Below are 288358 nucleotides of genomic sequence, written 5' to 3' on the forward strand. Positions count from 1 at the left end.
AGAGATAGAGATAGGCCATAAAGATCAAAGAAATTGTCAGGTAGTTTAATTCTGCAGCATGAACCAGCATGTGCTACTTTATAAAAAACTATTACCCCCTAGTGTAGATTACATTATATCAAGGACTCCTTGACATTTATTAATTTTATCTTTGTGTACATATGTTTTCCAAATAATTTCTTTATGTTTTAAGTAGCAAGAAATAGTGCTGTTTTTGTAATTATTTCTTAGTAAACTTTAAACTAGTGAATTCATTTGGACAAAGTACCACTAAACCCATCAGGGTACAGACTGAGAGACCATTTCCTAATTCACATATTGTAGGCACACACAGGTTGCACATGCTTTTGAAAACACACTATTAAAGAAAAAAACTTTCCAGGCAGAAATATGGAAGCGGCTACTGCTAATGTGTAAATGTATAAATTAGCATTTAGGGCTCCTTCATACATAACAGGTGCATTGATCTCAATCGAAGTATACAGCTCAATGCAAGGACACTGAGAAAACACTTGGAACACACTCATTAGTGTTCCAAGTTCTTCGGTGTTAAGTTGCATAAAATGCAAGTTTGGATTTTTATGCAACCCAACGCACAACAAGGCATTACAGTGCTTGGCAGCGCATTACAAAGTACTGTTAAACGTAGAGTTAAATAAGGTGTTTTTAAGTTAACTTGAAATAATAAACATTTTAAACCATCAACGCTGTGATATGTTGTAACAACACCATAATGTGTGTTCTCTGGTGTAAATAGGCCCACCATAGGTATGGCCAGCAATATACACTGCTCAAAAAAATTAAAGGAACACTTTTTAATCAGAGTATAGCACCAAGTCCTTTAAACTCCTGGGATATTGATCTGGTCAGTTAAGTAGCAGAGGCGGCTGTTAATCAATTTCAGCTGCTTTGGTGTTAATTCAATCAACAACAGGTACACTAGAAGGGCAACAATGATATGACCCCCAAAACAGGAATGGTTTTACAGGTGGAGGCCACTGACATTTTTTTCCCTACTCATCTTTTCTGAGTGTTTTTTTTACTAGTTTTGGTTAGGGTCAGTGTCACTACTGGTAGCATTAGGCAATACCTGGATCCTACAGAGGTTGCACAGGCAATCCAACTCCTCCAGGATGGCACATCAATACGTGCTATTGCCAGAAGGTTTGCTGTGTATCCCAGCACAATCTCAAGAGAACGAGGAGACAGGCAGTTACTCTAAGAGAGCTGGACAGGGACGTAGAAGGTCCTTAACCCATCAGCAGGACCAGTATCTGCTCCTTTGTGCAAGGAGGATGTAAGGGAATTCCCGTGAGATGGCTGGTGAATAGACGTGTGCATGCATACAGAAATGCGCAATCACGCACGCACACACGCATGGTGAAGATTAGCGCCAGATGGACTATTTAAAAGGTGCCTCTGCCTGTGCTGAGTGCTGACTGGTCTTCAGCTGTTCCCCGTTTCCTGCTCGTTCCTGTGTGATTTCCTTGTTGCTGACCCGGCTTGTTCCTGACCTGACTCTGATTACTCTCCTGCTTGATACTTGTTCCTGACTTCGGCTCTGCTCCTGACTTTGGCTTGCTTATGATTTGGTACCTCGCTGTCCATCCGTTGATGACCCCGGCTCTTTCTATGACATTGCTCCAGTCTCCCATCCCAGCTTCCTGCCTTGCTCTGGTGCACACCTGGCAACCTACCATACCAGCTCTGCATATCACTACTGATCCTGAATCGGAGGTTCATCAGTCTTCCAAAGTCTCCAACTGCAAGAGCTGCAAACAACATCTGCTGGCGCTCTTGTCCCCCTGCTCTCTAGACACCCTCTGTTCCACTTTCAGTGGGGTCAGGGCTAGTGACACAAGTGAGGCTGACCTCGTCATTTCAGCTTCCAATCAGGTACGTGACAAAGGAACAGGATGAGCACTGCCAAAGCCCTACAAAATGACCTCCAGCAGGCCACTGGTGTGAATGTCTCTGACCAAACAATCAGAAACAGACTTCATGAGGGTGGCCTGAAGGCTCGACATCCTTTAGTGGTCCCTGTGCTCACTGCCCAGCACCGTAGAGCTCGATTGGCATTTGCCATTGAACACCAGAATTGGCAGGATCACCACTGGCGCCCTGTGCTTTTCACAGATGAGAGCAGATTCACCTTGAGCACATGTGATAGATGTGAAAAGGTCTGGAGAATCCGTGGAGAACATTATGCTGCCTGTAATATCGTTCAGCATGACTGTTTTGGTGGTGGGTCATGGTGGTCTGGGGAGGCATATCTATGAAGGGACGCACAGACCTCTACAGGCTAGATAATGGCACCCTGACTGCCATTAGGTATCGGGATGAAATCCTTGGACCCATTGTCAGACCCTACAATGGTGCAGTGGGTCCGGAGTTCCTCCTGGTGCATGACAATGCCCGACCTCATGTGACAAGAGTATACAGGCAGTTCCTGGAGGATGAGGGAATTGATACCATTGAATGGCCCCCACGCTCGCCTAACCGAAATCCAATAGAACACCTCTGGGATATCATGTTTCGGTCCATCAGACGACACCAGGTTGCACCTAAGACTGTCCAGGAGCTCAGAGATGCCCCAGTCCAGATCTGGAAGGAAATACCCCAGGACACCATTCGTTGTCTCATTAGGAGCATGTCCTGATGTTGTCAGGCATGCATACAAGCACGTGAGGGCCATACAAAATACTGAGTACCATTTTGAGTTGCTGCAATGCAATTTCAGCAAAATGGACTAGCCTGCTGAATAATTTTTTCACTTTGATGGAAATGAAAATTATCAACCTACAGCGGATTGAATTCAAAAACACCCCAAAAATCAAACGATGGGGCATCCTTACTTTCCTAAAACATTACCCAGTCCATATCAGTATAGATAGCCAGCATGGTATTTTTCCCCATTCTGCAAATTGACAAAGAGGTAGGGAAGATTGGGGATATTTTCTCATCTGGCAATGTGCTTTAAAACCAGCATATCCGTTATAAGGTTAGGTTCACATCTAGCCATTTACTGCATGCTGTGTTTGCGTGGACACAGCAGCTCTGTCATCTAAATGGGCTGTTGTACCTTCAGGAAACACAGGAAAAATGTCCCTGTTCCTTTACAAAGTTGTAGCCACACTCTGAAATTAGTGGCACCCTCACGTGTCTGCTAAAGAGTAGCACATTTAGCCTGCAGGTGCAGAAACGTGCGCTTTACACATATTCCCGCACCTTCATAAATGTGAACCTGGCCTAAATATACCTCTTAGTATTTCCTATAATCACTCATTTCATGCAACACAGTGACATGCCACCATGTGCTGACTTTAATGGGAAAACAGCTAAACACAAACCTTAAAGGATAGGTTCACCTTTGGGAACATGTAACATGTTCCCATTGCCGCAGCCCCCCCCTCTCCCTGACAGATAATACGAGGAGAAGTCTCCCCGTACTATCTGTCAAATTTGAAAATAGCCTGGCCTTAGTGGCTATCAGCTTGTAGTTTTCAATGAACTACCACAGCACTGTGGAGAGCCGTGGTAGTTCATTGAAGCTTCCTGTCAGTATATCTGCTTGCTTGTACATCCCGTATGGCAAGCAGATATTCTGACAGGTCTGCAGGAGACCTGCATGGCATCAGCAATCTACTGATCACTGGTGCAATGCTTTCCAGGCTCCTGTAGACAAAAATAATAAATACACATTTTTTTACCTGTAAAAAAATGTGTATTTATTATTTTTGTCTAAAAGGTGAACTTATCCTTTAAAGCTGACCTCCAGGGAAGACAACAAATTCCCTTGTAGTGGGGCTAGCCCTGCACTGCAAGGGTTAAATGCTCATTTATTCCAAGAATAACAGCAGTAGGGACTTTTACTTACCTAACCCGTTTATAAGATGGCCTGCTGCATTATGTTTTCGAAGATGTTCCAACATGATGATGTAATTGATGATGTCATCAATTACAATGCAGGAACAATAGCCCTGCATTGTATGTGAGGGTGCTGAGATACTGCCTATAAGCCAGAACATCAGAGATTAGAGTTGAATGCCAGCTGTTGGAAAAGTATTTAACCTGGTACCCTGGGCATAAATGAGCGCAGAGGGAGCATACTGTGGGTCCACACACCTAGAACCAAATTGTTAACAGAATAGGGTAACCGTTTTTCACTTTTCATTCAGTTGTTAGTTCTATGTGTACTGATATAGCCTAGACAAATGACCTCGTTCAGCATTTTTGTCCCAAGCTTCTACATACTTCGTGTGGCTATAACATTTGACCAATCAGTAACGTGTGGGGGGGGGGGGGGGGGGCGGGAGTACAAAAATGTTGGCCTCAAGGGTGAAAGTATAAAGTCAGCACTGGTCAACAGTAGACTTCATAATCTCAGGTTGCGTGCTATTTTTTTGAGCTACACAGGGGCGGACTGACAACTCATGGGGCCCCCGGGCACTAGAGGATCATGGGGCCCCTGAGTCCTTGCCCAAATGCAAAAAAGCCTATGAAAAAGGTGCCAGGGGCATTTCATGGGGCCCCCTACTGACCCTGGGCCCTCGGGCAGTGCCCGAGTTTCCAAATGGTCAGTCCGCCCTTGGAGCTACAGTAATATCTCCCATAAATGTTGAAAATGTTAGGTCAAAGAAAGTAGATGGGAGAAGACTAACTACTGAATGGATAAAAATGTTTAATGGGAGCTATGTTGTCTAGAACCAACAGACACAAAACGTTGTCTTTAGACAAGCTTTCATTTGATAGTAAAAGCCAGAGATACAACATAAATTTTAACTACAAAAAATCTATCCAAATGCAAGTCAGTCAGTGAAACATTTCCATACGGCCATGACATTTTCTTCCTTTCATGCTGAAGGCCAGAATAAAAAAAGCAAGCATTTCCCATACTGTATGTCCATCAAAGTAATGTACTCTACAGTGTGATAGCAATTACCAGGGAAGTTACTGCTAGAAGGAAAGACATTTTATGGTTTTGCTCTACAAACAGGTCATGATATAGGCTTTTGTCCAAGAGTAGAGAACACATTGTAGCCAGATAATCTAAAGCTTTCACAGCAGAATGTAATGCCAGCTGCAAAATGTGCTTTGATAACAGTTTGAATTCACTTTTATTCTGTTGAAACCTTTTTCATGGCATGGCCCTATTATTCTACAGAAAGGCTTAAAGTAAAACTTTAGTCAGAAAATTACATCCTGCTAGTTCACGTCATGCTGGCCCCTTCTGCAGGTATAGCTATAGAAAACATTAAAAATAAGTACCTATACTTTTTAAAATCTAGTAATACACTGTCTCACCCTGTTCAGCACATGCTCAGTTATGTTATATTATTTGGCACTGTGCTGAAAGGGTAGAGGCCTTTCTGCTGATATCCTAAAGATTTACTGCTGCTCAGGGGCTCTGAGCTTTAACATAATGGCAGCCTCCGGTAAGAAGAAACAGGAACAATGCTGTAGGAAATTTACCGCACATTTGCTATGGGTATGAGTAAAGTTCTGCTTTAAAAAAAGGAGTTATTTATATCAATAAATTATATCAAAGGATATAAAGTCCACTTTGAGTGCTCTAAATGCATTAGCAAACACAGACATTACCATAATAAAGTAACAGTGACATCATGGATATGTTGTACATACCCTAAGCAGAGCTGTGGGTGGAACCTAGGATGTCCTTCCACTACAGGCTACCCAAAGAAATCTACAGGGGATGGACACAAAACCATTCACCCTGAGCCAAGGGAGGGAGCAGCAGTGATTACTTTTATTTATACAGGAAACTGTTGTATAGAGGTAAAGTGTAGGAGCTGTTTTACAAAAGATTATTGCACAGATCTGGAAGAAATACGCCTAGAGTAAAGTGCGAATATACAGGCTGCTTGCATTCAAGCAGTATTTGTTTAGCCCCCATTGCAGCTTTAGACTTGCTAATTTTAGAGCTGTGAGAAAAATGTAAAGGCTCTTAGGAATTTCCTGGATTTCATGAGTACAGGTTTTATTTTTTGCTTCAGGGTATCCCTCACAATCATACATGCATTAAGGAGTCCATTTATCAAAAGTAGCAGTCAGTTGGTACTGCAGCCATAATGCAGGACACCAATTTATACTAGATGTTGGCCAGGTTAGAGTTTGTACCCCCTCTTGTTGTAACATAGACCTAGATGCTGCTCATTCCTAAGGAATTTAAGAAGTGGGAGGCATTGTTCAAGATGCCTCAAAATTGCTCATGGTTTTGGTTATTTGTCTATATTTATATAGAAAATAAGCGTATGTGCTTGGGCAGCAATTAAATTGAAGGCCCAAAAATTATTCTTGCACAGAAGCCCATTTTTGTTTATGTCTTGCGCTGGTCCTAGGAAACCTCATTTGAGTGGGACCATAGTGCAGGCAAACACCAAAACACAAATGAAATGCCAACCTCCTTGCAATGATTGGGCAAACTGACAGAATCTCCTGTATACTGGAGCAGCGAGTATAGAACTGAAGCTATATACACTCACCGACCATTTTATTAGGTACACCTGTTCAATTGCTCGATAACACAAATTGCTAATCAGCTATTCACATGGCAGCAACTCAATGCATTTAGGCATCTAGATGTGGCGAAGAAAACTCGCTGAAGTTCAAACCGAGCATCAGAATGGGGATGAAAGGAGATTTAAGTGACTTTGAACATGGCATGGTTGTTGGTGCCAAATGGGTTGGTCTGAATATTTCAAAAACTGCTGATCTACTGGGATTTTCATGCACAACCATCTCTAGGGTTTACAGAGAATGGTCCGAAAAAGAAACAAATATCCAGTAAGTGGCAGTTGGGCGGACAAAAAGGCTTTGTTGATGTCAGAGGAGAACAGACAGATTGGTTTGAGATGATAGAAAGGCAACAGTAATTCATGTCAATATGGACCAAAATCTCTGAAGAATGTTTACAACACTTTATTGAATCCATACCATGGAGAATTAAGGCAGTTCTGAAGGCAAAAGTGGGTCCAACCTAGTACTAGCAAGGTGTACCCAATAAAGTGGCTGGTGAGTGTATAAAGCCAAATCTTGGAGAAGTAAAAGCAAATCTCTCCAAGTTGAGCCAAAGCTACTCTTAAAAAGTTCACACAACAATAGACATTTTCATAGAAAGATTTCCCCTTCATTCCTGTTTAGATCGCAATTCAACATTTAACAGTTCCCCTACGTTTGGTCCTAGAAACAGTAGTTCCCAGAACAAATAGGGAATGCATTTCCCTAAAATGAACACGGACAAAAATAAAACAGTAACGGGTTCATATCCTTCCACACTATTCAAAACTAACAAAGAGGTTGAGTAGAGGTTCATGATCTGTGGCTGTCAAAGTCCCAGGGCCAATGTCACTTGGTAAACCCAGCGGCATGATACCAATGATCTTTTTAACTGTCTGTAATGTTGGCATTCTCCCTACTGACCACCAATTAAGGGGCATTTCTCCTTTTGACTCAGATGAATTGGCTTTGGTAAGGGTTTCACCAGACTTGAAAATTATTTTAGGGGTTCCTCTGGGGAAAAAATGGCTAAGAAAGCCTGCTTTAAATTAACAGCATATTTCCATTGTTTTAGAAACTCAAAAGAGAGCCATTGTAGTTATATCCATTTTTTCAGGTCTTCAGTTGCCAAGAACATAATTGGTTATTTTACCTAAGTATGTCTCAACTAATTTGAGCCATTTCATTATTTCCTTTCCTTGATTTACTGTTTTTTAAAGTGGTAGTAAACTTAAAAAAAAATTCTCCCTTCAAGATAAAGGCATAATGTGCTAGAATGCATCTTCACCTAGTTTTCCTTCTGGGTTCGTGGGCTGGGGCCGTTTAAATGGCCAAGCCGCGATGACGTCACTCATGATGCGTGCAGGCATCACAGCCAGAGCACAGAGCTCTGAAGGAACAGCGTGAGTATGCGGTGTCACCGATTGCCAACCAAGTAAATATCTCCTAACCAGTGCACCTGTAGATAAAAATAAAAATCGGGAGTTTACTACCACTTGAATGTTATACAAAAAAAGTACCCCCAAAACAAACAGTAATGTCTGTTATTTGGGCATTTTTGATTCTCAGGGACCAGAAAATCAACCAATAAAGTTTTATTTTGGTTTCTTACAGCTTTCGTTGTTCTGTCCTTTGTGCTGTGCTGGCTTCCTTTCCACGTTGGTCGTCTCTTGTTTGCCTGGACTGGAATTGGAGAGTTCATGTTATATCATCTTACACAGTACTTTAACCTCATATCTATGATTCTCTTCTACCTTAGTGCCTCCATCAATCCAATGTTGTACAACATTATGTCACAGAAATACAGGGCAGCCATGAGCAAGATCTTGAAACCAAGTAAACATTCACAGCATAGGAACAGCACCAGGAGTGAGCAGGCATCTCTGGAAGGAACAGAGATCACTTCTTTCAAGTAATTTCCAAGAGATTAAAAAAAAAAAAAAAAAAAAAAAAATATATATATATATTTATACACACATATACATATATATACACACACACTATATTGCCAAAAGTATTAGGATGCCTGCCTTTGCACACACATGAACTTCAATTACATCCCAGTCTTAGTCCGTAGGGTTCAATACTGAGTTGGCTCACCCTTTGTAGCTATAACAGCTTCAACTCTGGTTTAGGAGTGTGTCTATGGGAATGTTTGCCCATTCTTCCAGAAGCACAGTTGTGAGGTCAGGCACAGATGTCAGATGAAGACTTCCCTTCATTTTACCTAAGGGGCCAAGCCCAACCCCTGAAAAACAACCCACACCATAATCCCCCCTCCATCAAACTTTACACTTGGCACAATGCAGTCAGGCAAGTACCGTTCTCCTGGCAACTGCCAAACCCAGACATGTCCATCAGATTGACAAACAGAGAAGCGTGATTCCTCACTCCAGAGAACACGTCTCCACTGCTCTAGAGTCCAGTGGCAGTGTGCTTTACACCAGTGCATCCAACGCTTTGCATTGCACTTGGTGATGTAAGGCTTGGATGCAGCTGTTCAGCCATGGAAACCTATACAATGAAGCTCTCTATGCACTGTAGTTGTGCTAATCTGAAGGTCACATGAAGTTTGAAGGTTGTTAGCTATTGACTCTGCAGACAGTTGGTGACTTCTGTGCACTGTGTGCTTCAGCATGCACTGACCCCGCTCTGTCATTTTACGTGACCTACCACTTTGTTGCCATGTTGCTGTTGTTCCCAGTTGCTTCCACTTTGTTACAATACCACTAACAGTATATATATATATATATATATATATTACTGCTTGCCATGACAATCTCAAACTGTAATGAGAGTTGTTTTCAAACTTTTTAAAGCTGCTGCTTCATTAAAATAATACCTGGTGATCCTACCACAAAAATTAATTTTCAGGCACATCCAGTTATATGGCGACAACTGTATCCAAATTGTCCCTCCCGGGTCAAGATTATAAGCAGCCGTGCTGACATACATTGTGTATACTTAGTCCACAGATGATGGAAGCTGGTCTAGTGCAATGATGTAGTGCCCTAAAGCAGCTAATTATCAGCAGCACTGATATGGAAAAAAAACCCCATTTGCTTCAAGTTTCTAAAATTTGCTTAAAACTATAGTATTTTTAACTAAATGTATAACTTTAAAGTCCATTTTATCTGCTTTATTTATGGCAGAAATGTAAAACCTATCTTCCTAAAGTGGAATTTAAATTAAAATGTATTTTGAATTTTTGGAGGGTGTGAACAAAGGATACAATTCTGTTTACTTGCTGTATCCACTTTGGGGAGATTTTCTCTACCTTCCTGTCCCAGGGAAAGTGGAAGTGAAGAATAATATCACAGACTTGTGAGGGTGAAAATAATCCAGAGCTTACTAGTGACCATTTCCAGGAGTATTCCAGGACAACACATGAGAGATATGCACCTCCTTCAACAGGATAAGAAAATGCAATCAACAAAAAAAACTTTAAAAGGACGTCCCTCTGGTGAACTAGTCAATAGTAAATGAGAACTGAAGGACGTAATCTGAAGCAAAAAATATACAACAGTAAAGAACTCAACACAAGGTGGATTCCAGCTGTCCTGTAAGACTGGAAATTGAGTTACCAGTAAGTATAACTCTGGATTTCCAAAATCATCTTCTAGGACAGCACATGAGAGTATAAGTGACAAAGATTATTATGATACGCACAAATGCTTGGAGAGTTCTCCCTGCACAGGACTTGACACGAGTAGCAAAGTATGGGGGAATCAGGTAAAGTGAACTTCTCAACACAGATATAAATCATAGGGAGGAGGCCTAAACTGTAGAGGAAAGTTTATGCCATATCAGAAAAAAACAGAGTACACAGCTAAAATGCGCTGTCAATATACTTCATACAGTATATTATCAGATAGAAAAGAAGGGTCACAAACACAGCGACTACACACAAGCCACATGGCTGTAGATTAATGTCACATTAGCTTTGTACCACATAAAAATAATGTAAGAACCTTTGCCTCCCTCACACTATGCAGGAATAGCAGCCTACATACTCCAAATTTGTGTCATGGTGGTGCAGCTCTTAACAAAGCTACTGTATACCTACAGTAACTGAAAGGACTAGGCAGTAGGACACTGGTCATATTGCGAACATAAATACAGTACTTAAAGCATGACTAGACTCTCTCAACTCAACTCTCTAGCCTTGGTCAAAATACATACCAGAAGTTTTAAAATTTTTATTTTTTCATCTGGAGGAAGGGAGGAGGGTTTTTTTCAGCTAAGCCTGCATGCCTAAGCTAAGGGCAGATGGACTGCAGGAATTAATGATACATGAGTCATCAGCCCTTACACAAAATGGCCACGGCTAAAATGCTAAGGGTCTGTTATTCAAAGTGATTTCTCAACAAAACAAAGCATAGAGACAAGGATGGATGGGTGAGTTTGCTTTGAATTAAAAAAAAAGTGGTTTCAGTTTGCGGTGCTTCAATACAGTACCACCCTGATGGTTTGGGACAGAATGAATGGGACCGGGTTGTATGCTCCTGAGACTTCCCCATTGGACCCATTGGGGGGCTACCCATGGTTTTCCCCAGCGGAGGATATTAGATTTTTCCAGTCATGGGGTGCTGATGGGGATTTTTCCTGTGCTAAGTTTGCTCCTGAGGGCGTCCTTTTATCCCTTCCTCTGTTGCTCTCTAAATATGGAACCTTTCCCTTTGATACATGGCGACACTGCCAACTGAATGACTTTTTTTTATGTCTTTACTCCCTAAACAGACCCTTACAGCGTATGAACGTATGTGTACCGCACTTCCTGATTCTAGACATTTATTATCCCAAATGTATAAATTGGTGTTGAAAGAGTATTCCATATCAGCTCCATATTTTTTTTGAGGGAATGGGAGAAAGAACTGGGCCTTAATTTTTTTTTCCCTCAGCAGATACATAGGATTCTTAAAATTACACATTCCTCCTCTATCAGCTCCCGTGTTCAGGAATCCTCTTATAAAATTTCTTACTCGATGGTATCGCACCCCGTCCAGTTTAGCTCAGATTTTTCCTACTGCTAACTCCCTCTGTTGGAGAGGCTGTGGTCATCAAGGTACCTTTCTCCATATCTGGTGGACCTGCCCTAAAATTGCGCCCTTTTGGACTGCAATTTTCCCATGGATACAGAAATTGACATTGAGCCCTCTAGAGCAATCTCCCTTCTGTTTACTTTTTCATATGACTTCAACCTCTATTAAGGCCTACAGGCGTAGTGTTACACCCCATCTTCTGAATGCGGCCAGATCTTTGGTTCCTAGGTTCTGGAAACAGTCTGAATGCCGTACGCTATCGAAATAGAAACGGGAAGTGAATAAAATAATGGATGCCGAGCACTGGTTCCACCTGGTTAGGAGTCAGGGGGAGAAATTTAAAGACATTTGGCAAGGATGGATGTTTTACTCCTGAAATGCCAGCTGCAAGAGTCTTTTCGGGTAGCTTGGGTTTTTCCTAATGCTATTTGGCCCATACTGCTTCTGCGGACTGATTTTTTTTTTCTTCTCTTTTTCTTCATTTGTTTGAATTACTGGAAATTCTTTCTTTGTATGTATTACTTCTTTGTAAGATTGAAGTATATCTGCTGAGTTACTGTTTATTTTATGTCATCGGAAAATGTTAATAAAGATTGATTATAAAAAAAAAAATCTAACCTAGTGCATCCCCCAGCAAGGATGTTCTCATACTACTGCTGCCAGAAGGGAATCACACCAGCTCAGGGCAACCCACCAAGGGGGTAAGCCACCTTCCAGTACTATCCTTCCACAGGTACTGAAAAGAAATAGGGGTCACACCTTTTCCAGCCAAGAAAGGACAAAAACCCCACACCATCAAGTAGGGTGAGACAAAGAGGGTTGAGTCTAGAACTGCAGGCAAGAATCCTGGGCTAAGCCTCCCTTTACCAGGTTCCAAGTGAGGTGTCTCCTCTGGAAGGAGTAAACACAACTTGCAAGTTCAGCAGGACTTTCTTTTAAAGTGTATCTGGCATGTATTTCTTATTCCTGTCTGAGGAGGTGCCATCTGATGCGATACCCTAGAAAACCGACAATCTGGGAAAACTTGTGATGAGTGAAAAAACCCTACGCAATAATAAAACATCATAAGGCAATTGTCAATTGAGCTTTTGAGAATTATACATTTTTTTTTTATATTTGCATTTATTTATACATTTTTTAGTACAAAAGCAGTTGAAAAGAATGGGAAGTACAATGGAAGGTGGTGGGGATAGGTACATCAGGGAAAGCAAAACACTCTGTAAAGAACAGGGTGTGTCTCACATTGTACCATCTACAAAAAAGGCTAGAAGATTTCACATAATGATAAAGTCCAGTGTGGAAATTGGTGGGAGACCTGAAATACATCTGGCTTGAAATCAAGTATTTTCAGAACATAAAATCTGGGCGTTAGGGCATCCAGAAGCTCATTTCAAAGGAAAGTGAGTCCAAGCACTTATTGCGAGCCTCTTCATAAGTTTTCTAGTAGGCACCACGACACCCTTATAGCCTTCTAATCTCAGGGGAGTAAAAAATGCTGAGATTATTTAGGTCCCTTGCACATGGGTGTCATAATTTACTGATGTTTACGCAGGAACTTGTGTGTGCAAGGGGCCACAATACTGGCAATGAAGAAGCATTTTACTGGTCTATATTCACCTATACGCTTACACATCTTTACTCACCTATTCTCAACATTACTCAGGTCTTTACACACTGTTTTTGGCCCCTTGCACACAGGCATCACATGTACCTAAGTAGCCATCTGTAAATTACAATGCCCGTGTGCAAAGGACTGCATAGACGGTTAAAGTCACCCATACAGGAGAACTTTATCTAATAGAACCATGTATTTAAACATTTTTCATATTAATCCTTTATTGTGCTTGTCAGACGTTCCTTCACTTTAATATTCTCTACCCTCCTAATCTATTATTGTATTATTGGAGGGTTGGGGGACTTCCACAATACCGGAATACATGACCGTGCTGCATTCACCAGGTGGTGCAATATCGATTTTTTTTTTTTCAATAGAATTTGGGTGGAATTGAGTAGAGGTGTAGGAGAGAAGAAAATGGGCATTTTAAGAATTACACAGGCTAACTCTAGGTTTCAAGTAGAACTATAGGCAAAAAATTTTTTTTCCATTTTGGATAGATCAAGGGAGAATTATACCCAGTCAATTTTTTCTTTTTTTTTGCAATCTGTGTCCCATCGTAGAGATTTCACTTCCTATCCATAGCCAAACAAGAAGCAGGAGGAAATCCCTGCAAATTAAGGGAATTCTTTGGGGCCCCCTAGGTCATCAGAACTAGTGTCTCCCCACTGGAAGATATCCCCTCTTATACCTTTCTTGGGACAACCCAAAATTTGGGATTTGTTTTTTTTCTTACTTGCACTTTCAATGATGATGGTAAACAGGACACATGGAGAGGGCGAATCTCCTTAATGGAGGCACAGATAGCAATAAAACAGAGGTTCTAATCCATCTCTACTCTATGCACGTGTTTTAGCTGACCACAACACACTTAAAAGCACCATTGCGTGTTTGGAGGACATTAAAAAAAAACAAAACCCTGCAGGCACATTTTTCATCTGCTCTGTTAAATTGGCAGCCTATTTAAATGAATGGCCTGCCTAATCCAATACCCCAGAGTGAAAAGGTGTGAAGCCACCCTAATGCAGCCACCATTTTTTTTTTCTTGGGTTTAGATATGCTTGATGTTTTTTTTTTTTGCTAAAAAAATACAATTCTTGTATTTACGGTTAAGAAAAAAATGAAAAAAAAAAAAACAAAAACCTGATATAATTACAAAATTCAAATAGGCAAACATTTTGTAGAACGGTTTTTATACTTTTTATTAGACATTAAATATATTATCTATTTTATAGTAACAATTTAGTAATACATATGCAAGGTATCTTTATATTGTAGAAGATACCCAATATTACAATGAAAAATACAAAGCAACATATATCTAAACAAGAACACCACTAAAAGTACATAAAACTGGAATGTATAATAACCGGTAAATGAAAAAACTAAACCATATTCATTAAGATCAAAATGGGACTAATGTTTCTCTATTTACTTTACTATTTTTTTTTTTTTTACAGAATTATCTTTGTAAAATACAGAAACTATCAATCCCAGCTCATCACTTAATAAAATGTGGCCACTGATATCCAGTATAAATGAATGGCAGTGTACTAATGTAATCAGTAACTTTAACAGCTTTTTTTAAATTTAATATTGATTTGTTTAAAAATGCATACTAAAAACTGAAATGTTATTTATGAACATATATATATATATATTTATAAAAAAACCAAAACTAATGTGTCTGGTGGGTGGTCATAAGGTGGGTTTCTGAAGAGAAAAAAAAAAAGCCTTTGGCAATGGAAATATAGCAAATTTAAATATAAAATGAGTAAATGTAAAAACAAAAATGGAATAATTGTAAACATGCCTGTAGACTAAAAGATTGATGTGTGTACAAAACTTATGCATAGACTGACATACACACACACACACACATATATACACACACACACACACACACACACACACACAAAATGAATTGAACCCGTTCCTTACAAGATGGAACATCACAGTAGAGTTAGTAAATGATTATAAAGGATTGAAAATGATTTTCACTTAGAGACCGTATTTTTTTTATGCTACAGGTGACAGTACATTCAAACTTTACACTTTTTATGATGTTGAAAATCAAAAATAAATAAAATACCATACAAAGAGTATATTTGTGGAGAAAGTTTTCTTTTTTTTTTTTAGATTGCACCATACATCTACTGAAAAGAAAGTGGCAATACACGTCTCTATAAAATTTTCATACATGAAATGATATGCAGGAATATTCAAAGATGATTGACATGAAACAGAGAAATACATAAACCATGTAATAGGTTTCATCCAATGCACATAAATACAGATTTTTCTTTAGCGTATGTTTTTGCACAACTGCAAATTGTTGATCGTTCAACAAGACTGCCCGAGACAAATATAATTAGCATTCAGTTCTTAGCACTACAATATTTATCTACAAATAATTTCACTGTAGAACTGCAAATTATTTTTTAATATGTTATAAAAGTGAGGCGTCGGACCTCCTAGTTATAATTTCTTGAAACATAATTTTAACATTATGCAAATTATGCTAACACAGTTGTAATCTGTGTTTTAAAACCAATATAAAGTATTCTAAATAAAAAAAAAAAAAAAAAAAAGGTACACTGTGAGAGATTGAAAAAAATCTCAAATATAAAGTGATGGAATGTATATTTATATATATATATATTTATATATTTTCAGCATAATTTCTTACAAAAACATCTTATATGTAAAAATATTTAGGTTAGTAGATAATACATAATATGGGCAACTCTTAAAAAACGTGCGGTTTAATTTTTTTTTTTTTTTTTTTTAGATTACAGACAGTATAAAAACATTTGCTCAGTTTGAGCCAAATAGTGTAACATTTATAATAAATGCACTTTTTTTTCCTCCAAGAAGATACATCTGTGCTTTTTCAGAAAGTGCTGCAATATATTCTTGAGAAGCACAGACATTTTAGACATTTTCTAGCACATGAAATGCAAAGCAGGCCAAAATAATAAAAACAGATACAAAGTCCAGCTATAGAGAAGGATCTTAAGGTCAACTACACTGCAGTGGTACAAGCATTATTCTGTAGGAAGATTACACTCAGCCATGGAAACTGAACAATTAATGCCTAAATGAATAGTACGTAAACTGGCTAGTGGCTGCCAATGCAGTACACAGCCAAGACATTTATGATAATAATGGAGAAAACGTGAAGATCAAAGGATAACTAAATTCAAAAACAAAAACACATTGTGTTGATTTACTATAACAGCAGAGTGCTAAATCTGGTACAGCTGTGCATTGTAGCCAATCAGCTTCTAACTTCAGCTTGGCTGGTTTCTATGCAAGCTGCACCAGATTTTCCACTCAACAATTTTGAGTAAATCTATCCCATTAAATTGCAGCTTACCAGTCCTTAGATGTGGTGACTGCATTCATTTTGAGGCCTGGTTAACATCTGTGCAGTTGTTTCCTGCTGCGGGTCAGCACCTGTTCCCGCAGCCGCTAACACCTGCTCAGAAAAATGCATTGGATCCATGTGGGTGCCATTAACCCTAAAAGCATGCTACATGCACTGGAAATCGCTCCCACACTGGGAACCGCACTGTAATTATGGTTGCCGTACGGGCTGCAATTTCTACAGTGCTGCATGAACCTTTTTTGCTGTCTTTCTGGAAGAGGCACAACGACCATTCAAATGAATGGGCTGCCATGCCTGTGTGAACCTAGCCTTAAGAAAGCTTTTTCAGCAAGTCCAAAAATACCTGTTGATCTTGCCAGAAATGCAGTGTCCTTGCCATTTCCTGCAAGCTGAACTGAAGCATTAAGAAAATGCTATCTCCCTTCAGTAAATTACTAGTCTCCCTATCCCTATGCAGAGATGAACAAAGGCAGACATATTTAAAAGTCCAGGCCAGGAAGTGTTTTATTTGAAAGATTTCCAGGTGAAAATAAAAGGAGAAAAAAGCATGAGTAAAAAAACAGACACCAAATCTAAGGACTGAAATACAGTCAGGTCCATAAATATTGGGACATCGACACAATTCTAACAGTTATGGCTCTATACACCACCACAATGGATTTGAAATGAAACAAGCAAGATGTGCTTTACCTGAAGACTGCCAGCTTTAATTTGAGGGTATTTACATCCAAATCAGGTGAATGGTGTAGGAATTACAACAGTTTGCATATGTGCCTCCCACTTGTTAAGGGACCAAAAGTAATGGGACAATTGGCTTCTCAGCTGTTCCACGGCCAGCTGTGTGTTATTCCCTCATTATCCCAATTACAATGAGCAGATAAAAGGTCCAGAGTTCATTTCAAGTGCGCTATTTGCATTTGGAATCTGTTGCTGTCAACTCTCAAGATGAGATCCAAAGAGCTGTCACTATCAGTGAAGCACGCCATCATTAGGCTGAAAAAAACAAAACAAACCCATCAGAGAGATAGCAAAAACATTAGGCGTGGCCAAAACAACTGTTTGGAACATTCCTAAAAAGAAGGAACGCACCGGTGAGCTCAGCAACACCAAAAGACCCGGAAGACCACGGAAAACAACTGTGGTGGATGACCGAAGAATTCTTTGCCTGGTGAAGAAAACACCCTTCACAACAGTTGGCCAGATCAAGAACACTCTCCAGGAGGTAGGTGTATGTGTGTCAAAGTCAACAATCAAGAGAAGACTTCACTAGAGTGAATACAGAGGGTTCACCACAAGATGTAAACCATTGGTGAGCCTCAAAAACAGGAAGGCCAGATTAGAGTTTGCCAAAAGACTTCTAAAAAAGCTTTCACAGTTCTGGAACAACATCCTATGGACAGATGAGACCAAGATCAACTTGTACCAGAGTGATGGGAAGAGAAGAGTATGGAGAAGGAAAGGAACTGCTCATGATCCGTCGCATACCACCTCATCAGTGAAGCATGGTGGTGGTAGTGTCATGGCGTGGGCATGTATGGCTGCCAATGGAACTGCTTCTCTTGTATTTATTGATGTTACTGCTGACAAAAGCAGCAGGATGAATTCTGAAGTGTTTCGGGCAATATTATCTGCTCATATTCAGCCAAATGCTTCAGAACTCATTGGAAGCCGCTTCACAGTGCAAATGGACAATGACCCAAAGCATACTGCAAAAGCAACCAAAGAGTTTTTTAAGGGAAAGAAGTGGAATGTTATGCAATTGCCAAGGCAATCACCTGACCTGAATCCGATTGAGCATGCATTCCACTTGCTGAAGACAAAACTGATGGGAAAATTCCCCAAGAACAAGCAGGAACTGAAGACAGTTGCAGTAGAAGCCTGCCAGAGCATCACCAGGGATGAAACGCAGCGTCTGGTGATGTCTATGCGTTCCAGACTTCAGGCTGTAATTGACTGCAAAGGATTTGCAACCAAGTAATAAAAAGCGAACGTTTGATTTATGATTATTAATCTGTCCCATTACTTTTGGTCCCTTAACAAGTGGGAGGCACATATGCAAACTGTTGTAATTCCTACACCGTTAACCTGATTTGGATGTAAATACCCTCAAATTAAAGTTGACAGTCTGCAGTTAAAGCACATCTTGTCCGTTTCATTTCAAATCCATTATGGTGGTGTATAGAGCCAAAAATGTTAGAATTGTGTCGATTTCCCAATATTTATGGACCTGACTGTATATTAGTTTTTTGTTTTAGATATGCTTTAGGGAAATTTAAAAAGGCATACTCCCAAACTAGAGCAGCATTGGTCTGTACTAACGTAATGCCAATATTCACTAGGAATTAGCAACATAAAAGTTAGACAAGCCTAGATATTTCTAGGCTCCTGAGGGTACAGGCATCACTGCTGTGGTTTATTTCAGTGGAGGCTGATGCTACTAAAGCACATGGTTAATGTCACTGCTTTCCTTTCATGAAATGACATAAATAAACTGCAGTTTTCACAGGTTACAGAAGACTGCAATGAAACTCTGGACCACAAGGTTAATGCATAGATAACCATTCTTCAGATTAAAGTATGTATAGCCCAAACCTTTTATTTTATTTTTTGATAAAGTAAGGAAAGGTTGCTTTGTGTCCCTTTGGAGAGATTTTCCTTCACTTCTTGTCCCAGATCTGCAAGGTGTGGGGAATTCTCCTCTTAGACAATTGTCACCAGAACAGGTGTCCCCATTGCAAGATCTCTCTTCCATGTCGGATCTGCTAACAGTGATAAATTTTGCATTTCCCATCCCTTTCAATTTCAGAAACAATGGTTCCAGCACAAAAAGGACTCGTTTCCCAAGGGGCGACGGAGAGCAATAAAAAAAACTCTAAGAAGGGTTCCAATTCCTGCATACTTCATCCAAAACATAACCAAAATGTTCTGTGTACATTTATATTGTAAAGCGCTGAGCAAACTGTTGGTGCTATATAAATCCTGCATAATAATAATAATATACCATTCAAGTGAGTACTAAGGCAGGGTTGGACAAATCGAAAACGTTTGGTAGCCAATTCACCTATCAGTAAAGAGGACATATTCCCTAGTTCCTTGCCTGTTGTCCAATCCTGTCCTATGGGAATAGATGAAAAATCAAATAAAGTTAATTAAACTCTAATCATTTTATAAGCTACATTTAGAATGAAATCTCTTAAAAGAACTGCACTTTCACCTTCTCACTCAAATCTTTGGAATAGTTGACTTTTGTTATAGCTCAAAAATATGACAGTGTATGAAAACAAGGAAATTGGCAGTTACTCTTGCAACTGCAGAAAATTTACCCAAATGCATTATATGAGGCTTGATAAGTTATTTGGCCAATGAAAGACATTTGAAATCTGCACATATTTGTCAAAGCCCAAGTTAAAAGTAAAAATCAGCAAAAAGATTGTTGCTTACAATCAATGCAAAGTGTCCCTAGTGCCATAGACTGTGGTTTTAGTTGAGACCCTCTGGGGTTAATATGAGTTAAGGGGCCTGTCACATGCAAGAGTACCAATTGTGCTGCCCTTTTCCCATCCTCCATTCACAGAAGCTGCACAATAGCTCCTGCTAATGAAAACCCATCTATGAATAGAGGAAGACCTTTCATTCATCTGTCTAGCTCAGGGGTGGGCAAATTTTTTGACTTGAGGGCCGCAATGGGTTCATATATTGGACCCGGGGGCCGGACCAAGAGTAGATGAAGCAAGCATAGTAATTAATCCCCCATATAGTAATTCATCCCCCCTATAGTAATTCATCCCCCCTATAGTAATTCATCCCTCATATAGTATTTCATCCCCCATAGTACTATTCCCCCCAAGTAGTAAGCAAAGTCCCCCCTGTGTCAATTTACTTACCTTTGCTCCACGCGTCCTGCGCCGTTCCGGTCTTCAGGGCGGACTGTGAGAGGAGCCTAGCTCCCCTCACGTTCGTCACGCTGCCCCGCCTACACACATCCTGACAGCCAATGTTTGCCTGCCCTGGCTGTTTTTTTTTTGTATCACGCTCCGCGGGCCGGATTACAAGGTCCGCCGGGCCGTAGTTTGCCCATTGCTGGTCTAGCTTCATTGAATGAAAAGCATTTCATAAATGGAGGACATAGTACAGCTTCTATAGCTAGGGGAAGGAAGCAGAAAGGGCAAGTATAGTAGACACTCTTGAAAAGTGCATATGACAGGCCCTTTCATTTGTATTAAAATACTTCAATTAAAATTCCTCTGTCTTCTGGTCACACCTGTACAGTAAAGCCCTATAGGGGCTCTACCTCACAGGTCAAAAGACAGAGCATTTGTTGCATGGGATGTAAACATTTCCCTGAGGCCCCAGCTGTTCAGTGGAGGCAAGTATACATCTCTGGAGGGGGAGGGTGGAATATGTTAATTCAGCTTAAAGGGGCAAACAGAATAAGTGCACTTTGTCTGAAAGTGCACTTGTTCTTTAAACATTTGACAAGAAAATAAGAGTTAGCTATCAACACAAAATATAAGTGTCATCAAGCCATAACAGCCTTATTAAACTGTATACATCGAAGGAAACGCTTGAGCTGCAAGGAGCCTTCCACTGCTAACCTCTCCAATTCTAGTGCTTCCTATCATTTGTAATTACAGTTCTAACTGCCCTGATCAGCCTGATCCAGGTCGGCGATGGCCAAAATTGTCTGCAAAGATCAGCCTTTACTTTTAAAGGTAACAGAGAAAGTAATGATAGAAACTGCTTAGCTTGGGGTTGATTTACTCAGATCTCTAGATTTAGGCCAGTATCAAACCATTCTAAGTATCCAAAGCTCTAGCCAAAAAAATTATTTGAAAAGGGGGCAATCCCCATGTTGAGCTAAAGATTTCTTTTAAAGGCATACACAACTTTGTTAGTAAACCATGTGAAAAATGTTAAATAAAAGGTAGTTGTAGTTTTTGTGGTTAGGGTGAGTATTAAAGTTTTTTTTTTCATGTTATTACTGTCAAATTATCTAAGACAATGTGCCTGTTTCCTTACTGTAAAGCCGAGTCCTGCAGGGATTATAACAGTTGCATTTGCAAAAGTCACAAAAGCAGGCTGATTTAAATTTTAATACATAACATTCTAGAGCACTGAATAGATTACAGAGTATGCCTGCTGCACAGGTTCTTGCAAGTGTGAATGAGCCTTAGAATATTAGCCTATAAAACGGACATTTGATTACAACACAGTTTGGGCTCTTCAATTAACAGTGAAGTATCGACAACAGAAGGTACTAAAAGACTGGATACCTACACAAGCGTACTGAACTAAATCCTTTATAGACACCATGTATGACTACCTACACTTTCAGTTTGTCACATATATAGATTTTCTTCAAGAAGCTCCTTATAAAGCTCCTTATAAAATGTCTGCATTACCCTGCGATCATCTTTATCCATAAGGATGTGAGCAACCATGCTTATTGCTTATGATATCCTACTGGCAAACCCCAGAATGCACCAAAGACTTCTGTCAGACTCTGAAGAGTCACATGCAGGTAAGTGAAACCCTTGTTAACCTGTTAGATAGCTGTTACAGTCAACTAAATCTAGAAGCCAAAATGCATTTTATGATGCTATAGAACACTTGCTTTCACTAATAATAGTAAAAAAAGACTACAAAATTTTAGAAGTGAACAGTAATTTTTTTTCTTTTTTATTAGAAGACTCCTGGGATTTGTCCATCTCTGAAACCATTAGTTGCTCAACCTTGCTTTAGATACTGACAGCAAATGTAATTAAAGTGTATGTAATGACAAAACCTTTTATTTTCGTTTGACTGGTGAAGCAATAGACCTTCTGTCAAGTTTTTATTGCCATCTGTGTCCGCTTTGTTACAACTGTCATCAAGACAAACAGGGAGGGGAAATCCAACATTTTAGAGATGTCATCCCGTGGGGACAGATGTATGGGTGACATCTACAAGGGGAACTTCCCTCAACTTAAGAGGGATTCTCTCATTTCCTGTGGAATTTCTAGCACAAGAAGTGAAGCTAAATCATATTGGCTATTTGCACACAAGAAAGAAAAAAAATGACTATACCATTTAACTAGGACATATTATACCTTTCTTGATACATTACTTGTGGCAGACTACATAAGCTGAATAAAGCCAGCAATCCCAGTACTAAACGCTTGCTTTCACCTGTTCACACTTGTGCGGATCCTGCAGTTCATGCATGCCTCCACAGCACGTAAGCCAGAGGGCACTACAAAAATAAACTGAAGTGAATGGAGGTAGATCACAGCACTGCAACGCTGTCAACTGTATATGCTTTAGTCAGATCATGCTAAGGGGTTGCAATTAAGCCCAGAAAAATGAATGCTTACATACAATGCTTGTATCATGCATCCACAACATGAACATAAAACTTCTCATTTAAGTTAAAGAAAAAAAAGTGTAAAACCTCCTCCAATGCTAATTAAAATAAACATGCTACAATGCATGTACAAAGTCCTGTTAGACCCGCAATGAAACTGCATGCAGCTTACAGTGCAGAAGTGTGAACAAGCCCTACAACTCCACACCTCATTATTCAATAAAAATAATCACAGTGCTTCGTAACAGTCTTCCCGAATGCTCTTCACAACTATAAATTTTACACTGACAACAGCCACAGAAAGACACTAAAGTGGAGGAGGCCAGTTAGCAAGAGGGCTTGGCAACACTGCATTCGCAAGAGAACATCTGTATTTTGTTTTCAAAGTGTAAGTTATCACTCACTTTGCTTCTGAATTAGCGAACACAAAGTAGACTCCTGCGTTACTATACATTTGCAAGAGTTTAAAAACGAAACATAGGTTAAAGGAATTCTTTGAGCAAGAAACAAAAGCATAATTTCCAACTGAGCTTCTACTAAATTCCCTTCAATTTAATACAATAAAATAGATTCACTGACTCCCCAACTTAAATAGATCAGCTTAACAAAAATTGATTTTAAATGCTGATTGCTTAAATGGTGAACTAATTTGCATTATAGGTCACTTTTTTAAAGAGCAATATTGTTAATAGACTCGAACATAAAAAAGAACAAGAAACAAAAAAACCTGAAGTTGTAGTTCTACACACTGGTGACTTTCTATTTGCCATTTCACTGTAAGGTACAGCAAGAAACTTCTGGTGAGCCTTTTTACCCAAAATGGCTGAAAACACAGAACAGGCTGAACACCACAAGCAATGCCAACTGTCTCAAAATACATGCAGCAATGACACCTTTTACATATCGGAGTAGCATGAAAAACTTTTACCTGAATGCAAATTTATGTTAGGTTTACTTGTCCTTTACAAAATTATCAGTAATTTAATTTATTTTCAGAAAGACCATGAAGAAAAGAAGTGGATTAAAAGCTGTGCAATGCAGAATATTTGCCAAGCAAAATTAATTAATGGTATACCATAATGCTCTTCATCCAACACTTTAAATACCTGTAAATGCTACCATGTCTGTTTTATAAAGGTGCAGTTTGATTTAGCGCTTCTCCACTAAGGCCACAGGTCAGCATAAATACAGACATGGACGCTTAAGTAACAAACTTGATCCTTTTTTTTGTAGGCAATGCCATGCAAAGCTGAACATTTGAAAAGGGACATGCTTTTAAAGCAAATGGTCCATTACATAAGCGAGGAGCACCGTCTTGACCTTTGAGTGTGTTTTAAGGCATTTAACACCATGGCTCTAGAACACAGGATTGTACAGTTCCCTCTCTAAGAGTTGCATGATGTTTTATGTTCCACATACAGGAGGATTCTACTAATCCAGCCTCTTAATGAGTGAGCAGCAAGAATGGAAATGCACTTATATATAATACAATCATTTCCATCTATAAATTTAATTAGAATAATTAAACATAAATATTGAAAAAAATCTGTAAGGGTAATCTCTGGAGCACGGCACTTAAAATCTACTTAATTACAAAGTACTGGATGATGATGGCAAAGAGGAATGCAACAAGTGCAAACACGAGGAGAAGCAAAAAGGCAAACTGCTCATCGCTGAGAGGCTTCTTCTTGATTTTCATGGCATCTGACGCAGTGTTAGCACAAGGCAAATCTAGCTCTTGTCTTTGAGATGAAAATGTGGAGTTTGGGCTGTAGGGACCGCACAATTCTTGCAATCCGTGGGTGTCCTGGTACTGCCGTGCAGCACAAACTCGAAAACGGTATTCACAGTTTGTTTGAAAGTTTGTGAAAGAGTACGAGGTGTCTGTTCCTTTGTATACCTGATTAAACAAGAAAGAAATGTCACTAGAAACATTACAAAATAACAACACAAACTATAGTAATTTCATAATCTTTTGAATGGCGTCTTTAAACTGCAACCATGGGCAAAAGCAAAAATGACTTCTAAGATTCAGTCTGCCTTTTGGTTTAGGCTTTTAGTTTGTTACCGATGATACTCTAATTACATGGGGCTTTTCTATATTATTTTGCATGCATTCCTGCAAACAGTCTATAATAATAAGGTCTCTCATTGCACTTGTCTTCAGCAATTAGATAACTTGGTAATTGTCTATGTAATAGGAAATCCTGTGAATTCTATAATTTTTTTAACATATTAAAAAAATATATATATATCAGTTTGACACTAATATTCACACAGTAATTACAGTTATATTATCTGTTAACTACCAGTAGACCCATTAGTTATCCACTTTTTTTTTCCTTTCTCTATAACAGAGTGGAAATACTTTTTGTTCTGCAGTGAAATCACAGGAGTTTTACCACTCTGCAGACAGGGAATTTTAGTAAGACACACAATTTTGAAATACCGCTACAGGGTGGCAGCGGTGCGCAAAATCATGTATATATACATGATTCGCAGTTTTGCGTCTGCCAATCACCAGGCCCCGGCCGGTAATTACTCATTGGTGCCCAGTGATTTCCAAGGATCTCTGATGGTAAGGAGGACTGTTTTGTTTACTAACAGTCCTCCTCCCTGTCAGCTCGGGCACACTGCTGTGGATGGCTGTGCACAGCACAGCCATCCACAGCAGTGTGACAGTGAAAAAAAAAAATAAAAAAAAATCCCAGTATATACACCACCATTTGTAAACATTATAACATTCATGCAAACCAGTTTACACGTATTGGGATTTTTTTTTAGCAAAGACATGTAGCAGAATACATTTTAGCGTACAATTACCAAATTTGATTTTCTAAATTTTTTTACTGGACATATTTAATAAGTCAGAAATATTGTCTCTTTCTCAAAATTATCGGACTTTTTTTTTTTATATCCCAAAAAATAAAAAAACACACAGGCGATCAAATAGCACAGAAAGAAAGCTCAATTTGTGGGGAAAAAAAAGGATGTCAATTTCATTTGGGTGCAGCGTTGCATGACCGCGCAATTGTCAGTTAAAGTAATGCAGTGCCCTAACACAAAAATTTGTCTGGTCATGAAGGGGGGTAAAACCTCAGGAGGGCAAGTGGTTAAAGAACAAATACATGCACGTCAAACCTTGCAATTGCAGGTTTTTTTTATTTTGAGGAAAAATGTTTAAACCACACAAATGTATGGTTATCTTTATAAGCACTTTCTCAGTATAAGTGTTTCCCTCAGATGTCACTTTTACTGGTCAACTTGGCATGCATTCATTATAAAGTTTATGATATACAGTGAAGGAAATAGGTATTCGATCCCCTGCTGATTTTGAATGTTTGCCCACTCACAAAGAAATGATCAGTCTAAAAATCAAATGTTAGGTGTATTGTAACACTGAGAGACAGAATAGCAACAAAAAAATGCAAAAGCAATGCATGTCTAACAAATTATGCACAGATTTGCATGTTCATGAGGGAAATAAGCATTTGAACTCCTTCACAAAACATGACTTAGTACTTGGTGGCAAATCCCTTATTGGCAATTACAGAGGTCAGACGTTTCCTGTAGTTGGCCACCAGGTTTGCACACATCTCAGGAGGGATTTTGGCCCACTCCTCTTGGTAGATCCTCTCCAAGTCATTAAGATTTGGTGGCTGATGTTTGGCAACTCAAACTTTCAGCTCCCTCCACAGATTTTCAATCGGCTAGGCCTGGAGACTGGCTAGGCCACTCCAGGACCTTAATGTGTTTCTTTTTGAGCCATTTCTTTGTTGCCTTGGCCGTGTGTTTTGGGTCATTGTCATTATGCTTTGGAAGTGTTTTTCTGCTAAGGGGACGAGACAACTGCACCGCATCAAAGGGGCGATGGACGGGCAGTGTACCGTCAAATCTTTGGTAAGAACCTTCTTCCCTCAGCCAGGGCAATGGAAATGGGTTGTGGATGGGTGTTCCAGCATGTATCCACCACCATGTTTGACAGTTGGGATGGTATTCTTGGGGTCATAGGCAGCATTCATCCTCCAAACATGGCGAGTGGAGTTGATGCCAAAGAGCTCGATTTTGGTCTCATCTGACCACAACACTTTCCACCAGTCCTCCTCTGCATCATTCAGATGTTCAGTGGCAAACTTCAGATGGGCCTGGACATGTGCTTTCTTGAGCAGAGGGACCTTGCAGGCACTGCAAGATTTCAATCCTTGTCGGCGTAGTTTGCTACTAATTGTTTTCTTGGTGACTGTGGTCCCAGCTGTCTGGAGATCATTGACAAGATCCTCACGTGTAGTTCTGGGATGATTCCTCACTGTTCTCATGATCATTGACACTCCACGAAGTGATATATTGCATGGTGCACCAGACCTAGGGAGACTGAGATTTGTTTTGCATTTCTTCCATTTGCAAATGATTGCACCAACTGTTGTCACCTTCTCCCCAAGCTGCTTGGTGATAGTTTTTTAGCCTAGTCCATCATTTTGTAGGTCTACAATCTTGTCCCTGACATCCTTGGACAGCTCTTTGGTCTTTGCCATGGTGGAGAGTTTGGAATCTGATTGTTTGATTGCTCCTGTGGACAGGTGTCTTTTAAACAGGTAACAAAATGAGATTAGCAGCACTCCCTTTAAGAGACTGCTTCTAATCTCAGCTTGTTACCTGTATGAAAGACACCTGGTAGCCAGAAATCCTGTGAAATAATAGGGGATCAAATACTTATTTCCCTCATGAACATGCAAATCAGTGCAGAATTTGTTAGACATGCATTTTTTTTTAAATTTTTTTGCTATTCTGTCTCTCAGTGTTACAATACACCTACCATTCGATTTTTAGACTGATCATTTCTTTGTGAGTGGGCAAACATTCAAAATCAGCAGGGCATCAAATACTTATTTCCTTCACTGTATGTGTATTAAAGGAACTATCAGACAGGTACCTGATCAACCTCCTTTCCATTGGTGAGCTGAAGGATGTAAACAATTGCATCTCCCCTCATTGGCTGCAAAGGTTCCCAAGATACTTCACAAGAATTGCTGTCAATCTGCTGTATTCTGGGTGCTGTAAAACAAGATTATAAAGCGTTCTCAGAAAAACATTGTGGGTATGCAAAAACAGACCATCATCCATACAAAGCAAGATTTGATATCTGCCTATAAGCATAAGATAATGGTCGCAATCTAATTTAACTTTCTTAACTATGTGGATTTCCTAGGAAATCAAATTCCACTTCTGAATTTTGGTAGTGTTCAGTATTGCTCAGTTAATGCTTTTGGAGTTTGACCAGTCACAGTTTTAATGCCTGTCTTTTGGATAAAATAGGGAGGGGTGTTAAAGCTAAACTTCAGATAAAAGCAATATACCGTATTTTTCGCTCCACAAAACGCACTTTTTTCCCCCCAAAAAAGGGAGGAAAATGTCAGTGCGTCTTATGGAGAGAATGTAAAGCGGCCGGTCCAGTATTTCTGCCGCCACCATGTCAGAATATCGGTGCCGGCCGCTCAGCTGTTCTCTCCTGCGGGACCTTACCTGTTCCTCGCTCCAGCACTGCAGTCTTCCTGCGGTGGCTTCTGTGACAGCCGGGTGCCTACTGCACATGCGTGAGAAGCGCTACGTTTTGTGAATGGTCCGGCGTCTTCTGGGACACGACAGGTCCCAGAAGGCTCCGGGCCATTCACAAAGCGCAGCTCTTCTCGCGCATGCGCAGTAGGCACCCGGCTGTCACAGAAGCCGCCGCGGGAAGAAGGAAGGACAACTCCGCGGAAGTGGGAGCGGGTACCTGTCAAATTCAGGTACCCATTCCCCCTTCCTCCCCAAAGGTCCGCAGTCTCTGGTCATCCCCTGCACTGTGTCCGCAGTCTCTGGTCATCCCCTGCACTGTGTCCGCAGTTTCTGGTCATCCCCTGCACTGTGTCCGCAGTTTCTGGTCATCCCCTGCACCGTGTCCGCATTCTCTGGTCATCCCTTGCACTGTGTCCGCAGTCTCTGGTCATCTCCTGTACTGTGTCCGCAGTCTCTGGTCTTCCCCTGTACTGTGTCCGCAGTCTCTGGTCATCCCCTGTACTGTGTCCGCAGTCTCTGGTCATCTCCTGTACTGTGTCTGCAGTCCATTGGTTCAGAATATTATGTTTCTGGTCTTTCTCCTCTAAAACCTAGGCGCGTCTTATGGAGCGAAAAATACGGTAAATTAATGCAGCTCCGACTATATTAAAACATTTATAAGGAACATACTGATAGAAGGAGAAAGCAGAGTGACAGAAATATGAGCTCATCTTTATGCTACTACTACCTTCACTGTCCAGTCACAGACTAGAGGATGGACAAGACCTGTAAGTGCTACTGAACTGCAACTGAGAAAAAATAATTCTCTAGCCTTGAAGGAAAGTGATATGTGTTGCATGTTTCATAGCATTTGCTCTGCAGGTATATGTAAATGATCCGTCCACGTTTTTGTAAAAAGAAAAATTTCAACTCAGTATCCTCACATTTGTGTAGTAACCATGGCCATTATAGCACCAAAGACAAAAGGTTCACTGCCCCAAACCTGAAGTGTGGAAGATGCCTAGGAAAGATTTGTAGGGATGCTCTGTATACAAACTGCGTACAGAAAAGCCTTTAATATTTTATACAAATAGTGCAATATACATTTTCAGATTACTAGAGGTATGTAAACCCATCCTTGGGAGTTGCACATTAGATAATTAAAAATCATTTCATACTTCAAATACTTTTTACTTGGTAATAACCTTTATAACACTCTACAGCAAATACCTTTTAATGCTGGAGGAAGAGATTTGGTTGTGGCAAAACTGAAAACTTCGGAAAATGGCCCATCTCCAGATTCATTATATGCCTGTATTCTGAAATTATATGTAGTGGATTCATTCAGTCTTTGCACCTTGTATGTATGGCAGGGACCATTGTAGATTGTATAAAACCTGAAAAAAGAACACAATGCATAATACAAAGTAGTTTATTACAGTTCACAACACAAGTATATTTAATATTTAAATCGGTGTGTACAGCAATCCAATAATTTGAAGGGCAGGACTAAGAGCTCCAACAGAATTCCTGCTTTCATTTGCATGCATAAAAATTATGTAAACCAAGTTAATAAAATCCCATTTAAATATTAACATGTTAATGTAAATTCAAAAGTCTCATTTCCAAATCTGCAGCTTTCATTGAATTAATACTGGTCCTACTGTCATTCAGTTATAGTTTATACATCTATACACCTACAGCAACAGCTCTGTTTTTCATAAACCATCCCTTGGAGTACATCCATGGGGATTCTCCATGAGCACGAAGGCCGGCGAAAAACCGGTTTGGGTGAGGCTGGCTCTGAACCTCTGGACAGGCAATTGCCCTTTTTTTAGTTCAATGTCAGCAGCTACACTATTTGTAGCGACTGATTAATTTTTTCAAACAGGGCGAAGAACTGTTTTAACTTAAAGAAAAAGCACCCGTTAGTGAGCCTGTAGCAGGAACTTTCATAAAGGAGACCTCAGGGCCAAAGTCTATAGTGTAATTAAAGGCCACCATATCAGTTGTTCGTGACTTTTTCTCACTCTGTAAATGCTCTATAGAAAAAGTAAACTGCTTATGAACTTGCAAGCTGACCTCTAATTTGAAAAAGAACAAATGAAACATACTGGAAGTAATAAGCAAACATGACTGGACTGTTGCAAGATTAATTAGTTGATTTGTAGTCCATTAGCTGTGGCTATCACTGAAGCCTGGTTATGTGGTTTTCTTAAACAGTAACCATGCAAACATACCCTGCTAATGGCAGACAAATGAGAGGGATGAAGTACACATTAGTCAGCTGCAAAGCTCAGCCATTTGACTCACCTACTGAGTTTGTCTTCCATTTGTAGATTGTACAGTGATGTTTCTGTAGCTAAAGCTTTGCAAGATCCATCCCCCCATTTAAGTTTAAGGCTCTGGTGACTGAAGACCACACATTCCAGGTGAGGAGGGTTTGGAGGTGGAGGTTTTGTTTTGGCTTTAATATAGGAGCTGAAAGGACCAACTCCTAATAAGTTTATGGCCTGGATTCGTATTCTATGGAGGGGAAAAAAAAATGTAATGCAGTTATAGTATAATAAATGACAACCTTATCACACTGTGAAACTGAACAATACTTACAGACATTCCAGTCACCCTCCTCCTCAATCATTCGCTCCCTCACCCACATCTTCAATCTCTCCCTCTCTACTGGCACATTCCCCTCCCCCCTAAAGCACGCACACATCACCCCCATACTCAAAAAACCCTCCCTTGATCCCACTGACCTAAACAACCTTAGACCCATCTCCCTGCTGCCATTCACTTCCAAGCTCCTTGAGCGCTTAGCCTACAACCGCCTAAGCGCCCACCTCACTGACAACAACCTCCTTGACCCACTACAATCTGGCTTCCGTCCCCTACACTCCACCGAAACCGCCCTATTTAAAATCACTAACAACCTGCTAACCGCCAAAGCTAATTGCCACTACTCAGTCCTCCTGCTCCTCGACCTCTCGGCGGCCTTCGACACAGTCGATCACCCCCTCCTCCTTACTAAACTGCACTCCTTTGGCATCAGGGACGCTGCTCTCTCCTGGTTCTCCTCCTACCTATCGCAACGCACCTTCAGCGTCACCTACAACGCTGCCACCACCCCTCTCTGTTGGAGTCCCCCAAGGCTCTGTCCTCGGACCCCTCCTTTTCTCCATCTACACCTCCTCCCTTGGCAAACTGATACACTCCCACGGCTTCAACTATCACCTCTATGCCGACGACACACAAATTTACCTCTCCACCCCTCACCTCACCCCCTCACTCTCCGCCCGCATCGCCCACCTCCTGAATGACATAGACTGGATGTCGCTCCATTTCCTCAAGTTAAACCTATCCAAAACCAAGATCCTAGTTTTCCCCCCCATCCTCTCCATCACGACTAGCAACGCCACCCTCAATCCCACCCCACACGCCAAAGTTCTGGGTGTCACCCTGGACTCATACTTTTCCTTCCAACCTTATGTCCAATCACTATAACAGTCATGCAGGCTCCACTTCCGCAACATCTCCAAGACTCACACGCTCCTCACCCCAGACCCTACTAAACAACTCGTACACTCCCTCATTATCTCACGCCTGGACTACTGCAACTCCCTTCTCACTAGCCTACCCAAACAAATGCTATCCCCACTCCAGTCTATCCTGAACTCAGCGGCTAGATTCATCCACCTCACCAACCGCTCCACATCTGCCACCCCCCTCTGCCAATCTCTTCACTGGCTCCCGATTGCCCAACGCATTAAATTCAATTTACTAACTCTGACATACAAAGCCATTCACAACGCTGCCCCAAACTACCTAACTGACCTGATACCCAAATACTACCCTACCCATGCCCTTCGCTCCTCACAGGACCTCCTACTCTCCAGCTCCCTGGTCTCCTCCTCCCACACCCGACTGCAGGACTTCTCCAGGACTTCCACCATCCTCTGGAACTCCCTACCCCAATCCATCAGACTGTCACCTACCCTCCTCACCTTCACGCGCACCATAAAAACCCATCTCTTCAGGGAAGCCTACTCCACCCTCACCTAACAACCAATCTCCTCCATTCCTCCTACCACTCCATCTCCCACAGCCACTTCCTCCTGTACCACTATCCCCTCCCTCCTAGATTGTAAGCTCGAAAGAGCAGGGCCCTCGAACCCCTGTGTATTGTATTGTACTGTATTGTCTCATGTTCTGTCTCCCTCGCTAATACTGTATAATAATAATAATTACAAAATTTCCTTTGTTGAATTGTTTTTTTAATCTGAACCTGTCTTTTAAAAACTAAAAAATTGTACAGAGTTTTGCAGAATGAAGACAGATAAGAACTCCTGTTACATTTTTTACTAGTGAAGAAGCTTGGAGGACAAAAAGGTCACTCCACTACGTCCACAGAAAAAACTTTGATATGATGGTTCAGGTTTATCAGTCAACCTAGATTTGTAAAAGGCAATAAATACAATACTCAGTGACAAATTGTCTTACAGATTTCTCAGCCCTGTCCAGATCCTAATTCTCTATTTTTCCAGCCCCGTTGAAGGGAGCTCCCATTAGCCCCCAAAATCTCTTGGAACATCTTTTCAAAACACAAATTAAGTTTTCTCTGGACCTTTACTGGGGAGTTGCACTTTTGTCTTCCAAACTCCTTCTATGATTTCACAGGAACTACCTCTAAAGGGTCCCCGAGACTGAAGAGCTGCCTACTATACTCCAAGTGCTTTCAAACGACAACGCATGAAGTAGCCAAGTGCTTCTCGCTTTCCCATTACCCAAGTTTTATTGCTGTCTATGTCCTTACTGGGAGTCATCCCTCTAGTTGTACTGGTGAGCATTGTTACTGAAAAATGTGAGGGAAAATGCTAAATTTTAGAGTTGTCATCAGACCAAGAGGTAAGGGGAAATATTCCAAAGAGGATACGTGTTTCAGAGACAACTGTCTAAAAAGGGAAATCCCCTCCCTTTGGTAGATTTCCTCTCACATTTTCTTGCATGCCTATGACAGGAAGTAAAAAGGTAATTTCCCAATGGTACACAGACAGCAACAAATAACTTGACAAGGGATTCAACCCTTCTTTACACTATTCTAGACTAAAAAAAAGGTTTTGGTTTTAGGTACACTTCAAAGCAAAATGTACTGTGCCTATGTCAGGCAAATTAAAAGGTTTACTTAGTTCCTCCCAGCCCAGCAGTATATACTCACCATTCCTTACTCCTAAGCTGCTCTGTTAAGTCTAAATCAGGGGTCTCCAAACTGCGGCTTGAGAGCCGGATGTGGCCCTTTGCTAGTCTTTATCCAGCCCTTAGGAAACTATTCCTCCAAATGATATGAACCAGTATTCCTCCCAATGACACCAAAGAAGGGGCACTGTTGATAAAACGTATGTTTACCAATACCAATGATGGGGCACTAGTCTTCATCCTACTGACCACCATCCCTGAGGCCATGTTTATTCTCACTGATGCTGGGCTCTAAACATTTTCTACCCCCACTGACCACACTCCGCCCCTCGTAGTCTGAAGGACCATAAACTGGCCCTTTGTTTGAAAAGTTAGGAGACCCCTGGTCTAGAGGATTAAAAATTACAAAAAAGGCCCCACATAAGCACCAAATTGGTGCCATGGTCTCCTCTCTTGGCCACATATGACAATCGCAAAGCATCTAGCATTGACACATGGGAGACAGGGAGTAATTCATGTGCTCATACATACCGAAAGTTTCAGGTATTTATTTCACTTTGCTCCTAGTGGCAGTGCGCGAAAAGAAAAGTACACGGGGAAGACAAGTGAACCTTGGTTGGGCAACAGAAAGTTTGTTGTACTCTAGTGAGTTTATCTGTCTAGTTTATCCACACATCTAAAAGAATGCTCAAAATGACCTCTCTGCAATGAACAGAACCTTAGTGATTGAAAAAAAAAAAAGTTTTTTTTCTGAAATGTATATAATAAATAATTCACTTAGAAAATGCGAAACATATCTATTTGGCAAATCAGAAATGAAAAGTTCTCTTTGTGCATTGTAAAATAAATGACAATTAATGGCATAAAAAGAAAAATCTGTCATTTCCAAGTATTCCATAGGAAATTACCTGTAAGTGCGGTCAGGGATAAGATTAGTGAGGATACAGTTAGTAACATTATCCACTGTGATCTGCTGCTTCTCCCCATACTCTATAGTGTATCCTGTAATATCTGACCCATTGCAGCATGGCTCTGTCCACTGAAGAGCAAGGCACTCTGATGAGGAGGGAAGAGGAGTTTCCAGGAGCTCTTCGTCAACAACCTGCAGGTCAGCCACTGCAGAAGGTATTGATGGTGGTGTAGTAATAACTGCAGTGTCACCAAACAGTCCACTACCTGCTATGTTGCCAGCCTAAAAGAGAAACCATAACAAACCTTCATATTTTGTACTAAAATGTAGTAACCACATATCTAGCAAAAGCAGGTTATTAAACTGGAGCTATGCTGCAAACCTGAACTCGACAGTAATACGTTGTAGCTGCTGAAAGTCCTTTGATTTCATAGCTTGAAGACGAACCAGTATAAAGTACTTGCATACAACCTTCCATGCATCCCCACTCCAGTCGGTATTCAGTTATTTCTGCTCCATTACATCTAGGAACCTGTGTATACAAGGAAAGAATTAGAAATGAAATAAGCTTCACAAATATGTCTAAAAATATAACGTAGGAGTGCTCTCTATACGCAAATATATTTCTCAGTGGACACCATCCCTAAATTACAATATAAGTAAGGAAACCCTCTTCTATCCAGAATGGGCAGAAGTGGGACTTAATATGTTCCACTGAGATATCACACATAGAAGATAAAAGAACACACTTTGATTTTCACAATAGTTAAAATGATATAACTGCTATATAAATCCTGTATAATATCACAAAAACTAAAAAAAAAGGCCATTGATCTTCGGTATATGGTCATTGTGTAGTATTTGGTGTTTAGAATCTATGCATTTTGCAAGGAACTCGCATCCTCAGGATCCGTGCCCATAATCTGTACAATACCTCAATGACTCTCTGTATGCAAATTATGTCTTTCTACTGAAAGATTCTCATATATTCAATAAACAAGACTCACAACTGAGAAAAGCCCTAAAGTTCCTCAGAATACCAACAGATTTTGAAGTTATCTTGCACCCATAATTTAATTGGCCCACATATTAAATGTAGATAGAAATCCCCAAGGTGTATGCAAGCGTACAAATAGGGCCATGTGCCATTTACAAACACGTGTGCATGTCCTCCATTCCCAGTTAAAGAAAAAAAAATGGCTTGGGCACCATTTTTTGAACTGGGATGGAGGATATGCAAATGTGTCACCTGCCCAATGCCATGAGAGGGGGGTTTGTTAACTCTTTGTGATAGTAATAATGTTAAAAAAAAAATTTAAGTAAAAAAATTAAATTACAATAAAACATATTAAAAATAAAACAAAGACATTAAACATAACCCCTGCTGCCCTGCACACAGCTGTAAATGTAAACACACACCCAGGGTGCAACATGTATGTAAACCATGACTGCACCACACATGAGGTATTGCCACTAATGATCGAACGAGAACAAGAATTCTAGCACCAGAGCTCACAGCTGACACTAAAATGATGAGATGTGAAGGTTTATAAATCCTCACTTTTTTGGTACAGTAGTTTTTCACGATATCATGGGTGCATGCAATGTTAAGACTTCACAGGTTTAGTATGTATTTACTTGACAAAACCTCACTGTTTATATATTTATAAAAACTGGGTATAATATTGTGTGTTTGCACTAAAATTCATTATATTTTTATAGTTTTTCCTGAAAATATGTGTTTATTAAAGAGCTGATCAAATACTGTGTGACAAAAATTGCAACAGCTATCTTTTTATTGTACATTTCCTCTGCTTTCAGAAAATAAATGTTCTGGGGGTTTTAAATAGTTTTAGCGCTAAAAATGCAGATTTTTACATGTGTGCAAAAAATGAAAAACATTGCTCTAGAGCCGAAGTGCTTAAAAGACTCTTTAAAGCAAACCTGTGATTTCCCTATGTAGGGTAAAGTAACAGGTTTACTTAACTGTCCCATCCTTAGCTACACAATTACTTTACCTTTGCTCCCCACCCACTATTTTTTCTCTGGCTGCCTGAATAAGAGAATAGTACTTTTTGATATGGGGAGCATGTGACCTAACCCCCTTCCTTTCAGGTAACAACACTGGTACCTAACGACTGGGCAGTCAGACAGCCACTGTCACATGTGGGGAGAGGGTCTTTAGTGCAGCTTCTCCTCTGCAAACTCACCGGCCAAATGAAGTGGTGGGGGAATTAAAATAAGTGCTACAGAGGAGTGAGGCAGTTAGGCAAACCACAGGTTCATTTTTACTACTTAAGCTCCGGAAGATTTTACCCCCTTCATGACCAGGCCATCTTTTGCTATTCAGCACTGTGCAACTTTAATTAGCAATTACGTCATGCAACACTGTACACAAGTACATTTTTTTCACACAAATAGAGCTTTCTTTTGGTGGTAATTAATTGTAAAATGAATTATAAAAAACATACTTAAAAAAATTCCTTTCTAAATTAGGCCAAAATGTATTCTACTACAAGTCTTTGGCATAAAAAAAAAAAAACAAGCAAGTGTATATTAATTGGTTTGTGTGAAAGTTATAGCGACTACAAACTATGGTATTTATATTTGAAAATTTATCAATTCTGATGTACTGACAGCATCTCTTATTTTTTGAGGCCCTTAAAATGCAAGGACAGTACAAATACCCTCAAAATGATCCCTTTATGAAAAAGTCATGTATTTAGTAAGAGGCATGGAGAATTTGATGTTGTAATTTTTTTTTTCACATTTTTTAGAAAATGAAGAAATTTAAGTTTTTCTTCACATATGGTGTGGCGTTGATCAGCAATTCTAACGGGATAGTATGTTAAAAAAAGAAAAAACAACTTTTTTTTTAAACTTGTTTTATTAAATTTTTAAACATTTTCTAAAATGTTTTTTTTTTTGTTTTCAATAACATACTTGTGCCGCAACCTCCTAAGCCCATACAGGCACAATCACGTACAAGTATGTGATTGTGCCTGTAGGTGCCGCACGCCCCCAGTAAATGTATTGTGGCAGTCAGCAGTGGTCACACTAGAAAAAAGCTTATCAAAGGAAACCTAGGTTTAAAAAAAGAAAGTGCAGACTGTCATTGTCTACATCCTTGTGAAAATGAGTTTCTTGGTTGTCAATGACACCCATTTTGGAGTTGCTGACTTAGAAAAAGCATACAGCCAAGAAGTGTGGACATTTATTTTTTTTAATTTTCTCAGGTTAGTATTGAAGCTTCTAGTCAGCATGGCAGCCAGGGAACTAGCATTTTCACAAGAGGTCAACAAAAGCAGTCAGCACAATTCTCTCAATAAGGGGTTTCCATTAAACCTCTTAATATTTGAAAAGGGTGTTTACAGTATAATCTGTTTAGAAGGATACACTGGAAATATCTGTATAGTAAAATATTATATATATTGCTTAAAATAAATCCATGAACAGGATCGATTTAGCAAAACCATATGCGGCTTTCAAGTTCACAATGCAGTAAACCAAGCAAGGAAACAGCCCACAAATTCCTTCAAGGAGCAGATGGGATTTATCCTATTAGCCTGCAGGATCTGCTACTTCAATCTGTGTATGTTTACAGAAACATCTTTCTCTCCAGCCTAATCCCATGAGCAGTTTTATGACTCAAAATATGTCTTTTGCAGGAATGTACTTCCCTAAAATTAGAATACATAGGTGGATTGGATTGTTCCAAGTGCTGGTATTCCTCAAAGCTTTAAACAACAAAGTTACAAGTCATCTGAATATTTTAGCCCAACAGAAGGACAATGTGATGAATTCCAGGTATACATAATTACATTAGTCCAGCTTGGACTAATGTAACTACGCATATACCATACCCGACCAATGCTCCTGTAAGCTGAAAATCACTGAAGCCGACACCACTACTCCAGTGATCTCCACTTGTTTCCAGCTTCTACGGTGGCACTTGATGTAATTTCCCCTCCACCTCATCCAATCAGAATGCTTTGTATTCATTCAGAAAATGCCAAGCATTCTAAGTGGTGCCTGCGCCAAGTGCCTGACCACCTGTGTTCAGAATGCAGCAGGGCAGCCACTTGGCACAGGACTTGGAAGCAAGTGGAGATCACTGTGGTAGCAGATTCTACTTCAGCTTCTAGGGGCACTGGTCAGGTATGGTATATGAATAGTTACTTTGCTCCAAGCTGGACCAAATGTCAATACTTGGAATTCTTCTCTACTGTGGTAATTTAAAATGTGAAGATCATTAGAAATTCCATTTTTATATCATCAATTTGTCTAAAGCTGTAGTCTCTTTTTTTTCTTTCTTTTTTTTATATTTTTTTTACTGTGAGCTGCAATAACTTTGAGATAAATACTGTGAATCCTTTTACAGAATTGGAGAGCCATTCTCACTAATTACAGGAAAAGGTATGGGGGAGGATTAAATATTAAATAAACATTTGGATTTAAGTGTATGTAATGTCAAGCCAAGACGCAGACTCACCTCCCAACTTGCCAACACACAACTTGCACTCTTGCAGATTAATAACGGTACTTTACACCTCTCTGGAGGCCCTGGAGCTGTATTGAAGGCTGTTGCTTCAGAATAGGGCCCATTCTACAAAGAAAAACAACTAATAAATTATCACAGAGATCAAGGTGGTGTACAGTCTTTTTTTTTTTTTTACAAATCTTACCCCAGCTTTATTTGCAGCTTTTACCCAAAAACAATAAGTCTGCCCAGGCAGCAGATTGCTGACTGTGCATTCTAGGTCCGGGCCTTGGTACACAGCACCACGGTCTTCTTGTTCAGACTTTGCCATCTCTATAGTGTAAGAGGTGACTGCTGACCCACCATCCAAACTTGGAGGCTCTATAATAAGATAATTAGAGTTATTTAGCTTAGTTCATCACTTGTCTGTTCACAGTAAGACAGAGTACCATTACATAAAAAGTACAATATTCAGAGACTGGGCATACAACATAATCTGTAAAGGTCCTAGTCAAAAACTGTTAAACCTGAGGTTCTGGGAGTGTCTTCATTTCCTATAGTGAACTTCTAGATAAAGGCTTTATGTAACACAGTGTGTCACAGTTTATGTGCCACAGTTCTGTAATAAGCGCAGAAGGTGTTATCACATTGCAGAAATCCAACTTTCTTCCAGTAAATACGTTTTCTCTGGTTACATTGCCGCCTTGGAGCTACAATTACACTTCAGGCCATAATTTCCTGTTCCTCAATGCTGTATTTTCTTTATCAGATACAGTCACGTATATTTTAAAAGTGTAACAATTTTCTCAGAAAAAAGTCTTTAGCTTTTGTGGATAACCTTAAAATAATCTACTACTATCATGGCTAAAAATGTTTAGCTGCACACCAAACTGTCATCTGTGGTTCAGAATGGGAGTCCAAGACTTGATGCAGGCAGATGAGGACTGTTCCGTTCTCAAAACACTGACTATGTGTGGCTCTAAACGGACAGCTAAACCCTTGTCAGAATCTCCAGCAAACAGAAACCCACTGCTTGTGTTGTCTACCAAAGAATCCAACTTTATTTTATAGGTGAAACTGAAACACAATACAATAACAGCATATCAGTATACATAGAATAACTAGTGTAACATAAATGACAGATGACACAGAAGAAAGGCACTTACAGGTGATGATGTCTCAAGCCCCTTGGGAGAGAAGCAAGCACACTGCATCAACAGTTAATAGAAGTCTAAAATGGCTGACGAGCTTCCTAAACCAAGAGTCATTTCCTGTCTGAGAGCTTACAGATGCAGAGGAGACCTGCCATTCATGTTTGCCACTAGATGGCAGTGGTTCACTACATGTCCCATATAAGTAACTTCAATTCAATTAGCCTGTGAAGGCAACACAAGGACCATGAGGTCCAGCGCTGAAGGGATAATCAAATTTCTCAGATTTACAAAACACCGATCTAGATACAAGCTTTTTCTGCCATCCAAGTCCCTTGCACTTAAAGAGTATCCAGGACTGTTCACCAGTCTGACAGGTTGGCATTTGTCCTAAGAACCCCCCCAGACCAGTAGATGGAAGGATTTTTACCCAACTCCAGTGTTGGACATGAGATCCTCCAAACCAGGGCAAGCCTGGTTTTGTTGATCCAGCATACGCAATGGTCCAGAGACCTCAGCATGTCTCACACTGGCAGTATGTTAAATTGCAAAGGTCTGGAGTGAAATTAGACATAAGGAACTACTTCAAAAGTGGCCACCATTAAGGCCAGAATCCCTCATGTAACTGCAAAGGGAATTGGTTGGGTCCCAGAATGTAGAGTCCAAACAAGGGAACGGAAAGTCTGGAGTTTATCCTGTGGAACAAAAACCTTAGATAGGGCTGTATCCAGGATTATGTCTAGATTCTCCAAGTGATGAGACGGTTGCAGCACAGATTTCCAGAATTTTTGAACCCACCTGAACCTTCGTGAGGGACTTGTTTGCTAATCTGGAGGATGTGGGGGTTCAGGACGTACAGTGGAATAGAGATCCAGGCTTTGCCTAGGCGGACTCGGAGAAACAAAAAGGATCTTTGAGCCTCCGAAGTAGAGGGTTTTTTAGATTGAGGTTTTGATTTTCTTTTGCTGAGGAAAAAAGGGTACACTCCCTCCCCCCAGTAACATCCTTTATAAAGTGGTTTAAGGTATTCACCAAAGAGACTACCAAAAGGCATACATTAGTGGAGTTTCCTGCACGAATGCTCTGAAGACCAACAATTTAGCAAAAGGTTCCTCTGCATGTGTACCGAAAGGAGGCACATTCTGGAGATTTGGCATATATTATCCGCTAGCCCATCAACACAGGATAGTAGGGCCAAAGGCACGAGTTGCAGTTGCTGAAGAACAGAAGGATCAGTTAGGATAGATGCAGGAATCCAAGACACATTACTTGACCTGATGCCGAAGGTCTGGCAGAGGGACATGACAGCAATGGCAGGCTGCAACACAGGACACACGAGTGGGAAAACAAGGCCTTGAAAAAGGCTTGCAGCCCTTCATCCACAGTGTCTTTAAACAATGGGTAGTCCTTTACAGGGATAGAGTCTGGTTAAGGCCAGAAATGGCCATGTCTATTACTGAGATGGCCCTTTTTTTCAAAAGATATTGCTGGGCAATATGTTTTGTATATTCTAGATAAGGTCCCCCACCCAATCTCTATACTAAACATTTATCAGGTGCTGGTATCTTTAAGTATACTAAACCCAAATAATCCCACACTTGCCAAAAATGGTGTAAAAAAATAGAGGTATAACAAATATATGTTCACAAAAACAATAACTAAAAAGCTACACAAAAAATATTGTGTATCTAGTTGCTGCAAGCGCCTACCTGTGTTGCCACATCAAACAGTGTATATAATCATACAAGTGCTGTGCAACTAAAATCTAACTAAATTTATAAAAAAAAAAAGATAGATAGATATATAGATATATATATATATATATATATATATATATCTCCTAACATGCAGTGGACATTAACACCAGTAAAATTATTTTATATAAAACATCAAAAATTACAACCCAATCCAAAATAAGTGTTTAAAGAGTCCTATTATCCTCTCAGTAGGATAAGAAACATAAATTCTAGTATCTAATAAAAAGTGTCAGCTGTGCAATATCCTTGTAAATAAAATGTGAATAGTGCTCCCAATCTCCTTATGCAACACTGCCACTCTGTGCTCAATGCAGCCATTTACTTCCACACAATGAGCCAAAATCTATCAGGTCAAAAAACGCTTTTTTCCATACATATGGGTGTTGACTCCTTTAGATCTTACGATTCCCAGTCAATCCGGTCAGTCATATACACCAGTAGTATTTAAGGGAAAGAACGTAGAAATCTCATAGTGCAAGTAACCCATTAGAATCACATTTATTAAACAGAAGCTAAAATATACTCATAAATATCATGCATTAATCCAGTGCATAAAGAATCTTCACTTCTACAATCATTACCCCCTTAAGGAAAACCTCAAGTTTCCTTATCTGGGGAACATGCCCCATTCAGATAACCTTCACCCTCTTGGTTGCACACTCCCCAAGCAGTCCTTAGGGCCTGTTCCCCCAGACATGAACCACGGCCCTGGACCTGTAAATCGCACTGCAGCTAAATCAAACGTTACACACAGGTGTCCAGGAAAGTGCCTTCAGCAGAGCCCAGAGCAGAACGCATTACTGTCTGGCCCTGCTTCTTTCTCTTGCTATAAAGTAGAGGTTGCTTCTCTCTGAGGACAGAAGGTATCGATTTCCCTGGAACATTGGCAAGAAACTGAAGCTTGGTAGGACTTAAACATTGTTGTGACAAGTCAACTGAGAGAGTTCAGCAGCTGGAAATCAACGTGTTTTCACTCCCTTCAGTGTGATTGTCAGTGTTCACAATGTAGTATAGAGTACAGAACATTTTTGTGCACAGTCATGACTACAGCCGCATATGATTATGTGATACATGCCTACATGTATCAACCAAAAACAACAAGCATAGTTCCAAGTCCTGATCCATTAAAGCCCACTTCACCAGGATAAAAAAAATTAGTGTAAAAAAAGCTAAAAAAAACCAAGAACGAAAAAACTTACCCCATTGTATGTGTAATTCCTTGGGTTTGGCTTTGCTAGCTAACCGAGGTGGTTGACATGGACCTGGTGGGACAATGGCTGTTTGCACTGTTAATGTATCAGAAACCTATAAAGAAATGAACAGACCATAATTGTGTATGGCATACTTTCTCCATACAACCTGTAATTAAAAACTTTCATAACAAAGTCATCACTGCCTGCCATAATATACAGTTAGTAAAGCTTAACTCCAAGTAATCAGCTTTATATATGGTGACTGCTTTACTTGCTAAAGGATTTGCATTTCAGTCCATCCAGTTCTAAAATTAAAAGGCTCTGCCAGACAGCAGAGCCTTATTAGTGACTTGACCTTTTTCTATTGCCCTCTGCCTGTATACCAGCCAGTCTAAAAGTGAAAGAACAGTAGACTGATGAACCCATCTCTCTTCTCCTGTCATCACATGTGATTGCAGCACACCCAAATGGCCCCTAGTGCCACCCCCTAGAGTGTTGTAGTGCAGAGGATAACAAAAGACTGATATCAAGTCAAATTCAGGTACACGAGTTAGCATTTAAAAATACATATTTAAATTCTACCCTTTTACATTAATTGGTGAGGGTTTTTTTTATATCCAGGGGTAACAGTGATCTGGATATTATAGCAGGAAAGGGAGAGTCTAGCATACTTGTTACAGTAAAAGGGGATCATTATACATTGCAGGACTCCATCAAGGAAGGCATAAATTAAACATAAAAAATCTGGCATGTGTCTCTGATACTGCAAGTGATTTAATCTTGTTGTATTTCATCTTTGCAGATTTTTCTGACGAAAGCACAGTATACCTTTCAACCACCTAAAATGATGACCAGATTCTTAAACTGCTCAGCATTCCTTTGTTAATAAGTCTTAAAGAACCGTTTTATTTTTATACACAAGCTCTTTTACTATGTCCAAGGGGATCTTTCCTATAACTTGCCTGCCCTGTACAACATACAGAACAGCATGCCTCAGATTAGGGTAAATTCTAACTGTTTTACAGTCAGAGTTTCTTCTGTTTGAGGGACTCTACTTGTGAGATATCTCTGCTTGGCTTCCAGGGTCTATACACCTGCTACGGCCATTAGAGGGTCCACACTCTTTATAAAATGAAGAATGCAACAGCGTAAAAGCTGAAACATGTAAAGCGTGCACCTTACTGCTAAGGCTGGTTTATAGGTTGTGACAGTTACATTTTTTGCGTAGTTGGCCAGTTTGAATGCAGGGACGCACTGGGTGCCTTTGCTGTCATTTTAGAATAACTGGGCGTAATCTGTGTCCCTGTACATTTAAGGAGGGATGGGCTCCTCCAGGCACAACTACCCTTAACACTGTTATATGTGCTCCTACTATGGAGGCTCTGTAAATTTTAGAGCTAGGTCCACAGTATACAGAGGACCCTTGACGCAGGACTGTGGCTTACACATGTATTTGCAAATGTGTGCAAACAAAACCCTCTGTTTTAAAAGCAAACTGTTAGACAGGGCCAAATTGGTTGTTTTGTAGGCTGGCTGGTAGATGTTGCTGGCAAATCCTGTGTTTGCAAAGAGTAAAATAAGACCCAAAACATGAACATGGTTCTTTACTATGGCTAGGAGATTGGTTGGACTGGTAAAGCCTTATAAGAAGCAATTAGCAGGTTCAGGTCATCATGCTCTCAAAAGTACATAACCAAAACATCACTTTTGGGTGGCCTGGCACTTTAAAGGAAATTTGGGGATGCCACCGATGACCTCCTCCTGAAATTGTACCTTGCTCTCTTGCCAACTCTTTGGTTTCCAACAAGTTTGCATGTCAGCTAAGCAACAGTAAACTCAGAGGCTTCTTACTGAATTCTGGTTCATAAAACTACTAAATCAAGAGTTAAAGCATGACAGCCAGGTAACTAGCATTTGAATAATAAGGAATCAGCAATGGATGTCTCCATATTTATCTCTGCAATGGTTTTCTTTAATTACATTCCAGAGTAACCATTTTTCTGATAAGTTATATGAGCCGACATAGAAGAAAGCCTTTTTAGGACCTGCACAGATCTATAATATGTACACTGCTTAAGAATATTAAAGGAACACTTTGAAACCAAATCCGATTTCAATGGGGGAAAAATTACTGGACTACTCTACTGATATGGACTGGGTAATGTGTCAGGGACGTAAGGATGACCTATCATTTGATGGAAATTAAAATTTGTAACCTACAGAGGCCTAAATTCAAAGACATCCTGAAAATCAAAGTGAAAAAGTGATGCAGCAGGCTAGTCCATTTTGCTGAAATTACAATGCAGCAACTCAAAATGGTACTCAGTAGTTTGTATGGCCCCCACGTGCTTGTATACATGCCTGACAATGTCGGGGCATACTCCTAATGATACAACAGATGTGTTCTAGGGTATTTCCTCCCAGATCTGGACCAGGGCATCACTGAGCTCCTGGACAGGTTTACGTGCAACCTGGCGGCGTCGGATAGACCGAAACATGATATCCCAGAGGTGTTCTATTGGATTTAGGTCAGACGAGCGTGGGGGCCATTCAATGGTATCAATTTCTTCATCCTCCAGGAACTGCCTACATACTCTTGCCACATAAGGCTAGGCATTGTCGTGCACCAGGAGGAACCCAGGACCCACTGCACCAGCGTGGGGTTTGACAATGGTACAAGGAATTCATCCCGATACCTAACGGCAGTCAGGGTGCCATTGTACAGAATGTAGAGATCTGTGCTTCCCTCCACGGATATGCCTCCCCAGACCACCACTGACCCACCATCACACCATCAAAATGTCATGCTGAATAATGTTACAGGCAGCATAACGTTCTCTATGGCTTCTCCAGACCCTTTCACGTCTATCACATGTGCTCAAGGTGAACCTGCTCTCATCTGTGAAAAGCACAGGCCTCAAGGTGAACCTGCCAATTTTGGTTTTCAATGGCAAATGCCAATTGAGATCTATGGTGTTGTGCAGTGAGCACAGGGCCCACTAGAGGACGTAGGGTCCTCAGGCCACCCTCATTAATTCAGTTTCTGATTGTTTGGTCAGTGACATTCACACTAGTGGCCTGCTGGTGGTCATTTTTTAGGGTTCTGGTAGTGCTCATCATGTTCCTCCTTGCACAAAGGAGCAGATACCGGTCCTGCTAAAGAGTTAAGCACCTTCCACGGCCCTATCCAGCTCTCCAAGAGTAACTGCCTGTCTCCTGGAATCTCCTCCATACTTGAGACTGTGCTGGCAGACACATCAAACCTTTTGGAAATGGCACGTATTGATGTACTATCCTGCAGGAGTTGGACTGCCTGCACAACCTCTGCAGGGTCCAGGTATCACCTCATGCTACCAGTAGTGACACTGACTCTAGCCAAATGCAAAACTAGTGAAAAACAGTCATAAAACAAGAGTAGGAGAAAAAAATGTCACTGGCCTGCGCCTGTAAAGCCATTCATGTTTTGGGGGTCATCTCATTGTTGTCCATCTAGTGCACCTGGTGTTAATTTCATTAACACCAGAGCAGCTGAAACTGATTAACAACCCCCTCTGCAACTAAACTGACCAGATCAATATTCCAGGAGTTTAATTGACTTGATGCTATACTGTGATTAAAGTGTTCCTTAAATGTTTTTGAGCAATGCATATGTAACAGTCTCAAAAGGTGCTTTCTGTAACATCTAAATTGATATGGAATATATCTTTGCCCCATCTTGGAATATTTCACATATGGGAAGAAGACTTCCAGCTATTAAAAAACAGACTAGCTGTAAGAATCACAAAGGTCAGTATGACCATAGTTTTTTTAAAATACACAGTAGGCCACGTAAACACTTGCAATATCTCTAATAATATTTTTAAAAAAGGTTCATTTTGTTGGAATACTTTGATCCACTTACTTGACTTGAGCCTACAATGTTGGCACAGGACACTCGGAATCTATAGATAGTACCAGGCTTGAGATGATCGCATATATGTTCTCTATAAGACCCACTGTAAACCAAATCCCATTTGCTACCTGTTAAAGGGAAAAAATAATCCAGTGAACTACTGAATCACTAATACTAAACAATGAATGATCATAATGCCTTTACAGGTGAAACTCGAAAAATTAGAATATCGTGCAAAAGTTCATTTCAGTAATGCAACTTAAAAGGTGAAACTAATATATGAGATAGACTCATTATATGCAAAGCAAGATAATTCAAGCCGTGATTTGTCATAATTGTGATGATTATGGCTTACAGCTCATGAAAACCCCAAATCCAAAATCTCAGAAAATTAGACTATTACATGCAATCAATAAAACAAGGATTGTACATAGAACAATATCGGACCTCTGAAAAGTATAAGCATGCATATGTACTCAGTACTTGGTTTGGGCCCCTTTTGCAGCAATTACTGCCTCAATGCGGCGTGGCATGGAAGCTATCAGCCTGTGGCACTGCTGAGATGTTATGGAAGACCAGGATGCTTCAATAGCGGCCTTCAGCTCTTCTGCATTGTTCGGTCTCATGTCTCATCTTTCTCTTCGCAATGCCCCATAGATTCTCTATGGGGTTCAGGTCAGGCGAGTTTGCTGACCAATCAAGCACAGTAATCCCACAGTCATTAACCAGGTTTTGGTGCTTTTGGCAGTGTGGGCAGGTGCCAAGTCCGCTGGAAAATGAAGTCAGCATCCCCAAAAAGCTCGTCTGCGGAAGGAAGCAAGAAGTGCTCCAAAATCTCCTGGTAGACGGCTGCATTGACCCTGGACTTAATGAAGCACAGTGGACCAACACCAGCAGATGACATGGCTCCCCAAATCACAGACTGTGGAAACTTCACACTGGACTTCAAGCATCTTGCAGTGTGTGCCTCTCCATTCTTCCTCCATACTCTGGGTCCTTCGTTTCCAAATGAGATGCAAAAGTTGCTCTCATCAGAAAAGAGGACTTTGGACCACTTAGAAACAGACCAGGTCTGTTTTTCTTTAGCTCAGGTAAGATGCTTCTGACATTGTTTGTTGTTCAGGAGCAGCTTGACAAGAGGAATACGACACTTGAAGCCCATGTCCAGGATCCGTCTGTGTGTGGTGGCTCTTGATGCACTGACTCCAGCCTCAGTCCACTCCTTGTGACAGTCCCCAACACTTTTGAATGGCCTTTTCCTGACAATCCTCTCCAGGCTGCAGTCATCCCTGCTGCTTGTGCACCTTTTTCTTCCACACTTTTCCCTTCCACAACGTTCTATTAATGTGCTTTGATACAGCACTTTGGGAACATCCAACTTCTTTTGCAATTACCTTTTGAGGATTTCCCTCCTTATGGAGGGTGTCAATGATGGTTTTCTGCACAACTGTCAGGTCAGTCTTTCCCATGATTCTGATTCCTATTGAACCAGACTGAGAGACAATTTAAAGGCTCAGGAACCCTTTGCAGGTGTTATGGCTTAATTAGCTGATCAGAGTGGGACACTTTGAGTCTAGAATATTGCACCTTTTCACAATATTCTAATTTTCTGAGATTGTGGATTTGGGGTTTTCATGAGCTGTAAGCCATAATCATCACAATTATGACAAATCACAGCTTGAACTATCTTGCTTTGCATGTAATGAGTCTATCTCGTATATTAGTTTCACCTTTTAAGTTGCATTACTGAAATAAATGATCTTTTGCATGATATTCTAATTTTTTGAGTTTCACCTGTATGTATAGTAGTTGAGACAGCCATAAATATTTAGAAGATCAGAGACAGAAGATATAGAATTGGAAAAACATTCTTGCTAAAAAGCACCATGTTTTAACGGTGGTTGTAGAGGCTCAAGGTTTTTTACCTTCCCCCCCTACAATTCTTAACTTAGCACCCTCTGATCCAGCGATGTTCACAATAGCCTGGACTGTATGGGGACTCTCCCTTCACATTGGCTGAGACAGCAGCGGGATCAATCACAGCCAGTGAGCCAATGAGGAGAGAGGAGTGGGGGGCAGCTGTGTTTTATGGACACACAGAGCAGAAGCTCGGAAGCAGTGCCCAAAGATCAAGCAGCTTTCTCTGGGGGCACTGCAAGAGGTGGAGGAGCCAGGAACGTGGACTGCGAACCAGAAAAGAAGAGGACCGGGCAGCTGTGTGTCAATCTACTGCACAGAGCATGTAAGTATGACATTGTTTGTTATTTTATTAAAAAAAAAAAAAAAAAAAAAAGCTTTAGTATCACGCAAGTATAAAATTCACAGGCTACTCACCACTTGTACTTTCTGCAAATTCAAGGAAATATTTAACAATTTCTGAACCACCATTATCCTTTGGAGCATCTGAAAGGAAAAAAATTGAAATGGGGGTTGTCAGTTTTCTTCCCAAATTATGAGTTTTTGGTGGATATCCACCCTCTTTCGTAGCCACTTGAGAAAGAAAATGGTCTCCCTGTCACATTATTAATATAGGATAATGACATAACATGTAGAAAGCAAACTTGCTTGCCTTTGCATGGCGTATGGCAGCGTTTCTCAACTAGGGTTCTTCCAGAGGTTGCTATGGGTTCCCTGAGCAATGAGCTCTAATGACACTAATGTATCATGAGTTGTAGATATAGTAACCTTTAGCAGGGGTCCCCTAAGACCAGAAAGTTATTTCAAGGGTTCCTCTATGTTGAAAAGGTTGAGAAAGGCTGGCTTATGGTATGGTGCTGCTTGCATCTTCCACATATAATAGAAGTCACTGGACGAAAATTTTCAAATAATTCTGTACTTGTGCCTTTACAGGGTTCAATTCATAAAAAGTTGTTCTCCTCTTAAAGATCCAAGGTAAAAACTCCTAGCATTTTTCAAATAATTTACAAAAAATGCTACTGAAATAAGGCATGAGGTATTTAATCAAAATGTGCGGTATTTATCTCATGAAACTGTTCAGTATTTTAACTCATGACATGATATCCAGTGGGATGGATACAGTGGAGAAGAATTAGAACACCTGAAAGTTCATATTGCTGTCTGTGCTCCCCCCCCATTAGTGAGATTCATTCTACCGTTTCTGCTTATCACTGAAAGTGAAAGGAAAAGAAATTCCTACATTTTGGGTTGACAATGGGACAAAAAAAAACCCAAAAAACCCTCCATTACTCTATCCAAATTTAAAACAGGTTTTGTATTTAGCCACACTTTAAAGTAATTTTTGCTGTGATATTTGGAAAAGTCATTGCTACAGTTAGGTCCAGGTCCTCTGGGCAGGCGCCATTTTTCTCCCTTAGAGGAGACTCATTGGGAGAACCTGTAGTTTACGCCCCCTGGGAATATAAACCAAGCTAGCCTTATATAAAGAAATGCCTTTTAACCACTTGCACTCCTGAGGATTTACCCCCCTTAATGACCAGGCCTCTTTTTGCTACCCGGCGCTGCACTAATTCAACTGATAATTGCGCGGTCATGCAATGCTGCACCCAAATTAAATTTACGTCCTTTTTTTTCACACAAATAGAGCTTTCTTTCGGTGGTATTTGTTTCACCTGTGCACTTTTTATTTTTCACGCTATAAATAAAAAAAAAACGAAAATTTTGAAGAAAAGCGATTTTTTACTTTCGGCTATAAAAAAATATATAGTTAACTCAAAGTTAGTTATAAATTTAGGCCAAAATGTATTCTGCTGCATGTTTTTGGTAAAAAAAAAAATCCCAATGAGTGTATATTGATTGCTTTGTGTGAAAGTTATAGCGTCTACAAACTATGGTATAGATACTGCAATTTACGCCAGTTTTTGCTATACAGCTCTGCACTAGTTTAGCGGACAATTGCGCGGTCATGCAATACGGTACATAAATGAAATTTATGTCCTTTTTTTCACACAAATAGAGCTTTCTTTTGGTGGTATTTGATCACCTGTGCACTTTTTATTTTTGGCGCTATAAATAAAAAATTTTTTGAAGAAAAAAAATTTTATGCCCAGAATTAGAAGTTTATGCCTCACATCACTCACTCTTCTAACCACCTGAAGACCAAGCCTTTTCTGACACTTTTTGTTCACATAAAAAAAAAAATCTGTATTTTTTGCTAGGAAATTAATTTAAACCCCCAAACATTATATATTTTTTAAAGCAAACACCCTAGTGAATAAAATGGTGGGTACTACAATTTTGTATGGCACATAGTACTCGCGCAGCGATTTTTCAAAAGCAATTAAAAAAAAAAAAAAAAAATACACTTTTTACTTTTAACCGTTTCAATACCGTGCAATTTTACACCTTCCTGCCCAGGCCATTTTTCAGGTTTCAGCGCTCTCACACTTTGAATAACAATTGCGCGGTCATACAACATTGTACCCAAACTAACATTTTATCATTTTCTTCACACAACTAGAGCTTTCTTTTGGTGTTATTTAATCACCGCTGGGGTTTTTATTTTTTGCTAAATTAACAAAAAAAGACCAACAATTTTGAAAAAAAAACAAATTTTTCTTTGTTTCTGTTATAAAAGTTTACAAATAAATAATTGTTCTTCATAAATTTAGGCCGAGATGTATTCTGCTACATGTCTTTGGTGAAAATAACCCAAATTAGGATGTATTGTTTAGTTTGTAGGAAAGTTATAGAGTTCACAAACTATGGTATAGATCTGAATATTGATCAATCCTGAAGTACTGACAGCCAATCTAATATCTTGAGGTCCAACAGAACAGTACAGATATCCCCCAAATGACCCCTTTTTGCAGAGTAGACAGTCCGACGTACTTCATAAGAGGCATGGCGAGTTTTTTGAAGTTGTATTTTTTTGTCATAATTTTTCGGAATATGAAAAAATTAAAAAAATTATTTTCACTATTTTTTTTTTACATACTGTCACCAGTGCAGTACAGCGTCATCATATAACTGGCATGGCGGTGAACAGCGACACTGACTGGTGACAGTATGAAAAAAAAAATTTTTTTTTTAAATTTTTTTTTATTTTTTTTATTATATTTAATTTTTTATTACATTTTTTTTTATTTTTTTTAAGATTTTTTTTTCATATTTTACTATGACCAAAATAGTACAATGTTACCATAGTAACATTGTACTACTTTGGGGAAGTGATCAGTATTTTTTTTTTTTTTTTACACAATTTGCTTATAGCAAAGAATTACTTTGCTATAAGCAAGCATTTACCTGAATGAAATCGATTCATTCAGCTTTTTTTTTTTTTTTTTTTTGTGCTTAGCTGTGATTTGGTCACAGCTAATCACATGACATGTGCATGTGATTAGCTGTGCCCATTCACAGCTAGGCACTAGTATACAATGGATGGCATCATGATTGAAGCCATCCATTGTATACAACTGTCATGTGACCTGCTGTGATTGGTCACAGCAGGTCACATGGTGCCGGCAACGGGAGCCGGTACTCGGATCTGTCATCGGCCGTGTCCGAGGTGCACAGGCGGTGACAGATCGCACTGCTGCGTCGCTCTGCAACCGCGCAAACTGCGCATGTGCGGGAGCATGCCAAATGGCGTGCACCCGGAATACAGGAGCACATTTCAAGCCGCCAAACGGCCATTGGCCGGGCGGCTAATGGTTAATGCACAAAAACACAATATATTGGCCAATTATTTAGTAAGATATAAAAGATAATGGTATGCTGAGTAAATAGATACCAAACATGACATGCTTTAAAACTGTGCATGCCCCGTGCAATGGCGATAAAATGCATACATTTTTAATATCCATAGGCAACGCTTTAAAGGCCTTTAAAAGCTACCATTTTCGATTTACAGAGGAGGTCTAGTGTTAGAATTACTGCCCTTGATCTGACGTTCATGGCGATACCTCACATGTATGGTGCAACCGCTGTTTACATACCGACACAGGGTCAACGCTTGTGCACACAGGTGTGCATGCATGGGAGGGGCAAGTTTTTTGTGTTTTTTTTTTTTTAAGTTATTTTGATTTTTTTTTTTTTTTTTTTTTTTACACTGTACTTTTTTTTTTTTTTTTTAAATCACTTTTAATGCTATCACAGGAAATGCAAATATCCCCTATAACTTCAATGGGCAAGGTCATATATTCTTGTTTGAGAAATCTGGGGTCTATCAGACTCTAGATATCTCCTCTGCCCTTACATTATCTAATCAAACCAAGATCGGTGTGATCAGATGCTTTCCCAATTTACAAATGGCGCTATTTATATCCTGAGAAACTAAAGTGATGAAATGCTTGTAGCTTCCGAATTCTTAGACTATAGAGATGATTGGCACCACTCTGGTCTCCAGCAGCTCTATGGTCAGCTGGCAGAAACACCGGCTGCATTCTCAGGTTCCCCTGATGGCACAGGACTGCCCGAGAAGGGAGTGGAAGGCAGCGGGGGGGGGGTATCATATCCCGCTGCTTCCAAAAGCAATCCTGCAGCTACTTAGCCACTAGGATTGCTTTTACATGAAAGCCGATTGCCGGCTGAAAAAAACGATACCAGGATGATGCCTGAAGCTGTAGGCATCATCCTGGTATAACCATTAAAAGTCCAGTGATGTACCAGTACATCGCTGGTCCTTGTTGGGTGTATATGCTGTGTTCTTTTTTTTTTTTGTATGCAGCCTGTGGACGGAATGAAAAAAAGAGAAGAAATCGCTGCCAGAAAAAGTGTGTGGTACGCCCACCATTAGAATAGAACGCCCTGCATCCACTCACTTCTAATCGTGGGCACACATTAGGTCACACTTTGCCACATGCACCAGTTCCAAGATTGTACAAATGTCTAAATAGTGGCACGCTTGAATAAAAATTGTCCACCGATCGGCGGGTCAGGTAGGGCGCGCGCCCCCTACCTGTTTTGCAAAATGACGTTTTAAAACGTGATTTTGCCCAGCAGTGCCACCTTGTGGCCGTTTTTCCACAGTGGCTGGACAGCAAGCAGTTAAACATTCATTTGCAGTATAAACATCAAAAGTGGAGACAGCTCTTGCGAGCGGATTGGAGATGTTTAGATGCTAACCATGGATGGCTCACTAAATGTAATCATCTTTTGGATTTGCTTTCTATTTTGAATAATATGGAGGGAAAAACTATTCTTGAGGTAATACTGAATATTGAGATATATAGTCCCCTCAATGAAGAGGAATATTATTTATAAATTCTAATATTGATTTATGCCATATATTAATAAATGAGTTCATTACTCAGGAGATATATTATTTATTCTATCTAAAACTTGATGTGTAATATAATTTCCCCTCCTCCTTTTTACAACAGTGGGCATTGAGGTTTCAGAGGTCCTTGTGTATATTCCATTGGGGCACTGGCGGCAATTCTCTATCGGTCCATGGCTGCAGGAGATGGCCTTCTTATCTAACAGAGTTAGGTATATGTAAGAAATTTTCTTATTGGGAAATAGTTCACGATCATTCGTTGTAATATGTTTGTGATAAGAACCTTGTATTGCAGAGTGGTATAATATCCCTGAGGAAGGAGCTATTGAAAAAAAGCTTTGAAACGCGTTGGAGGCTCCGGCCTAATCAACTGTTAAGAGCTAACAAATTGTGTCATTGTGGACATGTTTTGTATATGTATTAGCTGGGGATACCACTTCATAGAATTTGACAATATGAATACATATGTATAGTTCTGGAAACTAACTGTGCTACAGGAAAGATTTTTTGTGAAAAACATGGACATGTAAAGTAATGTATGTGAAAAGCTTTGCTCATAATTTACTGACTTTTTTTGTCCTTGAAGAGGTTGGAATAATGTAATAAAGATGTTTTTATAAAAATATATATAGTTGGTTACATGGTTGCCTTTAAAATCCAAAGGAAAAGGGGTTTTCGTTTATTGGGGTTTAGGAATTACAGCTCTTAAGAGTAGCCACCCCTCCCTTTTTTTCAAGGGACCAAAAGTAATTGGACAATTGAATCAAAAGCTGTTTCATGGCCAAGTGTGGGTTACTCCTTCGTTATTTCTTCATCAATTAAGCAGGTAAAAGGTCTGGAGTTGAATCTGTGTGTGGTATTTGCATTTGGAATCTATTGCTGTGAACCTACATCATGCATTCAAAGGAGCTGTCCATGCAAGTGAATCAGGCCATTGTAAGGCTCCAAAAACGAAACAAATCCATCAGATAGTAGCAACATTAAGAGTGGCCAAATCAACAGCTTGGTACATTCTGAGGAAAGAAGAACGCACTGCTGAGCTCAGCAACATAAAAAGGCATGACATCCACAGAAGGCAACAGTGGTGGATGATCGCAGGATCTTCTCTATGGTAAAAAAGAACACATTCGCAACATCCAGACAAGTGAAGACACTCTCCAGGAGGTGGGCGTATCACTGTCAAAATCTACAATCAAGAGAAGACTTCACGAGAGCAAATACAGAGGGTTCACAACAAAGTGAAAACCATTCATAAGCCTGAAGAATAGAAAAGCCAGATTAGACTTTGTTAAAAAAACATCTAAGAAAGCCAGACCAGTTCTGGAAAACCATTCTTTGGACGGATGAAACCAAGAGTAATCTGTACCAGAATGAAGGGAAGAAAAAAGTGTGGAGAAGGCTTGGAGCAGCTCATGATCCAAACCACACAACATCATCTGTAAAACATGGTGGAGGCAGTTTGATGGCATGGGCATGCTTGGCTTCCAGTGGCACTGGGACAATGGTGTTCACTGATGATTGACAGAAGCAGCCAGATGAATTCTGCAGTGTTTAGAGATATACTGTCAGCCCAGATTCAGCCAAATGCAGCAAAGTTGACTGGACGGCGCTTCACAGTACAGATGGACGAAAACACACTGCAAAAGCAACCCAGGAACTTTTGAAGGAAAAGAAGTGGAATATTCTGCAATGGCCAAGTCAATCACCTGATCTCAACCCAATTAAGCATGCATTTCACTTGCTGAAGGCAAAAATAAAGGCAGAAAGACCCACAAAGAACAATTGAAGACAGCTGCAGTTAGAGCCTGCAAAGCATCAGAAAGGAGGAAGCCCAGTCTTTGGTAATGTCCATGGGTTCCAGACTTCAGGCAGTCATTGCCAGTAAAGGATTTTTATCAAAATATTAAAAATGAAATTTTATGATTATATTCCTTTATCCAATTACATTTGAGTCCCTGAAAATGGAGGGACTGCGTATAAAAATGGTTGCAGTTAATAAAATTTGTACTTGATATTTATGTTCAACCCTTTGAATTAGAGCTGAAAGTCTGCACTTCAAATTTTTTTGGATTGTTTCACTTTAATTTATTCTGGTGGCATACAGAGCCAAAAGTATGAAAATTGTGCCTGTGTCCAAATATATATGGACCTAACTATATCTTTGGACATGTCTGTTTTTTCTTGTTAGAGAATGGCCTTTTGTCATTCTCTGATGTTCTTGAAAGTGTGACTGTGGTATCCATCTGTAAAACCTTCAAACTGAGGACACCCTCTCCTAACAGCTCAAGTTCCACACCTTTGTAAGAATACTTGTCTATTCCTCATCCCATTTTGTCTTGCGAATATTTGAGCCAAAGAGCTCTAAAAATAAAATTTTGAAAAAGTAAAGTATCCCCACTACAAATTACATGTTCTGATGAGGCCATTGTGATATGCATGTACACTGTATCATGTTTGGAGTGTTGAGTTTTTGTTTGCAGCAAATTATATATATGCTTGTATGTACACAAAATTGTCTCTGAAAATCTGGCAAAAATGACAGGAGAAACCTGACATAATTCACTACATGTTATGGGGTTGATTTATAAAAGCCACATAGACTGAGCACTTTGCAGTTGCAAGCAAAAAATTAATTTTTTTTTGTTTTTATTTTCCTTGCATGGGATTGGGTATTCTTTGCAAAGTGAAGTTTTACCTCATTTCATAAGCTCCGCAGCAACTTGCAAAGTGCACAATCTATTTGCTTTTAGTAACTCAACCCCAGTGTTTCTGTGTTCTTCCATATTTAGGTTTTTATGCATTACTGTTGAGCGAACTAATACAAAAAGGTAGAGACTAGTCCAAATTGGCTACTATATTTTAACATTCCTTAAACTATAACTAAAGGCAAAACTTTCTTTTCTTAGTTTTGGACAGAGTGGATTGGGATTAGAACACCTATTTTTTTTAATGTCTGTGCCCCTGTTAAGGAGATCTACCCTCTCCATATGTCCTGTTCACCATATCATTGAAAGTGAAAGAAAATCCAATATTCTGGATAGTCCCCAGAAAAGAAATAGAAAGGAAATCTTCCAACAGGGACTCTAGTTCTGGTGACCTTGGGGTCTCCAAGGAATTACCTTAATTTGCAGGGATTTCCTCTCACTTGTTGTTTGGCTATTGGACAGGAAGTGAAGGAAAATCCCCACAATGGGACACAGATGGTGAAATAAAATCTGACAGGGGTTATAACCCTCCCTTCCTCTATCCAATATTTAAAAAAAAAATTCTCCCTATAGTTCTACTTTAAATACCACATGCCTGGACCACTACTTATCTCATGCATTTATTTGCTTTACTGAATTGACTTTAAACACCATATTATGAGGTATTTACCCAAACGGTTTTTTTTTTGCTTAGTGATAGTGAATTGACATTTTCATCAACTCATGAGATATTTAGGAAGAATGTGTCAGATCTTCTAAATAACTCATGCAATATGCTTTGGTGAATGGATCACACAGAGAAAGGTGACAGGTTCATTTTATTCCCAGTCTGGTTTGCCCAGTGAAGTACACTGTATTTCTGTGTAAACGAGTGTCTGGCTCGTGACTTCCTCTTCCTCCCAAGGGACAGCACTGGTGCTTGAAAGTGGTTGGTTAGGCATCCAGCATTCTCACACAGGGGCAGAGAAAGGGTCCTGGGTAAGTGTCAAATCTCTTCTAGCTCAAATGCTCGCACTGAGTGGAAGAAGTACAAATGAAAGCAAGTATAAGCAGCTGCAGGGGCCATCATTAAATGTGCATGTTGTCTGCCCTACATAGGCAAGCACCAGTTAATTTTAAGTGAGAAAGAGGGAAAAAAAAACCTCCAAAAGTTTGACTTACCCCATATAACTTTGATACTGTGTGCATGGATCTTTCCCTTTGTATTCGGTTTGCATGGAGGACCTGGCTTATCAGGAGATGTTGTATATTCTACTATATCACTAGGACTACTTTTTCCTTCACTGTTTACTGCAAATACCTGCAAGACACAAAGCAATATATATATAGGTGTGTGTGTGTGTTTCAACAGTTCCAGTAAGTGATCGCTGTGGGGGGGGGGGGGGGGGGGTTTGGTGAAGTCTAATCAAATGCTAGGTTGGCCCTTTTTGCAGGTATAGCTATGTAGAACATTAAAACTAAGTGCCTACACTAATTATAATCCACTGTCTCACCCTGTTCTGTACATGCTCAGTTGCTGTCTATTTTTAGGCACTATACCTAAAATCAGAGCCACTAGAGGCAGATCTGCTGACAGCCTAAAGATTTACTGCTGCTCAGGGGCTCTGCACTTCAACAAAATGGCAGCCTCTGGCAAGAAGAGACTGGAACAATGCTGGAGGCAATTTGCAGCACACACTAATTTTGGTAGCATAATTAACGTGAAGTGTATGTTCCTTGCTAAAGAACATGATTTTTTATCAAGTTATGAGTAAAGTTCCACTTTTAAGGATAGGTTCACCTTTGGGAACATGTTGCAGGTTTCACCTATTTTTCTCTATTTTTCTCTCTCCTAACATCTCACATTTCCTTAAGATGCTCTTCTAAGGCCTAGGCACACTGATTTGACTGGAGCTTAAGAACTAAAGGCATACTTTTAGAAAGCTGTACTATTGCTCTATATTGGGACACATTTGGAATTTATTTCATGCAAACTTGTAAAATAACTGTCATTAGAAACAGGTACAGAAGCAAGCTATGCACCCTCGCATGTCAGAATTTAATACATTTTGCCCTAACACAGGGCTTAAAAGGTAGAGGGCTCTACATTTAAACTCCAAGTTGAGGAGAAACAAATAAGAAAGCAACAGAATCCAGTGGCGTGTAAGAATTACATGGAACAAGAATGCATCAAGGTAAAAAAAACTTCTGCCTTTAGAACCACTTTAATATGTTGACAGGTGACCTAACAAAATCCTTCATAGCACACATGAAATAACATAACTGCAGTAAAAAAAAAAAAAAAGGAAAGAAAAAAAAAAAAGTGATCACAGTTTCTATAAAGCCTATATTTTTCAAATATATCAGAAGAACGGTAGTGAATGCTAAGTAAACATGTTAAGGACAATGGAAAACAAGAACTGTTTGGATTGGCAAGGGCATTCAACCAAATAGAACCCCTTCATTTATAAACTGGCAACACAAAAAAGGGAATCAGCCCAACTTCAAGAACAAAACAAAGCTCTGATTTAAAACATAAGAGCCATTAACATGAAGGTAAAAAAACAGACAAATAAAGTTATTCAATCACATCAAAATGAGGTAATGACTTACCCTAAACTTATATGAAGTATTTCTTCTCAGATTTTTTAAAGTGCATATAAGATCTTCACTGTTTTGTCTAGGTTTAAAGCCATAACCCTGAAACAAAGAATATATATACTCTTCTAAATTTCCGCTCTTAGATTTTAGTTTAGAATGATTTCCCAAAAATGATCAACTTAATTATAAATAAATATCCACCACCAGCTGACCAATAACACAACATCAATGGAAAATGGTGGCAGTTCTTTTTTGGTGACAAACTCATTACTGAGAAGCTGTTAAATTGTAAGCTAAAAGAAACAAAGAAACAAAAACGTTTACAACATTACATACCGACCCCTCCTCTTCCATTTCAAGGATATACGTTAGTGTCTCATCTGAGGTCATATCACTGGGTGGACTCCATTCTAAACAAAGCCAAGTGATACCCGCTTGTCTGAGCCTTGGTGGTAGTGGGGCAGGTGGAACACTCCCTGCTGTGTAGTAGACCACCGTTTCACTAAATCCACTGAAAAATAAATGTAATGTAATGATGTAACGTGAGTATGTTTTGTTCAGAGAACTCAAACTAATCACAAAACTGCAGCTGATAGCCTTATTACCAATATCTTTATTCAGATATATGTTAAACGACCGTACATCAGCATTCATTTTTTTGAAAGAGAGAGTGCTCATACGTTTGAGGAAAAAAACAAAAACAAAACATGCGATTGTGTCAGATAATACTGAAGTAACGTCTCCAGGCACGAAAAATTTCCAGGTATGTTGTGCACCATAGTATGTTCGACAGGAGCACTTGCCATAATTTGCAATCATACTTGCACATTATGGAAACATTTCTGGAGTCTCTCCACAGTACCATATTTGCTTCTTCAGTTGCCACAGTCTTCCTTTTCCAATCATGCTGTAGCCAGTAATGATACAACTCTTGCAGTGTGTAGTGGGGATTTGAATTATCCTGCATTAGGTTCTACTCTTTTGCATCTTACAGATGCCAAATACATTGCACGGTGCATTAGACACAAGAACTGTTGAAATTCTTAATTTACTGGGAGAAAAGGGAATGCATTTATTAACAGACATTTAAAGTCTATTGCCAAAAGAATAATGCAGCCTATAGATCATGTGCTTTTCTTTCCTTCCAGCACGGGTGGAAGGAAAGAAAAATTTGTCCTTTCCCCCCATCAACACAGTCAGCGTTGATGGTGGAATGCCTTCAGTAATGCTATTGTGTTCTGCCATTGAGGAGCCCTCCCATCCAGCAGAACACAATAATTACTGCTAGTGCCTGTAAAAAATTCAACACGCTGGTTGTACCCAAGGCGATCAATCGATTGCTTTGGGCACACCCAGCCTGCCCAAAGATCAATTGAATCTCTGATGGTCCCTGCTGAATCAGCTAAGATTTGATTCATTTATGGTCAGCTTAAGCCTGCTGGCAATATCTTTTGTTCTGCCTTTAGTTCTGATTTAAATTTTGCAAAAAATTGTTTGATACAAAACCACTGAACAACTGAAACCAGTGACCTTTGTCTATTTTAAGTATTTTTTTACAGTTTCAAACAAGAGTTTAAGTTCAAAGTCACAGGTTTCTTCAGACTGATGTTTTATAGTTACATGTAACCACAAACTCTCGTTCTCTTATGTACTTGTACTTAAGTAATGTGTCAAGAGTGCTCATGTATAAAAATATTGCTGTAAATTGTCAAACTCATTAATAAAGCCACCAATCAGAATGAAGCTTACAGATTTTAACTGCTATTTTCCACGGCAGAAGGGAATCTCACTGTTACATTTTGGGCCAATAAAGGAAACAGTAAAATTACTAGAGGTGGATACCGAGTCAAATTCAGGTGTTCATACTATTTACTTGGTAGTCTCAGGCATTGATACTGATCTGGAAAAAGCATGCAGCAAGGGACAGAATACCTAATCAGCATAGTGGCTGTGTCTGTCACTCAGGTCCTATTGAAACTGGAGGATTAGCATGGCAGCCATGCTACTAGCATTTTCAGAAGATCAGCAATGCAGCCTAAATCTTAGTACACATTTCTTTTGATGAGAATACATGTGTACCTTGCCTGTTGGGCGTAGTCATGTGCAGCGAAGTGCACTGCTGTATGAACATTACAAACCCCATAGCCCCTAGTCCATGGGTGTTCAACCTGTGGCCCTCCAGCCGTTGTGGGACTACATGTTCCATGAGGCATTGCAAGGCTGACATTTACAAGAATGACTCCCAAAGGCAAAGGCATGATGGGACTTGTAGTTCCATGACAGCTAGAGGGCCACCGGTTGAACACCCATGCCCTAGTCCATGCTGAAAACACGCAAGATAGCATGCCTACGTTCTGACTCACAATAAGACCATGGAGGGTAATAAGAAAAGAAAAAAGGAATTGCTGAGAGCAATAGAGGGTACTTTATTGAATAATACATATATGCCAGAGCTTAGTGTCACTTTAAGTTCAACAAACAGATACAGTAAGGCTTGTTACAAATTTAGCTTACCTCATTCCAATATCATTTTTGGCAGCTATTCTGAAGGCATATCTTGTAGAAGGCAACAGCTTTGTTAACTTGTATTGTTTAAGGTGACCAAAGTAGCATTCTTTAAATGGCCCTTGTTTACCCTTTAAAGGAGAAAAACATGTCAGTGTATGCAATTACTGAAGCAATGTCACTTACTGTGAAGAATTACAGTTGTGGAAAAGATTCAACAAAAAATGCTGATGAAGTCAAGAGCGAAAACTCCATAAGTTATTTTTCTGGTAATGGGACATCAACTGAAAAGTATATTGGAGTTATGTTGTAATGTCCGGAAAAATGCAACCTGTGCTTCATGCAGGGGTGCTTTATAGATATTAAAAAAAAAATCTTTAAACTACTGTTATAGTCTGCAAAAAAGGGTTATTAGAATCACAGCCTGCCTGTTACAGAACACCATAATTAAACATGAATCAATACCTCATCCCATTCCAAGAGAAAGCCATTTATTTTTGATCCATTGTCATTCGAAGCCTGTAAAACAAAATGTATTTCACATTTTGGTAAATGCTGTATGGTCAAATGTTACAGTGTAATTTTAGACAAAGCAGGGTTTAATCACACAATGGGACTTTACCGCTAACCATGACCCTGGAAGATCTCCCAAACCTACAGTCGAAATGTGATAGCCAAAACTCTGCAGCAAATCTCCTTCTTATACAGAAGCTGAAATCTTGTGTGTCCTCTCTAGTGAGGTATCCAATGAAATGCAGTAAATATGCACTACAGGCAGGACCAGGAAATACCACTCTCAGAAAAATGTTTGCTGTCACAGTAGGAGAACACAGAACCAAAATAGATGTAAAAGGTCTGTCAGGGAGTCAATCCATTTTTTAGCCAAAGCTTGTAAAAAAATAAGGGATTCCACATTAATAACTAAACCTAGAATTGTTAAAGGGGCACAGGATTATTAACAGATGTGTTACCTTCCACTGAGGATATAGAATTTAAAATGATTACATTTAAAAACTTTAACATGGGTAAAAGCTAATATAATCCGGCATCATTATGAGAGCAGGAAACAATTAGCAGAGGTGTATACGTACCTTCCACTGCAGATTTAGGCAATTTCGGGTTCGGGTGATAAGTTTTGGTGGTGCTGGCGAATCTGGCTCACAGCTTTCGGTAGTAAAACTCACTAGCTCAGAAATGGATCCCTCTAAAGGCAGACATGTTGCAGATACTCTAAAGGAAAAAAAAAACATTAATGAAGTAAACCATCATCTCTGAAATAAATAGTGTGTGAAAATATCCATAGATAGGGCTGGTGTTTGCTGTACCGGACATAGTCCTTGTTTGCAGAAAATGGAAAACCTTTATTATTCGAAAATTGCAAACAGGTCACTCAGTCATGGTCTAACTAAGTAGCTGGGCAGCAAGGTGACCAATATGGTTAAAAAAGGGAAATTGTATGTTCTTGTTTGTGCCATCCTCCAGGTGGTCTGGTTCCTCCAACAACTGGAAACACATTGGTAGTTTAATAAACTTCTAACCAAACTGGCTCCAGTGTGAGTGCTTACACAGTTATGGTAAAGATATCACACTGCACAATCCTCTGAGGAAGGAATGATGCACATGTAAAGTGTTGTATAAAATTAAATATAGTCTAAAAAATCTGTTTTTCAATACAAGAGTATTTCAAGCTTTATTTTTAATATAGCACCTGTCAATTTAGCAGGGTGCATACCTGACATGATAGTCTGTTGCTGGTCGAAGGTCAGTCAGTGTACATGTCGAAGTTGCTCCTCTATATAAAAATAAATACATATTTATTGACTAATACAGCAATAATAAATATCCTCCCTGTGCATACAATACATACACTTTCCTTCATTTTACAGGACTAGCAAACAAAAAGTTATTAGAGGATAAGTTAACCTTTCCAAAACAACAATAATAAATGCCATTTTTATGCGGGGGGGGGGGGGGGGGGGGAAATTTGCATTTAATATATTTTGCTTTTATTAGAAGCAAGTAAAACTTTCTATCTGATTATCAGATCGTGGGTGCAATCTCAGGCTCCTGCAGTCTGTCATTGTATCTGTCTGCTCATACCTCGTAGGGGCAGGCAGTTACACAAGGACAGGCAGACTCAATTAACTACTAAGTGTGCTCACTAGTGCCCTGGCAGTTCTTTGAGGACTACAAGCCATCAGCTGCAAAGGCTGTTGGTACTTGCAGTTCATTCATTTACAGATTTCTGTGAAAGAATGACACAGCCGTGTGAGCGAATCCCCAAGCTGCTGCATCCTTTTCAAATTGTGACAGTGGGTGCATGGAGAAGATCCCTGGCCCGCTGCAGGAGTGAGAACATGTTACCTGCTCCACACTAAAAATAGGTGAAACCTGCAACATGTTCCCAAAGGTGAACCTATCCTTAAAAGTGGAACTTTACTCATAACTTGATAAAAAATCATGTTCTTTAGCAAGGAACATACACTTCACGTTAATTATGCTACCAAAATTAGTGTGTGCTGCAAATTGCCTCCAGAATTGTTCCAGTCTCTTCTTGCCAGAGGCTGCCATTTTGCTGAAGTGCAGAGCCCCTGAGCAGCAGTAAATCTTTAGGCTGTCAGCAGATCTGCCTCTAGTGGCTCTGATTTTAGGCATAGTGCCTAAAAATAGACAGCAACTGAGCATGTACAGAACAGGGCGAGACAGTGGATTATAATTAGTGTAGGCACTTAGTTTTAATGTTCTACATAGCTATACCTGCAAAAGGGGCCAACCTAGCAGGACTTAGTTTTACAACTTACAATATGCATGTGAAGCTAGCTATTGACACTGGATGGAATTTGGACCTGCACATAGGAACAGCACATAGATGTCACAAGATACTCCGCTACCACCATAATCTTTATTCAGATTGTCATTGCTGGTTAGGCTTCATCAGAGAGAAACAAATCACAAAAAAATAATACAGTGAAGGAAACTTCCCTAATGGAAAGCAATTGTTGATAATTACAAATGGTAAATGAGGTGGAGCCTAGTGATGTCACTTCCGGTCATGCTCAAACCCTGACGAGGTGAGGAACCATTTTGATTGATGGCTATGATATTACTTTTGATTCATTAACTTTGTGAGTTCATCTTTTTACTTGAATAAAAGTGTTTACATTTTATGGGGTTGCACTATGATCTATTCCTTTTATCTTTGATCATATACACCTTAATCCAACTGGATATCCGAGACTATGTTTCCTTAAAGGGCCAGAACGAATGAAGTAGCTAATAAGGACTGGCAGCGGATAAGCAGAATTAGGTCATACACGCTTAGGGATGATACTGTTAGGTCAGGGAAGAAGGTGAGTGCATGGTGCACCTACCTGGTGATGGGAAACACCACAATGTAGTCGGCACAGTGGAGTAATACATATAATATTAATATTGTAGCATGTTTAATTTTTGGTTATACAAAATGGTGTTGCACTATGGTAATTTTTTATTTTATTTTGCATGGATCTGGAGTTTAAAGAGGCATAATACGTGGAAGGAACGCGTCACGGATCAGAAATTTGGAGACACATTTTCCTTATAAAGCGTTTTTGGCCTATTATAATTTATAGGTCAATGGTCAAGGTAAGCAGGGAGTGGGACCACAATTCAAGCACGGTGTTGATTACTGCTGGATGTTAACACAATATATACTGGATTGGACATTCATTATCACAATTCTGTTACACATTTCTTTGGACTGTCACTTTATGTTCTCAAAATTTATGGTTTTATTTATGAGGAGATTGTGAATTGAAACAAATGTGGTGCACTATCTTCCCCTTTTCTACTTAAAGAAAAAAAACAAAAAAACCCTGCTGGGTCACTTTTGAAAATTACCTCTCACGTCTTGTCTTGGTGACAACATTCTCAAGAATAGGAGGTGAGGAGAAATCTCCCCAAAAAGGAGCAGAAAAAACTTGGAGGTTCTAACCCCTTCTCTTACTCTATCAAAAACTAATACTAGCAATGTAGTTCTTGGAGGTGAAACATTGGGGTGTAGCTTGTTTTTAAACCTCTACAGCTATACTTAAAGCACTAATGGTCGCTGTGTTCATTTACCTGGTTTTATCCACAGCACACTACCACCAGTCTTAAGCCAGCCATAGACAGTTCAAATCTCCCTGATGAACAGGCTGAGATTTGAACCATGTATGGGCAGGCTAAATGTATCCAAGTTGATCAATAATTTGGCTGCAACCAGCCTACCAGATTTTGTATGCGATTATTGGGACAGCTGCTCCCACCAGGAGAACACAACAATGACTCCGTGGGAGGGATTCCCCCTTCAGCACTGTGTGGATGGGGGAATCAAGCTATTTTTTTTCCTGCGACCCTTGGCTGCTGGAAAGGAAATCACTCCATCTATGGCCGGCTTCACACTCTGCTGTCCCTGATTCCAAGAGATATCTGTGACATAAATGCTCAGCTATTTGATGCCGTATAGTCCATGCACAGGTCCAGACCCCAGAACATTGTTGACAGGCAGCTGGGCAATCAAGTGAGCATTATCTTGCGGGATTAAGGGAGTTTAAGATAAAACTGAGGGGCGTTCTATATCAACTCCCTAGTGTTATAAAAACTGATGAAACAAAAGATGAGGGCCAATCGGGCTATGTCTGCTATTACAAATTCCATCTAATATAATAAAGATAATAATAATTGCAGTGGTACATATGAAAAAGTGACCACTACATTCTGTAAACTTAGAATTCTATTTTTATGATACTATTTATACACTAAATCATATTCTTTATAGGAACATTTCTTTTACCAACACTTCGTGGCAGCAAGGGACTGCATGCTTAATGCAGTTTAGACACAGCCACTATTTTACAAGGTAAGAAAAACACAATAAGATAAGTATACCTTTACAAACACAACTAGGATTTCCTTACTCCACTTACTCACTAACTTTTACAATAACTTTTTGATAGCCTTAAAAAAAAAAAAACCCACTATATACATCTGCTTCCTTATTGTTATGCTTTCTTCATTCTTAATGGTTCTGTAGGCATTGCGAAAATTGGAAAAGTCCTCTGTGCATTGAAATCATCACCTCTCTATAACAGTTATGAACAAGCAGCTATAAGATGAAGCATGTACTCACGAGTAGGCAGGCTTGAACTTCCCATTTTTGCCATTGTTGGACACAATCACCTCATACACAAATCTTCTTGGTAAGAGTGTAGTGGGACTTTCTCTGTTTTCTGAAGCAATCTGGACACTCCATGATAATAAAGCAGACCTTGCTTCCAAGCTGGAGACCTAAGAGGTAAAAATAAAAAAACAACCTTTCTGATTTGAATCATTAAAGCGATTCTAAAATTTATTTATTTATTTTTTTTGCAAAATAACAAGCATGTCTATACTTACCTGCTGTTTGCAGTGGTTTTGCACAGAGCAGCCTGGATCCTCCTCTTCTCGGGTCCCCCGCAGGCTCTCCTGGCTCCTCCTGTCTGTCGGGTGCCCCCACAGTAAGCAGCTTGCTATGGGGGCGCCCGCTGATCTGTGTGTCCATTCTCTCACCGCCCCCTCTCTCCTCATTAGCTGACTGGCTGTGATTGACAGCAGTGGGAGCCAATGGCTCCCACTTGCTGTCTCAGCCAATAAGGAGGCAGAGACCCAGGACATGTGAGGCCATCATTCATATCGCTAGATCGCATTGAGGGTCAGGTAAGTATTGAGGGGGTTGGGGGCACTGCTGCACATTATGGCAAACAGACCTGTCAAAGGAAGCCCTCCAGCGCTGCAGTGTCAGCATTCCAGCTGGTCCCAGGTGCTTCCATTTTTGTCCGATCTTCCTTCTGGGTTCAGTCTGTTCAGCTGCTTGATGGCCGGCATCAATGAGGTCGCTCCCTCGCATGAGCACTGGAATCACTTCATCACAGTCAAAGTAGTGTCGTAAATGTAGATTACAGCTGACAGGCAAGGAGGGAGAACCATTTATGACAGAAAAGACCACTGGGGTCTCTTCTATTATAAAAACTGTCAGTTTAAAAAAAGACAAAAAAAAAAAATCAAGTTTAATTCAGCTTTGAAGCATTTGAAAAAGCTATTTTGTTTTTTAAATAACAAAAATTGTATTGCACACAGCAGCTCTGAACCTCCCCTTTCTTGGGTCCCCTGCTGGTGCTCCAGGCTCCTCCTCCTCTTAGTGCACCCTCAAAAGAAGCAGTTTCCCATGGGGTGCACCTATGGGCTCAATCCAGAGTTGGTCTGTCTGCTCACAGGATTTTATTGACAGCAGTAGGAACAAGTGACTCCCACTGCTGCTTCTGTGAGCTGACAAAAAGAGCTAAGCTGCTACAGATGGGCACAGCACTGGATCGAGATAGGACTCGGGTAGGCATAAGGTGTTTGAGGGGGCGATAAAATTAAAATAGAAAAATATATATTTTTTTAACTGAGCCTTTTGAACCACTTTAACATGTTGGAATCTCAAAAGTAATTTTCAATCTTTTTAAATCTGCAACTTCCATTAAAATAATTATCCTGTTCAGGCACTTTGTTACGAGGTGAACAAGCTCTACCCGTTCTCGCAATTGCTCTTCTAAATTGTTGCCCTGTAACATGGTCCACTGGTAAAGATTATAAGAAGCTGTGCCAATGCCTAATGCGCTGGCACATTTCCCTGTTTTCACTATCAGAAAGATTGGCCTGAGCAAGGACATATGGCTGCCACAGGAGCAGCAGCAAGCAGACAAAAGGTGGCTGCAAAGAGGCTGGATAGGATTAGCAGATTTGCAAAGCAAAAAAAAAAAAATGAAAAGAAAAAAAACATTTTCTTAAACAATAATAATCATAATAAAAATAAATAGCAACTGTCTATGATACACTGTGCATTAACAAAGGGTTTCCAGAGAGGGTTTAAAGTGTGTACTTTATTTTCTTTTAAAATGGGCAGCTATATTTTTGTTTCAACTACCATTTACACTTTTAAACATATATTTCAAAGTTTGCAATGAATTTCTAATGGCATCACAGTGAACCAATAACAAGGTGCTGATGGTCATTATAAACTAAAAAAAATATATTTGTTAATGGAAAAAAAAATAATCCAGGGCAGAGGGCTCTTGATAAGAGTGGGAAACCGAAAAGAATTGCCATATTATTAGATTATTCAGGAGGTGCCACTGAAGTATGCATTGTTAATGAGATGAAGTCATGCCACTGGACTGAACTTGTGTCCTTAAATACCCCCATGAAGCACAGAGAAAGAACCAGACCCTTGTAGCAGGCAAATATTTCAAATAATGTCAGGAAAGCTGCAGTTTAAATTATACACTGATTTACCGTGCATAGTACGGTACATTAACACGATATTCTTGTTAATATACTTGAGAGCCTGTGTAAATTTAGTATTGTTGACTATAGATTTCATAAATATCAGCTAAGAAATGGCACTGTAAGGTGCTAGCGCATCCCTACATAGCTTGTCCTAAATTGTGTTCTGTCTGGGACAGGATCCACTGAACCAGGCTACACACAAGGTAGAGATGTCAACTTTACATAATCATTATCGCAAAAAATCCTGTGTACGGACGAACAATAAGTTTAATATATGCTATGAAAATATGTCACGTATAAATTCCCTCTTAATTTCACATGCCTATCTACATAGTTTTCTTCACTTTCACATCCGCACCAAGCAATCCAGCAAAAAGAATAAAGGTGCGTAAAAAGTTGCCGCCACATTTTTATAAATAAGTTTTACTATACAAAAGGTAAATTGATGTAAGCACCGATAGCAGTTATAGCTTGTACAAACTTGGTCCCTTTTCTGCATGGCCAGAATACTGTCATTACATGTGTTAACGTCATATAGTTCTCAAAATACAACATCAATTGTAACTTATTGCCATCCACCGCAAAGCTTTAAACTGGTAGAGGAAATATCAATTTTTTTTCTAAAAAACATAGAAGCCAGGGGTTACCAGTACACAAGATGAATCCATAAAAGGCAGTGTACCCACAGTAAACTACATTTATAACATTTCAGTACTAGAGCATTGTAACCGCAAACAGTTCATCACAGATGCAATGCACAAACCCATATGAAAGCACAGACCTTCCTCTATTGGGCTAGAGGTAGTAAACAGTGAACTACAAGTGCGGTGACATCACCACACTTCTGTGCTTTTGAGATCAAAGAGTCCCTCTACTGCAGTCACAGATGGGACTTTTCCATCTACCTGTGAAGTAGATCTGTGAATTGATGATGTAGCTGTACAAGTGGAGCCATGCACAGCAAGGTCAAGCTGCAAGAAAAAAAAGGAAGGATACAAGTAGAAGAGCCCTGGGATTTAGGTAAGTAAGGTGAGTGACCATGCTTCATTTTACAGCCTTAAAGTGTTACTAAACCCAGGACCCTGCATTCACTATATCTGGTCTCCCACAGTAAACAGAACATGAAAATGCAATTATTTTAGTAAGTATAAACTGCTAAATATCTTTTCTCATCAGCAGTTAGAGCATTTTTGTGATTTCTATCAGTGTTCAGCAGAGTACTGGTTAAAGCTTGCAGGAGTTTTCATTCTCCCCTATGAGGCTGAAGGACCCCTGACCCTCTGTCTGGACAGTGTTGATTGGCCCTGTGCTGATCACATGCACTCTCCAAGAATAAAAACATTTCCAGCAACACACAGCAAACTGAGCATGTGCAGCTTGTCCTGAGGTTCTGTTCTATCAAGAAATGATTTGGGGACTGTGGAAGAAGGTGAGGATTAGAGAACACAGGATCAAACATCCTTTTTTACACAATTCGTAGGATTGAGCCCTTAGGTTCCACAGTAAGTATAACAATCATGCTATACTGCACATACAGATTGCTATTACTGTTGTGGATGTAGTAACACTTTAATAATGGTCAGGTGAATGGATGTCTTTAAGACAGTCAGGGTGCACTCTCGTACACTAGAGTGTACAGAATAAAGAATATCTATGGTCAAAATTTTAAATCATATACTAATTTCCACATTACATTTCAATTTCTAGCCTACTCCTTTTAACCTGAATGATCTTCAAGTGTGTAAACCACACATTGACACTGATATGTCACACATTTCACAGAGCCTGCTTTCTGAACTACAGAGGTGCTGAGAAGAACAGTTCAAAGTCAGTACAGAAATCACTGATTGCAGGCAGCAAGGTACCATGGGACATGCAGTCTTTAGAAATTGAAAGTAAACAGCAGACAAGAAGCTGCAAAGCATCCAAAGAATTTGGAAAGAGATGGCCAGCAGATCGAAAGCATTCACAACATAAAAAGATTTTTCAAGTAAGCTGGTATCGGAATGTCAAAAACAACTACTGTTTGTATTGCTTTTATAGTGATGCTTCTATAACGTGTATGCATATTGTGGTATATGCACACTTAATACCACTATTGAGATGTCATTCTTCACATAATACCAATACATACTGAGGGTTGTAATCACAAGTTGTATTTAGATCCCTTTTTATTATTTTTTATAGGTGCATCTCTCAGCCCTGATAAAGGGATCCTCTGTAACCCCCGAATGCACTGGATTCTAGTTAGCTAATGAAACAATTAATAAAAATGAATACTTATTCTAGTTGGAACTCTAGATTACTCCTTTTACTACACTGAGCCATTATGACAGTCAAGACGCTAATGATCAGGGTTCAATCAAAATCAGATAATGAACCCATATGTGATGGATAAACAATGATCCCAATTGGTTTCTAGGTTAACTTCACTCTACATCAGATATAGTCTAAAGAAAATGGATTAGCAAGGTTTGGAATCCATCTGAAATTCTGGATTAAATAAAAAAGATGAATAAGGTGCTATGTGCCTAGTTTAATGGTACAATAGCTTATCAAGAACATAAGTTCCTTGCCCAAAGTGGCTTTGATTCCACAAAAGGTGACAGGTGTGATTTCTCCTGAATACAAATTAAGAATATATTTACCACAGGCTTGCTCATGCTGGGGTTTAATTCTTGAAGCTTTTTTGGCTCTGCTTCTCCATCTAAGAAAGACAAAACCAAGATCACAAAAATATACTTTAACCACATGCATGCACAATATGCCTTCTGGCACAGATTGTTTTGTGACTTTATTTTGATCTCTGGCTTTTAGGAAACCACCAACTGGTATTGATTTAACAGTCAGTGTACGGGTAATAAGCACAGATGTTACTCTCTAGTCTGCAGGGAATCAGAATTTGCATAATCTTCCAATGTTCAGAGCCATCATCGGTGAACAGGAGAGATGTAACAGTAAGTATTGCTCAACATGAGTAATAACTCATCCTGAAAATCTCATTCCACACTTCCTTATGGGCCTCCACGATGGCTGTGACAATGTCCTGTTCAACATCCTGGATTAGTGTTGCCAAGTGCTGTGCAATCACAGTGAGGTACATAAGAGTTCATTTACCAGAAACAATTGTGTAACGGACACAAACAAAAATAGGTTCATAAGTAGCACGAAGACCAAGTCAGGTGGTTATAAACTAGACTAATGACACACCTCTAGTAAAAATGTTGTAATATTTTATTTTCTGGATAAAGTATGGATACAGTTATAAACCTTGTCGGGTATTTTTCACTGTGTCCCATTGGGGAGATTTCCCTTTACAGAACGTTCAAGTGACAACATTGGCCAGGAAGTTAAAGTGATATTTAAAGGCACTTTAAAAAGACAAACACCAACATGTCATACTTACTTTCTCTGTGGTTTTGCACAGAGGCCACAATCCTCCTCTTCTTGGGTCCCGAGGGTGCTTCTAGCCCCTCCCTCTTGCCGAGTGCCCCCAGAGCAAGCAGCTTGCTGTGTGGGCACAGAAGCAGGCTCAGTCCTGTGCTGCTGCTCTGCATGTCCATTCACACACACGAAGCCAAGCTCGGCCCCGGCCACCCTCTCCCCTCATTATCTCCCACTGCTATCTGAGCCAATGAGGAGGGGGAGTCTCCCGGAGAGCCCCCCGGAGAGCCGAGGCACTCATGCACATCATTGGATTGAAGGCAAAAAAAACAAAAAAAAAAAAAAACCTTGAGCGTTTACAACCACAAACCACACAGACAAAAAAAAAAAATTATAGGAATCGTAACCATTCCCTACTAAGGAACACCTGTTTCTAACCATAACTCAAAATTCACCTTTGATAACTAAGAAACATAAAAAAAATTACTTCTCTGTTCACTGGTAACCATATCTTAGTCTTCATATACTTATTTCTAAAACCCAGAATTTGAGAAATATAATGAAATGAATATTTAAATTCTAATGAGCCTACAAAGTTTAAATCCCTTCCAGGCCAAGAATCTTCAATTTGGTGAAGACTTGCAACCATTTGTTTACATCTACGTTTACAGCTCCACCAATGTTCATTGGTAATTAGGCCAACCTCTCTTGGTGTGATGATGTCCATGGAGGAGAGAGGTGAGAACACTGTTGGTTTTCTGAAGGGGATTGCAAGTAGACACTAGGCTTTTCAACAAATGTTGAAATGTCAACAAAAATAAAATACTGCTTGGGCTGCAAGCCTATCTGCACTGCAGCGCAGATCACAAAAGTCCAAAGTGGAATCTGTAGTAAATTAACTGGCAGAAATGACAGTGACATGGATTGCGAAGGTATTGCCTGTATTTGTAAATCAATGCTGGTGCCTTGCAAGACTTGAATGGGCTACTGAAAGTGTTTCTGGCTTAACAAGACAGTAAAGAAAGAGTTCTTTTGTCATTGTTCTGATTGTTTGCTATTAGTGCTTAACACTTTGAGTGCTAATCTGAATGCACTTTGCGCCTCTTCCACAGGGAGCAGCAATTGTATTACATAACAAAGTATACACACAAAGTAAGTTAGTAGTTCCCGATTTTATGTTTGGCAGAGCTCTAATAGATCACATATGGGCTGTACTATAGAACATACCAGTGCTGTCATTCTCTGCTGGAGGACTGCTCCGTGTTCGTGAAGTTTGCTTCAATTTTATGGGTCCTCCTGTAAGGTGCTGTCCTTTCGAGTATCCATTCTGCATGTGTGAGTTGGCAGCAATGTGTGCTTTGTGCGGAGAGGAAGGTGGACTGTGCAGTTTGCTGTTATTGTGAGAGCTAATCTGTCGCTCTTTTAGCCTTTTAATTTTCATGCTTCTCTCATCCCTTGGAGGAAAATTCATTCTACCGTGGGACCGAGGTTCTGAAAGGAAAAAAAATAAGTTCATATTAATAATTAAATGTAATTGACACTCATGAAACACAACTGCGATTATATTTTAAGAGGTAAATCAATGTAACTTTGGAGCTTGGGGGGATGACTTAAAGAATAAGTTCACCTTTCGTAACATGTTAAATGTTACACCCATATTCAGGGTGTAACATGTTATGGTCCGAACGCCCCCCCCACCCCCCATTGTCCACTGCGACAGCTAGTGGGGGATCTTCTCCCCCATTCACTAGCTGTCAAAATTAAAATAAATTAAAATTAAAAAACATGGCCGTGCAGGGCTTTGCCAGCCAGCGTCATTCATTCACAGCAATCTGTGAATGGGAAAACTACAAATCCCAGCAGCCCTTGCAGTTATCAGCTTGTAGTTTTCAATGAACTACTACAGCGCTCCACAATGCTATGGTAGTTCATTGAGCTTTCCTGTGAGTAATATCTATTTGCTCATACGTGATGTATGATATACTGACAGGTCAGGGGGAATTTGCATGGCACCAGCGATTTTTCACCTGCAAAAAAAGTGCATTTATTATTTTTTGTTAAAAGGTGAACCTATCATGTAAGAAAGCTGAATTGTTGCCAGGCAACAGCAACTTTTCCAGTCTTCATAAATCCATCTAATTCTTCACAAGTGTCCTCTTAAAAAAAAATGCAAGTTAAAAAAATGTTTTTTTGTTTTTTTTAAGATTACTGTACTTTTAAAACAATTTTTAAATTGCTGAAACACAAGAGAACAAATATGTCAGTGGTCTTTATAGAGGAAAATTATGCTTTCTAGAAATGGCTATCTGGAATCACAGGGCATGGATTATACAGGGACTGCCTAATTCAAGCAGTTTGTCATCTGTTTCTCCAGGGGTGAAATGAGTGCAGAACGGAGATTTTTTTTTTTGCATCTCCACTTACAGTGCAAAGGCAAACAGGCTGAATATGAACTTGCATAGCAAAGCCAATTCCACACTAACGTACTAGAGAGCAATCCCACACATCATAGTGAGGGACCAAATGCAATGCACAAGAGGGGCAGGTAAGCCCTCTTCAATACAGGGAACAGTTAACATTTACATATCAGAAATTCCTCATGATCAAAGCTCCCAATAAATTCAGGAAAATATCTGAAGGTATGTGCAGGCACATACATTTAGGTCCACATATATTTGGACACAGGCACAATTTTAGTTTTTTTCAGGTATTTACCAAAACATATTCAAGCTATAGTTATATAATGGATATGGGCTGAAAGTGCACTCTCTCAGGTTTAATTTGAGGGCATGTATATTCAAACTGGAGGAAGGGTTGAGGAATTACAGCTCTTAAGAGCAGCCATCACTTTTTCAAGGGACCAAAAGTAACTGAATATAATCATAAATAAAATGTTAATTTTTTATATTTTGTTGAGAACTTTTTTACTGGCAATGACTGCCTGAAGTCTGGAACCCATGGAAAGTACCAAAGACTGAGTTTCCTCCTTTCTGATGCTTTGCCAGGCTCTAGCTGCAGCTGTCTTCAGTTCTTTGTGGGTCTTTCTGCCTTTAATTTTGCCTTCAGCAAGTAAAATGCATGCTCAATTGGATTGAGATCAGATGATTGACTCGGCCATTGCAGAATATTCCACTTCTTTTCCTTCAAAAGCTCCTGGATTGCTTTTGCAGTGTGTTTTGGATCATTGTCCATGTGTACTGTGAAGCGCCGTCCAATCAACTTTGCTGCATTTTGCTGAATCTGGGCTGACAGTATATCTCTAAACACTGCAGAATTAATTTGGCTGCTTGTCTTCTGTCACATCATCAATAATCACCAATGACACAGTGCCACTAGAAACCATGCATGCCAATGCCATCACACTGCCACCACCATGTTTTACAGATGACGTTGTGTGCTTTGGATCATAAGCTGTTCCAAGCCTTCTCCACAATTTTTCTTCCCGTCTTTCTGGTACATATAACATTTATCCGTCCAAAGAATGGTTTTCCAGAACTGGTCTGGCTTTTTTTGATGTTTTTTGGCAAAGTCTAATCTGGCTTTTCTATTCTTCATGTTTATGAATGGTTTGCACCTTGTGATGAACCCTGTTTTTGCTCTCGTGAAGTCTTCTCTTGATTGAAGACTTTGACAAGGATACACGCACCTCCTGCAGAGTGTCCTTCACTTGTCTAGGTGTTGTGAATGGGTTATCCTTTACCACAGAGAGGATCCTGTGATCATCCACCACTGTTGTCTTCTGTGGACGTCTATGCCTTTTTATGTTGCTGAGCTCACCAGTGCGTTCTTCCCTCAGAATGTACCAAACTGTTGATAAATTTGGCCACTCCTAATGTTGCTGCTAGCTCTCTGATGGATTTGTTTTGTTTTTAAAGTCTTACAATGGCCTGTTTCACTTTCATGGACAGTTCCTTTGAACGTATGATATAGGTTCACAGCAATAGATTCCAAATACCACATTAGAATCAACTCCAGACCTTTTACCTGCTTAATTGATGAAGAAATAATGAATGAGTAACCCACAGCTGGCCATGAAACAGCTTTTGATTCAATTGTCCAATTACTTTTGCTCTAGTGAAAAAGGGGGGATGGCTACTCTTAAGAAGTGTAATTCCTAAACCCTTCCTCCAATTTGGATGCATATACTATCAAATTAAACCTGGGAGTGTGCACTTTCAGCCCATATCCATTATATAACTATAGCTTGAATAGATTTTGGTAAATATCTGAAAAAACTAAAATTGTGCCTGTGTCCAAATATATAAGGACCTAACTGTGTACATTGGGAGCTCCCATCATGAGGGGCCTGTGATATGTAATAAACATTTAACATTCAACGAGGGATTCACATATCGCTACAGATTATCTGTAATGAGCACAGTAGAAGCTCCATGCCAGAGGGGTCATCCATGTATAATAGAAACCTAAGACAGTAGTCCTATAAAAAAGGAGTCCCTGGTTTGATCCATCTTGTGTGTACCAATGCTTTTCCTGAGGCGGATGTGAGTTGAACTGTTTAGTTAGGCTTCAGTGACTTTCGCTGTCAGTGTGTTCTGCACACACATAGAAGCTGTGTTTGTAAGCACAACTCACTGCTGAAGGGGTACTGCTCCTCGAAAAAACATTCTTGAAGCTTGTTGCCTGAAAAGGAGCAAGAGCTTCTTTTTTTTTTTAAGTGACAAACATGTGAAAAACACTATGTCAATGTTGCATAGCAGAAACGCTCTTTTCTGCTAACGTGATAATGTGGACAGGGCCTTATCCACAAGATGTGCTGTATCATTTATTACACAGGTCACCCATAACAAAAACAGGAAACGCAGGTAACTAAATACGACAGACACATTAAAAATAAGATGCAAATGATAAAGGCAGAACATAATAAAAGGTGAGGTTACGCTTCAACAGAAAATGCCCTACCACAAGTCAAAGAAGAAACCCAACAATACGTACCTTGTTCTTGGAAAATGTGCGGTGGGGGTGGGGGGTGCTGGTGTATAAACTGTGGTGGTAGCTCTCCAGTACTTGCCACTGGTGGGAAGACATGATGTGGAGGGTGAGGAAGCAGAGCAGGGTGGTGGTGCATAAAATGTGTCACGTGAGGCGGAGGGGGGTGTAACGACGGGTGGAACTCTGTTGAATGTGGCAAGACCAACACCTTACGCACTCCATTTTCTTCCACAACCTGTAAATTTATAAAAACAAAATGAGGATTTAAAAAAAGGAATATTGTAGTGTACTTACAGCAAGAACATATTTTGAACTGTTATTTCAGTATTTACCCTAACAACATTTTTATGTGACTTTTACATTTACAAACATTTGATCTTCTTTATTTGAATTATTGTAAACACCACGCACAAAAAATATTTTTACATTTTCGTATTTTATAAAGTCAACAAAATTAGGCCAATCTGTATGCCATGTTGAGACATCATTAAAAGGCTATACAATACCCTTAAATTATTATTATTATTATACAGTATTTATAAAGCGCCAATAGTTCGCTCAGCGCTGTACATTACAAAGGGAGACAGAACATGTGACAGAACAATACCAATACAATGCAAAACATGAGGGGATCAAGGGCCCTGCTCTTTCGAGCTTACAATCTAGGAGGGAGGGGGTGGTGGCACAGGAGGAGATAGCTGTGGAGGATGGAGTGGTAGGAAGAGTGGAGGAGGGAGGCAAGTTAGCAGGGGGTGGGGTAGGCTTCCCTGAAGAGATGGGTTTTCAGGGTGCGCCTAAAGGAGAGGAGAGTAGGTGATAATCTGATGGGTTGGGGCAGGGAGTTCCAGAGGATGGGTGACACCCTGGAGAAGTCCTGGAGGCGGGCATGGGAGGAGGAGACCAGGGAACTAGAGAGAAGGAGGTCTTGTGAGGAGCGGAGTGTGCGTGCTGGGCGGTACTTGGATATTAGGTCAGTGATGTAGTTCGGGGCAGTATGGTGGACAGCTTTGTACGTCAGCGTTAGGATTTTGAATTTGATCCGTTGCGCAATCGGAAGCCAGTGGAGGGATTGGCAGAGGGGGGTGGCGGAGACAGAGCGGTTGGAAAGGTGAATGAGTCTGGCAGCCGTGTTCAGGATGGACTGAAGAGGGGATAGCCATCGGCGAGGCAGGCCAGTGAGGAGGGAGTTGCAGTAGTCGAGTCGTGATATGATGAGGGAGTGGATGAGCTGTTTAGTGGTTTCTGGGGTTAGGAACGTGCGGATTTTGGCGATGTTGCGGAGGTGGAGTCTGCACGAGTTTGTTAAAGATTGGACTTGGGGCTGGAAGGATAGGTTGGAGTCCAGAATGACACCCAGTACTCTGGCCTGCAGGGCGGGTTTGATGGTAGCGTTGTTGGATGTGACGGAGAAATCAATGGGGGGTGGTGTCCGGGCTGGGGGGAAGACAAGAAACTCGGTTTTGGAGAGGTTCAATTTAAGGAAGTGGAGCGACATCCAGTCTGATATGTCGCCCAGTAGGTGTGTGATTCGGGCTGAGACCAAGGGGGTGAGGTGGGGGGTTGAGAGATAGATTTGTGTGTCGTCGGCATAGAGGTGGTAGTTGAAGCCGTGAGAGTGTATGAGTTGGCCAAGGGAGGAGGTATAGATGGAGAAGAGAAGGGGCCCGAGGACAGAGCCTTGAGGGACCCCAACAGAGAGGGGGAGTGAGGGGGAGGTGGTAGCATTATAGGTAACGCTGAAAGAGCGTTGTGACAGGTAGGATGAGATCCAGGAGAGAGCAGAATCTCTGAGGCCGAGGGAGTGTAGTTTTTTGAGGAGGAGGGGGTGGTCGACTGTGTCGAAGGCCGCAGAGAGGTCAAGGAGTAGGAGCACTGAATAGTGTCCATTAGCTTTGGCGGTTAGCAGGTCGTTGGAGAGTTTGAGTAAGGCAGTTTCGGTGGAGTGTAGGGGACGGAAGCCGGACTGTAGGGGATCGAGGAGGTTGTTGTCGTTGAGGTGAGAGCATAGGCAGGTGTAGACTAGGCGCTCGAGGAGTTTAGATGTAAATGGGAGCAGGGAGATGGGTCTGAGGTTGTTCGGGTCATTGGGGTCCAGGGAGGGCTTTTTAAGTATGGGGGTGATGTGTGCATGTTTCAGAGGGGAGGGGAAAGTGCCTGAGGAGAGGGAGAGATTGAAGATGTGGGTGAGGGAGCGTAGGATGGAGGAGGAGGAAGGTCGTAGGAGTTGTGAGGGGATAGGGTCGAGGGGGCAGGTGGTGAGGCGGGCATCAGAGAGGGTCTTGGAGACTTCCTCGATGGTAGTAAGGTCAAAGGTGTGGAGTGTTGGGGGAGCTTCAGTATGAGGAATGTAGGGTGGGGTGGAAGAGGAGGTCAGAGCAGTGGTGGGGCCGTGGGAGAGGGGTGATGAGGGGGTAGCTGAGTGAGGGTGAAGGGGGTTGGAGAGAGTTTGAGCAGCGACGAAGTCCCTGCGGGTTATGTCGAGGGGGAGGGGGGATAAGGGGGTAGCTGTGTGAGAGGGGACAGGTTTAGAGGGCGTGTGAGTTGCGGCAATGTTCTTGCGAATTGTGTCAATTTTGTTTTTGAAGTGATTGGCAATCTCAAGGGCAGTGAGTGAGGTGCTGGGTGGAGGTGGGGGTGGAGAGAGTAGAGAGTTGAAGGCAGAGAAGAGTCGGCGAGGATTGGAGGAGAGGGCCTTGATGAGGGTCAAGAAGTAGGCCTGTTTGGCAGCATGGAGGGAGGAGGTGTAGGTGCGGAAGGCAGATTTGTAGCGGGTGAAGGCTTGTTTGGATTTGGTTTTGCGCCATAGTCGCTCCAGGGCACGACTTTGTCGTTTGAGGGTTTTGGTGTGATCAGTCTGCCAGGGCTGGAGCGGTCGGGGTCTGGTGTTGCGTGTGGTTAAAGGCGCTAGTGAGTCAAGGGCTGTTGAGAGCGCATTGTTGTAGGCGGTCAAAGCCAAGTTGGGGCAGGACAGGGGGAGGATGCGGTCGTGGAGTTGATCAGCTGCAGAGTGGAGGGAGGCAGGGTTAAGGTTGCGGAGGTTACGGCTGGTAGTAGTGTGACATTTGGAGGGGTAGGCGTTGGAGGACGAGGAGATAGAGAAGGTGATCAGGTTGTGGTCAGAGAGAGGGAAGGGGGTGTTAGTGAGGTTGTGGGGAGCACATCGGTTGGAGAAGACAAGATCAAGGATATTTCCGTCGGAGTGGGTGCTGGATTGTATGCACTGTGCAAGTGCAAAGGAGGAGGTTAGGTGGAGGAGACGGGCTGTGTCCGGGTTGTCGAGGTTGACAGGGATGTTAAAATCCCCAAGAATTATGGTGGGTAGCTCAGAGGAGAGGAAGAAGGGTAGCCAGGAGGAGAAGTCATCCAGGAAGCGGGGTATGGATCCAGGAGGCCGGTATATCACAGCAATCTTCAGGGGGGTTGGGGAGAATAGTCGGACGCAGTGGGCCTCGAAGGAGGAGAAGGATAGGGAGGGGGGGTTTGGGAGGACTCGGAAGGTGCTCTGCGGTGACAGGAGCAGACCAACCCCACCACCTTTACGACCGTTAGGCCTGGGTGAGTGGGTCCAGGTGAGACCTCCATAGGAGAGTGCAGCAGGGGAGGTAGAGTCAGTGGGCTGGATCCAGGTTTCCGTGATCGCCAGGAGGTTGAGGGAGCGGGAAACAAAGAGGTCGTGGATGGCGGTAAGCTTGTTGCACACCGAACGGGCGTTCAGGAGTGCACATGAAAACGGGGGAGAGATTTTAGGGAGCAGGGAGACAGATACTAAGTTGCGGGGGTTGCAGTAGGACGTGGAAGTGGGAGGGTGTTGAGCGGGTGAGGGAGGTGGAGGGCCAGGATTTGGGGAGATGTCCCCCGCGGCTAGGAGGAGGAGAAGGGTGAGAAAGGTGGCATGGGAGCGGGATGTGCAGGAGCGTGAGAAACTCCTAGTGGAGGTGTTGGGGTCAGTGGGAGAGTGGAGTAATAGGAGGAGGTGGTGGGTGCCATAGAGGGGTGAGGGAAGCAGTGAGGACACGATATACAAATGTTTGGGAGGGGCAGAGGGATATAGTGAATGGAATTTGGGAACGGAGGAGAGGAAAATGAGAAGGAGGAGTGGAAGAGACATTTTGGGGAGGTGAAGAGAGCAGTAGTAGGGAGATGATAGCAGTGAGGGGGAGATGTACAGGTTGTGGGGTGGAGCAGAGGGGTAGAGAAATGAGATTTGGGAACAGAGGGTAGTAATATGATGAGAAGAGGGGCGTATTATATAAAGGCACACAGAGTGGGTCTCAGGCATGTAAGAGGTTTCCCAGGGTGTTTGCTTGCAGTCTTCCAGCATGCAGTAGAGCTTCTAACTGTTGTTGTATCTTCCTGCTGCTTGGGTTCTCCTGCTTTAGTTCAACTGCTGCGTTTAACTGCTTCTTCTATGCACTCGTTCGAAGCCGCACTCAATCTGAAGCATCAGAGACTGTGCCCCCCATCAGAGATCTCCCCCATGAGCTGATCTAAATTTATAGGGAGATGCTCAAATGAGCATTCAACTCCACCCCAATTAGAAGCTGATAAAGATCACATGAGGAGTGGGGGATGATTCTCTCAGGAAACAGACACCGATCGTAAAACGGGTGCAGCTAAAGGTGAGAACTGGTCAACATATACAAAAATATAAATACACCATTTGTTCTGAATATAGCAGGAGTCAATGCGTTTTGGAGTTAAGAGTGGAGGTAGGTGAAAGGAGCATTTACCCAGGAGGAAGGCAGCAGGAGTCAATGCGTTTTGGAGTTAAGAGTGGAGGTAGGTGAAAGGAGCATTTACCCAGGAGGAAGGCAGCAGGAGTCAATGCGTTTTGGAGTTAAGAGTGGAGGTAGGTGAAAGGAGCATTTACCCAGGAGGAAGGCAGCAGGAGTCAATGCGTTTTGGAGTTAAGAGTGGAGGTAGGTGAAAGGAGCATTTACCCAGGAGGAAGGCAGCAGGAGTCAATGCGTTTTGGAGTTAAGAGTGGAGGTAGGTGAAAGGAGCATTTACCCAGGAGGAAGGCAGCAGGAGTCAATGCGTTTTGGAGTAATGGCCCACAATATGTTATACTTCATGATAAAAATAGTTCAAATAGCAGGGTCTTATTACAGAAACTATAGAGGAAAAAGAGACATGGAATCCAGATATCCTGTGAGCCAACTACTATTTCCAAATAAGAAATTTGAAAGTTAAAGTGCTTGCACATTAAAAACATATCTGTGTATGTGTGTGTTTGGATAGATTAGTGTCAAAACCCCTGTCAGGTTTTTTGCTGTATAGCACTTGGGGAATTTTCCTTCACTGACCATCCTAGGGATGCAACAGGAAATTGGAGGAGGAAATCTCTAAAACTAAAAGATTACCCTCCTAGACAGTTGTCCCTGAAACAGGTGTCTCTCTTGGAAGCCTTACCCTCACCTCCTGTCCGGAGGACAACAGTTTTAGATATCTTTTCACTTTGTTTCTTGGTGCAAATAGTCACCAGTACAAATAAAGAGGGGGGGAATCTCCCCAATGAGGATACAGAGAGCAATAAAAACTTGAGTCCATAGGGTATGTCCTCTCTTGTGGCCAAACCTCTTTGATGCCAGATTGTATGGTTTTTTGTAATGTAGCATGCAGTGACGGGTGTAAGAGGTGCACTGTCTTTTCCTTGGGTGACTCATTCCACTTTGATGGGTATTTTAGTGATGGTTTGACTATTGCAAATAACAAAAAACATTAAAACAGCGTCTGCTCAGTGCTTTCTACTGCCTTGTTTTTGTGTTCCTCCGAGTGGGGGGTATGCCCAAAGGCTCTGTTTTGTATTACCTACTTTTCTAAACCTCAATCAAAAGCATTTTCAAGAAAGAAAAAGACAAAAAAAACCCAAAAAACTTGAGTTTAACCCTCCCCCACTCTACGATGGGGAAAAAAAAAGAAAAAAAAAAGTGTTTTGCCTAGAAATACACTTACACATCTGGTCGGTTATAAGTGGTCACGAAGAAATTTTAATTAGAATAGTCCTAAAAAAAACAGCAGCACTATCTCTCTCATATATATAACCCCTCCTAATCATTGGATTCAGGTGTTCTAATAATCACCTCCATGGCCACAAGTGTATAAAATCAAGCACCTAGGCATGCAGACTGCTTCTACAAACATTTGTGAAAGAATGGGTCGCTCTCAGGAGCTCAGTAAATTCAAGTGTGGTACCGTGATAGGTTGCCACCTGTGCAATAAGACCATCATGAAATTTCCTTGTTGCTAGATATTCCACGGTCAACTGCTAGTGGTATTATAACAAAGTGGAAGCAACTGCGAACAACAGCAGCTCAGCCACGAAGTGGTAGTCCACGTAAAATGACAGAGCGGGGCCAGCACACAATGTGCAGAAGTTGCCAACTGTCTGCAGAGTCAATACCTAAAGACCTGCAAACTTCGTGTGGCCTTCAGATTAGCACAACAGTGCATAGAAAGCTTCATGGAATGTGTTTCCATGGCTGAGCAACTGCATCCAAGCCTTACATCACTAAGTTCAATGCAAAGCACCGGATGCAGCGGTGTAAAGTACGCCACCACTTGACTCTGATTATGGTGTGTGGTTGTTTTCTAGGAGTTCAGTTTGGCCTCTTAGTTCCAGTGAAGGGAACTCTTAAGGCGTCAGCATACCAAGACATTTTGGACAATTTCATGTGCCCAACTTTGTAGGAACAGTTTGGGGAGGATCCCTTTTCTGTTCCAACATGACTGCGCACCAGTACAGAAAGCAAAGTCCATAAAGACATGGATGAGAGTGTTTGGGGTGGAGGAACTTGACTGGCCTGCACAGAGTCCTGACCTCAACCCGATACAACACCTTTGGTGAATTATAGTGAAGACTGCAAGCCAGGCCTTCTCATCTGGCATCAGTGCCTGAATTTACAAGCGTGCTTCTGGAAGAATGGTCAACATTCCCATAGACACACTCCTAAACCTTGTAGACAGCCTTCCCAGAGCAGTTAAAGCTGGTATAGCTGCAAAGGGTGGGCCAACTCAATACTGAACCCTACGGACTAAGACTGGGATGCCATTAAAAGTTTATGTGCGTGTAAAGGCAGGTGTCTCAACACTTTTTGGCATTACAGTGTAAGAGCAATCAATTTAAAAAACGACAAACAACACAGCTTTCACCTTGTTTGGATGGGCAGACTAATGAAAGCAGAGTTACTAAATTGCCATGGGCTTTACTATTCTTTGCAGTATTTCCAAAGAAGACTTCTTGCCTTGAATCTTAGCCATTAATCTTAGCCTGCTTGCTTTATATTTTGTTTGGCCTCAAAATTTTATCACAGCAATTCCCTCTCAGCCCAAAACAAGAATAACGGATGTGGTATGGCTATTTATGCCAAATGTTTGCTGAAAATTGTCACTGAGGGACATAACAGCAAATTATTCCATAGCTGACAGTCACATAGTTGTGGGAAACCTTTGACTTATGAAAGCTGATGATATAAATTCATAGCCATTTATTAAAATCCATACCTCTGCACTACATACCAAGGAGACACTATATACTATAGATGCAATGAACACTACCACTTGCCATTTCATACTGGCTTGAAATGGTTAGCGATGTCTACTACTCTGTTAATAATTTTATCCTAATTTATTACTTTCTCTACTTAAATGGGTTCTCCACATTATAACAAATGTGAGTCCCTAGTTTAAGACCACTTTGTTACTATGTGAAGGAGCTCACTATGTCCCCCATGACTCTTTAAGAAAAAAAGCATGATTCATTGTCAGGTAATATCTTGATCTGACAACCTGCTGCCTTTTTATTTGCAGCTACAGAAATGACCGAGACAGCGGTTTTGGATCCCATATCCCAGACTGGACTAATTATGGCGTATCAAGCAAGGGGCCATTATTAGCTTAAGGAAATCCAGGGAAGCATCAGTCATTTTAAATTATGAAATACACGTAACTTTCTGCTGATGAGTTAGCAAAATTAAAGGGAAACTATAACAGTTTTTTAATTAAAGTTTAAAGTATGTAAACAAATGCTGGAATGACAGAGGAGAAAGAATATTCTTAAAATGTATTATATTATAAGACGCCAAAATCTTAATAACATGCACTAATCAGATATATTTATTTATTTTGTCCAAAGGGGCAAGTTTTTTTTCAAGGATTTTTTCTTTGTATAGGACATAAAATGCCCCATCCATAGAGAAATTGTGTACAGAGGTTGGGGGAGCCTGCTTCTCAGATCCCTGAATTTTATCTGAAAGATCAAGATCTCCAGAGCACTTTTTAAGTCAGAAACTTAAAGCAATATACAATAAAAACAAATCATACCTGAGATACATAACCAGGTGGCACAAAGATTGGAGGCATAGAACCATTTGGGGACATCATGGGAACATGTGCTGGACCTATAGAGTTAAGAGAGAATTGCAAAAACAAGGCAAATTTATAAAGTGAGGGCAAAACATTTTAAAATTTACAGGTACTTTTTTTTTTTTAAAGGCAAAGTACACCTTTTGTAACATGTTACACACATATTCAGGGTGTAACATGTAACTATGACCGGCCCCCGCATCCCCCAACTGATGGCTAATGTGGGATCTTCTTCCCCCGCTAGCTGTCACTATTAAACCGAAAAAAAAAAAAAATTGCCAAAACAAGATTTAGGACCTCTGTGCCCAAACCAGCACTGACTGCTTCAACCCCCTCAGAGACTCTATGCAGAAGATTATAATCAGCTCAAAACAACCTCATGCTGCTGTAATCTGTTTATTAAGATGTTATGTGCTTACTGTTAAGTCTCTTTCTCCCATTGTTAATTAGGTAACCAATTGTTTCTGTCCGCTTGCTATTCCTCCTGACATGATTAGTCTTGTGTCAACTTTTCCTTGTTACCGCCATGTTTAATATTTGTTTTTATTGTTCATGTGGGGACTGTCCCTATTTCTGAAGTGTATAAAATCCTGTATTTCTACTTAATAAAGAGTCCCTGTTTGCACCTAAGCTAGTGCTGTATAGCTCCTGAGTGCAAAGCCCAGCTATGATACCTTGCTCCTTTTTTCCAGTGGTGAGGAAGCAGCTCTCTGACGGAGGCACTCAGGCAGGGTGCTAGATGGTCCATCACAGCTACTATCCCTTAAAATGGCTATTCAAACAGCTATCAAAACATTTTATATATATCATTTTCCAAAAGAGTATTAAAACTAACTGGTGGCTGTAGGGCAGTAAAGATGGCAATTACTTAAAGCGGAGATCCACCCAAAAGGGGAGGTTCCACTTTAATGCTTTGTCCCCCGCTCCCCATTAATGATTGGCAGCTTTGGGAAGTGGGTACCCGAATTTGACAGGTACCCGCTCCCATTTCCACTGTGATTGCCCAGGCGGTCAAAAGCGGAAGTTGTCTGTCCTCAAACTCCCCACCCACCCTCCTCAGTCTTTTGGGACATGTGACAGGTCCCAAAAGACTATGGGGCCAGTCACAAAGCACAGTGCTTCTCGCGCATGCGCAGTGGGCACCCAGCTGTGAAGCCGCAAGCTGTCACAGCCAGGTGCCCACACTAAAGATGCCAGCACCAGGGAGAGAAGACACCGCTGGACCAAGGGACAGGTAAGAGGCTGTATTTTAAAAGTCAGCAGCTAGATTTTGTAGCTGCTGACTTAATTTTTTAAGATGGAACTTCGCTTTAACAAAGCAATGCTATGCTAATACTTAAGTATTTTGACTTTTTTTTTTCCAAGTAAAATTATCAATTGACTAGGCTTTACTACCTAGTGAGACCCTGACCTGACTCAAGCAGGAGAGATCCAAACTTTTCCGATGTTAATGGCTGCATATACTGAATGTTTCAGGTCAATGACTAAAGAAGTTTAGCCAAAATTATGACAATGTGGGATCTGGCACTTTTAAAAAGAAATTATCAATGTTTCTGATCTTACAAATTTACTTTAAAGTGGTTCTAAAGGCTCAAAGTTTTTTTTACCTTTGTGCATTCTATGCATGAAGGTATAAAAACACCTGTGTACAGCATCAACCCCAGCCCCCCCTAATACTCACGTAAGACCCCTCTTGACCCAGCGACGTGCACTGGTGTCTCAGATATCCTGGGGCTCCCTCTTCCTATTGGCTAAAACAGAAGTGGGAGCCATTGGGTCCCACTGCTGTCAATCACAGCCAGTGAGCCAATGAGAAGAGAGGGGATGGGCTGCAGTTCCATGTGTGAATGGACACAGAGCAGCAACCACCCCCATAGCAAGTTGCTTGCTGTGGGGTCACCTGACAGGAGAGAGCGGCCAGGAGAGCCTGGGGGGGACCCAAGAAGAGGAGGATCCAGGCTGCTCTGTGCAAAACCACTGCACACAGTAGGTAAGTATAGACATGTTTGTTATTTTTTCTTTAAAAAAATAAAGCTTTAGAATCACTTTAAATAACACTTCAGAAAAGTAATTTTCTGATTTGTTCCTTTGGTTTGATGCACCTCATAGCTCTTTACCCTTATAAGCACAACTGCTTCATTATTTAAAAAAAAAAAGTGTTTAAAATGACAAAGCAGCACATGTGACTTTTTAGGTTTGGGGAATCCCACCCATCTCTTGCCTGGAAGTAACTTATAGAATTATAGTAAATTATAGTAAATATGTTTTGTACAAGCTTGGTTTTACATAGAAAACCATTAGTGGTTAAGTGTCACTAAGATCACATATAGCACGGCACCAAACAGAATATAGCACATTGATAAGCAGCAGCCTCAGAGTTCCAGGAAGCTGTATAACAGGTTTTGTGGCGTGTCTATTTCTCATTTACTTCAGTGAACAGGGAAAACCCCACATCTTCAGGAAGACAATAAAACAATGTTTTCCTTACCTGGGATACACTGAATGTGACCATCTTCTGTGCGTATTGTAAAGGTTTCCCCCGGGTTGACTTGTACCACAATTACCTGCAAACACAAAGGCTGTTTGGAAGAGCCCGTGTTACATCACAAAAAAATCAACTATTTCTGCAGATTTACAGGCATCAGCAGTTAGACCTAGATTTGCAAATGGCTTACAGATACCAGAGAGCTAGTGGCTACCAAGACCTACAGTCCTTTTAAATGCTGACAATAGACTGCCTTGCGTACTTTAACATGTTTTCCTGTAAAAAAATTCATGTTTTCTGACAGGTCTGTAAAGGATAGATATATGGCCTCCTTCTGCAACACTCTACTTTAGGGATGGAAACATAGTCTGGGTAGCTGCATTGGGGCCCTGAAGGTCAAAGGGAGCCCATTCCAGGGGACACAGCAGATGTCATTGAAAGGTAGATGGACAGGAAAAAAGTATTAGCTTAGGCTAAACCTCAAACTAGTGTTGACCACATCAGGGAAAGTAATACCAGTGGTTTTAGAGATGATCGTGAGGATGCAGCTGATAGAGTTGTTATTGGTAAAATGTGCTACGGAGCAGTGGCAAAAGTGGCAACTGCATTCGTAGGTACAACCTGTCGCAGTTTGCCTGTAAATACTTGCAAGATTGCAGAGCTTCTATTAAGCAGAACATATACAATAAGTAGACAGCTTATCATAGTACAGCTTATTCAGTACATAACATTTTGAAAAGCCAGTTTAGTTTATTTTTTTATTACAAATGGAATAGCTAGGACTGTATATGTTAACTAGTTGCCGACCGCAGATAGCCGAATGACGGCTGCACTGCGGCCGGCCAGTTCTGAGTGGACGTCATATGACGTCCTCCCAGAACGCGCTCTCCTGCGCGCTCCAGGGGGCGCGCACCCGGCGATCTCCGTGATCGCTGTGTCCTAAGGACACAGCTGATCACGTGATGTGGTAAAAGGCCAATCACAACGGCCTTTTACCACATGATCAGCGGTGTCCAATGACACGCTGATCACAGGGAAATGCAAGTGCCGGTTCTCGGCTGCACTTTCCTCACGCTGTCAGATCGTGAGGAAAGTACTGCCGAGAACCGGCAGTTGTCAGAGCGGGGATCGGCACCGATCATCAGGGCACTGATGATCAGTGCCCAGCAGTGCCACCTGCAAGTTCCGCCCACCTGTGCCCAGCAGTGCGCCCACTAGCTCCGCCCACCTGTGCCCAGCAGATCACCCACCTGTGCCCAGCAGTGCACCCACCTGTGCCACTCTGCAGTGTCACACACCAGTGCCCAGAAGTGCCACCTACCTGTGCCCAGCAGTGCCACCCACCTGTGCCCACCCACCAGTGCAGCCCAGCAGTGCTGCCAGTCAGTGCCACCAGTCAGTGCCCAGCGGTTGTGCCATTCAGTGCCGCCAGTCAGTGCCCAGCAGTGATGCCAGTCAGTGCCGTCTATCAGTACCCATCATCAGTGTCACCTATCAGTGCCGCATATTAGTGCCGCCTATCCGTGACACCTCATTAGTGCTGTCTATCAGTGCCGCCTATCCGTGCCACCTCATTAGTACTGCCTATCAGTGCTCTTTAGTGCTGCCTATCAGTGCCCATCAGTGCCGCCTATCAGTGCCCATCAGTGCTGCCTCATCAACGCACATCAGTGAAGGAGAAAAATTACCTGTTTGAAAAATTTTATAATAGAAACAAAGAAACTTTTTTTTTTTTTTTCAAATTTTTTGCAATTTTTTTATTTATAGCGCAAAAAGTAAAGTGCCCAGTGGCGATTAAATACCACCAAAAGAAAGCTCTATTTGTGAGAAAAAAATGATCAAAATTTCATATGGGTACAATGTTGCATGACCGCGCAATTGTCAAAGTGCGGCAGCGCTGAAAGCTGAAAATTGGCCTGGTAAATAAGGGGGTATAAGTGCCTGGTGGGCAAGTGGTTAAGAACATTTTTTACCTATACATGAGATCAGGTAATCACCTTACCTCACAATAATTTACAAGCTTCCTGCCAATATACATTTTCAGCTGACAATGCTGATCTTGCAAGAGCTTGATCAATGTTCTGATTTTCAGGTGTCATTTTATCAATAAAAAAAGGTATTGTGTAGCTTTGGGAGGCAGTGGTTTGTAACACATCCTTACTTGAAGATGCTCAAATATATGTCAATATATTTGGGAAGAATATTTTTAAAATAAATTTTTCTTCCACGTGAGTAAGAAACACTTTGTGCTGATCCAGAAGCAGCAGAAAGAGTGTTTCTGGAATGAGAACTATGGAAGGAAAAGCTACTTGCACTTTCATTATGGTCCTCATCATTTCATTCTATAAAGTATTTGTTAATGTCTTTAGGGCACCTCTGGCATGCCAGGATGTGTTTTGCCATCCTTGTAGCATTTGGAAAATATTTTTTTTTCTCACATTTGCAAATAGAAGCTTTGCTCTCAGCAGAAATTGCACTGTGGGAATGTTTCCAAACTCTGGATGTTGGTCTCACCGTTTTACTGAGAGGAGGAAAAGAAACCAATTTACTGACCAGACAATAGATAAACATTATGCTGTGATGGTGAGAACATTAAGGATTATTTAAAGGTCAAAAAAGTAAATTTGTCAGATAAATTTACCCTCTTACCTGTATTAAGGCCTGAGATGTTAGAAACATCTACTGTATCCCAACAATCACCCAACTGTAGAAGGTACAAGATGGATCCCACAAAAAAAAACTAAACTGAAGCTTTTCCCCATGCAGTGCTCCCTAGTGGCAGAGATACACATTTCTCTTGTTTGAGAACTGCATGAGAAGTACAGTGTTACTTGAACTGTATTCCAGGATTTGCTGGTCTTCAGACTTACATAAAATCACAGAAATCTTTCATTAAGGTCTTCATGTTATATAGTTTGAATACCATGTCAGATATATTTACTTATGACTGTAAAAACATATTCCACACTAACTTTTTTCCCCAATTTATCCGGAACAAGACGGCTTTGAAAAAGTAAACATTTTTTCCTCAATTTTTCATTTTTTTTCCAAACCTTCCCAACTCTAGCCCTGATCTATTGAGTCATGGACTCCACTAGACCTCTGAAAGTATGCTGTGATATCTGGCACTAAGCTGCCAGTAGCAGATCGTATAAGTCCTGTAAGTTGCGAGCTGGGGCCTCCATGGATCGGGCTTGTTTTTCCAGCACATCCCACAGATCATCAATGGACAGAGCTGGAGAATTTGGGGGGGGAGGAGTCAACACCTCAAACTAGTTGTGGTGTTCCACGATCCATACTTGCACCATTTTTGCAGCTTGGTTAGGCGCATTATCCTACTGAAAGATGCTAATGCCATCAAGGGGTGTACATGGTCAATATTTAAGTAGATGGTATATTTCATGAATGGCAGGACCCAAGGTTTCCTTGAAGGACATTGCCAAAGCATCAACACTGTCTCCGCAGGCTTGCCTTCTTTCAACAGTGCATCCCAGTGCCATTTCTTCCCCAGTTAAGTGACGCACACGTTCCAGGCCATCCACGTCATATAAAAATATGTGATCAGGTCAGGCCACCTTCTTCCATTAATCCAAGATCCAGTTGTGAAGCTCACATGCCTATGCACTTTTGGCTGTGGACACAGGTCATCATGGGTACCTTGACTGGTTTGTGGCTAGGGTCATCATCAGGAGTTAAAAGGTTACCTTGTCCCATACTGCAAGGAGAGCACTTACCACACTCATGTCAGAATCAGGGACTGGCACTCCAGTCCAACAGCAGATGACTAAAGGCAAATGTTTTTTTTTTTCAGTTTTGGATAGAGTGGAGAGGGATTAGAATGTCTGTCAGATTATATTGTTGTCTGTGCACCCAATAGGGAGATTCACTATTTGTCCTGCTTACCATGATCACGGAAATTTTGGGTTGACACCAGACAGTAAGAGGGAACATTTTCCAATTGGGACATTAGTTCTGGTGACCTTGGTGACACCCCAACATTCCTTCACTTTGGAGGGATTTCCTCTCTTCCTGTTCTTTGGGACAGGAAGTGAAAGAATTATTTTACTCTATCCAAAAGGTAAAAAAAAAAAAAGTTGTTTTACCTATAGTTACACTTTAAAGATCCTCAGCTAGTGAAGGTACATTCCATCCAAAAAACGAATGCGCTCTGAGAGGGGGACTGCCCCCCTGCCAAAACATACTGGCTACCAGTGCTGATCGGGTGCCAGTTGGATGCTGGTTTTCCAGCAAGACCATTCAAAAGAAGCTGATCATGAGACTGGCTTCTGTCAGAGAGAGAGCTGTACACACAGGCCAAACACTGACCAGTTCCTGCTAAACCAACCGTTTGAAGATTTTTTTACCTGTGTGTACCCAACTTAAGGAAGGAAGCAACATTTTACTAAGAGAATAAAAAGTATTAACCAAAGCAAAGGTATGTAACAAAATAGATATCTTGAAATGCAGCAGTAAACCCATGAAGATAAAAATTAATGTAACAAAAAAACCCAAATATCAATAAAAGAAAAAGAGCGCTCCAAACCACTGTACATGTCTAATCAGGGATCAAAGGAAACATTTTGTGGAGGTTATTGCTGTTAAGGCCAATCTTTCACCTGCACAAGATGTATATTGGTCATATGGTATCATGGTGCAATTTTCTGCCTTATACACACAGGAGTGTGATGGTTTTCTGTACTATAGGCTGTGTTAGACGCAACACAGAGAAGATGACAATGTATGCATTGGATGTTGCACGAACCGGAACAGGAAGTGGTCTTGTCTCTTTGGCAAATAGAGACAAGCTAGATGAAAGAATACATGGACACAGGGTTATCAATTATGCAAGACGCCACAAACTGCAGCCACAACATATGAGCCTATCATTACAAGGTAAGGCAAACAGAGAATATAACAAAAAAATGTGACAGTATACAATGCCTTTAGAAGGTTCTGCTAGTAACTAAATAAAAAGGTTCTATTTTTCAGCCCAGACTGTGAATATTTGAGCAAAAAGTGTTCAATAAAAACATAAGAGTACAACAGAATCCAAAGGACTGCACACTATGCACCACTTTATTAATAATCTTCAAACTCCATGAGTGACAGCTGCCACTGAATGTGCTGGGGATCCAGTTGTTTAAAGAGAGGTATCTTTTGTGTTCTCAAAGTCACGAATAAGCGCTAGTAGTGCGAAACGCGCTGACTGTTTTCTTCCTCCCAAATGGTCTACTTCTGCTGTATATGGCTTTTTAAAGATTATTAATCAAGTGGATGCAGTTTTCAAGTGTGCAGCCCACTGGATCCTACTGCATTTGTTCCAAATGGCTGGATGAGCGGTGCATGCACCAGAATACACAGGAGGTGAAAGGGACTGTGTGGCAGACTAACCTGGAGCAGTAGCACACAGATGAAAGAGCACAGTTAGTTTATTATTAGAACACTTGTTTAATAATCTCACATAGTTGAAGACCAGGCCACAATTCATTTGCCATCCATCTAAATAGTTCTAGAATGTTCATAAACCAGTTCAACTGCAGAATTTTCAGGAAAAGGTCAACAGCTGCAGCCTACATATTTCTTACAGTGCAGGTTTCCTTTGATGGGCGAGCCTGATGGGTTATGTTACATGTCAGGTCACTAGATTCTAGAGAAATGACCATCAGTTCACGATATAAAATGGTTTACTCCATTATTTTCCTAATAATGCTAAGACAATGCAGGCTAAAAGCCATACTAGAGGTTTATTGTTAAGGAAATTCAGGGTTTAAGACAGGAACAAATATTTTACATTAAAGAGTTTACATTAAAAGAATTCTGTTCACTGTGTCCCAAACAATGAAAGCTTAACCTATCTGCATTTTATTGTAATGAGCTGCCATCAGTCATTGTTTGGATGACAATTCTCCACCCAGCTTCTTCGATTTTTCAATCAAAGTTTGTTGAACTGGGTGGTAACAACAGTCGTGTATGGCCAGCTTTAACATCTATGGGGTGTGGGGGGGGGGGGGGGATTAAACCAGCGATTAGTTGTTAGAGGCAACCCTATTGAAAGCAAAGAGGCTGCCGACTCCCACAACTAATTGTGGCCATTCGCATATAAATTGCTTATGTAGCAATCACATGCGAGTGATCAGCCTTGGACACAGACTGTCGGTGATTACTTACGCGTGGCCGCAATTAGCTGCAGGAGCCGGCAGCCTCCAAATGCTTTCAATGGGGCTGCCTCCCGCAGCTAATCACCAGGAAGCTGCACTGGGGGTTCTTGCATGTAATTAGTGTTGGGTGCATTTGCAGCTGTGAATGCTCCCTAACAAGGAAATATACTTACCCAATTCTCTGCTCCTTGCAGCTTCTGCACATCCACACTTTAGGGTCCTGACATCATCAGAACCCAAAGCAGGGTTCATGACCCTGCTCTGGAGGTTAGGACAATGAAGGACAGTCCACCATCATATCTTGGGTGAGTGTTATCTGCTGGGGGAGGATCAAGTAAACTGGTTCCCCTCTCCCCTAGACATAATGAGCTATGAACCCCTTCAGTGCAGGCACAGCTAAACTGCAAGGGATTTTTATGTTTCTGCCCAATGTTGAGTTTTAAATACCTTTATTCTTTTAGTAAAATGTTGCTTCCTGCCTTAAGCTGGGTACACACAGGCCGAAAATCATCCGAAACCGGTCGGTTCGGCACGGACTGGCCAACTTATGGCCAGTGTGCCCAGCTCTTTCAGAGACCGGTCATGCTGGTTAACCAGCGTTTGATCAGCAACGGCAGCCAGTGTGTTCTGGGGAAGTGGAGGCGTCCAGTTCCCCTGTCAGAAAACAATAGCTCAGTGGGGGGAATCACCGTACTAACATCGCTTGTGTTAGTACAGCGATCTCTCAGTTTTTTTGTTTTTTTTTCATTCAGACCGCTGGTATGCTGATTTAACTGAGAACCAGCTTCAACCCCAACAAGTGTCATCACAAGGACTTGTGCTCAGTAACACTATATAAGATTTTTTCCCTGGTGACACGGTGGAGCGGATTCATAGGGCTGTGGTGGGGACCTGATAGAAGATCATAACCTGGCGGTGTAAGGATACTATAGAGCTGATGAAAAGAGGGTTTAGGATCCCTAAAAATCCCTAAAGGCTTCTCATTCACCATTATCTGGTGAGTGCAATTGATGTTGGTGTGCACGGGTGAAAGGTGGAAGCTTTTTTTTTTATCTAAAGATTGTTTGGAATCTCCAGTCTTCATCACACACGGCCCTTTGGTGTTTATTATTTTGGTTCTGGAGAAGGATAAATTAATTATTATATGGGATATTCACTAATTTTGAGTGGACATTTATGATTTGTGATTTACTTATGAGCATCATATTTGTGAGCCTTAATATTTGTTTAGAGGTCTATTTTTGCGCTGTTTTATTTACAGTCATGGCCGAAATTGTTGGCACCCTTGATATTTTTCCTGAAAATCAAGTATTTCACACAAAAAAGGTATTGCATTAACACATGTTTTGCTATACACATGTTTATTCCCTTTGTATGTATTGGAACAAATATAAAACAGAGGCAGAAAAGCAAATATGACATAATGTCACACAAAACCCCAAAAATGGGCTGGACAAAAGTATTGGCACCCTTAACTTAATATTTGGTTGCACACCCTTTGGAAAACATAACTGAAATCAGTCGCTTCCTATAACCATCAATAAGCTTCTGACACCTCTCACCCGGAATTTTGGACCACTCTTCCTTTGCAAACAGCTCCAGGTCTCTCTTATTGGAAGGACACCTTTTCCCAACAGCAATTTTAAGATCTCTCCACAGGTGTTCAATGGGATTTAGATCTGGGCTCATTGCTGGCCACTTCAGAACTCTCCAGCGCTTCTTTGCCATCCATTTCTGAGTGCTTTTTGACGTATGTTTGGGGTCATTGTCCTGCTGGAAGACCCAGGATCTTGGACGCAAACCCAGCTTTCTGACACTGGGCCCTACAGTGCGACCCAAAATCCTTTGGTAATCCTCAGATTTCATGATGCCTTGCACACAGTCAAGGCACCCAGTGCCAGAGGCAGCAAAACAACCCCAAAACATCATTGAACCTCCACCATATTTTACCGTAGGTACTGTGTTTTGTTCTTTGTAGGCCTCATTCCGTTTTCGGTAAACAGTAGAATGATGTGCTTTACCGAAAAGCTCTATCTTGGTCTCATCTGTCCACAAGACGTTTTCCCAGAAGGCTTTTGGCTTACTCAAGTACATTTTGGCAAACTGTAGTCTTGCTTTTTTATGTCTCTGTGTCAGCAGTGGGGTCCTCCTGGGTCTCCTGCCATAGCGTTTCATTTCATTTAAATGTCGACGGATAGTTCGCGCTGACACTGATGCTCCCTGAGCCTGCAGGACAGCTTGAATGTCTTTGGAACATGTTTGGGGCTGCTTATCCACCATCCGGACTATTCTGCGTTGCAATCTTTCATCAATTTTCCTCATCCGTCCACGACCAGGGAGATTAGCTACAGTGCCATGGGTTGCAAACTTCTTGATAATGTTGCGCACTGTGGACAAAGGCAAATCTAGTTCTCTGGAGATGGACTTGTAACCTTGAGATTGTTGATATTTTGCCACAATTTTGGTTCTCAGGTCCTCAGACAGTTCTCGTCTCCTCTTTCTGTTGTCCATGCTTAGTGTGGCACAGACAGACACACAATGCAAAGGTTAAGTGAACGTCTCTCCTTTTTATCTGCTTTCAGGTGTGATTTCTATATTGCCCACACCTGTTACTTGCCCCAGGTGAGTTTACAGGAGCATCACATGCTTGTAACATTCTTATTTATCCGCAGTTGTGAAAGGGTGCCAATACTTTTGTCCAGCCCATTTTTGGAGGTTTGTGTGACATTATGTCGAATTTGCTTTCTTTCCTCCCTTTTTTTGTTTTGTCCCAATACACACAAAGGGAATAAACATGTGTATAGCAAAACATGTGTTAATGCAATACGTTTCGTGAGAAATACATGATTTCCTGGAGAAATATCAAGGGTGCCAACAATTTCGGCCATGACTGTATATATATCACTGTTTGCATTTTCACATTGCACAGCAGCAATTTAGATCATTATTAGTTTTGTATTGGCGCAGGAATATTTTCTTTCTTTAGATGCCTCTAAGAGCAGCATCAAGAATGTCCAATGTGCACGACACCTAAATCAGATATGATTTTTTTTTTTTGATGTGCCCAAGGGATCTTGTTCCTTTAAAACAGGAGATAAACAGTACTATTTTGCACAGCTGCTGCTTTCTGAGTGTGGCCATCCTGTCACTGGCGGGTATTTCAGAGAAACGCTCAACAATTAGAAGCTTATTTCAGCTGCAATGTTGCGCAACTGAAGGCTTTCAAAACAAGAAAACATCTGTTTCACAGTTGCAGAGAGGTAATTTGTCCATTCAGACTGCCAGTAGGAAGTTTATTTGCGTGGAAATTCATTTCAGACTTGCTAGTACAATCAGCCATCCCAGTTTTATAAATTGGGATGAGGAAGAATGGAAGAGTCAGAAGAAGAGTTATAAATTCCAGCCATGTTACAGGGAGATTTATGGCATTGTTCCTGGCTGCTGCTACCCACATGTAATTAGCAGGGTGAAGTCATGGAAAATCTAGGGAAAGCCAATACAAGCAGTGTGAAAGTGCTGTTTAGTCTCCAGCTATGGGTGCCATATTACACTTTGTGACTCACCCCATTTAAGTGAAATGCTAACTTTAATTCTAAGGAAAGGTATAGATACTTGCACGTTTATGCACTTCCAAGTAGTTTATGTGCTCAGGATGGATACAGTTATGCTAGTTAAAGGGTTGGGATTGCTAAAATTGAATACAGTGCTGTGAACAGCTGCTGAATTTTGCCCATCCTAAAGTAGACCAGTCACTGAAAGTCAAACCTCACATGAACAGAGAACAGTCTTACCAAGCTACATTAGAAGTTAAGGTGTTTCTTTCTTGCCAGAAACACTGCCCTGGTCCTCAACATATCACTAACAGCCCAAGCACATACGACTTGGTCTCTGCCTGCCAGATGTATTGCTAGTGCTTGCTGATTTCTGAGAATAGATTATTCCCAATAAAACAGACAAGAGTGACACTTAAGCTTGCCATTGATATTTTTTTTTTTCAGCCAGGGGGCTAAAAAAAAAAAAAAAATTGTACAGATTCCTCTATCCACAAAAACAAGGTGGATGGAGTAATCCCCCTCAACAGGACATTGTATTCTGACAGCAGATTCTCCAATCAACAGAAATCCATCTAACAAATGACTTCTGTTGAATCAAGAGGGCCACACACACACAGACAGAAATGGCTTAATTTCATCTGTCTATGGCCAGCTATTGAATACACTTTGTTTGAACAAGAGTGCGAAGAATAAATGGCAAATTTATTCCAGTGAAGTAGAAATATTATAAACAGCTTTTCACAAATTGGTCTATAAAAAATAAATTGACCCTACATGTGACAATTCAACCCTTAGCATAAATCAGTCTTGCTTATTAAGGTGGTAAAAAGAACCATTATGATTGATCAGAAAATGAAGACAGAGGATTTCTGAATCCTATGGGTCACTGCAGACTTATTGTACTGAAACACTTAAGCCCCTTTCACATGGGGGGCGCAATCAAGTCAGCCTTTTAGTTTTTTAGGTGGACCTGATCGTATGGTCCATGTATCCCTATGGACTGGTGGATGTAAAATGCACTTGTGTCCGTTTACACCTGCCTACCTTCAGTCCGCTCCGCTTTCAATTTGGAGGGCAGTCGGGTGTAAACAGACAGCCGGTCTATTTGCACCCTGTCGCTCATAGAGCAGATCGGACTCTGTCCCTGTCCGCTCTGTATAAACTGAGTGGACATGGACCTGTCATCCTAATTCCTTAATTACGCCAAACACCAAATATAATCCCCACACAGAGACATCTCATGCTCCCTCAGATTAATGGAATATACCATTTCAATTGCTTCATATCTACAGTATTCAGTCGTTTGACCAAATGCAGATTCCAGAATGAAATGATCAGATAACCTGAACTCCATAGTCTTCAGAGTTTACAAGACCAAATCCTTAGATTTTACAGACCAGCCATTGTGGAGTCTTCAAAAAAGAAGTTTGTTTTTGTGAATTACGCTGCAGCAGCCATCAGGGTTCACCCGAAAACAAGAAACCTACTCTGATGGATATATTCAATTTACTAGATTTAAAAATGTTGAGTTCTTATAAGCTCCTAAACTATCTCCTATATTGTAAGCTCAAAAGAGCAGGGCCCTCGAACCCCTCATGTATTGTTTTGTTACTGTATTGTATCATGTACTGTCCCCCCACTATAATGTACAGCGCTGAGCAAACCTTTTGGCGCTATATAAATACTCTATAATAATAATAAAATATTCAAACATGAACTTGTAAACACCGCCACTGAAATCCAATTTCTGCAATAACTTTTCTCACCCCACATGCAACTATGGAGCTACATGGTACAGGCCAAGAGTTGCGCTTTTACCTGTTGAGTACTGTCACCATTCACCATGTGTGGCACGAGTGGTACGTCATTCAGTAAAGTTGTGGCTTCCAATGGAGGAGGCTGGTCGGCCATCATGGTTGAAATATTCATTCATTCATCGACAGATGTTTGCATCCACCACCTGCAAACAATAAAATGCTGTGTTTACATTTTTACAGTCAACCATTTCCTACTCCGCTAGAACTCGGTTTACTAGTTTTAACAATTTATATGGAATAGCCGTAAACACAATGCAATAAAAATTATTTTTAAAAACTCCCTTACGTTCCTATGAGTGACAAACATTTTTTCCTTAACTCTGCATACAGTCCTGTAGCTTAGTGTGCAATTTTCTGAACATAACAGTAAGTACAGCCACATGGAAGGATTGACAACCTCTACCTTTATCAATAATATATACGTGTTTATAATAATAAAAAAAATAGACGTGGATATTTCATGATAGAATGATTATTTAAAGCTATACTTCAAAGCAAACAAATACACTGAATACACTGATGAAATACAAATATAATAGCAGTTTTAGTGCCAAAGGATTTGTCTTTCTGTAAATTTAGTTCTGAGGTTTAAACAGCTCTGCCATAATGCACAGTCCTATCTGTCAGCAGAGAGAATCTGATCTTTTCCTTCTGCAGATCTCTATCACTTACAGGCCTCCTCCCTAACCCACCCTGAGACTGGACAGTGAAAGAAGTAGCAGCAGACTGGTGAGATCATCTGTCAGTCACTTTGTTCTTCCCTCCTATCAGGGTGCTCCTTGCACTGTAGCATAACTAACTGGCTCCATCTGCTGCTTTTCCATGTTCCAGTCTGAGCTTTGCTGTACAGGGAAAAGCAAAGATGATTCCAGGTCAAATGAAGGTATTTAAACTTACTGCATTAAAAAAGTGACATATTAAATATACAAACTGCGTTGATTTGGTTATTTTGTACTTGTGTGGAGTTCAGCTTGAAAAGGTACACAAAACATGATCACATTCAAATACAAAATTTTCATTACATATACAAAAGGGATTTGAATGTTCCTAAATCCTCACATCATATAAAGCAGCCATTATTGGATGGATTGTATGACTATACAGACCACTACTGGTAATGACCACCGGTGCTGTGTTGGCAACAAGTCCCTATCTCCCGTGCATCTACAGCTGCTAATGAGGGGCTTACAGAGCAGTGAATGTCAATGGGGAACGCGGAAGAAAAGTGGTTGCCACAGCAATTCGCCGAAGATGAGAAGCACAAAGCAGTATGCAAGGCATGGCATACAGATTTACAATTTAGTGGCAAGACTAGAGTTTAGCTTTAAACCAAGAGTCAATACAAGCCTTATAATTAAAAAGTGAATACTTGTGAGCCACTATGTCTCAGATGTTCAGTATAATATGTGCAATAGGTGGTAGTGAACTACCTGTTGTGTTAGGTGCGCTGGCACTTTCACAAACTCACTTAATTGTGTATATGTAAATTGATTAGACATATTTATAATGCCGCGCTCCTACTATAAATACTTAATAATGTATTTTATATCACTCATAAACATCAATAAACTAAATAAATTAATAATAAATATAATAAAAATCAATAAATTAATTAATGTGATATAGTGAATGAAAAATCAAATCATGAATATGCTAAATTGTGCCATTAGTGCTCAAACAATATTATCAATGCCATATTCCAATTTCATGATTAAATAAAAAGTCTTTTATATCTTTGTGCAAAAGTGCATACAAAAATGAACAGTCTTATATATCTTTGTGCAAAATGTGCAATGTGCAGGTGAACTCCTTAATCCCTCTTTCCAGGTGCCGTGTAGTCTCAATATGCGCTCACCTTAATATTTGCCCAAATAAATTTAGGCAAATAGACTTGTAGTCCTTCTAGGACTGGTGGGATAGTGCTCCTTTATGCAGTATTCCAGATGGATGTGCAGACCTGCTCAGATCCTCCTCCTATAATCTCCTCTTAATTCATCCACGTGGCCACTCATAGATAGATTTTTGAAAGGGGTATCAGTATCTCCTATTTCCACTCCTGGGGACACCTCCTTCTTATATCCACCTTTCCTCAATGTTGAGTATATGGATCAGATGGAGAAAAAAAAGACCATGGTGTCTTATCCTTTTGAATAAGCGTATTTATTGCTACCAGATGCGGTGATACAAGCATATGAGGCACTTATCTTATGCAGATATGCAGAGCTGGTGATTCCCTCTGCCCCTCTGTCTGCCTCTGCCAGAGTCGCCGAGCCTCTCCGATGCAACGTCGTGACGTCACAGCCCCTCCCCTACGCGTTGCGTCACAGGGTCACGTGACTTCATCAGGGGGAATTTCAATCAAATTCCCCCTGATGAAGTCACGTGACCCTGTGACGCAACGCGTAGGGGAGGGGCTCTGACGTCACGACTAGAGATGAGCGAAGAAATGAAAAATTCGATTCGACTGATTCGGCGAATTCGTGGACAATATTCGATTCGAGTCGAATAAATTCGCTGTGAATTTAACTTAAAAAAGGGTGTTTCTAGGCTTCAGAGAGACTTAATATTAGTGCAGAACACTGTACCTTTAATTTAAATGCCCTTGGAGTCTGCTGGGGAAGAGAAATAATACTGTCAGTCAGTATGACATGCAGATGAGTGCCGTCGATCTTAGAATCACCGCACACTTCACTCATTTGGGCAGTCACGGGGCCAAAACCAGAGTGTGGAGCCACAGTGTGGCGGTGGAGGCAGCAGCAATGGGAGGCCATACAGCACCCTATGACAAAAATGGAAACCACCAGCAGTGTGAGGAGACCTGAAAGTGGCACATGGCAGAGTGTGGCGATAGAGACAGCAGCAATGGGAGGCCGTACAGGGACCCATGACACACTCTGGACCTGGCAGCAGCATGAGGAGGCGGTACAGGGGCCCATGACAGATTACGGGCCTGGCAGCAGCATGAGGAGTCGGTACAGGGGCCCATGGCAGATTACGGGCCTGGCAGCAGCAATGGGAGGCCGTACAGGGACCCATGACACACTCTGGACCTGGCAGCAGCATGGGGAGGCGGTACAGGGGCCCATGACAGATTACGGGCCTGGCAGCAGCATGAGGAGTCGGTACGGGGGCCCATGACACACTCTGGACCTGGCAGCAGCATGAGGAGGCGGTACAGGGGCGCATGACAGATTACGAGCCTGGCAGCAGCAACTTGGACAGGAGGACGTTCAGCTTCTGCACCGTCGGGTGCGTGCTCGCAAACTGTTGTCTCTTGGAAACGGATTCCAAGAAAGACTGCTGACGGAATCCGTGAAGAGGAGTAGCAGGAGAAGGAGCATCTGAACGAGCGGAATATGCCAACAAGCGACAACAGTGGCCCATGACAGATTACGGGCCTGGCAGCAGCATGAGGAGTCGGTACGGGGGCCCATGGCAGATTACGGGCCTGGCAGCAGCTATGGGAGGCCCGTAATCTGCCAGCACCCTATGACAAAAAATGGAACCCACCAGCAGTGTGAGGAGACCTGAAAGTGGCACATGGCAGAGTGTGGCGATGGAGACAGCAGCAATGGGAGGCCGTACAGGGACCCATGAGAGACTCTGGACCTGGCAGCAGCATGAGGAGGCGGTATAGGGGCCCATGGCAGATTAGGGGCCTGGCAGCAGCTATGGGAGGCCCGTAATCTGCCAGCACCCTATGACAAAAAATGGAACACACCAGCAGTGTGAGGAGACCTGAAAGTGGCACATGGCAGAGTGTGGCGATGGAGGCAGCAGCAATGGGAGGCCGTACAGGGACCCATGAGAGACTCTGGACTTGGCAGCAGCATGAGGAGGCGGTATAGGGGCCCATGGCAGATTAGGGGCCTGGCAGCAGCTATGGGAGGCCCGTAATCTGCCAGCACCCTATGACAAAAAATGGAACACACCAGCAGTGTGAGGAGACCTGAAAGTGGCACATGTTTGGGGCATGATTCATGGCGGATTTAGTCAGTTGTGTCAGGAACTGGTGGTTTGAAATCCAGACTAATCCACGCCTGATTCATTTTCACAAACGTCAGTCTCTCCACACTTTGGGTGGACAGTCGTGTCCTCCGCGGAGTTGCAATACCTCCTGCCGCACTAAACACGCGCTCCGATGCCACGCTACTGGCCGGGCATGACAGCCTTTCAAGGGCAAATTCAGCTAGTTGGGGCCAAAGGTCAAGTTTCGTTGCCCAGTAGTCAAGGGGATTGTCTACCTCGGTTGGCAGGGTGCTGTCCAAGTAGGCCTAAGCCTGTTGTTTGAGGTCCTGCTCCAGGTCCACCTGATGCTGCTGCTGCTGCTGCGGCTGGTTAGTAGTTTCCTCACTGCGCTGGTGAAGAAAGCTACTCATCATCGACTGCAGACTGAGGCAGCCGCTGCTGGTGGAGCTGCCACTGCTCCTACCACCCCACCCCTCCCCTGCTGCCATGGCAGCGGAACACGAGCGCACAGGGCCCACAGTGTCTGAGGATGGACGTTGGCGCAGACAGGCAGAGACCAGCTGACTACATAGGTGTTTTTTATAGTACGTTATTTTGGCCTCCCTCTCAGCAGGTGTGAAAAAGGCCACCATTTTTGAACGGTAGCGAGGGTCCAACAAGGTGGACAGCCAAAAGTCATCCCTCTGTCTGATGGTTATTATTCGGCTGTCGCTACGCAAGCAACCGAGCATGCTATGGGCCATTTGTGCCAAGGAATGCGAGGGACTCCCTGCCTCCATCTCCACAGCATACTGCCACGGTGCGTCTAGGTCCTCTGTCTCCTCTTCCTCCTCCTCTACCAGATGCTCCTGCTCCTCCACTCCTGTCCGCTGAGTGGAAAAACCACCCATTTCACTCAATAATTCCTGAGCACCAATGTCCTCCTCTACCTCCTCCTCTTCTTCCAGTCCTGCCCCCACAGGGGCCATGTGGCGTTGAGATCTGTGCGCCACGTCTACCGCACCCTGACCAGCCATTGTTAACAGCATTTGTTCCAGGACGTGCAACAGAGGAATGACGTCGTTCATCCCATAGTCCTGCCGACTCACGAATAGCGTGGCCTCCTCAAAGGGCCTGAGCAAGCGCAGGTGTCACGCATGAGCTGCCAATGGCTGACATCTAAGTTACACAGGGAGTACCTTTATCTGCTTTTAACATCAGGAAATCTGTGATGGCCTTTTGCTGTTCGTAAAGGCGGTCTAACATATGTAGGGTTGAATTCCACCTTGTTGCAACGTCACAGCATGAGGAGTCGGTATAGGGGCCCATGGCAGATTAGGGGCCTGGCAGCAGTTATGGGAGGCCCATAATCTGCCAGCACCCTATGACAAAAAATGGAACACACCAGCAGTGTGAGGAGACCTGAAAGTGGCACATGGCAGAGTGTGGCGATGGAGACAGCAGCAATGGGAGGCCGTACAGGGACCCATGAGAGACTCTGGACCTGGCAGCAGCATGAGGAGGCGGTATATAGGGGCCTACGGCAGATTAGGGGCCTGGCAGCAGCTATAGGAGGCCCGTAATCTGCCAGCACCCTATGTCAAAAAATTCAACACACCAGCAGTGTGTGAGGAGACCTGAAAGTGGCACATGGCAGAGTGTGGCGATGGAGACAGCAGCAATGGGAGGCCGTACAGGGACCCATGACAGACTCTGGACTTGGCAGCAGCATGAGGAGGCGGTATATAGGGGCTTATGGCAGATTAGGGGCCTGGCAGCAGCTATAGGAGGCCCGTAATCTGCCAGCACCCTATGTCAAAAAATTCAACACACCAGCAGTGTGAGGAGACCTGAAAGTGGCACATGGCAGAGTGTGGCGATGGAGACAGCAGCAATGGGAGGCCGTACAGGGACCCATGACAGACTCTGAACTTGGCAGCAGCATGAGGAGGCGTTATATAGGGGCCCATGGCAGATTAGGGGCCTGGCAGCAGCTATGTGAGGCCCGTAATCTGCCTGCACCCTATGTCAAAAAATTTAACACACCAGCAGTGTGAAGAGACCTGAAAGTGGCACATGGCAGCAGAGTGTGGCGATGGAGACAGCAGCAATGGGAGGCCGTACAGGGACCATGACAGACTCTGGACTTGGCAGCAGCATGAGGAGGCGGTATATAGGGGCCCATGGCAGATTAGGGGCCTGGCAGCAGCTATGTGAGGCCCGTTATCTTGCAGCACCCTATGTCAAAAAATTTAACACACCAGCAGTGTGAAGAGACCTGAAAGTGGCACATGGCAGCAGAGTGTGGCGATGGAGACAGCAGCAATGGGAGGCCGTACAGGGACCCATGAGAGACTCTGGACCTGGCAGCAGCAGGAGGAGGCGGTATATAGGGGCCCATGGCAGATTAGGGGCCTGGCAGCAGCTATGTGAGGCCCGTAATCTGCCTGCACCCTATGTCAAAAAATTTAACACACCAGCAGTGTGAAGAGACCTGAAAGTGGCACATGGCAGCAGAGTGTGGCGATGGAGACAGCAGCAATGGGAGGCCGTACAGGGACCATGACAGACTCTGGACTTGGCAGCAGCATGAGGAGGCGGTATATAGGGGCCCATGGCAGATTAGGGGCCTGGCAGCAGCTATGTGAGGCCCGTTATCTTGCAGCACCCTATGTCAAAAAATTTAACACACCAGCAGTGTGAAGAGACCTGAAAGTGGCACATGGCAGCAGAGTGTGGCGATGGAGACAGCAGCAATGGGAGGCCGTACAGGGACCCATGAGAGACTCTGGACCTGGCAGCAGCATGAGGAGGCGGTATATTGGGGCCCATGGCAGATTAGGGGCCTGGCAGCAGCTATGTGAGGCCCGTTATCTTGCAGCACCCTATGTCAAAAAATTTTACACACCAGCAGTGTGAAGAGACCTGAAAGTGGCACATGGCAGCAGAGTGTGGCGATGGAGACAGCAGCAATGGGAGGCCGTACAGGGACCCATGAGAGACTCTGGACCTGGCAGCAGCAGGAGGAGGTGGTATATAGGGGCCCATGGCAGATTAGGGGCCTGGCAGCAGCTATGTGAGGCCCGTTATCTTGCAGCACCCTATGTCAAAAAATTTAACACACCAGCAGTGTGAAGAGACCTGAAAGTGGCACATGGCAGCAGAGTGTGGCGATGGAGACAGCAGCAATGGGAGGCCGTACAGGGACCCATGACAGACTCTGAACTTGGCAGCAGCATGAGGAGGCGTTATATAGGGGCCCATGGCAGATTAGGGGCCTGGCAGCAGCTATGTGAGGCCCGTAATCTGCCTGCACCCTATGTCAAAAAATTTAACACACCAGCAGTGTGAAGAGACCTGAAAGTGGCACATGGCAGCAGAGTGTGGCGATGGAGACAGCAGCAATGGGAGGCCGTACAGGGACCATGACAGACTCTGGACTTGGCAGCAGCATGAGGAGGCGGTATATAGGGGCCCATGGCAGATTAGGGGCCTGGCAGCAGCTATGTGAGGCCCGTTATCTTGCAGCACCCTATGTCAAAAAATTTAACACACCAGCAGTGTGAAGAGACCTGAAAGTGGCACATGGCAGCAGAGTGTGGCGATGGAGACAGCAGCAATGGGAGGCCGTACAGGGACCCATGAGAGACTCTGGACCTGGCAGCAGCAGGAGGAGGCGGTATATAGGGGCCCATGGCAGATTAGGGGCCTGGCAGCAGCTATGTGAGGCCCGTAATCTGCCTGCACCCTATGTCAAAAAATTTAACACACCAGCAGTGTGAAGAGACCTGAAAGTGGCACATGGCAGCAGAGTGTGGCGATGGAGACAGCAGCAATGGGAGGCCGTACAGGGACCATGACAGACTCTGGACTTGGCAGCAGCATGAGGAGGCGGTATATAGGGGCCCATGGCAGATTAGGGGCCTGGCAGCAGCTATGTGAGGCCCGTTATCTTGCAGCACCCTATGTCAAAAAATTTAACACACCAGCAGTGTGAAGAGACCTGAAAGTGGCACATGGCAGCAGAGTGTGGCGATGGAGACAGCAGCAATGGGAGGCCGTACAGGGACCCATGAGAGACTCTGGACCTGGCAGCAGCATGAGGAGGCGGTATATTGGGGCCCATGGCAGATTAGGGGCCTGGCAGCAGCTATGTGAGGCCCGTTATCTTGCAGCACCCTATGTCAAAAAATTTTACACACCAGCAGTGTGAAGAGACCTGAAAGTGGCACATGGCAGCAGAGTGTGGCGATGGAGACAGCAGCAATGGGAGGCCGTACAGGGACCCATGAGAGACTCTGGACCTGGCAGCAGCAGGAGGAGGTGGTATATAGGGGCCCATGGCAGATTAGGGGCCTGGCAGCAGCTATGTGAGGCCCGTTATCTTGCAGCACCCTATGTCAAAAAATTTAACACACCAGCAGTGTGAAGAGACCTGAAAGTGGCACATGGCAGCAGAGTGTGGCGATGGAGACAGCAGCAATGGGAGGCCGTACAGGGACCATGACAGACTCTGGACTTGGCAGCAGCATGAGGAGGCGGTATATAGGGGCCCATGGCAGATTAGGGGCCTGGCAGCAGCTATGTGAGGCCCGTTATCTTGCAGCACCCTATGTCAAAAAATTTAACACACCAGCAGTGTGAAGAGACCTGAAAGTGGCACATGGCAGCAGAGTGTGGCGATGGAGACAGCAGCAATGGGAGGCCGTACAGGGACCCATGAGAGACTCTGGACCTGGCAGCAGCAGGAGGAGGCGGTATATAGGGGCCCATGGCAGATTAGGGGCCTGGCAGCAGCTATGTGAGGCCCGTAATCTGCCTGCACCCTATGTCAAAAAATTTAACACACCAGCAGTGTGAAGAGACCTGAAAGTGGCACATGGCAGCAGAGTGTGGCGATGGAGACAGCAGCAATGGGAGGCCGTACAGGGACCATGACAGACTCTGGACTTGGCAGCAGCATGAGGAGGCGGTATATAGGGGCCCATGGCAGATTAGGGGCCTGGCAGCAGCTATGTGAGGCCCGTTATCTTGCAGCACCCTATGTCAAAAAATTTTACACACCAGCAGTGTGAAGAGACCTGAAAGTGGCACATGGCAGCAGAGTGTGGCGATGGAGACAGCAGCAATGGGAGGCCGTACAGGGACCCATGAGAGACTCTGGACCTGGCAGCAGCAGGAGGAGGTGGTATATAGGGGCCCATGGCAGATTAGGGGCCTGGCAGCAGCTATGTGAGGCCCGTAATCTGCCTGCACCCTATGTCAAAAAATTTAACACACCAGCAGTGTGAAGAGACCTGAAAGTGGCACATGGCAGCAGAGTGTGGCGATGGAGACAGCAGCAATGGGAGGCCGTACAGGGACCATGACAGACTCTGGACTTGGCAGCAGCATGAGGAGGCGGTATATAGGGGCCCATGGCAGATTAGGGGCCTGGCAGCAGCTATGTGAGGCCCGTTATCTTGCAGCACCCTATGTCAAAAAATTTAACACACCAGCAGTGTGAAGAGACCTGAAAGTGGCACATGGCAGCAGAGTGTGGCGATGGAGACAGCAGCAATGGGAGGCCGTACAGGGACCATGACAGACTCTGGACTTGGCAGCAGCATGAGGAGGCGGTATATAGGGGCCCATGGCAGATTAGGGGCCTGGCAGCAGCTATGTGAGGCCCGTTATCTTGCAGCACCCTATGTCAAAAAATTTAACACACCAGCAGTGTGAAGAGACCTGAAAGTGGCACATGGCAGCAGAGTGTGGCGATGGAGACAGCAGCAATGGGAGGCCGTACAGGGACCCATGAGAGACTCTGGACCTGGCAGCAGCAGGAGGAGGTGGTATATAGGGGCCCATGGCAGATTAGGGGCCTGGCAGCAGCTATGTGAGGCCCGTAATCTGCCTGCACCCTATGTCAAAAAATTTAACACACCAGCAGTGTGAAGAGACCTGAAAGTGGCACATGGCAGCAGAGTGTGGCGATGGAGACAGCAGCAATGGGAGGCCGTACAGGGACCCATGAGAGACTCTGGACCTGGCAGCAGCAGGAGGAGGTGGTATATAGGGGCCCATGGCAGATTAGGGGCCTGGCAGCAGCTATGTGAGGCCCGTAATCTGCCTGCACCCTATGTCAAAAAATGTAACACACCAGCAGTGTGAAGAGACCTGAAAGTGGCACATGGCAGCAGAGTGTGGCGATGGAGACAGCAGCAATGGGAGGCCGTACAGGGACCCATGAGAGACTCTGGACCTGGCAGCAGCAGGAGGAGGCGGTATATAGGGGCCCATGGCAGATTAGGGGCCTGGCAGCAGCTATGTGAGGCCCGTTATCTTGCAGCACCCTATGTCAAAAAATTTAACACACCAGCAGTGTGAAGAGACCTGAAAGTGGCACATGGCAGCAGAGTGTGGCGATGGAGACAGCAGCAATGGGAGGCCGTACAGGGACCCATGAGAGACTCTGGACCTGGCAGCAGCATGAGGAGGCGGTATATTGGGGACCATGGCAGATTAGGGGCCTGGCAGCAGCTATGTGAGGCCCGTTATCTTGCAGCACCCTATGTCAAAAAATTTTACACACCAGCAGTGTGAAGAGACCTGAAAGTGGCACATGGCAGCAGAGTGTGGCGATGGAGACAGCAGCAATGGGAGGCCGTACAGGGACCCATGAGAGACTCTGGACCTGGCAGCAGCAGGAGGAGGTGGTATATAGGGGCCCATGGCAGATTAGGGGCCTGGCAGCAGCTATGTGAGGCCCGTAATCTGCCTGCACCCTATGTCAAAAAATTTAACACACCAGCAGTGTGAAGAGACCTGAAAGTGGCACATGGCAGCAGAGTGTGGCGATGGAGACAGCAGCAATGGGAGGCCGTACAGGGACCCATGAGAGACTCTGGACCTGGCAGCAGCAGGAGGAGGCGGTATATAGGGGCCTATGGCAGATTAGGGGCCTGGCAGCAGCTATAGGAGGCCCGTAATCTGCCAGCACCCTATGTCAAAAAATTCAACACACCAGCAGTGTGAGGAGACCTGAAAGTGGCACATGTTTGAGGCATGATTCATGGCGGATTTAGTCAGTTGTGTCAGGAACTGGTGGTTTGAAATCCAGACTAATCCACGCCTGATTCATTTTCACAAACGTGAGTCTCTCCACACTTTGGGTGGACAGTCGTGTCCTCCGCGGAGTTACAATACCTCCTGCCGCACTAAACACGCGCTCCGATGCCACGCTACTGGCCGGGCATGACAGCCTTTCAAGGGCAAATTCAGCTAGTTGGGGCCAAAGGTCAAGTTTCGTTGCCCAGTAGTCAAGGGGATTGTCTACCTCGGTTGGCAGGGTGCTGTCCAAGTAGGCCCAAGCCTGTTGTTTGAGCTCCTGCTCCAGGTCCACCTGATGCTGCTGCTGCTGCTGCGGCTGGTTAGTAGTTTCCTCACTGCGCTGGTGAAGAAAGCTACTCATCATCGACTGCAGACTGAGGCAGCCGCTGCTGGTGGAGCTGCCACTGCTCCTACCACCCCACCCCTCCCCTGCTGCCATGCCAGCGGAACGCGAGCGCACAGGGCCCACAGTGTCTGAGGATGGACGTTGGCGCACAAAGGCAGAGACCAACTGACTACATAGGTGGTTTTTATAGTACGTAATTTTGGCCTCCCTCTCAGCAGGTGTGAAAAAGGCCACCATTTTGGACCGGTAGCGAGGGTCCAACAAGGTGGACAGCCAAAAGTCATCCCTCTGTCTGATGGTTATTATTCGGCTGTCGCTACGCAAGCAACCGAGCATGCTATGGGCCATTTGTGCCAAGGAATGCGAGGGACTCCCTGCCTCCATCTCCACAGCATACTGCCACGGTGCGTCTGGGTCCTCTGTCTCCTCCTCCTCCTCCTCTACCAGATGCTCCTGCTCCTCCACTCCTGTCCGCTGAGTGGAAAAACCACCCATTTCACTCAATAATTCCTGAGCACAAATGTCCTCCTCTACCTCCTCCTCTTCTTCCTGTCCTGCCCCCACAGGGGTCATGTGGCGTTGAGATCTGTGCGCCACGTCTACCGCACCCTGACCAGCCATTGTTAACAGCATTTGTTCCAGGACGTGCAACAGAGGAATGACGTCGTTCATCCCATAGTCCTGCCGACTCACGAATAGCGTGGCCTCCTCAAAGGGCCTGAGCAAGCGGCAGGTGTCACGCATGAGCTGCCAATGGCTGACATCTAAGTTACACAGGGGAGTACCTTTATCCGCTTGTAACATCAGGAAATCGGTGATGGCCTTTCGCTGCTCGTAAAGGCGGTCTAACATGTGTAGGGTTGAATTCCACCTTGTTGCAACGTCGCAGATCAGGCGATGCTGTGGAATTCCGTTCTGCCGCTGCAGCTCAATGAGGGTGTTCTTTGCGGTGTAGGAATGGCTGAAATGCATGCACAGTTTACGTGACATTTTAAGGATGTCTTGCAGTGGGATGGTGGATTTTAGGAACCGCTTGACAACCAGATTGAACACGTGAGCCATGCATGGCGCATGGCACAACCTTCCTTGACGCAGAGCAGACACCATGTTCTTTCCGTTGTCAGTCAACATGGTTCCGATTTTTAGTTTGCGCGGAGACAGCCATCTGTCGATTTCTCTGTTCATTACACTCAGCAGTTCCTCCCCTGTGTGACTACGTTCGCCAAGGCATACCAGGTGCAGCACAGCGTGACACCGTTGCGCCCTGCACATGTGATATGCCGGTCGGGTAATGGGACTTGGCACGGGGGTGGCGGCTGAGGACACGGCGGAAAAAGAGGTGGTAGAGGCGGACATGCTTGCTGGACCAAGGACGTGCAAACGTGGAGGCAAAAGCGTCGTGACCTGTCCAAGTTGCTGGTGCGGCTGTGCCGGCACCACGTTCACCCAGTGGGCCGTAAATGACATGTACTGTCCCTGACCGTAGTTACAGCTCCACACGTCGGCGCTGCCGTGCACTTTGGCAGAGACCGACATGCTCAAAGACTGGCCCACCATCTCTTCTACATGTGAATGCAGGGCTGGCACTGCCTTTTGGGCAAAGAAATGACGGCTTGGCACTCTCCACCGCGGCGCGGCACAAGCCATCATTTCTCGGAAAGGTGCTGAGTCCACCAGTTGGAAAGGGAGGGACTGCAGCACCAGCAACTTGGACAGGAGGACGTTCAGCTTTTGCACCGTCGGGTGCGTGCTCGCAAACTGTTGTCTCTTGGATACGGATTCCAAGAAAGACTGTTGACGGAATCCGAGAAGAGGAGTAGCAGGAGAAGGAGCATCTGAACGAGCGGAAGATGCCAATGAGCGACAACTCCCCTCAGCAGAGGTGTTGGAGCCTTGACTGGCTGATAGAGGGCGATTGACGACGTCGGGTGACGGAGCAAGTAACGGAGCGGGTGATGGAGCGGGGGCTGGGGCAGGCAGAACCGCCGTATGTTTATCACGGTTTTCCCAGGCCACCGAATGGTGACGCTGCATATGCTGACGCAACGCTGTAGTCCCAACATGGGCCCCCTGGCCACGCTTGCATTTCTGGCCACATAGTCGACATACGGCTACGTTTACTTCCTCGGGCGGCTTGAGGAAAAATTGCCACACCACCGAGTAGGAAACTTTGCCCCCGCTACTCTTCACTGGCTGACTGCTACTTCCTCCGTGCGCACCGGCACCACTACTGGCCGTGGTGGTAGGCTGCAGTGGAGCTGGTGCTCTACTCCGTGGACGTTTGGCTCCACTGACACTGATGCGACCCTGCTGCTGTCTCCTGGGCAACCCACCGACTGTTTTGCTCGCTGCCAAGCTGCCACCCTCTTCTCCTGATGATGCGGAAGAAATTGCCTGATGACGACGAGGCTGCCAAGTGCGATCAACCTCCTCATCATCAAGTAGGGTCTCCGCCTCACTACTAGCCCCCTCGGCTGCGTCTGGGTCAGGAGACAGACCTGTCTCTAGACCGGCTACCGAGCCACTCTCCTCGCCAGTACTTGTTCGCTTGGCTGCTGAAAAGGCCGATGTCTCCCCCCGTTCCTGACCGCCCTCTGTTAGCTCTTCCTCACTGTACAGTGGGGCTGAGCCCACAGCATGCGATACTTCGCTTGGTGAGGGAACAGCAAAGGACAGGGGCAGGTAGAGGACACGTGATTTCAGTGGGCTTGGTCCCGGGCCATGCCAACTAACGGTTGTGTCTGACGTACCCACCGACCGTTGGCTGTAGGTGTCAGAGGTGACCTGGGAAGAGGAAGACGACCGAGCCAACCAATCAATGACGGCAGGGTTGTCGGTGGAGACACGACCGCTGGATGACACCGGGAGCACTGGCCTCTGGCTGCGAATACTGCTGCCTCGACCCCTTCCTCTGCTGCCACGTCTGCTCGCTCCTAAAACATTGCCTCCTCTGCCACTCCTCTGCATGTTGTCTGACATACTATTTAATTCAACGATTAGGTGTCCCTGAGTAACAATTCTCTGGCACTCAGTAACAATTCTGTCTGTCCCTGAGTATGAATTCTGTGGCCCTGAGTAACAATTGTGTGTCTGTGCAAGTAACAATTCTGTGTCTGTGCAAGTAACAATTTTGTGTCTGTGAGAGTAACAATTCTCTGGCACTCAGTAACAATTCTGTCTGTCCCTGAGTAACAATTCTCTGGCACTCAGTAACAATTCTGTCTGTCCCTGAGTAACAATTCTGTCTGTCCCTGAGTATGAATTCTGTGGCCCTGAGTAAGAATTCTCTGGCACTCAGTAACAATTCTGTCTGTCCCTGAGTATGAATTCTGTGGCCCTGAGTAACAATTGTGTGTCTGTGCAAGTAACAATTCTGTGTCTGTGCAAGTAACAATTTTGTGTCTGTGAGAGTAACAATTCTCTGGCACTCAGTAACAATTCTGTCTGTCCCTGAGTAACAATTCTCTGGCACTCAGTAACAATTCTGTCTGTCCCTGAGTATGAATTCTGTGGCCCTGAGTAACAATTCTGTCTCTGTGCGAGTAACAATTCTGTGTCTGTGCAAGTAACAATTTTGTGTCTGTGAGAGTAACAATTCTCTGGCACTCAGTAACAATTCTGTCTGTCCCTGAGTAACAATTCTCTGGCACTCAGTAACAATTCTGTCTGTCCCTGAGTAACAATTCTCTGGCACTCAGTAACAATTCTGTCTGTCCCTGAGTAACAATTCTCTGGCACTCAGTAACAATTGTGTGTCTGTGCAAGTAACAATTCTGTGTCTGTGCAAGTAACAATTTTGTGTCTGTGAGAGTAACAATTCTCTGGCACTCAGTAACAATTCTGTCTGTCCCTGAGTAACAATTCTCTGGCACTCAGTAACAATTCTGTCTGTCCCTGAGTATGAATTCTGTGGCCCTGAGTAACAATTCTGTCTCTGTGCGAGTAACAATTCTGTGTCTGTGCAAGTAACAATTTTGTGTCTGTGAGAGTAACAATTCTCTGGCACTCAGTAACAATTCTGTCTGTCCCTGAGTAACAATTCTCTGGCACTCAGTAACAATTCTGTCTGTCCCTGAGTAACAATTCTCTGGCACTCAGTAACAATTCTGTCTGTCCCTGAGTAACAATTCTCTGGCACTCAGTAACAATTGTGTGTCTGTGCAAGTAACAATTCTGTGTCTGTGCAAGTAACAATTTTGTGTCTGTGAGAGTAACAATTCTCTGGCACTCAGTAACAATTCTGTCTGTCCCTGAGTAACAATTCTCTGGCACTCAGTAACAATTCTGTCTGTCCCTGAGTATGAATTCTGTGGCCCTGAGTAACAATTCTGTCTCTGTGCGAGTAACAATTCTGTGTCTGTGCAAGTAACAATTTTGTGTCTGTGAGAGTAACAATTCTCTGGCACTCAGTAACAATTCTGTCTGTCCCTGAGTAACAATTCTCTGGCACTCAGTAACAATTCTGTCTGTCCCTGAGTAACAATTCTCTGGCACTCAGTAACAATTCTGTCTGTCCCTGAGTAACAATTCTCTGGCACTCAGTAACAATTGTGTGTCTGTGCAAGTAACAATTCTGTGTCTGTGCAAGTAACAATTTTGTGTCTGTGAGAGTAACAATTCTCTGGCACTCAGTAACAATTCTGTCTGTCCCTGAGTAACAATTCTCTGGCACTCAGTAACAATTCTGTCTGTCCCTGAGTATGAATTCTGTGGCCCTGAGTAACAATTCTGTCTCTGTGCGAGTAACAATTCTGTGTCTGTGCAAGTAACAATTTTGTGTCTGTGAGAGTAACAATTCTCTGGCACTCAGTAACAATTCTGTCTGTCCCTGAGTAACAATTCTATGGCACTCAGTAACAATTCTGTCTTCCCTGAGTAACAATTCTCTGGCACTCAGTAACAATTCTGTCTGTCCCTGAGTATGAATTCTGTGGCCCTGAGTAACAATTCTGTCTCTGTGCGAGTAACAATTCTGTGTCTGTGCAAGTAACAATTTTGTGTCTGTGAGAGTAACAATTCTCTGGCACTCAGTAACAATTCTGTCTGTCCCTGAGTAACAATTCTCTGGCACTCAGTAACAATTCTGTCTGTCCCTGAGTAACAATTCTCTGGCACTCAGTAACAATTGTGTGTCTGTGCAAGTAACAATTCTGTGTCTGTGCAAGTAACAATTTTGTGTCTGTGAGAGTAACAATTCTCTGGCACTCAGTAACAATTCTGTCTGTCCCTGAGTAACAATTCTCTGGCACTCAGTAACAATTCTGTCTGTCCCTGAGTATGAATTCTGTGGCCCTGAGTAACAATTCTGTCTCTGTGCGAGTAACAATTCTGTGTCTGTGCAAGTAACAATTTTGTGTCTGTGAGAGTAACAATTCTCTGGCACTCAGTAACAATTCTGTCTGTCCCTGAGTAACAATTCTCTGGCACTCAGTAACAATTCTGTCTGTCCCTGAGTAACAATTCTCTGGCACTCAGTAACAATTCTGTCTGTCCCTGAGTAACAATTCTCTGGCACTCAGTAACAATTGTGTGTCTGTGCAAGTAACAATTCTGTGTCTGTGCAAGTAACAATTTTGTGTCTGTGAGAGTAACAATTCTCTGGCACTCAGTAACAATTCTGTCTGTCCCTGAGTAACAATTCTCTGGCACTCAGTAACAATTCTGTCTGTCCCTGAGTATGAATTCTGTGGCCCTGAGTAACAATTGTGTGTCTGTGCAAGTAACAATTCTGTGTCTGTGCAAGTAACAATTTTGTGTCTGTGAGAGTAACAATTCTCTGGCACTCAGTAACAATTCTGTCTGTCCCTGAGTAACAATTCTCTGGCACTCAGTAACAATTCTGTCTGTCCCTGAGTAACAATTCTGTCTGTCCCTGAGTATGAATTCTGTGGACCTGAGTAAGAATTCTCTGGCACTCAGTAACAATTCTGTCTGTCCCTGAGTATGAATTCTGTGGCCCTGAGTAACAATTGTGTGTCTGTGCAAGTAACAATTCTGTGTCTGTGCAAGTAACAATTTTGTGTCTGTGAGAGTAACAATTCTCTGGCACTCAGTAACAATTCTGTCTGTCCCTGAGTAACAATTCTCTGGCACTCAGTAACAATTCTGTCTGTCCCTGAGTAACAATTCTCTGGCACTCAGTAACAATTCTGTCTGTCCCTGAGTAACAATTCTGTCTGTCCCTGAGAATGAATTCTGTGGCCCTGAGTAAGAATTCTCTGGCACTCAGTAACAATTCTGTCTGTCCCTGAGTAACAATTCTCTGGCACTCAGTAACAATTCTGTCTGTCCCTGAGTAAAAATTCTGTGGCCCTAATAACGTTTCTGTGGCCCTAAGTAACAATTCTCTGGCACTGAGTAACAATTCTGTCTGTCCCTGAGTATGAATTCTGTGGCCCTAACTAGCGTTTCTTTGTCCCTAAAGAACGATTCTGTGGCCCTCATTAACAAGTCTGTGTCCCTGAGTAATGGTTCTCTGTCCCTAAGTAACTTCTCTCTGTCCCCAAGTATTGTTTCTGTGGCCCTAACTCTGTCCCTGTCCCTAGTACAGAGCGGTCTGCCTCTGTTCAATGACTGCAGGCAAATGAAGATTTCCAAAATGGCCGCTATATATACCTCGACCATTACACAGTGCTGGCTGGCTGGCTGCTGATTGGCTGATGCGATCACATGTCGTTGAGGAATGCATTATGGGGCAGCGCGCCTTGTCTGCGCGCCTTCCCCGACATCCCCGCTCCGTCGCCGCACATGTCAGCCGCCATTTTCGGAAAAATTTCGATTCGCGCGTCCGAATTAGGCTGTTTTTCGGATTCGGCACGAATCGAAATTTTTCCGAAATTCGACTCGAATTCCACTTCGGATACTTCGATTCGCTCATCTCTAGTCACGACGTTGCATGGGAGAGGCTCGGCGACTCTGGCAGAGGCAGACAGAGGGGCAGAGGGAATCACCAGCTCTGCATATCTGCATAAGATAAGTGCCTCATATGCTTGTATCACCGCATCTGGTAGCAATAAATACGCTTATTCAAAAGGATAAGACACCATGGTCTTTTTTTTCTCCATCTGATCTATATACTCAACATTGAGGAAAGGTGGATATAAGAAGGAGGTGTCCCCAGGAGGGGAAATAGGAGATACTGATACCCCTTTCAAAAATCTATCTATGAGTGGCCACGTGGATGAATTAAGAGGAGATTATAGGAGGAGGATCTGAGCAGGTCTGCACATCCATCTGGAATACTGCATAAAGGAGCACTATCCCACCAGTCCTAGAAGGACTACAAGTCTATTTGACTAAATTTATTTGGGCAAATATTAAGGTGAGCGCATATTGAGACTACACGGCACCTGGAAAGAGGGATTAAGGAGTTCACCTGCACATTGCACATTTTGCACAAAGATATAGAAGACTGTTCATTTTTGTATGCACTTTTGCACAAAGATATAAAAGACTTTTTATTTAATCATGAAATTGGAATATGGCATTGATAATATTGTTTGAGCACTAATGGCACAATTTAGCATATTCATGATTTGATTTTTCATTCACTATATCACATTAATTAATTTATTGATTTTTATTATATTTATTATTAATTTATTTAGTTTATTGATGTTTATGAGTGATATAAAATACATTATTAAGTATTTATAGTAGGAGCGCGGCATTATAAATACGTCTAATCAATACAAGCCTTATACTTCATTTTGAGAGAAAAAAACGTAACCCAGATCTCTCAAAGAAAAAAAAAAATCTGATACCAGGATACAGGAAATTTATCATGACATATTATACTTACATGGCATTATTCTACAAAGATAAAACAAAAGAACACTTTGCTGCAGAGCAAGCCTTACTGCAGTCATTTTACAAGTTTACATGCAGTGAACTGATGCAGTAGAAGCCTACACAATACAATGTCTGACTTGAAGATATACGCAAAAGGATGTTGCAATCAGTGATTAAGCCAACAGACATATGACTGAGTTGAGACTGAATTAAAATGTCAACTTCCTGTCCCTTGTATTGCCTGGTACGCTAGATCACACGTGAATTGCATCATACAACCACATCACTTCCTTGACCGAACAGTTTTATATCCACTACTTTGCATACTTAAAAGGGCAGTCATTTTTTTATGCAGCCCATAGATGTGTCATTTTTATTTTTCTTCAACCAGCAGCTTGAAGGGAAAAAAATGACTCGATTCCCTGAGCAAACTGTTGGCGCTATATAAATCCTGTATAATAATAATTCCCCCATCCACACACTCGATGTGGATGGGGGAATCTTCCCTGCTGTACTCTGATGAGGCTTCCTCACCATTAAAACACACTGACCAGTGCTGTCAGCTATAGTCAGCACGACGGATTGAGCAGGGAAAATCCAAAAGGGCAGCTGTACAAAAGTCAATTGGTAGATCGACTTTCATACCACCTCCGTGCCCATACATGGATCGAAATTTGTCTAGTCCATGCTGAACTGACTGAATTTTGACCCATGTACAGACATATATGCTATCAGTACAACAATAAATATCGTAACAGTGGTAGTAGACAGAGTACTGATATTTTCAAAGAACATTCTCTAATAATAATTAGCTAGACACTACTAGCAGACTATCAAAAGAAACTAAAAGTAGAGCTCCACCCAAAAGGGAAAGTTCCGCTTTAAGGCTTCGTCCCCTGCTCCCCATTAAGAATTGGCACCTTTGTGGAGCGGGGGGGTTACTGGAGGGGGTACCGAGAATTGACAGGTACCAGATCCCACTCCCGCTTCAATTACCTAAGAGATCGTAAGTGGAAGTTGTCCAATTCGTCCCCTCCTTGTAGTCTTCTGGAACACGCGACATGTCCCAGAAGACTACAGGACCATTCACAAAGCGCACTGCTATTTGCGCATGCGCAGTGGGCACCTGGATGTGAAGGTGCCAGGGAGATAGGACGGCCAGTTAACCCAGCTGCCGTAAGGACACCACTGGATTGAGGGACAGGTGAGTGTTTGTATTTTAAAAGTCAGCAGCTACAGTTTTTGTAGTTGCTCACATTTATTTTTTTTAAATTGCCTGGAGCTCCACTTTAAGAATCTAGAGCAAATCACATATACAAGATGCCCCTGGGACAACACAACCCTCTTTTATATAAACTGATTATTCTTAAAATATGCTCAACAGGAACCCTTTACACTTGCAACAGCCTATCCAGCACTAGTTGTGGTGGGTCAAGCCCAGGTATATCCAACCAACCTTGTCAAATAGTAAGAAATTTACATTGTGTTTTTTAGTGCTTATAAGTCGCTCTCTCAGCAATAAAGAGTTTGAATAATGCACACACTGTTGTCTAGTCGGGGGGTTACATACTAGCCAGAAATGGGCAATTAACTTTCTTGCAAGGTACAGCAGTCTCAAAACCATTATATAAACCCCAGGTTCATAGAGCTCAACATCCAAGGCTCCCAAAAAGCAAGTCAGTGGGTCTTACAGAACTGTCTGTTGGGCCACCAAGGAGATTGTTTGTAAAACTTCACCCTAATATTTAATCAGAATTTGGCAGTAGCATATTATAAGGATAAAATCTCCCCTATGTACATTTATGGCAATATGGGGAATCCGGTCTACCCCACTGAAATAACGTAATGGGGGTTATATAGACCCTATGAAGGATGAACAATTGAGTGAGTTTGTGAGACACCGAGAGGGAGAAAACAGGTACCGATTATAAGGCTGCATCTCAAGTATCACTTGAAATTTCACTCAAGTCCTGTGCCCAATGTTGTCTACAGTTTAGATTGGTGGGGCCTTGAACCGTGTCCAGAAGAGCAAGATAAATTCGAGTTATCTCCCGTTTAATCGTGGCTAGAGTAACCTCTGACACCAATGGAGAATCAGGTAAAAACCCGATAGGAGGAATTGTTCCTGCAGCGCATGCCTAACCTGGAGATATTGTTTTCCAGGTTTATGTACCAATGTAAAGTCAGACTGTACATCTGAAAAGGATTTCAGGATATTATAACATGAATTATGTTTAATCCTTATGCTGCTAGCATTAGTAAACAGATAGGAAAGAATATATTAACTTGTTTTACACTTTTCTTTTTTTAATTTCTTCAGTTGCTTCCTGGTTTCTAGACCTAGGCAAATTATGTCATACATCCCAAGACTTCAGGGAGGAGGGAGGGGAAGACGGGTTCTCTCAGCTAAGCACACCCTTCTGCCTGCATTTCTGAGCTACGGGCAAAGGGATTCCAGAAAGTTAACGCTACATGAATAATCTGCCCTTACTCAAGATGGCCACAGCCAGAAATGCTAGGGGGTGTTTTTCCCAAAGTGATTTCTCAGTAAGGTAAAGCAAGGAGAAACAGATCGATGGAGAAGTTAGCTTTGAAAGTTAAAAACACATTAAATAGCGTTTTTGGTTTGTGGTGCTCAGATGCAGTGTAGTTCCACTTTAACCAAAAAGAAATTAAAAAAAAAAAAAACCCCGGAGACTTTGAAAATAGAAACCAATTAATTTCAAAGAGAAAAATTATCTTTTGTAGATAATGTAATTAAATTAACTTAACGCTACAGAGATATCATTGGGAAGACTAAAGCTCTCTCCACCAAAGCATGGAGTGCAAAAAGCAGGGTACACACCTTGATTTTGTTTTTGTTCATTCCACCAGCAAAACTCATTTTTTGCTTCCATCGTATTCTGCTACAGGGTATGACTCCCCTACTGTCCCTGCCCCAGGAACCAATACAAATTGGTACTCGCACCTCCCCCCTCCGCCAACACCACCACAACCAATTACAGGCTGACTGGAGGGAGTGAACCAGCAGAGGAGATGTCACTGTTGAAGGCTCCCAGAGATAATAAAAAAATCAAACTGTAATTTTACAGTTTCTACTCATAAATAACATATGTAACACAGACACTTACAAACCCCCGAATATATATAAAAAGCTTGAGCTAGATTATCTACAGTTCAGTATATATCAGGTGTGAGTAGCTACTCCAGTTTATTTCCTTATTTATCCTGTGTTGCCTAGGATATTACTTACAATGCCTTTAAAGTATAAATACCCCTTGAAATTTTTCACATTTTGTCATGTTACACCCAAAAATGTGAATACATTTTATTGGGATTTTATGTGATTGACCATCACAAAGTGGCACATAATTATGAAGTGGAAAGAAAATGGTAAATGGTTTTCAAACATTTTTACAAATAAATATCTGAAAAGTGTGGCGTGCATTTGTATTTAGCCCTCTTTACTCTGATACCCCTAACTAAAATTTATTGGAACCAATTGCCTTCAAAACTCACCTAATTAGTAAACAGAGTCCACTTGTGTGTAATTTAATCTGAGTATAAATACAGCTGTTCTGTGAAGCCCTCAATGGTTTGTTAGAGAACATTAGTGAACAAACAGCATCATGAAGGCCGTATCCCAAACCAGACAGGTCAGGGATAAAATTGTGGAGAAGTTTAAAGCAGGGTTAAGTTATAAAAAAAATATCCCAAGCTTTGAACATCTCACGGAGCACTGTTCAATCCATCATCCAAAAATGGAAAAAGAGTATGGCACAACTACAAACTTACCAAGACATGGCCTTCCACCTAAACTGACAGGCTGGGCAAGGAGAGCACGCCATCCTCACATGAAACATGGTTATGGCAGCATTATGTTGTGGGGATGCTTTTTTTCAGTAGGGACAGATGAGCTGGTCATTTGATGGGAAGATAGATGGAGCCAAATACAGGACAATCTTAGAAGAAATCCTGTTAAGAGTATGCAAAAGAATTGAGACTGGGGCGGAGGTTCACCTGTCAGCAGGACAACGACCCTAAACATACAGCCAGAGGTACAATGGAATGGTTTAGATCAAAGCATATTCATGTGTTAGAATGGCCCAGTCAAAATCCAGACCTAAATCCAATCTGTGGCAAGACTTGAAAATTGCTGTTCACAGAAGCTCTCTATCCAATCTGACAGAGCTTGAGCTATTTTGCAAAGAATGGCCAAAAATGTCACTCTCTAGATGTGCAAAGCTGGCAGAGACTTACTCAAAAAGACTTGCAGCTATAATTGAGGGAAAGGTGGTTCTACAAAGTATTGACTCAGTGGGGCTGAATACAAATGCATGCCACACTTATCTAATATTAATCTGTAAAAAATTTGGAAAACCATTTATCATTTTCCTTCAACTTCATAATTATGTGCCACTTAGTGTTGGTCTATCACATAAAATCACAATAAAATACATTTACATTTCTGGTTGTAAGATGACAAAATGTGGAAAATTTCAAGGGGTATGAATACTTCAACGCACTGTATTACCAGGTTTCTTGGTCTATGTAATTGGTAGCACATAGGTAATTTGCAGTTTGTTATTCCTACAGTTGCCAACTATTTTGAAAATAATATACAGACTGAAATGTTTTTGAGCTAATAATGTGAAAGTAAACTCTCAATGGACACTTGTACCTACAGGTAAGCTTATAACAAAGCTTACCTGTAGGTACAAGAAATAGCTCCTAACTGTACACCAATTAGAAGATATTCAGCGTCCCTGCAGACAATGATGTCACCAATGCATGCGCTCTGAAGGAATGGCCTACTTGTGCCTTTCCTTCAGAGCCCTGTTCCGCAATCGAGACCCCCGCGCATGTCATCGCGACTCAGCAAATAAAGCTGCCAGGGCCCACGAACCCGAAAAGAAGACCAGGTGAAAATGGAAGCCCGTCAGCAGTAACAGCATGCTGCTGATGGGCTTCGGTCTAAGGTGAGTCTTTCATAATGTACTAGTATGCGATGCGAGATTGTAAGCTTGAAAGAGCAGGGCCCTCAATCCCCTCATGTTTTGCATTGTATTGGTATTGTTCTGTCACATGTTCTGTCCCCCTTTGTAATGTACAGCGCTGAGCGAACTATTGGCGCTTTATAAATACTGTATAATAATAATAATAATAATAATGCTATTTCTTTTGGCAGTTTACTACCGCTTTAATAGGGTTAGCAGGTAAAAACCATTACTAATGGCGCCATGCATGCTCATACTACAACACCCAAAACCGTAAAGTGCAGACAAAGCCATCAAGACCCAGGCAACACTTTCCTTGAGACAATGTACTGCAATAATGATCAATAATAGTCTCAAAGTACATCTTAGGAGTATTGACTTTATATTCAATGATCTTCATTAATAAGCACTTTTAAAATAACTGTAAGGCTTTGAACGTGCTGTGCTTAGTTGGTTTCTTCTTTTCAGACGTGCTAAACAAAGCCAGACACAAATCACGGAGGTACTGGGAAAATCCCGTCTTTGTTAACAGAGGAAAAATAGCTCATGTATTCAAATTGTTTAATGTAAAATCACCCTTTGTGAAAAACTAGACTAGTCACAAAGCATCTGCTGTCCCAATACCTACCTCAATGGTTTATATAAACCGAAGTTTCTGTCATGTTACTTTCAGATCAGAAACATCTGGAGGTCTTAGTTTCTGTGCAAGCAACTGTGCTGCTATCACAAACAGAGCTTGAAAGGGGTATTTGACAGGGTTTTCTAATCCAAATGAAAAGCGTGCCCCTGCTTCTGACAACCTTGTCAAAAAAAATAAAGGGGTCCCCCTGCTTGAAGCACACTCTGATTGTAAGCAACAAGAGGACCATTGTCTCACTACGAATATTTTATTGGAAAACTAAGTGCACACATAAGGTCTCATGTACATATGAACTCCCCCAGACGTTTAGCTCTATTATCAGAAAAACGTTAAACGCAGCAAAAACGTAAATGCAGTACCACGTTTACCACTTAGATATTTATTCATTTAAATGGCCAGTGTATTTTCCAATGACATGAATAAACACCCAAACGATAAAAGCGGCTAGCATATAAACACATTTAAATGTGTTTTTGCCACATTGAGAGTTTTTTGGCCAAAACATTCCTCTCCTGAACGCAATTCTTCTGCGGAGAGGATTGTGTAACTCTGCTGCTCCTACACTCTGGTAAAAGCTTATGTGTACATGGACATATAGGCTTTTATTGAGCCGAGTTCATGGGGTTTAGCCAAAAAAACGCCAAAAGCTCCTAAACTCATATTTAGGAGCAGCAGAGTACATAAGGCCTAAAATTCACTCTGAGATTAGATTTCAACTCATCATATAGTTTCCAGTGACTCCTACATGTAGGCAGGTAACTGAAGGCATCAGCACATATTGTCGTGTACTCTGAAGGGTGTCCAAAAACCCAGGAAGTTCAAATATCTATATTAAGAATTCATCATTTAAAGGAAACCTGTGATATTAGGAATATGGAAGCTGCCATTGCAAGTTCTCACAGTGTGCATTAGAAACTGCAGCAACTCAGATAAAGCTTGCCTTGAAGCCTGGCTCGAAGACGTCCATCATTATTCAACACTTTCTTCCTAAGCCTTATGCCCGGTACGCATAATGAGAAAACCAGACAAAAAAAAAATCAGAGCAATCGCCTGATAGTCTATTAGTACACAGCTTTCAAAATCAATCATGACAGTTCATGCATAAGATAACAGACCAAATGATTTTTATGTTATTAGTACAGTATTTGTGCAAAAAAAAAAAAAAAAAAAAAAAAAGAATTGAGTGACCAAGACTACGCATGATCAGAAACAAAATAATACATTACAATACATTATATCACGTCTGAAGTTGAATTCTGTCTTACGAGAATTTTCGTAACTTTAGTAACCTATTTGTTTTCAATACGAGAGTAGCATCCAAAAAACACAAACAAAAAGAAAATAACAAAAAAAAAAAAAAATAGACAATCATACATCCGATATTCTCATTGTATGTACTAGGCATTACTGTCTCTGATCAGTCACCTCCATCAACATTCAATTTATTTCAGTTCTTTCAAGCATGGAGGTTCAGCATTACGTGTGTGTTACCTAGGGTGGTCTCCTCCAGAATACCATCTAGCCATCAAGACATTTTGATATTTGCATAACTTCCAAGAGCCAGCTCACTCTAGGGACTAAGGGATCAGTAGAAGTACTATAGCAGGGTGCTGTGATGTTTTTAGAAGCTATGTAGAGCATTCTGTGAACCCCTCCCACCAGCCACGATCTGCCAGCACTGTATAGAGAAGCACACACTGGGTCTAAAATAAGGCATGTAATGAAAACAAAGGTTTTATTTAAAAATGCCAAAGAGCTGGGAACAATACTAAGTGTTAAAAGTTACCACAGGCAGAGAGTATAAGAAGTTATCTTACAAGATTTCTAGCAGGGGCAATGGGTATTTTTTTTACTTATCAAAAAAATAAATAAAGTAACAAAAACGCTTTTAGTGCCATATTTAACAGACCAAAAAAAGGAGCATATAAGAGGAGTTCACTGTTAGGATTTAAATACATGTTAAGAAATAGAGGCTGATATTGTTCTGTAAATGCTAGCTGCCTGTATGTGGACTCGAAAGCTTCTGAGATACTGACCTTGGAGAAGCATGCAGATTGAGAGGTCAGAGAAAAATCAGTGACTCAGATACCAAAGCCTAGAGATTAATAGAACAGCAATGCAAGTAGAAGTTTTAAGGCTTCATTCATACCGGTGCAAAGTGTAACGGCAGGAAACGCCTGATTCCTGCTGCGGCTCTGGGCCGCTAGGTGTGGCCAATAGCCCCATTCACAATGACAGGCCACCAATGGTCACATGTACTGTATTTGCAGCCGTCTGCATAGCCAGTGATTCCCTGTGATCGCTGGCTGTGCAGACGGCTGCGAAATGTTTGGGCCACCAGTGCCCTGTCATAGTGAACGGGGCTATTGGCCACCCCTAGCGGCTCAGAGCCACAGCAGGAATCCATAGATTCCTGTTAGAATTCGCACCAGCCTAAGTTGCCAGTGTGAATGTAGCCTTAAAACAAGCATTCAGTGAAGGCAGCCTACATATTTTTTTTTTTATGTAAAAATTTCCATTTAATGTCAACATTGATTTGATGGACCTGACAGCCATCAACAGTTCAAAGGACCTCTGCTTGGTGAACATAGGGCTTTCTTCATAACAACGTGCAAGTCAATGCAGGACAACAAATTGGCACAAAATACAAATGAGAATGGTTTCCGTTTTTTTGTTTTTTTTTGTGCAGATGACAGATTAACTCTAAACACGGTGCAGTCTTTGTGCTTGAATCTGACCGATTGACAAACGTTTCACAAAAGTTCTAAATAGAGTCTTTGTGAGTTACTCTGCAGTGGAATTTGCTCAAAGATGAAATCTCTCATATTTTCTTACACTTGTTTACTGGCACACTGTCAATCCCTAAAAAGCATATTCATTGATTGCACAATGCTTGGCAAAACCAGAGACCAATTAAATGTGACTGAATAATTAACCTTTCTCACCAATTAAATCCTAAAAAAAATAGTCCATTTAATATTCAACTATTAATTTGTAAGTGTGTGTGGGGGTATTTTGTTTTAGGTGTAAACTATTGCTGCAGAAGTTCAAATGTTTACAACACAAACTTGCCCAAAAAAAGATTAAAACAAAGTAAAAAATGTTGCAAAAACAAAAAATAAACTAAAAGAAAAAAAGCAAACAGTTATTCAGCATTGCATTTTGCAAGTGTTAGCTCACAAATAGGGTTCTCTGAATCCTCTTCTATTGAATTGTATGGTAGCTGTACTGTCTTTGTTTTGTAACATGCCGCACAAACTGTTGGTTCTATATCACTATGTGTAATACCTGTCAATAATATTCCCAACACGTGTGTATATTTATATTTTACACATACACACAGGTCAAAATATTTAGCCATTTCCTTCAAATGGACATACCCATACATCCTTGGGTTATAGTGGTTTACCAGGACCATGGCTGCAGCCATGACCCCTTTTTTTTTTCAGCTGGGAATGCTGAAGTAAAAGCAATCCGAGCAGCTAAATAGCCGCTGGATTGCTTTTACGTGCGATGGAAGGGGGTCTCCTCCTTCCCGCCTAGGGAGCCCAGGACTAAAGCAGGAACTTCCATCGGCTTACCATGGAGATGACTGAGAACCGAAACGTCCCCAATGAACTCTATCGTCTATGAAACCAGAAGCAAAGAGTATTTTGTCACTTCGGTGTGATCAGATGCCTTTAAAGGAAAGGGATGAACAGCATGTGATGGCATTGGCAGTGAAAGGTACTGTTTTACTCAGACATCTGGGGTCTATTAGACCCCAGATGTCTGAGTAAACAGTACCTTTCACTGCCAATGCCATCACATGCTGTTCATCCCTTGTACATATGTAAACGGTGTTCGCACCACACGTGAGATATTGCCATGAACATTATAGTGAGAGCTATAAATTCTAGCACCAGACCTCTTGTGTAACTCTAAACTTTTAAGTCATCACCTACAAAAGGTTAAATAGTTGTTTGTCACCATTCCAGGAGCATGCGCAATTTTAAAGCATGACATGTTAGGTATCTATTTATTCGGCATAACATCTTTCATACTTTACCAAACAACTCGGTGTTGGATTGATGTTAAGCGTATTAAAATTCATCAGTGTATTTGAAAAAAATAAATAAATAAAAAAAAGAATCTTAGTAAAACACTAAAGTCACTGTTTAAAATAAATGTCTTTATATGACCATATATATACCAAACTCGCAGGTTTTGTGTGGGTTAGCCGCACTTTCCCATAAACGTCTATGATGTTCCATGGCTTTGGTGGGGTTTCAGAAGGCACACCAAAGATGCAGCATGAAGGTGTTTTGGTGCACTTTCTGAAACTGCATCAAACCACAGGACCTCATGCCCTTAAGTCTCCTTGTGCAGCCCTAACTTTATATAAAACAAGATTAAACCAGAATTAAGTTATAGAAAATGTCTTTTGTAAAAATATCAGGGGTTGCCAGTTAGCAAAAGGCTTTTTCTCAAAATTGTACTTGGGACTTTTTCTCATTATCCAAATAGAAAACTTCCCCTAGCATTATTTTTAATAAGCTTATTTACATGTAAAATGGGGTCCAACCATCAAATTTCAGGTCTCCCTGAGATTAAAATATGTTTTCAGAGCAGATATTTTTGTTTTGGATGGACACCAGTCTGGTTGAATCAGTTTATTTCACATAAATATGGTTTCAAAAAACATCCTCTACCAGAATCCCAAATATTTCTTCCTTCTTAACTTTTTATAATAAAGTAATTAGATAATTAATGGATTCACTAGCAGGGTCACTGTGGTATGTTGGAGAAAAATAAGGGTCAGATACATTTTTCATTCAATGGACACACATTCAGGACTTATAGGAAATTATTGGACACCGACGCATAAAGCACTGCATAATAATGCACATGTACAGTGCCTTGAAAAATTATTCATACCCCTTGAAATCTTCCCACATTTTGCCATGTTACAACCAAAAACGTAAATGTATTTTATTGGGAATTTATGTGATGGACCAAGACAAAGTGGCACATAATTGCGAAGTGGAAGGAAAATGATAAATGGTTTTCAACATTTTTTACAAACATCTGAATAGTGTGGCATGCATTTGTATTCAGCCCCCGAGTCAATACTTTGTAGAACCACTTTTTGCTGCAATTACAGCTGCAAGTCTTTTTGGGGATGTCTCTAGCGATTTGCACATCTAGAGAGTAAAATGTTTGCCCATTCTTCTTTGCAAAATAGCTCAAGCTCTATCTGATTGGGTGGAGAGCATCTGCACAGCACTTTCCAAGTCTTGCCACAGATTCTCAATTGGATTTCGGTCTGGACTTTGACTTGGCCATTCTAACACATAAATGTGCTTTGATCTAAACCATTCCATTGTAGCTCTGGCTGTATGTTTAGGGTCGTTGTTCTGCTGGAAGGTGAACCTCCACCCCAGTCTTAAGTCTTTTGCAGGCTCTAACATATTTTCTTCTAGGATCGCTGTGTATTTGACTCCATCCATCTTCCCATCAACTCTGACCAGCTTCTCTGCCCCTGCTGAAGAAAAGCATCCCTGCAACATGATACTGCCACCACGTTTCATGGTGGGGATGGTGTGTTCACGGTGATGTGCAGGCTTCACAGAACAGCTGTATTTAGAACGAGATTAAATTACACGCATGTGGACTCTATTTACTAATTAGGTGACTTCTGAAATTGGTTTTTAGTTAGGGGTATCAGAGTGAAGGGGGCTGAATACAAATGCACGCCAAATTTTTAAAACAATTTATCATTTTCCTTCCACTTCACAATTATTTGCCACTTTTTGTTGGTCTATAAAACAAAATCCCAATAAAATACATTTATGTTTTTGATTGTAACATGGCAAAATGTGGAAAATTTCAAGGGGTATGAATACTTTTTCAAGGCACTGTATACATGTGAATTGTCCTTAATAGCCAGATCTTGCTCAGGGTTTCGAAAATTATCAATAAGTTTCAAACTGCTTCCATTCACCCAAATAAAATAACTTATTTTGGGTGGACTTACACTGAATACACTCACTGTATAGCATTCTGGTAGATACCCCAAAATCAGTAGTTTTCCCAGAGAATGGCAGTTTGACATGTAAGCTGCCAACATACGAAAAACAGTCATTAATGACTCAATCTGCCTTTAATTCATCATCACAATTCATTGGTGGGGATTTGGCCATTCAGATTTACCCAAACCACTCAAATCCGTTTGTTTGAGGACATCTGTGCAACTGGCCAATCATTCCCTTTTTTCAATGTACTACATAGACAGTTTTGGCTCTTTTTCAGGGTAATACAGCATGTTATGCACTCAGGATTGTTTCTTCTAAGCAAACAACAAAGGGACAATTTCAAACTGCAATTGTATTTTTAAACTTCACACACTGTACCTTTAAACGCCTCCCGCCCGCTATATAGTACAAGACGGTTCTCTTGTTCTGGGAGGATGTCATATGACATCCTCCCATTCTAACCGCGCATGCTCGGCTCTGGGTGCACGCAGCGCGGCAATTGGCGGTGGCTGTGTCCCTCGGATACAGCGGATTACCAATCAACAGAAAGAGCCGAAGATGTTGGCTCGGTCATGTGATCAGCTGTTTCCATTCACAGCTGATCACATGTAAACAGGGAAATGACGGTTATCGGCACTTCTCTCCTCATAAGCTGTCACGCTGACAGCTCGTGAGGAGAGGAGAGCCAGTAATCGTCATTCCTCGGAGGGGACATCAGTGTGCCCTGATGATCTGTGTAGCCCCAACAGTGCCACCTGTCAGTGCCGATCAGTGCCACATTTCAGTGCCTACCAGCGCACATCAATGCCACATATCAGTGCCCATCTGAGCTGCCTTTCAGTGTCACCCAGTGCCGCCTATCAGTGCCAGTCAGTGCCGCCTATCAGTGCCAGTCAGTGCCGCCTATCAGTGCCATATGAGTGCTGCCTTTCAGTGCCCATCAGTGTCACCTATCAGTGCCTCCTCATCAGTTCCCATCAGTGCCACCTATCAATGTCCATCAGTGCAGCCTATCAGTGCCCATTACTACAGCCTTATTAGCGCACATCAGTGAAGGAGAAAAATCACTTATTTACAAAATTTTATAACAAAAACTAAGAAAAAACTTTTTTTTTTTTTTCAAAATGTTCAGTGGTTTTTGGTTTAAGAAAAAATAAAAATCCCCAAAGGTGAATAAATACCACCAAAATAAAGCTCTGTCACAAAAAAATTATAACATTTTCATATGGGTACAGTGTTGCATGACCATGCAATTGTCATTCAAAATGTGACAGTGCTGAAAGCTGGAAATTGGCCTGGGCTGGAAGGGGGTATAAGTGCCCTGTAGGCTAGTGGTTAAACGGCATTAATTATGCAACAGAAAAAGCAAGCATCATCAGCACTCTCACAGTTCACTGAGAACTACAAGACTTCTGCCGTGGTGGAAGACATGACTTGTAATTCATTCACAGAACTCTGTGGAACACCACACAGTTGCTCTTTTTAAACTGTGACAGTGGGTTCAGGAAGAGGATCCCAGCCCGCTGTCACAATGAGGGATCAGGGGTTATGGGGCTGCTGTTTTAGTAACAAGTAATACCCTGAATACGGATGTAACACATTACAAAAGGTGAATTGATTATACAAATATAGGTAACTAAAGGCTGGGTTGACTTGTGAGAAGCAAAGTGTCACTCCAGCAGTGGTAATAGAGATGTTCCTCTATCATGTGGTATATTTCCAGTAGTGTCGTCTCAAGTCTGGGAAGAACTAAATGGAAAAATTGCATCAAAAAGGAAAACATATGTCAAGCATGGAAAAACTGCAAAATAAATTATCACCGATTGAAAATTCATAGTCCGGACGGAAAACTGTTCTGTACCAAGCTGTGCAAGGTCTAATATCGTAATCAGATTTTATTTTCCTCCAGCACAGCATTTAGCTGGCTAAAGCTGATGTAATAGCTATCTTTTCAGGATGGATCAGTTGAAGACTGTGCATAAAGAAACAATCACTTGCTAATAAGCACACTGTGATCTAGGAGAGGAGAGCTCAAACAGGTTGGGTGACCATTCTATTCTCCCCACTCCTGCCAAATAACCCCTTTTGTCTATCAGCATCTTTGGGCATATATCAAGAAATCAGTTCAATTAACCGGTTACTTGAATTTTGGTTGAACTATTACAGAGTCAACACCAGTCTCTTAAAGCTGAAGTTTTATGTGCTTTTATTGCTTGTATTTTGCCTTTCCTGGTTCCTCTTGCTTCCTTTCATTAACATTCCAAAGAATTTTTTAAATAGAACCCTCTAGTTTTCATTACTTATTCTGACAAAGGCGGACCATGCTAGACATCCAGCCTGGGTGGGTACTGTGACTCCTTCCATCGATGCTGTAGATCAGTGGTTCTCAACCTTCCTAATGCCGTGACCCCTTAATACAGTTCCTCATGTTGTGGTGACCCCCAACCATAAAATTATTTACCCAGTAATTATAATTCATGAAGTGTCGTTTTACCTCCAATACTGCTTTCTACACAGTAGCTGTTCTTTACACATTGGAAATATGTGCTGTCCGATGGTCTTAGGCGACCCCTGTGAAAGGGTCGTTCGACCCCCAAAGGGGTCGTGACCCACAGGTTGAGAACCACTGCTGTAGATAATGGAGCATAGCTGGGCAAGGGAAAGAAGTGTATTTCACAGGATTTGTGAAAATAAAAGGAAAAAAAATGAAGAAAACCAATATTCTCATCTCATCCAAAAGGACTGGTAAACTGAATATAGACTACATTTTTGTTTTTGGGTTTAGATACACTTAAAATCTATCTTCAAATCATGAAAAGCTCTGTGTGCAAACTATGAAATAATAGTTGATATAAGAGTGCCATATTATGTGTCTAACCTTACAACCTTAGCTCTTACCTAAAAGCTGAACCTCAGTATTAGCAAATAATGTCTAAACACCAGAGACCTTGAATCTTGGTGTTCTTTGTGTATTTCTCCCAGATTTGTGCAGTAATCCAGTGTGAAACTCTACCTCTGTGCAGGAGCTTCCTGTAATAAAGACCAGACACTGCTGCTCTCTCCTTGTGCAGGGTGACTGGTTTTGTCTACGCCCCTCTACCATGGGTTTTTTGATGGCAGTCTAGTGGGTGGGTGGGGCGATGTCCATATAAACTTCCACTTTACTGAAGGTGAAACAGCATCCACTTACACATCAGATAAGGAACATTCAGCCTGGTAGAAGAGCATCACACAGCTCATAAAATGGAGTGTGTGCTGGTCGTGTCTGCTTACGTGTTGCCTGCTCCTCTGCTCCAGTTAAGCGTCTCTGCTCCTGCCTGCCTGTCATCCTCTGGTCCCAACTGTTTACATACCATCGGGTAAGTATATGGTTCCTGGTTCTCTTCCCTTCACCCCACCACTGTTACTGTGACATTTCATGAGCTGGTGTAATGCTCCACTACCAGGGTGGATATTTCTTATCTGACATGAAAGTGAATGCTGTTTTATCTTGAATAACATAGAATTTTATACTGACATTGCTCTGCTGCTGTGTCTTTCCTGCTCTGAGGCTGACTTCCCAAGATGGCTGTGCAGATGCTGCATTCTAAGTGCGGTTAATCCCAGTTTCAAGCACCACCACCACTTTTCTCCATGTGTTCTCATCTCTGAGATGAGACCTCTCTTACTCTTGAACTATTCATGGTTCATTTCCAGTACACTGGTTTCCGGATCTCTCGCTATACTTTATCAGTACAAAGGCTATCACTACGGTTTGCTTTTTTCTTTTATAATTTGTAATGTGCAGAGCCCATTGGGGTCCTTACGACAGCTTTGCTCTCTGCACAGGCTATGTACAGCACAGTCATAAAATCACCACTACATCTAAAAGGTAATATATGGGTTTCCAAACTCATTTGATGCACACAAAGTGGAATTATACCATCTCTGGCTATTAAGGAATATTTTTAAATGAAAGTTTTTGTGCCTGGAATTCAACTTGAGATATTGTACTCATGTCTATAAATTATATGGACAAACATATTGCACATATTGTCTGAGGTTAGGCATCTCCAAGTGTCATTCTTGAAATATATGAGAGCTGTAGGCTTGAGGAAACCGAATACCCTATAAATACCAAGATTAGTCAGCACAACACTGGGATATACACACAAAGTGTCCTTAACAGGAAGACAATACTGTTCCTCTTTTAGTGGGGGTTGGGCAGCCCACCCATGTACACACAAACTCATACAGGAAATCCTAAAGTACTATCTAAGGTCAAGAATTCACCAAATCCCTACTGAAATAGAATACTTATCACAATGAATACTACTGACCCTTGAAATTCAAGTCAATAAACATCTTGAATTTCAGAAAAATATTTCCTAGGAGGACAAACAAATTAGCACAAGCCACATACAATAAATGTACTAGCTATGCTGCATTCATTTGTATAAGACAATTAAGGAGGGGGAGGGATTGCTTTAATTAAAAAGAATCCTTCATGGTGTTTTGAAAGGAAACCTGCAATAAACAAAATGCGCATTTCCCTTATTCCCACCTTCCATACATTCCAAAACATTTTGTTTTTTGGGTGTCAGAAAAACAAACTGCTATAGAAAAGCATGGGGAGAAAACACAGCAAACAGGCGTGGTATTCTAATTACACCTTACATGCCTTTTTTCCAAAAGGGAAAACGGGTGACGACAGTAAACAGGATAAAAGTCTCAAACTGTAAAGTATACAGTGCAAGGCTCTGTCTGAGGAGCAGCTACTGAAATATCAAACGTGAAATATGGATTCTCTCTCCTGTCAGCCAGAACATGCAGTCACTGTATAAGAGGTACTGATGAAAACCACACGGCCTACATTCTGCCCCTGTCCAAACAAATCTGCTAACAATGTCATTATACCTCCCCACCACCACATTTAGTCTAGACGAAGGAAATGCACTCCATTTAGAAAGGAAAAAAATCAACTGAGTAGGTGTCAGGATCCTAGATGTGTCCTCATCATTCAAAGACAGAAAAAGACAGTGAAAATATGAAGGCTGCCATTACTGTCTGCTTCTGAAAAATGCTAGTTGCCTGGTTGTCTCCTACAGCAGATTTATTAGCCCTGGCGGAGTTCTCCCCTGCTGGACACCCTGTCCACTCATCTCCATTACAATACAGGCTGTTTTGTAGTCCAAGTTACTTGAGAATGTTGCATTTTTGCAGTAACAGCGATGTCAGCTCACTACGGGAAGTTAAAGTACAAGTTCACCTTTTGTAACATATAATACCCATGTTCATGTTACAAATGCACCGGCACCCTGCATCCCCCAATCCCCCCCAAGCGGATCCACCTGCTCAGCAAGGGATCTGTCTTCTGATCCCTGCTGAGCAGCAGGATGACAGGTCCATGTCTGCTCTGCACAAACAAAGAGGACACGAACACAGCCCCTGGTTTCTATGGGGCAGTCAGATGTAAATGGACTGCCATCCGATCTGCTAGTTGGATGGGGTACAGATCCCCCCATCCATCTCTTTTTAGGCGATGTTAACGTGTCACTTTAATAGCATTCTGGATATATAGTAGGAACAAAAAGAATTTTACTTTTTACAGATAAAACAGGGTGAAATATGCTTATTTGGTAAAGATATGCAAAGTGTTTTTTTTTTTATTTTGCTCAAACACTTTGAATGGTGCACTCACAATGGGCCAGGTTGAACTGAACCACACCAGAATTCAATGGTCTCCTCTTCCCCACTGGTTTGCACTCACAATGGGCAAACTTCCATCATCAATTCTGACAACCAGATCACATCAATCCCTGCTTTTGTGCCCAGTTATCTGAGGAGATTTCTGTGCTCAGGCATGGTTTGCACTGACTATTAAATAAATTGTAACAGAGCACAGGTGAATTGCGCTCAGGGCCATGTCTTCCAAGTGGTTCAGGACATGATACGCTTAACGAACTTCAGACAGTTCAAAACACACACTACAGAAAACAAGACCAAGAAGGTGAACTGTGAAAGTGAAAATAAACTAAAAGTTCAATGAACACTTTACACCCTCAACATCACCTCACCAACAACTGTTGTATGGCTGTCATGGTTTCAGCTAACATACAGCATCATACAGATCCCCTTTTTCAATTGGGTTGCCTTGACAAAATGACTATAAATTGCCCCAAAAATGTTTACAAGACAGCAGGTGGATGAAGCCTACCTTTTAGTTACACAAAGCCATATGTTTTCATTGTGCACCATTACCACCTTCTAGCCGGAGACCTCCTAACAACCAATGACATCATCGGTTCATAAGGAGGAAGTTGAGCTCCTGCACAGTATCTTTGTTTGCACCTCCTTCTGCCCCCTCAGTTAGCACTGGGGTCATATTAGCTGAGTATATCTGTCTTTTAACACCCAACTGCCTCTGACCCGATCCACCTACACTGATCCTCTTCCATTTGTTTTTAATGGACCGATAGGAGGTAGGCGGGTGTACACAGACACAAGTAAAACAGAATATTTATAATATATACAAGGGGCGCTCAAGTCAAACAGGGACTTTAAATTTTACAGGTAAAAAAAAAAGGACTGCCAGAGTAGCGGTACTACATGCAGTAGTAAGAGGCAAGAGTGTCATATTACTGATAGGTGGTGCACATGCTGTGGGCCAGTCAGAGACAGTTAATCAAGATGGCAGATAGTGATAGTGCATGCACGGAACAGCGTGTGGTGATGATGTTTCTTGTGAACGAAGGCGTAAAACCCACGGATATCAACAGAAGACTTCAAGCACAGTATGGTGATGAGATGCTCAGCCGCAGTAAGACATTTGAATGGTGAAAACGTTTCAAAGATGGCCAATGTTCATCAGTGTCAATAGCGATCCGGGCCATGGTGGTTCCCAGCTCACAGCAGTCATTCCTGTGAATATTTAGTGTGTGGAACAGGTACCTGATCCTGGATAATCGATACATAAATGGTCGTGAAATTGCACAAGAAACAAATCTTTCTGTGGGAACAGTGAACACAATCATGACGAAGTGAAGCAGGCTGTCCTAGAATAATTCAGGCAAATCTTTCTATACCAAAGCTTTCCAGGCATTAAAAACTGGGATAAGTGCATAAATGTAGCAGGGGAGCAAGTAAAAAAATAAATGCAGTTTCCACTCCCTGATATTTGTTCTTTTATCATATAAACTCCTGGTTTGACTTGAACGCCCCTCGTACTTTGAAATAAAAAGCAAAGGAAAGTTTTAGTCCGGTGTTAAAATGCAGTGAAGTGTAGCAATCAAGGCATGTCCAATATATTGGGGAAGGTAGCTTGACAGGATATTTTTCCCTAGTCATCTTCTAGGACAGCTCACTTGAGAGATAGGGCTCCTCCCAGGAAACACCCGCTCCACCTTTTTTTTTTCCCTTTATAGGCGTCCTCTCTCCCATTGGCCCCCAGTTTTAGTGTTTCCTCCGGCCAGGAAGGAGCTACGCCCATTTTTTATTTTTAGTCTGGGCTCTCTGGCGGAGTACAGAGGGTCCCTGGCTGAGGTCCCCCCGTCCTCCTTTCTCCAAGCAAGGCAGGGGCCTTGTGGGGGGACGACCTTTCAGCCAGTTTCATCCTTGAGTGCCCTTTGTAGGGTGGGGGCGTCGGACCCCGGATGGTCCCAGTGGGGCTCTCCAGGGGGGTAGAGCCCGCTCCGCCGACCGAGGCATTGGTGTCTTTCCCTGCGGGGGTTTTCAGGTAAGTCTTACCTGCTCCTGGATCCTGGCAGCATGGCCAGGAGGCGCGGCTGCGGTAGGTCTGGACGCTGCGATCGCGTCACTTCCGGGCGCCGGGTGACGTCACTTCCGGCGCAGGAGCATGGAACGGCCGCCGCCATATTGGAAATGGGCGGCGGACCGCGAAAGGAACCCGTGCCACGGCCGCTTCTCCACCGGCGGCCGTGAGAGGGAGGTCGGCGAGTGGGGATCGCAGGGGGGGGGGGGGCGGAGCCCTCCAGCCCTGAAAAACCGCCACACCGAGGCGGAGTCTGCGGCAGCATAGAGGCAGATCTGTCAGGACCGGGGGAGGCCTGCGGTAAGGTAAGGGCCTTTGTTTGGCCACTCTTCTTTATTTTTCCCCCCTCCCTCCCCCCCCCCGGGATAATGGGGTACCCCCACGCACACACAGCCCCCCTCTCCCCCCCAGGCCCACGGCTGGAGCTTGTGAGCAGAAAAAGAAGTGTGCCACTTGTAGGAAGAAACTGGCGAGCTCCTGGAGGAAGCAGCTCTGCCAGGGGTGTATAGACAAGCTCATCAAGAAGGAGTCTGGATCTCTTTTTAAAGACTTCCTACAGAATATGACGCAAGAGATGTCCAAGACATTTCAAAGCTTCAGGGAACAGAAACCGGGGCCGGCCCAGGATGAGCCCCAACCGGGCACTTCAGGCAGCACCCAAGGGGGGAAAAAGAGGAAGCTGGACAAGGTAGCGACTGTAAGGGACTGGGAAGAGGCCGAACAGTCGGACACCTCAGATTCGGAGGAGGACAAGATTGAGGCTCAGGGCCCAAAGGCAGACAGGTTCCTTTTTCAGGTGGAAGACACGGAGAACCTGTTAAAGGTGATCTACGAGACCCTGGATCTGGAGGAGGAACAGCAGGACCTCTCTCTCCACGACCAACTGTACGCAGGGCTACAGGCAAAAAGCAGCCGTACATTCCCAGTGCACCCTGCCCTATGGTCCACGATCAGGAGAGAATGGGAAGAGCCGGAGAAGAAGGCTTTCCTTCCCAAGAACCTCAAGAGACGTTTCCCCTTTAAGGAGGAAGATGCCTCGGTTTGGGAGACTTGCCCGAAGCCAGACGCCCCTCTCGAGGATCTCGAAGGAAACGGACCTGTCCTTTGAAGACGGTGGGTCCCTGAAGGACCCGATGGATCGGAAAGCGGATGCGTTCCTGAAGAGAGCATGGGAAGCGTCCGCAGTGAATTTCAAACCTGCAGTGGCGACGACCTGCGTGTCCAGAACCCTGGATGTGTGGTTGGGGCAGCTCCGTTCGCATCTGGAACAAGGCACCCCGGGGGAAGAGATTCTGAAATCGCTGCCGGTGCTGGAGAAAGCGGTAGCCTTCATCGCGGACGCATCAGCAGAGACCATCAGACTCTCTGCTAGATCTACAGCGCTCATAAACACGGCGAGGAGGGCTATCTGGCTGAAATCTTGGCAGGGGGACCTGGCCTCCAAGTCTAAACTCTGCGGCCTGCCGTTTGAAGGAAAACTCCTTTTTGGGCCGGAGCTGAATTCAGTCCTGGAAAGGTCGGCCGACAGGAAAAAGAGCTTCCCGGTCCCCAGCAGGCAAGTTGGACGGAAGGGGTTTCGCCCATCCAGGCGATACACATCGAGGGAAGCTAGGTTCCAAACCCAGCGCCCAGGCTGGGGCGCGAGAAGAGGCAGGAACGAGCCGAGAGGCAGGGGAGGGTTCCTCTTCAACCCAAGCCAGAATAGACCCAAAACCCAGCCGAAGTGACTGGAGAGGCCAGGTGGGAGCGAGGCTGGGGCGCTTCCACGCACAATGGCTAAGGATAACCCAGAACACCTACATTCTGGAGGCCATCCACAAGGGGTACAGAATAGAGTTCACAAGGGCCCCCCCTCAGAGATTCTTTGCAACACCCCTGCCAAAGGACAGGGCCATGGCAGATGCATTGGTGGACCTCCTACAGAGTATGCTCAGTCAGAACGTAATCTGCCAGTTAAGAGAAGAGGAAAGGGGAAGTGGATTCTTCTCCCATTTCTTTCTAAGGAAAAAGCCGTCAGGTACTTACAGGATGATTTTGAATCTGCGAAAGGTGAACGAGTTTGTGAGGCCCAGCAAGTTCCGTATGGAATCCATACACACGGTGAAGGAACTCCTATCACCTGGGGTGTTTATGGCCTCGATAGATCTGCAAGACGCATACCTGCATGTCCCGATAAGGGAAGAATCCAGGAGATTCCTGAGGTTTGCGCTGGAAGGCGAAAAGGGTCCTGTGCTATTTCAGTTCAACACACTCCCCTTCAGCCTGTCGTCGGCCCCGAGGATATTTACCAAGATCCTAGCGGAGCCTTTAAGAGTCTTGAGACTGGAAGGGATAAACATCATCCCCTATTTGGACGACCTGCTTTTATTTGCGGACACAGAAGGAGGCCTGAGATCCCACATCGAACGTACGATATCTTTTCTGGAAAGTTTGGGGTGGCTTATCAACAAAGAGAAGTCACAGCTAACCCCCTCCAGGAGGATTACGTACTTGGGGTACGTCCTGGACTCCGCACATGCCCGCTCGTACCTGACATCAGAAAAAGCCCTCAACCTGCGGCAGGACACAAGGGCCCTCCGGAGGATGTCGACCTGCACGGTCAGGACCGCGATGAGGATAATCGGGAGGATGACAGCGGCAATACCAGGGGTGCAATGGGCGCAACTTCACTCCAGGGTTCTGCAAAATCACACCCTTTCCCACTGGGACGGCAGCCGAGCGGGTCTGAGTTCCAGGATCCGCATCACGCACGAAGTGAGGGAATCGCTAAGGTGGTGGGGAAGCGTCCTCACCTTGGAACAAGGAAGAAGTTGGAGGCTGGCCAGCCCAGTGAGGATCACCACGGATGCAAGCATGACTGGTTGGGGCGCCCATATGGAAGACGGCCTGGCCCAGGGCACGTGGGGTGCAGTAGACTCCAGCAAGTCGTCAAATTACAGGGAGCTGTTGGCAGTTTTCAAGGCACTTACGACCTTTCAGGAAAAGATAAGGGGGAGAGGTGTCCAGATTCTCTCCGACAATACCACAGCAGTGGCATATTTGAACAGGCAGGGAGGCACAAGGTCCCCAAGGCTGATGGAGTTGGCCGGATCCCTCCTGAGCTGGGTGGAGGAAAACCTAGAGTTCATCACGGCAGTACATCTGAAAGGGGACCTGAACCAGTTGGCGGATCAGCTGAGCCGAAGAGAGGCCATCCAGACAGAATGGTGCCTCAGCCAGTCAGCGTTCGATCAGATATGCGCCAGGTGGGGCTCCCCCTCTATGGATCTCTTTGCCAACAGCCAGAACACAAAGCGGGAGAGGTACTTCTGCCTGCAGAAGGACCCCAAAAGCGCGGGGATAGATGCGCTAGCCCAGCAGTGGGAAGGAGACCTCCTTTATGCCTTCCCTCCATTCAGACTACTGCCGAAGGTGGTACAGAAGATCCAGTTGTCTCAAGCCAAAGTTATTCTGATCGCGCCATTCTGGCCCAAGAGATCTTGGTTCTCCCGGTTGAAGGAGCTAAGTTTAGCAGACCCATGGATGATACCACCCACACGCGATTTACTCACCCAAGGGAGAGTGTTGCATCCTCATCCAGAAAGGCTGTCCTTAGCGGCGTGGCTTCTGAGCGGGACAGGCTAGCAGAAAAGGGGCTGTCGGCAAGAGTGGTCGCCACCCTCTTGGATGGCAGGAAGAGGTCGACGAATGCCTTGTACGACAAGGTCTGGAAGAAGTTTTCCGCCTGGAAGGTCAGAAACGAGGCACCGGGCGCCCCCATTTTGCATACAGTTCTTGAATTCCTTCAAGCCGGGGCGGATAAGAATCTGGCCACCAGAACCCTCAAAGTACAGGTAGCGGCTCTGTCGAACTTTCTGGAGCTGAGGTTGGCGGCAGTCCCATTAGTAATCAGATTCCTGAAGGCTATCTCCAGGCGCCGTGCCCCGTCCATGCCAAAATACCCCACATGGGACCTGGGCACAGTCCTGAAGAGCTTTCAGCAAGGGCCTTTCTAACCGCTGGATGAGTGTTCGCTCAGATCTTTGACTCTTAAAACCATCCTCCTCACAGCACTAGTTTCTGCCCGCAGAGTCAGCGAGTTGCATGCCCTTTCAGTGATTGAGCCATACTGCACCATCTTATTGGATAGAATCATCCTCCGCACGGACGTGGCCTTTCTACCTAAGGTCGCGTCACACTTCCATAGATCTCAGGAAATAGTAATACCTTCCCTGGAGGCCGATCCGGGCAGCACGGAGGACTATAGCAGGTTAGACGTTAGAAGATGTTTGATTACATACATCGAACGCACAAAGACATGGAGACACTCGTCCCGGCTTTTCGTCCTATTCCAGGGGCCAAGGAAGGGGGACGGTGCCTCCAAGGGCACCATCGCCAGATGGATCAGGGAGGCAGTTTCGGAAGGTTACAAGACGGCAGGCCTGTCACCACCGCCCGGCCTAAAAGCCCACTCCACGAGGGCCACCGCGGCCTCCTGGGCGAAAAAAGGGGGGGCCTCCCCCGGACAGATCTGCAGAGCCGCAACGTGGTCCAGTTTCGCCACCTTTACTAAGCATTACAGGCTGGACCTGATCAGCAGCAAGGACCAGGCATTTGGCAGGAAGGTCCTACAAGCAAGGTGCCCGCCCTAATGTACGTATTTCTATTCTACTCCTCTCAAGAGAGCTGTCCTAGAAGATGACTAGGGAAAACGCAGTTATTTACCTGTTAACTGTATTTCCAGGAATCTTCTAGGACAGCGTAACTCCCCCCCGATTACTGTATGATCACACAATTATGTGCAGGTATGTTGCGAACCTCTGAGGGGATATCTTTATTACCGGTTTTCGTCTGTTTTCTCCTAGGCCTTCGGTCATATTCTTATACTGGGGGCCAATGGGAGAGAGGACGCCTATAAAGGGAAAAAAAAAGGTGGAGCGTGTGTTTCCTGGGAGGAGCCCTATCTCTCAAGTGAGCTGTCCTAGAAGATTTCTGGAAATACAGTTAACAGGTAAATAACTGCGTTTTCTCCTTTTTGTAAAACACATGACACTCGATAGGCGACGATGAAATAGCAGCATTTGACCTCTATTATTACACAATATTTGACCACAAAAAAAAAACAAAAAAACACACCATTCCTTTCACGTGTTTTCCGATTGCTCATTTCTCGCCAGGACCCAAATTGAGTCATGGACGTGTTTGTGATAGGTCACTGACTGTTGAAGCCTAGTTTGTCCAAGCCTAGAATCAATGGCGATGGTGATACAGTACACTTTCCTTTTAAATCGTATACTGCAACAATCTGAGAAGTGGCCATTAAACAACGCAGTTAACATTTTTCAAATGTTTTCCCACCCAAAACATTTGAAATATATTTTAAAAATATTGTTGACAGCATAGGCATGTATTGGTGGCCGAAGCATGTGTGCCAAGGAAGTGAAAATAACAGACAAGGTTGTGATAGGATGTGAAGAGCCCCCAGCATTAGTTGAAAACATGTCCCAGCTTAAAGGGATTGTAAAAGATGTCTTTTTGTTTGTTTTTTTAATTAACAAACATGCTATACTTAAGCTGGCCATATACGGGTCTAATTCCGAAAGGATTTTCTTTCAAACATCTTTTCTAAGAATCTTCGTTCGCATTTCACACCATTAGGGGGTCACAGAAACGGACGATTTTCGTGTGACCATCGAATGTGAATGATCACGCATGTTGGAAATGTTTTTAAAAACTAACAAATTTCGAATCAGTGATGGGAGAAATGTGTGGGAAATATAAACGAAAAAGAAATTAGCATAAACTGTGACTTGGAAAGAAAAGAAAATTCTTTTCTGTAGCAAGATGAGGAGAAATTGAAGGCTTGGTTGGTTGAATTTCGAATCAATGGTGGCACCATTGGGTACAAAATGTACAAAATTTCCAAAAGAAAATTTGTTTGGAATTCGACACATATATGGCCTTCATTACTTGCCCAGATCCCCCTCTCCCTGAGTGCCCCAATGGTGCTCCTGGCTCCTCCACCCACCAAATGCCCTTTATAGCAAGCAGCTTGACATGGAGGCACTCAAGCAAGCTTGCTCCTGAGCCAGCTCTGTGTGTCCATAAGACCCACAGAGTATGACCCGCCCCCGCTCCCTCCTTATTTGCTGTGATTGACTGCAGCGGAAGCCAATGTGTCTGAGCCAATGAGGAGGGATCTCCTGCTCTTGTGCACATTGCTGGAACAAGATCAGGCTCAGGTAAGTATGAGTGTTGGTTCACTCTAATGCGGTGCGGAATTTGCACGTTTCTGTGCGATTCCCACACTGCATCAAAATCACACCGTTTATGCAAACCTCTGCAGGTGTGTGTGTTAACACCCTGAAATCGGTTTGCAAAACATGGTGCGACTTGCAGAATTGGATCTCAATGATGTAAACACCCATGTGATTCGATTCTGGTGCAGACAAAAAAGGGTCCTGCACAATTTTGGTGAGAATGTGGTGCGATTTTAGCCATACAGAATGGGAGAGCTCGTACTGAAGGTTTTCTACCTCAGTGCAGAAAATGCCTTAAGATAAAAAAAAAAAAAAAAACCTTCATGCCTTAGAACCACACAAAAATGGTGAAGAGTGTCTACAACACATCATTTTTCTTATTGTGTGTGGCTTTGCTGGCATTGGCAATAGTTATTTTCTTGGGTCTTAGTACAGAAACATTTTTCCTATTTGGGTCCCCGGATTAAGGAGTTTAAGAACCCCTGATCTAGACTATAAAAGATTTAATGAAGACTAATCAGATACAAGGTGGGTCATAGTTCAGCCTAAAAGTCCAAAAGGGAAATCTCTGCAGCTGTCATACATGTGTATTTGGTCAGTCATTCATTGGAAGATCCAACACCACATATGACAAAAGGTTTTACTTACTTACCTATGCATCACACAAATTGGAAACTCTGACAGCAAGCAAAATGATGTGCCACCGTGACAATATTTATACTCCAAAGCACACATCTCCCACTAAGGTAAAACATCAAGCAGCCATTAAAATCCAACAACATGCTTTGCATATGACTGAGCATCCATTAGCAGTTATGGAGGTCTGTCTGGGTGAGCAAAAAAACAACTTGCACCAATTCTGCACAACTCTGACTGACAATAAAAGCAAAGAGCATCATGTCTATGCTCAATTCTTAACCTATTACTGAATCAAAATAAAGCCACTAAAACATCGACAGAAAAACCACTCCTGCTGAAAGATATGCATACTTTAGTCCAGAGCTATGAAGAGTCTGCAACATTTAGGTTGCACTCACTGAAGTGTAAGCAGACCTATGGACATCCAAAGAACTAGATGGGAGTATCTTCAATATACTTTTGGGTAGCAATTCAAGTTCTTATCAATTACAGATACTGACAGATGACATTAATATTAAAGACCTACAGTGGGTATGGGATGCAACCTAAAAGATCCCCAATAGATTTACTGGGCAAGGTGGTGTTTTTTATGCCCTCAATACAGTCTCAAAGAAATGAAGATTTGGTTACTATTAACTCCGAATTAAAGGAAGTCTGAGGAACAAAAAGAGGGAAAACTTGCATTAAATACAGAAATCCATGACAATAGTAAACAATTAGGGATCTGCATAACCATATCAGTCTCTGCTGCAAGGTTATGTGCTGAAAGTGAAACATGCTACCTGGATGAGAGGGACCAGTGAGCAAAGGGATGGTCTCAGCACTGTGATTTTACTCCCTCATTCTCTAATAACAGACAAAGGGCAGGGAGGTGACCAAGATGTACTGCTTAACAGCAGTTGAGAAAAATCAGGTCATGGATCTCCCTATGCTGTCTGACCAGGCTGTGATAATCTGACATGATAAATATGTATTTCACCCAGGGGCGGACTGACCATTTGGAAACTCGGGCACTGCCCGGGGGCCCCATGAGATGCCCCTGGTACCTTTTTCATAGGCCTTTTTGAGTTTGGGCAAGGACACAGGTGGCCCATGATCCCCTATTTCCCGGGGGCCCCATGAGTTGTCAGTACGCCCCTGATTTCATCTGTGTATAGACATTACAGTAGACCTCTATGACATACACCTTCAGACCTGTTAAACTAGGATTAAAATCAACTTTGTTCTTTAACTGTCATTTCCAGAAAACACCTAGTGATAGACAGCCAGTGAATTTATCCTGCTACTAATACTGCCATTAGGATTAAAGCCAAACTCCAGGCACAAGAAAAAAAAAAGCACAACTGCAGTGGGGTGGAGTCCTACAGACTAAGTAAGGGAGGGTTATAACTCGTCGTCAGTTTTTTGGGGGTTTTTTGCCACCTGTGTCCCAATGCCAAAACAGGAAGTGAGAAAATCTCTGCAAATTAAGGGAATTCCTTGGGGACCCCAGGTCACCAGAACTAGTGTCCCCATAGGAAGAGTTATCCACTTACTTTTCCAGGGACAACCCAATATTTGGGGTTTCTTTTACTTTCAATGATAATGGCAAACAGGACAAATAGGCTGAATCTCTCTAACTGAGGCACAGACAATAAAAAAAAAACCCCTAATAGGTGTTCTAATCCATTTCCACTCTGTCCAAAACATGTGCAATGCAGGTTTTTTTTCTCCATCCTAAAGATGGGCTTTGAATCAAAAAGTTCACTTCATTTACTTTAAAGGCTAAATTAACTTTCAGTTCAAATCTATTAAATATATTCCAAGAGAATTAGAGAAAAAAAAAGCGTTTAAAGATTTTGACCTTTTTTTTTTAGGAAACAACCACACCTTGAGCAAAAAAGTCTGCCCCCTGCCAGCATGCTGCAAAGATGCAAAGAAGGACCCTTGCTCTTTTTATGGAAGCAGTGGGTTCTCCGACACAACCCTAATAAATCAAAACTAGATATCTTCATTCAGCAGGGAGAACAAGCTGTGCTACATGAACTGTTTATAGGTGGGGCTCAGCAGGTCAGGTGGAGAGATCACTACTTTCATACAGGGCCTTCTTTTCAGCATGCTGACAGGGAACAAGCTTTCTACATAGACTGTTGAGGCTTTTAAATTAAAAACAAACTGTAAGAATTTGTCAACCTTTAGTGCTGATGCACCAGGAATGTATTCAGCCGACTTAAAATAAAAATTCAACTGGGCCTTTAAGAGTTTAAAAAAAACCTGCTGCACCCAGAGTCTTGCATTTCCATATCCTTTGCTGCCTTCAAAAGAAGATCTGCAGACAAGTCCAATTCAGTCGGAATTTTGGTTACCTGCAAACCAGCTGTTCTCAAGCTGCAAGTGTTGCAATTTATGTGTACACATTCAAATATACTTGTGTATACATGCATATGCATCTCATTTACTGCGCTCAAACATAAATAATTCCTTTTTTTTTATGACTCTGAATGCATTGCTGCAACACAGATCTATGCAGCTGTATGCATTGTCCAATAGACAATAAAGCTGTAAAAAAGGTTGTGCTACAGTTACAAACATGGCCTTTTTGCCTTGTGTTTGTGTGCAAAAGACCTTACAGGAGGCCCAGGTTCCCATTATCAAATGGCTCTTTCCATATATAAGAGAAAAGCAGTTATTTGGCCACCAAGTTCTGGTATTCAAAAGGTACACTTAGAAATGAGATTATTGTACCAAATAGGAATTCTCAATATGATGTTGATCTCCCACAGTGTGCATTTCATACACGTGTTGGGCAGGAATACCACCATCTTGTTCAAGAATTTGTATTCTGCAACTTCCATCTCCAGCTGCAATTTGCATGAATAATACGGTCGACTGTTCCTCCACTCCCCTGAAGTTGACGCTGGGAGCCGATCATGTGACCAGACCAGAGCACCCAGTGAATAGACAAATATTATTTATTACAGGTACTTATATAGCGCCATCAGTTTACACAGCGTTTTACATATATATTGTACATTCACATCAGTCCCTAACCCTCAAGGGGTGTACAACCTAAGATCTCTAACTGCATATTCCCTCTACAGGGTAGTTAGAAGAGGGCTTGAAGGGGGGGAGCAGGAATAGCCTGGACTTTAACTTCAAGAGGATGGCTGGGCTTTGTTGTGAACAAGTCTTTCATTGAAAACAGATTCCTTTCTATCAGAGGCTGTGTAAGTTTTTTAGAAAGTCCCCGGGTGTCACAAGCATTAATTTATTATGTAACACAGACTAAGTTTCAGCTTCTTCTGAAATGATTTCACAACTGTCAAACGATAACAAAACTGCCCTTGCATAAGTGTGACTGAGGCCAACAATTTGCTTTCTCTTCCTTGGAAAACAGAATGTTACAAATCTTTCACCCTAACACTTGAAGAGATGTGAGTATGGAAAAGAAGTGGGGTGCCTCTGGGCTTATGTCATATGGAGCTGCAAAGAGCAATGACTAGGAAAAGCTGAACTTCAAGTAAACTGCTAAATACATACATGAAGCACATATGAGAGCTGCTTCACCATCCCAAAGATGTTGTATTGCTGTACATTCAGTCCTAAAATGTATACAGCCAGAGAGGGGACCTAATCTTTCTCTAATAAAAGTGGCTATAAAGGCTCAAGGTTGTTTTACCTTGCATTAAATGCATGAAGGTAAAAACCTTCTGTGTGCAACAGCCCCAATACATTCCTGAGCCCCATCTCGATCCAGCGATGTGCACGAGAGCCTCGACTGTCCCGGGACTCTCCCTCCTCATTGGCAGCAGAAAGCAGCAAGTGAGCCAATGGGGAGAGAATGGGGGCTGGGCATAGTGAATGGACACAGAGCAATGGATTTGGAGCAAGCCTAAATAGGTGCCCCCAAAGCAAGCTGCTTGCTCTGGGGGTGTTTGGCAGGAGCATCGGCGGCGGACCCGAGAAGAGGAAGATCAAGGATGTTCTGTGTAAATCCACTGCACAGAGCAGCTAAGCATGACATATTTGTTATTTTAAAAAAATGCCTTTGCAATCACTAAGTTCCACTTTTACTTACAGGTCTCCTCTTCCACCCCACCTTGTGAATACCAAGTCAAATTAAGGTACTTGTACTGCTTGTATTTAAAAATGCACAATGAGGTCTCATTTATACGGGTATACTGATCCATACAACTATGCTAAGGGCTGTCTTCACTTGTGCAGGATGCACAGGTGTTCCATGCAGCCAGATGAAAATGAATGACAGATGGCTGGCTACACAGATCTCCAAGCACAACCCAGAGTGTTCATTCATGGGGTCATTCCTTCCAAGTCCACATCACTGCATGCATGATGTAGACACCTCCAGCACCTGGGTCCTCTCTCAAAGGCTCCAGAGGTAGAACTCGTCAGGGAGGTGAGGGGGACCAATGCCCAAAAGATAGCAAGAAAAAATATCTAGTCTGCAGTGCAGGAAATTAGCTTGGCTCAGAGGAAACAGACTTTCATCCATTACATCCATGGCCATGGACACAAAGTGTGGCACAGTCCCACCCCTTACTCCCTCCTAACTGGCTATGATTGACAGCAGTGGGAGCCAATGAGGACAAAGAGACCCAAAAGGGACTTGGATAAATATTAGGGAGGGCTGCGGGGGGTGTGCACACAGAAGGTTTTTTATTTGTCAAACATAGAATGCATGAAAGTAAAAAGCCTTTAGAAGCAATGTAAAAAGATGTTTGCAACCAAAACTGAAGAGTAAGGTAATGGATGCACAGTGCAGTATTTACATTTCCTTTTTGCCTGGCAGTAAGTGACTCACAGCAACAAAACAGGTTTCAGTTTGCTGCGCTTAGATCACTGATCACAAGAAAATGGGAATAGGAACTATGAGTATTGCAATTTTTCTTATCATCTACACTACAATGTCCTTCAATAGACCAAAGCTGACCACATGTTGTCCATTCCCTGTGCAATTACAGCTAAATTGCAGGGAAATGTAAAACTACCCATACAGTGGGACTGTGCAATTCTTAGTGGAGTAAGCACTATTCAGCAACGAAGCATGTGTCCAATGTACTCTTCAATATCAGACAGAAATGTCTATTGCAGACTGCAGCCTCTTGCCATTCATACTGTAACATAGCTCCCAAATAAATATTGCCTCAGCATATAATATTTCCTACAAGAAGCTGGTGTAGGAGTGTGATATTGTTCTCAATCCTAAAGGTTGTTAGATTGCAATGAGCCTCTGATGCATGGAGCTGTGAATCTACAGCCTGCAAAAAGACTTAACTAGGAGTTGGATGTTGTCAGATTACGACCAGCATCCTAAGTCCTCATGCACACTGGAAATTCTTTACAGTTGCAGTTTTGGGCTTTTGACGTTTTTTCTACAGCCAGTTAACTCCCCAGCATGTTATCCTATGTGTCCATGCACACAGACTGTTTTTGGCAGGGGCGTTTTTTGGCTGGAAAAAAACCCCAGAAGTAGTGGGTTTCTAGAGGAGTTTATTATTATTATTATTATACAGGAGTTATATAGTGCCAACAGTTTGCGCAGCGCTTTACAAAATGAAGGTAGACATTACAGTTACAATACAATTTGGTACAAGAGGAAACAGAGGGCCCTACTCGCAATCCAGGAATAGCTTTTTAGCTGTAAAAATGCTCTAACGCGACGCAATGCAGGAAACCAGTGGTTTTGGACTTTTTTTGACCCACCACCCTGCCCCCTCCCAAAAAAAAGGGTAAAAAAACCCTCTAGAAAATGTGAAAAAATGCTAATACAAAAACGCTTAAAAACTCACGTTTTTAACGTGACTTTACAAATCTAACACTACCAGCGTTATTAAAATGTCCAGTGTGCATGGAGCCTAAGACTTTAAGAAAAAAAAACAGTAGCTTGCTGAACCCTAGTTTGGCCTTGTATGTATAGGGCCTGCAGGCTGAGTCTACCAGCTTCATTAGGACACGTTTCAATATGCACTTTATTATACAGGATTTATATAGCGCCAACAGTTTGTTCAGCGCTTTACAATATAACGGGAGACAATACAGCAACAATACAAGAGGGTTAGGAGGGCCCTGCTCCTTGGAGCTTACAATCTAAGAGGGAGGGGCTAGTGGTACAAAGGTAGTAACTGTGGGGGATGGACTGGTAGGTCTTCATTTTAATGATGACTAAGCTATGATAAGCACTGCTTAATTGGCCTAGGCACAAAAAAAAAAAAAAAACTAATCTGTCTGCTGTGGCCAGCTTTTCTGAATGAAGAGAGAAGGCAATCTTCAGTGTAAAAGGTTAGCTAAAAGTTGAAAATGCAGTCTAGTTTTAGTGACTTATAATCCACAAAAATCTGGATGAAAGCCAAAAGTGAAAGTGATCAATACACAGGAAACCACAAAATTAGCCAAGGATCTGGAAAGAGTTATACAAACATTAAAAGCTAGAAAGGAGGCACAAAGCAATGACATGGTAAAACCAGCCAGCGCTTGTCCAAATTTACAACAAAGAATTAACAAAGAACACTGGGGTACAATAGCTCCAGGACCTCGTTTCCGGACCTGTGTTTGCAGAGAAAAAAGCAAAGGTCGCTGTGACCCTTTTAGCAGGCTCTTGTGCCTGGGAATCCACAAGGACTGTTTGTTTTGATGCTGATGTGAACCCTGACAGAATGCAAACGCTTTGTTACAAAGTAAACATTTGGGCAACATGTTCCATGGAACGATTTGCTCGCTGGAGGATGAGGGTTCACAGCATGCAGATTTGCTCGCTGGAATATGAGGGTTCACAGCATCCAAAGTTACACAATCGGCCAGAACACAGACTATAGTAAATGGACTCCCAAGTGGAACTGGCTGCATTGTATAAATCTGTACCACAGGAGTATCCTTAGGGTTCTGACCTATTTAAAGGGAAAACAACATTTTCAGGCAGCAGATTTTTAAGTATTTTTATATAAACCATATTTATTTATATACTTGACCCATGTTTTTATTCCTAGATTACAAAAGACAAATGTAATAATTCTGGTAACAAATATATTCTCTCACCATCACTCCTCCTCCCTGGCTAAAACTGCAGACACACAGGGGGTCCTTTGCATTTAATCTCCTAGATTGTAAACTCCAAGGAGCAGGGCCCTCCTAACCCTCTTGTATTGAACTGTATTGTTACTGTATTGTCTCCTGTTCTATTGTAAAGCGCTGAGCAAATTGTTGGCGCTATATAAATCCTGTATAATAATAATTAGTTACAAAAAGGTACTATAAGTTTGCCTAGAAAAAGGTCACTTTGCAGAGGGCATTTTACAGGCAGTAAGGAGGCATTCTCACCTCCTCCTACCTGTTTTAACCCCTAAAAGCCCACAACACTGTGCTGCCTCCATTTGCATTGCATGCAGGTGCAGCACAACCCCATTCACTTTTCTTTACACAAGCACGTGTACATCACTGCCTTTGCAGCCTAAGGTGGAGTGGTAAAAACATAGCTTAACAGCCTGGTTTTACTTCGCCCTATCCAAAAAGGCAACCGTGTTCTAAGGCTACTAATGTGGAAGAAGTGTACGGGGCAAGAAACAGTATGTGGATTCCTTTAAGTACCTGGGTTTCTGCAGTAATTTGCCTTCAAATGGCATCAGATCCTCATCTAAGACTAGACAATGTGCTTAAAGTGATTATAAATGCCCTTTAAAAAAAAAAAAAAGTTACAATAAAGATGTTATACTTACCTGCTCTGTGCACCTCCTCTTCTGGGGCCCCTGCTGGTGGTTTCCCCTCCGCCTCTCCTGCATCTGTCCAAAGGCAAGCATCTTGGACGCACACCAGGTATTTCCCCCCCACCCCACACAAAATGAGGAGGGGGGGGGGGGGGAGGCCTTAAAAGGGAACTTCTTCTTTTGGGTGAAGCTCTACTTTAAGATGACGATCTAAGGTATTACCCTAACATGCATACACAGACATACTACGGTCAGTTTACCTAAACACATCTTTAGTACATATGAGGTGTCTTGTGACCAAGGGATCTCTACCAAAACTCCTAAACACAGAGATTACAAAGTCAAATATTGGTGTCGCGCCTCTCTAAGGTTTTTCTCCAAAACGCAGAGCACATTTTGGGAAGTCCCGCTGCAAGACACTGACAACTTCAACAGCCTTGTTGGAAGCTGCAGATCACCTTATGTGCATACATCTTTGATGTTTTTAAAAGATAAGAAGCTTGCTGGTCATCTGTGCCAATAACTAAATAAAATGTAAGCTTTTTCAGGGACTAAGCTTTTTAAAAGTGCTTACTAGTGCATCCATAGCAAATATCTGTGACTGATTAAGGGTTGCATCCTTTTCTCCAAAAGAAAGCAACAGTCTCTTCACCACACATGTACAACATTTGTACACCAAACAAGTCAATGAAAGATCAGACAGGGACTTATATTGCCAGATTTAATGAAAAACTAGCAGATGTCTCGCCAGTGTTTTATTCTCTGTATGAATTGTTCTATGGATATCTGATTATCAAAAGAATAGAATGAATCTTCAACACTGACAGAAGCATAAACCATGTAATTATGACACTTTTTAGATAGAGAAGTTAATCAAATTCTTAAAACAATCTTTTTCATAAGGGTCAGTTAGCCGTTAGTGTTTCCTAAACTCTTCTATGATACCACAGGTACATGCTCATTATCTTGAAGAGTTATGGGGCTGACAACACAAGATAAGATAAACATACATTGACTTTTGTGCAGCATAGAACTGATAGTAACCTCAAACAGCTAAATGACAGTTTAGCTTGTAATGAACCCATAACCGACTAGAGATGCAACAATCATAGGCCAATCTAGATAAAATATACTCTATAATAAGGTTTTGAGGCATTTGATGCTAGCAGTCTGTACTCCAAAGTTGGACAGGAACATGAGCTTCAACACTGGCCCTCAACCCTTGTTCCAATCCACATTTTGAGTCTGCTTAACATAAAGCTGGCCATACACTGAAATTTGTCTGAATACGCAGGGACCATCTGTGGCTATCCCTGCTCAACAGAAGGCGGTGGCTTGATAGTCACCTTGTTTGTGTGGCTGGAGGAATGTGTTAGTTTGAGGGTTTTTTCTGATTTAAAAAAAAAAAATGGCCATTATAAAAACCATGAAGACATTTGAGAGATGCAATTCTTTAGATTATTTTCATGGCCCCGACTCCTACTGTCCCTACTAAAACTAAAATAAGTATCACCAAGCCATTTCCCATCCTGAGCTTTCTCCCTTTCTTTAAGTGAAGCTACACTTTGCTAATTTAAGGCTGACAACCTTCCCTCCCCATATGTGACAATTGGCCTCTGAGGCCCAAGCACCAGGTAAAGGGAGGAAAGAAAGAAGATCAGGTGCAATCTCATAACTAACAGTACCAGGTTTTTCTAGAGGTTGTGAAGGACAAAGAGAACAGTGAGCATAGGGACAAAGTACCTGGGAGTGAAGGGATAGATATAGATATATATCTATATCTATCTATCAGCTTCCTTTTATGCACTATAATGCCGATGTCTTCCACCCTTTATTAGTGGTTTTAATTAGTCCAATGACTAAAAAAAAAAAACTAAAAAGTTTAAATATTTCATATGTATACTTTGTCCATTAGAGCCAGTGACATTCTTTTCACATTTGACAGACCAGCCTTACCAGCTTTGTTAAAAATAACCTATTGGCAGAGCTCAACAATCTCCAGTGATACAAAACCATATTTTCACAGTTTTCTATCAAAGTTTCAAGTAGAGAGAGATCTTGAAGTCACGTAAGCTCTTTTGTAAAAAAAAAAAAACCCTATAAATGGGCTGAGACTTTCATGTCATAAGGTTATTACACAAAAACTTTTAAAATAGACTCCAAAATTATAAACATTTCCCTTTAATCTATATATTAAAATAACATATAGCCCTCATTTATGGACTTCCTTGCTCATAAGATATGACAAAGGAAGGCAGGAAACAATTCTGTCTGACGATCTCAGAAAACCAGGAGGGAAGTGAGGAATCGACCAGATGTAAATCCAGCTCTTGGCTATCTGGAACTTTATTACTGATAATTTATGCCATTTTAACATTCCACATCTGCAACTCAAGAATGGAAATTTAAGACAATTTCAGTGTGCAGGCTGGGTGGTTCATGAAACTGGACGGTTTTTCCGAAGACTCTGCAGTTTAAGATTGTTTACTGATAAATAATCAAGTGACCAGTGTACACTGGGTGACCTTTGCATTGTATAGTCTGGAAAAGACCATCCCACAGGCAAAATCAGAGATGTGATGACTCAGTGAGAGAGCGGAAATCAAAAGGCTATGATGTACAAAAAACAGAGAAGGAAAAGGGGGAATTGGCATGTTTCCGAAGATGAAGCAGAACACTCAAAATATAATTTTCCAAAGTTTTCGATGCCGGCTCTAGTTGTACCAGTACAAGATTGATGATGCAGACACAATGTGCAATTCTAACAAACCCACAATAATAAAAAGGGTTTTTTTGTCCTCTTTCAAACTATATTAACACATTCTCTGCCAAAAGGAGGAAAAGAATGACTTTAAAAAGTCTTTCCTACTAAAAGAAACAGGAAATCACACCCTTTGAAACAGTTTACCATATCAATAGAGGAAACAGTATTTGGGGCCAACCCTGTTAAGGTGGCTTTGCACACTTTTTAATTAAAGTAGAACTAGAGAAAACTTTTTTCATTTTTGATAGAGTAAAGGAGGATTATAATTAGTGGTGCACCGAAATGAAAATTTTGGTGCCGAAATCAAAAATTCAAAATGCCCTTAGCCGAAACATGCATTTTTTAAAAATGCACCTTTATCTGTTTTTTGTTTTTTTTCCCCCATTTTGGCCGATGCCCAAAAGGGGTGTTTTCGGCTGAAACGTTTCGGCCACTGAAATTTCGACGCATCCCTAATTATAAGCCCTGTCAGATTTTTTATTCACCATCTGTGTCCCATTGCAGAGATTTGCCTTTACTTTCTGTCCCACAGCCAAACAGGAAGTGAGCAGAAATACCTGCACATTAACCACTTGCCCTCCAGAGGATTCATCCCCCTTCCTGACCAGGCCATTTTTTGTGTTGCGGTGCTGCGTTACTTTAACTGACAATTGCGCAGTCATGCAACGCTGCACCCAAATGAAATTACATCCTTTCTTTCCCCACAAATAAGTTTTCTTTTGGTGGTATTTGATCGTCTGTGCGTTTATTTTAAAAAAAAAACCCCGACAAGTTTGAGGGAAAAAAGCAGTATTTATGGCTTTTTCTTATTAAACATGTCCAGTTAAAAAAAAAAATCTAATTTCGTCATAAATTTAGGCCAAAATGTATTCTGCTACATGTCTTTGCTAAAAAAAATCCCAATATGTGTAAAATTAATTGGTTTACATGAAAGTAGCGTTTACAAATGTCGGTATATATATACTGGGCTTTTTTTTTCTACTAGTAATGGCGGCGATCAGCGACTTATAGCGGGACTGCAGTGGGCATTCTGACACTGGGGGGAACGGACATCCCCAGTGACACCAATACAATGATCAGTGCTAATAAAAAGCACTGCCACTGTACTAATAACAGTGGGAAGGAAAGGGCTAACATGTGGGGCGTTCAAAGGGTTAACTGTGTGCTGTTTTACATCATGTTCTGCTTGTGCTTCACTATAAGCACACTGCTATGCATGGCTGTGCTTTGCACAGCCATGCAAAGCAGTGTGCAGGAACTAACAGGGAGGAGAACTGTTTTGTTTACTAACAGTTCTCTCCCCAACATCCTTAACTGAATAAACTGAGGTTAGACGCCGATTGGTTTCTATGCAGCAGTGAACCTGATTTTGCACTAAACAGATTTAGGAAATATACCCCTTTGTAACATTTCAATAGAGTTTAACAAAAAAGTAAAACAGTGTGATGCACCAATGTGCTGATTTTTTGATGCGGCCGGCTTAAGTTGACTTAATGATGACAAGAAAGAGTGTTCTGACAAATGTTTTTTATACAAACATTCTAATGAAATTCTGTGTATGGTCAGCTTAACGTACAACCATTGTGCAGCACAATAAAAGGAAGTAGATGAAGTCAAGCATGTAATGACCAAATATGGAAGTTCTACACACCCCTGGTAAAATGTCAGGTTTCTGTGAAGTAAAAAAAAAAATGAGACAAAGAAATCATTTCATAACTTTTTCCATCTTTAATGTGATCTATAAACTGTACAACTCAGTTGAACAACAAACTGAAATCTTTTAGGGGGAGGGAAGTAAACATACAAAACTAAAATGGTGTTGTTGCATAAGTGTGCACATCCTCTTATAACTGGGAATGTAGCTGTGTTCAAAATTAAGAAATCACATTAAAAATCATGTTAAATAGGAGTCAGTACACACCTGCCATCATTTAAAGTGCCTCTGATTAACCCCAAGAAAGTTCAGCTGTTCTAGTAGGTCTTTCTTGTCGCATTTTACAGCAAAAGCCATGGTCCGCAGAGAGCATCCAAAGCATCAGAGGGATCTCATTGTAAGGTATCAGTCAGGAGAAGGGTACAAAAGGATATCCAAGGCAGCAGATACACCATGGAACACAGTGAAGACAGTCAGCATCAAGTTGAGAAAATATGGAGCAACTTTGACATTACCAAGAACTGGATGTCCCTCCAAAATTGATGAAAAGACGAGAAGAAAACTGGTCTGGCAGGCTGCCAAGAGGCCTACAGCAACATTAAAGGAGCTGCAGGAATATCTGGCAAGTACTGGCTGTGTGGTACATGTGACAACAATCTCCTGTATTCTTCATATGTCCGGACTATGGGGTAGAGTGGCAAGACAGAAGCCTTTTCTTACAAAGAAAAACATCCAAGCCTGGAAACATTTTGCAAAAACACATCTGATGTCTCCCAAAAGCTTGTGGAAAAATGTTTTTTAGAGTCTGATGAAACCAAGGCTGAACCTTTTGGCCATAATTCCAAAAGATATGTTTGGCATAAAAACAACACTGCACGTCACCAAAAGAACACCATACCCACAGTGAAACATGGTGGTGGCAGCATCATGCTTTGGGGCTGTTTTTCTTCAGCTGGAACTGGGGCCTTAGTCAAAGTAGAGGGAATTATGAACAGTTACAAATACCAGTCAATATTGGCACAAAACCTTCAGATTTCTGCTAGAAAGCTGAACATGAAAAGGAACTTCATCTTTCAGCATGACAACGGCCCAAAGCATACATCCAAATGAATAAAGGAATGGCTTCACCAGAAGAAGATGAAAGTTTTGGAATAGCCCAGCCAGAGCCCAGACCTGAATCCCATTGAAAATCTGTGGGGTGATCTGAAGAGGGCTGTGCACAGGATATGCCCACGCAATTTGACAGATTTGGAGTGTTTTTGCAAGGAAGAGTGGGCAAATATAAGTCAAGGTGTGCCATGCTGATAGACTCATACCCAAAAAGACCGAGTCCTGAAATCAAATCAAAACGTGCTTTAACAAAGTATTAGTTTAGGGTGTGCACACTTATGCAACCATATTATTTTAGGGTTTTTTTTCTTCCCTCTACCTAAAAGATTTCAGTTTGTTGCTCAACTGAGTTGTACAGTTTATAGGTCACATTAAAAAGGTAGAAAAAGTTCTAAAATGATTTATCTTTGTCTCTTTTTTTACATCACAGAAACCTGGACATTTTAACAGGGGGGTGCAGACTTTTTATATCCACTGTATAATCACAAACCATACACAGAAACTTTTTTTTTTAATGTTAGCATGATTATTTCATCAAGCTCTTGAGCTCTGCACAAAAGTGTAAGAAAAAAAAATCAAAATACCTGTACATTTCCTTTAATTACAGATAAGGCCCTTTTCAGATGGGGAGGACTCCATCCCAATCACCAGCTCACAGATCCCCTGCTGATCAGAGCAGAGGGAGCAGATGACACATCCATCTGTGTCAATTCAGTTTATGCAGAGCAGACATGGACAGAGCATGTCTGCTGTATTGGTGGCCAGGTTTAAAATGGACTGTTACCCATTTACACCTGACTACCCTCTGATCTGCCTGTACAGAAGATGTGTGATCCCCTATATTTTTTTTTTAAGTGGACTGGATCAGACCCTCAGACCCAGAAGTAGGCAGGTGTAAAGGGACAGACGTTCATTTACACCTGCCTGACCATAGGGGTAAATGGACTAACCGATCAGGCTTGCCTGAAAAACTGACAGGCGTTTCTGATGGGTCCCTTTCACATGACAGGTCCCAAGTCAGAACTCATGAGCCTCTATATCATGTAGAAAAACAATCATTCAGGGTGAGACCTGAAAAATTTGCTGCCCTCAGGTATGGTAACTATAGAGGCACCTTCACACCTTCATGCCATGAAACGCTTTTTTTGGCTTTTTAACACAGGGAGCGTGCCCATGTATTTTCAATGCCCCCCCCCCCCCCCCCAAGCACATGTTAATAGGTCCATCTGAAAAGCAAAAAATAAAGCATTAACACAATGAGTGCGCCCATTCATTTTCAATAGCTCCCCGACATATGCCGACAGGCACATCTACAAAGCAGAATATAAAGCAGCGATTACTCTATTCAGGGGCAAACCTCCGAAATTGTCTCTGTAATTGAGAGGTAGCTAACATGAGTAGATTAGCCTCCGTTATGGACAGATATTCAATTTTAAATGTATGTTTTAATAATAGTGTCCCTTCCAAGACATTGTTTGAAAAACACCACCCTGTAACCTACAATAGAGAATTACTCTCACTTAAAAGGGCAAGGTGATCACAAGGCTAGTAGGATGACTCTTTACAGAAAGACTTCAGAAGTTAAGAGCTGATCTGACATAATGAGATCTTGGATATGTGCAGCTAACCATGTAAAATCGTATTCAAATATACAGCTATGCGTAACACTTGCATCATTTCATTGTCCATGGCCTTTGAGAATTTCAATAATACATCACAAACTCGTTCATCAACAAACGACCTGACATTTTAACAGAGCAGACCCACTCATATTTCATAAAAAACAAAGACAATAAAAATTAAAGAGCACCTGTCACAAATAAACCACCTGTTCCAAAAGCCTGTGGAGAAGCCAGAGAGTTCAGAGAAAGCGACTTGACTCAGTGAAGCTGAACAGATTAAATTTTACTAGACTGAAATAAGCTGCTCCTATTGAAGATTTCTTTTCACATCCAAAACTGGCAAGGAACTTTAAGGGTCATGTATCACCATCAAGTTCAGCCAAGAGCTTATATTGGCTAGGTTGGTTGAATACATCATACCAAAAAATGTTGTCATCTATATTAAATCCTTTATTTCAACATAGGAACAAGCTTAACAAAGCTGATATAGAAGAAAATAAAAGTGGTATGGTCCCCTGTTCATACAGTCAACCAAATAGCCCTAAGCAATTGCATATCCTCCCACTGCTACTCTGCAAATACCAAATCCATGCTAAAAATGCTATACCTATAAAGTATGTCATTGAAGTGTATGTCCAAATATGAAAAATGTATAGTGTCCTGTAGTGACATACGCATCAGTGGGAGGAACCACCATATTGTGGTTAAAGTAAATATTCAGACTGTAATGGATGCCAAAGCACTAGGGTGCCCAATTCAAATCCCATCTGCATGGAGCTTGCACGGTTTTTCCTTGTGCATTTGTGGGTTTCCTCTCACCTTCCAAAGACATGCTGATAGGTTAATTGGCTGCTTTAAAAATTGGCCTTCGTATTTATGCACATGGATGTATGTATGCAAGATAGGCACCTGAAATGCTAAGCTCCTTGATGGCAGGGACTGATGTGAACATACAGTCTGTAAAGTGCTACATAAAATTGTTGGCACTATATAAATTCCTGTAATAAATAAATTCCATCTATTATATTACACAGAGCTGATTGCAGCAGTGAGTTCAGAGGAGATAAGTTAGCCGCAGAGGAATTTAGTATTATACATAAACAAAGTAAAGTATGAAAAAAAGTGTTACTTTACTTTTTTTTTTTTTTTTTTTTTTTTGGAGCCTGTAGCAACTGATAAGTATCATTGTTTCATTTTCAACTCTTCACTGCAGATGGGACAGTTGGAAGTCTGTTGGTGGTAATAGAAGATGGAGGAATTTCTCATTTGCATGCTTTTCCTATACAAAAGTTTTAAAGTGTTTTTCACAGGGAGAGCAGTTACTTCTATGAAACTGCAACATGGTTTTGTTAATACGGGAGATTAGGTGTATTTAGATATACAGTCTGAATTTTTGGAGTTCTTCCTTAAAGACTGGAAGACACAACCAAAAGGACAAACTCTGGCTTCAACACATTATCCCCTGACATTTGTAGAAACAGCATGTGATTTTATACAGCAATGTCCAACATGTGGAAAGAAGGGGATTTTGCCATTTCTTCCAGAAATGAAAAGCACTGTGTTGTAAAAACAACCCAACGGTATTATATTCCTGAGATTTCAGTCTTAATCCACAAAATAAACCTGCTGAGACTTTACTTCAAGTGGCCACAGGACTAGACAGTCATGTCATGGAATTCTGACTCACACAAATATATCCTGTGGGATCATTTATCCATGCGGATGGCCGTACAGTAGAGGAGGAAGGAAAGGCAAAAATAAATTAAGGTTAGATAAATAGAGAACACAGCAGTGATTATGGGTGCTTATGCAACCCAGACACATCTCAAGAACTACAGTATATTACACCTCTACCCACCTAACAGCTGGAAAGGTGCATTTCATTTCCTTTAGGGTTATAAAACCAATGTATCTCAAGTCTAGGACAACCAGCAGGTGTTGCCGACAGTAATGAAACCCTGTCGACTGAGTATTCCTGTTGGCTGAAAAGTTTTTCTGTAGTTGGTAAATTCTTGATGATTTGCTTTATCACAAAGTATATCATCACTAAGGAGTTTTATTTTTGCCTGCTTACATTTTTAGCCCTTTTAATGTCACGGTGGCAAAGATAGAAACATTTCTGCTAGAAAATCTATTGCCGTGATATACAACAGATGCCAATAACGAGGTTGATTAATCAAAAATGTAAGCCTAATATACAGTCAGGTCCAAGGGCGGACTGACAACTCATGGGGCCCCCGGGCAATAGAGGATCATGGGGCCACTGTGTCCTTGCCTAAACTCAAAAAACCCTATGAAAAAGGTACCAGGGGCATCTCATGGGGCCCCCTACTAACCCCGGGCCCTCAGGCAGTGCCCGAGTTTCCAAATGGTCAGTCCGCCCCTGGTCAGGTCCATAAATATTGGGACATCGACACAATTCTAACATTTTTGGCTCTATACACCACCACAATGGATTTGAAATGAAACGAACAAGATGTGCTTTAACTGCAGACTGTCAGCTTTAATTTGAGGGTATTTACATCCAATTCAGGTGAACGGTGTAGGAATTACAACAGTTTGCATATGTGCCTCCCACTTGTTAAGGGACCAAAAGTAATGGGACAATTGGCTTATCAGCTGTTCCATGGCCAGGTGTGTTATTCCTTCATTATCCCAATTACAATGAGCAGATAAAAGGTCCAGAGTTCATTTCAAGTGCGCTATTTGCATTTGGAATCTGTTGCTGTCAACTCTCAAGATGAGATCCAAAGAGCTGTCACTATCAGTGAAGCAAGCCATCATTAGGCTGAAAAATACAAAAACAAACCCATCAGACAGATAGCAAAAACATTAGTCGTGGCCAAAACAACTGTTTGGAACATTCTTAAAAAGAAGGAACGCAACGGTGAGCTCAGCAACACCAAAAGACCCGCAAGACCACGGAAAACAACTGTGGTGGATGACCGAAGAATTCTTTCCCTGGTGAAGAAAACACCCTTCACAACAGTTGGCCAGATCAAGAACACTCTCCAGGAGGTAGGTGTATGTGTGTCAAAGTCAACAATCAAGAGAAGACTTCACTAGAGTGAATACAGAGGGTTCACCACAAGATGGGAACCATTGGTGAGCCTCAAAAGCAGGAAGGCCAGATTAGAGTTTGCCAAACGACATCTAAAAAAGCCTTCACAGTTCCGGAACAACATCCTATGGACAGATGAGACCAAGATCAACTTGTACCAGAGTGATGGGAAGAGAAGAGTATGGAGAAGGAAAGGAACTGCTCATGATCCTAAGCATACCACCTCATCAGTGAAGCATGGTGGTGGTAGTGTCATGGCGTGGGCATGTATGGCTGCCAATGGAACTGGTTCTCTTGTATTTATTGATGATGTGACTGCTGACAAAAGCAGCAGGATGAATTCTGAAGTGTTTCGGGCAATATTATCTGCTCATATTCAGCCAAATGCTTCAGAACTCATTGGACGCCGCTTCACAGTGCAGATGGACAATGACCCAAAGCATACTGCAACAGCAACCAAAGAGTTTTTTAAGGGAAAGAAGTGGAATGTTATGCTATGGCCAAGTCAATCACCTGACCTGAATCCGATTGAGCATGCATTTCACTTGCTGAAGACAAAACTGAAGGGAAAATGCCCCAAGAACAAGCAGGAACTGAAGACCGTTGCAGTAGAGGCCTGGCAGAGCATCACCAGGGATGAAACCCAGCGTCTGGTGATGTCTATGCGTTCCAGACTTCAGGCTGTAATTGACTGCAAAGGATTTGCAACCAAGTATTAAAAAGTGAAAGTTTGAGTTATGATTATTATTCTGTCCCATTACTTTTGGTCCCTTAACAAGTGGGAGGCACATATGCAAACTGTTGTAATTCCTACACCGTTCACCTGATTTGGATGTAAATACCCTCAAATTAAAGCTGGCAGTCGGCAGTTAAAGCACATCTTGTTCATTTCATTTCAAATCCACTATGGTGGTGTACAAAGCCAAAAATGTTAGAATTGTGTCGATGTCCTAATATTTATGGACCTGACTGTACTCTAGCATGTATTTTCAGCACCTGGCAATCCAGCCAGAGAAATCCTTATATGAAAGACACTGAATTTTAAAGCAGAACTAAACTCTCTCAATCAGCATTAAAGTGTTACTAAACCCAGAACCCTGCATTCATTATATTTGGTCCCCCACAGTACACACAACATGGAAATGCAATTTAGTCAATATAAACTGCTAAATACCTTTTCTCATCAGCAGTATATAGCAGTCTTGTGACTTTTCAGTGTCCAGATGAGATGAGAACTGGTTAATCTTGTAGGAGTTTTCATTCTGCTATGACTGTCCTATGAGGCTTCATAACCCCTGATCCTCTGTCTGGACAGTGCCAATTGGCCCTGTGCTGATCACATGCACCCACCCAAAAAGAAAAAAAACTTACTCTAGCAATACACACTAAACTGAGCAAGTGCAGATTGTCTCCTAGAGCTGTGTTGTATCAGCATTTGAATTGAGGACGGTAGAAGGCGAGTATCAGAGAAGACAGGATCAAACCACCTTTTACACAATGCAGAGGATTAACCCCTTAGGTTCCACAGTGAGTATAACAAGCATGCTTTACTGCATATACAGACTGATTTTTACTGTTGTGGGTTTAGTACATTTTAACCATTTTTAATCCTTACGCTGCTAGCATTAGTAAATAGGATTGAAAGATATATTTACTGGTTTAAGCGTTTTTTTTGTTTTGTTATACATTTCTCCAGTTGGTTCCAGGTTTCTGGCCTAGGCAAAATAGATGTCATACATCCCAAGTGGGCATTTTTTTTTAATTTCATCTGGAGGAGAGAGAAGGGGTATCCTCAGTTAAGCACACCCTCCTGCTTGCATGCCCAACCTAAGGCAGATGGATTCCAGGAAGTAAATGCTACATGAATCACTTGCACTTACTTACCAAGATGGTCACTTCTAGATATGCTGGGGAGCGTTTTTCAAAGTGACTTATCAACAAAATAAAGGAGGGAGACATGGATGGGTGAGGTTACTATGAATATTAAAAATGAATTAAATATCGGTTTCAGTTTGTGGTACTCAAGAGTTTAATCCCGCGTTAATGAATATGTAAACCAAACATTTCATATTCCTGATAGGTTCCTGCTGTATCTTGTACTTGCATGAAAAAGTATCCTGTTCCTTTTGTATTGCTTCCTTTGTGCGTAAACCCTGGTGTTCCCGCCAGTCCATTTGTTTTACTATTAAAAGCTGACCATACTACGCAGGAGAGCACAGGTTTGGTCAGCTCCTCCAATCCCAGAGGTCGCCATTTTTGGGGAAACGCAAAGGGAAGAGTCCGAGTGTGACATCACGTATTGGCACGCTGGCTGACACCACGACCAGACGCTTTTAATATATAGTGCAATACTTTTATGAATAAATATAAGTTTAATTCTACAACACCAGGAAGCTTCTCCCTATTTGTGCTTTACACATGTGATTGCAGTGAGCGACATTTAAAACTAGGGCTGCTATTTGGTTTGTCTACACACTCCATCGATGAGGTCACTTAATCTTCTGAGGGTCTGACAGTGAGAGTGCCAGCCTGGAGTTCAGATTCAAGCGCTTTTGATCTCTGTAATTCAAGATCACCAACATTTGTAAGAGGCCCCTCTAATCTAAGGAGCACATCTGAGCACAGGAGCACTTTTTGTGAAGAGGTTTACAAGCAGGGAGCACTTTTGTCACTTCTTTGGACTATTTATGCTTATCAACTTTTTGATTTTGATCTTGTTATTGGTGCAATTTAAATTATATATGAATTGTGTCAGAATATTTCATTTTGTTTTTTTTTCACCAAGTGGGGGATTGGCTAACATTTGCATATTTATGATTTAACCACTTGCCTACTGGGCCCTTTTACCGCCTTCCTGCCCAGGCCAATTTTCAGCTTTCAGTGGCACTTTGAATAACAATTGCGCGGTCATGCAACAATGTACCCATATGAAATATTTAGCTTTTTTTGCACACAAATAGAACAATTTTTGGTGCTATTTAACCACTCCCCGTCCACCCACTCTACATAGACAGTGGATGGGAAGCAGTGCTGATGAGGGCTAATGTTACCGTACATCAGCCCACATCAATGGCTCGTGCACGGCTCACAGAGCGCACACCCCAAAGCCCGGTGATTGGTGTGTTGCCAGAACACAGCATATCACATTACGGCTGTGTTCAGGCAATCACGTGTTTTATCATGTGACTGCTGTGACCAATCACAGCACTCACATGGTAAACACTGGAAACAAAGTAAAGATCACTTCTCTCTGCTCTCAATGTGAGAGCAGCCAGATGCCCCAGATCACTGCCCCACAATAACAATAATAAATAATGCAGGGAGGCCCTGTCACCTGTCCTAGTGCACACAAAACACCCCCATACCCCATGCCAGCGTCCTGATCACCGCCATACCCCATGCCAGTGTCCTTATCACCGCCATACCCCATACCAGCGTCCTGATCACCGCCATACCCCATACCAGCGTCCTGATCACCGCCATACCCCATACCAGCGTCCTGATCACCGCCATACCCCATACCAGCGTCCTGATCACCGCCATACCCCATACCAGCGTCCTGATCACCGCCATACCCCATAGCAGGGTTTTGATCACCGCCATGCCCTATATCAGCATCCTGATCACAGCCATAACCCATACCAGTGTCCTGAGCCCCGCCATACCCCATACCAGCGTCCTGATCATCGCCGTACCCCATATCAGCGTTCTGATCACCACCATACCCCCAAAGAAGTGTTTTGATCACTGCCATACCCCATACCAGCGTTCTGATCACCACCATACCCCATAGCAGGGTTTTGATCACTGCCATACCCTATATCAGCATCCTGATCACAGCCATAACCCATACCAGTGTCCTGAGCCCCGCCATACCCCATACCAGCGTCCTGATCATCGCCATACCCCATATCAGCGTTCTGATCACCACCATACCCCATACCAGGGTTTTGATCACTGCCATACCCTATATCAGCATCCTGATCACAGCCATATCCCAATACCAGCATCCTGATCACAGCCATATCCCAATACCAGCATCCTGATCATCCCAATACCAGCATCCTGATCACCCCCATACTCCATAACAGCATCCTGGCTATTGCCATAGCAGCATCCGGATCACCGCCATACCTCATGCTAATGTTCTGATCACCACCATGCCAGCATCCTGATCACTGCCATATGCCATACCAGCGTCCGTTACAGTGTTGAATGACTGAGTAATTGTCAAAGTGTGATAGTGCTGAAAGCCGAAAATTGGCCTGGACTGCAAGAGGGGTAAAAGTGTCCAGACTTGAAGTGGTTGATCACCACTGGGTGTTTTTTTGCTAAGCAATCCAAAAAGACCAAAAATTTTGAAGAATAATTTTTCTCCTTCACTGATGTGCGTTGACGAGGCTGCACTGATAGGCAGTACTAATGAGGTGGAATTGGTGGGAATTAAAAGGCACTGATATGCAGCACTGCTGGGAACAGGTGGGCTCTTGATACTGCACTGATAACAAATGTTTTACCTTTTATTTTTATTTTAAATTGTATGGGTCATTTTGCAAAGTGAGGGTTTACATATACTTTAGGCTGGCCATACACTCTTCGGAATTCAGTCAGTAGAAGACGTTCAGTGGGTGGCCACCTCCCACCCAGAATCCCTCAAATGAGAAATCAAAGGAATCAGGTTGAAAATTGTCGGCCAAACAGCAGGTGCAACCACATACAACTGCTATTTAGATATTGTGACGGCTGGCAATATCGGCTGTCAAAATACAATAGCTGCAGTAGGGGAGGCATCCGTCCATGCTGTGTAGTATAGATGGAGGAAATCTGTTTGTTTTTTTCAGTTATGTGTGAATAGCCAGCTTTAGCCTCTTAGCAACAGGCCAATGTGTTCACCTGTTCAAGCACCAATCTATTCTTGGCCTAAAGCAGCATCTTCCACAAAAGCTTGAAAATAAGCAGGAGGGAAGGTCAGCTATGGCAGCCTCCATACTTACTCAGGAAAACTGGTGACCTTGAGTGTGCTCAGACTAAGATGCAAGCCTACGTGTGCATGAAGCTATCAACTGTACAGGCCAATCACCTGTGACTGGAGGAATTTTCTGCGCTGCAGCCGCAAGTATAAGCGACCCTTGGGCTCAGATCCTAGTCTGAACACGTCCAAGCTCATCATTATTTAGGATAGATTTTCTTTAAAAGGAATGTATATACTTTTTCTTGCATAGACCCTTACATGTACATTGGGCAGTTATATTTTTTCATTACACATGCAGACTGCTTCCTGCTTAAGCGCTGATAGGGTTTACATCTCTGGCTTTAAAAAAAAAAAAAAAAATACATGAGAACAAGCATGTAAAGTCAACATGACCTTAAAGAAGAACTCCAAGCAAAATGTTTATTTTCCCATGCAGTGGAGCTGTGCCCACCTTGCATGGATTAACTGCTCGTTTTGTTCAGGGGAGCAAGGAAAAGCTATATTTACCCCATCATTCAAACTTGCAGAAAACAGAGCCCCTCACATCCAGAGGTGAAGCGTTCTTGCGGTCTTCACGTCCAGAGGTAGTCTATGGGAGTAATGACATCAAGAACAATCCATTCACAAGACTGTTAGCATTAGGGTGAGCAGAAGCAGCGGGGACCAGCCTTGTGCTCGGAGGATCAGCAAATTAGGTAAGTATCTCCACTCTGCAATCCCCTAGACAAAAAAACGAGCAGTTAACCCACGCAGTTCCGGCACAACCCCACTGCATGGGAAAATAAAAAGCTTGCCAAAAGCTCTTCTTTAAAGATAAACTCTACAATAATAATGCAAAAAACACTCAATCACTGAAAACCCACACTTTACCTTTAAGTTAAGCAGTGCCTTTTGATGCAGTTACAATATTTTCACTCTAAGCTACTGTTTATTGATTGTACTTACCTACCAGATATGCCAAAAACAAGTGGATTTATTGCCATTTTAGACAGAAAGGAAGTGGTCACATGGCAGGCACTATACCAGTGGCCTTAGAAAGTCAAGGTAATGACACCAGAAATATTACTTCCTGTTGAGAATATTTCAGGACTCTGGGAACAGGTAGCTTACTTACAGAACTGTGTGTCCTTAGCACACAGATAATGTGGAAACCGGATAAGGGATTAATTAGAAGGCACCGTCCTGCTCACACTTTCATTGGATCCTATCAATGGTTAACTAAAACTGCACCATCTGACTGTATTATCACAGCTACTGAAAAAAAAAAAAAAGTCAAGTTTCATCACTACAGGTGTTCTACAGAAAATGAGAATCATCTTGGGTGTTTCAGTACTGGAAACAACAAGCATACAATCAATGACAATTTTAGAGAGCTATATGGAAACGCCAATAAGTAGGCGTGAGTGAAATCAGTGCAAGGTGAGTGAATGACAAGTCTTCGCTTCCATCTTCCATGTGTGAATAATGCGGCAATTCCAGAAGGGGATTGATGGAGCACACAGAGGTGAGTATACTGTACATTTAAAAATGATCTACTGCTGTACAGTGTCTCTCTAGGCATCATCTGGTGCCACTGACCTGCACCTCACACTTTCCATGTCCTGGTGGGTCAAAACAAATCAGGATTTTCAATAAGCAGGCTGGAAATCTAGGGTAACAGAGCAAAGAACAACAATACAGAAAGATTTATCCTTAACCCAGTGCTCCCCTCTATGGACAGCTGACCTCTAAAGTCAAAGAGGAGTCAACTTGCAATTTAGTTATTTCAGCCATTCTCAAATATGAAACAGATATGTATGCAATCGCTCTGTTTTTGTTTCTACTATAGAAAGCCAGTGTAAAGAGGTACAAAAACAAAGTGCTATGAATTAGTAAAGTGTCTGTAGATTTGAATTGGCTGGTTTGGGAAAGGCCTATGAAGGATCTGCAGACACTGCCAAAAATGTAATTTTCAGATTGACAAATCTGATTCTTTGTTCTATTTCCCTAGGAAATAAACAAAACCTGATTGGCCAGTACGGGTATTTTTTTTCTTTTTCCTTTAGTCTTGATAAGCTCCATAACCTGATGAACAAGGAACATTTATAGATGCCACCATAAGCACTTGCACACTTCAGTACACAAACAATGATATACTATACCATATATCGCATAAAAGCTATCCGTGCAATAAAACAAAAAAGGGGCAATGCAAATCTTTACATAATGGGACTACCAGCATGTTGGGAAAGTTAACATTTACAGTTATCAGCAGTCAGTACAGTAATGAGAGGACTGGTTTTAAGCGCCTCAGTTTTTTTTATCTTGCTATTTAACTAGAAGGAGAGGCCCTGTACCCTGGAGCAACAGCTTACAAGCTCACTCAGTGAATTTTGTTTCCTAGAACAGAGTTAAAGCATGACGAACATAAAGAAATGAAACGGCAACAACATTAATTTGGACAAATATGCATGAACATACACAATGAACAATACCATTCTAGTTGTTCATGTTTTCAAATAAAAATGTTTTAAATTTGGCAAAATTTAAAGATAACCCACAATTAAAAATAATCCTTTAGGGCCTGTGTGGGCATGCATTGATGGGCATCAGTTTGAGATGCTTCTGCAATCATTCAGAATTATTGACAGGTGAATTTCACCTACAGTTTATTCCCTTCTAACCTGCATTTGACCCATTTTTAGCAGGTTTTGAATTCCTACAGACTTGAATGGAAATACAAAACTCATTTGAAACTAACAAAAGCCTGTTGACACAGGCCCTAAAAGAGACCCTGTCGCAAGGCTATCCATTTCATTACCAATCTTCCCATAAGATCATATGTGCATATATTGGATATTATACATGTTATTTAACTGTAAACATCTCTTTTGTGTAGAAACTGTGAACACTGCTATCTTGGGATGTGAATGTCAGCAGAAGCAGCACAAGACTTCACGGGACTGAGATTGAGCTCTGCAGTCACTTTTGCAGTAGTAGTTTTCTTATTCCGGGTCACAATCTTGCCCAATGTCCTTTTGTCTCTTTCATTCAGTTGACCATGTTGATTGTGCTTATCTTTACGAGACAACCTTTTCCTGTAAACTATACATGCCATCCTAACCTTTAATACTGTACCCCAAGACACCGCAAATTGGCAACTACAGTCACAGAGCCACCAGCTAAGCAGGCACCAACAATTTACCCTCTTTGAAGCTCAGTACGGAAGCATGACTCTGTATTATTATTATACAGTATTTAGATAGCACCAAATGGTTTGCTCAGAACTGTATTACTACCAGTGCACAGTGAATGACAAAAGCAAGACTTCCCACCTCTTAGCTAGGTGTCTCATCACACAGTGGAAGCAAAAGAATGTTTTCCGCTTTCAATGCAAAACATGCCGTCACACCTGCAAATCAAGTAGCGTTTCCCTTTTTTTTTGTCTAACCTCTGTACTTGCTGTGAAGTTCTGGCTAGGAGAGTTCAACTTTTGCTTGCTGTACAGTAGAGGAACTCTAGGCACATAATACTTTGACTATGACAAACATTCCAGAGACTCTATAGACAGCTGTGTTTACAGTTCTCCCATTGCACAGTTTGAATTTTCTCTCCTGAATTTGTTGCAAGCATGCTATAATCTCCTCCTGTATAATTAAGTCCTGGATAAAGTGCAAACAGCCTCATTTGTGGACCCCTGAAGAACTGAGTTGCAGGAGTTCCAGAAGATTAGAACATTGAATTCAATGCTATGATCCTCTCAGCTGATCACACACACACACCGTAAGGACAGGGCTATCCACTAAAGTGCAGCCTGATACCACCTGGTTTTTCCTTCTGTTTATGGAAAACATTTATTTTTAATATTTCCAACATCCTTTAGAATTTGTTACTGTAATAAAATAATGAAGATACACATAGCACAGATAAATAACTTCACCCATTGTCCATGACCAAAAATTATATATGCTAAATGAAACTAAGTTAAAGGTAATAAGTGCAAAGCTGTGACGTTTCATCAGGTTGACTGGAATGCAGGGGTCAGGTCACCTCACAAAAAAGTTTTTTTTTGCCATTTTTTTTTTTTTTTAAAAAAAGAAAGGCGCACAGAAGTCATGTTCTTTGAAATTGCAAGGTACAAAGCTGCTCTGGGATTTTTCACTTCACAGGATTACTTCAACACATTTTGGTGACAGATGTTTTAAAGTAATTTTTGTTACATAGCATTCCTATGGGAACCCTTCAGAAGATTGTTACTGGGTCCGGAGAGAAGACTAGAGTCCTAATTGCACTGTTCTTTTATCAACGTTGTGACTAGCACAGAGTTGATGAAAAGTTGTCAAGTGTCTAATAGCAATAAAATGCTCAGTACTGATATAAAAGGACCAAAAAAGCACAGAAAAGTCACAGATTTCCTCCACACCAAGTCGGGTATAAAGAAATTCTGATACACACTTGCAGCACCTCAAAGTAATGCCATTGCATCCAAAAACTATGACATTTTGATGCGCAGAGCTCTGCCACTTTCCATTAGATTTCCTTTAAGACAAAATTGACGAATCTTTGCCCATTCACACAAGCACTGCAGCCCATATACAGAGAACAAGACGCTTTCTTTCTGCATCCCTAGGTGAGTGCAGGCAGTCCATGCATGCCTATTAGGAGGCAGTGGTTGTATCTCTCCTAATATGATAAACGTATGGCCAGAACAAAGACAGTGAGCACTGACCGGTACGTTTAAAAGGAAACCTGTCAATAAAGAAATAGGGCAGCTGCAACTGCCAACCTACTTTTATAATTATAAGCTTTAGGTCTCTCATCACCCAAGCTTCACTATTCTTAAAAGGTGCTTCCCTAGTATTCAGCCACTGAAAAAATGCATTCTTCTTCCATGTCCATCACATAGGAAGAAGTAAAGTAAGGATGTGTGTGACACCCTTAGAGCTTGTCATCAATGCTTGGGGCCATATTACTATCCCTACAGGTGTCAAAAGTACTTTGGCGAAAGCTACATTCAAACATACAAAATAAATAAATAGAAAGGAACCAAATCAGTACTGTAGCTTTTACAGTGCAGTCATTCCCAAACATCACACACCTTCTACCATTGTTTAGTGCTGAATCCCCATCAAGGTTGTCAGTATCTACTACAAGGCCATACCAAAAAGACATGAATGGTAAGGTCTCAACGTTCTAGGTAGTAGCATTTCCTTCTGTGTTTGGGTTCTCTAAGCCTACACCATAAAACCAAACCTCAAGCAGGTTTATCTGATAAGGCAAGTTTTACAGCACTGTAACCCACTGCAATCTATCAAAAATGTAAACAGAAGTATGGAATCAGAAAAAAAAAAAACAAAAACAAAAAACAAACAACAGCAATCATACTCACAAAGATGACTGCTGCACCAATCCCAGCTGCACCACCAGCTCTACACCGAGAAGAGCAAAGACTGCTGACTGCTTAGTTCTTGGTCCTCAGTGAGCAAAGAGTTGGTGATGACAGTCTTCAGCTCCCCCCCTCCAGTGCTCACCAGAGCACCAGGCTGTAGAGGGAATGTGAGGGGCTGGTTCAGGCTCTGGCTTCTCACTGAGAGGCTGAGCTAGTTGCTGGTCCAGTCATCTGGATGGATCCAGACATTAAAGTCAGGATCTCTTAAATTCTGGACTGGCTCAGTGACATCAGCCGACAGCAGGCTTCAGCTGAAAAAGGATCACAGGAGTGCTCTCCTGTGACCCACAGGAGAAGTATATTCAAAAGAGCTTTGGCCATACTTCTCCTTTAATACGGTTTAAAGTACTGTAACTTTCAGATCTGCTCATAATAAACAGCTGAAAAATAATAAAGCATAAAGCCACTTAACGTCTTTCGTCTCACTCCAATCTCTATATAATAGCCATTTTCAGCACAAAAACGTCTTTGCATTGCAGAGTGGCAGCTAATCACTGAATATCAGAACGATAAGCTAAAGAGATCTAATATCTTAGAGAGAACAAGAAAGTCACTGTTTGTCTATGGGAAAAGAGCATCTATATGAGCAAAAAAAATAAAGCCAACCCTGCAGAGTATTAGCTTACTCATTTTTTAAAAGGCTATTTATAGGAGAGCCGAAGGTCTGCCAGGAAACACTTCTAGACGTTCATTATTCAATGTCATTGCCAAGGTATTGCCTGAATACAGCCTAGGCAAGAATAACTGATGGGGTAGGGGGCATTAAACTTTTACAATATAGAAGCAGGTAAACCTAAGCATTGCACTTGTGATGGCTTGTTCCATGGCATAAAGTATAAAAAAGGAAAAGTGGAAAAAGAATGTTTGTGGATATAAGCTGCAGTAAGACCAGTGCTGCCGGCAGCATATAGTTATTGCATGGAATTTTACAAAACGGATTTTGATTCATTGTAATGGAATTCAATAGCAACGGGCTAGGGCTGCTTAGAGAATGGAGAAGTGGAGGCTGAATCATATGGAAGGGGACACTATGCCAACTGCACAGCTGTTCAACTGGGACTAGGTCCATACCGGCCAGGAATGAGAACATTATTATATCATAGGTGGGAACAGCTGGAGAGTAAAGTGTGACTTTTATAGCAAACAAAGGACCTTTTAATATAAACTAAAGAACTTTCTGTGTTACCTACAGCAACCAAATGCTTGTGTCCCATAAAGCTAAAAGGGAAAGTCTAACTAGCCATCTTAGGGCAACAGACAGTTCTGTATTCTCTGTGTTTTTCCTCTTTTCAGATAAGATAAGCAAAGCCAGGCTGAACAGTTTATTTATAGCTATATACACAGTGGAATTACATACAGTGGGAAAAATAAGTATTGAACACGTCACCATTTTTCTAGGCAAACATGTATCTAAAGGTAATATTGACATGAAATTTTCACCACATGTCAGTAACAACCAATGCAATCCATATATACAAAGAAACCAAAACAGATACATTCAGACATTTTCAGAAAGTTGTGTGTTCTAAACTAGGATGACACAGGGAAAAAGTATTGAACACATGAAGAAAGGTGCAAAAAGGCATGGAAAGCAATTCTGCCCGTTGTCAGTGCAAATTAAGATCAGCTGGTTCAGTCTCAAGTGATGGCCTATAAAAATGTGTCCCATTACCAAGGTGTCACAAAAAAAGCAAAGAGCTCTCTCAAAACCTTCACAACCTTATGGCATTGGTTACAGAAGGCTTTCTAAACTTCTGAATGTTCCAGTGAGCACTGTTGGGACCACAATCCGGAAGTGCAAAGAACATAATTTCAGCATAAATCGGCCACAACCAAATGCTCCTAGCAAGATTTGAAAGAGGAGTAAAAAAAAAATTATCAGAAGAGTTGTCCAAGAGCCACGGATCACTTGTGGAGAGCTTCAGAAAGACCTCGAAATAGCAGGTACAATTGTTTCAAACAAAACAATTAATGCACGCAGCTGCCATGGTTTGTATGCACGCTCACCATGCAAGACTCCATTGCTGAAGAAAAAGCATTCTGAAGCTTGTTTAAAAGGTTTGCTACACAACATTTAGACAAGCCTGTGAAATTCTGGGAAAATATAGTCTGGTTAGATGAGACCAAAATTGAACTCTTTGGATGCCATAATACACATCAAGTTTGGAGGTCAAATGGCACAGTTCATCACCCCAAAAACACCATCCTCCCAACAGTGAAGTTTGGAGGTGGGAACATCATGATGTGGGGCTGTTTTTCAGCATACGGTACTGGCAAATTTCATGACATTGAAGAAAGGCTGCATGGAAAAATGCACCAAGACATTCTTGATAAAATCTCCTGCCATCTACCAGGATGATGAAGATGAAATGAGTGAGGACATTTCAACAAGACAATGATCCAAAACACAAAGACAAGGAAACTCCCAATTGGTTTCAAAGAAAGAAAATAAAGCTAATAAAATGGACCAATCACCTGACTTGAATGCAATAGAAAATCTATGGAAATAACTAAATATCAGAGTTCATAGAAACCCATGGAACCTTCAAGATTTGAAGACTGTTTGTGTGGAAGAATGGGCCAAAATCACACCTGAGCAATGCATGTGACTAGTTTTGCCATAAAGAAGGTGTCTTGTAGCTGTTGTTACCAACAAAGGATTTTGTACGAAGTATGAAATAAATTTCAGTTAACTTGTTCTATACTTTTTTCCGGTGTCATTCCATTTTATTACGCATAACTGAACTTATTTGTTTTGGTTTCTTGTATGTAAGGATTGCATGGGTTGTTACCGACATGTGATACAAATGTCATGTCAATAGCACGTTTAGAAATATATTTACCGAGAAAAATGGTGACGTGTTCAATACTTATTTTACCTGCTGCATAATGGAGCTGTCTTGGTGATTTAATTTAGCCAGTCCTGAGATTTAAATATTCCTGCCAGACAATACAGTAAGGCTGGTGACCTGACTTAACCCTGATGAAGTTAAGCAACAAAGCTTTGTCACCACCCCACCCAGAGAGTGGTCATTGGAGGAGTAGCACACTAATGAGCTCATCCCTCTGCTCACTTCTCTCTCATGGTCCTTGTCAGCGTATTTGCACAAGTGATACTTGACTGGTTCCCAGTGCACAATTACACCAAAGTACAACTGTTAAAAAAAATACAGCCATGCCTTACTGATGGCTCATTAGTTATAGATTACTATAATGCTGCAGAGATAGGATAGCTGGCAGGACTGTTAACTGTGGTTACTGTAGAATTTCCATGACAGAGGACATCCACACAACCCTACTAATGAGCCATGCTTACAAACGTCAATGACAACTGGGCTTTAAAGAATATGTGGACTTTTAGACAAAAAGTAGACCTTTTTTTGCCCTTGTGTCCTCAGCTAATCGATCCCTCTATTCCATCCCACTCCACAGATGCATACTTACAAAGATACCACAACAATTCCAGAAGTGGTTTACATACCATGCTCCAAGTTCTCTTGTCTCCTGCCCATGAAGTACAGCCCCACAGAAATCTATGAGCTGGGAGCTGGAGGTGAACAAGCTCCATAAAATTCTATGGGGCTCTACTGTCCTGGCAGGAGACAAGACTCCTGACGTGGGATGTAAACAATCCTGTGGGACCATGGGTGTCTCAGCATCTGCAGAGGGGAAAAGGTGGGATTAGTTAGGTCAGTAGAAGGGGCAAAAAGTATAATTGCCCTTGGAAAGTAAACTTATCTTGCAGAAGCTCTGCCTACCCCCCCCCCCCCCCTTCAGTTTTCATAAATCAGAATTGTATGCTACGTAACACAGCCCTATTTCTCCATTGACATTTAACGAAACCTGTGCAGAAAGATATATGGAGAATGCAAATGCTATCTTTCTGAAAATGCCAGTTGCCTGGCTATAGTTCTGATATTCTGGCTTTATTACTTTCTGAATCAGTGACCTGGAACAAGTAGGCAAATTAGAACTGTCGGAATTCCTGCACTCTCATTCTGGGTTTGTATCCCAGAATGTATAATAGACAGAGATTCAGCATAATACTTAAAGAAGTAGCATTTTCAGAAGGAGAGGTCAGCCTCCAAATTTTCTCTGCACAGGATTCCGTTAAATTCTAAATCCAATTACTAAAAACTCAGAAAAGCTTTAAAAGTAGAACACTAATAGTTTTTCAATTATTTTTGGGTTCTCCCCACCCTTTTCTCCTGCAATGAAAGAAAAAAATTTGCCATGCTCCGTTTACTCTTCCCATACTGTCCCCAGTTTCCTCCTCCATCTATCAACACGGATCCTCTTTAGGTTCAATGACAGCCAGCATCATTCTACCCATTTCCTGTGGTCCTAGCCTGTCATTGACACACCCCTTGAGGTGCGTCATTACAAAGCCTGGGGTCCCCATACTCCTGGACTGAGCGCCAGTCAGTCAAAGAAAGCCGGTACCCTTGCTGCTGCTGAGAGAGATGGAAGGGTCCTAAGATTAGTGGACCAGCTAAAAGACTGGAATAAAAAAGTATGCATTTGGACAAATGTTAATTTTCAATATCTTTAAATCTGCAGCTTTCATGAAAAAGAAAGCAGTAGTGTGACCCATAGGCTCCCATGTCCCTGCCGTTGTTAGCGTTTCCTCCTCATCCCTGCAGCAGCTGCTCAATTACATAGGAAAGCCGCAGCATCTTGTTACCAAACTGGAAAAGACTGAAAAGAGGTAAGCACACAGTTTTGTTTTTTTTATAGTGCAGTAGGCAGTGCATACTTCCCATGATCACATATGACCATGGAGCAGGTATTAAATACAATACTGTGAGGTGCAGTACATACCCAGAATGGTCACACACAAAATAAATAAATATATACACACACACACATATATATATATATATATATACACACACACAGACACGCTTCTAAAGCAATGCTCAGTTAGCCTTTCCTAGTCTAGCACACAGTTAAAGCAGCCTTAATCTGCCTCACTTGTGTGATAAAACCTATATTTGGACAGAATGTTGAGTCAGTCATTTCCTCTTCTTGGCATTGCTAGCATTCTGAGAAGGACACTCATTTCCAGATAAGGGTCATTGGGAAAAATGCAGCAATACAAGAAGATTCTCAACTCACAAGTTTTTCCAATGGCAAAAAAAAAAAAAAAAAAAAAGTTAAAAAAGGAGGAACATGAAACCTGTGCTGTGCATGCCGCATCACCAGGTGATATATTTCACAGTTGTACAATGCAATGTAATCTAAAAGTTATAAAGATAACAAAAACATTGCATGAAGACAATAAAAATCTAGTTAGCACATATGTGAAGTCAAAACATAAAACCATCATGGTGGATTGTTTGCTATGGTATCCTGCCCATTTTAATGTCCTTAAAATGCCCAAGAACAAAAATGTAATACATTGCAACTTACTAGTCCTTGGATGTGGTAACTACTTTCATTTGCTAAAGGCCAGAGTACGTAAATTGCATATTATCTGAAAACACAAAGAAAACACATTGATTCTGCCAGAAATCCTGAGTCCTTGCAACCTCCTGTGTACTTAAAGCTGTACAGTGGGAAAAGTAAATAGTCTAAACACCGGTCACGTGTATTCTTCATGAATCTTGGTGTGATTTGTGTATTTCTTCCAAATCTATGCAGCAATTAAGTGGGAAACTACCTGTGTGCAGGAGCTTCCCGTAATAATGACCAGTCGCTGCTGCTCTCTGCCCTTGTGCAGGGTGATCGGTCTTGTCTTCACCCCTCCTGTAGTTTTTTGTACAAAGCCTGTAGTAGGTGGACCTGCTAGGTTCCTCCCACAGCTCTGCTCTCTGCACATGATATCATTGCTACTTTTACAATTTATGTATTTGAGATTACAAAAAGGTATTTGGTTGGGATGCACCGAAATTTTGGTGGTTGAAAACACCATCAGCCATTGGCCGATATGAAAATAAGCACCAATACAGGCGCCGAAAATAACCCCGCCCCCTCACCGCCGCTGCTTCTTGGTAGTTCTCAGCCTTACTTGAGAACCACCAAACAATCCAGGTGCTCAGCATAGAGATAAGTGAAGGAAAGATGACCTCCACTCATCTCTATGCTCTTGGAGGACCGGAGCAACGTAGTTTTCGGTTGTACCTTGTAAACAAGGTTTTTTGTTTTTTTTAAAGCAGTAGATCAATGCTTTTTTGATCCAATACTTTACATTGTAGAGGAGAGATGTGGGGTCTTATTGACCCCAAATCTCTCCATAAAGAGGACCTGTCACTAATTATTTATATCACAAGGGATGCATGCATTCCTTGTGATAGGAATAAAAGTGATAAAAAAAAAAAAGTTTAAAGTGCCCCCGTGCTCGCACGTAGTGGTGAATGCATATGTAGGCCATGCCCACATATGTAAACAATGTTCAAAAGGTATTGCCACGAATGGCAGAGCAATAATTCTAGCATTAGACCTCCTCTTTAACTTTACACTGGTAACCTGTAGAAATTTTTAAAGCATCACCCATGGAAATTTTTAAGTACTGTAGTTTGACGCCATTCCAAGAGCATGCGTAATTTTAAAGCATGACATGTTGGGTGTCTTTTTAATTGGGGTAACATCATATTTTATGAAAAAATTGGGGTATATATTGTGTTTTTTTAATTATTAGAGTATTTTTTCCCCAAAAAAATTGCACTTGAAAAATATATATATGAATTTTTCAAAACTGTCCATTGTCCACCAGAACATTCATTTCAGTGCACAGAAGATAGATTTATATATCTGTTGTGGTTACTGATGAATACCTTTAAATGAAAGTTTGTATGCCAGGATTTCAACTTAAAAGGATAATTTCAACTTTTGACAAAAAATAATAAAATTCACATTTTTTTTGCAGGTAAAAAAAATTTTAATTTATTATTTCTGGTTGCAGGAGCCTGTAAAGCATTGCACCAGTGATCAGCAGATCGCTGGTGCCATGCAGGTTTCCTGCAGACCTCTCATATCTGCGTGCCCATACGGGATCATTAGATGAAAATAAAAGACAAAAAAAATTAAACTAATTCGCCCACCACATCCAAGGACTAATAAGCTGAAATACACTCACTGGCCACTTTATTAGGTACACCTGTTCAATTGCTTGGTAACACAAATTGCTGATCAGCCAATCACATAGCAGCATTTCAATGCGTCTAAGCATCTAGACGTGGTGAAGACGACTTGCTGAAGTTCAAACCAAGCATCAGAATGGGGAAGAAAGGGGATTTAAGTGACTTGGCATGGTTGTTGGTACCAGACGGCCTGGTCTGAGTATTTCAAAAACAGCTTATCTACAGATCACGCACAACCATCTCTAGGGTTTACAGAGAATGGTCCAAAAAAAAGAAAATATCCAGTGAGAGGCAGTTGTGTAGACGAAAATGCCTTGATAATGTCTGAGAAGAATGGGCAGACTAATTCGAGATGACAGAAAGGCAACAGTTACTAAACCACTCCTTATAACCAAGGTATGCAGAATAACATCTCTGAACACACAACACGTCAAACCTTGAAGCAGATGGGCTACAGCAGCAGAAGACCACAACGGTGCCACTCCTGTCAGCTAAGAAAAGGAAATTTGCACAGGCTCACCAAAAATTAGACAATAGAAAAAAAGCGTTGCCTGGTCTGATGAGTCTAGATTTCAGCTGCAATAGTCACATGGTAGGGTCAGAATTTGGAGTAAACAACATGAAAGCATGGATCCATCCAGCCTTGTATAAACGGTTCAGGCTGGTGGTGTAATGGTGTGGGGGATATTTTCTTGGCACACTTTGGGCCCCTTAGTACCAATTGAGAATCATTTAAATGCTATGGCCTACCTAAGTATTTTTGCTGACCGTATTCATCCCTTTATGACTACAGTGTACCTATCTTCTGAAGGCTACTTCCAGCTGGATAATGCACCAAGTCACAAAAAAAACAAATCATCTCAAACTGGTTTCTTGAACATGACAATGAGTTCACTGTACTCCAATGGCCTCCACAGTCACCAGATCTCAATCCCATAGAGCACCTTTGGGATGTGGTGCAAGAGATTTGCATCATGGATGCGCAGCCGACAAATCTGCAGCAACTGCGTGATGCTATCATGTCAATATGGACCGAAATCTCCAAGGAATGTTTCCAACAGCTTGTGGAATCTATGCCGCGAAGAATTAGGGCAGTTCTGAAAGGGGCTCCAACTTGATACTAGCAAGGTGTACATAATAAAGTGGCCGGTGAGTATATATTTAGGTTTACTTTGGGTTAAAACTAAATACATATGGATGGACTAACATTTTCCTCTAATTTAGCGCATATTGCATTGCATTGTATACTTTAACCACTTCCCGACCGGCCGTTGCATATAAACGGCCGGACGGTGGCAGTACAGGGTCGGGTGGCCGTTTATGAACGGCCTCCCCGCACCCTGCTTGTGCGCGCTCCCTGGGAGCGCGCAGCACCACGATCCGGTGCCCGCTGTGTCCTCCGGACACAGTGAAACACCGATCGTCGGACGGGACCTCTGTACGAGGTCCCGATCATGTGATCACTGATTGGCCAATCAGTGATCACATGCAAAGTAGTAAGCAAGATGTCACTTGTGACATCATTCCTTACTACGTGTGAAATCTGTGAATGATCACAGAGGTCACATGGTACAAGGCTATTCACAACAGCCTTGTACCATGTGACAAGCTCTGACCAATCACAGCTCACTCTGTATTTCTCAATGAGTGCAGGAATGCACACAGAGAGAAAGAGAAATGATTGCCTTTACATCCTATATGGGTGTAAAAGCAATCATTGTAAAAAAAAAAAAATCTTCATCACCCTCCACAAGTAGTACAGTGTCACCATGGTGACACTGTACTGCTAGGGTGACAGTATGTAAAAAAAATAAATAAATAAAAAAATAATAATATAAAAAAATAAAATAAAAATGTAAAAAAAATGTTTAAAAATTATAATTTTTGGTTATAAACTATTTTTTTTTGTTTTTTTTTACTAAAAAGATAATGAAATACATTTTGGCAAAGATTTATGATGAAATATTATTTATTTGCAAAATTTTATAAAAAAAAACACTTTTGTTCAAAATTTTTGGACTTTTTCATTTACATAGCAAAAAAAATAGAAATCCCAGCAGTGAATAAATACCACCAAAATAAAGCTTTATCTGTCGCAAAAAAATGGTAAAAAATTAATTTGGGTACAGTGTTGCATGACCGCGCAATTGTCATTCAAAGTGTGATAGCGCTGAAAGCTGAAAATTGCCCTGGTCAGGAAGGGGGTAAAAGTGTCCGGTCTGGAAGTGGTTAAAGCAGCTCCAGCATGTCACATTTTTAGTGCTAAAGCCTAAGATTGGTCAAAACATGTTTTTAGAAATCAGCACAATGAATGAAAAAATTTTTTTATATACAAGTAATTTTGGATAGAGTAAGGAAGGGTTATAACCCCTGTAGGATTTTTTTTCCCATTGAGGAGATTTACCTTCACAACCTGTTTCATATCCAAAACAGGAAGTGAGAGAAAATCCCTGAAAATAAAGAGCATTCCTTGGGGACCCCCAGGTCACCAGAACTAATGTCCTCACTGGAACATATCCCCTCTGCTTTTCTGGGGACAACCCAAGATGTTTTTCACTTTCAATGGCAATGGTGAACAGAACAAATAGAGAGGGCAAATCTCTTTAAAACAGAAGCAGATTTAGCAATGAAAACTAACAGGCATTCTAGTCCCTTTTCACTTTATCCAAAACTATAAAAAAAAAAAAAAAGTTTTGCCTTAAGGCTGACCATCAACTATACAATTTTCTGTCCAATTTCCTTTAGATTTATCTTAAACTATGTAGTACAAGGGCCTGCCTAATTGGATACAATTGAAATTGTTTTTCAGGTTTGACCTCATATTATATGGTTTTTGGTAAGTCTAAAGCAATTTTTCAATGTATGGCCAGCCTTAGTTATACTTCAAAGTGGTTGTACACCCTTACATTTACCTAGCGAAGAAACTGGCCTCAGGCAATGCACAGAGATAAATCAATCCTACATAAGTTGTACCGTTTATCTAAATATATTCTTCTCTACATCCTTTCAAAGTGCTGAATTTATAAAGCTTGCCTGACAGCTCAAAAAAAAGGGGTGTGGCTGAAGCTACACTCTGCAGAGCTCAGTGAGGAGAGCTCTGAGAGCTAATTGGAGGAAAGAGAGACACACCCCTCCACACAGCAACAGAGCTGAGGATAGCAATATTCTGGAGCTCCCTCCCGTTACCATTTTTCTCTTGGTGTCAGATGTGATTCATGCTGATAGCAGGAGGAACAAAGTAGCACACAGAAATGACACTGAGTGCTCTGGACTGAGACAAGTACACACTATAGAGAGATAGGTTTTGTTCATATTTCATGTCTGAGGTTTACAACCACTGTAAATCAAAAATTCTCTTTTAAAGTGGAACTTTAGGGGAAGAGAAAAAAACCCATGGGTGAACAGGCAGGATTTTCAGTGCAGAAGAGACATGCTATGGTTCTTCCGCATTAAAGTTACTTACCTGCATGTCCCCCACTATACAGTGAGCTGCACATGCGCAGCTCATTGTACAACTTCGGCAATGCTGAGTTGACTGAATGCGCATGTGCGGGAGTGACGTCATCTCAGCCTGGCCAGTGACAGCAGCCAACAATCAATAACTGGCCTGAAGATTTCAAAAGCCATTGGGGTGCTCTGAGATGCCAAGGCAAGCATAGTTCTGCTTTAAAAAAAGAACAATGCAGCCACCACATCTAAGAACCGCTATGATGCAACATGTCACATTTTTGCGTTTAATTTCACTTTTTCTAGAATTCTGGCTTTGTTAGCCGTTGATGAAAACCATCAGCATCACAACTTGCTGTAAAGTTCCCGGCCACACTCTCCTCATCAAATAACCCTTCAAGAAATACATTTAACACAAAACAAAATATTTTGGCCTCCCAAACTTCTGCTGCAAATATTTACAATGACAACAAAAAAGGAGCGGTGGCATCCATCTGTGGAAGAGATGGGACTGAGATTCTTGAGGAGGGGGCGGCAGTAATTGACAATCCAGAAGCTCATTCAGTTCCTGAATAGCCATAATCCTAGACTCTGGCCCCCACAACCATTCACTTTACCCCCCACCCCCGCTGACATTGGAGCCCGCCTGCAACAAGTAACTGTCCATGAGGGTGACGTCACCCGAAAAGTCAATAGCCCTTTGTTATGACTTGGAGCGAGGAAGAGGGGGTGAAGACTGCGCCGCCTCAAGGAGATCCCTGAATAAAATAAATAGGAATGGCCGGGAGGAAGACTTCTAAAAAGCAGAGAGAGCTGTGATTGAGGGGGGGGGGGGGGGGGGAAGAGGAATCCACAAGGAGTGAGAGGAGGGGGGGAGGCGCAGTGCTGTCTGCAGTCTACGTGGCATTTCCAGGAGGCAAAGGCAGGGGCGCTGCAGACTGGGGGCACATCCATCACCCCTCCTGGGGCTATTAACCCCCACTTTCCTCTCTTTAACCCTTTGAACGCCAAAACAAAAAACCCCGCAAGCCACTTTTGCAGCTCCTGGGCAAGTCAGACCATGAAAAAAAAGGCAAACTAAAAAAAAAAATAAAAAAAACTTATTGATGAAGCAAAGTGAAGCTGCAACCAATCAGATCCTTCCAATAATAAAACAATCATACAAATCTGATGACTACAGATCCAGATCACCCAAATCTACCCCAATCAGCAACAGGCTGCAATCAAGTGCCAGGGCAGCCAACTGCAGTTTTTCTTCTTCTTCTCCCAGGTCACGTGACCAGGCCAGGCATACCGGGAGCCGGGGTCCCGCACAGTCCAGCAGGAATGCGATGTCAGCTAAGCGTAGCGGTGCTTACCTGGGTGCGGTCGGGAGGGAAGCCGAGGCAGGGGATGGGAGGAGGAGGAAAGGGGTGACGGGGTGAAGAAAAAGCTGGGTAGCCCGGTGTCCGTCTTCCTCCGCCGTGGTGTCCCCGGGTCCACTGCAATCTCAGTGCGCAGATCTTCCACTGCCGGGCTGCAGCGCCATGCTGGAATGTGGGGAGGTGCGCCTGCGCAGAAGCGACCGGGCACAGGCGGCCCAGACGGCACCGCCCACTTCTCTCCTCACGGTGCTGGCAGGGAGATGCGAGTCACCCTCCTCCCTCCCTCCCCTGCTAGGAAAATCCACATTGACCCCCCACCCCCTTCACTGTGCAAATAGTTTCAGTTCATGGGAAACCCACACAGCCCCGGTATTGTGTGCACACTGGCAGACATACATTGCAGTCCCAGTCATCTTTCACAGAGGTGCCACTTCTCCCATCTCCCCAGACAAGATATGGGATTGTCAGGCTTCCTCACTAACCCTGCTTTGGTTTCTCAGACATGGCTGCTGACGTAGTCAAGGTTTTCCACAGACCTCCACACACAGGTCTGTCTTAGAGGACCATGAGGTGTCCTCTACCCGGTTATTAAAGTCTATCTAAAGCCTAAAACTTTTTTTTTCCATTTTGGATAGAGTAGGGAAGGGTTAACCCCACACCCCCTGGTTTGTTGTCCTCTGTGTCCCATTCAACAGATTTCCCTTCACTTCCTGTCCTGTGGACACAACAGGAATTCTCTCCAAACTAAAGATGGCCATTTAAATAGCAAGTTTTGATTGTCTCCTGATAAATAGACTGAAATTTGAGCCGTGTCGGCATCCCTCGCCATTCCGGCATCTTTCCATCTGAAAGTCAAAAGAGCCAGAAAATGCTCAACCAAGAAGTGCCTGTATTCCCTCAGATTTAGTCAATGTTTAGGTATTCTGATGTGGGTGCAGCCTGAAATTTTTCCATCCATGCTGTTTAGTGTGGATGGGGAATTTATAAATTTGGATATTGGCCGCAATTCTAAATCACAACGCACATGTGGGTGCCAGCAAACACTTCAAATCATTATTATATAACACAAACAGTGCCTTCCAACATGAGGGCAGACAGTACAGGTATAATTCAATACAGGAGGGATCAGAGGGCCCTGCTCCTTACAGCTTACAATCTAAAAGGGAGGGTCAAGTGACACAAAAGGTAATAACTGAGGGGGATGAGCTGATGGAGAAAGTGGAAATATAGTTATTATGTAGAGGCTGGATAGGCTTCTTTGAAGAGAAGGGTTTTCAGGGATCCCCTAAAATTGGACAGAGTAGGTTAGTCAGACAAATAGGGGTAAGGAGTTTCATAGGAAGGGAGAGGCTCAGCAGAAGTCTTGGAGGCTAGGATCCATGGGTTTAGTTCTGCTTTAGGCCAGCCATACACCAGCAGAATTTAGTTTGAATGTTCATAATTACATTCTGAAATATGTTTCTTCAGAACATTCGATCTTACCATCATTGAGGCAATTCATTTCATTTGAAAGCCTGTAAAAAGTCACCGTGAATGGAACCCCAGACATAATAAACAAGTGCAACATAACCAGAATTGAAATTGAAGCATCACACCCCTGCTAAGAGGTCCAGATTCAGCTTTATTCCATTAAAAGTCAGGGGTGCACTCTGAAAAAGTTTCCAACACATTTCAGGGGACCCACGCACCCCCTTCATCAGGGCTTCACTGGCAACAATCTTTGGCTGCCAACCAAGCTGCTGAGAAGCTCTGTGCTTGTATTTCACACTGGAAAAAAAACATTGTAGGTCCAGTTCACATTGTTGCCAGTTAAACCCTGATGAAGGGGGTGCTTAGACCCCAGAACGCATTGGGTATGTTTTTTGGATTGTACCCCTGACTTTTAATGGAAGAAAGTTGTATCTGGACCTCTTAGCAGTGATGTGGCTCTTCAATTTCAATTCTTGCTACATTACACTAAGCTCTGGTTCACACTGATGTGGTGAGGAATTTGCAGTGTTTTGTGTGCGAATTCCGCACATCAGAATCGTACCTGTTCATGCGAACCGCTGCGGGTGTGTGTTAAGTTAATGACACCCCAAAAACGGTCCGTAAAACGCAGTGCGATGTACAAAATCGGATCACATAGGTGTGAATACCCATGCGATACGATTCTAGTGCAGACCAAAAAAAGGGTCCTGCACCTTTTTGATGCAGTGCAATTAGGACAATACAAAGTGTATGGCTCCAATCGCACCGCACACAAACCGCATGTGATTTGCACAGGAATGCAGTGCGGTTCCTGTGCGAATCACGCGCGATATACCGCACCGCATATATGTGAACCCAATCTAAAAGCCAAGGAGACTGTGGATATCCTCTTGGGTGTAGAGGCTGTCTGCCCAGGAACCAGATTATTTACACCAATACCTTAAACAGTTGCAGACTCCAGGCTTCTACACATTTCCAAAAATTGTCATCATTGTATACAGGACATATGTAGAACGTCCAATCCTCCTGCCCTGCTACCAGGACCCCATGTATCACATTGTAAAAAAAAAAAAGTAGAATGTTAAAAAAAAAAACACTTTACTTCATTTGTAAATAACTTTTCAATGCTTTATACCCGAATCATAATCTTAAACAGTTCAAATTGCAGAATAAAGTGCACACTTTTTATGAACATTAACTATTTATTTTTAAACTAACACTGCTCAAAAAAAAAATGTGTGTTTTGTTTAATTATTTACATTTCTAAAGATTGTGGGAAAAAAAAACATTGTTGCAGGACAATATTCATGAAACAAAAGCCTTGTTTGTACTTAAGATATGAATGTAATACATATATTGTGTTTGTAAGTAATGGCAAAGTTAAATAAACAGGTCCGTATTAAAAAATGTAAAAATTGCCTTGGTCCTTAGGAAGTGAACAGGTGTGAGAGGGGAAGTGGTTAAAGCGGAGGTCCAGTGGGAATTAAAAAAAATAAAATAAAAGCAGCTACAAAAACTGTAGCTGCTGACTTTTAAAAAAACAGTCACTCACCTGTCCCTCTATCCCACGGTATCCTCACACTGGCTGGGTTGACTCATCGTCTTGTCTCCTTGGCGCCAGCATCTTCAATGTGGGAACCTGGCTGTGACAGCTTGGGGCTTCACAGCCGGGTGCCCACTGCACATGCGCGAGTAGCGCTGCGCTTTGTGAATGGCGCCGTAGTCTTCTGGGACCTGTCACATGTCCCAGAAGACTACGCGGAGGGAGGGGGAGGACAACTTGCCTAGGGAAGCAGAAGCAGGTACCTCTCACATTCAGATCCCCCCCCTGCCCAAAGGTGCCAATCTTTAACGGGGAGCGGGCGACAAAGCCTTAAAGCAGAACTTCCCCTTTTGGATGGAGCTCTGCCTTAAGATAGTGTTGGACCCATAGGGTTATCTTACTGGTATCATTATCTTTTCACTTTCCTCAACCATAATAAACAAGTGTCTTTTACACCTAGAAAATTCACATTACAATATGTACATTTTTTTCTGACTTTAAACCACATTCACAGTTAGAATTTAATTTGTTCAAGAACATTTTTACATTCTGCTCCTTCGAATTTCCTCATCACTACAGTCAAAGATGATCACCAATTTTAACCCCAATAACCATTAAAAATTGAAGGAACATTTTAAAAAAATGAACATTTGCAAACTACACTCTATTGGTATACTGTATGGTCCCTTACTTTGTGTGTTGGAGACCATCTAGGGTATTGGTCATTCTGCTTACCCCCTTGGAATGCACACTCTGTATATTCTACTCTGAGGAATCTACTAAGAGCTGCTAATATACAGTATATCAGCTAGTTTATAAATCTAGACACACTGCAGTTGGGGTTGCATTTGATGACAACATTCACTGAATTTATAGAGATTACCAGAGAAATGCGTAGAGTGCAGGCAGACAAAGGAATTGGCAGAATGTGCAGTAAATGTGTAGAGAGTGGACAGTGAATACCAACTAAAGCTGGCCATACATGGATCAACATTTGGCTAGTTCAGCAGGGACTGTTCAGATTTTGTTCCATGTGTGAGCAGGCCGGTTGTACACAAGTTGATCAATCAATCAACTTGTGTACAACCAACCAGTTAGAAAATTTTCTATTGATCAGTGCCACAGGCATCCGGCAGTGCTGATCAGTGTATTCTGATGGCGGGGAAGTTTCCCCCATCAGAAAATGATAGCTCAGCTGGAGGGATTCCTCCATCCATATCAAATGTGTGGATGGGTGATTTCAGTCATTTTCTTTCGTTCAGTGTATGACCAGCCTTACACAAATGAGCATTTCCGGTCTCCATAGGTATTCATGGGGAAATGCTTGTTATTGCCTAGTTTAGCACAGCTACGGCGTTAATGTTGCACTTTTTATATTCTTTATCAAAACATTAAGCCGAGGCTCACACTAGAATGTGGTGCTAGAAATCTAAGATACGTGCGTGTTTCCAGTAGTGTTGGGCTTGATGTTTGCCGAACACACACATGGATGGTAAAAGCTTTCAGCGGGCTGGCCACACCCCACAATGCACTGCGCCCTGACAGTGCATTGCGATTGGCCAAAGCAACGCACCTGACCACAGGTCAGGTCGGCGGTGGGCATCGTGCATGACATTGGATCTACTTCATGGGAAATTTATTTTCTTTTTGTTTTTAGCCACTTGCCTACTGGGCACTTTTACCCCCTTCCTGCCCAGGCCAATTTTCAGTTTTCAGCACTGTCACACTTTGAATAACAATTGCGCGGTCATGCAACATTGTACCCTTATAACATTTTTATAATTTTGTTTTCACACAAATAGAGCTTTCATTTGGTGGAATTTAATCACCACTGGGTATTTTTTTTTTTGCACTATAAACAAAAAAAATTTGAAAAAAAAAAGTTTTCTTTGTTTCTATTATAAAATTTTCCAAACAGGTAATTGTTCTCCTTCACTGATGTGTGTTGATGAGGCTGCACTGGTGGGCATTGATGAGGAGGCATTGATGAATGCAACTGATGGGTGGCACTGCAGGGCACTGATGATCAGTGGCGATCTGCTCTGTGACAGCTGCCAGCTATTGGCTGTACTTTCCTCACTCTGTGACAGCGGGAGGAAAGTGGTGCCGATAACTGGCAACTGTATTTACTCGGTGATCTGTTGTTTCATTGAACACAGCTGATCATGTGGTAAAAGGCTGCTGTGATTGGCCTTTTACCTCATCACATGATCAGCTGTGTCCATGGGACACAGCGATCATGGAGATCTCTGGGAGGGTGCTGTCTGGGAGAATGTCGTATGACGCCCTCCCAGAACTTGACAAACGCACTGTAGATGTCATTCGGCTATAGAGCGGTAAGGATGTGGTTAATAAAGGACTTGTCAAAGACTGTCTTCTGTCATTTTTACACTACACTTTTATTTTTGTGAAAGAGTAGCGGTACCATATACCCTATACTCATTCACATGGGGGGACCACCTTGTTAAAGGGGGCTTCCAGATTCCAATAAGCCCCTCCCCCCGCCCACAGACCCCCATAACCACCAGCCACGGTTGAAGGGAAGAGGCCCTTGTCCCCATCAACATGGGGACAAGGTTCTTTTGCGGGGGGGAGCTCCACTGCCCCAAAAGCACCCCCCCATGTTGAGGACTTGTGACCTGGTATGGTTCAGGAGGTGGGCAGTGCTTTTCTGACCTGCCGGATTGCATGCTCAGGCCTTGGTATGGATGCAGGGACTCCATGCATTTTTTTTTTTTTTTAATTGCCAGGCAATGCATTTCTTTTTACATTCAGCCATCAGGGGAGAACCCCGCTGACAGCTGAAACATTAAAGAATTTCTTCACTTCTAAAATATCGCATGAATATATAACTCATGCAGTATTTTAGTAGCTGTGTGATACCTTACCACATACTCAGATGCTGTAAGATACCGCTTAGTGAATTGTCCCCTCTGTTCAAAGTTCGCGGTCAAACTTCCCTTAGGTTTGAATGTTCAACCGCAAACCGAACAGGGGGGTGTTCGGCCCATCACTAGTCTTCAGCACTGCATTCAAATCGTACTGCTTTTGCTATCTGCACCTGGTGTCAGTGCAATTTTAATGACACCCCAAAGGCTAGTCGCAAACACAGCACATTTGCTTGTACCAGATTGCATGGTATAAAATGACCAAGCGTTCTGGTTGCATCTCAAAATTAATGCATAAACAACTTCGGTGCAATACGATGGGATTTGAGACCATTCAAAATGAATGGGCTCAAATGACACTGCATGTGAATTGAACAGAAATACAGTGTGGTTCCTGTGTGATTCATATGCTGTTCATAGTGTAAACCAAGGCTAAATTATGCATATAGCTGCATTTCCCTTGAAAAGATCTGTAAATAGTAATGGAGAGAGTCATACTAAGGTGAATGATGTGTCAGAAATGTATTGTGAACATTGGGAAAATGCAATCTCTTATAAAAAGATCCCATACTGTTAGGCTAGGTTGACACACGTGCAGGTGCTTGGCACCACAACCACCTGCACAGTAAAACGTACTGCCACTCAGGAGATGCATGGGGGTACCAATAATCCTAATGCCACTGCAATGCATGGGGGTACCAATAATCCTAATGCCACTGCAATGCACTGTAAACTGCAGCATGGTATCCTGCACTGGGAACTGCACAATGTGTTTTCCCTGTGGCAGCATTTTCTGAAAAGGTGCAGGGACCTTTTCCCGGCATTTTCATTGGATGCAGCAACCCATTCAAATGAATGGGCTGCTGTGCACGAGTAACACAGCTGTAGGAAAACTGCATAGATGTGGACCAGGACTTAGGGCCCATGAATTGCATAGGAACACAGTGCGGTTCCTGTGGGATTCATATGCAGTTCTGTGCAGTGCGATTTTAGCCCTTTTTTTTTTTTTGATGGACTGAAATTGCATTGTAGTGAACCAAAAGTAGATTGGATTGCATGATACTTTTGTACCATGCGATCCGGTGCAGGCAAACACACTGGATTTGCAACCTGCATTAGGGGTGTTAAGTTTGCACTGAAACCTACTGCAGATCACAAGGGCAATGCGATTTGAATGCAGTGTGGGAAACCACATGGGAACGCAGATTTCCCGCACTGCATTCTAGTATGAACGGGCCCTTAGTCAGTTTTAGACATCTGGGACAAAAATATTTGCAACTAGGGATTGTCTTAGAAGTGTGTGAGAGGTAGCTATTGGCAACTTACACTTGTATTCACTGTCTTATAGTGTCCAAAATGATATCCTTATTCTTCATATATAATCCATACACACCAACTGCCCTGATTTTCATTACATTGTTTCTTACTGTGTTTTTCTTCTTCCTGGTGCCAGCCCCCATGAGTCCAAAACCTTTCCATTTCCCCCTCACTTCCATTTTTTTTAAAAGAACAGTGCATGTTAGTTGCAGTCATGTGCACTGTTCTATGCACACTACAAATTCCATAGCCCATAGTCTCTAGTCCATCTCAGGAAAGATAGAGAGAGTGACTACATTCCTATGGAATCATGGAGAAGAAATGTGGCCACCCTCTAACAGAAGTCTGATAACAGGTGCAAAAAAGGATTAGGAGGGGGCTGAGAGTAATATAAGGCTCTTTTTTGAGTTAAGAATATATACTTGAATAGAATATCCTTTATAGAGAATAGTTTTACCTTAATGGCCATACACTTGTAGAATTTATTTTGGAATGTTTAATTTTCATATTGAAGTTCATTTGAATGACATTTATCACATCTATGTTGGCATTATTGAATGTACTGATAAGATTTTTCTTTGTATGAACATTTGTACAGAAAACTACCAACGTATGGCCTATTTTATGTATTTTGTAAGCACAGCATGAGAGTCTTCTAATACCTCTAACCATTAAAGGAAGATTAAACTTTAAGCAAACCATTTTTTTTTCATCTTGGATAGAGAAAGGGAGGTTTGTAACCCTTGTCACCCGTACTCCCACTCCCATTCTAAGCCTAGGACAGTGACATCATCCATAGACTTACTATGGGGCACTCGGCCCCGTCTACACAGAAGCCTCAAGAGCCCTGAGGAAGTCACATGACATTGTGATGCAAAGCGTCGGACTGACGTGGTGATGCACTTCCGGCGTGGTGGCCATCTTGGTGCACCCTTGATTTCCATACACCCAAAGCATGGGGTTTTGAAGTTGCTAGTACCGAGGACGGATGTGAGTCAATTTTTATGTATATTTTTTGGATCTTCATGAAATAAAACTACTACACTATGGGAGATTGTGTTTATTTTTTACTGGCACATACCCATACTCCATAAGAGGAGCCACTGCTTGAATGCTGACCCCCTGAGAGGGAGATCTGTGTGCGGGGCGAGCGGACCAGTGTGTGCTGGATGGATCTGAGGGTTTGATCCCACTATACGCTTTGACCCTCACGGGTCGAAGTCTGGAGGTGAGAGGCTAATCTAACTGTTGGTTGGATTTTCTGCACCAGGAGTCACTTCACTTTTTTGGCACATGTGTTGGAGTTGCAGTAGTGGTGTCACCCACTTATTGGACTGTTTTAGCACAGATCATACTTTGATAGTTTGATTCAATCAGTGTGGTACTTGCACTGTACTTGCACGTGTTATCACATATGTTTCATCTATATACTTTTATTTGTTTATATTTATATTGTACCTATGTGAGGTTCATATAATTGGGAATATTTACTTAGATTTTTTGGCACATTATCCTGTATTTGATTGGGTATAATATATTATTGTTTTTCATTGTAATACACTTGATTTATGCACATTCTGTTATGTTATATTTATATAGTTATATGTGTAGAGGTATTGTAGTATCACTTTGATTACTTGATTATTATTCACTTTAACAGTTGATTTATTATATTGATTCATGTGTCACATTGCATGAATTTATATAGAGGTCAGTCTAGAGTGGCACTTTACATTTATTATTCACTTTTATGTGTTTTTTGGGATTTGTGAGTAGCGCCACATTCTTTTAGATATTGATTTAGTTCAGATCATGGGTATATGATTTAACGTTGGCAGCTTCTCTTTTTTAGTTTAGGTATTTAGTATAGTAGCCCAGGACGTTCACACCATTATTGTTAATTCACAATTATCACCCCTCCCGAAGCCTTTGATTTTTTGGAGGGAGCAGGTGTTGAGCGCTTTATTTTTCAGGGGGAGCATTGAGACCTTTTGGGATGATGTTGGAGAGAATGCAGATTAGATGGACTATGGTAGCCATCTTCTGGAACTAGATTTATCTTAGACAAGAGCATTTGAGCAGATAGTGAGTTAGCACAGAGTAGATTTACTCATGGGTAAGTAGTCTGAAGAGATACTGTAGTTCACGTTAGATAACTCACCTTCACAAAAATAGAATGTTCTTTAAATTACTTTACATTATGTTTCTTTTCTCACTGAAAAGAGATGGGATGGAATATCTCTCAACGTGAGGCCTTTTAGCTGAGAAGGAACCCTGCTGGAGATTGCCACACACTGTAACTTTGGTAAGAGCACATAACTTGGTTTGGATGAAGAGTGAGATTTTTGTCCCCTAGAGATTAATATTGCCCTCCTAAAGGGTCTCTATGCTTCCCTTTAAGTATCAAGCTATGTTGTTTTGTAAATCCATGGAATGACAGTAATATTTTATATATTTAAAAATAAAAGTTATATTTTAGGCCCTAGTGGGTTTTCATACAAAGTGAGGAGAGCTTGTCACCCCATTCTATTAGAGACATACCCAGACTGGGTGCCTGCCACTGTAGTCCGTCTTCACTCCCCATCAGAGATATGAAAACATTTATCAGCCACACTGCACTCCTGGCTCCTTTTGCCATATTAATTTGTTGTCAACAAAGTGACTGCATGCAACAATATCTCCACCTCGGAACCAACCTTCCTTCACATGTTTCACCACTCTTGTCTTGCTCACAAGGAAAGGGGGATATTCCTATTTTTCCCCTATCCCTTGTGAGCAAGCCAGGAGTGGTGCAATGCATCCAAGAAGGTTTGTTCCCATGTGGAAGCATTGTTGTATGCTGTCACTTTGTTGACTAAAAAATACGGCAAAGAGTGGAGCTAAGAGTGGAATGCGACTGATACATATTTTTCATACCCCATTCTACTGTTACACTTAGCAAATTGGATTAATTGGCAAAACATGGCCTCCGAGGTACCTCAACTCCAAGAAGAGGTGAGGGCACATACCTGCAACAACTTTGCTATTGCCACCACTGCAAAGCCCCAGGTATTTGACCTCTTTCAACCCCCTTTAGTTACATTCTAGTTTAGAGTGAGAATTGTGGACTTTGTATTCTTGTTTTTCTCTGGCACAACTGCCAGTGAACGGATGCTTAATTACTTATTGCAGTGGAACATGCAGGATCTTGGAGAGGGCTCATATTGTGTGGATCTGAGTCATTAGTTATCAGCACTTTAAAATTGTTCAGGTGCATCCATTGTAACGCATCTCCTCACATAACCTCCAGACGTATTGATTGTCTTATACACTTAGCACGTCCAACAGGTTCAACTTTGTCTCACACCTATCTGCTCTGTGATGGTTGACATAAGGTACAGGAAGAGATTTTTGTATAAATTCCAACATTAACTTAAATGGACCATGTTGTATAAATATTTGATTCAGAGCATTTTAAATATAAATGCTTCCCTTTTAAATATATATTTCAATAAAACTGAAACCACTTAAGTTGGTTATTACTACAATGATTACATTGGAATTATTTAAAGTGCTTGAACAAGCTCAACTGTAATTGCTTTATACAATCATATTATTAATACTTTACAAAGTAACTTATTTAGTAAGGATTTTGAAGTCATGATATGTAATATTAGTGAGGCAGACTAAAATGAATGGGGACAACGCCGTGGATCTTGTAGGTGGAGATCTTCACTAAAACTGTTATAGTGACTTTGCTTCTCGTTTTTGGATGCATTACTTATTAATCTGTTTTTTCAACTCCCACAATAAACAGTAGTAGTGAAAGAAGATAGAGGGTTCAATCTGGAAAAAGTAATGTTGTAATTTACTAAGAAGTATCAGCAAATATTTTGTGGCCATAGACATAAAAGGGGAGGTTATTCCCGTAATGCATAATTATTTAATTTGTTATTTTTTTTGGAAAAATAAATAACTTCAGTAGAAAAGTGTTGCACAATGATTTTCAAAATGTGTTTTTCATTCTTAGTCCCCAGTCACACTTGGCCATCTTAAGATGACTGCTCGTATCCAGCACACATGATTGCAACACTAAAACGGTGTATTTTTATAAGTAATGTGCGCTTACATGGATAAAACTGTACTCCAAAGAAGAAGCTAAATACACAGTTGAAAAATATCCAGACTAGTTCTAAAATGGATACTACTTGCTGCATTTCAAAACACATATCCTTTTTTCATTAACAAACTGCATTCATTGGTGCTTTTGTACTTGTCTACACTTACAGCAGCATTAAACCCCCAAACAAAAATGTAATATATTGCAGCATACTAATCATTAGATGTGAGTGCTGAATTAGTGTTCTTTATTAAACCTTTTTTCTTTATTTTCGCTTAGTGATCTGGCCAGCAACACACTTCTCGTTTTAGGATGTCTACACTCTGGATGGAGAAGCATTGCGTACACCTTTGAACAGCAGGATTGTCAATCAGGGGTGAAGGTAGTGTTAGATACGCTAGTATATTTAGATGCATTTGACTAATAAACTAAGGGAAAAGTGCAGAAAATAAAAACAAAAAAAACCATCCTTGCCTATCAGTTCAGTGCTGCAGCTGTCCCCTGCTGGCTATAAGACTGAGAACTGAGTGATCACATGACTGCTGATCGCTCAGCTCTTAGTCCACTCTTAGCAAAACAGTAACTGTCAGTCAGCTCTCTCTGCTCTGCCCCTCCAGCACTGCGCTGTGAAGGGGTTAGGAGTGATTGGCTTAAGCTGTCAGCAGCACACAGAGAGGCTAAGCCAGATGATGGGTGGATCTTACTGTTAACCTCTCTGGAGGTATTCCCGAGTGTTTCCACACCACAAGGGGTAACCCTGAGCTACACTTGGGAATACCTTGCCGCGTTGCTCCGGGATCTCTTCTGCACTTACCTTGTCCTGCGCTCCCATGATGTCCCCCCTGCAGTGTGTCTGGCAATGTCTTCCGGCAGATGCCGGCATCTGTCTTCCGGGTTCCAATCCCTGTGATGTCAGGACGTACGGGGACGGAACTGGTGGAAATTTTTAAAAGTGACATTCACTAAATTCACTAAAATCACATAGTAAAACATTACTAACATACAAAACATGTCCCTCAAGGCTCTGTCCTCGGGCCCCTTCTCTTCTCCATCTACACCTCCTCCCTTGGCCAACTCATACACTCTCATGGCTTCAACTATCACCTCTATGCCGACGACAAGCAAATCTATCTTTCCACCCCTCACCTCACCCCCTCAGTCTCCACCCGAATCACAAGCCTACTGAATGACATATCAGACCGGATGTCGCTCCACTTCCTTAAACTGAACCTCTCCAAAACCGAGCTCCACGTCTTTCCCCCAGCCCGCACACCACCCCCCACTGACTTTTCCATCACGTCCAACAATGCCACCATCAGGCCCGCCCCACAAGCCAGAGTACTTGGGGTCATACTTGATTCCAATCTATCCTTCCAGCCCCAAGTCCAGTCACTAACAAACTCATGCAGACTCCACCTCCGCAACATCGCCAAAATCCGCACATACCTAACCCCGGAAACCACTAAGCAGCTCATCCACTCCCTCATCATATCACAACTCGATTACTGCAACTCCCTCCTCACTGGCCTGCCTCGCCACAGGCTATCCCCGCTTCTGTCGATCCTGAATACGGCAGCCAGACTCATCCACCTTACCAACCGCTCCGTTTCCGCCACCCCCCTCTGCCAATCCCTCCACTGGCTTCCGATTGCCCAATGGATCAAATTCAAAATCCTAACACTGACGTACAAAGCTGTCCATCATATTGCCCCAAACTATATCACTGACCTAATATCTAAATACCACCCAACACGTACTCTCCGCTCCTCACAAGACCTCCTTCTCTCTAGGTCCCTGGTCTCCTCCTCCCATGCCCACCTCCAGGACTTCTCCAGGGTGTCACCCATCCTCTGGAACTCCCTACCCCAATCCATCAGACTATCACCTACTCTCCTCTCCTTTAGGCACACCCTGAAAACCCACCTCTTCAGGGAAGCCTACCCCACCCCCTGCTAATTGCCGACCTCCTCCACTCTTCTTACCACTCCATCCCCCACAGCCATTTCCTCCTGTACCACTATTCCCTCCCTTCTAGATTGTAATTTCGAAAGAGCAGAGCCCTCGAACCCCTCGTGTATCACATTGTATTGTTATCGTACTGTCGCATGTTCTGTCTCCCATTGTAATGTACAGCGCTGAGCGAACTGTTGGCGCTTTATAAATACTGTATAATAATAATAATAATAATACTCTATCAAACCATTTCACATACATTTTGTCCCTAGTGCTTTGTCCTGTGTTCTGCCTGCATTTTTACTGTTCTTTCTGCCTTGAAACTGAGAAACGTCCATGGCGTCCAAAAAGCGTCCCTTTAGGTCAAAAGCGGTTTTAGACCAGCTAGAGAACGATAGTAAATTAGAACCACTTGCAGAATATAGTGATAATGATTTGTGGGGAAATTCGTCATCAGACACTGAAAACGATTTTGCGACTTTGCTCAGTGATGTGCGAACTTGGCGCTATATTTCAAATTTCATTGTTTTTGGTTTAATTATATTATTGAAATAAATTTATTATTATTTTTTATGATTATTTATTAAATTATAATATATGATTTTGTGTTTCAAATTTTAACATACTCGGAATGTTTACTAGACTCTTGTTCAGACAGACTTCAGTGAGTTATTCCTAAAAATTACAGGCCTACAATAAAAAAACTACATATTTCCATGCAAAAAAATGTACCGTTTTAAGCACAGAAATATGGACATAATCAGACTGCTAGGGAGGTTAAAATCGCAATCCTTCCAGAGCCTGCACAGGCTCTGTGACTTTAGTGGACTGTGGCCTTTAGCTCGCTTTCAGCTGAATCTGGGTCAAAGGAGTGCAGAAATAAGTGCGGCGCATGGTGCCTACGATAATAATGGGTGTGACATATAACATGTTCCTAAAGGTGAACTTATCCTTTAAGCAAATTCGCCAACAGTTTGATTTACCTTTTGGGATAAAAGGTTTTATATAAATGAATAATAGCTGACCAAATATAAATAAACCCTAAAGAAGCTTCTCAGAGCTATACACATGCCATGGGTGTGGCAAAAATGAAACCCCTGTCACATTCGGTAGGAATTAATGCTGTCAAACACAACCTATTTATGTGACTGGGACTATGCCATAATCACCTTCCAACCACATGGAATGCAAATGGTTGCAGCATGGTGGTTCAGCCTTTTCAGGGTTAAAACAGGTGGTGAGGAGGCAACATATGACCTCCCAGTTGCCTGCCAACAGCCCTCTAAAAAGCAGTCAACACAGATTGTGTTTTCAGGCCTTTAGAGGTTTCTGCACCTGAGTCTCCACCCACTGCAATGATTACCAGGGAGTCTAGCTCTTTCTATTGTATTTTCCTTTTTTTCAATATCATTTGGAACCATGTGGGAAGTCGTGATTCCTTCTCTTGCGGCAGAAAGAGTAGAAAAATGTTGCAAGAGGGAAGTAATCAGGAACTACACTAGAAAAAGCTTGCAGCTAGAGTCTCCCGCAGACTATCTGTACACTAATTACAGCCCTTCTTCATTCTAACCTTACTGCCCCGGTATACTCATTAATGGTAAAAGGAGCATATATTTTTACTTTAAGAATTCACTGCTTCTTCCAGTTTTGGTCATGTGACCGAAAGTCTGATGCATTGACTATGTGAACTCAGCCTTAGGAGTTTAGAAGATTGACATTCAGTATGAACTGGTCAGCCACCAGCTTTGCTCCCTTTGCCCTTTTGACAGCCTATGAGTATATTCAACTCAAATGGCTTGCGTGGGAAGATATTCTACTCATAATGGTCCATCATAGGGTTTCCACCTGTCTGGGTTTCACCAGGATAATCTGGGCTTTTGAATCATGTGTCCAGTTTTAAGACCATCTGTGGCTCCCCAAGTAACCGAGTACCAAAACCACCGGGTGCGTAGGTATGCACATGGCCCAGGTGTGCCTGGAAGGGCCTCTTTGGAAAGCTGTCTAAGCTGAGTGTCTGTGACACTCTCTCTCACACTGGCCAAAGAAAAAACAGGTCCAACCCCCCCACCTGCATGGATTGGAGAGGAGAGAATTCTTGATCTGCTCCTCCTGTCCCTACCCCTCTGTGTCAGCCTGTCCGCACTCTAATCCCCGACATGCGGTGCCTCAGAAAAGGGATGTGTGGAGGAAAATCTGAAGCCCAGCAGCATACATTGTGCATGAAAGGTGCCGATGCCTGAGCCTCTATCCTTGGGTGAGTGAGCTCACCATCCACTATCTGAGACTGTAGTCTTTCCCCTCCCTTCATTCTCTCTCCTGCCTCTGAACGAGTGAGTACACTAAGGTAAGGGGTGCTCTGCCATCTCCAATGTAACGGGAGGATTTGGGAACCCTGATTTAACCATTTCGCTGCCAGGCCTTGTGCTCCACATTTAAACTGAGGTGGCCAGACCACTTTTGCAATTTTTCCATTGTTTTTTTTTTATTTTTCCCTTACAGTTTTTAGAGTTTGGGAAAGACCCCCCAAAACATACATTTTCTGAAAGCATAGGAACAGTAGCATAAAAAGAAGGTGCTACTGATTCTTTTACATCCCGTGATATTTGCACAAATGTTTATCAAATCGTTATTTTCAATAAAAATGCACTAAAATCATTATTATTATTGGACACAAACACAGTAAAACGTACAACATTCCTGCTAAATTCCTGCTAAATATAAAAGCTAAAACTGTATTCAGTTAATAAATAACAAATTTGTAAATTTTAATTTGCACCTTTTTATGAAATGGTAAAAAACTGAAGGTGTGCAAAACTGTAATTAAATGCAATTTACTCTAAAAACTTAAGGTTACCATATTTCCCTTACAGCTTTCAGAATTTGTAACGTACCCACCAAACCATGTTTTCTGAAAGCACGTGACCTGTAGAATACAGAAAATGTGCTACAGATTTTTTTAGGCCCCGCAATGATTGCGCAAATGTTTATCAAATTGCTGTTTTCACTAAAAATACACTAAAATCATTATTAGTGGACACAAACACAACATAGGTTTACAAAATTCCTGCTAAGTTCCTACTAAGGCCTCGTTCACATGGGGCATACTAAAATGTATGCCCATAGTGGGCCATGTTTATCTGTATGGGGATGCCTAGGCATTCTGTGCATCCCCATGCAGGCAGTTCCATTGATGTAAATTGGAATGCAGCAGCTGCAGATACACAGCTGTTGCTCCCAACCTGACATCCTTGTGGGTGTGGGTGCACAGCCCCAACAGTTGAGCTCAGGGACATGCACTTGGATCCACATGGATGTCAACTTGGGAGCAAGGGCTGAGTCCACGCAGCCGCTGCATCCCAATTGACATTAATGGAATTTCCTGCATGGTGATGCACAGAACGCCTAAACATCCCCATGCAGGTAAACCAGGCCTTGCAGTGTGCCCTGTGTGAAAAGGCTTTACTAATTTTTTTTTAATTAATTCTTACAATTTTATGTTTAATAAATAATACCAATAATATTTTGTACAGTTAAATCTTGTTTTTTTTTGGGGGGGGGGCAGCACTTTGGTGAGATATCAGAGGTCTAAGCAGACCCCTGATGTGTTTTTTTTTTTGAGACAGAGAAAGGAACTGAAGACAGAGTTCAGTCCCTCTCTCTGTAACCTCAATGCACATAAATGAATAGCACTCTCTGAATAGAGACCTATTCATTCAAAAACTTTCACATAGTAACCACAGTTTACTATGTGACAGCGATCAATGAACACAGAAGTGATCTGTACATATTGCTGTCTGTGTTCATGAAGGAAAGGAAGGGGAGCTGGTTTATCACATGTTTACCAGGGGATTACTGAGGGGGGTACTACAGGTGGGGGTCGGAACGATAGCAGGGGCATGCACTTTTATGCTCTTTTTAATCTGCCGATCTCCAGCAACATAGAAAGCTGGTGGAAAGGCAGTGTAGTGAAGCCAGTATGAAGCTGCAGGGGCCATCTGTGGGCAAGATCGGTGCAGGGGTGTGTGGGTGGAGGCGAAAGGGGGGGGGGTAGAGAAAATTGGTACAGCAGAATTGTAGGTGATGGAGTGAGAATCCCAGTGCAAGCGTTTGCTGAACAATTTTGGTATAAGCTCATGGTCACTGAACTAACCATGAGTTTATAGCAAAGAAGGAATTCAGGTCCGTATGGCGTATGGACCTAGCCAGCTGGAAGCAGTGCTGTAGGTCCATGCCATACAGACCTGGAAGTGAAAGAGTTTAAAGGGAATGCTAGGAACTCTGATGTAAGTTCAGGCTTTGGTGAGCAGAAACCCCCTTACATCAGAGTTCCCCTTTTCACAGTCCTCCCCCTTAAAAAAAAAAAATGCTGCTAAAGTGTTGGGGTTTGGATTGAAGAAAAGGTGGCAACCCCAGTCCATCTTTAAATAAATGTCACTTTTGATTGCACTGATCCTTCAAAGAAACACAGGGCAAGGTGACTGTCTCTAGAAAAGAACGGCCTAGCTTACCTGAACTTCCTTGCAGCTCATCGCTCCTCTGCATTCCATAATACTACCCAGCACTTCCAAGTACAGAGGTAACCTGCTCCTTGTGATGGTGCCCAGGCCTAGCAGCCAATTTCTAGGTCCAAGCACTATCACATGGCCAGGGGAATTACATTAACTGGAATCAATGATGATAAGATAGAATGATCTGATTAACTATTTTTCTAAGAGTGTTTCAATGAAAAGCCAGCCGCAAAGTAGTACAGGTACGTTTTGCATATGGGGGGTCAGGGAATGCACTTTCCAGAGACTCTGGATGTGTAAGTTGACAGTCTCTTTTAAATCATCCTCTATGAAGGATCTCATAGGATCCATGATTTTTAAAAGGAAAAATATATTGTTCATGTTACAAAGGTCGTGTTCAGATACAAAATACTGCAAGGCATGGTTGTTCTGTAGCTAAGCACTTAAAATTCCAGATATCACCTGTCCTAGGTGATGCTTGCAACTGGCAAGAAACCTGAAGTTTCTAGTTTGGCTCAGACACCACCCACTTTACTGAAGGATGTCCCTGTAATAAAAATGTATAACCTCAGGTTATTAGCCAGCTGATGTCACGTTGAAGGCATTCGCTGCCAAGTTTAGCTTCACTCCTCCCTCTCCATTTCTTCTTTTCAGGCAACTCAAAGGCCTTTTTTCTTTCATGAAGATCAAAGCTTTTATACACTGCAACTGCTGTGGGAGTTAGCTTTACTGTAGTATTTGCTCTGTAAATGTGTAATTTGCCCAGATGTGTAAATTACAGACAGCTAGATACACATTTCCTCTATGAAAAGATACGTCTGCTTCCTGGGGACAGCTCATAGAATGCTACACTACTGCAACTGCATTTATCCATACATTGTCAATTGATTTAAATATGTTTTTATTTTTTTTTTCTATTATTATACAGTATATTTTTTTGTTTTTGTAGTGTTGCTTGTTAATTACATTTTATATATATATACACATACACACACACACACACACACACACACACACACACACACACACACAGAGTCATGGCCAAAAATATTGGCACCCCTGCATTTCTGTCAGATAGTGCACCGCTTTGCCCAGAAAATTGTTGTAATTGCAAATGTTTGGAGCATTCTAAAGTTTTTTCTTTTGGTTTTATTGGTATGACACAAAAAAGTGGAGAAAAAAACCCCAAAATGGACTGGACAAAATGTCATACTTGGTAGCACACAAAAATAACTGAAATCAATTGTTTCCTGTAACTATCAATGAGTTTCTTACATCTCTCTACTGGAATTTTGGATCACTGTTCTTTCGCCAACTGCTGAAGGCTCTCAGATTGGAAGGAATCCTTTTCCCAACTGTTGTTTTGAGATCTCTCCTCAGGTGGTCTATGGGATTGAGATCTGGACTCATTGTTGGCCAGTTCAGTACTCTCCAGTGCTTTGTCTTAAACCATTTCTGGGTGCTTTTGACATGTGCTTTGGGTCATTGTCTTGCTGTAAGACCCATGACTTCTGATGGAGACTCAACTTTCTGACACTGGGCCATACATTGCACCCCAGAATTCTTTGTTAGCCTTCAGATTTCATAATGCTACGCACACGGTCAAGACATCCAGTGCCTGAAGCAGCAAAGCAAACATTCTTTCAAAAGGATTTTCGCTTCCTCAGGTAAGTTTTGGCAAACTCCAATTTGGCTTTTTTATGTTTCTGCTTTGAAATCTTTGATCAACTTTTCTCTTTCGTCCACATCTAGGGAGATGAACTACATTGCCATGGGCTGTAAACCTCTTGACAATGCTGCGCACAGTAGGCACAGGAACATTAAGATCTCTGGAGATGGACTTTTCCACAATTTTTGTTCTCAAATCCTCACACAATTTTAACTGGTTGCCAGTGTGATTGATACAGGTGATTTTAATTACAAATTAGAGGAGGAACACAAACTTGGAATGCAATTATTTATTACAATTTTGAGAAGGCACCAATAATTTTGTCCAGTCCATTTTTGGAGTTTTGCGTGGAATGTGTCAGATTTGGCCTTTTTTGTTTTTCTACTGCTATGTTATACCAATACAAACAAAAGACAAAAACGTGAGAATGCCTACACATTTGTAAGTTCAACAATTCTCTGGGCAAAGTGGTCCTCTCTTAGTGGTAACCATGACAAGGGTCCCCGCTAGATAATTTATCTTCACCTCTAAAGTTTTGATGACAACTGTAAAATGTTGCATTTCCCATTACTTTCTGTCACACTGACTGTGACCAACAGGAAGAATAGAGAGGACCAGTCTACCTAGTGGGGACACAGACAGCAATAAAAAATGGCAGAACAATACAAAACAAATATTTTCCAGTTCACATACCAGCTAGTCATCAAAAAAGAAAGAAATTTGCAGCAAGGCCCCTTTGTGAAGTGTGGTCCCTAACTACAGTCTAACAGATATCCCATCTTAGGACTTACTCTTTATAGCAAGGAATAAATTGAGAGCAGGTATGCCTTGAGGTAGGATGTAAGAGCTCAGTTGGACTAGAGATAGGGACTACACTTCACAGAGGACCCTGTGACTCCCACATATATTTACAAATGTGTGGAACTTAAACCTCTGTTGTTAATGGAAATTGTTTTAACATTGTAGGATATTCTGACTTGCTGGTAAGTGTGCTGGGAAATGTTTGTAATGTATTATTCTGTGTTGTTGCTAATCATTAATTATTGGTTAGTTGGTTGCCATTTTTGTTTTGCTTGTTTGGTTTGGTTCAGAGAAATACAGGTGGAGTTTAGCTGTCATTGTGCTATGTAGGGCTTCTGGTGTGTCTTTGCACTTTTATGGAGGAATGGGCTACCCCCAGGACAATACCAGCAACTGGGGTTCTAATCATTTCCTACTCTAAATCTTAAAAAAAAATAATAAATTGGCTATGCTTACATTTAAAGAGTTTCCAGCAGCATGGCCACTTGTCTTGTGATCACAGCTGCTCCCACACCAGACAATGCATGATGCCTACAAAAATACAGTACACGGCTATATCTTTTAAGTTATGTAATATGATGAAAAAAACAGTCACACTTCCAGACCACTATAAATTGTAGAAATGTGTAAAGCAAAATGAGCTCACTTACAAAATACATAAGGATTGCATCATCATATAGGTGCAAAATATGATGTACGCTAGCCATTTGTCGATAGAGAGAATTGTCTTGTCATCAGTAGGAATGAGGTTCTGGTTTGCTACTACCATTGGTTTATGACAAACCTGTAGGATTTGTGAAATTCATAAATCGTGAACGTTTTGCCAAAAACTCTGCAGATTTGCCATTGAAATTAATGAACAACTTATAATGCAGTGCATAGCCTTTATCCCTGGTTAGCTGAGTTACAGTGGAACTCTAGGCAGTTAACCCCTCACCCACCTCCATCCATCACATTGATTTTTTTTTTTTATAATTAAAAGCCAAGTAGACAAATCCATATTTAAGGCTGAAAGTGTCAAATCATCCAAATGTTTATTGTGTCCCAAAACATACAAACTACACCCCTACTCCCCAAACTGGTTGTACATACCCAGACTATTAATTTGGGACAACAAAGAATGTTGGACAATTTGACTTTTTCAGCCTAAATATGGATTTGCAGCTTTGTCCACTTTGCTCACCGTTGCACCTTTGATGGAGGGACCCTCCCCTATTGAATCCAATGCTCATGGTTCTGGCTGGCTTCCCATAAACCTTTTGATGCCATCACTGAGTAAATGTAAATATATTTGTTCGATATAGATATTATTTTTCTTCCGTATGTTGTATGATTATTTTTGGCCTTGCTTATATAATTCTAGAATCATATGTTATATCTCCCTAAGGAAGCAGGCTATTGTCCTGCAAAACACGTTGGAGAAAAGATTGAAGTACAATTTTGGAGCCTATATGTTAACTCCAATTTTTATGCTATCCAAGGTTATGCCTTGTAATGTTATGTAATAAGGCTGTTTGTTACAAGCTACACATGCTTTTTATGATGAGCTGTGCAACTGCTCAACATATTATCAACTATGTTGTTAACTGGTAAAATAAAGTTGTATCTTTTATATTTGAGTATTTTTATTTTGGTGTGGTGCCTCACAAAGCCCCATTAGCTTTTTTCCAGTTAGGGTCTTCATGTCTTTCAGCGTCTTGTTAATAAGGGGTGTAGCACCAGTAAAATCCACTAACTATGTCAGAGCCTGGAATCAAACCTGGGCCTTCTGCAGTGAGAGACAGTGTTTCTTCTCACTGAGCCACCTGGAATGCTGGACAGCTCCTTTGACAATTCTTTGGATGATCCTGCCTTTGCCCTGTTTTGTCTTGAACCTTGAACTCCTTGCTCCTCCCATGAACTTCCTATAAAAGCCATGTCTCTGCACTTCCTGGTTGCCAGATTATTGTGCCTCACCAGCCAATATCCTGCTTACTGTTCCTGCTGCTGTCTTCATCTACGTTACCGACCTTGGGCTTGCTACTGACTACGATTCTGCCTCATCCTATCTACTACAATTGGTGACTGACCCTTGGCTTGTGACTGACTCCGCTTCTGTTTGATCCCTGAACTGTTTGATCCGCTTTTGGTTTCCAGCCTACTCATTCCCTGGTGGGGTGATCCTGAGATCTGCGACCTGGCATTCACACGCAGCCAAATCCATCTCCACCATTAGGAGCTCTGGGGAAGACCGGTGGATGCTTAGACCCCGCACCTCAGGTGAGCCTGCGTTATTCCCAGGGTGGGCCGCTGGTGTACCAATCCTGCTGGTTTCAGGTAAGCCTTACAACTGCTGTAGCAACTGGTCTCTGAACCTGACCCAGATTGTGCCAAACTAACAAGGAGTGAGACCTTATTATAGGCCTCCCTTTTCTCGAATAATGCTCCTATAAGATTTGGGCCACCATTTTGATGTCAAATCCTATAAAAATAGGGGGTCCAAGGTCATTCGGCATGCTGGCAGTGAAGCAGCAGACAGGGGAAGAGCTCTTCTGGGTAGGAAATGTGCAAGTGAAGACTAGGAGGAGGTTCTGGATGAGTAGGGGCGTGGAGGTTTTCTTTTCAAATACTCAGTCCCCATACAGATTTCCTAGGACTGTTTTATACTGGTGGAGTCTAGCCACAGTTCAACCTTACCACGAACCCTCCTATGGAGCATTCCCCTGGCACAGTGGAACTGTAACACATGAGAATAAAGTTTACCTCTATACCAGATTACTGCAAATGAGAACAGAGTTCTTCACAGCTGCTGAGCTGCCAGGTCAGTAATTGACTGGTGTGCTTTATTGTTGACTATTGAACTTGGTATACTCTTCATCATAAAATAAACAGTAACAAACCACTTTATCTCAAGGTTCTTCCATAGACCTGATGCACCACTCAAACCCTGCCTACATAAATATTTCCCATGGTAGTGCCCAGCTTCCCATGCTTTTTGTTTGACAATACCTTGCCTATTAGCCCTACAAATGAGCAGAATTGAAAACCAAGATTCAACCCTATAGATCTCAGCTGGGTTTGCCCTAGACTCATGCATGCCAGAAATTTTCACTTCATTTGGGATGCATTCGTTCATTAAAGAATTTTGTTTTGTCGTAATCGTTATGTTGAACAGATTTATTTCAGAACTTGTTTTGTACCTTTGACATTTCTGTTTTGGTGAATTTGAAAAATGTTGCAGTTTTTCCGGAAGATTGCTATATATACAGTGTATTTTCGAATTCATATGTTTGGATGCTAGTCCAATGCACCAAAAGAATTGACATGAGCTGACTGGAAAATATCAACTGGTGTCATAGTTACAAGTAGAGATGAGCGAATCGAACTTGGCGAAGTGGAATTCGTTTCGAATATTAGGAAAAATTCGATTCGCGCCGAATCCGAAAATTAGCAAACTTCGGATGCACGAATCGAATTTTCCCCGATCGGCCGATTTTCATCCCTTCTACAGCCGGCAAAAAGTGTCCCTGCAGAGAGCTCCGCTATTTCTGACAGTTCTCTGACAGTTCCTTCACATTTACAGCGGTTGAAACATTGTATCTATTTGTTTCCATTTAGGATACAGATGTTTTTATTCGGAAACAAATAGATACAATGTTTCAACCGCTGTAAATGTGAAGGAACTGTCAGAGAACTGTCAGAAATAGCGGAGCTCTCTGCAGATACACTTTTTGCTGTACTGGAATTCTTCTTATTTTCATCCTACTTCTTCTTCTTCATCCTCATCCTCTTCTTCTCCTTCTTCTTCTTCTTCTTCTTCCCTCCTCTTCTTCCCTCTTCTTCTTCCCTCTTCTTCTTCCCTCTTCTTCTTCCCTCTTCTTCTTTCTTCTTCTTCCCTCTTCTTCTTTCTTCTTCTTCCTTCCTTCTTCTTCTTCCTTCTTCCTTCTTCTCCTTCCTTCTCCTTCAAAAAAAAAATCGTCCGATTTGCCCACTATTGCCGCGAAAATCGGCCGATTTTTTTTTTCCAACTTTACAGAAAAAAAAACGGCCAAAATACCGAAAAACGGCCGACCAAATAGCCCACTAACGATCCGAAAATCGGCCGATTTTATTTTCGGCCGAAAAATCGGCCGATTTTCGACCCATCTATGGCCTGCATTAGGGCCACAGAATCGTTACTCAGGGACACAGAATCGTTACTTTGGGCCACAGCTATGAAAGAATCGAAAATTTAAAGTGACATACACCCTTTTTTTTTTTTGGTGGCTGTCGTGCACAGTTGGTGCTGCAGTTTGCCGATTGTGCAAAATAAACTGACTTTCTGCTTCACAACCACTATTGTACGTTCAAAGAGTTAAATCATTTACACGCCGGCTGGCGGTAATATTTTTTGGGTGATTAGTGCATTTTAGTGACACAAACGTACAGTTTCCAGCCAACGGCAAGCTGCAATTGACCGATTGTGTACAATAAACTGACTTTCTGCTTCACAACCACTATTGGCCTTCAATTGAAGCTGCTTCCGCTCCGCCACTCTGCCATTGGACTCTTGATAGTCGTCTCCCCACGCTGCTGCTGGGGGGACTTTTTAACCTAGGCCTGTGTATGGCCTTCATTTGAAGCTGCTTCTGCTCCGCCACTCTGCCATTGGACTCTTGATAGTCGTCTCCCCACACTGCTGCTGGGGGGACTTTTTAACATAGGCCTCTGTATGGCCTTCAATTTAAGCTGCTTACGCTTTGCCACTCTGCCATGGGCCCCTGTACCGCCTCCTCATGCTGCTGCCAGGTCCAGAGTGTGTCATGGGTCCCTGTACGGCCTCCCATTGCTGCTGTCTCCATTGCCACACTCTGCCATGTGCCACTTTCAGGTCTCCTCACACTGCTGGTGGGTTCCATTTTGTCATAGGGTGCTGTATGGCCTCCCATTGCTGCTGCCTCCACCGCCACACTGTGGCTCCACACTCTGGTTTTGGCCCCGTGACTGCCCAAATGAGTGAAGTGTGCGGTGATTCTAAGATCGACGGCACTCATCTGCATGTCATACTGACTAACAGTATTATTTCTCTTCCCCAGCAGACTCCAAGGGCATATAAATTAAAGGTACAGTGTTCTGCACTAATATAAAGGCTCTCTGAAGCCTAGAAACCCTTTTAATAAGTTAAATTCGCAGCGAATAAATTCGCATCGAATCGAATTTATTCCGCAAATTCAGCAAATCAGCCGAATCGAATTTTTGAATAATTTGCTCATCTCTAGTTACAAGGTTGAAAAAAAAACACAAACTTCAACCAATAAAAAAGGAAAAAAAATGATACAATCCTGCTATATCCACAGGAAGGCAACAACCTTACTAAAGCTTGACCATATTTGCTCCAGCAGGAGAAAAATATCCTTCCTGATCCTCCAAGAGGCAATCGGATATTCTCTGGAGCAACTTTACCTATAAATATTAGTGAATCCAAATTAATGAATGGAAGAAATTTGGATCCAATCATAATCCAAATTATTGAACAAATATGAAAATTGAGTTAATTTTCCTATGGGCTCGAACCACTGTCGCATCATGTGATGTAATCCAAATGAAACTAATGCATTAGTTAATTTCGTTTTAACTTTTTTCAGATTCGTTGACATTCATTACTATGTCCATTTGGGGATTTGTATGCATGTGAATCTCTGAAAATGAAATTTTAATCCAAAAAATGAATCATTACAAAACAAAACGCACATGTCTAGTTTGTTGAAAACTTTATGAACTCTGAGCAAGACTCATAAAACTATGTGTACCAAACCCTACACAGATTCTCTCATCCCTGGCATTGAATTAGAAGGTCTTCCCATTCTTGCCACAGTTGCTTTACTAAGTGCAAATTCTGGACCCAAATCACACGTAGAATTAAACATTTCATTGCAACCTATCTGCTCATTGAATGTGGAAAGAAGAACGTGCTCCCATAAAAAAAAAAGTATTGATACAGGTATCAATATATATCTGAGGCAATGTGCTACTTCCAATGTAAGCTGCTTGCTGTCTTTCACTAAATTGTGACAATACATCTTTCTGATTTTTGTGTCTGCATCTTCCTTATCTAATTATGAGTTAAACCGGTGATGATGACCTTGCCAGAAGAACAAAAGAGCAGCCAAGGAAAGGTCTGTGGGGAGTCTGGGAGGCGATTCCCTTTGGATCTGTTAGTAATAGTGCAATGCTTATTCTTTTTCTCACGGGAAAGCGAACAAACAAATGTTTGGTGTATTCACTTGTAACATTTTGTAATTATTACTCAACATTGAATTCATTTTTTTTCTTTTAAGTCTGATTCAAGTATTTGTTAAGATGTATTTTTTATGCTTGTCAGTTCAGAAAAGAGTTACATTTGGTAAACCATTTGAATTGTATTTCTCTTTTCTGAGAAACTTTTCTGCTCAAGACCTACAGTATGTTGCCTCCATAAAGCCTGGTTAGTCCACATTGAATAGATAGTATACCTCATAAACTTCTTTCACGCCTTGTGCATTAGCCACATGCCTCACATCCACATTTTACTACCAAAGAAAGCAAGCACGGAGAACTTAAATTTCGCACCAATCTCAAATATCAATAATCCAGTGTAATTACAGAGTACAATAACTTTTATCCGACATGCAAATAAAAAGTTCCATTTAAACTAGCTTCAGTTATAGAAACCTTAATCCTATTGCCATTGTGGTGACACAATGGGTTTTATTTAGTAATGCTGGAGAGTGCAAAATCAGGTGCACTTCTGTATTTAATACTTGAAGGCTCACAGCACTGCAAAGCATATGCATGCACTACAGATGGTTGCAGGGTAGTTGCAATGTGACTATTTCAAAATCAGGAGCAGTTCTGCATAGAAACCAATCAGTTTCCAGTTTTATTGCCAAAGCTTCATTGAACAAGCTGAGGTTAGAATCTGATTAGCTAATATGCAAAGGTGCACCAGATTCTGAGTGAACCAGCTTTAGTAAATCTCCCCAGCTTTAGTAAATGTCTATGCTTGTGGTGGTGTTCACCTATTCACAGTGATTTTCAGTGGCATCTGAAAGGTGGCTCAGAGACCCCCTCACCACCTGTTTTAATACTTGAAGGCCCACAGCACTGCAAAGCATATGCATGCACTACACATGGTTGCAGTGTGATGGTAATGTCAGCTGAACAAGACCAGTGGTAAAAATGTTACTGTACCTCAAGTGCAGCAGTGTATATGAACATGGCCTTCCCTGTGCAATATGTGTCAGCATGGCCATTTGCAATCTTTATCAGCTGCACAAGTGACAGGGTGACAATAGCACAACTGGGAGACAGTGGTCACTTAATAACAGGAAATATATGAAAAAAATGTGTTGCACTGTTCCTTTAAATAATAACTCCATAGTGTAGCATAATTTAATACCATTTATTTGCAAAAGAAAGGTACCTACATGTCATCAGAGACAGACCTATAATCACCACGCCACTCCAACACATGATGACATCACTGCTAAGATCGAACTAACGCATTTCATCACAATAGACATTGTCTAGGGGCAAATTATGTACCTGTCTCATACTGATGTTACATGAGTACCTTTCTTTTAGAAATAAATGGTGTCAAATTATGTTACACAATGGAGTTCCCTTCTCTTTTTCCTCCTTGGTTTATTTGGCTTGGCTTAATATATTCAGAGGACAGATCCATTCAAGTTACCAGTGTTATGCAGTGATGTGATTCAGTGCTATTTGACCTCCATTATGTTGAGGTCTTTTTTCTGGTAAGCAGTACATGTGTGTGAAAGTGGTGGAACACTGAAGCAATAAAATTGTCTGATTTTTGGACTTTATTGTTGATCACGTTTTTTGTTTATTCACAATATTGTATTGAGTTTTTTTTTAACCACTTGAGCTCCTGAGGATTTACCCCCTTAATGACCAGGCCTTTTTTTACTGTTTGGCGCTGCACTAATTCAAATGATAATTGCGCGGTCATGCAATGCTGTACCCAAACGAAATTTACGTCCTTTTTTTCACACAAATAGAGCTTTCTTTTGATGGCATTTTATCATCTGTGCGCTTTTTATTTTTTGCGCTTTAAACAAAAAAAACACGAAATTTTGAAAAAAAAACATATTTTCTACTTTCAGCTATAAAAAATATATCGTAAACTCAAAGTTAGTCATAAATTTAAGCCAAAATGTATTCTGCTACATGTTTTTGGTAAAAAAAATCCCAATAAGTGTATATTGATTGCTTTGTGTGAAAGTCATAGCGTCTACAAACTATGGTATAGATACTGTAATTTATGCCTTTTTTGCTATACAGTGCTGCACTAATTCAAATGATAATTGCGCAGTCATGCAATGCTGTACCCAATTGAAATTTACGTCCTTTTTTTCACACAAATAGAGCTTTCTTTTGGTGGTATTTTATCACCTGTGTGCTTTTTTTTTTTTTTTTTTTTTTTTGCGCTATAAACAAAAAAAAAAAAAACATTTTGAAAAAAAAACCCCAATATTTTCTACTTTCAGCTATAAAAAATATATCGTAAACTCAAAGTAGTCATAAATTTAAGCCAAAATGTATTCTGCTACATGTTTTTGGTAAAAAAAATCCCGTGCATTAGCGGGCAAACTGGCGCTATATGGGAGGGGCGCTAACACTATCGGAAGTCACCTGTGACACTAATACAGTGATCAGTAAAAATCTGTTCACTGTAATCAATGACACTGGTGACAGGGTAGTGAAGGGGTTAACTGGGGGGGTGATCAAGGGGTTAAATGGGATTACTGGTGTACTGGCGGGCAAACTGGCGCTATCTTGGAGGGGCGCTAACACTGTTGGAAGTCGCCAGCGACACTGATACAGTGATCAGTAAAAATCCGTTCACTGATCAATGACACTGGTGACAGGGCAGTGAAGGGGTTAACTGGGGGGGAGAGATTAAGGGGTTAAATGGGATTACTGGTGTACTAGTGGGCAAACTGGTGCTATCTAGGAGGGGCGCTAACACTATCGGAAGTCACCAGTGACACTGATACAGTGATCAGTAAAAATCGGTTCACTGATCAGTGACACTGGTGACAGGGCAGTGAAGGGGTTAACTGGGGGGGGTTAAGGGGTTAAACGGGATTACTGGTGTACTGGCAGGCAAACTGGTGCTATCTGGGAGGGGCGCTAACACTATCGGAAGTCGCCAGCGACACTGATACAGTGATCAGTAAAAATTGATTCACTGATCAGTGACACTGGTGACAGGGCAGTGAAGGGGTTAACTGGGGGGGGGGGGCGATCAGGGGGTTAAATGTGTCCTAGGTGTGTTCTAACTGTGGGTATGTGCTGTTTTACTCACTGTTTGGATGTCTTCTTCTCTGTCTGGAACGGAATGTGTCCAGGCAGAGAAGAATGACATCATATCCTGTCCTGTGTAAATGTCAACACAGGACAGCATAGGACAGGGACCGATCATCTGATTTCAGCCAGACATCACTGGCTGAAATCGAATGATTGATCCCTCCGGGATAGAATGGTGTCACCCGCGGTTTGGCGGGAGCGCGTGCGCTCCCCCCCCCTTGCCAGCGAAAACGCAGAGAGCGCGGAGCCCGTTTTAAAACGTGGTTTTGCGCCCCAGTGCCGCCCTGCACACGTGTATATATACAGTGGCAGGGCGGCAAGAGGTTAAATTGTATTTGTGTCACCTTTCATTTTAAGGTGCTAGTATTATAGTTGGTCTTTTTGTGAGTTATTATTTAAAGAAACAGCGCAACACATTCTTTCATATATATTTTAGATATTTATAGTAGTATTCCAATATAAGTGAGTGCTTCTGTTTACAGGGACAGATTTACTTGTATGCACAAAGTGCAATTCTTTAATATTTGAAAATCTCCTACATACGTTTTGCCTGTTTCTCTGCAGTCATTTCTTATCCACAGCCATTCAAAGTGTACATTTTTCACAGAGTTTCTGATTGTCAGTATCACATACCTGACTGTGGAACCTAAGATGACAAGGATGGCCTCTTGGTCAATTCCTGTCCAAGCACCCCTGGTAGTGGAGAAAGGGACTGCTAGGGCGTTGGAAAGGCATGGGTGTCAGGAGGCTGGAGTGGTGACCTTGAGCATGGAAACACAGGAGACCTTCCAGTGGCAGTATGGAGTCAAGTAACAAGCTATGTTCCACAGCTGCCAAGCAAATAGGGGCAAGGTCAGGATCAGGTTCAAGGTCAGGAACAGGTAGGAGTTGGTAACGTGCTGCAGCGAGGTACCAAGTCAGAAGGAGGAACCGTGGTAAGAAGTCAAAGCCATAGTCAATAACATATGTGCCTAGGCAGGCCTTGAGTGTAAACAGGTCGCTGGTCTCTGCGTATGAGCATTGGTACTTATGGACATGCCCACAATCTTCCCCTTGAACACTTGTTGCACAAGTTTCTTGACAGTCAGGAGTCGAGGGGGGAATCTGATGTCACACACCGCACAGCATAGAACAGGGAGCTCAGAAAGTACACCTCTTCCCCCTTGTGATGGACTCCTGAAAACCTAACTGGGTATCTCCACTGCTCAACTGTTTCCCAAGCTCTGGAACACATGCCAAGTGACTATAGCTGTAGCTACCCCAAAGAACTAGACAACACCAGTTTTTGAAGTAAATAGGAAGAACTGCTTTATTAGAGAAACACACTGAATTTATATAGAGAACAATCAGATAGGAGATCACATTATCATAGAGAATGCCCACCCCAGACAGTCTGGCGCCTACATAGGAATACATATTTCATATGTTACAATGATAATTCTTTTGGGATGGTCCCGAGGGAGTGGCAGCAATCCCGGGATCCTATTCAATAGCCCCGGATCCCAGATGATATAGTCCAAAAAGCAACATGTTCCATGGTCGGGGCTGGAGTGACAGCTGGTTAAAAGTACCTAGGTGCCGTTTGTAGAGTAACCGGGCAACTGGGCCTTCAAAGTGACTCCTAGTAAAGTTAGCAAATATTCTTGCTGGCCCTAGCCACTATACAGTTCCATGTGAATGTGGCTAGGACCCAGTGAAGTGCTGATGGAGTGCCAGGCTGAATGAATGTCTAGATGGGCATAAAGGTCAATTAGTGACCAGCTCCATCTGGATAACGTGAAAACACAGAGTTCTCCAAGCGATAATTATCCTGCAGCCCCAGGAAAACATGCACAGCTGAGATTGTCAATCACAGGATGTGTACTGGAGCTTCCTTCCCCAATCCCCCTGAATCCCCTAGAGTTGGCATAACCTGTGAGAAGTGACTCAGGCAGAAAGCAGAGGAAGGAGACAGCAGACAGAAATCACACTAAATGCTTTCGATTGTGGGAAGTACACACTATAGAGGGATATGTTTTGTTCAATTTTCATTTCAGAGGTTTACAACCACTTTAAAGAAGGAGAAATGTGAACAGATGGTTGGAGAAGCTTGTTAATATTTCCAGAGGGAACGCTCAAGCAACCCAACCCCTAGAATGAGTGCACATAAAGAGGTTATTTGAGGTAATGTGTCAAAAACTTTTACTGTTTGCTTTTTGTGCAGTATCTCAATGTGCATTGGCCCAGTGATGTATGGATCCTATGGTAGTAGTCTCAGCTTGCTAGTAAAGAGGTGGCCATCCCTTATTCCTGTGGTTCCAAGCACACTTTACTTAGACCACAGTTGGCTTTATTTACTAAAGCTGGTTTGCTCAGAATCTTGCACACTTCTGCATGGAAACCAATCAGCTTCCAAGTTTTATTGCTAAAGCTTCATTGAACAAGCTGAGGTTAGAAGCTGATTGGCTACCATGCAAAGATGCAGGAGATTCTGAGTAAATCCCCCCCCATTATGTTACACTTACTATTATGCAGAGGGCATGATTAGAGAGGTGCTTTGATATTTAACCAGATTGCAGGTCAATATCTCATCACATGGCCTGCATGAAGAAAATGCACTGCACTCAAATATGTAGTTCAGTACATTTCCATTCTTACCCTTTGGATAATTGGTAGTGTATTATATTTGGGAATTGGGCAGAACCATATGGGGGCAGGACCCAGTCTAATGTTTAAGTCAATTGACATTGATTTCCCAAATTTAACATGTGTTTAGAATTAATTTTTAAATGCATTTAATCAAAATGCTAATGCCATCAGTTGTTCAATACACATGGCAGTTCACAGGTTGCATTTCACCTGCTTTGTGTTGAGCTGCACTTCTTTTGACACAGCATGTCCTATTGAAGTGCATTTGAACTGCAAACAATACAAATCAAATGCAGCCTCTTCCTGTCAACCACTGAATTTGCCATTCAAATGAATGAGTTTGCATTCGAATAGCAAATGCAGAATTGAGACGAACTCTAACACTGCACAAATCTATGTGTTTCTGTGCATGTGTGTACACGTATAAGCATTTTGCTTTCTCACCAACTGGATCTGGCTTCTACTATGTTCTACTTTCAGTACCAGATGGCCAGTGGTTGATCTCAGTCATGGCACCAGCTGGGGGCCTGCCATTTAATGGAGACAGTGTGACAGGTCAATTTCATTGGGTGGCAGGGCATTGTGAAGGTAAGGAAACATTATTGGGTGGCTAGGGAACATTGTCAGCCATTAGGCTGTTGTGATTGAATATGATCTACATCACTGGACAATGTGATTGATGTTGGATTTACATTGTGGGACAATGTTTATCACTTTTTTTAAGGAGTTTGTCACTGTGTCTGTCTATCTTTTTTACTAATTACATTTTTTGAAGAATAAATAAGAATGGGTAATGTACTCAGTACTTACTCCCCTGGGGACAGCTGGCCCCTTTATTATAGAGTCTTTCAGATTCTGATAAGTCCCCCCACAAACCCCCACATCCTCTTGGGAATCAGATGTGAAGATGAGGTGCTTTTCCCCTCAACATGATGACCAGGTGCCTTGAAAGGGGGAGGAGGATTTGTCATGCCAAAAATAAAGCTACAAGGAAATAAAAATACAGACACCATGTCAAAGTCCTTTATCTTGAAATAAAATGTAATGTCTCATAATGCAAATCCATCATCAATCACATAATCCAATGATATAAGTCATCATCAATTACAATAACTTGGAGCTGCTGTTGTGACCTGCTGTCATGACAATGCTACTCCCATTGCAAATGACAGATTCTTGGACAGATGCTGTTTGTAAACTAGCCAGCCAGGACCATATTTGGTCAAGGACATCACTCATCAGCTGGATTGTTTACAAACAGAAGCCAGTGGCTCGGCAGGTGAATGACCCTAATCTGGCCAGTTTGTTCAGCGGTTTGCCAAACTTTGAACAGGCTGGGTTCAGGTCAAACTCACATTTGACCAACACCTGAAGCTTATCCCTTGTTGGTATTAGAAGTAAAAGTGATATTAAAGGCGATAAAAGACAAACAAACATGTTATACTTACCCTTCTCTGTGCAGTGGTTTTGCACAGAGCAGCCCTAATCCTGATCTTCTTCTTGGATTCCCCACTGGTGCTTCTGGCTGCTCCCTTCTGCCAAGCAGCTTGCTATGGGGCTACCTAAGCAGGCTCGCTCCCGAACCACTGCTCTGCCTGTCCATTCACACACAACGCTGCAACTTGGCCCTGCCCCTACACTCTCCTCATTGGCTCACTGGATGTGATTGACAGCAGCAGGAGCCAATGTCAGTCCCGCTGCATTCTCAGCCAATGAGGAAGCAGAGTCCCTGGAGAGTTGAGGCATTCGTACACATTGTTGGATCGCGATGGGGCTCAGGAAAGTATTGGGGGTGGGGGGTGCTGGAGGGAAGGCTGCGCAGAGATGATATTTTACCTTCATACATAGAATGCATAAAAGGAAAAAACCTTGAGCTTTTACAACCACTTTAAAGCCAAACTCCAGACAAGCTGCTAAATAAACAGCTGAAATACATACAGTATATCTGATCTGTTTTATTTCCAAATAATTTCTGTTGATCAGCCTAAAAAGTCCACTTCTTTCACGCCTTGTGCATTAGCCACATGCCTCACATCCACATTTTATTTCCAAAGAAGGCAAGCACGGAGAATGTAAATTTCACACCTTTAATCCAATCTCAAATATCAATAATCCAGTGTAATTACAGAGCACAATAACATTTATCCGACTTGCAAATAAAAAAGTTCAATTAAACTGGCTTCAGTTATAGAAACCTTAATCCTACTGCTATTGTAGTGACATAATGAATCCAGGTTAGGACCTGTAAAACAAAGAAATGCTGTGTGGAAAAATGGTGTTGTTTCGGGAGTCAAAGACTATGTGCCTACAGGCTACAGTGACAGAAATTCATCCTTGCTGGGAATAGTTGGTTTTGTTTTTCTTCATCAAACCGGGCACCCACTCTTTTTACACCCCTCAAACTTTTCCGTTGTCCTATAACACTTAGTTGTGCAGCTTCTATTCTGCCCTGCCATGATCCCGCGTTTTCAATGTAATGTATAGAAATTGATATTATATATATACATACATACACAAATATATATATATATATATACATACATACAGGGGAGGACTGACAACTCATGGGGCCCCCGGTAAATAGGGGATCATGGGGCCCCTGTGTCCTTGCCCAAACTCAAAAAAGCCTATAAAAAAGGTACCAGGGGCATCTCATGGGGCCCCCTACTGACCTCGGCCCTCAGGCAGTGCCCGAGTTTCCAAATGGTCAGTCCGCCCCTGTGTGTATCTATCTATCTATCTATCTAAAAAGAAAGTCCACAGCGTAGCACTATGGTGGTAAGTCACACAGCCACTCCCACTGTTCTAACTTGCACTCACCTGGGTCGCAGACCAGTTGACATGTGTGAGCATTGCATTATTGGCAGAAAATGAGTGACAGGAATCTGGAAAAGTGGATTAACATCAAATTCTGCTTGAAAATTGGCAAGTGCGAGTAAAAATTTAACTCTGTTACAACAGGCTTCTGGTGAGCATTCCATAAAGAAATCAAGTCTTTTTGAATGGAGGTTGAAGGAGGGACAGTAAGATGTCTATGATGATGCAAGAAGTGGGCAGACAAATACTCAAAGGATGGATACAAATGTGGACAGAGTTTGAACCCTCATATGCTCAGATCAAAGACAAAATCATCTAGACTCTTTCCCTATTCTGTTCGGTTCAATACATCTGTCATCATTCGCACACTCAAACGGAAGATTTGGAAATGAGAAAGATTTCCACAAAGATGGTACCTTGAATCTTGACAGAAGAAGAAATATCGTCTTCAAATTTGCGAATTCCCATTTTGGGAATTAAATTCACACACATGCATTTTTTTAATCATTCTTCATTCATTATGCTCAGGACTAATAAATAAACATTTACATTTTTTTAGTCAGGTAAGCATGAAATATTGCCTATTAATACACTGTATTTTCATATGCAGCTAACAGGTGATATTATTGGCTCCTTTTTGCATGTTTTTTTAATCTCCTTCCTGTCTTTGTTGTGAAAAGCCAGTTGTTTATAACTCAAGCCTAAAGAGGTTGTAAATTTCAGACATGAAATATGAACAAAGCCTATCCCTCTATAGTGTGTACTTGTCTCAATTAACAGCACAAGGGTAATTTTTCTCTGCTGTTTCATTCCTCTGCTATCAGCACTAATCACTTCCTGACATCAAGAGCTAGAAGGTGACTTTCAGTACACAGCCTGTGATTGACAGCCTCAGCTTTGTTTCTGTGTGTTGTGTGAAGGGGGGGGGGGTTCATTTCCTCCAATCTTATCTAAGAGCTTTCCTCACTGAGCTCTACAGCATGTATTTTCAGCTCACTGCACCCTTTTTTTCTGACAGCTCAGACAAGCTTTATAATTTCTGGATTTTGAATGGGTGTAGAGAAGAAAATACTGCAGATAAACAGGTATGTATAAGGAATTGTTTCATCTCTGTGTATCAACCAAGGCCGTTCACTTCACTGGGTATATGTAAGGGTGCACAGCCATTAACTTCTTCCCACTGATTATACGCATATATGTGGTCTCCTGGCGAGTGGGCTTTAACTCAGAGAGACCGCGTCCCATTATATGCGCCCCAAATGTAAACATTTCCATGCTTAGAGGGTGCGCCCTGTGCTCTCCCAGCATGGAGACTGGCAGGTACCAGCAAGCTTCCAATACATACTTGCGATTAGGAGCTTTCTAATCATGTGACTGCAAATCCACCTCCCGGCATTCAGAACCTCTTAAAAGGGCCAAGAGGTGGCAGTAGGAAGGGGTTAAAGTTAAGAGAAGTGTAGCCAAACCTATTTGGCCTTACTTCTCCTGTAGGTCACTGGAGTGCAGTTCCTTCTGCACTCCAGTGACCTGTTTTCAGTCGACAGTGGGCTAAAATCCGCTGTCAGCTGACTCCATTCAGCCAGTCCAGGCTCTGAAAAGATCCCGACCATATGGTCAGGATCCACTCAGAAGCCTGGACCAGCACTTGACTCATGTACTGAGAGACTAAGCAAGCCCCTTAACAGCCCAGCACTCCAGTGAGCGCTGGAGGGGCAGAGCAGAGAGCGGGTGACCAACAGTCACAGCTCTCTGCTTAGAGCGGAGGGGAGAACTGAGAGATCAGCTGTGTTTGATTGCTCAGTTCTCATTGAAGAGCTGGTGAGGGGCAGATGCAACATCTGATCAATGCTGCACCCACCTAGATCAGTTAAATTATTTTTTTTTTTTATAAATCCATACTTCTCTTTTAAACACATAAATGAGTCAGAGCAGTGACCCTTCCCCTCCCTGTCTTCAAGGTTTCAATTAGAGACACAAGAGCTGAAAGAAAACAGCTTCTGATATGCTTTCTCTTTAGAAAATCTATAGTGCTCTTTAAATCTATCAACATGGATGACCCCTGTTTTAAATATGTTTATGTTTTAAACAAAATTGCATGTATGTAATAAAACAGATATAAAACACATACATTTAAAAAATGCTTAATAAAATTGACCCAATACCATTGTAGTTTCCCTTAATAGTGATGTCACTAACATGCATCATCATTTTATAAGCCATTGATAGCAATATATGGACATAACTGACTATAAGAGGAAGTGGGTGGTGAATCAATAAATGTGTCAGTGTTTCTATATTTGCCGTATCCTTACCAAACTTTCAAAGAAAAAGTATGACTCAATCTGTCATCCACCAAAACATCCTGACTGCATCATTGATTGCAATGAATAACTTCAAATTGAAATAACTCACAAATATTTTCTTTTCCTGTGACTCTCCTGGATTAAGTGAAAAAACACAGCTCCATTTCAGATGATTTATAAAAAGTTAAGAAAATAAAGTAAAAGTGATCAGCTGTTGTGCTCCTGTTCACAGGAAGCAGGCTAAGAGCATGTAAATGGTTAAAAAATGTTTGGCTAATCATAGACAGGAACAGGGGCGGAATGACCATTCGAGAACTTGGGAACTGCCAGAGGGACCGGGGTCAGTAGGGGGCCCCATGAGATGCCCCTGGTACCTTTCATTGGCTTTTTCATAGGCTTTTTTGGGTGTTGGCGAGGACGCAGGGGCCCCATGAGTTATCAGTCCGCCCCTGGAGAGGAATATACAGTTTCCCCCCCTATAAGCAGCATGCAGTATAACATCTGTTTGTCCTGTTGCTTTGCTGGATTTTCTCACTTATTTGTGAATGAGCATACACATGATGAAAGTTTTCCTAATGTTTTATATAAGAAATAAACTGATTGGCACACATTACATAAATATATTCAAATTAGTTTGAAAAAAGCCATAGTAGGTGGGCATCACTGGCAGGCTCAACAGGTACTTGCGGCACTTTGCAGTGGGACAGAGAGAAACTGTAAGTACAGACACCCTTAAAATTAAACACCGCTGCACATATTTTTTAAGGGATGGCCATATTTCTTCTTTAAAGTGGTCATAAACCTCATACAAATATGAACAAAGCATTTCCTTCTATAGTGTGTACTTATCTCAAGAGTTAATTATTTACTAAAACTGGAGAGTGCAAAATCTCAGTGGCGTCGCTATGGGGGATGGACTGCACTTGGGTGACACCTGCCAGAGGGGTGACACCAGGGCCGGCGCTACCATAAGTGTACTCTGCCTGCTAGTGGGGCCCCAGAGGAAGTAGGAGCTGTGGCACTTTCATTTAAAATCATTTTTATTCAATTATCAAAACATGAAAAACATGAATCTTCAGTATAATTGCTATTAAACTGATATCACAAATAGAAGGGAAAAGGGAGGGGGAAAGGCAAATAAAGGGCCCATCCTCTGATATATTCCGGTGCCAGAGTATAACCAATACAGTGCATATAAACGGAAGATCAACGGAAGATCAAGATCAAGTATGGACCTCTATAAGTAAAGTCATCCATTTACATAAAAAAGGAGAAATCAATTAACAATGTCATCCTGAGTGACTGCCAAGTAGAGGGTGAAGTGAGGATACGCCCTGGTTCACATCTGTGAGGTCAAGCGGGCTGCGATTTGCTGCGGGCACAAAAGCCCATTCATTTAAATGGACTCCCATGCCCCGGGACACACAGGGAAGAAGTCCCTGTGTGTCTACTTTGGAAATCGCAGCCCCCACGGGAATGGAGGTTCCCAATACAGCTGCGATTTCCATACAGTATGCCATTAGAACTAATGTTATGGTATGTTGGCTAGTGAACAGAGCATATACTCTGATATCCCTCCTCGGGGGCAGTATCATGCAAGCACTTATTCTTGATCATGGTTCTAGTGGTTACATCGCCGTGCTCCCTACGTGGAGTCTGCAGAAAATAGGTAATCTGATACAGGTGGTAGGTCTCCATGGGGGGCATTTGCAGTGTATCTATGAAGTAAGAAGATTGTTTGATCCCTCATAGTCCAGAAAGTTTGCTATACTACAGTACAGAGGCCCTTGCTGAACCACCATGAAAATTGTTGGGGGTTTTGTCCCGGGGGGGGGTAGGAAGCAAAGATTGTTAAGGAGCCACCGGAGTGTGAGGGGACTTCATGGGATATTGTTTGCATACATAGATACTGTACATAGTTAGTCTTGTTGAAAGAAGACAAAAGTCCATCCAAGTTGATCCAGAGGAAGGCAAAAAAAAAAAAAAACCCCAGCAAAGCATGATCTAATTTGCTCCTGCAGGGAAAAAAAAATCCTTCCTGATCCCCCGAGAGGCAATTGGATATTCCCTGGATCAACTTTACCTGTAAATGTTAGTATCCAGTTATATTCTGTGTATCTAAGAAAGAATCCAGGCCTTTTTTAAAGCAATCCACTAAGCTGGCCAGAATCAACTCTTGAGGGAGTCTATTGCACATTTTCACAGCTCTCACTGTGAAGAAACCTTTCCGTGTTTGCAGATTAAATTTCTTTTCCTCCAGACGTAAAGAGTGCCCCCTTGTCCTCTGTGATGACCTCAGGGTAAATAGCTCTACACCAAGTTCACTATATGAACCACTGATGTATTTATACATGTTGATCATATCCCCCCTTAATCTCCTCTTCTCAAGAGAGAATAAATTCAGTTCCTCTAATTTTTCCTCACAGCTGAGCTCCTCCATGCTTCTTATCAGTTTGGTTGCCCTTCTCTGTACTTTCTCTAGTTCCCCAATGTTCTTTTTGTGAATTGGCGCCCAAAACTGAACTGCATATTCCAGATGAGGTATTACTAATGATTTGTACAGGGGTAATATGATATCTCTCTCTCTGGAGTCTATACCTCTTTTAATACAAGAGAGGATTTTGCTCGCTTTAGAAACTGCAGCTTGGCATTGCATGCCATTATTAAGCTTGTGATCTACCAGAACTCCCAGATCCTTCTCCACCATTGATTCCCCCAGTTGCACCCCCCTGGTATGTATGATGCATGCATATTCTTAGCCCCCAAGTGCATAACTTTACATTTATCAACATTAAACCTCATTTGCCACATAGTTGCCCAATTAAACAGTGCATTGAGGTCAGCTTGTAAGTTGGAGACATCCTGTAAGGACGTTATTCCACTGCACAGTTTGGTGTCATCTGCAAAGACTGAAATGGTATTATTAATACCAGACCCTATATCATTTATAAATATATTAAAAAGTAAGGGTTTCAACACTGAACCTTGGGGTACACCACTGACAACCCTAGACCATTCAGAGTATGAATCATTAACCACTACTCTCTGAATACGATCTTTTAGCCAGTTTTCTATCCATTTACATATGGAATTTTCCAAGCCCGTAGATTTTACCTTACACATTAGCCGTGTGTGTGGGGAACTGTGTCAAACGCTTTTGTAAAATCCAAGTGTACCACCTCCACTGCCACCCCTCTGTCCAAGGTTTTGCTCACCTCCTCATAAAAAGAAAACAGATTTGTTTGACAACTTCTGTTTTTCATGACTCCAAGCTGTCTGTTGCTTAAAATATTTTTTTTGCAGCAAGAACTCATCTATGTGGTCTTTTATTAAAATCTCCAATATCTTCCCAACTATAGAAGTAAAACTAACAGGTCTATAATTACTTGGTAAAGGTTTTGACCCCTTTTTAAATATTGGCACCACATTACCCTTACAACAATCCAGTGGAACTATACCAGTCATTAACCAGTTCCCAACCGCGCTATAGCCGAAGGAGGGCTGCAGCACGGTTGCCTGGTTCTGGGATGACATCCATGGATGTCATTCCAGAACACGCCCCCCTGCGTGCCCCCAGCGGCACGCACCCGGCACTACCAGTGATCGCTGTGTCCTACCGACACAGCTGATCACGTCATACGGTAAACGGCCAATCATGACAGCCTTTTACCATGTAATCAGCTGTGTCCAATGACACAGCAGATCACCAGGTAAATACAGTTGCCGGTTATCGGCTGCACTTTCCTCACGCTGTCACAGCGTGAGGAAAGTACTGCCGAAAACCGGCAATTGTCAGTGAAGGGATCAGCACTGATCAACAGGGCAGCAGACAGATATTACACTTAGTGCTCTGGAGTGAGACAAGTACACAGTACTTGCAGAAGGATATGCTTTGTTCATATTTCATGCCAGAGGTTTACAACCACTTTAATGGGTTATTTCTTAAAGTTTTTGGCTGAAATGCTGATTTAAGCAGTTTATAGTCATACAAGGCAAGGGAGTAGAAAGGCTAATAGAGACAGTTTTCCCAGCTGCGTCCATGCACCTATAATCAATGACAAGAAGTACAGCAGTGCACCAAACTATTAAGCTCAATTGGATTGGAGCTTTGTATGAAATCTGCTGCACTCCTCTGGTCTTCATTATTAATATTTGTGAATTATGGAGAGGGCATTGGGGACGGGGGCTTCTGGAACCTTTTTTAAACATTATACTTGTTGTGCAATATCATTTCACCTAAATTGTATTGTTTAATGTTGGTGTCACAAATGCATGCCTTTTCTTTAACCGTTTGCCTATTATTATTGTGAACATTAAAAAAACATAAAAAAACCCCTAAATCAGAATATTTCAATTTTAATGTTAATTCTACATTCCTTTGCTACCGTACCATGCAAACATTTCTGAGGTTTTGATCATATGGTCTCTGTAGATGTGGAGAATCGTGGGAGACTGATGTCAACAGATGTGGTGGTCGACTATGGCCTGGAATGACTGGTAGAGACTGTAGCAGTCTTATAGTGACTATTACAGACTGTCAGTAACTGTAACAGACTGGCAGAGACTTTAATGAACAGGGTAGGCAGTAGCAGACTGGTAGACTATAGAAGACTGGGTAGGCTGTATCTAATTTGAGCAGACTAGGTATATTGTAGTAAACTGGGCAGACACCACAAAATTCAGAAGCATCTGTGGCAGCATGAAATGAAGGAGCTGCCAGTATTGGAACATGGAAGGTAAGTGATCGTGACACTACTCCCCTCTTATGGTGTCTCCCCACCTGACTGACCATTGGGAAACTCGGGCACTGCCCGAGGGCCAAGGGTCAGTAGGGGGCCCCATGAGATGCCCCTGGTACCTTTTCCATAGGCTTTTTTGAGTTTGGGCAAGGACACAGGGGCCCCATGATCCCCTATTCCCAGGGCCCCATGAGTTGTCAGTCCGCCCCTGCTCCCCACCCATCAAGGACTTGGTTTGAATGGGAATTGGTGATACAATTTCCATATAAGGCAAAGAGCAAAAAATACGGATGTCTAAGTCCAAGAGCATTCCTCTGGGCTATAGCCTTTCCAGTTCAAGAGCTATAACATTTCGCTGGAGATTTTGGAATCCAAATTTTGCTGAACTTCATATTCCTGGGAGGAAGCTGCTGGAGGGAAGATGATTAAAGTTGAACATGAGAATCTATTGAGAAAGAGCAGCATCAGGAGAAAGAAGGTGTTGGGTATGTGGAGATGAGGAGGAAAAAGGTCACTGGGTTCTGGCTCAGATTACGAGACACCCATTGTAGCATGGAGAAACATAGAGGGCATCTTGAGCTGAAGATTCTTAGTGTTTTGCCAGACCTTATCTCTGGGCAAATAGTCAGGACGCTGGACACAGTGACGATCAGAAAATCTTATGTACCTAGAGGTAGATGCAAGAAGTAGTTTTTGCACTCGGGACCAGATTGTATTGAACAAGTTTTGCATGGAAGCAAGTGTGGGAACATAAGTGGTTGGTAAAATTGGAGAAGGCACACAAGGATGCTTATTTGGATATTATGGGCCAATTTGGCTCATGGCAAGAAAGAGTCCCAGATGTCATGGTGGACAGAGATGATGAAGCAGAAATACTGTTACAGATTTTTGCTTATCCTTTCAGTCTGGCCATTAGTCTAGAGGTGGTAAGCAGATGAAAACTTGAAAGAGTTGTCAAAAGATTTACATAGTGGTCTCCAAAAATCAGGCACTAATTAAACACCCTTTACAATATGGAAGAAAAAAATGGAGAGGGGAACCAGCTGGGCCATTTTTGAAAACATTTGGTCTAGTTGAAGCGTGAGCTGTCACTTTGGTCTGGGCAAAGATGGTGAAAGCTGGTACATAGTCTTTGACGTCCTTATTGACACTAGGCTACCATTAGCAACATGACACAGAGATAAAAGTTCTGTGAACTACAGGATGGCCTGCCAGCTTGGAGCTGTTTGCCCAGTGGAGGAGTCTGGTCCTAAGACTCAGAGAAACCAGGGTCTTCCCTGTAGGAAGGAGAGTTTTTGTGAGAAAGGTTACACCAAAAATATGAGAAGTCTCTGGTTTTGAGGTGGCATCTAGTTCCAGAGGATTAAAGGAGTGGAAGAAGGTATTGGCTCAGGTGTTACAAAAACTGGGTCTGTATGTAAGAACAAAATGAAAGTTGGAAAAGAAAGGGGTCCAGCAAGCTTCCTTGTGATTGAGAAGTTGAGCAGATTGGAGATTCTGTGAGCTTTTGTGAATCATAAAGATAGTCAGACTATGGGGAAAATCTACATGAAAGTGCCACAACTCCTCTAAGACTAATTTAATGGTCAACGATTCCCAATCCCTGATACCATAATTCATTTCAGTCAGTAAAAACTTCTTAGAAAAGAAAGCACAGGGACGATTCTTGCTTTGGACATTCTGCAACAGTTAACTGACTCCCATGCTGGATTATTCCACCTCTAGATAGGATGGTTTAGTAGTGTAAGATGAAATGAAGCTGGACTAGTTAGAAAGGCTTGTTTCAGGGTGTTAAAGGCTTTGACAACTTCTGAGGACTCGTTTTTTGAATCAGCTCCCTTATGAGTCAAGGCATGAGGTGCTACCAGATAGGAGTGTATTATTATTAGTACATGTACTTATATAGCGTTGTCAATTTACATCTATATTGTACATTCACATCAGTCTCTGCCCTCAAGGAACTTACAATCTAAGGTCCCTTACATTCATACATATTAGGGCCAATTTAGAGAGGATACAGTTAACCTTCCAGCATGTCTTTGGAGTATAGTAGTAAACCAGAGTACACAGAGGAAACCCACACAGGTACAGGAAGAACATGCAAACTCCAGGCAGATAGTGTCAAGGTTGGGATTCGAACATAACAACCCTACTGCTGCTAGGTGGAAGTTCTAACCACTTGGCCACTGTGCTGCCCATAGTATAGGAATGTATTCTGTAAAATTATTATCTTCTTTAATCATAAAAAGAAAAGAAAGATTTGTAGTAACATTTTCAATGTAGGTTGTTGACCCAGGCTTAGTTTTTTTTTCAAAGCTGAAATTTTAGTTTGAATTAAAAAAAACAAACAAAAAAAAAACTTATAACAATAATGGTGTGAACCTCCTGCACTCACAAGTGTTCAACTCTATACAAAAAGAAGAGAAGCTGCTAACATTAAATCATATACCAATGATTACCATAAATGTATAAAATAAAATAAAAAATGTAGCGCTACTCACATAATAGATAAGTGCACATACTGTAAATATATATACCAAGTATATCAATTAGTGAAAAAATATCAAATCAACTGTTAACCAAGTGATCTCATGCAGAAATCCAAACAATTGTATGTGAACACAAAAATGCACTCAAACTGTGATGGTGATGATGATTGAAAACAATTTGGGCTGATTAATCACAACCTTCAAACTTAATTATAATAACCTGAGACATGTAAAAGACATATATGTCTTTCTATATAAATCAATTCAGTGTAAATCATATATAAAATCACGCGTGCATATAGTGTAGTGAAACCATAATATAAAGACAATTTCAACAGTGCTCTTAAAGTCCAAAAAATGCTGATGGTAACATTTAGATGACACACACTCCTGAAGGTATTTGTGTGTAAGTGGATATAACAATCCGACCACCGTCTGGATAAGCCCACACAAATACCTACAGGAGTGTGTGTCATCTAAATGTTACCATCAGCATTTTTTGGACTTTAAGTACACACTTACTGAAATTTGGCTGGTTCAGCAGCTAATTTCTGTCGAATAGTCATGCTGGAAAACCCCATTGTCAGCACACAAACAGCCGAAGAGATCTCTGCATCAACATAGCTTGTTGAATGAAAAATAGAAAAAGAAACCTGTATATGTATACCCAGCTTAATGCATCAGAAATGAAGCACAGAGGGTTGACAACACATCCTTTGACATAACAGTATATTTTTGCCTTTCAATTTCTAAGAGAAAGGTAAGAGCACAATATTTTTCTGTACTTCATAAAGTTTAAAAGGATAAAACGTGGAAATGTGCATGCATTGCAAAGAAGTATAATTTTTTTTGTTTTTGTTTTATTATTATTATTATTATTATTATGATGATGATTATTATTATTTCTATGCCACTACAAGTGCCAGCTTGCTGACAGTAGGACAAGGGCATCCAAGCATGCTGGAACATCCCAAAAAAGACTTGAGATTTTCCTGAACCATTACAACATACCTTGTCTGTACATACCGTATGCATTGCTTGAAACCCAATGTAAACCATAGCATATTTTTATTTCAAATAATTAAGGTGAGCATTTCATTCATTGCCTATCTAACATGAAATAAAACTGAAATTAACCACTTTATGTCAATGCACTGGGCAGCAAAGATGGAAAAACAAATATATGTAACAAAAAAAAATCATAAATTATTCACTTTATTATTATACTTTACAAAAAGGAAGAAGTCTATTTTTTATGTGAGTTGCTGATCTCTGATTCAGAGAGGTTTGCATTTTTGCAGGAAAATAGTAATAAACAAAATAAAATTTCTGTCTCTTACTTGATCCCTCCCAGCATTGCCTATTTTTTTGTGCCTGTGTTTTTTTCCAAGTATTGGGCCGGTATTAAATCTAACCAAATGAAATACCTATTTTTGTGTGTTAGACTGATTTTTTACCATTAACTAATGTTCTTTTTGCTTTTTAAATAATTACTTTAGCTAAACCCTTTTTTAGATAGTTAATAGTTGTTACTGTTTACGGTGTTGCCATTGGAGACAATTCTCTTTAATTCCTTTTGCAGTGACACCCTGATACACAGGTGTCACCTGGACAGAAAATGTACAGTATCTCACTGAAGTGAGTACACCCCTCACATTTTTGTGTGGAGAATGTCTCCAGACCTTAACTCTACTGAGCATCTGTGGGGCATCCTCAAACGGAAGGTGGAGGAGCGCAAGGTCTCTAACATCCACCAGCTCAGTGATGAGTGGAAGAGGACTCCAGTGGCAACCTGTGAAGCTCTGGTGAACTCCATGCCCAAGAGGGTTAAGGCAGTGCTGGATAATAATGGTGGCCACACAAAATATTGAAATTTTCACTTAGGGGTGTACTCACTTTTGTTGCCAGCGGTTTAGACATTAATGGCTGTGTGTTGAGTTATTTGGAGGGGACAGCAAATTTACACTGTTATACAAGTTTTACAGTCACTACTTTACATTGTAGCAAAGTGTCATTTATTCAGTGTTGTCACATGAAAAGATAGAATAAAATATTTACAAAAATGTGAGGGGTGTACTCACTTCTGTGAGATACTGTATATATCTTATATATCTTAATTTCTACATAATGTAAAACATCATTGTTATAATTATATTTTGTGCATCTTTTTTGTAACAGGATTGCACAAAGGATATGACAATGGAGTTAGGCAAGCCATGCATACTTCATTTTTGGGTGGAATTAATAAAAAAGGAACCAATTTCCCCATCCACACATTCAAAGGGGAAATCACTCCCACTGAGCTATTGTATTCTGCCAGTGGGGAACCTTCCCTGCAGGTAGAAAACAATTATCAGTTTTGACAGCTATTGCAGGTGGTACCGATTGTTCAGGAAAAACCTGAAAACCCTGCAATAGCTGGCAGCACTGATCACTGTGTGGATGAGGGAGTTTTTAAATTGACTTGTGTACAACCAGCTAAGCCCATGCATGCATCAAAACTCAGTGTGTCCCTTCTGAAATTTGACCCATCTATGGCTGTATTTACACCCAGGAGAAAAGCAAGGTTGGGAGCCAAAATTTAACCCCCCCATTATTTAATTTAATTTATTTATTACATGTACTTATATAGCGCCGTCAATTTACGCAGTGCTTTACATGTATTATTGTACATTCACATCAGTCCCTAACCCTCAAGGGGCATACAATCTAAGGTCCCTAACTCCCATTCATGCATACACATACAAGGGCCAATTTAGACAGGAGCCAATTAACCTACCAGCATGTCTTTGGAGTGTGGGAGGAAACCAGAGTACCGAAAGGAAACCCATGCAGGCAGAGGGAGAACATGCGAACTCCAGGCAGGTGGTGACCTGGTTGGGATTTGAAAAAACAACCTTACTACTGCCAGGCGGAAGTGCTAACCATTTAGCCACTGTGCTGCCATTAGCTGCTGAAAGTCTAGTGACACCTGTTGATTGCTACCATAGGCTTCTGATGAGCAGGGAACACAAAGGCATTATTTGCACAGGAATTTGAATGAGCAACTGCTATCACATCATCAAGTACACTGTGATGACATCATCACGCAGGAGCAGAGCCAGTCTTATATTGCATCCTGTACAAAACTTTATAATGCTACCCACTGTCCCAAGTTACAGTCAGCTATTTTTACCTTTCCTGTGAATTGAAATATATTTGAAAGGTGAACAGAGTTCATAAAGTGCTCTGCAGAACCTGGAAGATATGTTGACTTGGTTGCAGTGAGACCATGATTGCATGTCCTCTGTGTCCAGATACCATCCAAACTCTATGGATCAATTTACCTTACTTCAAATGTACACAGTACAGGCTTTAAGGGCAACATTCTATAATGAAGAAAGGTTGAGTAGATGGTGTGAAACTTAAGGAAAGGGAGTCAGCAGATGACCCAACTATTGGCGGTTTACTGGAAGAATGTGTATCTGCTTTAGGAAAGGGGTGAGAATCCAACTCCCCACAGGATGGTGTCTGGTCTATTGTACACAGCAAATATTGGCTATGCATTGCATGACCTGATTTCTGTACAAAGGATAATTAGAATGAAAGTATGTTCCTGAGTAGCAGCACAAGAAAACAAGTAACATAAGGACACCACTGGCCTGACAAAAGGATAAAAAGTCCTAACACCCTGGTATGCCTTAAATGTCAGTTCTTTTCCAAGATATCTTAATTTTGAAGTGTTTTAAACATTTACACATGCCTGGGCTTTATTAGTAGGTGTTTTGTATAGTCTATGTTCATTTTACTTTGTGCTGAAGTGGGAAGTCTACAGAGCCGGCAAATGGAAAAAAAAATGTTCTTCAGGAAAGTTTAAGCTCAGTAAGAATGCTTGGAATCTGCACAAGAGGAGGGGGGATTGTGTGACTCAGCTGTCCCTTGCTTTGCTTCTACTGGAGTCTGTATGACATCATAATGGCTGAACTACAAGTCTGTCTCATAATTAAATCTAGTACGGGGCTATGAATATTTCCCTTGGATGGAATTTCAAACAGACGTTTAATTCAATATTTGTTGCATTGGCCTTCAAAGCTAGAGAGACTCCAGCAAATACATTTGACTCGTATAATTCTTTGGTGGTCCAAATGAAACTGTCATCCCTCCACCCCCCCTAAATAAAAAAAAAGGTGTGCCCAAAGTTGTTGCCAGTCTTTGACTAAGTTTACACTGACCCTTGGCTTCTTGGTAAGTGTCTAAGGCTTGCTTTGTCCACTTGCAAGGGGCCCAATGAATTACATTTGTATCATCTAGCAAGACTCAATAATCTCATAAGTCTAGGTGAGTGCAGCTGTGGTACTCGGTAACCAAAAATGTTTGGTTTAAAGTGTTGAGAAGGAACTTTATTTGAATTCACTCAATGAACAATTCATCATGCTGCTGAACTATTGTTAAACTGAGCATGTGCTAAAGTATGGGGGACTAAAGGAGAGGGAACTGTGACACAAGTGAAAAGGGAAAATGAGAAAGGCAAAATTGAAAATGAGTTGCCTATTGGTGACCCAAGTCTTGCAGAAATGCTGTAGATGTTCCCTTAGCCTTCCAAAAAAATATGAGCTTATTGATCAAGAGTGTTTTGGGTCAATAGTATAATACCATGTGTATTATACTATTGTGGACCTATTGTAACAGGGCTAGGGAAGTCCCTGGAGGCAGGATTTGCTCTTATGTAAGAAGGTTTTAAAAGTACAAGTAAGCCTTAAGGGAATGCGGTGACCCTTTGTTAAAGGGCAACCTGAGGTTACATATAAATCAGTTGCTGACCTGCATAGGCTATCCAGTTAGAAGAGAAGTTCAGAATTAATAAAACCCACATTTTTGCTTACCTAGGTGAATGTAGTATCAATCCAATACTGCATCTGTCCACTGCTGCCTCTACATCTAAAACTGAGTGATCAAAGATTGCTGATCCCTTAGTTCTCAATCTTTAGTGAGCAGAGAGCCGGTGACTATCACCTGCTCTCTGTTCAGTCCCTCCAGCGCTCATTGGAGCTCTGAGCTGTGATGGGGGTGGGAGTGGCTAGCTCAGGCTCTCAACTGCTCACTGAGAGTCTGCGGCAGCTGCCGGTCCAGGCACGTGGGTGGATCCTGACAAAGTTGGGATCTCTTCAGAGTTTGAACCGGCAGAGTGATGTCAGCCATCAGTAGTCTTTAGCCTGTTTTCGGTTGATAACAGGTAAAAAAAATGCAGAACAAAGTGCACTCTTGTGATTCCCAGGAGAAGTAGGGTCAAAAGAGCCTTGGCCCTACTCCTCCTTTAATATCAAAACTCTGCTAACATCACTGAATTTACTGTTAAACTGGACATAGCAAATTTTCCATGTTAAAGAGATCCTGTTTCCAGCTCATTGATTTTAACAAAAATCTTCCCATAAGATTACATGTACATTTATTGTATTTTATGCCTGTTAAATGCTTCTAAAATTGCTGCTGGGTACTGCCATCTTGAATGTGATATCAGCAGCCCCTTCATTCTCCCCCCACAAGCTATATTAAAGATTATGTACAGAGATGATAGAAGGGGCAGTAGGGGGCAGGGGTAGTATTAGACACTCCCAGGTGAAGAGAAGGCTATGATGTGAAAGAAGAGTGGGGGCTGTGCTAAGGAATTGACTCTCCTGGAGTAGTCCAATTTTCTTGCAAGTTCAGAACATTGCAAGTAAAAAGTTTTTGTGTTGTAGTATTGCATACACCATATTGTTTTTACTTACCTTGGTTCTATCCAATTCATAAAATATAAGCACGATGGGGGCACCTGCACTTGGTAAAAGATAAAATGTATGGAAATGAAAAACACTAAGCATGCATTTCAAATATTTAATCTTTCTATGCTTTTACCTACAAAATTTTACGTTGGCGACAGGGTCTTTATAACTGTCAGAGATAATAAATACACATTTCTTGCATGCATACAAAGATCACAGTATTTCTCCTGATAATGCCTTAATTTGCTTTAATTTCCAGAACTGTGCCATCTTTGCCTGGGCACCATCCATTGTCACCATCTACTTTCTGGCTCAGTTATGTAAATCCTGGCACTATTGACTGTTTCCCTTGTTACAGTCTATTATGTTGTGACTTTCTACAAAGCTACAATGTTCCACCCAGAGGAAAGGCTTCCTCCTGCCTGCAACAGACTGATGACATCATTTCAGTGGGGGAATACAAACCTAGAGTTTTTGAAAAATTAAATATGCTCTGTATAGTGATATGTCAAATATGTATTCTTAGAGACCTATAAAGTTGCTTAAATTCCCTTTTGTAATCTGAATTTAGTCTAATTCTTTTCATCCAAAGTTTTCTTGGTAGAATTTAGCTTCTGTGCTGTGCAACCTCCTAAATACAGAGGTTTGTGTTTAGAACTCATATCAGTTACATTGTTCACAGTTATCTCGGAGTACTACAGAACACCTGCCTCCCCATGTAATAAAGAAGAGGAGGAGCATGGGAGGTTTTTTAGGTCTTTTCTTAGGGTGACAGAGCAAGGTTGCCAAAATCTCGAGTAAAAAAAAAGTGGAAAAAAGTCTGAATAGAAAAGAAAAGAAAACTATTACAGACACTATATCTAAGGACTGGTGATCTGCAATATACGTATATGTTGGGTTTAGCTATGTTTTAATGGTTTATTATATAGAATGTACTAGAGGTCTATTGTATTCCAACACCTTTAAATAGATTAGGGAAATGCAACATTTGTTTAAATATTTGTTCATAAAATAAACTCAGTTGTTGATACAACTTTAAAGGGATAGGAAAGATCGATAATTTTCTTAACTTGATTACTTTTATAAAACTAGAAACTGTTATTTGTTCTTTCACAATCATTATCTGAGAACTAAGAGAGGGTAGATTATAGGTCATGTTTTGCAAGGTTTTGCAATAGTTTGAGAAGAATACAAAAACAAAAAGGTAGAACGTATTTATTAGGACAGAGTCTAATGGAAAAGCAAAAAATACAAGATAATAAAATAAGTGAAAACACAATTCTGTTTATGGCTTCATGCACATGGCCCTACAGGGCCTGAACAGTGTGCAGGGTCTGGGTAATGACACTCCTGGGACCTGCTGCTGCCATGTACAGGCACCCATTGAGATACATTAGAAGAGATGGCTGTACATGGTTGTGCACCGGGGGTTGCGTGAAGCACCTGCATATACACTGATGCATGCTCCAAACACAGTGCTCCTTTTCACACTGTACACATTTAAACATTTGTGCTAACATTTACATGCTTATAGTTCAAAACCAACTGTCCACCTGTGAGCCAATACAGTGAATTCTCTGCAAACACAACCCAAAAATATTCAATAAACATAAATCAAAAAAAAAATTTTTTAGGTTCGCAAACACATCACACCAACTCCTACAATAGTGTCAACCAATATATAGATAAATATCGTGCTGTGCTCCTCTATTATTATCATCAAAGACACATTGATTACGTGTAAAAAATAAACTAAAATAAAATCTAATATAAATAAAGTGTGAAAAGAACAAAACAAAATGTGAAAAAAACAAATGTCTACTGTGATTATACAATCCCTTTATACTATGGAAATAAATGTATCATTGTGTATCCAGAGACTGATACATAAGAGTCCTCTTTCTTTTTGAGAAATCTGTGCTAATTAGATGAATACACTCCAGGTTCCAAAAACTTTTGCAGCTCTATCATGCGCTCACCTCCGTCTCCAGCCTCAACAGGCTAAATCACGCAGTTTATCCTATAAAAGGATGAAGTATGCTTGGCTGCTTATCACCTTCAAACAATCTCTCCAAACCGCAGTTTTCCTGGTTAACCTGGTGTCACTCCTCTCCTCATTATCTTGTATGGATCTATGGGTGTGTGGATGGTTGGATGAATCTTCCCTCCTTCTCCCCTCCAGGGGAACAATCCTCCAGAATTACTCCAGCAAACTCCACATATATAATTGCAAAGAAAAACAGAAGATAGTGCTTTATCCTTAAAAAACTCCTTTTATTGCCAAACTCTGTCTGTCACACTCACATTTTCAATAAAATAAACAAGCCTTTAAGAAGAAAAGGTAGCAGTGTGTTAACACACACTTTGTCTGTACTCGCCAGAAAAGGCGACTGCACGCGGTGACGTCAGAGCCCCTCCCCTACGCGTTACGCCACCAGTCACGTGGCTTCATCAGGGGGAATGTCCAGCTGCTCAATCACTATCGAAACAGTCTGGTATGATGGCAGCAATGTATGTACAATATTCCTTAAAGAGAAACCGATGTTATTTTGCTTTAAACTGTGGAATTATGAATGATAAATACAGAAATCCTAACTGAAAAATCTCTGCTCTGCTGTTTATCCTAACAGTATAATCCTACTTGCTTGCTTTCAAACCAGAATTTAGAGACTAAAGCTCGCCATACACTGATAGTTTTTATTTGGTTCAGCCTGCAGGTTGAATAAAAAAAAAATGAAGAAATTCCTCCTTTCACACTATGGCCTCATGCACACAGGGCATTTTTGCAGCTGCTTTTAGGGGTTTCAGAATTTTATTTTTTTTTTTACTGTAATAAGAGAGACTCATGAGCAAAGAACTCACTGGAAAAGAAGTCCCCAAGAAAACAAAATTGCGGCTTAATACACAATTTTTATTGAAAATGACATGGCAAACATAGAAAGCTAACAATGCGCTCCACCCAGCACAATAAAATCATGACACGGTTGCCATATAGAGAAACACTCGCCCAGGCACCCGTGTCCACACTACATGCACAAACACACTCAGCACATAGACTGGCCAGTATGATGGTAAACTATGAGACCCAAAAGGGGTCATATAACATCAAAAATAAGGATCAAAGGAGGTCAAAGAATTCGTTGTGAAAAAATTGGTGGTGATGTGGTCACTGAAGTCAGTGGAACCAATTGCAGGATCAAAAACTTCTGCACAATGAGACAAGCTCAATTTGTCCTTATATGTGTATGTATAAGGTAGATCCTTAGGTTTCTGGACTGCCTCTTATGGATACATCACATGTATAGATCATGATTATGAAGATAGTGATTTACTGCTTCCAAATGGCCCTCCATGTTATCCTATGTGTCCATGCACACAGACCTTTAGAAGCTTATGGTAGCAGTAGGGTTTACCAGCAAAAAAAAAAAAAGGACCACTGCATCCAGGAACATTCAGCGCTTTGGCAGAGAAAATGTTTGACGCGTGTAAATTAAACTGTAAACTAATCACGCCTAAACGCACATTTATGCTAGGCTCATTAAGTGGTTGAGCGTCAATTCATTTTGATGGCCAGAATAAATTATTATTCTGGCTAATTAAATGAATTCACATCCAAGCGCTTGGCGCCTGTAAATGCACTTAAGCACTTTTAAAAGTGTTAGACATTTTGACAAGCGTCAGGCATTTTTTTCTGCGAAAACGCTGCTGCCAGAGGAGGAGCGTTTTTAAATCATTCTGTGTGCATGAGTCCTTTAAAGCGGATGGACATATCTCCTGCTGTGCCGACTGCCCTCCCAGCAGGCTGTCAAACCCAAAGAGCAACTCCATCTGATTGAATGCAGCTACTTTTCTGGCTGACAATTTTCCCTGGGCTCCTTCGATTTTTCAGTTGAGGGATTCCAGGCAGGGAGGGGCTCACAGGGCCACCCACTAAGCAAATACGTACAATATAAGGCAAGCTCAAGGCCTTGTTTACACCTACGGCTGGGGGGAGGGTTAAAATAAGTGGTTAAGCCATGGTTTAACCCCCTCCACAACTACCCACCTTAACCTTATATGGATAGAGAGGCACACATATAACAAAGCATTCTGCCCTGATAGAATGTATACCCGATGTCTACAGGCAGTACCACTGCCAAATGTGACCCATTCAAGTCCATGAAGCCACGCTGCAACCCCTGCAAATGTAATTGTGGTGGCAATACATTGCTTTATAAGGTTAAGACAGGCATCCTGGAGGTGACATATTGTCTCCCAGCTACCTATTAACTTCCCTCTGAAAAGCAAGCCACCACAGAGAGCTTTTCAGAGGGGCAGCACCCACATTTGCAAGTTTAAATGAGCCCTTAAGCTGTCCATACAATTTTAGATTTCTCTTGTTAAGCCCCAAACAAAGGGAAATCAATATATTCTTACATCAATGATGAATAGCATTGATGGAAGAAAATCCAGGGCTGACTATTGCATTCAGACAGTCACAGGCATTGTGGTCTGAATACCCAAAGAGTGGCTGTGTCTGATAAGATGCAGTTACTGTTTGGACAATTTTCCACCCAACAGTTTCTAAATTGACTTTTTCTGAGCTGGGTGATGGAGACAGGATCATCCTTGGCTTGAATTTTGGCTGATTCATTGCTAATCTAAGGCTGGAAAGCTGAGGGCACACCAGAATGAGAACCAAAGGGTGCCTTTATCAATTTTTTTTACAGAAAAAGAATGTGCCTAATCCGACTCAAATCTCAGTTAAGGCTAGGTTCACACTAATGCAGTGCGGTACATCGCATGTGATTCGCACAGGAACTGCACCGCTTTTCTGTGCAAATCACATGCAATTTGAGTGCGGTGTGATTGGAGCCATACATTACCGCACCAAAAAGGTGCAGGACCCTTTTTTGGGTCCGCACTAGAATCGGATCACATGGCTATTCACACCTAAGAGATCTGATTCTGCACATCGCACCGCGTTTTGCAGACTGATTTTGGGGTGTTGTTAACTTAACATACACACCTGCATCGGTTTGCATTAACGGGGTGCGATTCTGATGCGGTGCGGAATTCACACAGAAAACGTTACAAATTCTGCACCGCATCAGTGCGAACTCAGCCTTAAGAAGACAAACTTGTTTATCTCCAAAAACATCCAATTTTATATTCTGTCAGCTAAGAAAAGTCAGAACAAGAACAAGAATTGCTAAAAGGTTGTAATGGATTATTCTTCTCTGCACATTACTCCCTGTATTACCGAATAAATGTCAGTCTTTTGGTCATCTAGCAATTTATAATCTTTAACCACATTTGTTCCTGCAAATGCTCCTTAACTTACACTGCAGTGTTTCCAGCTGCAATCAGCATTTCTAATCGATTGCATAATCTGCATTCATTTGCCTTTCTTGTTTAGTAATTATGATTAAAGCCACAATTAGAGAATATTAGGTTTAGCAGTTTCTTTCTGTTCACTGAGAAAACAGGAAGAATCAAACCATTTGAAGTAATATATTTGTCGCAGCATGTTAGCAGCAAGACTGAGATAACATTTGGCTACTGAATTTACAAATCTCCCCAGGGTATCAATCTGCCAACTTCAAAGATAAGACAAGACAGTTTTTCTGTCCTGACATTTAGTGCCAACAAAGGTCAGAGGAGAACTTGCTAGTTTTTAAATGTGAAAGTGACAAATTATTTTTCCCTTGGCGAGAAATCCACTATGAAGCATCATGTTTGAAATGCATTTTAGTCATGGTGGATGTGTGAATGTCATTTAGGCTGCCCTGTAATTACATCCAGAGGCTAAGACAGACAAGCTTAGACTTAGTGAATAACAAAGTACTGAGGGCAGGGGGTTTGTAGTATTTTAGAAACCAATTGGAATTCAGCTTTCAGCTACTTGGAGAACAGTTCCTGTAGTCTAATGCCACTATCGTGCTTTTCAGGAGGACCCGATCGGACCACCCATTGTTCTCCATGGGGAGACGGGTGTAAACGAACATGTGTCCTTTTAAACCCACCTGCATCTAAAAACAGACAGATGGGGGATACGTTCATCATATGTTTAGCAGATTGGATCGGATGACAGTTGGATGTAAACAGTCAGACTGTCCATTTACATCTGACCGCCCCATAGTGACCAGCGGGCTGTGTCCATATCTGCTCTACACAAGCAGAATGGACATGGACCTGTCATCTGCTTTCTCAGCGGGGTCAGCAGGCAGATCCCCTGCTGAGCAGACAGATCTGCTTGGACGCTCCTGTGAAAGGGGCCTTACTCTATCAAAAAATGAAAAAAAAAAGTTTTGCCTATCATTCTACTTTACGTATACAGTGCTTGCCCATGCCTACAGTACTCTGTGGATACATTTTGGGAAGGTGATGATTTATACTCTACTGTCTTTCTTTTATCTCAGTAGTGCCATTTTTCTGCAGCTGATAATGTAGAAGAAAATAATTACAACCCACATCTCGTGACAAAGGAGAGAGCGCTGAGCGGAGAGGTGCTGTCTGATCAGTGACATCACAGATCACATGATCATGGGGAAACACCACCACTTACTGCAATGGTTCTGTAAGTGCCCTGTACAGCTGTACTTTGGAGGATTTCACATAAAACCTCTCAGCTTGGCACATTTTATATAAAGCTATTTAACAAATATAGGGAAATTCTGAAAATTTGTTTATCAGAGCATTTGATCTTGCCATAATTGAGTTGACTATTTTCATTCAAAAGTCCTTAACATTTCATCCAGTACTGCTATTTACATGGAATCCCAGAAGTATCAAACAGGTATGTTTCGTGCCTAGCACATGCACATGACAATATCTACAATTTTTCCCAAACAAAAAACTCTTTCACTGTTAGAATTTTATGCCTTCTTGCTCTTTTGAATTTGCTTGTCTTTACAGTTAAAACAGTCATTGTTTTACCTCTCTAACATCAGAAAATCTAATGAATATTCCAAAAATAAACATTTTTACACAAAATTCTACTGGTGAATGAGCAGCTTAACTGTAAAGACTAGCATATAGAAGGGGGCAAGTAACAGGCAGAACTATTCCAGTCTGTACAGTGGGGCCACTGCTTTTTTTACTATTTTACTTTGCTACACATTAGACCAAGAATTCCTAAGTCTGGATGTGGAACAGGCAAATAAGTATTTACATTGCACAGTTCACAAAGCAGAACTGATAGCTATATCCAAAGCTTTCTGCTACAGTCATGGTTCCCACTATTTATTAGTGATTTATTAGTGATCACTAGTAGTTAACAGAATAGGTAATCGGCCAAATGATTAGACAGGGTGTAACTGTAACCTGCAGTTTAGTAAACAGGTGCAAATTAGAATCAATAATACAAAACAGGTTCAATGTTGCAAACAGCATGCATACTAAAACAGATTATGAAAACTGCAGCCACATGACCCCCTGATACATTGTTGGGAGGAGTCCATGTATGTGTAAAGTATAGTCTCTATAAGGCCTCTTGCACATGGTACTGATGTTTGAGAATCAGCATTTTTGGGCGTACTTTCTGGCATTTATGTTAGGTGATGGTGCTTATATTTGTGTATATTTTAGCCCCCCCCCCCCAGTCTTTGCTTTTCTTTGCTGTATCTTATCTCTAGTTTAACCCTAGGCTTGTGTCTCTTTCTGCTTTTTTTTTTTTTTCCTCTCATCTCCAACTTCTAACATTCTGCTAAAACATTGTAATAGTACTGCTTGGACCTTGAAGAAGGGGGACATACCCTGAAAGCTTGTCCTCAAAATTGTATGTTAGTGCAAATAAAAAAAGTATCACGGACAGTACTCAATTGTTTCTGTATTTTTGAGCATATTTGTGTGTACTTGTGGCTGCATATCAGCACCAAATACTGACTGTGAACTTATATTATTGCATTTATTTTTTTTTACTGATCAAAACTCAGCACTTGTTTACTCGCCTGTGTGTACAGGTACATTGTAAACAATGGGCTGCATTTTAGATCAGTAAAAAAAATGCCACATGCCCAAAAAATGAGCTTTTTCAGGTGTGCAAGTGGCCTTAGACTCTATCACAACAGAGAGTCTAGCTTAGAATCTTTACATCAAGTGATTGTAAACATTTTTTTAAAATACAAAAGATGTAATACTTACCTGCTCAGTGAAATGGTTTTATCCTGAGCAGCCCAAATCCTTCTCTTCTGGGGTCCCCTCCTGGCTCCTCTCTTTGCTGAGTGCCCAATGGCAAGCTGCTTGCTATGTGTGTCCATTGATGCACAGTGTGTGGTTTGGCCCCACCCTCCGCTCTATGCTCACAGGCTGTAATTGACAACAGCAGATGCCAATGGTTCCAGCTGCTGCCTTTATGGCCAGTGACGAAGAGAGAGAGAGAGACCCAAGAGAGCCACTGCTCTCAGGCACAGCACTGAAATGAGCACTGAAATGGGGAACTGCACACTGAAGGTTTTTTACCTTAAAGCAGAAAGTGCTTTAATGTAAAACCTTCTACCTTTGCAACCACTTTTACAGTGAAAACAGCTAAGAACACAAACAACTACTTGCAATTATCCTCATAAACAGCATCCCTCTCAGTGAAGTTCAATGTAGCTCTATTAACACAGATGAACATCTGTAAGGATTCTAGGCCTGAGGAAACAGTAGGCCCACCCAACTGGAACTGTAGCACTCTGGTAGTAGTTGGGGTGGTGGTCCTCTACAGTAGCTGGAGAAGGTGCATACTACTATGCCACGGCTATCAAACTGGAGACCCTCCAGCTGTTGCCAAACTACAAGTCCCATGAGGCATTGCAAGATTGACAGTTACGAGCATGACTCCCAGAGGCAGAGGCATGAAGGGACTTGTAGTTTTGCAACAGCTGGAGGGCTACCAGTTTGACACCCCTGCTCTAGACTCTAGCCCGGCTGCACTAGACCCCTGCAGGAGACTCTAGCTCGGCTGCACTAGTCCCCTGCACTAGAGTCTAGCCCGGCTGCCTGCACAATGGTTCTGACAGTGGAGGACTTCTCACTTGGCTGCAGATCACTTACCAGCTATGTCTTCCTCATCAGGGTATCTTTCCTAGGCATGTCCAGGAATCTGGGAAGTTGTGAGAAATACAGTTAACGTGGCCTATGTCTGCATCTAAGCATGTGCGCAAAAGGGGCACTCGGCTACAGTACAAGCATAAAATTAAAAAAAGTAAGATCTGTTTGTGCATTGTTCTGTCTGTTCTACAACACTAACATTTCCTAATATGTTTGAGACTTCATTTTAGCTAAATATTTGGCATGCACAGCTGCTTTTCTAGCTGTAGGTGAAGTATCATTAGGCAGTGCCTTGATAGGTGCTTTTTATATAACAAAGACAGATGTATTTGTGCTGACTGCAGTGGCTGGGGCATGAACAAAGACTGGTTAATGATATCATCTTTCTGAGAATTTCAGGAATCTCCAGCACTTAGAGGCAGGAATCTTGTAAATCCAGGCCTAAACTGGCCTTGCGCTAGTGATTCTGTTTGCTACATCATGTTTCATTCGTCTCTACAAACATTCCACAGTCTTTTGTTAGGAATCTCAGCTCCTTCACCTCCTGCATCACAAACATTACTGAAATCCACAACCCTGAGAAGTTTTGGAGCTGAAATGTAAGCAAGTTAGCGAGTGTAAGCAGCCCCATCTTTGAGAAAAATATTTTTTACTGCTTCAGTCCTAACTTCACTTTTCTTTTTTTTAATATTTTTCATATGTTACTGGACTGCTTGTAACATATTTGCCAGTCTTCATTTCATCTCAGGTTTTATTTTAAAGTGTATGTCCAGCCACAACTTCATATAGTTTTTTTTTTTAGTTTTGGATAGAATAAGAAAGGATTAGAACCCCTCTCAATTTTTAGTACCATCCAAAGCCCCTTTTACCACTTGAATACCAGCCTGTAATATTCCTCCATAGTGATAGTTTGACTGTCAATTACTTCATTATGCAACACTGTACCCACATGAATTTATCTATTTTTTTAAGAAGGTAGAGCTTTCTTTTTGATGGTATCTAATGATCAATGTTTTTTAATTTTTACAATATATAGGCAAAAAAATAAAAAAAATTATTTACATTATTTCCGTAATTTCTGTTACATCCTGGTCACAACAATCCCGACTTTGAAATCTTGCGACTTCACTGTAAATCGCACAATTTCAAAGTCGGAAGACATGCTGATATGAGGTGCGGTTTGCAAGACATCTAACACAGATGTCTATGCAAATTGCACCAAAAGTAGTGCATGCACTACATTAGAATTCACTGCAGCTCAGAACCGCACTGACATGACCGCTGTAATTGCACACAATAGGGTGCGACTTGCCATGCGATTTGCAAGTCGTATGGCATACAAATCGAATGCCAAGACGCACCCGGTGTGACCGAGGTCTCAAAATAGAAATGCCAGGATAGTACAAACACTCTCACACGCTTGGTAATGTTGCCCTAGATACATTAATGCCTCATTCACATCGGTGTACCTATCCTTACAACCATGCAAAGAGCTTTGCCTGAATGGGATGCATGTTCTGTGCATCAACGTGCAGGCAGTCCCATTCATGTTTATTGGGATGCAATGACTGCACAGACACAGCTCCTGGTCCTGGTCCCAGTTTGACAGCCATGCACTGTCTGTATTCAGGGGCATGCAGATACGTGAAACACCTCTGCATACCGTGAGGGCAAAGATGGTCCTTCACATGGGTAGACGGATAGGTATGCCCATGTGAATGAGGCCTAAATGTACAGATCATACACAGAAGGAGGACAAGGTGAAGGGGTTAAAGTATATGTAAACCCTCATCTTGTAAAACAACTAATTCAGTTTAAAAGAGAAACGAAAGGCAAAACATTTGTGTATACTTTTAAAAAAACATTAAAAAAATTTTTTTTCCTCCTGTTTTATAAGTGATCATATCCCCTTTTTATGCAGCTGAGAACAGAAAGCTGGCTGGGGAAGAAGAAACAGCAACACACTGAACTTCCCAGCCAAAGGCTGTGGAGGGAGGGGGGCGTATGAGAAGAAATCTGATCATTGAAGGAGAGCAGGCTGAGTTCCCAGCACAGCTAGAAAACTGTCCACGGTGTGTTCTCCTGTTTAGTGTGGTCAGTTTTAATAGGAAAACAGAGAGACTGGCAGGAACACCAGGGTTTTCACACCAAGGAAGCAATACAATGAGAACATGCTACTTTTTCATACAAGTACATGGTACAGCAGACACATGTCAGGAATATGAAATGTTGAGTTTACATACTCTTTAAGCCATGGTTAACACTGATGAGGTGCAGAATTTGCAGAGTTTTCTGTGCGAATTCCTCACCACATCAGAATCACACCCCCTTCATGCAAACCGCTGTGGGTGTGTGTGTATGTTAAGTTAACAACACCCCGAAAGTAGTCCACAAAATGCGGAGCGATGTGCAGAATTGGAACGCATAGGTGTGATTACCCATGCAATCTGATTCTAGTGCAGACCCAAAACTGGTAATCACGACAAATCGTGTTCGGTTCCGCACAGTGCTCTGAAGTCCAGTGTGCAATCCACTACCACTATGCACTCACCAGAGCTACTTGTTAGGTAGCAAATAAGAGATCTGTGCTGTCCACTCTCCGACATCTATCGGTCCAGTTACATCCTATAAGGAAATGCTCACCACACAGAGCCCGGAAAATGGTGTACATAGTGTAGTATTTATTTAAAATTATGCATAAAAGCATTCCAAGTGGAAGACAATGAAACATTACATATGCCACATACCAAGATGGCCACCGTTCCGAAGCATGGACCCGGCGGCGTGACGTCAGCACGTAGGCTCCACCCAGTTATGTTGTTCTTTTGTTTGTGTGAGTTTCATCCCTGGTCGGGCAGTTGGCCTCCACTCAAGTTGGCCCTAATGAATTTGGAGGGATCAGGTTCTGAACTCATTTGAGGAATATGGACAGTGTGAACAGTTCTCTGAACAACACTGCATAATATTTTGATACCATGAAAGAAGTTCCCAATAATTGGTACAGATATTTCTTTAAAGTATAACTGTGATACATGATATCAAGGCCAAGACAAGGTCATTCAGAGCCTAGGGTAAAGAAACCAAACTGCACCCCTCTCAGGTTCATGACGTGAGAGCTTAGGGGTTCCTACACCCAGCTGTCACTCGCTTGATAAAAATCACTGCACAACTCTTTAAATCATAAAATTGCTATTAGGACTTTTTTGTAAAATAATAAAAAAGCAACTCATAAGGGAAGATTCACACCAGGTGTGGTAGGACTTTGTTGGGTGGCTATTCCAGTGCAGTCCCACCAAAAGACAGGGTAAAATGCTAGTCTGCTATGTGGCCGATTCACACCACCATGCTGCGGTGGTGTGTGCTGCAAAAACATACTAAGGAGGGAGGTGGGTCTTAGCCTCAGAAATACATTTCCTGATAGCCCTTGGGACTACACATGTCCTGGCAGTGTGAGCACATGATCCAGTGGTGTCTGTTGTGTCCCTGTCTGTAGTGTCCGGCTGTTCTGGAATAGCAGCCATGGAGGGAGCTGTGCTCTGGTCATCTATCTTCACAGATGTCCAGACTGCACACTGATTAAGGCTAAGTTCACATACATGCCACTATGGATCTGCAAAAAAATCCATGCAGCCGCACCACCCACACAGAAGAATGCAGACCCGCGGGTGGGTGCCATTAATTCTAATGGCACGCCGCCCGCACTGGAAATCGTAACCGCACTGGGAACCGAGGTTCTTGTGTGGGCTGCAGTTTCCAAAGAAGTGCAATGACTTCGCTGCATGTCCCGGGGCACAGGAGTCCATTCAAATGAATGGGCTCTCATGCCTGCGCCCAAACAGCCTCATTTAAGTGAACCAGGGGTTAACAGAGAGGGGCTCCAAGTCGACCTTAGTGTAGAAAGCAAATTTATTGTAGAGATCAAAAAAGGAAAAAGTTACATTCACAAACAAAAGTAGATAAAAGTGTGTCTCTTTTCTGTTTACAGCTTTGGGGCTCCCAGCCTGACAGAGGAGGCAGCCTAGCTCAGCCAGTAGTCAGCTTAACGCTAATTAGAAGTTGCTCACAGCCTCCAGATTAATCCTTTTACAAGCTTGACAAGCAAGCTGTCATTTGTATAGCTATCAATTGTATTTTGGTTTCTTTATTTGTATTATATGTTTGTTATGTATATATGAACAGATACTTTGTTTCCAGCCAGCTGCTACACAGCAACTCTCAGGAATAGTTTTTCTGCTCTGGTTATTTTATTTCAATGTATTTCAATTTATCAGCAATTTTTATTTTCCCTGTGTAATGAGCACAAGACATTCATTTCTTTTTCTTTAGTTCTTGGCAAAAAATACTGCATGCACTACTTCTTTTTCAGTGCAGCACAGTGCAAGGCAATCTACTGCCTCCCATCACACTGCAGCCAATAGAACTTAATGAAATGTTACGGTCTGAGAAAGAAATACAATAAATAAACAATAAAAAAGTGAACAGTGTGATACACCATAATTGGAGCATTGGCACTGCTGTTATCCCTCCAGACACTAGCCCCTGCTTTCTAACGATGACCCCCCTTCAATTTAGGATTCTCCACTTCATATCAGCAATTCCTCCGTTCACATCAGAGTCCCCTGTTCACATGAAAAGTCCCATCTTCACATTAGGAGTCTCCCTTTTCACATCAGGAGTCCCCTCCTTTAACATAGTACCCCCCCCATTCTTTGCATCAAAAGTCCCCTCTTATCTAGCTTACCAACCAGGCTCAGAGTTCTTCTCCCTTAGCTGTGCAGCATGTGAATTCAGATCCATGCTCCTGATTTCTGTTGCAGAGATAGGCTGCAAGATTCTGTATTAACCATTTGACCTCTGGAAGGTTTTACCCCCTTCATTACCAGGTCATTTTTTGCTATTCAGCACTGTGCTACTTTAAAGTGGAAGTAAATTCCCACTGGACACTTGTACCTACAGGTAAGCTTATAATAAAGCTTAACTGTAGGTAAAAGGAATATCTCCCAAGCATGCACCATTTAAGAGATATTCAGTGTCCCTGCAGCTGATGATGTCACCGGCGTATGCGCTTTGAAGAAACGGCATACCCATACTGTTCCTTCAGAGCTCTGTGACCAGCAGTAAATGCACTGCTAGTGGACGGCAAGTGGTTAATATGTGTGTTGTAGAAGACTGTACAGCATTGTTTCTCAACTTTCTTCCAGTCAAGGCACCCTTTAAAATTCAGCACAATCTCGAGGCACCCCATTCTTAAATGTAAAAAACTAATAGTTTTACATAATGCAGCAAAATCCACACATGTAGAACATCCAACGTTAGAAGTTTGATCTTCCAAAGCAAATACACCTTTGTACACTGGTACTGACTAGTATTCCAATGTTTCTCTTCTCCCTCACTCAGTTAATGTGACCCCAGTGCTGATGGAGAGAGGCAGGAGGAACAAATAAGGATTCTGTGCAGGCACCTGAAGTCTTCCTTATCAACAGATGAAGTAATTGGTTGTTGGGACATCGGAGGCAACAAAGGTTGTAATGGTGCACAATGAAAATCTGTGGTTTTGTTTAACTAAAAGGCATGCTTGATCTACCCACTGGCTTTTATACAGTTGGAGGGCAATTTTTAGGCATTTTGCCAAGGCACCCCTGCAGAAGCCTGAAGGCACCCTGGTTGAAAAAGGCTGTTAAACAGGACAAATTTCTACAGATATACAGGTACAATTTATGTAAGAGATTGTTAATCTCTTTTCATCATCTGGGGCTAGTCACTTCACTGTATAAGTAAGGGTTTACAGCAACTTCAGTCTACTGGTCAATCTATCACTACACTCCCCCAATAATACTGCTATCGAAGAGTGACTCTGTTGCTTCTCCATAAAAAGTGGAGAACACACTAAGACAGGAAGGGTGTGAGTGGCATCAGAAATCACACAAAGGCCGAGTAACATGAATTGTGTAAGGTTCCAACAAGGTACAACTGGACCTGGGAGAGTTGCTAACCGCCCAGAGCCACTTACAAAACCTACTGCAGCTGTACTTTAGCTTGAAGTGATGTCAGCTTTTGCAGCGAGGATCGGGAACTAAAGTGAAGAGTAGCATAGACCCTACACTGTCCCCACTGCGGAACCTTTCTCTATCACTTTATTTTGCCCCGGACAGACAGTGAACCTGTCCCTACACTAACCACTTGCAGAATGTGTGCCAAATCAGGGAGCCCATGTTTTAAATACTGTGAAGGACTGCCTGTCACCCTGAGTGAGTGATTCCATCAGAGAACTGCTCCCTCGTCGCTGGGATACAGGACCAAGGTATTATAGCTGGGCATTCCACCGAAGACTAGGCCACACTAACTTAGGTGCAAATCTGGAACTGTTTATTGAACAGAAATAGAGGTTTTTATACACTTCAGAAAGAGGGACAGTCCCCACATGAACAATAAAAAGAAATATTACACATTGTGATAAACACCACATACTGATTAGGTAACAAGGTCAAGTTGACACCAGACAAATCCCATCATGTAGGAACCTGCAGGAGGACCAAACAATATGTGACTCAGGTAACTCAATTAAAAATGGGACAAATACACAACAGTAGACACATCACACCTTAAAAAACAGATTACTGCAAGAGACATCAGCATCAGGTTGTTTTGAGCTTATTATATTAACATCTGCTTAGAGTCTCTCAGTCTAGGGTGGGGGTTGAAGCAGTCAATGCTGGTTTGGGTACAGAGATCCCAAATCTGTATCTTTGTCCTCCAGTTCTCAAAGTCTGTGTGTTTTGGAGACACATGAACTTGAATCTGAAGTAAAAGCCCCCCCTAGGCACACATTTCCCAAAGAATAGAGCCCCCCCAGATGCCAGGGCCCAAGGTCAGTAGGCAAGCCCTCCAAAAGCCCCTCTCACAGTTGGGTCTTTCACAAATACACACAGCCCTCACCTCAGATGGCCGTAGGGGTCACACGGGGTACCAGCGTCTACTAGGATGACTGCTTTAATGATCACCCATGGAGTCATCAAGGAACTGGGTTCCTCATAACTCACCCCCCCCTTCTGTATTGCCATCCAAGTCTAGTACCACCTACAGCGGGGTATACAGACTGCACCTGCCTACATGTGAAATACTGGCTATTGTATCCTGCTGCTCCTGTGACCCAATACTATGATCAGAATAAAAAAAACAGTATTTGCATCTCGACTTGCCTTTTTTTTATTTATCAATCGAAGTTTGTTGAGCCATTTGTTGATGGCAGGGCAAATTTTGGCCACCTTTAGTTATACAGAAGATCACTAATTAAATAAAGTAATGTATTCACCAATCTTGCTATTATTTGGAATGTTACAAAAAAAAAAAAAAGGCCAGTACTTGTGGCCCCTGTTTATTTCCTGACTTCTGGTTACCTTCTAAAACTATATATAAACAAATTCAATAAGGGAATTTAATTATCTTGAATGTTGATTTGTATGTGCACTGTATCCTTTGTGTTCTTACCCCACAATAGAATTGCCTGAAACCTAGAAATTAGCATTTTAAAGATAAAGACTGGTAATATATACTGTACTCTTTGAATTAAATAAGCAATACTCGGATGTATAATTGCTGTGCCAAGCAGCTGAGATACATTTTTATGCAGCTGTTTTTCTTCCTAAATTTTTGGTGTTTGAATTCATTTTGGTTTCCCCTTATTGTCTGCAGTTCCAGACATAGAGAGGTGTTGTTGATAGCCGGCTGTGATAGACAGGACTCTGTTTCCATTGTTGGTGTTGTAAGCTGAAAGGGTAGCACACAGTGAGCAAAGGTTCTTGGAGGTGAATAGCAGGCATTCCTGCCAATGGCTGGTGCACAGATACCAGGCCTTGCAGTGCTCTGATTAGCAAAACCATTTCCTCTTGTCTCAGCTTGATATTGAAAAGAATCATTACATCATTAGCCATGCATCTTAAAGGGGATCTCCAGCCTGTTAGAATAGATGTCATAGGAGAAAATAACCCATGTGAGGTTAAATGCACTTTTCACCATGGCAATATGCAAAATTAGTAATGTTTTTGAAATTGAAGTGAGTGGGCCTTAAAAAACAAGGGAGGCTTATAGTCACCTGATTAGCAGGGGAAAAGTTCAAAAATAACATTAGGAAGTATAATGTTGCTGAAAAAGCAGTTGATGCTTGGAAAAGATTTCCTGCACAGGTACTGAGTCAACAGTACATGAATCGCTGCTTAGATGATCAGACCAGGTTTGGCAGTACTGGTATGTGTCAATTAATTTGTCAATAAATCTGGCCATATGAAGATAGAATTTTGCCTGATTCCTGCTAAATCAATCAAAATCTGTTATGCGAGTAGCTCTTTCAGCACCTTCCAACTTGTCAAAAGTTGATTTTTCAAATGATTTTTGTAGAAGCAGCTTGGTGGAACACTATTGGCTGCACAGTGCTTGCATCCAATCAATCAAATGCAAGTTCTAGTCAGATATTCTGACAGATGGGGATGGTGGCTGTCACAATACAATAGCCATCACTGAAGATTTGTCCATCCAACCTGTTTAGTGTGGATGGACGAATCAAGTGATTTCTCTTATTCGGCCTTCAGTCTTAATGTGTATGGTATTTGTAGACCCTCACCTTGCCTATTGTGGTCAGTTTTTAATAAGGAAGCAGAGGGATTGCCCCAGGGATTTTACACAAAGGAAGCAATATAAAGAGAACAGGATATTTTTTCCTATAGGTACAGTGCCTTGAAAAAGTATTCATACTCCTTTTTTTGGAATTTTTCCACATTTTGTCATGTTACAACCAAAAACGTAAATGTATTTTATTAGGATTTTATGTGATACACCAACATAAAAGTGGCACATAATTGTGAAGTGGAAGGAAAATGATAAATGGCTTTCAAAATGTTTTACAAATAAATATCTGAAAAGTGTGGCGTGTATTTGTATTCAGCCCCCCGAGTCAATACTTTGTAGAACCACCTTTCACTGCTTTTACAGCTGCAAGTTTTTTTGGGGATGTCTCTACCAGCTTTGCACATCTAGAGAGTGAAATTTTTGCCCATTCTTCTTTGCAAATTAACTCAAGCTCAAGCTGTCAGATTGGATTGAGAGCATCTGAACAGCAATTGTCAAGTCTTGCCACAGATTCTCAATTGGATTTAGGTCTGGACTTTGATTTGGCCATTCTAACACATGAATATGCTTTGATCTAAACCATTTAATTGCAGCTCTGGCTGTGTGTTTAGAGTCTTTTGCAGATTCTAACAGGTTTTCTAAGATTCTTCTAAGATTGCCTTGTATTTGGCTCCATCCATCTTACCATCAACTCTGACCAGCTTCCCTGTCCCTGCTGAAGAAAAGCATCCCTACAACATGATGCTGCCACCACCATGTTTCAAGGTGGGCATGGTGTATTCAGGGTGATGTGCAGTGTTAGTTTTCCACCACACATAGCGTTTTTGCTTTCAGGCCTAAAAGTTCAATTGTGGTCCCATCTGACCAGTGCACCTTCTTCCACATGTTTGCTGTGTCCCCCACATGGCTTCTCTCAAACTGTAAACAGGACTTCTTATGGCTTTCTTTCAACAATGGCTTTCTTCTTACTACTCTTCCATAAAGGCCAGATTTGTGGAGTGCACGACTAAAAGTTGTCCTGTGGATAGATTCTCCCACCTGAGCTGTGGATCTCTGCAGCTCCTCTGGAGTTACCATGGGCTTGTGGCTGCTTCTCTGATTAATGCTCACCTTGTGTGGCCTGTCAGTTTAGGTTGACAGCCATGTCTTTGTAGGTTTGCAATTGTGCAAAACTCTTTCCATTTTCAAATGATGGAATGAACAGTGCTCTGTGAGATGTTCAAAATTTTGGATATTTTTATATAATAAACAATATGGTAGTGTGACCAGAGCACCCCTACCTAGAAAAAGGAGGTTACTGAATGATCCACACGGAGTAATATGGGTTCAAAAATTACAAACAATATTTTATTTGATCACATAGATCATAAGGAGGTTAAACATGAGCACGGTGAACATGTCAAACAGATAAAATCATTTTTAAAAGCACTTAGCGTCTTCATTTCAGGGTCATTTTGGCAAGTAGAGTACCATATAAGGCAATATAGGGTAATGGTGTGGTTTGATCCTAGGTTTCCATAAATCTCCAACTTGTATTAGAATGAACCATATATTCTGCAGATATGTTCTCAATATGAGCCAGGATGTGTAGAGTAGCCTCCTGGTGTGTAGAAACTGGAACATAAAAATAAAAAATAGATATATATGAAGATATGGGAGCTGAATCGCGCATAAGCCACACCAAACCTCCCTATACAGTAGTCAGTGGACACTTTCATTACCTTCTCAGTTGTAAGGCTGTCATACCCGCTTCTCAAATGTGGGGACTTCCTGGGTAACCACCCCAAGTGAAACAAAGTCCACAGTACCAAATGATTCTGGGGATATATATAAAGATTATTGTATAGATCACAGGCATCAAGTAAAACCCTGAAAACAGAGACAAAATATAGGTATATTACCATCAATAAAGATCAAGAAGACTCCCGTCGACTTGAAATAGGATCAGGTCCTTGATGCTTGTTCAAAGGTGCATATGGGGGTGGGAAGCCAGGTAGTCACAATGCGTGAATTCCAAACACATATATTATGTATGTAGCAGGCCGTGAGTACCTGAGTCTATATATCCAATAAAGGGTTTCCAAAAATTACTCAATCTGAGAAAGATGAAGCGGTTTAAATAGGATATGGCTTTGTCACAGCATACAATGCCTAAGTAGGATAGCGTATATATGTATATACATTATCCTCTGAAGAGGATTTCCAAAAAATTCCCCAAAAATGCAGGGTAAATTAGGCCCATATGACATACCCTCTTAACTCCATATATGCTCTATGAATCTAAACAGCAGTGAGCTAAAATAACTTGCCACCGGTGGAAGGTATATTCCCATAGGGGATTGCCGTTTGCGAACCGCTGTAATAGTAGCCTTATGGTGGTTTTCAGAGGGCCTCGTGCCTTCCTAGCAAGGAGCTGTGACACCGCCGTTCCTTCCCACCTTGTGGGCGCCGCACCCTATGAAGACGCCGAGCGTAGTGACGTCATTACGTTGACGCGTTTCGTCCGCCAATCACCGCATACTTCGTCAGAACTGGGAGGGGACTTCATTCCTTTGCCTTATACGTTGCACTAATTGCATACCAAAAAGTCTCCACGTCGCCCTCTTGTGTTGAAAAAGTATCACTACATTCAAAAAATCCAAAGTGAATTAAAAAACATATATTAAATTTAAATTGACTGCTGGCAGTAGAGAGGAGGGACCATACTGCAATGAACCAGATCATCTTTAGAGAGGATAATGGAGAAGGATAATTATTATGATTCAAGAAGGGAGGTATCAAGACCAGGTTCAAACACCTAATTTTAATATTAATCTAGTTGTTATAGAAATTTAATCTACAGTGGGAAAAGAAAGGGCCTAGTGGTTAGGTTCATACTTTGTCCAAATAAGTCCATATTTCCTTCCCATACAGAATACCCCAGTACGAGTTATAGCTCAAGGTATATTAAAGGTTCCAGAAAATTAGAACATATCTGCAGAATATATGGTTCATTCTAATACAAGTTGGAGATTTATGGAAACCTAGGATCAAACCACACCATTACCCTATATTGCCTTATATGGTACTCTACTTGCCAAAATGACCCTGAAATGAAGACGCTAAGTGCTTTTAAAAATGATTTTATCTGTTTGACATGTTCACCGTGCTCATGTTTAACCTCCTTATGATCTATGTGATCAAATAAAATATTGTTTGTAATTTTTGAACCCATATTACTCCGTGTGGATCATTCAGTAACCTCCTTTTTCTAGGTAGGGGTGCTCTGGTCACACTACCATATTGTTTAGTATGCATTTCTTGGGTTTATGGATCCACACTTACATGTTAAGTGAGCCGGAGATATGACTATGACACTAGTCATTCGTGTCATTTCAGGTGGCCTCTTTCTGTTCTATTTTTGTGACATATTTTTATATAACCCTGCTTTAAACTTCTCCACAACTTTATCCCTAACCTGTCTGGTTAGGGATATGGCCTTCATGATGCTGTTTGTTCGATAATGTTCTCTAACAAACCTCTGAGGGCTTCACAGAACAGCTGTATTTATACTGAGATTAAATTACACACAGGTGGACTATATTTACTACTTAGGTGACTTCTGAAGGCAATTGGTTCCACTAGATTTTAGTTAGGGGTATCAGAATAAAGGGGGGCTGAATCCAAATGCACACCACACTTTTCAGATACTTATTTGTAAAAAAAATTTGAAAACCATTTATCATTTTCCTTTCACTTCACAATTATGTGCCACTTTGTGTTGGTCTATCACATAAAATCCCAATAAAATACATTTACATTTTTGGTTGTAAAATGACAATGTGGAAAATGTCAAGGAGTATGAATACTTTTTTCAAGGCACTGTAGATGGTACAGCAAGCACATATCAGGAATATGACTCTATGACTATTTTTTCTGATTGTGCATGTTCCTAGTTCTCAGATCTGCCATCAATTACACATTCTTATTTCTCTGCTACAAGGCTAATTAACATTCTCAATGAAATGGGCATTTTACATTGGGACATTTGGATAAAGTCATATTGTTGTCACAAAAGGGTTAAATATGCTTGGGACAAACTTAGATCTATACTCAGACAAAAAGGTAAAAAAAAAACAAAATCAACAACAACAAAAATCAAATAAAGGGGCACACTTGTTAAACCAGTTGTTTTTTTTCTGCTGTCACTTCTATGTTCCTTTCATTTGTGTTTGCATTTGGGAACTTTTGAAAGTCACTGGGCTTGAGAAAGGGAGTGGGCCAGAAGGCAAAGCAGGTTGTGGGGCTGTCAGTGGCACATGGATGATGGGTGTGGTCAATTTCACCATGGGTGTGGTGTGGCTAATTGCACTAACAGCAGGAGGGTTTTAAATGGGTATGGTTAAATAAAACCTGAGCCATCACTGCTCTGGGTCCAAAATCGAATTGGTCACTTTTGAAATTTTCAGGCAATCATCCTCATTCTGCATTGACTTTGTAGATATTACTCAGCTCCATTGTTCATTAGCTTGGGTAGAAGTTTAGTTCTCTAGGCACTTGTCAAACTCTGCACCTCGAGTTAAAAATGCCTGGCCATAAAGCAAATCATTAGAGCTGCAAACATAAAAATTGCTGCTCAGCCTCTCCCAAAAACTACTTTAAATAATGAATAAATAAATGAATGAACTCCCTACTACACAAAGAGTCCCCACAAATGTGCATGTGCTATAATGCCCCGTGGGCTGGCAATTATATCCCTCCTCCCCAGTGACTAAATCCTAAATAAACCATTAAGTAAATACAAGGTGCTTGAACGACAATAGTGCTAAAAATAGCACATATATAATGCCATAAACTGTGTAAAAAAATAAATACAAATTATATATATATATATATATATACTGTAATAATAATGTGCAAACAAACAGTTCCAAAGCAATTGAAAGTTCCAAAAAAAAATCCCAAAGTAACCACCATCCGCATCCAGTGTGAATATTAAGTGATACAGTAATACATCTTCTTATCCATAGCAATTCTCTGTGCGTAGTGCTCCAATTAGTGCTCCCCCTCCAGAGCCCCACTCACCACAGATAATTGACCACCTGGAATGGTAGGTCAAATATCGCATAAGATGTTGCAGCGTTCTCCTGCAGGAAAGTTGGCCGGCTGTGTGGACTTGACACCTGTATATGCTGATGACAGACTCCATAGTGGAAACACTTCTAGATCAATCGTTTGCAACAAAACTCCTTCAGAACTTCCAGAGTACCTCTCCACCACTGTAAAATCATGAAAGGGAAACTTCCATAGCGTAACACCGTATTTGTTAGGTAAAAAAAGTTTAAAATTGCACTTGCATAAAAAACATGTGTATGGCACTTTAAATCCCAGCAAAAGGCAATTCCTTCTCAGAGGACAAGTGTAGCGCTATCAAGCCCCGCTCTACATGTTTCGTCGTATGACGTCGTCAGGTGCATCATTACAGCTGCAGCTCTGCATCCAGCTGTCATTGTAGAGCTCTCGGTGGCCGCCGGGGGTGTTGTGTCCTAAAACTGTGGCTCAGCTTCCCGTTTTCACTGCCCCCGACCTCCCATCTGAAAGATATTTGACACTTATCTCTGGTTGGAATATACCGTATGTGAGCAGTTGCTAATAATCTTTGACTTACTGTTTCCAGAACGTGCAGCAAAGAGTGCAGAAAACACACGTTTTGCAGGTGCATTTTGGAGCAGCGTTGCAAATGCACAACATGCTTATGTTGCCATTGTTAGTGAGTTAATAACGCCCCAAGAGCGGTTAGCAGATGCATGTATTGCTACCCACTTTGTTGCTGAAATAGGGTGCAATGCTCCATGATCGAAAAGGTTTTGGAGCTTCTTCAGCACGTTTGTTCACATGGAGCAGCCCAATCAAATCAATAGGATGCCCTATGTGCAACACGTAAACAACATGCAAGAAAATGCACGTGGGAACATGTATTCCCACTATGTGAAGTGTGAATGGGGCCTGAATGAGTAAATGAAACAAACATTTTCTATATTTCTATATTCATCCACAACTTTGCTCCCAGTTACATCACTAGTCTAGTCTCAAAATACTAGCCTCAACTGTTATAACCTCACCTAAATGCGGCAGCTCCTAAACTCTGCTAAAAGCCTATGTGTACATGGGCATATAGGCTTTTATGGAGTTGAGTTTAGGAGCTTTAGCAAAAAAAAATGCCAAAAGCTCCTAAAAGCGAGTTTAGGAACTGCTCGTGTACTTGGAGCCTTAGACAATCCCTGTGGAAAGGAAATATTGCAAAGAGCTATGGTGATACTTTAAATTCTTCCCGTCCAGCCCAGGTGTCCTTTTAACAGGCTCTTTGCAAACAACTAGTGGACACATGATCAGCCAGTCCTTTCCCCCACCCCAGATGTAAAGAAGAAGGAAAAGCTGGTAATTTGTACCTTCAAACCAGATAGCTGGTAATGGGGGGGGAGTCCGTTGTTGGGGGAGATCCAGCAAGTTCCCAGGTATGTCATGTCAGTACAGTGATACAGGAATTTAACCTTCCCAAAAGTGTTAAATTCTGAGGAGTTTAATGGAGGTTGTAGTGGTGGAACACAGGAAAGGTTAGAGACAAGGGGTATTGGGGAGTTGGATGTAATAGGTAGGAAAATTTCACCTGGGTGATTTTAAACAACTGACGGGGACCCCTTAAAGGAGAACTATACTTTTGTATAAAGTACAGTTATCCTAACTTCTTAGTCCCCTGATTATAAGTAACCCATCTTTCATCTCTCCAGACGCACACTTACCTGAACCCCACTACCTGTCACATTTATCACATCCGACTGCTGAATCCCCTTTTCCACTGGCTGCATCTGCACAGTTAAAGTGGTTCTACAGGTTTTTTACCTTCATGCACTCTATACATGAACATAAAAAACCTTCAGTGTGCAGTTCCCTCCAATACTTACCTGAGCTTAACTGCGATTCAGAGCTGAGACATAGAAGCGGGAGCCATTGGATCCTGCTGCGGTCAATCACAACCAGTGAGGAGGGATTGGGGGGCTGAGCTAAGCTCTGTATGTCTTATGAATTGTGGGTATAGCGAGCGCTCAGAAAAACCAGCTGCTGGAACACTTCAAGGGATCACAAGACCTCATAACAGAGACATTATACATATATATATAGTGCAGCGCTGTAATGTGATAAAATTAGTATAAATTCGTTCAAAGAGTCTTTCTTGCAATAATAAAACCAAATATGTGCAGGCCTTCTCCTCATTAGGTGACTGGAAAATAGCAAAAATGCGCACTCACCGACCGCACATTTTAAATGCGCCTGTGTATGATATTATCCAGAAGACCAGCCAGGTATACAGCTCCAGAAACCACACGGATCCTCCCTCTCCAACACTGACATCCGCCTTGGGTGTAGCAATATCTCCAGATCCAGAGGCCCTCTCGCCCCAAATAATAGGTAGACAGGGATCCCCCTTCTGGTTCCAGATACCCCAAGAATGGAAGATGTAAATCTGCAACCCTCCAACAGGAGAGTCAAGAAAAAAAGGGGAACGCCAATAGTGTGGTAGTTTCAAAACTTTATTGGAGCAAAAATCATAATGCCTGGGTCATATGCACACACACATCCATATACCATTAGCCAATAACGGACAGGTAGGTATGAGATCAAAAAAAAAATTTTGTACTAACCCGGCAATAGTATAGAACAAAGACCACTGGACCTCCTCGTGGTCTCAGTGGTCAGGAAGTCACACTTGCTACTTGGCTCCTCCTGAGGCCTTTCGTGCAAAAAGCACTTCTTCAGAGGATGGACGCCACTAGCAGTGTGACAGCCAGACTTCCCTTTAAACGCGGTTCGCGCATGCGCGAAAATCCCGCTCTATCGTTCGAAATTAAAAAAGCGGAACTGCGCATGCGCGAATAGCTGCCATTTTGCCGTGGATCGCGGCTGTGCAGTATCAAACTGCGCATGCTCCGCCCGATCGCCGCCATATTGCCATGGATCATAAACAGCAGGAAATTCACAGCTGCTGCTGAAGATATACAGAATAGAAAGGCAGGTACATACTTAGATGCTGGTTCATCATATATAGATGGGTACAGATACCTTCCCACCCCAGAAAGAAGAAAGGCCCGACCTAGAGCCATTTGTCAAAGTATAATATATATAGGGGAATGCACCAATAGGTGCCGCAGAAGCCCTCTTAATAATAATTACTATCTCCATGGCATAGGGGCTATATTCCATTATTCATAAATGAAATAATAAAAACTAGACCTTAAAACTTTTTCCACAATAATAAAGAATTATATACACAATACCGTATACATATAAAAACTTCTGAACGCCCCAAAATTACATATAGGCATCGTGCAATGATGCACCCATATTAAATAGGGGCATAATTTGTTATTATAATAAAATTACCAAATTCAGGGTCATAATATCCTGGTACCTTGTGGTTATATACTAGGGGCTAGTGTGAAAAGGGTGTTAATAACACAGGCTTGGTAGTTCTATATTATAACAAAATTTCACCAATTATAGCTCCCTATATTGTACAGAACTAGAGAGGCCTATTCACATGCTGCGTACTAAAATACCTTGGTAGGGCCATAAACAATCATAAAAATATCTACATAAATAAATAAATAAAAAAATAAAAATCTCTGCACTATACTGTATTCCGAAATTATGGGAGAAGTCTCCATGTCCTAGCTATTGGCAATGAAGCAATTGATGTCTACCTCCACATTGTGTCCATGAGGGTAAAGGGTGCGTAATTCATAGACCCAACGAGTCTCAGCCTGCGAGACTGTCCTGATCTTATGAAGTCCCCTCCAATGCGGTGACACCATTTCTATACCCACAAACTTTAAAGAAGTGGGGTCGCTATTATGGAACAGTCTAAAGTGGTTAGATAGCGAATGGTCCTTATAACCTTTTTTGATGTTGGCTACATGCTCCCGCAGACGGTCCCTCAGGCGCCTGGTTGTCCGCCCCACATACTGCTTGTTGCAGGGACAACTGAGGAGGTAGACTACAAACTTGCTATTACACGTTATACACTGCTTAATGGTATAGGACTTCCCGGTTGATGTTGAGGCAAACATGTCTATTTTCTTTTTACGAGATTTATCACATCTGCATATGATGCATTTGTTACATGGATAGAATCCCTTTAAATCCCCAAAAAAAGAAGTTTTCACAGGGGGATTCACAACATTTGGTGCAATACGATTTCTCATGGCCGTAGCCCTCCTAAACATAATCTCAGGCTTATTGGGTAATATTTGTGAAAGGACAGGGTCCATTTTCAAAATATCCCAGTTCTTCTTTATAAGTCTTACCACCTGTTTATATTGTACTGAAAACGTTGTCACAAAGGGACACACTTTCTCATTTGTTCTTTGTGGTTTATGCGAAAGCATCTCTCTCCTGTCAAGGTCCGCAACCTTTGTCAAAGACTCATCAAGCTCGGGTTCTTTATATCCTTTCTCGAGGAATCTATTTTTAAGGATATTCGCTTGAGACCAATAGGTCTCCAGATCCGTGCAGTTTTGTCTTATCCGAGTAAATTGGCCCTTCGGTATGTTTCTCAGCCAGTTTGGATGGTGACAGCTACTCACAGGGATATAGCTGTTACGGTCGGATACCTTAAAGAAGGACTCAGTCACTATCCTCCCATTATTTTTCTTAAGTGTAAGGTCCAAAAAATCGATCTGGTGTCGACTATAGGTATAGGTCAGATGAATATTTAGGGTGTTATCATTCAATGTCGTGAAAAAATTGTTAAGCGCACTTTCCTCTCCATTCCAGAGGAGGAGGATGTCATCGATATATCGCTTGTATAATACCAGTTCCGGCCAATCTCTGGCATAGATGACATCCTCCTCCCATCTGGACATGAAGAGGTTAGCGAGGCTGGGGGCAAACTTTGCCCCCATTGCAACACCCTTGATCTGTAGGTAGTATGACTGATTATACCAAAAATAATTATGATACATAGCAAAATGTAACAGGTCTAGGATGAAGTGCCTCTGTATTCCTGACAAATGACCGCAATTGGTTAGGTAGAAATCAGTAGCTTCCATGCCATCTGTGTGATTGATGCTGGTGTATAAGGAACTGACGTCCGCTGTAACCAGAAACATATCTGGTGATGTATTTATTGCGTCAACTTCATTAAGGACCTGCTTGGTGTCTCTAAGAAATTAAGGAGTTTCGGCGACCAATGGTTGCAGGTGGAAATCAATATATTCCCCAATCCTGGATAGTAATGACCCTATCCCACTAATTATCGGTCGGCCTGGAAGGTGTACCGGGTCCTTGTGTACCTTCGGGAGGATGTACAATATGGGAAGTTTTGGAGCCACCGGGCATAGAAAAGCCTTCTCCTTCTTATTAATAATTCCATTCACAAAGCCTTTTTTAATAATGGCTAGGAGAGACTTTTTATAACCAATAAGGGGATCACTAGGTAGAAGTCTATAGGTGGAATCATCCATCAACAATTTACTGACCTCACCCATATAATCGACCTTATTCCAAACCACCACTCCACCACCCTTATCAGTTGGCCTGATCACAAGATCTTTCTTTTCCAAGAGAGTCTTAATGGCCAACCTATCACTGGGATTATCATACACCCGTTTTACAGGCATACTATCCAAATCCCTTAGAACTTTCTCCTTGAAGATGTTCAGATAGGAATGCGATTGTGGAGGGGGATTAAAGGTGGATGCATTCTTTAAATTAGAATGAACCATGTCCAAGGGAGGCTGATTCCCTAAACTAGGTCTATTAAAAAAGTATTTTTTAAGGGACAATTGTCTAATAAATTTGTGCACATCCACATAAGTGTTAAATTTATTCATCCGTGTAGCAGGGGTATATTTTAACCCTTTATCAAGCAGGTCCAGCTCCTCCTTAGTCAGCTCAACGCCACTCAGGTTAAAAATACCCTGACCTTTCACACCCGTCTCTTTTTTGGAGTGTCCTCTCGTTCTCCTTCCTCCTCTCTTTCCCCTTCTATATCTCTCCTTTTTCGTGGTTGACCTGTCCCTAAAAAAGACTGTTTAGCTTGATTTTGTTGTTGGGAGGGGTTTTGATGTGTTGGAGGTTTGGTACTGCCCTGATTATTACCTGATCTGTTATAATCCTGACGTTTAGGGTAGTAAGGACGATTCTGATTGTAATTATAGTGATCATTTGGACGATAGTTCTGGTTATTGTTGAACCCATACTCCCGAGGAGGGTAGGGACGAGCTCCTCCATTGTGGTAATACTCCCTAGGGCTCTGTGATGGATAATACTCAGTATGATAGTATTGTGAATTACCCATAGGTCTCTGTGGGGTCCTTGGAGGGAGCGGGTGTTGGTAATAATTATCCCTTGGGGCATTATTATTCCTATATATCCCATCCCTGGTTAGATGTGTGGGGATGTTAGGGTAATATTCTCTGGACCCTATATTTTCGTCCTGGAGGGGGACACCTCGGTTGTTATGGGGGCCCTGTCTCCCTGAATTGGGACCTTTCTTTCTCTTTTTATTCCTGTTTTGATTGTTATTTCCCTTTATATTAAGATTTGGATCCTGCACCCGAGGCCCAGAATCCTGCTCAGGGGGGAGTGTGTCTTTGATTTTCTGCCAATCAAAGACCACCTGATTGGAATAATCATTAAAATCCCTCAGGAACTTCTTCTTTTTCTTACTTTGTTGTTCCTTCTCCACTCCTTCTAGATGCGATTTCAATTTGTCAGATTCGATTTTATATCTGTCATTATCCTTAAGGGATACTAATTTCTCCCTGATAAGGTTAATTTCCCTATCCAGACGCGTTAGTTTCTTCCTCTTCCTAGTTACCAAAAATTTCAGAAGGTCCAGTCCTGCATTGTTAAAGAATTGGTACCACTCTAATAAATTAGTCTTATCCTCTGTGTCTGGACGTACATCCCACCTTAAGGATCTTGGAACCATTTGTTCCTTTAAATATTTGTCCAAAAAAGAAATATCCCACAAGGTTTTGATCTCCGCTGTGGTAACATTTTTTAACTGGACGAATAAATCCTTTAGGTCCTCCGTCTCTTGATTTAAAGTATATATATCCTCTGAGATATCTATTCGGGATAACCTAAAATCAAAAATATCTCCCATTTCCAGTGATGAATATATACTTGAATACGGTATTATCCTATACAAAGAGAGAGTCGCTTCAAGCTAAAGTGTGATAATAACTGAAAATGAATTGTGGGTATAGCGAGCGCTCAGAAAAACCAGCTGCTGGAACACTTCAAGGGATCACTAGACCTCATAACAGAGACATTATACATATATATATAGTGCAGCGCTGTAATGTGATAAAATTTGTATAAATTCGTTCAAAGAGTCTTTCTTGCAATAATAAAACCAAATATGTGCAGGCCTTCTCCTCATTAGGTGACTGGAAAATAGCAAAAATGCGCACTCACCGACCGCACATTTGTGGTCGGTGAGTGCGCATTTTTGCTATTTTCCAGTCACCTAATGAGGAGAAGGCCTGCACATATTTGGTTTTATTATTGCAAGAAAGACTCTTTGAACGAATTTATACAAATTTTATCACATTACAGCGCTGCACTAAATATATATGTATAATGTCTCTGTTATGAGTTCTAGTGATCCCTTGAAGTGTTCCAGCAGCTGGTTTTTCTGAGCGCTCGCTATACCCACAATTCATTTTCAGTTATTATCACACTTTAGCTTGAAGCGACTCTCTCTTTGTATAGGATAATACCGTATTCAAGTATATATTCATCACTGGAAATGGGAGATATTTTTGATTTTAGGTTATCCCGAATAGATATCTCAGAGGATATATATACTTTAAATCAAGAGACGGAGGACCTAAAGGCATTATTCGTCCAGTTAAAAAATGTTACCACAGCGGAGATCAAAACCTTGTGGGATATTTCTTTTTTGGACAAATATTTAAAGGAACAAATGGTTCCAAGATCCTTAAGGTGGGATGTACGTCCAGACACAGAGGATAAGACTAATTTATTAGAGTGGTACCAATTCTTTAACAATGCAGGACTGGACCTTCTGAAATTTTTGGTAACTAGGAAGAGGAAGAAACTAACGCGTCTGGATAGGGAAATTAACCTTATCAGGGAGAAATTAGTATCCCTTAAGGATAATGACAGATATAAAATCGAATCTGACAAATTGAAATCGCATCTAGAAGGAGTGGAGAAGGAACAACAAAGTAAGAAAAAGAAGAAGTTCCTGAGGGATTTTAATGATTATTCCAATCAGGTGGTCTTTGATTGGCAGAAAATCAAAGACACACTCCCCCCTGAGCAGGATTCTGGGCCTCGGGTGCAGGATCCAAATCTTAATATAAAGGGAAATAACAATCAAAACAGGAATAAAAAGAGAAAGAAAGGTCCCAATTCAGGGAGACAGGGCCCCCATAACAACCGAGGTGTCCCCCTCCAGGACGAAAATATAGGGTCCAGAGAATATTACCCTAACATCCCCACACATCTAACCAGGGATGGGATATATAGGAATAATAATGTCCCAAGGGATAATTATTACCAACACCCGCTCCCTCCAAGGACCCCACAGAGACCTATGGGTAATTCACAATACTATCATACTGAGTATTATCCATCACAGAGCCCTAGGGAGTATTACCACAATGGAGGAGCTCGTCCCTACCCTCCTCGGGAGTATGGGTTCAACAATAACCAGAACTATCGTCCAAATGATCACTATAATTACAATCAGAATCGTCCTTACTACCCTAAACGTCAGGATTATAACAGATCAGGTAATAATCAGGGCAGTACCAAACCTCCAACACATCAAAACCCCTCCCAACAACAAAATCAAGCTAAACAGTCTTTTTTAGGGACAGGTCAACCACGAAAAAGGAGAGATATAGAAGGGGAAAGAGAGGAGGAAGGAGAACGAGAGGACACTCCAAAAAAGAGACGGGTGTGAAAGGTCAGGGTATTTTTAACCTGAGTGGCGTTGAGCTGACTAAGGAGGAGCTGGACCTGCTTGATAAAGGGTTAAAATATACCCCTGCTACACGGATGAATAAATTTAACACTTATGTGGATGTGCACAAATTTATTAGACAATTGTCCCTTAAAAAATACTTTTTTAATAGACCTAGTTTAGGGAATCAGCCTCCCTTGGACATGGTTCATTCTAATTTAAAGAATGCATCCACCTTTAATCCCCCTCCACAATCGCATTCCTATCTGAACATCTTCAAGGAGAAAGTTCTAAGGGATTTGGATAGTATGCCTGTAAAACAGGTGTATGATAATCCCAGTGATAGGTTGGCCATTAAGACTCTCTTGGAAAAGAAAGATCTTGTGATCAGGCCAACTGATAAGGGTGGTGGAGTGGTGGTTTGGAATAAGGTCGATTATATGGGTGAGGTCAGTAAATTGTTGATGGATGATTCCACCTATAGACTTCTACCTAGTGATCCCCTTATTGGTTATAAAAAGTCTCTCCTAGCCATTATTAAAAAAGGCTTTGTGAATGGAATTATTAATAAGAAGGAGAAGGCTTTTCTATGCCCGGTGGCTCCAAAACTTCCCATATTGTACATCCTCCCGAAGGTACACAAGGACCCGGTACACCTTCCAGGCCGACCGATAATTAGTGGGATAGGGTCATTACTATCCAGGATTGGGGAATATATTGATTTCCACCTGCAACCATTGGTTGCCGAAACTCCTTCATTTCTTAGAGACACCAAGCAGGTCCTTAATGAAGTTGACGCAATAAATACATCACCAGATATGTTTCTGGTTACAGCGGACGTCAGTTCCTTATACACCAGCATCAATCACACAGATGGCATGGAAGCTACTGATTTCTACCTAACCAATTGCAGTCATTTGTCAGGAATACAGAGGCACTTCATCCTAGACCTGTTACATTTTGCTATGTATCATAATTATTTTTGGTATAATCAGTCATACTACCTACAGATCAAGGGTGTTGCAATGGGGGCAAAGTTTGCCCCCAGCCTCGCTAACCTCTTCATGTCCAGATGGGAGGAGGATGTCATCTATGCCAGAGATTGGCCGGAACTGGTATTATACAAGCGATATATCGATGACATCCTCCTCCTCTGGAATGGAGAGGAAAGTGCGCTTAACAATTTTTTCACGACATTGAATGATAACACCCTAAATATTCATCTGACCTATACCTATAGTCGACACCAGATCGATTTTTTGGACCTTACACTTAAGAAAAATAATGGGAGGATAGTGACTGATTCCTTCTTTAAGGTATCCGACCGTAACAGCTATATCCCTGTGAGTAGCTGTCACCATCCAAACTGGCTGAGAAACATACCGAAGGGCCAATTTACTCGGATAAGACAAAACTGCACTGATCTGGAGACCTATTGGTCTCAAGCGAATATCCTTAAAAATAGATTCCTCGAGAAAGGATATAAAGAACCCGAGCTTGATGAGTCTTTGACAAAGGTTGCGGACCTTGACAGGAGAGAGATGCTTTCGCATAAACCACAAAGAACAAATGAGAAAGTGTGTCCCTTTGTGACAACGTTTTCAGTACAATATAAACAGGTGGTAAGACTTATAAAGAAGAACTGGGATATTTTGAAAATGGACCCTGTCCTTTCACAAATATTACCCAATAAGCCTGAGATTATGTTTAGGAGGGCTCCGGCCATGAGAAATCGTATTGCACCAAATGTTGTGAATCCCCCTGTGAAAACTTCTTTTTTCGGGGATTTAAAGGGATTCTATCCATGTAACAAATGCATCATATGCAGATGTGATAAATCTCGTAAAAAGAAAATAGACATGTTTGCCTCAACATCAACCGGGAAGTCCTATACCATTAAGCAGTGTATAACGTGTAATAGCAAGTTTGTAGTCTACCTCCTCAGTTGTCCCTGCAACAAGCAGTATGTGGGACGGACAACCAGGCGCCTGAGGGACCGTCTGCGGGAGCATGTAGCCAACATCAAAAAAGGTTATAAGGACCATTCGCTATCTAACCACTTTAGACTGTTCCATAATAGCGACCCCACTTCTTTAAAGTTTGTGGGTATAGAAATGGTGTCACCGCATTGGAGGGGACTTCATAAGACCAGGACAGTCTCGCAGGCTGAGACTCGTTGGGTCTATGAATTACGCACCCTTTACCCTCATGGACACAATGTGGAGGTAGACATCAATTGCTTCATTGCCAATAGCTAGGACATGGAGACTTCTCCCATAATTTCGGAATACAGTATAGTGCAGAGATTTTTATTTTTTTATTTATTTATTTATGTAGATATTTTTATGATTGTTTATGGCCCTACCAAGGTATTTTAGTACGCAGCATGTGAATAGGCCTCTCTAGTTCTGTACAATATAGGGAGCTATAATTGGTGAAATTTTGTTATAATATAGAACTACCAAGCCTGTGTTATTAACACCCTTTTCACACTAGCCCCTAGTATATAACCACAAGGTACCAGGATATTATGACCCTGAATTTGGTAATTTTATTATAATAACAAATTATGCCCCTATTTAATATGGGTGCATCATTGCACGATGCCTATATGTAATTTTGGGGCGTTCAGAAGTTTTTATATGTATACGGTATTGTGTATATAATTCTTTATTATTGTGGAAAAAGTTTTAAGGTCTAGTTTTTATTATTTCATTTATGAATAATGGAATATAGCCCCTATGCCATGGAGATAGTAATTATTATTAAGAGGGCTTCTGCGGCACCTATTGGTGCATTCCCCTATATATATTATACTTTGACAAATGGCTCTAGGTCGGGCCTTTCTTCTTTCTGGGGTGGGAAGGTATCTGTACCCATCTATATATGATGAACCAGCATCTAAGTATGTACCTGCCTTTCTATTCTGTATATCTTCAGCAGCAGCTGTGAATTTCCTGCTGTTTATGATCCATGGCAATATGGCGGCGATCGGGCGGCGCATGCGCAGTTTGATACTGCACAGCCGCGATCCACGGCAAAATGGCGGCTATTCGCGCATGCGCAGTTCCGCTTTTTTAATTTCGAACGATAGAGCGGGATTTTCGCGCATGCGCGAACCGCGTTTAAAGGGAAGTCTGGCTGTCACACTGCTAGTGGCGTCCATCCTCTGAAGAAGTGCTTTTTGCACGAAAGGCCTCAGGAGGAGCCAAGTAGCAAGTGTGACTTCCTGACCACTGAGACCACGAGGAGGTCCAGTGGTCTTTGTTCTATACTATTGCCGGGTTAGTACAAAATTTTTTTTTTGATCTCATACCTACCTGTCCGTTATTGGCTAATGGTATATGGATGTGTGTGTGCATATGACCCAGGCATTATGATTTTTGCTCCAATAAAGTTTTGAAACTACCACACTATTGGCGTTCCCCTTTTTTTTCTTGACTCTCCTGTTGGAGGGTTGCAGATTTACATTTTCCATTTAAAGCCCAACTCTTACCAAATTGAAAAAGTTAAAATTTCAGGGTTTCACATTTGTCTGACCCTGTTGGTGAGACTTTCCCTTCACTGATCTGATCTATATGCAATGCACATTTACACGCCTGTGGGTACAGTCTCATCAAAAACAACAGACCACATTTAGGTCAATAAAAAAAAAACCTGAATGCCTAAAAACAAGTTTTTTTGTAGACTTCCATTTGGAAGAGGCTCTTATGCTGTTGTGCTATATCATGCACTTATCACATACCTGATGAAGGGGTCCTGCGTGGCCCCAAAATGTTGCACCTTAGTTTTGTGATGTGATCATCTAACTAAACGGTCTTCACTTAGACACAAGACACACAGATGGCAAAAAAAAAACATTGTCAGAACTTTTAACTTTTCCCCACTTTACTCCACTGTGATTTGTGTAGGTCTAATTTAAAATTAATCACACTGTATTTAGATTTCAGTTGTTGAAATTGAAAGTGGTTGTAAAGACTGGAGGTTTTAGAATACATGCAGGTAAAAAACCTTTTGAGTGTTGCTCCCCCCACAGCCCCCTCTCGATCCAGCGATGTGCATGGGAGTTTTAGCTGTCCCAGGTCTCTTTCGCTTCATTGGCTGAGACACAGCAGCGGAAGCCGATGCCTCCCACTGCAGTCAATCACAGCTAGGAAAGAGTGGGGGGCAAGGGCAAGGCCAAGCCATGGCTCTATGTGTCTTATGGATGCATAGAGCAGGGCTTGGGAGTGAGCACGCACCAGTGCCCCCAGAGCAAGTGGCTTTTTATTGGGGGCACTGGTCAAGGAGAAGGAGCAAGGAGTGCCAATGGGGGACCCGAGAAGAAGAGGACCGGGGATGCTCTGTGCAAAACCATTACTGTGTGTTGAAGTGAAGCCCAATGCCTTTCATTGTACTTCACTACTACAGAACTACATGCCCCATGATTCTCCCCATCACTTTTCTGGGGGGAGCAAGTAGGGGCATTTCCCACAGAGCCACTCCTGTCAGCAGCCACCCTAGCAACACAGCAGGAGAGAGGAGTAGAGCAGGCACAGGGAAGCATAGCCTGCTCCTCCAGTCACTCTGTCACTGTTCCAACCAGCAGTGGGGGAAAGCAGGGGAGTGAGCAGGCAAACACAACCCTCACTGTGCAGCAGCCCAACCAAGCACCCAGCTATATATGTATCTGCAAATATTTGCAACAAAAACCTCCTCCAGATGCTCTATCACTGCTCACAGCAGCAGGGTAAAATGCAGTGGAAAGCTTGAATATGTGTCAGGGATCTTTTGTAATGTTTGAAGCCCAGCCTGCGTGATAACCATGGCTGCCCTAATAGTGGAGGAGGAGTGAGTGTAGTCACCCAGGGACAGGAAGTGTATTATTCACAGGATTACCACATGACAATATTGGGAAAAAAGTCTGAACAAAGTCATCACATCTAAGGATTTGTAAACTGCTATATATTTCTTATGTATAGACCCTTAAAAGAGCCTTTACCCATGTGAAAAATGGATTTATCATAACAAATGCTAGCTTATCTTCAGCGTTTGTGATAACTAAGTCACATGTATAGATATGTACAAAATATCAAAAAATGTCATCACACAGTGACTTCTGTCCTCCTTCTTGCTGAGCTTCCTGTAGCGTAATGAGAAGAAAGATAGATGAAATCAGTGGGGGAGAGTGGTAACCCCAGACCACTGTGGTGAAAACCTACACAGTCAGAATTAATGGACAGTAGCAAGGGCGAGGGACAAGCACAATTTAAAAAAACAAAAGGTAGGGGAGATAGATATGGTCATTCTTTTGTTCATTCATGGAGATTTGAATGTATCTTGGGTTTGAAAGAGTGATGCTAAAAGCTAACTGTATAAACTGTATCAACGTTGGCTGTGTGGGGGTCAGCTGTGTGTCATCTGGAAATGTCACAAGGGAAGAATGTCACCAGCACACCAAGGTTCTCCAATATGGGTCCGAAGCTTTAAAAAACAATCACATAGTTACAGCAAGAGCAATGTTTCGGAGTCTCATAGGACCCCTTCATCAACATAGTCACATGCTTGATGAAGGGGTCCTGCGAGCAGGGGCGGACTGACCATTCGGAAACTCGGGCACTGCCCGAGGGCCCTGGGTCAGTAGGGGGTCCCATGAGATGCCCCTGGTGCCTTTTATAGGCTTTTTTGGGTGTGGTTTGAGTGTGGGTGAGGACACAGGGGCCCCATGATCCCCTATTGCCCGGGGGCCCCATGAGTTGTCAGTCCACCCCTGCCTGCGAGACTCCAAAACGTTGCTCTTGCTGCAACTATGTGATTGCTTATTAAAGCTTCGGACCCATATTGGAGAACCTTGGTGTGCTGGTGAAATTCTTCCCTCATGACATTTCCTGATGACTCACAGCCAACCCCCACACAGCCATCACATAGTTGCAGCAAAAGCAACGTTTTGGAGTCTCGCAGGACCCCTTCATCAGGCATGTGACTGAAAGGGTCCTGTGAGACTCCGAAACATTGCTCTTGCTGTAACTATGTGATTGTTTATTAAAGCTTCAAACCCATATTGGAGAACCTTGGTGTGCTGGTGACATTCTTCCCTTGTGATGCTTTTCGGTTCCAGCTGATGGTCACTGCACGCATAGCCACTCTTTGATGAAGGAATGTGTGCATTGGGGTTTTGTAACTTTGCTAGTCATCAGGAAGTGACTGTCGACTCCCGCATGTGAGTGCAGAGGAGCTGCAACCCTGCATTGCGTAGGCTGTGTGGAAGACAGTGCTGAAGCACATGGGTTGATAAATATGTATTTCTTTAACGTTAGCAGCTACTGTACTTGTAACTGCTGATTTTTATTTTTTCCCTAACCCAAGTTAAGTTTTTCTTAACTTCCTAGCTCCCCTGATTAAAATTAACCCAATGCAACCAGCTGCCATCCAACTGAAATTTCCCATTTCACCTGTGCAATTGTTCCCCATGTAATGCTATGATACAGGATAAACTCTATTGGGGGCCATCTTCTGATACAGGATAACTCAATGGTAAAACCATCTTCTGATACAGGATAAACTCAAAAGGGGATTATCTTCTAATCTAGGATAAACTCAATGGAGGACCATCTTCTGATACAGGATAAACTAAATGACTCTATGGCGGACCATCTTCTGATACAGGATAAACTCTATGGGACACCATTTTCTGATACAGGATAAACTCTATGGGAGACCATCTTCTGATACAGGATAAACTCTATGGGAGACCATCTTCTGATACAGGATTAACTCTTTGGGAGACCATCTTCTGATACAGGATAAACTCTATGGAACACCATCTTCTGATACAGGATAAACTCTGTGGGACACCATTTTCTGATACAGGATAAACTCTATGGGAGACCATCTTCTGATACAGGATAAACTCTATGGGACACCATCTTCTGATACAGGATAAACTCTATGGGAGGACCATCTTCTGATACGGGATAAACTCAAGAAAATATATGGGGATTAAAGTGGTTGTAAAACTTAATTTTGTTTTGTAAATAACAAACACTATACTTACTTGCTCTGTGCACCTGCTACCTGCTCCCTCCTGCCAAATGCCCCTAGAGCAAGCTGCCTACTCTGAGGGCACTCATGCTTGCTTGCTCCCGAGCCAGCCCTGCATGTCCATAAGACATACAGAGACATTATACATATATATATAGTGCAGCGCTGTAATGTGATAAAATTAGTATAAATTCGTTCAAAGAGTCTTTCTTGCAATAATAAAACCAAATATGTGCAGGCCTTCTCCTCATTAGGTGACTGGAAAATAGCAAAAATGCGCACTCACCGACCGCACATTTTAAATGCGCCTGTGTATGATATTATCCAGAAGACCAGCCAGGTATGCAGCTCCAGAAACCACACGGATCCTCCCTCTCCAACACTGACATCCGCCTTGGGTGTAGCAATATCTCCAGATCCAGAGGCCCTCTCGCCCCAAATAATAGGTAGACAGGGATCCCCCTTCTGGTTCCAGATACCCCAAACATTCTTGTTTTGTGGAAAATTGCAGTTAGCCCTGGTTCACACCGGTACGACAAGTTGCACCCCATTGCTGGCAATGGAACCATTCAATTCGGGTAACTCTGACTTTGCGGTGCGGCACCGATTTTGAAAAAAGGTTCTGTACGATTTTTGTCGGTTTCATGTGCGACTTGCATAGACCTCTGTGTATGATGTTGCACATGAAATTGCACTGACCAGAGGCTTTGAAATTGCACTATTTCAGCTGAAGTAGCACGATTTCAAAGCCTCATTCAGTGTGAATCAGGGCTTACAGTGAACAGTCCATGTTATTTATGCAGTTGCTAGTGATCCTGAATCAGAGGAATAAAACAAAGCAAATGGACAACAGAACAAGTTAAGTCTGAGCTTTCGGTGAATTTGCATGCAGCAGAGCCTGATTGGCTCCTAGTACTGACCCTCCCAGTCCGAATACTTTTGTTTAGGGGATTACAGGAGGCTGATATCAAGGAAAGTTCAGGGATTTAAATTAGTTACGTTTAACAATACATGTAATTAATTTTTTAATAAGTAACTCCTTTCTTTTTTTTTTAAATATCTTTACTTCAGAACAAGACTGATAAGGCTAGTATTTGTTGAACAGTGTCATAGACAAACCAAACATTTGCCAGGAGATTTGTAAATTGCACAACCAATTTCTAGCTATATGACCCACTTCATCAGGGAATGTGCAATCCGCATGCAAAAATGTTAGCATTAGGCTGGCCATAGATGGGCCATTTATCAGCCGAATTGTCGGCCGATAAAGGAAAAATCGGTTGGCCCCGTTGCCGATGCTGCCACCAATGTCTACGAAAAACATCAGTTTTTCGTGGATTTTCCAGCATGACCGATAAAACTAAACGAGAAGATACGTGAAAAATGGCCGACGGTCTGGCCCCACTAACGGCGTGAATATCGGCGGGTTTTTCATGCGGACGCAAATTCAGCCGATAAACGACCCGTCTATGACCTGCATACATCTTTGGGTCCATATTTGTGACCAAAACAACAGATAAATTTTCACATTTTAGTGCTGGGAAACAATGATTGGTGCTTTTCTCTTTTGTGCCACAAATGTGAGCACTTATTTAGTGATGAAATTCAACCCCAGAACTAGCACAAAACTTAGAAGTGCTAAAATGCACGGTTGACCCATAGGGATATGACAACTCATTTGGTCCCCGGGTAATAGGGGATCATGGGGCCCCTGTGTCCTTGCTCAAACTCAAAAAAGCCTATGAAAAAGGTACCAGGAGCATCTCATGTGGTCCCCTACTGACCCCGGGCCCTCGGGCAGTGCCCAAGTTTCCAAATGGTCAGTACGCCCCTGGTGGGGTGTGTTTATGAACGTACACTATATTAACAAAAGTATTGGGACGCCTGCCTTTACACCCACATGAACGTTAATGGCATCCCAGTCTTAGTCCATAGGGTTCAATATTGAGTTGGCCCACCCTTTGCAGCTATGACAGCTTCAACTCTTCTGGGAAGGATGTCCACAACGTTTAGGAGTGTGTCTATGGGAATGTTTGACCATTCTTCCAGAAGCGCATTTGTGAGGTCAGGCACTGATGTCAGACAAGAGAGCATGGCTTAATCTCTGCTCTAATTCATCCCAAAAGGTGTTCTATTGGGTTGAGGTCAGGACTCTGTGCAGGCCAGTCAAGTTCCTCCACTCCAAATTCATTCATCCATGTCTTTATGGATCTTGCTTTGTGCACTGGTGCGCAGTCATGTTGGCACAGGAAGGGGCCATCCCTAAACTGTTCCCACAAGTTGGAAGCATGAAATTCTCCAAAATGTCTTGGTATACTGACGCCTTAAGAGTTCCCTTTACTGGAACTAAGGAGCCAAGCCTAACCCCTGAAAAACAACCCCACACTATAATCCCCCCACCACCAAACTTTACGAGTGGCACAGTGCAGTCAGGTAAGTATCGTTCTGGCAACCACTAAACCCAGACACATCCATCGAATTGCCAGACAGAGAAGCGTAATTTGTTACTCCAGAGAACATGTCTCCACTGCTCTAGAGTCCAGTGGTGGGTGCTTTACGCCACCACATCCGACACTTTGCATTACAGTTGGTGATGTAAGGCTTGGATGCAGCTGCTCAGCCATGGAAACCCATTTCATGAAGCTCTCTATACACTGTTATGCTAATCTGAAGGCCACACAAAGTTTGGAGGTCTTTAGCTATTGACTCTGCAGACAGTTGATGACTTCTGCGCACTGTGCACTTCAGCATATGCTGACTCTGTCATTTTCGTGGCTCAGTTGCTGTTGTTCCCAGTTGCTTCCACTTTGTTATAGTAGCATTAACCGTTCACCGTGGAATATTTAGTAGCAAGGAAATTTTGCGGATGGACTTATTACAGGTGGTATTATTAGGTGGCAACCTATCATGGTACCATGCTTGAATTCACTGAGCTCCTGAGAGCGACCCATTCTTTCACAAATGTTTGTAGAAGCAGTCTGCATGCCTAGGTGCTTGATTTTATACACCTGTGGCAATGGAGGTGATTGGAACACCTGAATCCAATGATTTGGAGGGGTGTCCCAATACTTTTGGCAATATAGTGTATATGCTGTAGGCACATTGCATATATTTACCAGCGCTTTACATGCCTTTATATTCATCCCTATAGAAAGCGCACTTTGGTAGTGAATGTTCATAGGGAGATTTTGATGTTTTAGCCAGATTTTTTTTAGAAGTATGATTATGAGCACCAGTGTTTGTCAGCAATAGAGGGCATTTATATTACATCAATCATGCTGCACTAGCCAGAAAGAAGAATATACAACTGATGATCTTTTGTCTGTGGTGCTATCAAAGACCCAATACGCTACCACAGAGGATAATTCTTTATTCATTATTAATACTGTAGTGCCATAAATGATGTACTATAATAGTTTAATGAGAAGTAATTGTTCTTAGGGTTCTCATTTGAGATTTTTGTGGGGTGATTAAAGTGATCCAGTCATGATATGGCTTATGAAATAATCAGAATATTCAGTTTTAATGTAATATAATTTTGCAGCCCACTTATTTATCTACTATACTTAAAGTGTGACTTAACAATCTCTTAGTATGGTTTCACAATCAGAAGTCATAGGTAGGGATGAACTTTGGGTTTGGGTATACCATGAGTTCGTTATGAACTAAGGTTACCATCCCTTTAAAACCGAACACATAATAAGTACACAGGTTCTGAGGCTAATTTAATGCAGATAAGGCACTAAATGAGTTTAATTACCATCTTAATCAGCTAGAGAACCTGTGGAATTAATATGTATTCAGTTTTAACTGGATGAAATGGCAACCCTATTCTGAACTAAGGTAGTTTGTGGGTCAAGAATGTGGTATAGAGGTATATGAGGTTTAAATCTATAGCTATGAGTACTCAACAATGCACTTCTTGAACTTTGTGAAGGTGCCTTAGACGTGTAGGGATCTGTTGCCCTCTACTGTCTGTAAGTGGCTCTGCTGCTTAAATAATATGTAAACCCAACATTTAATATTCCTGATATGTGCCTGCTGTACCATGTACTTGTATGAAAAAAGTTTCCTGTTCTCTTTGTATTGCTTCCTTTCTGTTAACTCCCTGGTGCTCCTGACAGTCCCTCTGATTTCCTATTAAAAACTGACCACACTAGACAAGGGAGGACAGTGTGCTCAGTTTTCTAGCTGTGCAGGGAGCTAATCATAGATCAGACTTGTGCTGATCCCTGACCCCCCCACCAGTGCTTGGGGGTATATTGCTTCCTCCCAAACCAGTGCTGGGGGTTAATATCATATCCACTGACACCAATGCTAAGGCTTATTATTGTGCCCAATACCACCAGTGCTGGGGGTTATATTGCTTTCACCTACACAAATACTGAGGATTATTATTGCTTCTACTGAAATCAGTGCTGGGGGTTATAGTGCATCCACCAACACCCCTTCTGGGGGTTAAAACTGCATCCCCAGATGCCAGTGCTGGGGGTTAATTTTGCATCCACCATCCCCAGCACTGGGGGTTATTCTTGCATCCATTGACACCAATACTTAGAGTATTTATTGTGTGCATTAACACCAGTGCTGAGACTTATTATTGTGTCCACTGCCACCAGTGCTGGGGGGGTTATATTGCTTCCACCGATACCAATGCTGGGGGTTAATATCATGCCCACTGACACCAATGCTGAGGCTTATTATTGCATTCCATACCACCAGTGCTGGGGGTTATATTGCTTCTACCGACACAAATACTGAGGATCATAATTGCTTCTACTGACACCAGTGCTGGGTGGTATACTGCGTCCACTGACACTAGGAATTAATATTGCGTCCACTGACACCAGTGCCCTGATGTCAGTACTATTAATCCCCATACACATTGCAGGTCATTGGCTGTGAAAATTAACCCCTTCTATCCTGGACACTGATGATCATAGCAGTGAAAGATGTCCCTATCATAATTCCAGGCACTGCTAGGGGTGATTGGCGGTAATGTGAGCTGCGATTTGTAAATCTTCTGCACTGGTGCACCTATCTGGTGTCCGCTTTATGCCTAGATTGCAGCTATTTGTTGCTGACCTTACATCTGGCTTGTGCCTCTCTAGCGCTCACCTTACGCCTGGTTTACGTCTATACCTTAGATTGTACACCCCTTGAGGGTTAGGAACTGATGTGAATGTACAATATATATGTAAAGCGCTGCGTAAATTGACAGTGCTATATAAGTACCATAAATAAATATTTTGTCAACCTTACGCCTGGTTTGTGCCTACACACATCCCTTCAAAAGCTCCTGGTTTTTGCTGTTATTATTATTATTATATACCTGATTTCTGACAGTTGCTTCCTATTTATCTGCATCTCTTCACAGTGTGGGGTTGATTTACTAAAGGGAAATGGACTGTACAATTTTCAAATTCAGTTGCTTCAGAGATTAGTGAATGAGGTAGAGCTCTGTTGAGTTCCAGCATCCAATCATGTGAAAGCAAAAATGCTGTTTTATTTTTTATTCTGTGATTGGATTGTAAAGTGAAGTTTGGCCTCATTTACTAAACTCACTTGCAAATTACACAGTCTCTTTGCCTTTAGTAAATCAACCCCACTATATCCTAGCCCCTAAGAAGACATAAGAGTGTCATGTAACAGAACTCCATAGCTGAAAGGCATGTAAACAAAAATGCTTTGTTGTTACTGTAGACTCTGGTATGCTCTCAGTGACCTGTTTCAACTGTTCTTTTTATGTAGAAGTGAACCTATTCTGAAGGCGGTTTAACTATGACACTTCTACAATGAAAAAAAAAAGCTATGTGACTGCCATCTAGTGTTAAAAAGTAGGTAGAACAAGTTACATTGGCAATCTAGTCACTCATTGACAATTAAAGAGGTTCTCCAGTCTCCCCCCAAAAAACTGAAAGTCAGCATCTACAAAAACTGTAGCTGCTGATATATGTTTACCACTGCTCAAGGTAGAGAGACTCCCAAACTCCAAGCACAACTCCTTCTGTAGGTGCTAGCCCAGCTCGTGTGCTGCATAGATGAGAACAAAGCATATCCAATCAGCTGCACACCAAACAATCCACTTTATTGAACCAAGATAAAACCAATACAGACAGTGGAAAAACAGTAGGGGACTGGCAGGTCCTCCACTGTATTTCCACTGTCTATATTGATTTTATCTTGGTTCAATAAAGTGGATTGTTTGGAGTGCAGCTGATCGGATGTCCTTTGTTCACTGTAGCTGCTGACTTTTAATATAAGGACTTACCTGTCCAGGGATCCAGCGCTGTCTCATCTGAAGCAATTCTTCAGTGGGCTTCTGGTCTAGGTGCCAGCATCTTAACTAAGGGAAACTGGTAGTGAAGCTTTCGTGGCTTCACAGCCAGTTTCCCACTACGCATGCGTGAGCTGCACTGCTCTTTGTGAATGGTCCTGCAGTCTTCTGGGACCTGTAATGTGTCCAAGAAGGCTGCGGCAAACTTCTGCTTGGATCGCTTAGCAATCAGACTGGAAGTGGGAACTCTCCCCCTCCCAAAAAGTGTCAATTACTGCTACAGGGCAGAATCTCTGCAGAAAATCACACACATATATTTATATAAATATATACATATATATATATATGATTCGCGCTCCCGCCATGATCGCGGGCTGGGGTCACGAGAGCCCACCGACCAGTGGTGCCGTAATTTGGTGCCCGACCGATCAATCAGCAGATTCAGGCCTGGATGTTCGGCCTGGATCATCTGATTGATCCCTGCCCTATCACAGATCTTCCTGTACCTGTGTTTACATTTACACAGGTACAGAAAATGATACAGTCTTCTCTCCCTGGGCACATGCTGTCCCAGAGAGAGAAGAAAGCAGATCCACGTGAGTAAAAACAGCACACATCTACAGTAAAAGCACTAATAGGTCACATTTAACCCGCTAATTGCCCCCCAGTTAACACCTTCCCTGCCCGGTCACCAATGTCATTAGTACAGTGTACAGATTTTTTCACTGATCACTGTATTAGTGTCACCAGCGACTTCAGATAGCATCCCTCCCAGATAGTGTCAGATTGCCTGCCACTACATCAGTCATCACATTTAACCCTTTTATTGCCAGGAACACACTCACATACAGAATAAACCTCCATTGCTAGTATAGTGTCTGAACGGAACAAAATCTTTGATCAGATCAGAACTATAGCAGTGTTCACAAAGTATATTGTCCCCAAAAAAGTAGCGTTAGCAGGATCAGCCCTGCCACCTGCCAGCACCTGTCTTTACCCTTTTCCCCCAGTAAGTGCAGTGTCAGTATATCACTGTCACTTGATACATTGCACTCAAAACCGCAGTGTTAGCAGAATCAGGCCTTGCAGGTAAATTTTTTTGTAGCGGTTCAAGCAGTCCCTGATAGCCAAGTGCTCTTTTTCCAGAGCCGCACTAGGTACCTATAAATTTAGTGGCCAAAATGTTCAACAAAAGGTATTCTAGTGAAGAAGCCTACAGGATTCTGACCATGTCAGATGAGAGCGAAGGGGAAGCCTCACTGACAGAATCAGGCTCACAGTACAAACCTGTAGACAGCAGGGGCACCCTGACAGATAGCTCAGATGATGGACTGGAGGTCTAAGAGGACTAAGAGGTCTAAGAGGACTAAGGACAGGCATACCTGACCCTGTTCCCAGGTTGCTGAGGTGTTACAATTACATGATGACTCTCATATGCAGCAGAGTGCTAGTACTAGTGCCGCTCTACCTTTTGATAAACTGGCAAGTACCAGAGGCCTAGTACATCCTGGTCTTCCACATAACAGCACTGCAGTTTCATTTGGTGACGTGGCTAGTCCCATAAGAGCAGTACAAGCTGGTGCGGTGGCGAGCACAAGTAGCATCCCGCAGCCACCAAGAATTCGAACACAGGCCCATAGAGCCCACAGTGTCTTTCCGGATGTGCTTGCAAATCCTGATTGGCAACCCAAAAATTCTGCAACACCCGTACTTCCCCCATGCACTGCCCAACCAAGAATTCAGGTGGAAACAGCAAATTTACCTACTCCCCTTGATTTTTTGGAGCTGTTTCTTATGGAAGACCTGTGTGGATCGATTGTGGATCAAAGAAATTTATATGCACAACAATTTATTGCTGCCAACCCAAATTCAAGCCTTGCCATACCATTTGCATGGAAACCTATTACAGTTTCTGAATTTAAAGTTTTTTTGTGCAAAACCCTCAACATGGGCATTACTAAAAAAAAAAAAAGAATTGAGGTTGCATTGGCCCACAGACCCGATGCATCATATGCCCGTGTTCTCTGCTGCCATGGTCAGACATAGATATGATAATATAATGCAATTTGTGCATTTCAACAACAATACGCTCTGTTGTCCTCGGGGTGACACTGAATTTGACCGACTCCACAAAAGTCTGCCACTCGTAAATCACCTTAACCAGAAATTTACAGATGTCTATACTCCCCAGCAAAACATCTGTGTTGATGAGTCCCTCATTAGTTTTTCTGATCGCCTTGCATTCAAGCAATTTCTCCCCAGTAAGCGTGCCAGATATGGGGTCAAAATGTATAAGACCTGTGAGAGGGCAACATGCTATACATATAAGTTTCAGATTTATGAGGGAAAAGATAGTCACATGGAGCCCCCCGGATGCCCAGACTACATGGGGAGCAGTGGCAAGATAGTTTGGGACTTGGTGTCATCCTTTTTTCATATGGGGTACCACTTATATATGGACAATTTTTATTCACGTGTGCCACTATTTAGACATTTATACAATCTTGGAATTGGCGCATGTGGCACTGTGTGACCTAATCGCCTGGACTTCCCCCAATGGCTTGTAAATACCTGTCTTAGAAAGGGGAAAAAAGCCTGCTTGAGAAATTATGAATTGCTCGCAGTGAAGTGGAAGGATAAACGGGATGTTGTCATCCTGTCTTCCATTCACGCAGACATGACCATCCAAATTTCCACGGCAGCTGGTGTTGAGAAGACCCTCAGTGTCCACAACTATAATTTTAACATGGGAGGGATGGACTTCCAACAACCAGATGATCAAGCCGTACTTAGTTCCCCGAAAGGCCAGACGCTGGTACAAAAAAAGTATCTGTTTATTTCAATTGCTCTATATAATGTTTTTGTGCTATACAAAGCAACTGGATGTTGTGGATCCTTCCTAAAATTAGAGGAAGAGATCATCATGGCCCTTTTGTATCCAGAAGGTGTTGTGGCCCAAACCCCCAACCCAGATGCAGTTAGCAAGCTGCATGAGAGGCATTTTTCCGATGCCATTCCTGGTACCCCAACCCAAAAGGCACCCAAAAAAAGATGTTGTGCCTGTACCAGACACGGAATTAGGCGTCCTGGCCAACCTGATCTCTGCCCGAAGGACTGCTTCCGTTGCGACCATACACTAGTGGACTTCTTTGGATTAGTATAAGGTACAGCACAGCACAGTCTACACAGGTCTCAAAATATGTTAGGTAGTCAGGAAACATCTGGAAGTTCAAAAAAGTAAAAAAAACATTAAAAAAAAAAATTATTGTTGTTTTATTGTTATCAAGTTAATGTTTTAATGTTACTTTTTTACTGTTACTGTTTTATTGTTAACCATTCTAATGGTGGGCATACCACACACTTTTTCTGGCAGAGATTTCTTCTCTTTTTTTCATTCAACCCACAGGCTGCATAAAAAAAAAAATAGCATATATACCCAACAAGGACCAGCAACGTACTGGTACATCAATGGACTTTGAGTGGTTAAACCTGCATGATGCTTGCAGCTGTAGGCATCGTCCTGGTATGGTTTTTTTCAGCTGGTGACTGGCTTTCATGTAAAAGCAAACCTAGTGGCTAATTAGCTGCAGGATTTCTTTTACAAGCAGTGGGAGAAGATGCCCCCCCACTGCCTTCCATGGCAGTTCCATGCCATTAGGGTAACCTGAGAATGCAGCTGGTGTTTCTGCTAGCTGACCATAAAGCTGATTGGAGACAGGAATGGTGCCAATGATCTCTATAGTCTAAGAAATCAGAAGCTACGAGCATTTCATCACTTCAGTTTTGCAGGATATAAATAGCGCCATTTTTAAATTGGGACAGCATCTGATCACACCGATCTTGGAGAGATCAGATGATGTAAGGAAGATGATGTGTGAGAAGCCTCCCCGTACTGTCAAGTTTGAAAACAGCACGACTGTGCAGGGCTCCACCCACACGGCCACATCCTTTATTCATGGACTTCCGTGAATGAATGAACTGCAAGTACTGACAGCCTTACCGGATGTGGGCTTGCAGTTTTCAATGAACTACCATGGTGCTGTGGAGCACTGTAGTAGTTCACTGAAGCTTCCTTTCAGTATGTCTGCTTGACCGTACATCCCGTACGGCAAGCAGATATTCCGACAGTTCTGCAGGAGACCTGCATGGCAACAGCGATCTACTGATCACAGGTGCAATGCTTTCCAGGCTCCTGTAGACAAAAATAATAAATGAAAATTTTTTTACCTTCAAAAAAATGTGTATTTATTATTTTTGTCTAAAAGGTGAACTTATCCTTTAAGTTTAGTTAATTTTTTTTTTTAAACAAAAGATGGTACTTACATCGAATGAGTCCCTTGGGCTGGTGGCTGCTCTCTTCAGTGAAATTCTCATTGTCCTGTCCCTACACCCCCCCCCCCCCCGATACCCCTGTAGCTGTGATGTTCCAATGCTGTGGGGGTCAATATGAGCCACTGGATCTGCCATAGGTAGCCATCAAGAATGCCAACTATGTCCAGTCTAGATGGGGAGGGGGGGGGGGTGAAGATTTAAATGCAGAAATAAGCCACCAGCACAAGGAACACTTCATAGTCAATGTAAATATGGTCACTTGTGCTGATTAAGAAAAAACATAAGCTTTAAAAAAAACATTTCACAAAAATAAATGTGACAAACAAGATTGCTCCTGCAGAGAGTCCATACTTACCTCTCCCGCCACCCACACTGCCAGTCTTCGCTGCATTACAGATACAACTATCTGAAGAGTCTAAAATCTAACACTTCAGGGAATGTCAGATTCCTAGTCCCCTACTGTGATCTGTGGTTGCTTCTACCAGATTTTTTGTCACACGGGATTCAATAGTGATGTTGGTGCCAACCGATCAAACCACTAGGTATCAGACCTTTCACCTGAAAGAGCAATTTAACTATAGTTGCCCCCATGTTTTTTTACCACAGCTGGCTCATTGTGCAGCACATGAGAGAGGACACAGGGTTGTCAACTCTAACACATATGAATTACACAGATCTGCATGCAGAAATTGCTGAATATAATTAGCCCTTTAATCTGTATAACATACTTTATATACTAGTAAATATAGGCGCCAACAGGAGGCAAACAGGAGGTCAGTTGACACCCTTTGCCCCGTACTCCCAGGCATAATAATAGATTTATGGTACCAACAAATAATAGATTTGAACCATTAAATAATTATAGAGATCCTCCTAATTATAATCCACCAAGGCCTTTTTTTGGGAACTGGAGGAGCGGGAGAGGAAGGGGTTGGGGCCATCACCCTTTTGTAGGAGGCCCCTCCTACCATTAATCGACCCCCTCCCCCCAGAGACCATTCGAAGGACCACCATTCCCATACGGCCAAAGACAGGAATATACTAGAAGGGAAGGAAAGGGTGTAGAGCAGGAAGGAGGATCCAATTCAAAAAGAGAAAAAGGAAATCGAAGAAATGGCATATACAATCTTAGTGGTATGGAGCTCACACATAAGGAAATAAATATATTGAATACTGGACTGCAATGTGCCCAGAAGCAACCTATTAACAAGTTAGATGTGTACATAGATACTCAAATATATACCGAAACTGAATGTGAAAAAATATTTTTTGGGCAATGGAATTAGATCACAATCAAATATAATTTTCGGAGGTGGCTGTTTAAAACAGTGGTTTGAAGAACAAATCACTGTTTAATCCAGTAATTTCTTCTAACCAGCATATTGAAGTGTTCAAAATTTAGTCTTGAGACCTTTATCATCTGTAGTACACAAGAAAGGGGTTAATCCTAGGCATATACAGGTGGGTATTCAATCTTTAGAAGAGCGTAAAGAGATTATCATCCTCCGGGTGGACAAGGGAGGAGGAGTGGTTGTTATGGATAAGAAATGTTATCACACCCAATTAATTGGAATGTTGTCAGATTCAGATACATATGTGAAATTAACCAAAGACCCCCACCAAGGGATATAAAGAAGAATTAAAAGGATTGGTAGAATATGGGTATTGAACTCGTGTTCTTACAAAAAAAGAAAATAAATATTTAATCCCAAATTGTAGAATCCCAACTACGTATACACATTACCAAAAATACCCAAAGAACTAAATCCACCTGCTAGATCGATAGCTAATGGAATTGGGTCAGTATCTGCTAGATTGGGCCAATATGTAGATGTATTTCTACAGACCAGTGTTTGGGCTACCAAAGCCTATTTGAAGGATAACAAAAATGTATTAGAGCTGTTGAAGAAAGTGAGGTTAGAAGAAGTTCCAGAAGCTTTTTTGATTACAGCGGATGTATCATCCCTGTATACCATTATCCAGCATGATGATGCCTTATTGGCTTTAAATTGGGCATTAAGTAAGAGAGATGACATTCCATACTCAGAAGAATTTTATGAGGAAGTCTTTGGAATTTTATCTCTCTCATAATTATTTCTGGTATCATGGCGACTTCTTTTCTTAGAGGAGGAGAGTAGAGATGGGTGAACGTTTTGCGCCTATTATAGCTAATTTGTTTATGGCTGAATGGGAGGACAAATTTGTGTTCAATCATGGCCTTAAACAGATATTGCTCTACAATGTTCATTGATGACCTATTCTTTATCTAAGCAGGGTCTGAAGGTGAACACAGTTTCTACACTGAATAATGACTCTAACAACATCAAATTAGAATGTCAATATAATAAGGAGAAAATACATTTTTTGGATTTGAACATTTTTAGATGTGGTGATGTTTTGTTGACCAAATTGTACTTCAGACCCATGGACAGTAACAGTTATCTGCCATGGTTTAGTGGACACCACCCCTCTTGGGTCAAGAACATTCCAAAGGGCCAAATAAAGAGTGTGAGCAGGAATTGTTGCCCTGCTTGTGATTTTGTGGGCCAGCCTAAGCTAATTACTGAGAGATTTGTAGAAAAGGGATATAAGGAACAGTCTCTGCAAGACGTGTTTAGTGTTCCTAGAGAACAATGTCTGAAAGATAAAAAGGAGAGGAGGTTACTAACAACCAACAATGGGGTTATCTAATTTCCATACCCAGTAAAAAGAGCTGGAGAGTATATTTACCAAACATTACCAAACATGTATTACAAATAAATAGACTATTGGGACCTGTATTACCTGCTAAACTGGTATTTATTTATAGAAAGGCCACAACCTTTGGGGACAGGGTGGCAAAGAAGATTTTAGATCCAACCACTAAATTAGAAATGTTTTGGAATAAAACCGTTTTTTTTCTCCTGTCGGAAATGTTCATCATGCAACGTGGCGAAAAGTAGGTTTAGAGCCTTAACCAAATTCAGATCATCAGCAAACGGGAAAGAATTTGATATTCCAACATTTATTACATGTGAGACCACCCATGTTATTTATGTCTTAGTGTGCCCTTGCGGCTTAATTTATATAGGCTGCACTAAAAGACATTTTAAGAAAAGAATTTGTGAACATCTTCACG

General features: G+C 41.9%; 1 protein-coding gene, 1 long non-coding RNA gene and 2 pseudogenes across 3 annotated transcripts; 2 read left to right on the forward strand and 2 right to left on the reverse strand.

Annotated features, from left to right (window-relative positions):
- Nucleotides 1–8432, forward strand: part of LOC149447815 (growth hormone secretagogue receptor type 1 pseudogene) — a 10812-nt pseudogene extending 2380 nt beyond the window's left edge.
- A 13779-nt stretch (nt 8433–22211) lies between these two features.
- Nucleotides 22212–185886, reverse strand: LOC149447816 (fibronectin type-III domain-containing protein 3A-like). 2 transcript variants are annotated; one of them, XM_089651917.1, is made up of 26 exons: nt 185693–185886; nt 100043–100184; nt 88516–88591; nt 85986–86062; nt 77667–77898; nt 73941–74204; nt 71978–72036; nt 67150–67307; nt 63733–63792; nt 63092–63230; nt 62466–62519; nt 62010–62131; nt 59832–60006; nt 59508–59594; nt 58077–58215; nt 49347–49415; nt 47022–47140; nt 43127–43232; nt 39225–39400; nt 39032–39145; nt 34922–35071; nt 34538–34821; nt 30753–30965; nt 29670–29836; nt 27838–27959; nt 22212–24807 (listed from the first exon to the last, which is right to left on the reverse strand). In XM_089651917.1, exons 2-26 carry the CDS (start codon nt 100151–100153, stop codon nt 24490–24492), a joined length of 3591 nt encoding a protein of 1196 aa, XP_089508043.1. In that variant the 5' UTR covers nt 100154–100184; nt 185693–185886; the 3' UTR covers nt 22212–24489. The 2 variants fall into 2 exon arrangements, with proteins under 2 accessions (XP_089508043.1, XP_089508042.1); XM_089651916.1 differs by having other exon boundaries at nt 88516–88606.
- LOC149447817 (lamina-associated polypeptide 2-like) lies at nt 139182–140346 on the forward strand (annotated as a pseudogene).
- A 69065-nt stretch (nt 185887–254951) lies between the features above and the next one.
- On the reverse strand, nt 254952–255578 carry LOC149447818 (uncharacterized). Its single transcript, XR_016305813.1, has 2 exons — nt 255352–255578; nt 254952–255244 (listed from the first exon to the last, which is right to left on the reverse strand). It is a non-coding gene; the product is annotated as an uncharacterized LOC149447818 (long non-coding RNA).
- Nucleotides 255579–288358: the final 32780 nt, after the last annotated feature.

The sequence above is a fragment of the Staurois parvus genome, unplaced genomic scaffold (assembly GCF_062004578.1).
Source record: "Staurois parvus isolate SC_StPar_1 unplaced genomic scaffold, SC_StPar_1.0 ptg000668l, whole genome shotgun sequence".
In the NCBI taxonomy this organism is placed as follows: Eukaryota; Metazoa; Chordata; class Amphibia; order Anura; family Ranidae; genus Staurois; species Staurois parvus.

Coding starts and splice junctions, on each gene's coding strand:
- LOC149447816 (XM_089651916.1), bottom strand. CDS start 100,153: ATGAATATTTCAACCATGATGGCCGACCAGCCTCCTCCATTGGAAGCC. Junction 63,231..63,732: donor GCAACAGACTATCATGTCAG/GTATGCACCCTG, acceptor TTTTTCCTTTAG/AGTATCTGCAACATGTCTGC. Junction 58,216..59,507: donor ATACTTCATATAAGTTTAGG/GTAAGTCATTAC, acceptor TGTGTCTTGCAG/GTATTTGCAGTAAACAGTGA.